Below are 288,358 nucleotides of genomic sequence, written 5' to 3' on the forward strand. Positions count from 1 at the left end.
GTCAGCCCCACCCGCCTAAGGCTGTTGGGCCGCGGTTCCCGCGCGCAGGGAGTTTAAAGGGCTTGGTCCCCGGCCGCCCGCCCCGCCCCCGGCTCCCGCCACCCGCTCTGCGGGACTCAGGCCTTCCTACTGCAGGTCTCTAGTAGACGTCCAGAGGTGCCTAGTTTCTTAGCCGGCTCTGCCTGTCCGGTTGCTGGATTCGCTGACCCTGTCTGCACCCCCTAACTCCCCGCCCTCAGGCTGAGGTGGGCATCAGCCCTGGCCTTCGCCTTCCCGGGCCTCCGTTTCCCTCTATAACTGGGGTAGTTAAGACGGTGGTCTTTGAAGTCCCTATGTGCTCTCAGTGCGGAGGGGACAGGAACGTAGGCCTGTGTTCTCACACCCGGCCCCGAGGACCCCCGCCCCCTTGCCCTGCTTCCCCCCCTTCCCGGGGCCTACCTCCATTCCCGCGTCTGGATGGGCGTGGAGCTCCGGGCTCTCGGGAGTTTTCCGGTCATTCCTGACTCCTCTGTCTGCCCGCTCTTGCTCAGGGATCCCACCCTGCACCAGAGGGATGCAGGACGACCGGGTTAATCTGACACCCATGAGCGCCAGTGGGGGCTCAAAAGCACCATGCAGCAAAGGATGGGGCAAAAATGGAATGTCCAGCCTCATATTATTAACTAGAATGTGAAAGAAGTGACTGTGTGTCTGTTTTGTTCTTTGATGCATTGCTGGGGCCCAGCGTGACTCGTGCTAGGCCTTCACTATTTGTTGAATGAATGAATGAATATCCAGTAGTTAGGGTTAGAGTTGGTAATTAAATTGGAACACGCCTATATAATAGATGTGTGTATAAGACATGCACACATACACACACGCAAATACACACAGCTATGCCTAAATTAATTTAGCCACAACTGTTTAAAAAGAAATTTAACCTATATGAACAACTTCTAAGATACATTTTAAGTGATAAGAAAACTATTCTATTCTATGAATAGAAAACTATTCATAGAAAACTATTCTATGAATTCTATTTCATTCTAGCAAAAAATAAAAAGGTGAGGAAAGTATAAATTTTTGCTATATATTTTGCTATAAATTTTAGATATACAAAATAATCTCTAGCAAGATACACCAGAAATTGATATATTTGACTCCAACCAGGGGAATTATGTGGCTGAGAAAAAGAAGTGAAAATTTTTCAAAAGATGTAACTCTTTGTATCTTTTGCACTTTGAATCAAGTAACAGTATCTTCTCAATAAATAAAATTGTATATAGCTACCATTTCCTGAAGGCCTACTACAATAATATCATATGTCTACTGATATACAACAATATGGATAGATGATTTACTTACATTCTACTACAGTCAACAATTCTGTAAGGTAGATATTACTATAACCATTTTACAGATGAGGAAATATGTCCACGGTCACATACCTCAATAACTAAAAGAGGCCGGGTTTTCTGGCCCTAAAAACTGCCTATGGGGGTGCCTGGGTGGCTCAGTCAGTTAAGCATCCGACTTTGGCTCAGGTCATGATCTCGTAGTTGGTGGGTGGGTTTGAGCCCCCAAGCGGGCTCTGTCCTGACAGCTCAGAGCCTGGAACTTGCTAAGGATTCTGTTGTCTCCCTTTCTCTCTGCCCCTTCCCCACTCATGCTCTCTTTCTATCTCAAAAATAACACATTAGAAAAAAAACTGCATATGGATTATACTTGAGTCTGCTGAACCAAAAGAAGGCACTGAAAAATGGGGCTCCCACATTTCTAAGAACTCTTTCTCATATTTAAAACCTTCAGGTTTTAGGGGTTAAAACTAATTTGATATTTTAATAAATAGTTGATGTGGAAAGCTGGAAGTTCACTTCTCATTTCACGTAATAAACATTTTGTTTTCACAATTTAATGCCAAATGACTGCACCATATACTTCTGGAAGGGAAATCTAACACAACCATTTTATACTTGAAAGATAATAAAAAGAAAAAGTGATAATGTCCATCATGGACACTCAAATTATGGATTGAGTAAGATCCAAAAGATTAAGCGCCAACTAATAGTTACTGTTTAACATGCCCCAGGGTGCAAGATAAATTATTCAGAACCAGGACACTGACTTTCTGTTTCTAAAAACTACTCTTCATCAACAGTAAATGGGCAACTCCACTTGCTGTCTGCCACAAGAGAATGAAAGACATGCCAGGAATGTGTGAAGTGAACCAGAGGGTGATTCCAGGAACAGAGCTGAGGTCATGCAAGATCTGCTTGTTTGGCTCCCTTTTCATGCAACTAGGAAGCTGAAGTGCGTGGATTGCATTCCTGATGTCTTGTTCTACCACAGACATCATCAACATCCCACAGTGGATATTAACTCTGAAGAATACTAAAACCGATCTCAGGATACTGTATTATCACAGTAATCTTTACAACTGTTAAAAATGTAGGCCTCTTCTGATAGTGTTTTTAAAAATTCATCTGGGTAAACTTTAAAAGATCTTATTGATTTTATTCAGTGATTCATGAGTCAGGCAGCATCCCATCTAGCAGAAAGGAATTCTGAAGAGCTGTAGAAAATGAAAGACTTTTATAGGTAAAAGGGAAAGTTAGTAGCCAAGAGGGGATTGTTTGTGTCAAGTCACCTTCTGTAGGGGGCTGTAGAAGTCTATGAGGAGGGTTACCTCACTAGAGTTGACCAAGTAATTCTAGATTGACTGGTTTAAGACTTACTTCCTAGGACCAGTTGAAACTGTGTATTTAAGTCTTGGTTTGGTAAAACAGGCTTAGCACAACTGACTCCATTGGGAGCCTTTGTCTCTTTTCTTAACAATAGCCCCCTTTTGATCAGGCTCTCAACTTAATTGAGAGATGTGATCAAAATTTAAGGCATTAGTGCCATTTCCAGCTACCACTCTGAAGTTGTTGCAGTTTTTGCCAGTCCTCTGTGTGGTATTTACAGGTCATGATGTCTTTTTGCTGAATCATTATGATATTCGCACATTACAACCTCAAGTTCACATTGGTTAAGTTGGTCATTCTCTTTATTCCATTCTTTTTCTGAAGTTCCAGTCTCAAGATTATTTGCTTGGTGGTTTGCAGCTATGAACGTTCATTTAAAGTTTTTAAGAGAATATAGCACACAAGGAGAATATTCTGATCATTATAAACAAAATAATTCCCAATATATGGAGTGCACTCCAAAGCCATGGTCTCTAAGACCCAAATCAATCAATCAAATAAGTCAAAGAAGGGGGGTGCCTGGGTGGCTCAGTCGGTTGAGCATCCGACTTCAGATCTCATGGTCTGTGGGTTCGAGTCCCGCGTTGGGCTCTGTGCTGACAGCTCAGATCCTGGAGCCTGTTTCGGATTCTGTGTCTCCTCTCTCTCTGCCCCTCCCCCACTCTCACTTTGTCTCACTGTGTCTCTCAAAAATAAATAAATGTAAAAGTAAGTCAAAGAAGGACCCCCATTGAAGGAGTCACTTTCTTTTAAATTTTTTTTTTCAACGTTTATTTTTTTATTTTTTGGGACAGAGAGAGACAGAGCATGAACGGGGGAGGGGTAGAGAGAGAGGGAGACACAGAATCGGAAACAGGCTCCAGGCTCCGAGCCATCAGCCCAGAGCCCGACGCGGGGCTCGAACTCACGGACCGCGAGATCGTGACCTGGCTGAAGTCGGACGCTTAACCGACTGCGCCACCCAGGCGCCCCTGAAGGAGTCACTTTCTTAAGCCAAGTGGCCTACCTATTTAGTGATCTTATGCAGCTGAATTTCAACTTCCCTAGAGATGTCAATCCAAGTGCAGCAAGTGGTGTTACCAGAACACAGATACCTCCTGGTGTAGATAAAAGGTAATCAAGAGCTATTTTATTATCAACAACAACATTGGCCAGAGACTATAAGGTTGGTGGGGTGCGGGGTGGCAGGCAGCTATTGCTTTAAGGTAGGTCCTAAAGTATTTTTAAGACTTAAAGAGAGGTTCCTGATCATGACCTCATTTGTACTCATTCCTAGCCCTAGAAGTAAGTGAAATCCTGCCAATGTAAGCAAATCCTGAGTATCTCCTGGCAGGTCCTTTCTAATTTGACAGTGTAAATTCAGGGGAATTGACCAATGAGATTTCCCAGTTTGTGAACATTTGGAGGAAGAGTTAAACAACCTAAGAGTCATTGCCTAGTTGTACACCTGCCATGGAGGCATTCACAGGCCCCAGGAGAACAATAACCACCACAGACAAAGACCAAAGACAAACCCTGTCAGGACACAAACCACTCCTCTTAAGGTGGCACTGTTAACACAATCAGTCATGGGGATTGTTGTGTTTGCCCAGGAGGTCAGTTAGGTTTTCAGTGCATTCAGGAGGTAAATCTCCTAGCCTGAAATAAAAAAAAAAAAAAAAAAAAAAAAAAAAAGTTGTTCTAAATGTCCAAGATGGGTGCTGCTGGTAAGATCTTTTCACAATTGGGGGCAGATCTGATTTAAATAATCACAAGAACATGGGGGTGCAAATGTACTACAATTTACGAAGGTATTTGTGTCTAATTGTGCAAGTATAGTTATAATCAGAGAAACTTAAAATCAAGGCACTGTATATTCTGGCCATAAAAGTCAGACTCTGTAAGTGATTTCTAAGAGGGATTGATTGTAGTTTATGGTGAGATTGGGAATAGAAGAAAAATTGGTCACAGGGAGGACCAAGGGGTCTCTAGCATCCTGGACAGATTGGAGTTTTTGATGATACATCCAATAGTCGGAAAGGTTGCTCCCATTGGCAATGGACTAATACAGATGATAGTGTTATCTTTCCATGCCAATGCCAGAGTAAAGGTAAAAAAGAGAATAAGAAAAGATTTCATTTTAGGTAAAGTATGAAGTCTTGATCCAGGGTCTTGGATAGAAGTAGTCTACCTCAATTCAGCTACTTCTCTTCTTTGTCAAGTTGATTTGGAGGTCTCCAGTATTTTCATGAGACCAGAAAGTCAGGTGGAGCCTTCTTCAGTTGTGAAATATGCACTCAAAGTTTAATACCTTGTAATTTAGCAGCAATGTCCATGATCAAGAGTTCTTGGGGAGACTGGGTGGCTCAGTCAGTAAGCATCTGACTTCGGCTCAGGTCATGATCTCATAGTTTGTGGGTTTGAGCCCTGTGTCCAGCTCTGTGCTGACAGCCCAGAGCCCGGAGCCTGCTTTAGATTCTGTGTCTCCCTCTCTCTCTGCCCCTCCCCCACTCATGCTCTATCTGTCAAAAATAAATAAACATAAAGAGTTCTTAGTAGGGTCCTTTCCATGAGTCTCACTTTTGCAAAAGCATCACAGTAAAACAGTAACTGTCCATAAATGACAAAAGACTTTAAAATGGCCATGATTAGGGGTCTGATGAAAGTTCATCATAATGGAACTGAGAAGGAAATTTCATTATTTCTGTCATATACAGCATATTAAGATAATAACTGTTATGATTGATAGCATTATACCAGGACATATCAGATTTCTAGGAATTCTGTACAATTTCTGGAACACTTATGATATATACCTATACAAATAATACCTATACAAATACAAGATAAAGAAGGCTTAGTATTACTTCTTATTTGACAATGCTTTCCATGGAATTTAGCATATCAAATAAGCCTAATTAGTTTAACATCTCTCTTTTTATAAGGAAAGAGAACAAATTTTTTGAGATATCCCAGGGACACTCTGGAAAATCCCAAAGTTCCATTCAATGTAAAAAAAAAAAAATTTAGAATCTTAATTTGGGGAAGTTTGTCAAAAATATCAAGAAGGTTTAAAACACTTGATTAGATATGATTATAAGTCACTGTGGAACAATACTTAGTTATACATTTAAAAATTTTTTTTTAAATATTTATTTAGTTTTGAGAGAGAGAGACAGAGCGTGGGTAGGGGAGGGGCAGAGACAGCAGGAGACACAGAATCTGAAGCAGGCTCCAGTCTCTGAGCTGTCAGAGCTGAGCCCGATGTGGTACTCAAACTCCAGAGCTGCAAGATCATGACCTGAGCTGGAGTTCAGAGGTTTAACCGACTGAGCCACCCAGGGGCTGAATTACTTAGTTACCCATTTAACCTAAGTGGCAACAAAAGATGTTAAAGGAAGATTAGGCCTACTTAAGTAAATCAAAGACCTGATGATAAGGAAAACATGAACACAGTAAATTATTGTGGGAAGACACAAAACCTTTGCTTTCCAGGCATATTACTTTTAAGGTAAAGAAAAACCTTTCACAATATCTTATCAAGAACAGACCAGTAGTTTGAGAAAACTTTGTTCTTTAAACAGTGAGAAAACCAAATTCTAATTTTGTACTATTTTATATTTGATACTAAAATCCATTCCCTTCATTCCAACCTTAGCCAACTTGACCACACGTAAAATTCCTTTCTGAAGATTACTTTTTCACAAACCTTCTACAACTTTTTAAATATCCCTTCAAATTTTGTCCTATGTTTTTCTTCTTTCTCATCATGGAACAATTAATCATTTTACTTTCCTTACCTACTTTTTATACATAGTTGTTTTCTTTTACCCTTGTAATTTCTAAGTGGTTTTAGTTGTATATATTGATTAGAATTCTCAACCCTTAAAATCCTTAATTCCCAGTAAACACTAAAAAGTAAGCAACTGTGTACTGCACTTACATTAGCATTCTGTGGATTGGCAAATTTATAAATACATTTCATAATTTCTAGAAGTATATTCTTCCTCATAGTAATGTTTCCAATGTGGCACAAAACATGTTTACTAATAGATCTAAATATCTTTAGTTCTTTTGTAAAAGGAAACCAAAAATAGATAAGACTGTTCAGTGATCAATGTTTCAATATTTTATTTTATTTGGGGCGCCTGGGTGGCGCAGTCGGTTAAGCGTCCGACTTCAGCCAGGTCACGATCTCGCGGTCCGGGAGTTCGAGCCCCGCGTCAGGCTCTGGGCTGATGGCTCAGAGCCTGGAGCCTGCTTCGGATTCTGTGTCTCCCTCTCTCTCTGCCCCTCCCCCATTCATGCTGTGTCTCTCTCTGTCCCCAAAATAAATAAACATTAAAAAAAAAAAATATTTTATTTTATTTGAAAATGACCTAGATATTTAATGAATATCCATCTATCATTTAACTTATTTCAGGATAACTTTAAGGTTTCGAGTAACCAAAGCAATTTTGGAAACTATTTAAGTAGACATACCATAAAGCATAATTATTGATAAAAAGTTGACCTAGAAACACTTATCCCACTTACATCTATTGAATACTTTGTGCTTAACACTTATGTTTAAGTCACATATGAAAATTGAGAGACATTACACAAAGTCAGCCATCACCCCAAGCTATTTTTCTTGCTGACAAAATTTTAAAGGGATAACATGAACTTAATTGACCTTTACTAAACTTAGGCAGAATAAAAGAATTATATCTAATGTGATAACTCTAAAGACATGCCTGTTTTAATCAAACCAACAAACTTAAACCACTTTTACTTACTAATAATTAAACCTAGAGCACATCAAGTTAAAAACATTTGGGTTAATTTCTATATTTATGAGAGTTCAGAGAATATTTCATTCATATAAGGAATTTTTCAATTTTCTGTAAGTCAATTAAATAGAGCTCTTTTACAAATTAATTTTGGCTATACTATCTGGAAGTAGAAAAATACCCCACATCTACAACACATGTATAGAGAGACACACATAAACATACAGAGAGACACAAACTAAGACTTTTCTAAATAGCTACTGTTGTAAAATTTTACCTGTGAATCAGCTACACTGATACAAAACTCACTACTTACAAAAAAAGTTGGATCCAAATTGTTTTGGGCAGGTGGAATAAATTAAGATTACCTGCTAAGATGGCTAAAGTTTTTAACTAATATTTGTGGAGAAGAAACCTAAGATTTTCTATTTGCCTAAGTTTACAATAACGTTTCTCCCTTTTGTTTTTCTTCTGATAAGAATTACCTCCTTAAAGTTTTATTTCTAAGAGATGACCTAAAAGGGTGCCTGGAGAAGACCAGGGAGAACATTTACATCTCAAAGCTACAGGGGAAAAGAAAGCAAGTTTCTCCAAGAAGAACTTTTGTTTCCTAAGGCCAGAATTTTTACAATACTTACAAGTTTTTTGTTTGGAGTTTGTTTGTTTGTTTGTTTGTTTTTGAAATAAATAGGGAAGCTTTGGGATTGGTTAAAAGGGATAGGTAGACTTTGAACTGCTCCTAGAACTGCATTTCTAGTTTTGCCAAGATTTTTAAAGATAAAGATATTAGCTTTTAATTTCTCAAGAAATTGGGTAGCAATTTAAATTATATCATAGGTTAATCTACCCATCCAACTACATTATCCTCAATTTACTTCTTTATATCAGGGAGAAGATTTTTATCTAAGATAAAAAGCAAAAGGATTCCTAGATTTAGAGCTGTGTGTCTTTGGAATGTTTTAATAAATCCTTTCAGAAAAGCTTCAGAAGTTTTTTGTTTTCTCCTCTTTTCTCTGTGTACATTTAGTGTAGTGAAAACCTAAAAATAAGTTCCTGTCGGGATCTGAATATCAGCTTCCAATTCAGCCAATTTCTGGCCACAAAGCTACTTTTAAAAAAAATATCCTTCCAAATATCTTGTCAGTTTTCAGTTTGGTCAAGCAGTAAAGAAAGGGACAATGTAAAAATTTATTTTCCTCTCTTTGTTTTTTTTTTTTTTAATTTTTTTTTCAACGTTTATTTATTTTTGGGACAGAGAGAGACAGAGCATGAACGGGGGAGGGTCAGAGACAGAGGGAGACACAGAATCGGAAACAGGCTCCAGGCTCTGAGCCATCAGCCCAGAGCCTGACGCGGGGCTTGAACTCACAGACCGCGAGATCGTGACCTGGCTGAAGTTGGACGCTTAACCGACTGCGCCACCCAGGCGCCCCTGTTTTCCTCTCTTGATTGGGCAGTGCACACAGAGGTTCAGAGGAGCTGAGTCTGCTAAGAATTTTTTGTTTGTTTTTATTTAAATTACAGTTAGTTACTATACAGTGTAATATTAGTTTCAGGTGTACAGTGTAATTATTCAACAACTCCGTATATCACCCAGTGCACATCACAAGGGCACTACCATCACCTATTTCACCCATCCCTCCACCCACCTCTCCCTGGGAGCCATTAGTTTGTTCTCTATACTTAAGAGCCTCTTTCTTGGTTTGCCTCTATCTTTTTTTCCCCTTCACTCATTTGTTTTATTTCTTAAGTTCCACATATGAATGAAATCATATGATGTTTGGCTATCTCTAACTGACTTATTTCACTTAGCATAATACTCTCTAGCTCCATCCATGGCATTGCAAATGGCAAGGGATCATTCTTTCTTTTCTTTTCTTTCTTTTCTTTTCTTTTCTTTTTTTTTTTTGGCAATAATATTACTATGCATATATTACTGTGCATATATATATACATATATTGCTATATATATATATATATTACTATATATATATCACATCTTTATCCACTCATCAGTCAATGGACACTGGGCTGTTTCCATAATTTGGCTATTATAAATAATGTTGCTATAAACATCAGGGTGCCTGTATTCCTTTGAATTGGTATCTTTGTATTCTTTGAGTAAATACCTAGCAATATGATTGCTGGATCATAGGGTAGTTGTATTTTTAACTGTTTGAAGAAACTCCATACTGTTTTCCAGAATGACTGCACCAGTTTGCATTCCCACCAACAGTGCAAGAGAGTTTCCCCTTTCTCCACATCCTCTCCAACATCTGTTGTTTCTTGTGTTCTTGATTTTAGACATTCTGACAGGTGTGAAGTGATATGACATTGTAGTTTTGATTTATATTTCCTTGATAATGAGTGATGTTGAGCATCTTTTCATGTGTCTGTTATCTTTTCATGTGTCTGTTTCTTGTACCATCTGGATATCTTCTTTAGAAAAGAGTCTATTCATGTCTTCTGCCCATTTTTCAATTGAATTATTCATTTTTTTGTGTGTTGAGTTTGCTAAGTTCTTTATGGATTTTAGATACTAACCCTTTATCAGATATGCCATTTACAAATATCTTCTCCCATTCCATAGGCTGCCTTTTAGTTTTGTTGATTGTTTGCCTCACTGTGCAGAAGCTTTTTATTTTGATGTAGTCCCAATAGTTTATTTTTGCTTTAGTTTCCCTTGCTTCAGGAGACATATCTAGAAAAATGTTGCTCTGGCTGATGTCAAAGAAATTATGGCCCGTGCTTTCTTTTAGGATTTTTATGATTTCAGGTCTCACGTTTAGAGTTTATTTTTGTGTTTGGTGAAAGAGAATGGTCTGATTTCTTTTGCATAATGTCGTCCAATTTTCCCAACAACATTTGTTGAAGATATTTTCTTTTTCCATTGGATATTCTTTCCTGCTTTGTCGAAGATTAATTGACCATATAATTGTGGGTTCACTTCTGGGTTTTGTACTCTGTTCTATTGTTATATGTGTCTTTTTTTGTGCCACTACCATACTGTTTTGATTACTATACCTTTGTAATATAACTTGACGTCTGGAATTCTGATGCCTCCAGCCCTGCTTTTCTTTATCAAGCTTGCTCTGGCTGTTTGGAATCTTTTGTGGGTCCATACAAATTTTAGGATTATTCGTTCTAGCTCTGTGAAATATACTATTGGTATTTTGATAGGGATTGCATTGAATATGTAGATTGCTTTGGATAGTATAGACATTTTAACAATACATCTTCCAATCCATGAGCATGGAATGTCTTTCCTTTTTTGTGTGTCATATTCAATTTCTTCATCAGTGTGTTCTACTTTTCAGACTACAGGAATTTCACCTCTTTGGCTAGGTTTATTCCTAAGTATCTTACTGTTTTGGGCGCAATTATAAATGGTACTGACTCCTTAACTTCTCTTTCTGCTGTTTTGTTATTAGTGTATAGAAATGTAACAGATTTCAGGGGTGCCTGGGTGGCTCAGTCAATTGAGCATCCAACTCTTGATTTCAGTTCAGGTCATGATCCCAGTGTCGTGGGATCAAGTGCCATGTCAGGCCCTGTGCTGAGCATGGAGCCTGCTTGGGATTCTCTCTTTCTCTCTCTCTGCCCCCCTCCCTGATCACAATCTCTCTCTCCTTCTCTTTTTGTCTCAAATAAGTAAAGTAATTAATCTAAAAAAAAAAAAAAAGAAATGTAACTGATTTCAGTACATTGATTTTGTATCTGGTGACTTTACTGAATTCATTTATCAGTTATAGCAGTTTTTTAGTGGAGTTTTTCAGGTTTTCTATTTATACTTTCATGGCAACAGCAAATAGTGAAAGTTTTACTTCTTCCTTGATGATTTGAATATCTTTTATTTCTTTTTCTTTCTGATTGCTGTGGTTATGTAGTACTTCTAGTACTATGTTGAATAAAAGTGGTGAGAGTAGATATCCCTGTCTTGTTCCCAACCAGGAGGAAAAGCTTTGAGTTTTTCCCATTTAGGATAATGTTTACTGTGGGTTTTTTATATATGGCCTTTATTATGTTGAGGTATGTTACCTCTACACCTACTTTGTTGAGAGTTTTTATCATGAAAGTATGTTGTACTTTGTCAAATGCTTTTTCTGCATCTATTGAAATGATTGTGTGATTCTTATCCTTTCTCCTATTAATGTGATGTATCACTTTGATTGATTTGTGAATATTGAACCACCCTTGCAACCCAGGAATAAATCATAGTGAACTTGATCATGGTGAATGTTTTTTTAATGTGTTCTTGGATTCTGTTTGCTAAGTATTTTGTTGAGGATTTTTGCATCTATGCTCATCAAAGACATTGACCCGTCAATCTCTTTTTTTGTGGTGTCTTTATCTGGTTTTGTTATCAGGGTAATGCTGGCCTCATAGAATGAATTTGGAAATTTTCCTTCCTTTTCTATTTTTTGGAATAGTTTGAGAAGAATGTTTAAATGTTTGGCAGAATTCACCTGAGAAGCCATCTGGTCCTGGTCTTTTGTTTATTGGGAGCTTTTTGATTACTGAACCAATTTCTTTGCTGGTTATCACCCTGTTCAAATTTTCCACTTATCCATGTTTCAGTTTTGGTAATTTATATGTTTCTAGGAATGTATCCATTTCTTCTAGGTTGTCCAATATGTTGGCATATAGTTTTTCATAATAATCTCTTATAATTGTTTGTATTTTTATGGTGTTTATTGTTATTTCTCCTCTTTCATTTGTGATTTTATTTATTTGGGTCCTTTCCCTTTTCTTTTTGATAAGTCTGGCAGGGGTTTTTCAATTTTATTAATTTTTTCAAAGAACCAGCTCCTGTTTTCATTGATCTGTTCTTTGTTTGTTTGTTTTTGGTTTCTATATTGTTTATTTCTGCTCTAATCTTCATTAGTCACTTCCTTCTGCTGGCTTTATGCTTTGTTGTTCTTTTTCTAGCTTCTTTAGGAGCAAGGTTAGGTTGTTTATTTGAGATTTTTGTTGCTTTTTGAGGTAGACCTATACTGCTATATACTTCCCTCTTAGAATTGATTTTGCTGCCTCCCAAAGGCTTTGGACCATTTTGTTTTCATTTTCACTTGTTTCTATGTACTTTTTAATTTCTTCTTTTATTTCTGGGTTGACCTATTCATTGTTTAGTAGTATGTTTTTTAGCCTCCATGTATCTGTGATCTTTGCAGATTTTTTTCTTGTGGTTGACTTCTAGTTTCATAGAGTTATGGTTGGAAAAGGTGAATGGTATGACTTTGATTTTCTTGAATTTGTTAAGGCCTGTGCTGTGACCTAATATGTGATCTATTCTGAAGAATGTTTTCTGTGCACTTGAAAAGAATATGTATTCTGCTGATTTTAGATGGAATATTCTAAATATATCTGTTAGGTCCATCTGGTCTAGTGTGTCATTAAAAGCCATTGTTTCGCTGTTGATTTTCTGTTTAGATGAGCTGTACGTTGATGTAACTGGGGTGTTAAAGTCCCCCACTAATTTATATTATAATCCATTGGTTCCTTTATGTTTGCTATTGACTGTTTTATGTATTTGGGTGCTTTCATATTGGGTGCATAAATATTTACAATTGTTATATCTTTTTGTTGGATAGTCCCCTCTATTATTATGTAGTCTCTTGTTACCATCTTTGTTTTATTTATTTATTTTTAATTTTTTTTAATGTTTATTTATTTTTGAGAGAAAGACAGAGTGAGAACGGGGAAGGAGCAGAGACAGTGGGAGACATACAATCCGAAGCAAGCTCCAGATTCTGTCAGCACAGAACTCCACGTGGGGCTCGAACCCACAAACCATAAGATCATGACCTGAGCCCAAAGCTGGATGCTCAACCAACTGAGCAAACCAGGCGCCCCACCATCTTTGTTTTAAATTCTAGTTTGACTGATATAAGTATTGCTACTTCAGCTTTCTTTTGACATCCATTAGCATGATAAATGGTTCTCCATCCCCTCGCTTTCAATCTGTCTTTAGGTCTAAAATAGGTCTCTTGTAGGCAGCATACAGATGGGTCTTTTTAAAATCCCTTCAGATACCCTATGTCTTTTGATTGGAGCATTTAGTCCATTTCCATTCAAAGTAATTATTGCCATTTCATTACTTTTTTTGCGGTTTTTTTTTCCTGTAGGATTTCTCTGTTCCATTCTTTCTCTCTTTCATGGTTTGCTGATTTTCTTTAAAGATACATTTGTATTTCTTTCTCTTTATTCTTTGCATATATATTAGTGGCTTTTGATTTGTGGTTACCATTAGGTTTGTATATAACATCTGCAAATAACAGTCTATATTCAGTTAATGGTTGTTTAAGTTTGAGCCCATTCTTTACTCCTCCCTCCCCTTGGTTTAGCTATATGGTGTCATATTTTATATCCTTTTATTTTGTGAGTTCCTTGACTGGTTTTCTTATAGAAATGTTCATTTTTACTGCTTTTGTGTTTCCTACCTTCATATTGTAACTTCTGGTCTTTTTTTTTTTCATTCACAGAGTACCCTTTAATATTTCTTGTAGGACTGGTTTCAGGGTGATGAACCCCTTAGTTTTTGTTTGTCTGTGAAATTCCTTATTTCTCTTTCTATTCTGAATGACGGCCTTGCTGGATAGAGTATTGTTGGCTGCAGATTTTTCCATTCAGTACTTTGAATAGTTCATGTCATTCCCTTCTGGCTTGGAGAGTTTTTGCTGAAAAATCTGCTGATAGCTTTATGGGTTTTCCCTTATGAGTAACTGTCTTCTTTTGTCTTGCTGCTTTTAAGATATTTTTTCTTATTAGTGTATTTTGTCAGTTTAATTATAGTATATCTTGATGTGGATCTGTTGTTGTTGATTTTGCTCATCATTCTCTGTACCTCTTGGGTCTGGATATCTATTTCCTTTCCCAGATTAGGGAAGTTTTCAGCTGTTATTTCTTCAAATAAATTTTCTACCCCCTTTTCTCTCTTCCTCTGGGACTCCTATAATATGAATGTTATTATGTTTGATGGAGTCACTGAGATCCCTAAGTCTATTCTCATTTTGCATAATTCTTTCTCTATTTTTTTCAGTTTCATTGCTTTCCATTACTTTGTCTTCTAGGCCATTAATTTGTTCCTCTGCTTCTTCCAGCCTGCCATTCATTGCATTAAGTCTGTTTCTAATCTAGTTTATTGCACTCTTTATCTCTGATTCTTTTTTAACTCTTTTATCTCTGTGGTAGGGGTCTCACTGATATCTTCTATTCTTTTCTTGAACCCAGTGAGTATCCTTATGATAGTTGCTTTAAATTCTCCACCAGATGTGTTATTTATATCTGTTTTGCTTAGATCTCTGGCTGTGGCCTTATCGTGTTCTTTGATTTGGAATATATTCTTCGTTCTTCTCATTTTGTCTAAGTCTCTGCCTGCTTCTCTGTGTTAGAAAAGCCAGTTATGTCTCCTGCTCCTGAAAGTAATGGCCTTATAAAAGAGAGGTCAGGTAGTTCCCAGGGCCTGGTGCACAGGGTGTGTCTCCAGTGTGTGCTGCATGCACTCTGCTGTTGTATTCTGGCTCTTCTATTCTTCAGGCTAGTCATGTGTAGAGGTTCTCCTTGCCTTCTGTGGGCAGTGTTTAGTCCCTGGCCCATATGTGGCAAGTTTTAACTAGGTGTGGTGTTCTCTGGTCTCCTTGTGAAATGAGACCTGTCACCACCTCCACTGGAACCAAGGCCATGCAAAACTCTTTGGTCACTTCCCCAATCAAATGGGGAACCACAGATGTAACCAAGGGCTAGAGACTCGGGTTCCAGGTAGAACCATCTGCCAGGTAGAACCATTTGTGAGCCTAACACAAAAATAGTGGAACTTATAATGGATAGGAACTTGCCCATCACCCTCAGAAATGATGAGAAAGAGAGCTCAAAGGGTTTGTGTTTCTCATTGTCTCTGAAGCCATCAGAAGTTTCCCTCAGATCCCACCATTGCCACCAATATTGTTTAAAAAAAAAAACAAACAGATAAACAAACAAAACTCATCTGAGTAAGTTTTAAAGACTTTATTGGCTTTATTCAGTGATTCATGAGTCAAGAAGCATCATGTCTAGGGGACACAAAGGAGCTCCAAGGAGTTGTACCAAATGAAAGACTTTTTAGGGAGAAGGAGGGAAGGACAAGAAAGTTAGTAGACATGAATGGATTGTTTCTGACAAGGTCACCTTCCTTTAGAAGATAGCAGGGTTCTATCAGGAAGATTACCACACTAGTGCTGACCAGGTAATTCCAGATTGACTGGTTTAAGATTCCACTCCTGGGAGAGGTTGAAACTATAATTAAGTTAATTATTAAGTCTTGGTTTGGTGATGTGAGAATTAGCACAAGTGACTCCATTTGGGGCTTATTGTCTCTTTTTTTAACGATGTGTACCACAAACCTGACTTTTTAAAAAATGCATTTTAGGGGCGCCTGGGTGGCTCAGTCAGTTAAGCGTCCGACTTCAGCTCAGGTCACGATCTCGCGGTCCGTGAGTTCGAGCCCCGCGTCGGGCTCTGGGCTGATGGCTCAGAGCCTGGAGCCTGCTTCTGATTCTGTGTCTCCCTCTCTTTCTGCCCCTCCCCCGTTCATGCTGTGTCTCTCTCTGTCTCAAAAATAAATAAACGTTAAAAAAAATTTTTTTTAAATGCATTTTAAAGTTTCAAAATAAATGAAAACCTGAGTGAAACAAAGCAAGATTTTTTTCACCTTGAAAACATACCAATAAGAGCATTTCAAGCTGCTTGATTATTACAAAATCTTCTATTCTACTTATTGTGGGAGACTGAGCATAACATAAATCCTTTTAAATGATGTCCTTACAGATAAAATTGCAAATAAAATAGCTTTGCAAATAAATGTAGATGAAAAAAGATGAAAGTGCCTGATCACTTGTTTTGAGAATAATAGGAAGATATTTTATCATAAAAATTCTCCTAAATAATTTTCTCAATGTTCTATTTGGCAACAGACTCAAACTTGAGTTCCAAAAGTCCTCTTACAAAGACAAATCTAGGGGGGAAATGGCTTCCCAAAATATTTCAAAGGGATTTTTAAACTCTAACAACAGGAAAGTATCTGCACAAACCAAGTACATTTTTCATCCAAAAGAGCCTTCCCCAAAATATTTTTCAAGAACCTTGCCCGTGACTGTTTCCTCAAGTCAAGAGAATAGGGGAACAATTTTTAGCATCAATTTGCCATATATACTATCCCAAATGTCCAAATATTTCCTTATATGCAATGATAGTATTGCTAATATTCTTAGCAATAACTCTCTAATAGGAACTCTGACTTGGGTTGTAAGTAACGGTAAGACTGTCAGACCAGCTTAGAGAACAAAGACAGAGTTATTAAAAGGAAACAAGGGTGTCTATTGGACTCCAAAGACAGGGTTAAGACCTGGAAGTGGCCATCAGAGCCTACTGGGGACACATGGTTTCTGGCCTCAGTTCCTCTCACTATAGATGTGCTTCATTCTTTTCTCTCTGTAGACACATTTCTTTGCTTCTGCATGTGTATGGCTAAATGTCCATCACTATAAACCAGCACCTGAGTTATTTATGCTGTATTCAGGTCACCAGCAGAAAGAGATTGGCATTTGCAAATTTCAATTTCAAATCACTAAAAGGCAGAATTTGATTGCTCAGCTTGGGTTAGGTGAGCCAATCAGCAGACACAAGTCACTGGTAAAAAGGTGGACTGGGGTCTCTATGGTCTAAGAGACAGTGCCCAGAGAAGAGGGAAATAGCTTATAGACAGTACTTACCATGCAAAAAGTTAATCTTTTTCAGTATGATGTATGGTTTCCACCTAACAATAAATCATGAGTGTGTATTATATGTTGTAAGTATTCTTTCACAGATCTAGGTGTCATTGTATGTAGCTGCATGGGAGCACTCTAACGTCTTGAGCAATGACCTATTATTGAAATTGAAGTTTTTTAGTTTGCTGTTTTCATAATCAACGCTTTAATGACCGTTCATATAGTTAATTCTTTGCATGTGTTCATAATTTCCTCATTGTATTTTTCGGAGTAGAATTGATAGATCTGAAAGTTTGCAAAACTTTAAGTCTTTTGATATGTATTAGGATGTTATTTGAGGGGCACCTGGGTGGCTCAGTTGGTTGAGCATACAACAACTCAGGTCATGATCTTGTGGTCCATGAGTTCAAGCCCTGCATTGGGCTCTGTGCTGACAGCTCAGAGCCTGGAGCCTGCTTCAGATTCTGTGTCTCCTTCTCTCTCTGCCCCTCCACCACTCACACTCTTTGTCACTCTCTGTCTCTCAAACATAAATAAACATCAAAAAAATTTAAAAAAAGAGTATTGTTTGATCTTATGTATTCAATTTGATAGTCCCTGAATTCAAGGTATTTGTGTCCTATGCCTTACTTTCCATCTTCTCCAGCAGTTTTCAAGTTGGAGAGCATATTGTAGGGATTAAATTAACATTTGTTAATTAACTGACTAGCTTCACAAGTAAATATGTGTGATGTGGTTGGGGAAACACTAGATTAAAATATATGAAATATGCTTAACACACCAATAGGGATGATGATTGTTAATAATTTAGACTGATTATAAGTTGGAATTTGACTCTTAGAAAAAAGACAGACACTAAAAATATTTGTAGTTTTGGCACTTACCCAACTCATTTGATTAACCAGAGGGAATAAAGTACCCAATATGCCATAATGAGCCATTATTACCCTAATATGTAGCAAGAAGCTACATGTTCCTCCTTTCTAATTTATAGTGACACTATGGCACTATCCAACTACCCAAATATCTATTCTTCCCTTCTTTCTTCATATTAAAATCCCTATGTTCTAGGTGCATCATTGACTCTACCTAAATTCTGTATCTACCATCCTTCCCTGAAACTAGATACGATGTTCACTGTCAATGAGATATCAGCCAATGCTGTTAAATGGAGTTTCAGAAAGCTTCTTTAAAACACAGACCTGTTTGTGTTTTCACCCTTCTTCTCTCTTCAAACCTGAAATGTGAATATATTATCCAGAGATCTAGCAGCCATTTTGAAAAACAGAAGCTAAGAGTTAAGGATGGTAAAGCAGAAAGGTAGAAGGTATCTGAGTTTTTGATGACTTGATGGAACAGCCGTATCTGACGAGACTGCCCAGTTCTGCATATGTTTCATGTGAGAAAGGAATACACTTTGGTCTTGTTTAAGTCACTCTTATTTCTTAAATATATTACTAATAGTCCAAAGCCATTCCTAACTGGTAGAATAACTATATCCAAGTTGGATTTTGACTGGATGTCTCTAATGACAGGATTTGCTGGTGTGGCACACTAGATGTTCACCAAAAATTTGTGTTTCCCTTCTATAGTCTGGAGTTTTGCCACAAAAGGATTACTCAGGTAAAGACTACTGTTTTTTCATCCCTTACATCTAGATATGGCCATGTGACTTGTTTTGCATAATAAAATGTGAGCAGAAGCGATATGTGTTGTTTTCAGACCAGCAATGTTAAGGAGAGGATATACCTAACCCACAGGTCTCTTCTTCTGTCTGTAAGCTAGATGCAGAGAATCAAACCAAGGACACTGAGGCCTTAGGAGATAACAGGCTACAATCCAGCTCTATCACTACAAAGATGGAAGCTGCTAGCCATTAAGAACCTCGTGGAGGGGTGTCTGGGTAACTCAATATGTTAAGCGTCCAACTCTTGATCTGAGTTCAGGTCTTGATCTCACAGTCTTGAGTTTGTGGCCCATATTGGGCTCCACACTTGGGCATGAAGCCTACTTTAAAAAAAAAAAAACAGAAACAAAAACAAAAAAACAAAACAAGGACACCTGGGTGGCTCAGTAAGGTAAGCATCTTACTTCAGCTCAAGTCATGATCTCATGGTTTGTGAGTGTGAGCCCTACATCAGGCTGCATGCTGACAGTATGGAACCTGCTTGGGATTCTCTCTCTCTCTCTCTCTCTCTCTCTCTTTCTCTCTCTCTCTCTCCTCTCTCTCTCTCTCTCTCTCTCTCTTTCCCTCTTTCTCTCCCTTTCTGTCTCTGCCTCTCTCCACTTGTGTGCATGTGTGCACTCCCTCTCTCTCTCTCTCTCTCTCTCTCTCTCTCTCAAAATAAATAAATAAACTTGAAAAACAAACAAATAAACCTTGCAGAACTTAGTGAGAAATAAGCATCTATAACAACTAAGCTGTTATATTTTTTGGTTCATTTGTTATGGCAACCAGATTTACCTTAGCTAATACAGAAATTAGTATCAAAAATAAGATATTAATGTGACAAAAATCTAAAATATGTGAAGCTGGGTTAGTGATCAGGGAAAGCAGTAAAGAAGCTAATACCAAAAGCTGAATAAATACATATTCAGGTCATGTAGCCACAAGACATTTGGCAAAATTGTCTAACTATTGGAAAGAAGACCAGAGTCTACTGAGTCAGTAGCTTTAGCGGAAGTGGTTGGTAAGAGTTGGTGTGATAGTGTATGCTGACATTTACTTTCTGCTTTTAGCAAGTTATTATAAGAAAGAGATGGACTTCTGGAAAGAATCGGCCAGTGTGCAAGCAGAAATGAAAGGTAATAGAGAAAATCCAAACATTTAGCACTTCTAAGGGTTGCAGAAGTGGACTGCTATGGATAAATTTCTATGACTGCTGTGTTTCTCCATTATTCTTGCCTGAATGGGTATTTTATCATGTCCCTGATCCACCATTATATATTGTAGAGCAGATAACTTTTGGGTTAATAGGGTGTAAACCATGACAAGCCACTTCTGGGTTTTGTAAAGAGGACCGTGTACCTCTTAGATATAGTCAATTGGATGGGTCTCTAGAGGAACTGAGTATGTACTATGTGTGGAAAGACGGGTGCTCTTGAAGTTTTGTTGGATACATGATAGGCTAAGAAGTGGATAGCTGTCCACTAAAATGTTCTACAAAAATTCTTTTTCAATCAAAAGGATAAGATTTCCTAGACCTCTGTGTATCTAGGTGGGGTCATGTGACAAGAAACTTTAGGGATGAGACCCAAAAATCTGTGGCTTATCAAAACCTCCAGGTGATTCTGGTGACTGCTCTAATGTGGGGGTCATTGCCTTACGAGAAAATGGAGCTCAGTTTCTAAAAAGCCAGTGTCTTTCTGTCCCCAAGAAGGAAAACCATCCATTAATCAGGAACACTTATTTTGGACTTTACCTGAGTGAAAAGTAAAGTTCTTCCATATTTGAGCCATCATACATTTGGGTATTTATCTGTTTCAACCGCTAGAATTACTTTAATTTGCTTGGAGAGATTGGAAAGGGACCAAGAACCAAAATCATCTACACCTCACTCATCCTGGACACTGGGAACAGAAATTACTTCACTTACCTTATTCCCTACATTAACAAATTTTTTTTTCCTGTCTTCAGGAATAATTTTTTTTTTATTCCTTACTTCTCTGGGAATTTCTTTCCGTAGCAAGGTTTGAGAGTTCATCACAGGAACTTTCCAAAAGAAAATCTCCAATGGAAGACATCAACAGTTTGTGCCCTACAATTCTTCAAAGCCCTAGCCTCAAAACTATTCCTCGTTGTTTCCACCAATCCTGACTGTTTTATCTGATCCTTATCTAATTCTAATCAAGTTCCTGCATTGAAAGACCTACCTTAATACAACTTTCAAATTCTCAGTAAATTCTGACCTGACATTGCCCTCTTTGAGACACTGCCAAAGCTCTGAGGAAGTGTGGTTCTTACTAATCCAAGCAATAAACTTAGCTTTATCTTATTAACAAATTGTGTTGGTGATATTTGGGGACCATCACTAGACAGGGCTAACAAAGTCCCGCTATATCCATGAGTTGCTTAGTAAATGGGGCAAGTAGAATTCATGTAGATTAAGAGCATATAATTATGTGCTTATAACTAGAAGAATGAAATCATGACCTCTCATCCTCCTTAGACAGAGTATGATCTTGGCCAAGAATTTACTCAAGAACTTATAAGGACTGATTTTACAGCCTCAGCTAGGCCTAATATAGTTAAGGGAGCAGCCAATAAAAGGTATAGTTTATGAGCTAACAATAGGATTTCTTTGTCTTCCTAGAAGACCTAAGAGGTCATAATTTGAGAGCAGAGAGTGGAGAAGAGGGAACAAGGGAATAGAACCAATACTGCTTATATTATAATGTGCAGTAAATAATGTACAGGACAGATTTTATTGATTGAGAAGTGGCTTGTAAATTATGAGTCAGCAGGAAAATACTTCTCTTCCTCCTCATGGGTTTACTGCACTACTTCTGAGAATTAAAATTTGTCCTTGGGAGGGGCGCCTGGGTGGCGCAGTCGGTTAAGCGTCCGACTTCAGCCAGGTCACGATCTCGCGGTCCGGGAGTTCGAGCCCCGCGTCAGGCTCTGGGCTGATGGCTCGGAGCCTGGAGCCTGTTTCCGATTCTGTGTCTCCCTCTCTCTCTGCCCCTCCCCCGTTCATGCTCTGTATCTCTCTGTCCCAAAAATAAATAAACGTTGAAAAAAAAAATTAAAAAAAAAAAATTTGTCCTTGGGAGATGGTATGACAAACATGATAATATATTTGTGTATCTTACTCAGTAGTTAGCCTGGACAGTCCAGAGAATGAAAGATAAGTTCAACTTCCACTGGAAGAGAGACATTAAGAGAATTCAATTTTAAGTTACCCACAGCAACGTTGACATGCTTCCAGCGATCTAAACACCAAAGTCTTCCCTGACACCCATGTGCACCTGTTCTGACATTTGGAGAACCACCACCAACACTGGTTCTCAGGCCCTCTTTCCTGGGGTGTAATTCCAATCTAGAAGAAGTAACTCATACTTGAGCAATTATACTGCTGAAAGAGAGGTGTAGATCTTGGGTAAGACCAATTCTTATGTGCTGGGTCTAGGGTTTCTCAGAATGGCAGGGATGAGGTACATCTATGTATGACAAGGTTTAGAGAGAGGTACTTTCATAGGAAAAACGTGGTCTAATGACAGAGAAGCAAGAGATTCAAACAGGAACAAGGAGTCTATGGAGGGTTTAATCTCTTCGGTTAAATATACACCTAGGACTTCAGGAATACTTTTTAGTGTATACTTTTGGGTTTTTTCCTCTCCTGTGTGATAATCCCAAACATTTGTAAGCCTGGTGCATTCTCAAGGCATGGCAAATAGTCATATGAGCAATAAGGGACAAGGCAGAAAGGAACATCTGGCTGGCCCCTCACTTAATGCTCCCTGCCTGTGTGGACAAAGCAGCATCCCAGCCAGAGCTCATGAGCTCCAGGTGTGACAGGCAGAAAAAATGACAGAACTGATAGGGGCAGGAAATGACAGCTAATGGGGGACAATTCAGGAGGACTTAAAAAAGAGAGAATTCCCAGGGCACCTGGGTGGCTCACTTGGTTAAGCATGTGGTTAAGCGTCTGACTCTTGATCTGGATTTAGGTCATGATCTCACAGTTCATGTTCAAGCCCCGCATCAGGCTTTGTGCTCACAGTGTGGAGCCAGCTTAAGATTCTGTCTCTCCCTCTTCCTCTGCCTCTTCCTCTGCCCCTTCCCTGCTTGCACTCTCTCTCTCTCTCTCACAACATAAATAAATAAACTTAAGAAAAAGAAGATCACTCCCTATAAATACATACTACATTAGCTATTTGCGTGTATAACTGTTATTTATTTTTTGAGAGAGAGAGAGAGAGAGAGAGAGCATGAGCACACAAGAAGGGGAGGGGCAGAGGGAGAGGGAGAGAGAGAATCTCAAGCAGTCTCCATGCCCAGTGCAATGCCAGAAGTGGGGGCAGTTAGATTTCACAATGATGAGCTGAGCTGGACACTTAACCAACTGCACCACCCAGGCGCCCCTGCATATATAACTTTGAATGTATAGCTGAAAAACCAGGCTAGTTGGGGTGCCTAGTGTCGCAGTCGGTTAAGTGTCCAACTTTGGCTCAGGTCATGATCTCACAGTTCGTGAGTTTGAGCCCCGCATCGGGCTCTGTGCTGATAGCTCAGAGCCTGGAGCCTGCTTCAGATTCTATGTCTCCCTCTCTCTCTACCCCTTGCCCACTCACACTGTGTGTGTCTCTCTCTCTCTCAAAAATAAAACATTAAAAAAATTTTTTAATAAATAAATAAAAGAAAAAACAGGCTAGTGAATGAATTACATATTTTGATGAAGATCATTAAGAAATTTTTAACCCTCACTCATTACATTGGACATTAATTGTATATGATTATATTGTGAGGTCTCCACAAAGTCTATAAAAATTTTGTTGTATACAATTGTCCTTTTTACAAGTCCATGGAGACCAAAAAGAAGTTAGTGTTTGACTTGGGCTAAAGGTGGAAATGGGATTAACGGCAGTTAGGCAGAGGGGTGTCCTGGGGGTGAAGCGGAAGCTCTGCAATGGGATTGTAGTAGTGGATGCACCACTTTGTAAACTTTTTAAACTGAATTGTACACTTACAACAGGAGGATTTTGTGGAATGTACATTATTTTTCAATGAAACTGTTTTTACAAAACCCCAAATTACCCTTTTCAGTTAAAAAGAATATTTATTCAAAATCCTCATATTACCAAAGAAAGTCTCCTATGAACATGCATCCTAAGTGCTGCCTGGCCTTCAATCAGAGAAGAAGTTAAGAAAAAATAATTCCAGAGCGTTCCATTTGAAGTGCCAAATCGATGACTTCACTGAAAATACAGTACATGTCAACTTTTAAATAAATAAATAAAAGCACACCTACCTTTGCAATCGGTTGTGAAACATCTACTAATGTAGAGCATTGTTTTCAACTATATACGTACAATATGTTGTTAAAGTTCCTCTAGAATAAACTACTATTATCATTATAATTTTTACATGCCTTGGAAAACAGCTAAAGCTGATGATATCTTGCTGTCTCAAAAGTTTTCAAAGCAAATGATCTGAATTAGTTCTTGTTTATATTGCGTGACCTGAATCCCCTGGCTAAAGCTGACCAAAACATGAGCAGAATTTAGAATTGGGTCTGAGAGAGCCAGGCAGTTTGCAGGTAGCTGGCATGTCAGCAGGCACGTTGAGGGACTGTGGGGCAGCAATCTGCCATGTGGATAGAGAAGTGAAGAAAGATAATCTAAGAGATGAAATCTGACCTACAGAGCCCATGGAGAAGAGGTCAGAACGGGGCACACTGCCTGACCTCTCAATGACCCCTCAGCTCCCAGAGTCCTTGGCCCTTTTCTGAGGTCCAGCTACATTGCTCCACATGGTTTCCAGAAGACACCGGGTTTTCTGTTTTCCATTACTTGCAACAAAAAAGTCTTAACTAAGACAGAAATGAAATTTCGTGCATAGGAACACACCTGGGAAGGTAGTCACCAAAATGGCAACACCGGCTCCAACTGGGTGGTGGGATTGCTGGTGATGTTCATCTCCTTCCTGTGCTTGTATGAATGTTCTATAATTCAAAAGTTCTATAATTCACCCTGGGGCACCTGGGTGGCTTATGTGGTTAACGTGTCTGACTCTTGATTTCGACTCAAGTCTTCAGCTCAAGTTATGATCTCATGGTTCATGAGTTCGAGTCCTACATTGGGCTCTGTGCTGGCAGTGTGGAGTCGGCTTGAGCTTCTCCTCTCTTCCTCTCTCTCTCTCTGCCCCTCCCCTGTTCACACTGTCTCTCAAAAAACAAACAAATAAATAAAATTAACATTTTGTAATAAGGTTATTTTTTATTGTAGTAAAATACATATAACACAAAACTATCTGTAATCATGTGACAGTGAGAATTCAGTGGCATACTGTACATTCACAATGTGGTGCAACCATCACCACTATCTAGCTCCAGAACTTTTTCCTCATTCCAGAAGGAAACCTTGTCCTCATGGAGCAGCTGCTCCTCATTCTCCTTTCTCTCCCCAGGCCCAGGCAAAAGCTTCTGTCTCTACAGATTTGCCCATTCTAGAAGGTTACATTCATTTTTTTAAGTTTAACATGCATAAAACAATAGCAGATCCCCTGAAGATTTGTGGCTCCCTTGCTAACCCACACTGAAATGCCTCCAGCATTCACAAGTACTGCTATGGAAATATCTGGTCTCTTATAACATTACATTTGTATTAGGCAATAAATTTCAAATTTCTCTAATTAAAAAGCATAAAGTGAATGAATGTTACAGATAAGTTAGTTCAACCACTGATGTTTTCAAATGTATACATACCAAAATAAGAAAAATTATTTCCTAAACATAACGTTCCTGACTCTTTTTGGTATTTTTTTAAATGTTTATTTATTTAATTTTGAGCGAGACAGAGTGCAAATGGGGGAAGGGCAGAGAGAGAGGGAGACACAGAATCCGAAGCAGGATCCAGGCACAGAGCGCAACTGCGGAGCTTGAACCCATGAACCATGAGATCATGACCTGAGCCGAAGTCCGATGCTCAACCAACTGAGCCACTCAGACACCCTCCTGACTTTTTGAATGATCTTTGTCCTTACTACCAATATTTATGTGGCTTTCATGGAGTGGAAGTGTGATGATTGATAGGCTTAATGGTATTGTCTTTTTTTCTGTATCTGGAGTTAAAAACTCTATGACAACATTTTTACTATTATTTGAAGATTCTAAGAATTTTCTCAGGTGTAGTAGATTAAGTGAAAGGAATATATAGGGCAATATATAAATTTCAATGGTAAAAATAAAGCTATTTCACAAAATTTACAATAAGAGACAAAATAAAAGAATAAAAGTATTTGACAAAATTTATAAGAAGTAAAACAAACCAAAACTTTAAAATAAAAATTAAACAGGCGTGCCTGGGTAGCTCAGTTGGCTGAGTGTCCAACTTTGGCTCAGGTCATGATCTTGCGATTGGAGAGTTTGAGCCCCACATGGGGCTCAGTACTGACAGCTCAGAGCCTGGAGTCTGCTTCGGATTCTGTGCCTCCCTCTCTCTCTGCCCTTCCCCTGCTTGTGCTCTCTCTCTGTCTCTCAAAAATAAATTTTAAAAACTTAAAAAAAATTTTTAATAAAAAATAAAATAAAAACTACACCAAAGAACTTCATAAAGGGACCTGTCAATGATCAGACTTATTATATGACACTAATTCTTCTACTTCTACTAAGAGAATTTATAGATGTGAGTAGACACTACCACTAATTTAACTTTGAATGATGGTCTTCAAACTAGAAACTCTCAAAACTCTGATTAGCTACATAAAGATGCAGTAGACAATTACTGGTTTTGAAAAAGATTCAGCAGCTATGCACTTCAACTTACAATGGCAAATCAGAAAATGTTAATTTATTTAAAAACAATCCAATGTTAAGAAACATTTATAAATGAAACTAGTACCTCCCTCATGATTGACTCCATTTCCATAACTTTCTCATCAAACCAGACAGGAACTGGGAACTCCATTCCCTCCTCCCCCAGCCTCTGGTAACCTTCCTGTCTTTAAGAGTTTACCTATTCTACGTATATATTCTCATATAAGCATAATCAACCTTTTATTTGCTTATAACCAGAGTGGGGGTGGGGGGCAGAAACACTATCTTCAACTTTGACTCCACTTTCCTTGATACCCAATGAATTTCCAAATCCTGTAGAACCAATCTCCAGCATGTCTTCTGAATTTATTCCCGCCTTTCTATTCCTGCTGCCAACTGCCCTAGTTCAAAACTTTCTTGTTTCCTCTCTTGCTATTATAAAACCCTTCTTCCCTGGCCCCCCTTCTTTAGCCTACCTCCCTCAATCCTTTCTAAATTCCTAGAAGAAAGCTTCCTTAAGTATGAAACCAAGAGCTAAGGATATATGTATCTTTGAGTCTGTAGCATTTGGCATTGTGCCCAATACATGGTAGGTTCTCAATCAATGTTTATTAAATCAAATGAAGTCGAGTAAACTAATTGCCCTTGAGGAGATGACAGTCTAATGGGAAGACCAGAACATAAATAACTTAAATCCAATGTGATTATCTAAAATTGAAGTGTGGTGCAAACTGTGCTAGAACAGATAAGGGATTGATTAATTCTACTTATAAAGATGGACATCCAGAAAGCCTCAAAGAAGAAAGGATATATTTGCTGGTACTAGAAGGATATTATAGAACACACTTGTAGGGGCGCCTGGGTGGCTCAGTCAGTTAAGCCTCCGACTTTAGCTCATGTCATGATCTCTCCATTCGTGGGTTCAAGCACTACGTCAGGCTGTGTGCTGACAGCTCAGAGCCTGTAGCTTGCTTCTGATTCTGTGTCTCCCTCTCTCTCTTTGCCCCTCCCTGCTCATGCTCTGTCTCTCTTTCTCTCTCAAAAATAAATAAACATTAAAAAAAAAAAAGAACACAGTTGTATATTTAGGGTGATTCCCACCCTACTCCACTCTCAGTAGATTGCAAACTCTTTGAGGATTTTACTCATCTTTGTCAATTACAAATGTAATCACTTATAATTTTAACTGACAAAGCTGTGGGGATTTTTGTTTACTGTCTTCCTCCTAGATGGTAAACTCCATAAATATGAGGAACATGTCTTAGGCACTGTTGTTATCCCAGCGCCTGGCACATAGTAAGTGCTTAGTCAATATTTATTGAATAAATAAATGAATTTTGCTAACCCTGCAGAAACTAGGAAGTGCTTTTTGTAATCTCATCTTCAGTTGGAGTCCTTTCTGATGCTTGAGAGGTAAATTAAATTGCTTTGATTCTCCAATTTCACAAGTTTTAGGAGGTCATAATTTTCCCTGAGTTCCTGAGACTGAGACTGGGCTGGGACTCCTCCTTCTCTTGGCTGTCTGTCTCCCACATTCTGCCTTCCTCATGTGCAACACCCTGGCCTGGGCTAACGTACACCTCTACCTCTTTTTCAGTTATCACAACTCAAAAATGGAGTTTTTGAGCAATGGATACTAGGAGCTGGGGGAAGAGAGAATGGGAGGTTATTGTTGAATGGGTACAGAGATTCCCAGTGGGATAATGGGATATCCAGTGAGATAATGGAAGAGTTCAGCAGACGGATAGTGGTGAGGGTTGTACAATGTCCCAGTACTAGCTGTCTCCCCAGAGGAGATTCTAGAGCCACATGGTAAAGTAATGACATTTTTTCTTTAAAAAAGTATTATTGAAGTACAGTTCACATATGTTATACTACTTTCAGATATATAACACAGTATTTAATACATGGTTCTATATGTTACTCCATGTTCACTATCTGTTACCATATGAGTAATAACATTTTCTTCACTTGGTCACATTGTATGTACTACTTTGAATTTTTAAAATATTTTTATTGATATTTTACTTGTTATTTTGTTCCCTCTGTTGCTATTGCTTTATTATTACAGGTAATATTTTATTTTATTTTATTTTATTTTAAAATCAACTTTAATGAGATACAATTGCCACTAAAAAATTCAGATTTGTGATTTTTGACAACATCTGCCTAACTACCCTCCCAATGAACAGAGCACATTTCCATCCTCCCAGAAACTTCTCTTGTGCCCCTTAGCTAGTTTCTAAATTGAAAGTAGTATAAGAGCAAAAGGTATACTACTTTGAATTTAGAGACTCTTTAGCTAAAGAGAAAAGGTCCTAAAGATTTCTTACCAATAGATTTTGCCTTATCTTCAGCAATTCCCAAGTTTTCAATCTCCAGAGGACATCCTGCCTGGAAGATTTGGAGAGTGTTTGAGCAGCTGTCTTTGTGCCACATGGCTGGCCTGGAGCAACAGGTGGGAAAATGATCTAACATACTCCCATGGCAAAAAAAAAAAAAAAAAAAAAAAGTTCAGGGGAGAAGGAAGGAGGGAGGGAGATAAGAAGAGAGTAGAAAAAAACAAACAAACATGGTTTAGAAAGGACAACGCAAATTGGCTATTAATAACACACCCAGATACTTCTAAAACCTAATCCAATGAAGCATCACAAATTCTGCAATTATCACCATCTTAACATTGAGATTTTTGCTTTCTTTAAGCAAGGATATATATGTCTGAGAAACGATACCATCAGAATAATGTAATGTAAAATGTTGCCCGTAACTTCATGTAATATTCATGAATTCATGAATGTAATATTCATATTCATTTTGTATAGTGAGAATTTAAACTAATTTAGCATTATCATGATAGCCAAGGAATTTCATGATTAGAATTATAGAAAACCCAATGCCATTCTTGAAGTGTCCAATTGTGACCAGCCTTTTAATAAAGTAAAAATGCTTTTAGCCATAGATAAAGGACTAATCTATACATCCAAACTGACCCTTTGAGTGGAAATATTTCAGATAAATACGGATGAAGATCTAAATACAACTCTATCTATATTGATCTATCAATCTGTATCTTACATATGCACAGTACATGGAGTATATGTTCTCAGTGCCCCACCCATTTCCCCTCATACTTATCATTTCAGCACACACTCCTTACTAAACTTTCATCTGCTACAACCTGCAGCTCTTAGCCTGAGAATTTACTCTCCTCCCTGGAATTCCCTTTTTATGCCAGGCTAGTATGTCAGAAGTGCTGGAGAATTGAATACTACTGTCTCCTCCTAGCACCTCTCCAACAATGAAGATATTTGGTATATACATATTCAGCTCCTCTCTGGTGAGATGACTCAGGAGTATGATCTACACTGGTTCCCAGTATTTCCCCAGTGAGATTCAGTTTCATTTGCTCACAGTGTTAATTTGCTTCCCTGAAAAGGCAGACTTTACTGACTGCCTTCCCTTCCTTGTTTCACTTCCCCACTCTCCAGCCAGTGGTTTCTTCTCTTCCCAAATAAACTTGTACTCAGATCCGTCTCAGGATCTACTCTGGCAAACCAAAGATGGCAAGCTATGAAGTCCTTTATGCAGATGTATATGTATGCATAGAAGATAATATGAAATATTGGGCATTGGGGAGATGGAATTAGGATATTGCTTTTCTTCTTTTTGCTTATCTCTATTTACTAATTTTCCTTTAGTGATCACATTATTCATATCATTTATTTTTTTTATTGAGCTAAAATACACATGATATTAAGTTTATAATTTTTACCATTTGAAAGTATACAATTCAGGAATTTATAATAAATTCATAATGTTGTGCAACCAGTGCTACTATCAATGTCCAGAACATTTCCATCCCCTCAAAGGAAACCCCACAGTTTCCAATTCTTCTCTTCTCCAGTCTCTTGGGAACCACTAATCTACTTTCTCTGTGGATTTGCCTATTCTGGGCTTTTCAAATAAATGGAATAATACTACATGTGACTTATTGTGTCTGGCTTCTTTCACTTAGTATCTTGTTTTCAAGTCTCACTCATTTATCAGTTGATGAATATTTGGGTTATTTCCACCTTTGGGCTATTATTAATAATGCTGCTATGAACATTCATGTATGTTTTTGTGTCTATATGTGTTTTCAGTTCTCTTGGGCATATACCTAACAGGGAATTGTTGGGTCATATGGTAACTCTATATTTAACTTTTTGGGAACTGCCAAATGGTTACCCTCAGTAGCTATACCATTTTACATTCCCACTAACAGTGTATGAGGGTTCCAATTTCTTCACATCCTCCAATGTTATTTTCCTTTAAAAATTATAGCCATTGTGTCTCATTATAGCCACGGTATCTCACTGTGGCTTTCATTCATACTTCTTTAATGATTAATGATATTACTATCTTTTTATGTGCGTATTGCCCATTTGTGTCTTGTCTTGAGGGAAATGCCTATTGAAATACTTTGCCTAGTTTTAATTGAGCTTTGTATCTTTTTATTGGTGAGTTGTAACAGTTCCTTATAAATTCTGAATGTCCTTCAGCTACATGATTGGAAAATATTTTCTCCCATTCTGTGCATCCTTTCAGTCTCTGTATAGTGTCTTTTGATACACAAAAGTTTGTAATTTTGATGAAGTCAATTGGCTTGTTCCTTTGGTGTTGTAGTCAAGAAGTTACTCACTAACCATAGCTTTTTATATCATTTTTAAAAAGTATTTTACACACCTAGTTCTTAGATCTTGGCTTCTAATATAAATCTTCAATATTAAGAACCATGCTTCCTTGGAGAAATGGTTGATACTGATAAGACTGGTGCAAGACTAAGATGAGCCTGAAGCATCTTGTAGTGCCAGAAAGTTAGAAAAGTGCTAAAAAAAAGATAAATAAAAAAATGAAAACCAAAAAAATCCCTACATTGATATGTGTATGTCAAAGGGACAGAAGAGTAAGTGGAAGAGTTTTCAGTTGTCAAAACTGGAGTGATTTGAGCAACAAAATAAGTTGTATAGTATTATATAGTATAAGAGTATACATACAGTATAAAATAAATATCTATGAGTCCATATTATGTAAAAAAACTGATTAAATTAATAATGGGGGAGAAGAGACAAATCTTCTATGCAGAATACTTCCAAATAAGAGTGCAGTGTGGAAATGGGAGATCAAAGAGTAACTCAAGAAACACAACAAAGCCTACTTCAGCAGGGGACAAAGTTCAGTATCAACAGTAATAAATCATGTTGATAGTATGTATCCTGATGATGTAATGAAAATGGCACTTTGCCTCTGTGATCTTCCTCCTACAAATCCATATCCTACTCTAGCCATGGGGAAAATATCATAAAAATTCCACTAGAAGGACATCCTGTAATATATCTCCAGAATGCCTCAAAAATGTCACAGTCATAAAACACACACACACACACACACACAAAATCTGAGAAACTGTCACAGCCAAGAAAAGCCAAGTTTCCTTGACATAACAATTAAATGTAATGTAGTATCCTGGGTAGAATCATGCATAGAAAAGGACATTAGATAAAAACTAAGGAAATCTGAATAAGCTTTAGTTAACAATAATGTATATAATATAATGTATATATAATGTACACTATATTATAATATTATATATTATATTGTAATATATCTAATATATTTCCCTGATGATGAGTGATGTTGAGCATTTTCTCATCTGTTTGTTAGCCATCTGGACGTCTTCTCTGGAAAAGTATCTATTCATGTCTTTTGCCTATTTCTTCACTGGATTATTTGTGTTTTGGGTGTTGAGTTTGATAAGTTCTTTATAGGTTTTAGATACCAACCCTTTATCTGATATGTCATTTGCAAATATCTTCTCCCATTCTGTTGGTTGCCTTTTAGTTTTGTTGATTATTTCCTTCTCCATGCAGAAGCTTTATATCTTGATGAGGTCCCAATAGTTCATTTTTGGAGAAATGTTGAGTAAGAAGTTTCTGTGGCCAAGGTCAAAGAGGTTTTTGCCTGCTTTCTCCTCTAGGATTTTGATGGCTTCCTGTCTTACATCTCAATGTCTTTCATCCATTTTGAGTTTATTTTTGTGTATGGTATAAGAAAGTGGTCCAGGTTCATTCTTCTGCATGTTGTTGTCCAGTTCTCCCAATACCATTTGTTGAAGAGACTGTCTTTATTCCATTGGATATTCTTTCCTGCTTTGTCAAAGATTAGTTGGCCATACATTTGTGGGTCCATTTCTGGGTTCTCTATTTTGTTCCAATGATCTGTGTGTCTGTTTTTGTGCCAGTACCATACTGTCTGGATGATTATAGCTTTATAATACGGCTTGAAGTCCAGAATTATGATGCCTCCAACCTTGGTTTTCTTTTTTCAGGATTGCTTTGGCTATTCAGGATCTTTTCTGGTTCCATACAAATTTTAAGATTGTATGTTCTAGCTCTGTGAAGAATGTTGATGTTATTTTGATAGGGATTGCATTGAATATGTAGATTGCTTTGGGTAGTATTGACATTTTAACAATATTTGTTCTTCCTATCCAGGAGCATGGAATGTTTTTCCATTTTTTTGTGTCTTCTTCAATTTCTTTCATAGGTTTTCTATAATCTTCAGTGTTTAGATTTTTCACCTCTTTGGTTAGGTTTATTCCTAGGTATTTTATGGTTTTTGGTGTAATTGTAAATGAGATTGGTTCCTTTATTTCTCTTTCTGTTGCTTCATTATTGGTGTATAGAAATGCAACCAATTTCTGTGCAATGATTTTATATCCTGCTGAATTCATGGGTCAGTTTAGCAGGGTTTTTTGGTGGAATCTTTTGGGTTTTCCACATAGAGTATCATGTCATCTGTGAAGAGTGAAAGTTTGACTTCCTTCTTCTTGATTTAGATGACTTTTATTTCTTTGTGTTGCCTGATTGCTGAAGCTAGGACTTCCAGCTTTAAGTTGAGTAACAGTGGTGAGAGTAGACATCCTTGTCATGTTCCTGACCTTAGGGGGAAGCTCTCAGTTTTTCTCCATTGAGGATGATACTACCAGTGGATCCTTCATATATGGCTTTTATGATCTTGAGGTATGATCCTTATATCCCTACTTTCTTGGGGGTTTTTATCAAGAAAGGGTTTTATCAAGAAAGGCAGCATATGGATAGGTCTTGTTTTTTTTAATCCATTCTGATACCCTTGTCTTTTTATTGCAGCATTTAATCCATTTACATTCACAGTGATTACTGAAGGATATGAATTTAGTGCCATTGTGTTACCTATAGAGTTGGTGTTTCTAATGAAAACTGGAAGTTCAACAAAACTAAGAGCTGGTTCTTTGAAAGAATTAATAAAATTGATAAACTCCTAGCAGGGACTTTTCAAAAAGATATGAGAAAAGACCCAAGTAGATAAAATCAGAAATTAAAGAGAGAGATCACAACCAACACCACAGAAATACAAACAATTGGGGCGCCTGGGTGGCTCAGTCGGTTAAGCGTCAGACTTCAGCTCAGGTCATGATCTCACAGTCTGTGAGTTCGAGCCCCGTGTCAGGCTCTGTGCTGACAGCTCAGAACCTGGAGCCAGCTTCAGATTCTGTGTCTCCCTCTCTCTCTGCCCCTCCCGTGCTCATGCTCTGTCTCTCTCTGTCTCAAAAATAAATAAAAACATTTAAAAAAAAAGAAATACAACAATTGTAAGAGAATACTGTGAAAAAATTATATGCCAAAAAAACTGAGGAATCTGGAACAAATGGACAAATTTCAAGAAACTTAAAACCTACCAAAACCGAAGCAGGAAGAAATAGAAAATTGGAACAGACCCATAACCAGCAAAGAAATTGAATCGGTAATCAAAAATCTCCCAACAAACAAAAGTCCTGGTCCAGATGGCTTCCCAGGGGAATTCTGACCATATTGTTTTCAATTTAAATTTTAGTTAGTTAGCATGCGGTGCAATATTGGTTTTAGGAGTAGAATTGAATGATTCATCACTTACATACAACAGCCAGTGCTCATCATAACAAGTGCCCTCCTTAATACCCATCACCCTTCTAGCCCATCCCCCTCCACCTCTCTCCATCAACCCTCAGTTTGTTCTCTGTATTTAAGAGTCTCTTATGGTTTGCCTCCCTCTCTCCTCTTCCCCCCTTTCCCATGTGTTCATCTGTTTTGTTTCTTAAATTCCACATATGAGTGAAATATATGGCATTTGTTTTTCTCTGATTGAATTATTTTGCTTAGCATAATACACTCTATCTCCATCCATGCCATTGCAAATGGCAAGGTTTCATTCTTTGTTATGGCTGAGTAATATTCCATTGTATCTATATACCACTTCTTCTTTATCCATTCATCAGTGGATGGACATTTGGGCTCTCTCCATAGTTTGGTTATTGTGTATAATGCTTCTATAAACATCAGGATACATGTACCCCTTCAAATCTGTATTTTTGCATCCTTTGGGTAAATACCAAGTAGTGTGATTGCTGGATCACAGGGTAGTTCTATTTTCAGTTCTTTGAGAAAACTCCATACTGTTCTCCAGAGTGGCTGCACCAGTTTGCATTCCAGTTTGCACCAGCAGTGCAAGAGGGTTCCCCTTTTTCCACATCCTCGCCAACACTGGTTCTTTCTTGTGTTGTTAATTTTAGCCATTCTGACAGGTGTGAGGTGGTATCCCATCACTGAGTGTTGATAGGGATGGAGGGTTAGGGGGTAGGGAAAAAGGGTGATGGGCATTGAGGAGGGCACTTGTTGGGATGAGCACTGGCTGTTGTACGTAAGTAATGAATCATGTGAATCTATTGCTGAAGCCAAGACTACACTACATGTTAGGTAACTTGACAATAAATTTTTTAAAAAAAAGGACAAAAAAAAAGAAGGAGGGGGAGGAGAAAAGAAACAAAAGGAAAAGAAAAGAAAAAGAAAAAGAAGGAACCAAGAGCTATTTCTTTGAAAAGATAAACAAAATTGATAAACCCTTAGACTTAGCCAGACTCCTGAAGAAAAAAAGAGAAAGGACACAAATAAAATCAGAAATGACTAAGGAAAAGTAACAACTGACACCACAGTAATACAGATTATGAGACTGCTATGAAAAATTATATGCCAACAAATTAGACAACCTAGAAGAAGCGGATAGTTTCCAAGAAACATACAATCTTCCAAAACTGAATCAGGAAGAAATAGAAATTATAAACAGACAAATTACTAGTAATGAAATTGAACCAATAATCAAGTTACTATCAACAAAATGAAATCCAGGACCAGATGGATTCACAGGTGAATCATACCAAACATTTCAAAAAGAATTAATACCTATTCTCTTCAAACTATTCCAAAAAATAGATGAGAAAAGAAAGCATCTATGTACATTCTACAAGTCCAGCATTACCTTCATACCAAAACCAGATGAAGACACCACACACACAAAAAGAAAACTACAGACCAATATCCCTGACCAACAAAGAAGCAGAAGTCCTCACCAAACTATTAGCAAATTGAATTCAACAACACATTAAAAGAATCGTTCACCACAATCAACTGGGAATTATACCAGGGATGCAAGGACAGTTCAATTTTACAAATCAATCAACATGATACACCACATCAACAAAACAAAAGATAAAAATCAAATGACCATCTCAATAGATACGGAAAAAGCATTTGACAATATTCAGCATCCATTTATGATAAAAATTCTCAACAAAGCAACTTTAGAGGAAATATATCTCAACATAATAGAGGCCGTATATGAAAATTCCATAATTAACATCATGCTTAATGGTGAAAAACTGAGAGCTTTCCCTCTAAGATCAGGAACAAGACAAATATATCTATTCTCACCACTTTTATTCAACATAGTACTGGAAGTTCTAGCCACAGCAACCAGAAAATAAAAAGAAATAAGAGCCATTCATATTGGTAAGGAAGAAGTTAAAATGTTACTATTTTGCAAATAAGATGCTATACATAGAAAACTCTAATGACTCCACCAAAAAACAGAAGTAATAAATGAATTAAGTAAAGCTGTAGGATACAAAATCAGTAGCATTTGTATACACTAATAATGAAATAACAGAAAGAGAAATTAAGAAAACAATGCCATTTCAGTTGCACCAAAAGAATAAAATACTTAGGAATAAACTTAACCAAGGAGGTGAAAGACCTGTAATCTGAAAACTATAAAATATTGATAAAAGGAATTAAACATGACACAAACAAATGGAAAGGTATTCCATGTTCATGGATTCTAAGAATTAGTGTTGTTAAAATGTCCATACTACCCAAAGTAATCTACAGGTTCAATGCAATCACTATCAAGATACCAACAGCATTTTTCACAGAACTAGAACAAATAATACTAAAATTTAAGTGGGACCACAAAAGACCCTGAATAGTCAAAGCAGTCTTGAGAAAGAAGAACAAACTGGAGGTATCACAATTCCATGTATCAAGATATACTACAAAGCTGAAATAGCCAAAACAGTTTTGACACATGCAAAAAAAAAAAAAAAAAAATAGACACATAGATCAACAGAACAGAATAGAGCCCAGAAATAAACCCATGATTTTATGGTCAATTAATCTATGACAAAGGAGGCAAGAATATACAATGGGGGAAAAGGCAGCTTCTTCAATAAATGGTGCTGGGAAACCTGGATATCTACATGCAATAAAATAAAACAGGACCACTTTCTTATACCAAAATATATAAAATACAAAAAAAATCCTCAAAATGGATTAAAGACCTAATTGTGAGACCTTAAAACATAAAATTCCTAGAAGAAAATACAGACAGTAATTTCTTTGACATCAGCTGTAGAGACATTTTTCTAGATATGTCTTCTAAAGCAAATAAAACAAAAGCAAAATTAAACTATTGGGACTACCTCAAAATAAAAATCTTTCATACAATGAAGGAAATCATCACAAAACTAAAAGGCAGCCTACTCAATGGGACAAGATATTTGCAAATGACATATCTGATAAGGGGTTAATATCCAAAATATGTAAAGAACTTATACAACTCAACAACAAAACTCCAAATAATCCAATTAAAAATAGGCAGAGAATATTAATAGATATTTTCCCAAATAAGACATACAGATGGTCAGTAGACACATGAAAATATGCTCAGTATCACTCATCATCAGGAAAATGCAAATTAAAACCACAATATCATTTTATCCCTATCAGAATGGCTAAAATAAAAAAGACAAGAAATAACAAGTATTTGCACTGATATGAAGAAAAAGGAACACTCATGCACTGTTGGTGAGAATGTAAACTGGTACAGTCACTGTGAAAAACAGTTTGGAGTTTCCTCCAAAGATTAAAAGAAGAGCTACCAAATAATCCAATAACTTTTCTACTAGTTATTTACACAAAGAAAAAAAAATGCTCATTTGAAAAGATATATACCCCTATGTCTATTGCAAAATTATTTACAATAGCTGAGATATAAAAGCTGTCTGAATGTCCATTGATAAATGACTGAATAAAGATGTAGTATATATGTAAAATGGAATATTACCCAGCCATAATAAGAATGAAATCTTTCCATTTGGCACATCATAGATAGACCTAGAGGGTATAATGCTTAGTGAAATAAGTCTGTCAGAGAAAGACAAATACTATATGATTTCATTCATATGTGGAATTTAAGAAACAAAATAAACAAACATAACAAGAGATAAACAAAAAACAGACTCAAATACAGAGAACAAACTAGTGGCTTCCAGAGAAGAGGTGGGTGGGGGGATGGGTGAAATAGGAGAAGGGGATTAAGAATATACTTATCCTGATGAGCACTGAATAATGTATAGAAGAACTACTGAATCACTGTATTTTACACTCAAAACTAATATAACACTGTCTGTTAATTATACTTCAGTTAAATAAAAATTGGGAGCACTTGGGTGGCTCAGTCAGTTAAGCATCTGATTCTGGATTTCAGCTCAGGTCATGATCTCCCAGTTGTGGCATCAAGCCCCATATCAAGCTCTGTCCTAAGTGTGGAGCCAGCTTGGGATTCTCTCTCTCCCTCTCTCTCTGCCCCTCCCTGCTCACATGCACTCTCTATCTCAAAATAAATAGACTTTAAAAATAAATAAATTAATTAATAAATTAATTAATTAAATTGTAGAAGGAAACACAGGCAGTAATTTCTTTGGCTTCAGCCATAGAAATATTTTTCTAGGTATGTCTCCTCAGGCAAGGGAAAGAGAAATGAAATAAGTGGGATACATCAAAATAAAAAGCTTTTGTCAACAAAACAAAAAGGTAACTTACTGAATAGAAGATATTTGCAAATGATATCTTTGATAAGGGGTTAATATCCAAAATATATAAAAAATTTATGTAACTCAATGTAAAGAAATAATCCAACTAAAAAAAAATAGGTGGAAGATCTGACTAGGCTTTTTTCCAAAGAAGTCATGTAGGTGGCCAATAGACACATCACTTGTCATTAGAGAAATGGAAGTCAAAACCGGAACGAGATATCACCTCACACCTGTCAGAATGGCTAAAATCAAAAAGACAAGAAATAACAATTGTTGGCAAAGATGTGGAGAAAATTGGTACAGCCACTGTGGAAAACAGTATGAAGTTTCCTCAAAAAATTAAATACAGAAATACCATATGATCTGAAAATTTCATTATTCAGTATTTATCCAAAAAAATGAAAACACTAATTTGAAAATATATATTCACCCCTATGTTTATTGCAGCATTATTTCCAATAGTCAAGACATGGAAGCAACTTCATTGATAGGTGAATGGATCAAAAAGATTGGTATAATGGAATATTACACAGCCATAAAAAAGAATGAGAGCTGGCCATTTGGGACAGCATGGATAGATGTAGAGAAATAAATCAGACTGAGAAGCCAAATACCATATGATTTCACTCATATGTGGAATATAAGAAGAACAAAACAAATGAATAAACAAACAGAAAGTAGAATTAGATCTATCAATACAAAGAACAAACTAATGGTTGTTTGTTGATGAGCGAAAGGGGTTGGGGGGATAGGGAAAATGGATGGAATGAAGGGGAGTGTGAGATACAAGCTTCCAGTTATGGAATAAATAAGTCACAGGAATAAAGGGCACATCACAGGGAATACGGTCAGTGATATTTTAATAGCACTATATGGTAAGAGATGGTAGCTACACTTGTGGTGAGCATAGTATAACATATAAAGAAGTTGAATCACAATGTCATACACCTGAAACTAATGTAATATTGTGTGTCAACTACATTCAAATTTAAAATTTTTTAGTAAAATTTCCTAAAAGTGAAAAAAAAATCTTGAAAATAGCAAGAGAGATATAAATCATTATGTACACATGAGCCTCAATAACATCAATAGCTGATTTCTCATCAGAAACCGTGGAAATCAGAAGGCAGTGGGATGATATATTCTTATCATCTTATCATCTTAAAAAAATTGTCCCCTGCCAAGTTGTTTTCCAGTGTGATTATATAATTTTACATTCCCACCATAAGTTTATGAGTTGTAATTTCTCCATGTTCTTGCCAACCTGGTAGTCAGTCCTTTTCATTTTGTCAGTCATTTTACTGCATGTATAATGTTATCCCATTGTGATTTTAATTTGCATTTTCTTAATGACTAATTATGTTCAGCATCTATGTGCTTATTTGATCTAAGCACATAGATCTTTGGTGAAGTGTCTTCACATCTTTTGCCCAGTTTGTCTTAGTTTTCTTATTATTTAGTTTTGAGAGTTCTTTATGTATACTGTATACAAATCCATTATCAGATGTGTGATTTGTAATATTTTCTTCTCATCTCTCTTTTTTTTTTTTTAATTTTTTTTTCAGCGTTTATTTTTATTTTTGGGACAGAGAGAGACAGAGCATGAATGGGGGAAGGGCAGAGAGAGAGGGAGACACAGAATCGGAAACAGGCTCCAGGCTCCGAGCCATCAGCCCAGAGCCTGACGCGGGGCTCGAACTCACGGACCGCGAGATCGTGACCTGGCTGAAGTCAGACGCTTAACCGACTGCGCCACCCAGGCGCCCCTCATCTCTCTTTTTTTATTGAGATATAATTGACATATATTAGTTTCAGGTATATAATATAATAATTCCATATTTCTATATATATTGCAAAATTGTCACAGTAAGTCTACTATCTGTCACCATGCATAGTGACAAATTGTTTCTTGTGATGAGAAATTTTAAGATCTAGTCTATTAGCAAATTAAAATTTTTTTTCTTAGCAAATTTTAAATATGCGAAATAATATTTTTAACTATAGTCACTATGCTATACATTACATCCCTGGGATTGATTTATTTTATAACTGGAAATTTGTACATTTTTACCCCTTCACCCGTTTTGCCTATCCTCTACCTTCTTCTCTGGTAACTACCAATCTGTTCTCTATATCTATGAACTCAGATTCTGTTTTGTTTCATTTTGTGGGGGTGTTTGGGGATTTTTTGTTTTTGTTTTGGATTTTAAATGGAAGTAAGATCATGTGGTATTTGTTTTTCTCTGTCTGATTTATTTCATTTAGCATAATGCCCTCAACTTCCATCTATGTTGTCACAAATGGCAAGATTTCCTTCTTTTTATTGCTGAATAATGCTCTATTGTATATGTACAGTATATCTTTTATCGATTGATCCATCAGTGGATGATTAGGTTGTTTCCATATCCTGGTTATTGTAAATAATGCTGCAATGAACATTAAGGTGCAGATATCTTTTCAAGTTAGTGTTCTCATTTTTTTTCAGATAAATACCCAGAATTGGAATTGTTGGATCATATGGTAGTTCTTTTAATTTTTTGAGGATATCCATACTGTTTTCCACAGTGGCTACACTAATTTACATTCCTACCAACAGTGCACAAGGATTCCTGTTTTCTTTACATCCTTACCAGTACTTGTTATTTCTTGTCTTTTTGATAATAGCCATTCTCATTACACCTCATCACAATGAGATGATATCTTATTGTGGTTTTGGTTTATATTATATTTTCCCCCAATGATGAATGATGCTGAGCACCTATTCATGTACTTATTGGGTATCTGTGGGTCTACTTTGGAAAAATGTCTATTCAGATCTTCTGCCCATTTTTAAATCAGATTGTTTATTTTATTTTATTTTATTTTTGCTATTGAGTTTTAGTTCTTTATATATTTTGTATATTAACACCTTAACAGATATATAATTTACAAATATTTTCTCCCATTCAGTAGTTTGCCTTTTTGTTTTGCTGGTGGTTTCCTTTGCTTTGTAGAAGTGTTTCAGTTTAATGTAATCCCATTTTTAAAATTCTTGCTTCTGTTGCCTTTGCTTTTGGTGTCAAATCCAAAACATCATTGCCAACACCAATGTCAAGGAGGTTACCACTAACATTTTCTTCTACGAGTTTTATGGTTTCAGCTCTTATGTTCAAGTCTTTAATTCCCTTCAGTTAATTTTTGTATATGATGTAAATTTTACTCTTTTCATTCTTCTGCATGTGGTTGTCTCGTTTCCCAACACTATTTATTGAAAGACTGTCTTTCCCTGTTGTATAGTCTTGGCTCCTTTGTTGTAAATTAACTGACAATATATGCATGAGTTTACTTCTGAGCTGTCTATTCTGTTCTCTTGATGTATGTGTCTGTTTTCATACCAATATCATCCTGTTTTGATGACTATAGCATCTAATACAGTTTGAAATCAGGTAGTGTGATGCCTCCAGTTCTCATCTCTTAACAGTATATTTTGCAAGAGTTCTTAATTTTTATTAAGTCCAACTTATCAATTTGCTTTTTTTTAAGACTTTTTAAAAAGTTTTAAGTAATCTCTATACCCAACATGAGGCTGAAACTCACAACCCTGAGATCAAGAGTTGCATGCTGTACTGACTGAGTCAGTCATATACCAATTTTTTTAATGAATTATGCTTTTGGTGTTATATCTAAAACATCTTTACCTAAACTATGGGCACAAATATTTTGTTTCACTTTTATCTAGAAATTTCATTGATATTATCTATTGACCTACTAACTTTTTATTTCATTGATCTCTGCCTTAATCTTTATTATTCCCTTTTTTCTGCTTATTTTGGGTTTCATTTGTTCTTCTTTTTCTAGTTTCTTAAGGAGGAAACAGAAGTTATGCAGGTCCAGTCCCCAAATTTAGAAATGCAAAGCTTAGATTTTGATACTCTACTGAGACTAGTTCTACTACTAACAATATTCTCTCTCTCTCTCTCTCTTTCTCTCTGTGTGTGTGTGTGTGTGTGTGTGTGTGTACCAAGTAATGACACCTCTTGCTTATTTCTATTCTTTATGTTTTCTTGTAAAAGGACAGAAAAGATGTATTTCAGAGAGATAAGAGTAGTATATCTCTTTGCAATTCTGCTTGATAACACACAGGTCTTATTTAGGAATTTTTTGCTTATCATTCATCAGTTACTGGACATTTGAGTTGTTTCTACTTTTTTTAAAATTTTTTTAACATTTATTCATTTTTTGAGAGACAGAGAGAGAGAGCACAAGCAGGGGAGGAGCATAGAGAGGGGGAGACACAGAATCCGAAGCAGACTCCAGGCTGTCAGCACAGAGCCCGATGCGGGACCCGAACTCACAAAACACGAGATCATGACCTGAGCCGAAGTGGGACGCTTAACCGACTGAGCCACCCAGAAGCCCCGAGTTGTTTCTACTTTTTGACTATTAGAAATAATGCTAGGAACATTTGCACAAGTTTTTGTGCAAATATCTGTTTTCAATTCTCTTGGTTACATGACTAGGCATGGAATTGCTGGGTCACATGGTAATTCTATGCTTAAATGTTTTAGGAACTACCAAACTGTTTTCCACAGATGCTGCACCATTTTACATTTCCACCAGCAGTATATGAACATCCCAATTTTTTCATAGCCTCACCAACACTTTTTCCTTTTTTTAATTATAGCCATACTAGTAGGTATGATATGATGTCTCACTGTGGTTTTAATTTGCATTTCTCTGATGACTAATGACATTGAGCATCTCTTCATGTACTTATCAGCCACTTCTATGTCAGCTAGGGACACCATATTTCTTAATCAGTAAAATCAGGTCTCTTCTTTGGCATACATTAAGTAGTAAAGTGTTGAGTGCTGAAATAACCCTTACAGTAACTTCAGAACCAGTAACACATTTTTTGCTGAGATGGAAGTCAGAAAAGGCTGTACAATTCACGTTTTAGTTGGTAGAAACAAAGACCTATTACAAAGGGAATAATTATTATATTGAAGTCCCTTGAAGCTTCCTGCAATTAAATCATGTATTAGTTCAGCAAAAGCCTGTTGTGGGTTAGAGAGTGAACACAAATAGTTCAGGTTTAGGGAGCTGGCATCAGCACTAGACTAACTGAAGTAGGATTGGTGGAAGCCTTATAGAATCAGCTCCTTTAAGGACAATGCAATATGCAACCAGAGTATAAACAGGAAGTTGGATGTATTAAGCCAGCTACCCTTGAGAGGAAAGCCAACTGGAAAACCAACTTATAATATGTGTGTGTCTTTGTGTGTGTATGTGTTGTTCACGCATTAATTTGTTCATACCTGAGCGGGAAAAACTCACTTCTGTGTTTCTCCTTTACTGTCACACTACTACACACTCACAACACTTCTGACACTAGATGTGGTTTTTTTCCCTACATCAAGCAATTCCATGACACCAGCTGAGTGTTCTACAATTTAATGCAATTCTGACACTATCTACACAGAGGTAGCATCAGATCCCACAAGTTAAGGGCCTACAAGATTGCCCTACCCTATGCCCCACTAAAGACACCAACATCAAGTCCAAGTTGTCACCCACGCTTTTGACTAATCAGCTATAAATCATAGGTTCCTGTGAGCCCTTCCTCGGGGTTAATTAATTTGCTAGAGCAGCTCACAGAACTTAGGAAAACAGTTTGCTTACTGTTTACCAATAAAGGATACTGATAAACAACCAGATGGAAGAGATGTGTAGAGCACGGTGTGTGGGAAGGGGCCCAGAGCTTCCATGCCTTCTCCCTGTACACTACTCTCCTACCAAACCCACATATTCACCAACCTGGAAGTCCCAAACCCCACTGGAATTTTTATGGAGGCTGCATTACATGGGCATGATCAATCGTTAACTCCATTTCCAGCCCTTCCCCTCTCTCTCTAGAGAATGAGGAGTGGAGCTGAAAATTCCAAGCTCCTTATCATGGCTTAGTCTTTCTGGTGACCAGCGCCCATCAAGGAGCCCACCAAGTCACCTCATTAGAACAAAAGACACTGCTATCACCCAGGAAATCCCAAAGGATTTAAGAGCTGTGCATCAGAAACTAGGAACAGAGATAGATATATAGATATCTAATATATATATTTTTATTTTACAATACTTCACTCAAAACAATTATCTCAGGTGGGCTACAGAAGTCAATGAGTAAGGAGATAGATAGATAGATAGATGATAGATAGATAGATCTCACATCTTCTTAATCCATTCATCAGTCGATGAACATTTGGGCTCTTTCCGTAATTGGGCTATTATTGATAGTACCGCTATAAACCATGGGGTGCATGTGCCCCTTTGAATCAGCATTTTTGTATCCTTTGTATATATACCTAGTAGTGCAATTGCTGAGTCATAGGGTAGCTCTATTTTTAATTTTTTGAGGAACCTCTATACTGTTCTCCAGAGTGGCGATACCAGTTTGCATTCCCACCAACAGTGAACAAGGATTCTCCTTTCTCCACATCCCCACCAATATCTGTTGTTTCCTGAGTTGTTCATTTAGCCATTCTGACAGGTGTGAGGGAATGTTTCGTTGAGTTTTGATTCATGATATTGAGTGATGATGACTGATACTGAGCATCTTTTCATGTGTCTGTTAGCCATCTGGATGTCTTCTTTGGAAAAGTGTCTGTTCATATATTTTGCCTATTTCTTCACTGGATTATTTGTTTTTTAGGTGTTGAGTTTCATAAGTTCTTTATAGATTTTGGATGCTAATCCTTTATTCGATATGTCATTTGCAAATATCTTCTCCCATTCCATCAGTTGCCTTTTAGTTTTGTTGATTGTTTACTGTGCAGAGCTTTTTATCTTGATGAGGTCCCAATAGTTCATTTTTGCTTTTGTTTCCCTCGCCTCTGAAGACATGTCTAGTAAGAAGTCATTGCAGCTGAAGTCAAAGAGGTTTTTGCTTATTTTCTCCTCTAGGATTTTTATGGTTTCCTATCTCACATTTACATCTTTCATCCATTTTTAATTTATTTTTGCGCATGGTGTAATAAAGTGGTTCAGTTTCATTCTTCTGCATGTCACAATCCAGTTCTCCCAATACCATTTGCTGAAGAGACTGTTTTTTTTTTTCCAAATACTCTTTCTTGCTTTGTTGAAGATTAGTTGGCCATACATTTGTGGGTCCATTTCAGGGTTATCTATTCTGTTCCATTGATCTATGTGTCTGTTCTTGTGCCAGTACCATACTGTCCTGATAATGACAGCTTTGTAATACAGCTTGAAGTCTGGAATTGTGATGCCTCTGGCTTTGATTTTCTTTTTCAACATTACTTTGGCTCTTTGGAGTCTTCTCTGGTTCCATACAAATTTTAGAATTGTTTGTTATAGCTCTGTGAAGAATGCTGGTGTTGTTTTGATGGGGATTGCAGTCAATATGTAGATTGCTTTGGATAGCTATGGCAGAACATGTTAGATGTTTAGCATACCATTTCTTCTTCCTCCTGGGCATACAGCAATCTACCTTTCTAAGCCTTTGTAGTTAGGTGTGGCCATGTGACTAAGCTCCTGGGAACAAATGTGGACAGAGGTATGGACCCCATTTAGGCCTGGCCCTTGAAAAATTCCCACACTCATTCTTGACTTTCTTTCCCATCCTGGCTGAGGCAGCCAAGCATGCTTACTTGGAAACTATGTTTTGAAAGGACAGATCTCCTAAGATGGGAAAAGTCTTGATCCTTGAATCACTGCTTGGAGGAAGACCACCTCCAATTAGGAACACCCATTGTAGAATTTAAGTGAGAGAGAAATAATCTTTTATGTTGCTAAACACTGAAGTTACAGCAGCAAGTTTTACCTTAACAAAGAGCCATTTTTTTAAGCATTATTTACTGAAAAAATGTGTCCCTTCATTACTGACTTGAGATGCTTTTACTTCATCATAGAATAGTATTGCAGTTAAAAGCACAGCCATGGTGGTGTGCCAGGGTGGTTCAGTTGGTTGAGGGTCTGACTCTTGATTTCAGCTCAGGTCATGATCTCGGAGTTGTAGAATGAAGCCCCACATTGGGCTCCACACTGAGCATGGAGTCTGCTTAAGATTCTCTCTCTCTCCCTCTGCCTCTCTCCCCCACTTACTCTTTCTCTCTCTAAAAAAAAAGAGTAAAAATTTAAAAAAGAGCACAGCCAAGGCCTTGTTTTCTGAACATGGGCCTTGTGCATAATCTAAGTTTCCCCGTAAGTAAATTGAAGTCAAAGAAAGTATGGTATATAATGAGCTCTCAATAAATGTTAGTTGTTCTTGATATTATAATTGTTATATGCTAAATCCCACTAAATATGTGTCTATTCTATTCCATGATATATTTGTCCATTCCCTGTTTGTTTATTGTGTCCTATGTCTTTCCTTGGGATTAACATTTCATTTTTCTGGACTTAGTGCTTGTTGTAGACCTGGGAAGCTAGGCTTCTGCCATGGGACCCCAGGCTTATAGGGCCCTGTCATGGCTCTTGGCTGGTGAAGAGTGTGTGAAATATGTGAAGAGCCCATAAGGACTACCCAGAGCCCATGTCCACACCCTCAAGATCATGTTCTAAGTACCTGAGGTTTCAGAATTTCCTGCCCACATGGCCCCAAGGCCACTTCCAGGACCTGGGCAGGCCTCTTTCCTGGACCTACATCCTATGGGTAGATCACACTTCTAACTATACCTGAGGGCTGGTGAGAAGGAGTCTGCTTGAGGCAGGTGGGAAGGAACTTGGACTTGTAGGCTAGGATTCTACATGCATGGTGTGGTTTCCCCTTGCAGAAAGAGATGGAGCTAGTGGTAGGAAGAAAGAGAGGGAAGTGTCACAATTTGGAAGTCTTCATTTGTACTCCTGCCTAGCCTCTACAAAGGTTAAGGAAGCACTTGGCTGGTTTCTATTCTCTGGATTTTTTTTTTTTCAGTAAGCAATTGTGAGAGGAAAATTTCTAAATCCTTACATTAAACAAACCTTATTTTTGTCATTCCATTGAACTGCTAATTTAGCTGGGACTAGATACAAGTCTGTATCTATACCTTTTTTTTTTATTTTTTTTTATTTTTTTTTTAAAGTTTATTTATTTTTGGGACAGAGAGAGACAGAGCATGAACGGGGGAGGGGCAGAGAGAGAGGGAGACACAGAATCGGAAACAGGCTCCAGGCTCCGAGCCATCAGCCCAGAGCCCGACGCGGGGCTCGAACTCACGGACCGCGAGATCGTGACCTGGCTGAAGTCGGACGCTTAACCGACTGCGCCACCCAGGCGCCCCTGTATCTATACCTTTTAAGATCAAGCTTTGAAAATATTGCTTTAGTATTTTCCGGCATTTAATTTTATTGATGAAAGGTACAACGCAAACTGATTCTTACCCCTCCCCACTCACCCACACCCCAGAAGGTTTTTTGGATTTTCTCTTTATCCTTCGTATTCTGACATTTCACCATGATGTATTCAAGTATATATCTTTTATTATATACTTTGTTCTTCACTTGTGAACATTTTAAATCTACAGACTCTTGCCTTGCCTTAGTGCCAGAAAATTTTAAATTTACTCTGGATATTGCCATTCTCACTTCCATGAATGCCAGTTATAAGAATTTTGATCTCCTAGACTGATTTTGCATATCATTTAATCTTTTTCTCCCCCTGTTGCCAATGAGTGACACGAAAAGCAAGTCATACCCTTGGCTAATGTATACTAGAAAGTCTTTCCATATCTTTGCAACTAAATTGATATGTGTACCAGTTAGCTACAGCTGCAAAACAAATAACTACAAAACATCAGGGGCATTAAAAAAAATTCATCCTGCATCTGCAGGTTGATTGGGAGCTGTGCCTTTGGCTGAGCAGTTCAGTTCTACGAGTTTCTCATCCTCTTGGGACTAGATGGCTAGCACTGGCATGTCTTCCTGCAGATGCTGGAAGCACAACAGTATGCAAGCCTAATGACGTATTCACAGCAGCTTGCTTCACATCTGCTAACATCCCATTGGCCAAAGCAAGATGCATGGCTGAGTGCAGAGTAGGAAATTACACCCTGGCGCTGTGTGAGAGGGTACTGCAAAGTTACATGGCTTAACGTGTCAATACAGGGAAGGGTGAAGAATCAGGCCATTAGTGTCATCATACTCTGAGTGTGTAAGTGCCCTCCTGTGGTACCCAGGTGGTCAGCTCCAGTACCCCACACTGAAAACTGCATAGTTGCAACTTTGTACCTACACAGGCCCTAATATGTGACTTAAATCCACAAAGGAACTTTAGTAACAAAAGGACTACAATTTTGTATAAATGCAATGGTCCTATAAATTTGGGGCTTGTGTAAACCACACAGAAAAGATACCCTCACGGGCACCTGGGTGGCTCAGTTGGTTAAGAAGTTGGTTAAGAAGTTGGTCCAACTTCGGCTCAGGTCATGATCTCACTGCTCCTGAGTTCGAGCCCCGTGTCAGGTTCTGTGCTGACAGCTCAGAGCCTGGAGCCTGCTTCAGATTCTGTGTGTGTCTCTCTCTCTGCCCCTGCCCCCTCACACTCTGTCTCTCTCTTTCTCAAAAATAAATAAACATTAAAAAATTTTAAAACAAGAAAAAGAAAAGATACCCTCATGGGAGCACAGTAAAATTCTTCTTGACTGACTGTGTAACTTGAGTAACCAGGTATAAATCATTGTTAACAGCCTAATAACACTGGGGGTAGCCCGATAAACCTTGTCAACTGTGATTGCCATATTTGTAATAATATGGAAATAAGAGGGATCCAGAATTCTCACACAGCAGAGTTTGAGAGGGGCAGTCCTGTTGGAAGGCAGTGCCAAAGACTTGCCTTGACACTATCGCTCACAGCAAGCATGATGTTTTTATTTAGAGTGTATGTTACACATCAATACCAAATAGTAAACACTTTTACAAAATTTGCACAAAATCGAGGCAGTTTCAATGATTCATACAAATGGATTTTACTTATTACTTACCCCTGGGATTGTTTTTGTTGATACAGGTGGTGGCTTGGGGGAGCTAAACCATCTTCTAAACACTACTCAAGACCCCCACCATCAGCAAGCATAGGCGACTGGGCAGTTTTTACCCCACTGCATAGTATTGAAAGTGACTGACTTACTGTGAGGTACTCATATTAACTCTCTTGTGCTCCACAAAAGACCTAAGTTTCATTATTTTAGACACACAATGATTAATTATCAGCTTGATTTGAAATCAAGTTTAAAATGGCATGTGGCTATGCCCTGTAAATAGTATAATTTGGCGGGGTGCCTGGCTGGCTCAGTCTGTAGAGCGTGTGACTCCTGATCTTGGGGTCATTAATTTGAGCTCTGCATTGGGGTAGAGATTATGCAGAGAAATAAAATCTTTAAAAAACTTACATAATTTGACTTGTTAGAATAAAATCCAAAACAGACTAAAATAAAGCAGTTTAATTAGGCAGCTGATTAATAATACCTTCACAAGTACTTAAATCTTATAAGAGGTCATTGAGCTTACTCTTGGGTTGGCTTCCCTCTTTATCACACTTAAGATCTGTAGGTATATTGGGGGCCGCAGTCGTGAGCTTCTGCCAAAGATAGTACATTTGGTATCTACGGAAACTTAAGATTGCGGCATTTCGTCTTAATTATTGTCATTAAATTAAGTTAAATAAGCACAAATACATCTTTAGTTTAAATTCTCTTCCTCCTTACTTCTGGTGTCAGAGATTAATCTTGAAGAATGGTGTCAGTACAGTTATTGTTGATATTCTCTCTTTTTTTAATGTTTATTTAGAGAGAGACAGAGTGTGAGTGGGGGAAGGGCAGAGAGAGAGGGAGACACAGATTCTGGAGCAGGCTCCCGGCTCTGAGCTGTCAGCACAGAGCCTGGTGTGGGGCTTGAACTCACGAACCCAGCCGTGAGATCATCACCTGAGCTGAAGTCAGATGCTTAACTGCTGAGCCACCTAGGTGCCCCATATATTCTCTTTTTTAATGCTTTTTATTCAGAACTGATTTGGAATTTATAGGAAAGTTGCAAAAACAGCACAGAGAGTTTTCATATACCCCAGCTTCCTCTAATGTATAACCACAATGTTCAAAACAGAAAATTAACATTAGTATAATACCATTAACTAAACTACAGTTCTTATTCAAATTTCACCGATTTGTGGAAATTGCCTGGCTTGGTCAGTAGAGCAGGCAGGAGGGAAATCATAAGAGACTCTTAAATACAAAATAAATTTAGGATTGCTGGAGGGGAGGTGGAGGGGATTGGCTAAATGGGTGATGGGAATTAAAGAGGGCACTTGTTGTAGGGGCGCCTGGGTGGCGCAGTCGGTTAAGCGTCCGACTTCAGCCAGGTCACGATCTCGCGGTCCGTGAGTTCAAGCCCCGTGTCGGGCTCTGGGCTGATGGCTCAGAGCCTGGAGCCTGTTTCCGATTCTGTGTCTCCCTCTCTCTCTACCCCTCCCCCGTTCATGCTCTGTCTCTCTCTGTCCCAAAAATAAATAAACGTTGAAAAAAAAAAATTAAAAAAAAAAAAAAAAAAAGAGGGCACTTGTTGGGATGAGCACAGGATGTTATATGTAAGTGATGAATCACTGGGTTCTATTCTTGAAACCAATACTACACTGTATTTTAACTAGCTTGAACTTAAATAAATACATTTTTAAAAATTAGAATAACCCAGAAATAAAAAACTTTTTTAGGGGCACCTGGGTGGCTCATTTAGTTGAGCACCAACACCGGCTCAGGTTATGATCTCCTGGTTGGTGAATTCAAGCCCTGCATCAGGCTCACAGCACAGAGCCTGATTCAGATCCGCTGTCCCCCTTTCTCTCTACCCCTCCCCCAGTCACGTTCTGTCTGTCTCTCTCTCTCTCAAAATAAATAAAACATACAAAAAAACTTTTTAAAGAAGTATTCTTTAATTCCTATATTTCTGAGTGTTTTATGATGAATAGGTATTGGTTTATTCAAAAGATTTCTCAGCTTCTATATAGACATGATATGATCTTTTTCTTAGATTTAATATTATGGTATGATATTCAATGATTTCCAAATATTAAACCAGATTTGCATTTCCAGAATAAATCCCAGTTGGTCCTGATGTTTCATTTTCTTAATGTGGCATTGAATTCTTTTTGCTAATATTTTATTTAAAAATTTTGTATCAATATTCATGAATAATATTGCCAATAGTTTTCTTTGTACTTTATCTAGTTTAGATATCAGCGTTATATTTACTTCATAAAAGAAATTGTGTGGGGGGCACCTGGGTGGCTCAGTCGGTTAAGCATCTGACTTCAGCTCGGGTCATGATCTCACTATTCGGGAATTGGAACCCCACATCGGGCTCTGGGCAGACAGCTTGGAGCCTGGAGCCTGCTTCAGATTCTGTGTCTCCCTCTCTCTCTGCCCCTCCCCCACTCACACTCTGTCCCTCTCTCTCTCTCTCTCTCTCTCAAAAAAAAAAAATAAACATTAAAAAAATTAAAAAAGGAATTAGGACGTTTTCCTTCCTTTTTAATGCCCAATATTAATGGTTTGGTAGAATTTTCCTGTGAAATCATAGTTACTTAATAATTTCCTGTCTCTTCTATGGAAATTGGCCTTTTTAAATTTTCTAACTCTAATGGGTTCAATTTTGCCAATCTGAATTTCCTCAGGAAATTATCAATGTCTCTATTATTTGTATAGAAGTCATGTATGATTTCCAGTTTTTTCTTGTCTCAGTGGTTATTTTCTCCTTATTGATATTCATTTGAAGTGTGTTTTAAGAGGGGTGCCTGGGTGGGGCAGTCGGTTGGGCGTCCGACTTCAGCTCAGGTCACGATCTTGCGGTCCGTGAGTTCGAGCCCCGCGTCAGGCTCTGGGCTGATGGCTCAGAGCCTGGAGCCTGCTTCCGATTCTGTGTCTCCTTCTCTCTCTGCCCCTCCCCCCTTCATGCTCTGTCTCTCTCTGTCTCAAAAACAAATAAAAACGTTAAAAAAAATTAAAAAAAAATAAAGTGTGTTTTAAGAGAAACCCAATATGATGAGTGAAGTAATGAAAGGATACTTTTTTTCTTGGTGAATTTTTTTTAAAGTTTTATTTATTTATTTTGAGAGAGAAAGATCAGGCACACCTCAGGGAGAGGGGCAGAGGGAGGGAGAGGGACAGATGGAGAGAGAGAATCTCAAGCAGGCTCCATGCTTAGCAGAGAGCCCTACATGGGGTTCCAATTCACCAACTGTGAGATTATGACCTGAGCTGAAATCAAGAGTCGGAGGCTTAACCCACTGAGCCACCCAGACGCCCCTCTTCTTGGGGAACTCCTATATTACATTTCTTCTCCAGTGAAAATATCCATATGATTTTTTAAAAAGCAATATGAGGGGCGCCTGGGTGGCTCAGGCGGTTAAGCGTCCGACTTCGGCTCAGGTCATGATCTCGCGGTCCGTGAGTTCGAGCCCCGCGTAGGGCTCTGTGCTGACAGCCTGGAGCCTGTTTCAGATTCTGTGTCTCCCTCTCTCTGACCCTCCCCTGTTCATGCTCTGTCTCTCCCTGTCTCAAAAATAAATAAAACGTTAAAAAATTTTTTTTTAAAAAGCAACATGAACTGAAGAATAAAGCCCAAAAGGACACACACACACACACACACACACACACACACACAGGGGTTGCCTCTAACTAATAAGGGGTCTATGGTTCCATTATTCTCCTTTGATATAAATTAATATAAAATGTCAAGGTACAATTTGAATCAGCCAATTCTTTTAAAAATTCCATTTGTATCTGAGGCATATTTTGGAGATGATTGCATTATTAGTTAGATGAGCAAATTTTTAAGCTGCATGCTGTCCCCCATTCCTCCAACTAAACAGAAAGCCTCTCTGCAGCTCTAGCACAGTCCCTTGGCTATACCACGTGCTTAAAAGTCGATGACTGATTATTACTTTGGCATAATTATAACACCTTATGTTTTCGTGATGCTTTTCAAGTGTTCAAAGCACTTCTAAGTTTTTTCTTATTTGACCCTCACAATACCAAGTTAGGTACTCTTGGCAGGGTATCTGCATTTTGCAATTGAAGAAAAAAAAATCTCAAAGAGATTAAGTGGCTTTACTAAGGCCATCTGGCTGACGTGGGACGGGGTGAGATCTGGCACTAAGTCCATTCTTCTTCCCTTTTATGCTATGGTGCTTACTGCAGCCCGACTTCTCCTAGGACATGTTTTAATCATATGCCTCATCACACTGTCTGCTAAATGACACTATCAATAGCAGAAATGTTGTGTATGCAAAACAATTTAGATATTGCACTTTTAAATGCTCACTCAGCCTGAACAGGGTAATTACATAATGACTTAGGAAATCCAGCCATTTAAAAAACTTACTATAATGGCAAAATTATCCGTGATGCTAAGCAAAAGAATCAAGTCCACTGTTTTGCTTAGCTTTCTACTTAGCTGCAAGTAGAGTTTTTAGAGATTCTACCCTCATTCATTCAACAAATATTTATTGAGTGCCAAGTACATGCCAATCACTTTTTCAGCACTGAGGATACAGCAGTGGACAAAAGAAAGTCTGTGTTCTCAGAGCTTACACTCTAGTGGAGGGAGACGGACAACAAACAAATGAATACACACCCTGTGCAAGCTATGAAGGAAGTGGAGCTTTTAAATGGGCTGGTTAGAGAAGGTCTTTCTGATAAGAAGACATCTGAGCAGGAACGTAAAACAATTTAGGAAGTGAGCCATATTGGAGAAACAGCCCTAAGCAGATGGAATAACAGGTAGAAAGACCCCAGGGCAGGAGAGAAAATTGTCACTCTGAAAAGTGTAGAAGAGAAAGTAACTCATCTCCAAATCATCCAGAGGAGCCACCAAAGCTACACTTTTCCCCAAGATTACAGAATTAGTGTGACTAGTCTTATATTTATGTGATTGCTTTTATTTAAAATCATATTTCTGAGGCCCTCTGGGTGGCTCAGTTAAGTGTCTACTTAGGCTCAGGTCATGATCTCACAGTTCGTGAGTTCGAGCCCTGCATCAGGCTCTGTGCTGACAGCTCAGAGCCTGGAGCCTGTTTCAGATTCTGTGTCTCCCTCTCTCTCTGTTCCTCCTCCACTCACATTCTGTCTCTCTGTCTCTTTCTCAAAAATAAACATTGAAAAAAATGTTTAAAATAAAAAGATAACATTTCTATTAAGTAGTAAAACCTACTTTGCCTCTATCACTTAAACAATATCAAATATCATTTTAAATATTTTTATTATTTTTAAGTGATCTCTATACCCAAGATGGGGCTTGAACTCCCAACCCCAAGATCAAGAGTCACATGTTCTATCAACTGAGCCAGCCAGGAGCCCCCAATATCAAATATTTTTTTTTAAAGAAAATACTGAACATTTTATTTCTTCATTTATTTTTACTTTCATATCTTTGCCATGTAGACACTGTCTTTAGTCTTTATATGTATATATGTTATAACATATATATATAATATATATATATATATATATATAAATTTAATTTTTACCTAAAGGACTAAAGCTACATGGCATAGGGACCTTGAAAGATTCAGTTGACCAGGGAAAACAATCAGAGGAGTTGCACTTTTAGCTGGGCATTTGATGAGCTGAACTGTACTTTGTATTATAGAAACCACACTTCTTTCTCAGAAGGTTTATTTACTTTCCTCATATATTTTTCTCTATGCTAAGGAAATATCCAGGATATTTAATGTGTTTGTGTTGCTGATCTCACAGTCTAATGCCCTTCAAGCCCAAAACTCAGTGACTTAAAACAGCAGCCATGTTATTTATTACCTTATGGTTCTATGGGTTGATTGAACTCAACTGAGCAGTTCTGCTGGTCCTGCTCAGTGTTTTTTGGGCAGTTGTATCACATGGTAGGGGAGGTTATAGTTATCTAGAAGCTTGTCAGTGAGGCAGGAATGACTGAGTCTTTCTCCTTCCCCCAAATAGTGTTGGGCTTCTCCTCTCTATCTGGGCTTTCCACATGGCTACTTGGGCTTCTTCACAGCATGGCAGCTAAGTTCCAAGAAGGAAAATAGAAGCTGTTATTCCTTTTAAAGGCTAGGCCCAGAATTCACACAGCATCATTTCTACTTAATTCTTTTAGTTAACAGGGTCATAGTCAGTGCAGATTCAAGAGTAGCATGGAAGTGGATGTATCTCAATAGATCCATCTTGGGAGATCAGTCACAGCACCTTCTCATCCTGCATCATTGTTAAGTGTGTTTACTTTTATTACATAACCAAATAGAAAGTCTATGACACATTCTGGTAAAAAGTGTTATGAAAACACAGAAAAAGAAATGACCAACACTTTCTGGTGGGGAAAAGAACAACCTTTAAGGAAAGGAGATTTCAAGCTAAATCTTGAATAATGAAAGGTCTCCATGGGTGGCTCAGGTAGTGCAGGTTAGGCAGAGGAAATAGCATGTGTGAAGTTGCTGAGGCATGAAGGAGCCAGTGGTATTTGGGGAACACAGGACTTTGGGAGCATATGAGGGAGTGGAGGAGATGGTGGAAAAACCTAAAGAAGAAAGCTGGGGTTTGATCAGGAAAGTATAGGTTTCAAAGACACTTCTATCAAGGCAGGACAATCCAGAGGCTTAGAGATCACCTCCACTAGCTGAGAGAAAAGCCAGATCCTCCTTTAGGTAAAGTTAATTCCTCATCATACACCATCCTACCTGTATTTTGGAGTACATATCGAGAGTATAGGCTTTAGTTTGCCTGGGTTGGCCTGCCCCATGTGGTTGCAATGATGTTAACTTTTTTCTTTTTTTTTTAATTTTCTTTTTTCTTTTTAAAAATTTATATCCAAGTTAGTTAGCATATAGTGAAACAATGATTTCAGGAGTATATTCTTTAATGCCCCTTACCCATTTAGCCCATCCCCCCTCCCACAACCCCTCCATCAACCTTCAGTTTGTTCTCCATATTTGAGTCTCTTCTGTTTTGTCCCCCTCCCTGTTTTTATATTATTTTTGTTTCCCTTCCCTTAAGTTCATCTGTTTTGTCTCTTAAAGTCCTCATATGAGTCATATGATTTTTGAGTCATATGATTTTTGTCTTTCTCTGACTAATTTCACTTGGCATAATACCCTCCAGTTCCATCCACGTAGTTGAAAATGGCAAGATTTCATTCTTTTTGATTGCCAAGTAATACTCCATTGTGTGTGTGTGTGTGTGTGTGTGTGTGTGTGTGTATATATATATATATATATATATATATATATATATACATACCACATTTTCTTTATCCATTCATCCATCGGTGGACATTTGGGCTCTTTCCATACTTTGGCTATTGTTGATAGTGCTGCTATAAACATGGGGGTGCATGTGTCCCTTCGAAACAGCACACCTGTATCCCATAGATAAATGCCTAGTGGTGTAATTGCGGGGTCGTAAGGTAGTTCTATTTTTAGTTTTTTGAGGAACTTCCATACTGTTTTCCACAGTGGCTGCACCAGCTTGCATTCCCAGATGCTAATTTTTTAAAAATGTTTATTTATTCATTTTGAGAGAGAGACAGAAGGACAATCCCAAACAGGCTCCATGCTGTCAGTGTGGAGCCCGATGTGGGGCTCTATCTCATGAACTGTGAGATCATGACCTGAGCCAAAATCAAGAGTTGGATGCCCAACTGAATGAGCCACCCAAGCACCCCACTATGATGCAAATTTATGAATATTCTCATTCTCCTTTTCTGGGTACATGGTGGGATCGTGCACACTTAACCTCTTTGAAGATATGTATGGCCTTATGACTTGCCTTAGTTGAAGAAGTGTAAGTAGAAATGATGAGCAAACAGAAGCTTTAGAAGTAAATGAGGGATTGTACTTGCTTTGGGAGCACATATACTAAAATTTGAACGATACAGAGAAGATTAGCATGGTTCCTGCACAAGGATGACACACAAATTTTTGAAGTGTTCCATATTTTTAAGAACTTATAAAACTCAATGCCTAAAAACCAAATAATCCAATTAAAAAATGGATAGAGGACATGAACAGACATATCTCCAAAGAAGACATCCAGATGGCTAACAGACAAAAGAAAAGATGCTCAACATCACTCATCATCAGAGAAACACAAATCAAAACTACAATGAGATATCACCTTACACCTGTCAGAATGGCTAAAATCAAGAACAAAAGAAACAACAGGTGTTGGCAAGGATGTGGAGAAAAAGGAAACCTTAGGAACTGGGAATGCAACGTGGTGCAGCTGCTGTGGAAAACAGTATGGAGGTTCCTCCAAAAATTAAAAATTGAACTACCTTACAATCCAGCAATTACACTACTGTGTATTTGCCAAATACAGGAACAGTAATTCAAAGGGATACATGCACACCTATGTTTATAGCAGCATTATTTACAATAGCTAAGGAACAGAAGCAGCCAAAGTGTCCATCAACTGATGAACGGATAAAGATGTGATAGATAAACAGATAGATAGAATGGATATATATATACATATTAGAATGGATAAAAATGTGAGATATATATATATATATTATACAGAATGGATATATATTATATAGAATGATATAGATATATAGATATATAGAATGGATATATATATAGAATGGATATATATAAAGGTTCTATTCAGCCATAAAAAAGAATGAAATCTTGTCATTTGCAACAACACGAATGGATTTAGAGAATATAATGCTAAGCAAAATAAGTCAGTCAGAGAAAGACAAATACTATATTATTTCATATGTGGAGTTTACAACAAAAAACAAACAAGCAAAAGGGAAAAAATGAGAGCAAAAGCAAGAAATAAACTCTAAACTATAGAGAATAATCTGATGGTAATCAGAGGGAAGGGCATGGAGAGGTGGGTTAAAGAGGTAACGGATATTGGGGCACCTGGGTGGCTCAGGTGAGTTAAGCATCCAACTCTTGATTTCAGCTCAGGTCATGATCTCATGGTTTGTGAGCTCGAGCCCCAAACTGAGCTCTGCACTGACAGTGTGGAGCCTGCTTGGGGTACTCTCTCTCTCCTTCTCTTCCCCTCCCCTGCTCTCTCTCCCTCTTTCTCTCTCTCTCTCAATAACTAAGTTAAATAAACTTTAAAAAAAAGAGAAGTGATGAGGATTAAGGAGAACGCTTGTCATGAGCACAGGGTGATGTATGCAATTGTCGAATTACTATATTTTAAACCTGAAGCTAATATAACACTGTATATTAACTAATTGGAATTAAAATCATTTTTTTTTATTTTAAAAAGAAGTCATTGAGAGATTCATCACATGTTCTCTCCCCCACCTCAGGGACTGTGGAAACACAGCCCCACTTTGCTAGGGCTGCCATAACAAAGAACCACAGACCAAGTAGTTTACACAGCAGAAATTTGTTTCCCCACAGTTCCAGGAGCTGGAAGTCCAAAATCAAGGTGTCAGCAGGATCAGTTTCCTCTAAGGCCTTTGTCCTTGGCTTTTGTACATGGCTGTCTTCTCCCTGTGTCTTCATGTGGTCTTCCCTTTGTGAATTTCTGTGTCCTTTTCTTCTTAGGACATCAGTCAGATTGGATTAGGGTCCATGCTAATGACCTCATTTTAACTTATTTATCTCTTTAAAGACCCTATCTCCAAATACAGTTACATTCTGAGGTACAGAAGAGAGGACTTCAACATATGAATTGGGGGGACAGGATACAACTTAGCCCATAACAGACATGACAAACCTTTATAGTAGAACAGTATGTGCTACATGGTGAATGCTCAATAGATTCAACTATTATATGCTATCATTATCTTTTAAATACACGGATAAGAAAATGTATTCAAGATACAGTGTTACATGAAGAAAGAACACGTTTGATATTATCCCTATTTATTTAATTAGTTAATAAGTAAACAAACAAATGATATTGTGCTCTTAAAGAAAACTTAATCTAAAACATATGCCAATCTAAAAAGGCTATATACTGTATGGTTTCAATTATATGACACTCTGGAAAAGGCAAAACTATGCAGACATTAAAAAGATCAGTCTTTGTCAGACATTGTGGGAAGGGGAGGGATGAATAGATGGAGTACAAAGGATTTCTAGGATTTTAGAGCAGTAAAACTATTCTGTATGATGTTATAATGGTGGATACATGTCATCATACATTTGTTGAAATCCATAAAATGTACAACACCAAGAACCTTAATGTAAACAAGGACTTGTTGATAATGATGCATCAATGTGGATTCACTGATTTTTAGACTATATTTTGTACACTATATTTGCAGTGTAACAAGTGTATCACTCTGGTGGAAGCTATTGACAGTGGGAGGGGTTTTGCTTGTTGGGGAGCAGGGGGACCTATGGGAAATCTCTGTACTTTCTGCTCAATTTTGCTATGAATCTAAAATTGCTACTAAAAATAAAGTTTGTTAAAAATTTTTAATACAAAAAAAAGCTGAATTGTTAATGATGATGAGGTGAGGGTGGGGGTGGGGTTAAAGGACAAATTATGGGGGTACCTGGGTGGCTCAATCAGTTGAGAGTCTGACTCTTGATTTCGGCTCAGGTCATGATCTCACAGTTTGTGGGTTCAAACCCTGTGTGGGGCTCTGCACTGGCAGTGCACCTGCTTGGGAGTCTCTCTCTCTCTCTCTCTGTCTCTGTCTCTGTCTCTCTCTCTGTCTCTGCCTCTCTCTCTCTCTCTCTCTCTCTCTATGCCCCTCCCACACATTCTTTCTCTCTTTCTATCTCTCTCTCAAAATAAATAAATAAACTTAAAAAAAGACAAATTATGAGGATTTTTCTGTCACACATTTTGGTGATTGAGTTCCTTAAATTTTTTGTGTCTATAAGTTTACAATCAGAAACAAATATATAAGAAAGCAAAAGTAAAAGGATGGCCAACTCCTCTAGGATGAATAATAAAAAACAAAGATGGCAGAATCCACACCCCACATTTCTGTCTCACGAGGCCTAGTACACAGCTGTTGCTCAATAGAATTTGGCAAAATCTTCAACTGCTCATTAATAGTCTCAGCCAGCATACCACCTCTAAGAGATTCTCTAGGGAGAAGGCCCCATCTTCTCAGAAGCAACCATTGCCCTTTTGCCAGTGACTCCTGGCTGGGACTGATTACTCCAAAGGACAGAACAGGGACTTGGGAGGAGCAAAGACCACTATGGGTATGTGAAGAGGTGTTCAGATATCCACAGAAATGGTCCCCAGAGGAGGGCCAAGCCATCAGATCCAGAACTGGCAGGGCAGGGACTTCTGTAGGGGCATTTAGAGACCATTGGGCATGATGAGACTTTTTGAGCCAATATAGTAAACAGCAAACCTATTGGGCCTTTTTCCCTCTCGCTAGCTATATTTTTTGTAAAACATGATAGAAGCTATACTTGGACTTGGGGTCTGGTTTCTAATTCCAGTTTTACTGCTTATTGCCTCTGTGCCCTTGAGAAACTGTAGAGGCTTTTTCACTATAATTTCCTAAGGAGTCCCTGGCATAATGTCAGTACTCAGCTGATTAATGGATTAAGGTATGTCTGCAAGAAGTGAACAGCACTAGGGTGAACTTGAGGGATTTCTAGGTAGGGAGTAAGGGTGTAGGAAGCAGAAGAAAGGCAGGGCAAGGCTTCCATGCCCTCTGGAGCCCTTAGTTCTGTTTTCTAATATCTACAAATGTGGAATCTAATCTAACAATACAAATTTTCAAGTATTCCCAAGGAGAATAAATGAATTTCCCAAGGGGGATAAAATAGATTCCTGAGGTGCCAAGTAAAGGAAGATCTGGAAGAGTCCTAGTGGTCCTGGAGGTGGCAGGGTAGAGATCTGTTACACTGGGACAGGCCTGAATGGCTAAAAGCTTGGGTTTTTATGACCATTTGGATGTGGGAGATGAGGCCTAGGTGTATTCAACTTCTTGAATAGAAGTTCTCCCTGATAGCTATAGTGACTCTTAGAAAAGCATCTCTGGCCAACAATAGAAGTAACTTTTGGCCACCTCTGAATGACCCAGGCAGGTGCTGATTTTCATAGCATTTCCCCAAGCCAAATGTAGCTTTGATTGATTAATCCAAGAATGGATGTAAATCTCATGTCCACCTCCACAATTTAAAACTTTCTTCTAGTAATCACTCAAGTGTTAGAGTCAGGCATACCAGCATTGTTCAGAATGGTAAAACATTGGGAATACAAAAATATCCATTATTAGAGAACTGGTTAAGTATGCTGTAACGTGCCAGTTACTTATTGCCACACAATTCCAGATTCATATTTATTGCCTGCTCTGAAAAAATGGATCTGGGCCCATTAAATAGTTTTTCTTTGCCAACACAAGATGTTACACTCAGTCAACAGAGGGTGATGGAAGGCCACTAAAAGAAAAAGAGCTTTTTTCTTCCTAGTTCTCCAGTAGATTGTCACCAGGCTCAGGCAGAATATGCTTTTTCTCTACTGCCTAACTCCAAGTGGTATTTTCTCTACTGTCTGCTAGGCTTCTGTTTTTAACAGCTCTCAACAGGCTGGATAGCCAGAAGCCCAGAGTGCATGTGCCTGTAGCTCAACACCGGTAGCTGCTCATGGTACCCTCTCCTCTGTCCCTTGTGTGCACATACCAGGGCCTGTGGGACTTCCATATAATGAGCCAGCCACCTGAATTTTCTTCCATGCAGTGTCCTGGAGACTCCCCACCCCAAGCTACACGTAGAAGTATGCTCCATTCCTGCAAAGCAGGACCTCCCCAGCTTCTGGTCCCAGCATTGCCAACAGTGGCACCTGTCTCCCTCTGTGCACTTCCTCCCCCATAAGCCTTCACTCTTCTGAGCTCTGGAGTGCTATTTCTGCTTTCCCAGTGATTATGCACCATCCTGGCCTGACAAAGCAGCAAACTTCTCCACCATCCAGTGGACTCAAAACACACCTTCCTTAATGAAGTCTGAACTCCTTTCCAACTTTGTCCTTTCTTGGGTACCCTCCATTAGCCCTAAAGTACCCTTTAGAATTCCTTTTCATTCTTCTTCTTTTTTTAAATTATAGATGACAATGTTACAGTGGTTTCTGGTGTATAACATAGTGATTCAACAAGTCTAGACATCGTGCTGTGCTCATCACAGCTGCCACCAGCTGTACCAGCTATCACCATACAACACTATTAAAATACCATTGACTATATTCCCTATGCTGTGCCTTTTACCCCTATGACTTATTCATTCCATAACTGGAAACCTTTATCTCCTCCTCCCCTTCACCCAATTTCCCCATTCCCCCACCCACCTCCCCTCTAGCAACCATCAGCTTGTTCTCTGTATTATGGGTCTCTTTCTGCTTTTTGTTTATTCATTTGTTTTGTTTTTAGATTCCACATATAAGTCAAATCATATGGTATTTGTCTTTCTTTGACTTATTTCACCTAGCATAATACCTTGTAGGTCCATCCATGTTTTGCAAATGGCAAGATATCATTCTTTTGTACTTTCTTAGTAGTTACTGTCCTATCTCTTGTTAATAATTCTCTATATTAACTCTCCCATTGAAATTACTGTGTGTTCTTGTCTTCTGTTTGAACCCAGACTGATATATAAAGCATTATCACACAACAGAATATTTTGTGTCCATTAAAATGATGATGTAGATCTATTTATTGACATAGAACAGTGTCTATGACATTGCTGAGTGAAAAAATCAGATATGTAAAATTATATGTGTATATACACATGAAGAAAACTAGAAGAACGTTAGAAAATGTCAGTAGGTGATGAGATTTTATGTTTTACTGTCTTAGTTTTATTTTCTTAGTTTACTAGTTTTACTGTTCTTAGTTTTACTTTCTTTCCATGAGTATGTATAATTTCACCCAAAGCAATAAAGATAAGTCCTCCCAACCCTCAAAAAACCCTGGTGATATTCCCTGGGTCTTTCGGTTCTGGCACCAAATCCAATGTGTGCATTGCAGGGAGGGGGTCCCACACAGCACCTAGTAATTCTCCAGATGTCAACAGGGTGTCTGAGAATTCAACTCAATTCTCTTTTTTAAAATATTTTTTCCAGGGGTGCCTGGGTGGCTCTGTCGGTTAAGCGGCCAACTTCAGCTCAGGTCATGATCTCTCAGTCCATGAGCTCGAGCCCCGTGTTGGGCTCTGTGTTGATAGCTCGGAGCCTGGAGCCTGCTTCTGTTTCTGTGTCTCCCTCTCTCTCTGCACCCCCATTTGCGCTCTGTCTCTCTCTGCCTCTCAAAAATGAATAAATGTTAAAAAAATTTTTTTAAATAAATAAATAAAATAAAATATTTTTTCCAGTTTTTAAAAAATGTTTATTTTTGAGAGAGAGAGGGAGGGAAAGAGCGTGAATGCATGAGTGAGTGGAGGAGGGGCAGAGAAAGAAGGAGACAGAGGATCCAAAGCAGGCTCTGCACTGACAGCTACAAGCCTGACATGAGGCTCAAACTCATGAACAGTGGGATCATGACCTGAGCCAAAGTGGGATGCTCAACCAACTGAGCCACTCAGGTGCCCCTCAACTCAATTCTGACACTATCCAGAGACAGTGTCAGATTCCACAGGTTCAGTCCTATAGGACTGTTATCTACTTCAGATGCCAATCACAAGTGCTGGTTGTTACCTATACTTCTGACTAACTGGCTATAAATCAGAGGTGCCCTAGGAGCTCCCTCCTCAGGTTCAATTAATTTGCTGAAGCAGCTCACAGAACTCAGGGAAACATGTTACTTACTAGATTTCTGGTTTATTATAAAAGGATACAACTCAGGAACAGCCAGGTTAGAGATGTGTAGGGCAAGGTATGGGTAAAGAGCACAGAGTTTCCAAGCAATCTCTAGGCATGCCACTCTCCCCAAATCTCCACATGTTCATCAACTTGGAGGCTCTCTGAATTCCATCCTTTTGAGTTTTTATGGAGGCTTCATTACATACACATGATTGATTAAATCATTGACCATTGGTGATAGATTCAACTTCTAGTGGCAGTGCAAGGTCCAACCCTCTAATCACATGGTTGGCTCCTTTGGCAACTAACCATGAAACCAAATTCTGAGGGTTTAGGGAGCTGTGAGCCAGGAATTGTGAACAAAGACCAAATATATATGCAAAATATATTTTGGTGGTCTGAATGACCAAATACATATTTTTATAAAGCACAGTATTCACTGGGTGACACTCCTGGGTTTAAAAGGTAAAGTCCAAAATCCTTATTATGGCTTATGCAGTAATTCAAGGTTTGGCCCATCCTTATTGGTATAGCCCATAGTCTGACATTCTACACAGAAATTCTAGTTAATCTAAAGCTCAATCATTCATCAAAACTGGTCTAAAATTTCCTCCTCTTTGGAACCTTTCCCAATTCATTCCCCTTAACCTTGTGGTAAGGTGTTAAGTTCATCAAAGGATATGTGGTAGGGACTTTTCAGTGGAAGAGGTGGCCTGAGCCCCTCCTGGTGCAGGGCCTCTGTCCTCTTTGGGGGAGAGGGAGAGTAGGCTCTTTCTTATTAGGTGCTTCCATGCCAGGCTGAGCACCTCAAACATACCAGCTGCTAGATAAGGCTAAACTATGTCAGTGACAAAGGACAGCCAGGTTTCCATCAGATGATACTGACAGATCCAATTGCTGGCTTTGTATTTTTACTTTAGCTCAGTGCTTCTCAAATTTTATTGTGCATAGACATCTTTTAGGGATTTTGTAAAGTGCAGATTCTGATTCAGTAGCTCTGAGATAGGCCTGAGATTGTTCACTTATTATTTTAATATTTATTTTAGAGAGGGAGTGGCGGGGGGGAAGGGCAGAGAGAAGAGGACAGAGATCCAAAGCAGGCTTCCCTCTGACAACAGAGAGCCCAATGTGGGGCTCAAACTCACAACCTGTGAGATCATGACCTGAGCCGAAGTTGGGTGCCACTCAGGTGCCCCAGGTTGTGCATTTCTAACAACCTCCCAAGTGCTGTGCAGGTGCTTATCCACAGACCATTCTTAGAGAGTGAAGTGTTAGCTCATTTTTAAATACATTTCTGAAATATAATCTCAACAGAAAGGCAGTCCTATTTCAACATCTTAGTCCACTCAAACTTAGCATGGACACAATATAGCCTTCATCCCACAAAATTATTTTGGGGGGGGGGCGTCTAAATAAACCGTTTCCCCCACTAGTGCCTCTCTGGGCACTCCCTCATATAATTTCTATTAGTGATATAATTATGGGTCTCCATTCAGCTCCTCTTTAGGACTTATGTACACACAATATCTGCCCTCTGCTCATATAGCTTTTTATTATTTTTTTTATTTTTTTAATGTTTATTTTTGAGAGAGAGAGAGAAACAGAGTGTGAGCAGGGAAGGGCAAAGAGAGAGGGAGACAGAATCTGAAGCAGGCTCCAGGCTCCAAGCTGTCAGCCCAGAGCCCAACGCAGAGCTCGAATGTACCAACTGTGAGATCATGACCTGAACCAAAGTCAGACGCTTAACTGACTGAGCCACCAAGGCACCCCTCAGCTTTTTAAAAAGAGAAACCATGGGGCAGCTAGGTGGCTCAGTCCGCTGAACTTCTGACTTCGGCTCAGATGATCTCAAGGTTCGTGAGGTTGAGCAGCTCATTGAACTCATTGCTGTCAACGAGAGCCCGCTTCAGATCTTCTGTCCGCCTCTCTCTCTGCCCCTCCCCCGCTCACATTCTCTCTCTCTCTCTCTCTCTCTCTCTCTCTCCTCTCTCTCTCAAAAAACAAATAAAAAATTTTTAAAAAAGGAGCGAGAAACCATATCCTGCTCACACATCAGCTTTGGCTCACTACTTAGCAGGAAAGCATAATGGTTAGGAGAGCCAGACTGCCTGCGTTCCTGTGCGCACTCTGTTACTTACCGAGGCACTCTTCTTACTATATCATGGGGACAGTAGAAGCATCCACCTCTTCAGGTGGTTGTAAGGATTAAATGAACAGAGTTGGAATGATGGCTAGCACCTAGTAAGCACTATATAAAATTTGGCTATGATTATTAGCAAATGGAATATTCGCTATAGAATATTTTATTCTATAGAATAGAATAATGATTCTTTCAGAAACAGTATAACATCCATTTGATCACGTAACATGTATTAATTAATTTTCACACATTAATTAATTTGTTGCATTTTTAACACACGCAAAGTTATTTACCAGGAGCACATGCATACAAGCAAGAAACTAATTCATTCACACAATAAATATTTCCTGAATGAAGGGCACCTCTCCAGGCACTGAAGATGCGACCAGAGAGAAGGGGCCAGAAAGAAGGGAAAGAAGGGATTCAGAAAGGAGTTAGGTACACTTTCTGGTCTTAAGGAGGAGAAATAAGAAGAAAGAATTATAATGGGGGCACAAGAATCCAGTGCTACAAGAGGCATATCAATAACATGTTCACGCTAATCATCACTGATGGGGGATTCCGAGTTTCCTGCCCAGCACCTATTCCTATATGCAAGTATTGGAAACCTTATTTTCCTTGGGGAACCACCCCCGTCCACACAGTCCCAGGGTTCAGGGGGCTGACTGTAATCAGACTCCAGGTTGGCCTTGCGACCCTAGCCTGACTGATCAGAGAATTAAATGCCCTTCACTATAGCAACTGGTTCAAAGGTGTACAAATGACCAAAGACAGGCCAGTGATTTAATTCTAAGATTCCTCATGAATAAATGTGGAACTAAAAAGTTCTAAATTCCAAATTATTTTATTTAGCTTTAATTAAAGCTATGACCAAGATCAAGATTTTAATAGTAGGAACATAGAATAAAATTCTGTTCTATTTGCACTGTGGTCTGAGGATACAAACAGGGTTAGGCAGTAACATCTTGTCATAAGAGGAAAAGCTGGAGAGGCACCTGAGTAGCTCAGTCGGTTAAGCATCTGACTCTTGATTTCAACTCAGGTCAGGATCTCACGGCTTTGTGAGCTCAAGCCCCAACTCTAGCTCTGTGCTGACAGTACAGAGCCTACTTGGGATTCTCTCTCTCTCCTTCCCCCACTCGGGCTGTCTGTTTCTCTCAAAATAAATAAACTTAAAGAAAAAAAAAGGAAAAGTGGCGCCTGGGTGTCTCAGTCGGTTGAGTGTCCAACTTCGGCTCAGGTCATGATCTCGCGGTTTGTGGGTTCAAGCCCCACACCAGGCTCTGTGCTGACAGCTCAGAACCTGGAGCCTGCTTCAGATTCTGTGTCTCCCTCTCTTGCTCTCTGTCCCTTCCCCACTCATGCTCTGTCTGTCTCTCTCTCAAAAGTAAATAAACATTTTTGTAAAAAAAGGAAAAAACTGGAAAGAACTTCAGTGATACTAAGAATACAAATATTGTAAGGTGGGTACAGGTCCTTTCTGGATTTAAAATATTCTGTGTCTGGTCATCATAATGTATTTTGGCTTGGCAAAATTTTCTCTTGTCACATCCTGATGTCAATGGTTTATGGTTCTATAACCCCTAACTTTGAGACTACATACTTGCTTTATTCATTTTCTGTGGGACACTGAATTTAAATTCACTTATCAATCTTGTAACAACTAAACCAGGAACTATAACTTTATTAATCTTATCACAATTGACTCAACTGGCATAAAACATTTGAGATCCTCTTAGAATTAGGAAAAATAGTTTGTTTTTACATATATGATACAAGGAAGTAGAAACAATTGTAAAATAATATAATACCGTTTTACCTTTTTCAATTTACTTCTCTGATTTTCTTTTCCCATCAACCATACGTGGAACATAGGACTGATTATAATCATCCTAATTTCATAGAGAAGAAAAGATAGGCAAAGGGATGGCAGCAACCCAGTGGCAAAACAGAGTATATAGACTGCAGCTCTTTGGTGATTCACAAAAACGCAAACCCTTTGCATCCTGACTGGCCCCTGTGCCTTGGCCCTCTCTTAGGCATTTTTCCCTGCATATAACTAAAAGTAATACAGCTAAAGGGACACCTAGGTGGCTCAGTCAGTTAAGCATCCAACTTCAGCTCAGGTCATGATCTCACAGCTCGGGAGTTCGAGCCCCGTGTCGAGCTCTGTGCTGACAGCTCAGAGACTGGAGCCTGCTTCTGAGTCTCCCTCTCTCTCTGCCCCTCCCCCACTCATGCTTTGTCTCTCTCTGTCTCAAAAATAAATAAACATGATAAAAAAAATTTTTTTAAGTAATACAACTACATGTTTTTAAACTCTGGACTGATCTTCCTGAGAATTTCAAGTCAATCTGGAAGATTTTAGTGAATTTTATTTTACTATTCCTAATGGAATTTGTATATTAAGTAACTCAAGGTAATTAGCAATTTGTATGTAGTTAAATTGCATGCATTTCCACTGGTGCCAATAAATAACTGCTATGGAAGGGCTAATGATATTATTCAGCATCCACACCCCACTGCTTTTTTGGTATGCTTTATTTTCTAAGTTATATGGCCGTGTGTGAGTGAGTGAGTGAGTGTGTGTGTGTGTGTGTGTGTGTGTTCTGTTTGATATTATAATTACTAAAGATAGTTTTTATACCTTGGATTATTAGAAATATTAGTCTAAGGGTACCTGGGTGGCTCAGTCGGATAAGCGTCCAACTCTTGGTTTCAGCTCAGGTCATGATCTCACGGTTTTGTGGGTTTGAGCCACACATCAGACTCTGCACTGGCAATGCAGAGCCTGCTTGGGATTCTCTGTCTCCCCCTCTCTCTACCCCTCCCCACTGTCTCTGTCTCTCTCAAATAAATAAATAAACTTAAAAAAATAAAAAATAAAGTCTGTTAAATTGACCACATTAAACACAACGTTGCAAATAACTCATGCTCATGTGATAAGAGTTGTTATTTTAGGAACGCATTTAAGGATGCAATCTTCCAGCAGAAAAATTGTCAGGAAAAAATGTGATGCTACTTAATAAGTTTCCATCAGTAAATTCTACAGTAATTAATAGCCCCAAAGGAAACCCACGGCCAGCTAACACCAGCTAGAAGCTACTCATCTCTATTTCATTGGTTTTAAAGGTGTTCTTAATCCTAAAGTAATCAGGATTGGTTGACTTATAACTGTTTTAGGCAGTTATGATTTTGGAAATTAGAATGCAGTGCTCCCAGAGCATGCCTTAAGAAACTGTTGTGATTGGTGATGTTGGAAAGGAAATAGGAGGGCAATGGGGGAGTAAGCTGTCTCCAAATGTCTAGTAAGATGACAAGCCCGGGGTGCCTGGGTGGCTCAGTTGGTTGAGCATCCAACTTCAGCTTGTGGGATCAAACAGCTTGTGGGTTCGAGCCCCATGTCGGGCTCTCTGCTGACAGCTCAGAGCCTGCAGCCTGCTTCCAATTCTGTGTCTCCACCCTCTCTGCCCTTCCCCTGCTCGTGCTCTGTCTCTCTCTGCCCCTTCCCTGCTTGTGCTCTGTTTCTCTCTTTCTCTCAAAAATAAATAAACATTAAAAAAATTTAGAGGATGACAGGTCCTCTCTCAAGTGGTAATGGTCCCTTGTTGTTGCTTGGTGATGGGCAGCTTAAAGTTGCCGGAGACATCTGGTTTGAAGCAGTGCTTCTCAAAATATGGTCTCTGGTACATGTGGTAATTCTGGTGCATAAAGAATCTTTGGAAATTTCATTCCTCTCATAATAATGAGGGCTCATTATGACTCTACCTAGTCTTAAGTGTGATTCAAAATGATGATAATAATAATGTTGATAATGACTTTCACTGAGGACTTACTTTGTGCCAGGCATGGTGCTCAACACTTCATATGCATTATCTGACCCAGTTTTCACAATAACCCTCAGAAATAGGTATCATTATTTTTTCCATTTTACAGGTGAGAAAACTGAGGCACAGAAATAAGGAACAGGTCCAAGGTCACAAAATTAATTAGTGGCAGAGCCAGGATTCAAATCATGATAGAACTCCAAAATATATGCTTTAAATATTGTGGTAGAATCACATAAAATTTACTATTGTAGTCTTTTTTTTTTTTTGTACATCAGAGATACATTTATTCATGCCACAAAAGAAATAACACATCTGCAGGTGCACAGCGATACTCCATGTTCCCATCTAACAGCTGGCTGAAATTTACAGCCAGACTGATGTCCCATCTGATGTGTACTCCAGGTAAAGCTGGTTAATGATGAACATGAACAGGTGCCGGACTCAAAGCTTTCCCAGCTTTACTTCTTTTATCAGCACAACTGATTTTATAAACAATGAAGCCCATCAATCCCCTTCCTACCTAAATCTCCTGGTTAGCTTGGACAGTTAGGGCCTCATGGGGACCTAAACATTTTTAACAAGGATTTGAGGCATCTCAGTGCAGGACCCCTGTCTCAGGCTGCCCCAATCCTCATAGCCAAAAACTCGGAAAGGTGTGCTATTGTAGCCATTTTAAAGTGTACAATTCAGTGGTATTTACTACATTCACATTTGGTACAACTAACACCACTATAAATTCCAGAAAAATTTCCTCACCCCAAAAGGCAACTTCATGCACCTTAAATGGTCGCTCCTCATCTCCTTTCCCCCCTACCCCTGGCAACCACTAATCTGATTTCTGTCTCTATGGATTTGCCTATACTGGACATTTTATATAAAGGGGCATACAATGTGTGGCCTTTTGTATCTGGCCATAATGTTTCAACATTCATTTATATTGTAGCATGTATAAGTACCTCATTCCCTTTTATACACAAATATTAATCCATTGTACCACATTTTGTTTATCCATTCATCCACTGATGTATATTTGGGCTGTTTCCACCTTTGAATATTGCAAGCAGTACTGCCACGAACACTCATGTACAAGTTTTTGTTTGAACACCTGCTATCAATTCTTTTGGGTAAAAAGAATAGGCTTTTGATCATAAACCTCTGCTGACTCCAAAAAGGAGATGACTGAATATCTTAAAATATTCATTCAGCAAATATTTACTGAGAACCTACCACACAACTACCCAGAATATGAAGCACTGGGCATGTAAACTGCAACGAATAAGAAAGCAATGAATGACAGGCATCATCCCTATCCTCCTCAGGAATGACAGAAAATTAAATGAGTAAAACACAAACCTGGCAGCAGTCATGCTGGTGATGACTCACCTGAGCAAGAAGCTCTAAGGTGATGCTTTTGAATCAAGACAAATAAAACTAAGAGCAGATTAAACAATAATGTTATTTATCCTCTTATATAATAAATCTGAGGTAGGGAGTCTTCCCAGTGGGATAAATCAGCACCAAGGAATTAGGTTTTCTCTACCCTTCTGCTCTGCCATTCTCATAGCTGCAATAAGGAACAGCAACTCTAGGCATTATGTCTTCCTCACATAACAAAGAGCAGAGAACAGAGGTGGGAAATAACAGATCCCTTCTCAATCCCTTTTTAGATATAAGAAAAATGTTCCCAGGAATCTTCCATAATAGTTCCCCTCAGGGAAGATTTGCACCAGGAGCTTATTCCTACACCAATCATTGGCAAGGGAATGGAATTAGAGTGCATGATTAGGATTAAGCAAGTTTGAGGCTGATAAACCCAGCTTCCCCTGGGGCATACAGCCACCTGATGTCCTAACAAAATACAGGTTCTGGGAAAATGTAAGAGGAAAAGGAAGGAGTGGGATAGACAGACAGGTGCCAGGCAAAACTTCCTGGAGGACTGTCCAGTTCAGAGTCCTCTGAGTTCCAGTTCTCAACTGAAAGAAAAAAAGGTGGGGGGGGGGGGTGCCGGGGTGGCTCAGTCGGTTGAGTTCGAGCCCCGCATTGGGTTCTGTGCTGACAGCTCAGAGCCTGGAGCCTGCTTGGGATTCTGTGTCTCCCTCTCTCTGCCCCTCCCCTGCTCATGCTCTGTCTCTCTCTGTCTCAAAAATAAATAAAAACATTAAAAAATTTTTTAAAAACCCTCAATATGTCCAAAACTAACTCATGATTCCCATCAAAATGGTCTCCTCCAGTGTTCTATCTCTTTGGAATGTACCACCATTCCAGCTGCACAAGCCAGAAATAGGAGTCATCATACCCTCTTCATTTCCCTCAACACCCATATCTAACGCATCACCAGGTCCTGTTGATACAACCTCCCAAACAGCTCTTGAATCAATGAGTCTCTTCACCTCCACTCAACCATTCTAATTCAAGTCACTGTCATCACCAACTCTTTTCTGGAGTTCTGCAACAATCTTTTGCTTCGTTTCCTTACATCTATTTGGACCTGCCTCCAACCTAGTCCTTCACAGTGCAACTAGAGTAGCCTTTTCAAATACATGCTTAGGCTTAAAATTTGCTTCCTATTGCTCCTAGGGAAGAAAAAAAAAAAAAAAAGCTGTCCCTCAGCTCTTTGCAATCCAGTTACAATGGTATCCTCTGAGTTTCAATGGGTTGTACTCCATCCCACCTCAAGACATCTTCACGTGTGGTTGCTCCTGCCCCTGTCATCCTTGGTAGTATGTCAGTTTAACCGTCACTTCCCAGGGAAAGCCTTTCCAGGCCTCCTAATTAGGTCAGGTCTCTGCTACTGGCGCGTAGAAAAGTCTGTCCCTTCCTTTACCGCACTCTTCTGTCTCTAGACTAAGATCCGCAAAAACACGGAGCTAGTATCTCTTACAACATAATGCCTGGCACATAGTAAGTGTTCAATATGTAGTTGAATGGCTAGATGAACATATGAACTTCAAAGATGAGTGGCCTATAACCAATGTGTATCCAGCGCCAGAGAGAATACAAATAATGGCCGTGACCCACCCGCACAGCTGGGCCGCCCGGACTACAAGACTCGTTGCTCCTCCCAGTAGCTCCGCCCCTGTGCCCCGCCCCTCTCTGCTGAGTCGGGGGGAGGGGCATAGAGGTCGCGTGACGTGACAGCCTCCGGCCGCTGATTGGGCTTCCAGACGCGCCGACTAGGAAAGGGGGCGTGTCTGCGTGTGCTGATTGGCTGTCGGGCGGTGGCTGGGCGGGCAGCGGCGGCGGCGGCGCGGGGGCGGGGGCGGGCGCGGGGAGGGCCGGGACCGGGCAGGGCTGGGAGGGCGGTAGCAGCGGGCGGGATGGGTCCTCGCCGCCGGTTTTGCTGAGACTCGCTCGCGTGGGCTGCCAGCGGCGGGCCCGCAGTGGCCGCGGCGGCATGAAGGGCGCTCTGGGGAGCCCCGTGGCCGCGGCCGCCGCAGGCGCCGCGATGCAGGAGAGTTTCGGCTGCGTCGTGGCCAACCGCTTCCACCAGCTGCTGGACGACGAGTCGGACCCGTTCGACATCCTGCGCGAGGCCGAGCACCGGCGCCAGCAGCAGCTGCAGCGCAAGAGGCGCGACGAAGCAGCGGCGGCAGCCGGGGCCGGCAACCGCGGCGGCAGGAGTCCGGCCGGGGCCTCGGGCCACAGACCTGGCGCGGGCGGCGGCCGGAGGGAGTCCCAGAAGGAGCGCAAGAGCCTCCCGGCCCCTGGCGCGCAGCAGCCGGACAGCCCCGGGGGCGGCCCGCTGCCACCCGGTACGCGCGCCCCGCCGGGCACCTGGGCACCCCCGGGTAGGCGCAGTGGGCGGGAGGGGAAGGAGAATGGGGTCACGGAGGTCACCCCTCCTCTGCCGTCCCTCGACCCTCACTGTGAGACCGGGGTCAGAGGGTCTTGATCCAGAAAGGGAAGGGGCTCCTGGGAAGACGGGTTAAGTTGAGGGTCCTTGTGGCGGAGGAAGGTAGGAAAAGAGAACGGGAGGGGGTGTCACGCCCCTTCTGGCCTTTTCCAGCCCCTTGGGCGGGGGACGGCGTGCTGGCTTGGAATAGGGGTCTCAGAATCCCAGAACTGAGCGATTACAAGTTGGGCAAAGTTGAGGGATAATGTTGGGGTAGTGTTTGTCGGGATAACTAGGGTCGCTACCCCGGGCGCTCAAATCTAGAGCTAGCAGGGACGGTCTCCATCCTCCAGCCCAACCTCTGCAAAATTCGGGTCGGGAGGTCAGAAGAGAAGCGTGGTGGGGAAGGAGGGAGGGTGAGCAAGGAGGGCGCACCCGGCCTCTGGGGGTGGTGGCGAGAGCCCAGGGTGTGTGAGGAATCGTGGGGATGAGGGGCTCGGGCCTCTGTGATGGAGCGAAGGCCTGGGTGACCGCGGGGGCGGGCTGTGACGTCAGGGCCGCGAGCCGAATGCGGCGGGGGCGGACGCGGGGTCCCCGGCTCCTGCCAGGCTCCGTGCTTTCACCCCATCCTCGTACACCCCATCCCCTTACTGTAGCTTCCAGCAGTCAGCCGGCATCATTTTTCAATACAGCATGTTGTGTCGTTGGGACGTGTAACTTGTCATTAAGTCAGCCTGCTTTAAGAAAAGCGTTTTTTAACCTTTAACCCTTTTAAACAAGAATATTCAAAGTTCCCCACAACCTATTTAGCCAGGTACCACTGTCCGCATCCAGCGAGGGAGGGTACCTAAGAGTCGTTAATCACCTGAACTGCATCAGTTCATAGTCTGTAAGACTCCACCTGTATTTCCTCTGTTTTCCTAAAATAAAGCAGTGGTCCTAAGGTTTGCTTAAAAAGAGTGTTAAGATTAAGATGTGTCATTCGACCACTTGAGCCAGTGTTTGGCATTGTATTCAACTGGGCTTTGCTGGCTTGTTCCTTGCTTGATGACAGTTGTGCATCCCAGCCCTGAGATTACAACTCTGATTTAAGTGTTGGGTCTTTGACTCGTGCAGCTAGGTAATGTTTGCTCTACTTTTGTCTGTGAAAACTTCAGTCCAGCAATATCCCCTGAGAAATAGAAAATCAAGTCACTATAATAAAGATATTGAAAATTATTTTCAATGCTTTTGGATATTTTAAGACCCCATGCTAGTAGGCCAGCACATTTATGAGCCTATTTAAACAGTGAATGAGACGTGAGATATATTGTACGTTTTGTGTTCTGATTTTTCTCATAAATCTATTTAGATACAGTAATGAAAGAATTGACTAAGGCTAAGCTTTTCCTCTCCCTTTTCTTTTTAACAGATGAAAATAATGTATTTTATCCTTTAAAGTAGTGTGAAACTGCAGTTAGTGCTGTTAATATACTGCTTTTTAACCTTTTTAATATTAAAAATCATGAATTTTTATCTTATAACAAAAATTTATAAAATTTTTGTAAATTTTGAACAATTCTGAAATGTATGAAGTAAAGCAAAAATCTATTTTTATTACTGGTTAACACCTTGTATTTATGTACAAACAGAGCTATTTCTTTTTTTCTAAATTTAAATGATATGTAAACTGAGTTGCAGCCTGCTTGTTTCACTTAGCATTGTAATCTAGTGGGTTTATAACTTTTTTCTGTCAATTGTTCATAGTCCAGATGACCTGGGTTTTGAGATCTATATTAAAGATTCTTAGTTAATTTTGTAGGTAGGATGGAAATTTTGTCATCCTGGTTCTTTTTCAGGTAAATGTTATTTCAGGAGCAAACAGCTCATTAATTTCCATTTATGTAGTTAGTACTAAATTTATAGAGAGCTACTCTCTCAAGGTTTTGTAGCCCTAATTAATATGGACTGTACCTTTCTAACATTCAAAATTTTCAATTTAGTTAGAATATTATAAATGAATGCTCAGTGTAGAGAAGAATCAAAGTCAAAACATGTTTGACATATAATGGAAATATTTTTGGATGTGAATGTGGAAATCACAAGATTTTCCCATGGAAACAGAGGTTTTTAATGCCCTTCAATATTTAACCCTTGGGTGAGCCTTGTTTTATAAACTCGTTACTGAAATCTACAGAGACTGTTTTCAGCTTTGCTTTTCCTAGCCTTTCAGAACTATTGTCTTTGAGTGAAAGCTCAACTTTGTTTTGTAGGAAATCTTACTGTAAATTTTATTGTATTCTGCCCCTTCATATGGGCTTGGGTTTAGATCAGTGATCAGACAGCATGTGCCAGCGTTTTATTGGAAAGGGCTAGAGAAATTCAGTGTTTGCATTATCCACTTGGAGCTGCTGACCCAGCACAGAAAAACAAACTAGGTTCAGTTGCAATCTTGATCGCTTAGCACTAAATTGTGGGGGGAAAACTGGACCCCTTTTATCTTTGGGTTTTGGGGAGACAGATGTTTGCAGTGTATTCATAATTATTCTAATAAATATCCAGTTACATTTAATGGTATTTTTAATGTTTGTTTTGAGAGAGAGAGTGCACACATGTGTGTGCACATGAGCAGGAGAAGAGCAGAGAGAGAGGGAGAGAAAATCCTAAGCAGGTTCCCTGCTGTCAGTGCAGAGCCCCAAGTATGGCTCGATCTCATGAACCATGATAGCATGACCTGAGACCAGATCAAGAGTTGGACACTTAACCAGCTGAGCCACCCAGGTGCCCCTATATAATTTTTAAAATTTTATTTTTTAAGTTTGTACACCAAAACTTTGGAAGAAGTTTTAATATAAAGTATGCAGTAAATGTCATTTTAAGTTTTGAATGGTGAACTCCAAATTTAATACAATATAAAAAAAAAAAAAAAAAACAACAACCTTGAGGAAGCAAAGAGGTAGGATAAGCTCCTAAGTAATTTTGTAGCGGAGTGGAGATACTAAAGGTTTTTTTTTTTAATTTTTAACGTTTATTTATTTTTGAGAGAGAGAGAGCGTGAGCAGGGGAGGGGCAGGGGGAGAGGGAGACACAGAATCCAAAGCAGGCTCCAGGCTCTGAGCTGTCAGCACAGAACCTGATGCGGAGCATGAACCCACAAACCATGAGATCATGACCTGAGCCGAAGTCAGACACTTAACTGACTGAGCCACCCAGGTGCCCCAGGTTTTATTTAAAGATAGGTTATAAATAGGAAATTTGAAGCTGTATTAAAATAATGTTTTTGCATTGAAGGAAAAGTATTGTCACTATTGACATATCAGCTGATTGCTGTTATGTCATACTCTATTACAATTTTCAACTTGTTAGATAATAAACTTCCAAAATAACATTTTCTACCTCACATTCCAAATTTGATCTCTATTACCTGCCCTCATTTGGCATTGCATACTTCCGGGACAAGTGTCACTCTGTTTTGTTTCTGCAAGAGAAACAATGATCTATTATCAGAAAGATAACATCTTTCCCATTTCCCAAACACGTCACAAGCTCAGATTGTAACATCAGTACAGGATGCAAATCCGATTTAAGGGACATTAACTTAAGACTGAACTTAGATTTATTGTGGAACTTTTCACATTGAAAAAATACTTTATGTTAACAAGTAATAAATTGCACAATTTTATGTTTGTGGTGTCACAGACTTGACTTCTGCTTTAAAATGGAATCAGTAAGATACTGGAACTATGTTACTATGTACATGTGCCCAGTACAAAGTTCAGATAGAAGCTATTCAGTAGGAAGACAGAAAAATATGTGTAAACATATATTCCTTAAGAGTTACATATATCTGTCTAAGAGAGGAATCCAGGACTTTAAAAATTATTCATTACTTCAAATACATTTAATATTTTGATGGCTCAGTTGGTTAAGCATCCAACTTTGGCTCAGATCATGATCTCATGGGCCCCTACATCGCATTTAGGCTCTCTGCAGTCAGCGCAAAGCCCACTTCAGATCCTCTGTTTCCCACCCCACCCCCACCCCTTCCTTGCTCATGCGTGCTCTCTCTGTCTCTCAAAAATAAACATTAAAAAAAATTTTTGATAGTCATACAACCAATGTGAAGGGTATAAATTATACCAAGGAAAATCGAAGCTACTGTAATAAAAATGGTACATCATGTTTGAGATGGAGAGCTTTTAAATATCTTTTTTTTTAAGAAAAATAAGATGCATTTTTAGAAGATGATTTAAGAAGTGACAAAATTCCTTACAACGTACTTACCAAGTGTTAGCTGCTTTCAGACATAGACTCTGCTTAAAATTTTTAAAGCATCAAAACTAGAGAGGAGTAGGGGTGCCTGGGTGGCGTAGTCGGTTAAGCGTCCGACTTCAGCCAGGTCACGATCTCGCGGTCCGGGAGTTCGAGCCCCGCGTCGGGCTCTGGGCTGATGGCTCAGAGCCTGGAGCCTGTTTCCGATTCTGTGTCTCCCTCTCTCTCTGCCCCTCCCCCGTTCATGCTCTGTCTCTCTCTGTCCCCAAAATAAATAAACGTTGGAAAAAAAAAATTAAAAAAAAAAACTAGAGAGGAGTAAAGTGAGAGAGAGGCCTGGAGTGGCCCTGGCTGGGTGCTGGCCTTTCTGTGAACGAGAGATGCCCCCTTCCAGTGCTGTCCCTTGGATCAGTTGGTAGATAGCAGTTTGGCCTCATATTGAAAAGTATGATCATAAATGTATAAATTCCATCAAAGATCAAGAGAGCAGGAAAATCTGTTTTCAAACAAAAAAAGATAACAGCAGTACAGAACTGTATTTAGAAACGAAAACCTTAGTAGCCAATGATAAACCATAGTTTATCTGAAAGTACAATCTGACATACAGGGCATTTATCCTTTAATATTCTGTATGGAGTGTAGCTACCATGTTTTAATAAAACTGCTGTTGACAACTGTAGTTAATTTAGCAAATGTGTGTATCCATAGCTGTCACAGTCATTGTGAGTTACCTGTAATTATAGGTTGGTTGGTGTAGTTTATCTTATATTTTCTAGGACAGAAGGGAAAGAAAACCTAAGTATCTTAAAAGTTTTATGAGGAAGTGCAGTTGACCCTTGAGCAACCAGGGGGTTAGGTTGAAACCAGGTTTCAAGCCGTGCAGTTGAAAATCCACATATAACTTTGAACTTCCCAAAAACTTAACTACTAGTAGCCTACTATTGACTGGAAGCCTTACCAGTAATAGTCAATTAACATTTATTTTGTATATGTAGTATATATTCGTAGGGCAGATAAGCTAGAGAAGAGAAAACGTTATTAAAATTATAAGGAAGAGAAAATACATTTACACTTCTGTACTGCATCTGAAAAATTCTGTAAGTGGGCCCATGCACTTCAAACCTGTGTTGTTCAAGGGTCGATGGTAGTTGACTGTGGGCTACGATGATATCCATAACTTTTTTCTTCTCTGAACGTTTCCAAACTTCCTGGATTTTCCTATGATGTTGACTTCTAGAAAAGTGGAATATAAAACTCCCTGTAGGTGTGCTTTCATGGACCTGGTGTCCCAGCTGTCCCTTCTGATTTGGCAGGCCAGAAGCGAGCTCCTAGAAGAGGGGAGCAGCAGGGATGGAATGACAGCCGGGGGACGGAGGTGACACTTGACAGAGCAGAGCGGAGATCCTACAGGGAATATCGACCCTATGAGAGCGAGAGACAGGCAGACTTTACATCTGAGAAGTTCACGGATGAAAAGTACGTACTGCAGACCTTGGTCAAGAGGGTGGGGGGAACCAGGAGGGTTTTACTAGAACTGTTAACCTTTGCAACCTTGGCAGTCACTTTAGGTGACACAGGAAGGATCTTCCATTTATTTCTTGGGTGACCTTAAGTCTTGGTTCAGGAAATGATGTAAGGTGAAAAATGAGTTATTTATTGGTAACTACACAAAGCACTCTTGTAAAGAAAAAAACTACACAGGAGTCTGTTAAACTGGTTAAATTTTCTTTTGCAGTTGAAGCTAAGCATAATTATGGTTTTGATTTAACATTACTAATTTAGATTACTAACAAATTTAAACAAGTTCCTAGCCCCATGGTTAGGTCACTTGGCTATCATGATGAGATTTTCAGAAAAACTGATACAGTGTATAAAACCAATTTATGGCTGCCATACCTTCTTCTAGAAAGTGCTCTGATCTGGAAGGTAGTTTTGGGCTGGTGCAGCCTGACACCGCTCCTGACCACCCGTGCCTGCCTGTACACACGTAGCGGTTCTTTGTGTCTTATGCTTGGCCCTAACAAGACAGATGCTTACTGCCTAAAGTTTGTGTTAAATTATTCAACCTTCATAGCATTGAGTTTAGATTAAACTGAAACAACTTGTGAATCACATTTAAAGGAAAATAGGTTAAAAAAAAAAGGCTAAAGGAGACTAGAATAGTGTACGTTGACACTATTAGCCGTCAACAGTTTAATGTCAAGGGAGCCGTTATTCCCAAAGTATTCCAAGTTCTTGACTATTGATTCCATTTAGGATCCTGGCTACAAGTTTTAACCAAAGGACATGTAAAAACTATGTTCATTAAAACACCACCTCATTAAAACACCACCCCTTCCCCCAAAAGACCTCCAGAAGTCCAGCAAAGAGTAGCTCAGTCTGAGAAGGCTGAGCAGCTGGTGGGCATACTCCCACAGATGTATTCCCTAGAAATTACATATTGAGAACATCAGGCTAGTGTATCTGCCACCATATTGGAGCGTGAGGGTTAGAGAAAGGCTTAATTCTGCTATTTTTGGAGAGTACTTCAATTTTGCTGTGTAATGGCCATAGTCTGCTTGCTTACAGAAAGACTTCTGGATCAGAGCTGCTTATTTGGGGAAGCATATGTGTATTTTTTTTTTCTCACTTCAGGGATTTATTCTGTGGAAATAAGGAAATTATAGCTCAAAAGCACAAACTCATGTTTCCAGCTTTTTTTAGTAGCAAAACTATGAGTCTTTTAAAAGGATGAGTATATGTTAACACAAAATGATGCCTATTAAGTGAAGTCATACATGAGGATAGGGGTAGAGTGGGATATGGGATTATGGAGGGATTTTTCTTTTTTCTTTAAAAATAACTTCAGATTTATTGGGGTGCCTGGGTGGCTCAGTCCGACTTCGGCCCAGGTCATGATCTCATGATTCATGGGTTCAAGCCCCGCATCAGGCTCTGTGCTGACTGCTTGCTCAGAGCTGGAAGCTGCTTCAGATTCTGTCTCATTCTCTCTTTGCCCTTCCCCTGCCCACGCTCTGTCTCACTCTGTCCCTCAAAAATAAAGAAATGTAAAAAAAAAAATGAAAACTTCAGATTTATAGAAAGTTGCAAGAATTATACACAGAATTCCCATATACCCTCATCCAGATTCCCTAACTGTTAACATTTGCTTTATCATACCCCCTCCCTCTCTCTGCCTCTCTCCTTCCCTTACACACACACACACACACACACACACACACACACACACACACACCTTTTTTCTTTGACATTTAAAGTGAAGATGGGGCGCCTGGGTGGCTCAGTCGGTTGAGCGTCTGACCTCAGCTCAGGTCATGATCTCACAGCTCGTGGGTTTGAGCCCCGAATCCGGCTCTGTGCTGACAGCTCAGAGCATGGAGCCTGCTTCGGATTCTGTCTCCCTTTCTCTCTCTGCCCCTCCCCCACTCATGCTCTGTCTCTCTCTCTCTCTCAAAAATAAACACTAAAAAAAAATTTAAAAAGAGTAAAGTGCAGAAATACCTCTTTATCCCTAAATACTTTAAATGTATTTCCTAAAAACATTGTACAATTATCAAACATATTAACCTTGATACATTACTATTATCTAATTCTCTATATCATGTAATCTACAGAGTACTCAAATTTCACCAGTTGTCCTATAATGTCCTTTTAGCAAAAGAAAAAAAATGCCTGGTTCAGGATCCAGTCCAGAGTGTGCACTGCATTTAGTCGTCTTTCATTTGGAACAGCTCTTTACTCTTCCTTTATCTTTGACTTTGACATGTCGGAAGAGGAAGGACCAGTTATTTTGTACAACAGCTCAGAACCGAGTTTGTCTGGAACAATGTCATGCACTTTGGCAGGAATACCACACAAGTGAGGTCTTGTGTCCTTCACAGTGTATCATGTTAGGTATATGGAGGGAAGTTTTACTTTCAAGGAAATGTGAAATTATTTTTGATAAATCATGTGCTATCAGAAAAGATATTTTCCTTAGTTTCTTAAAAAGTACTCTTCTATTAATAAAGATCCATAAGACAATTTGGATAGTTTAGAAAATGCATACAATTATAAAGAAAATTAAAGCCACTTATCTTACCATTTAAGGTAATTACTTTTAACACTTGGACTAATTTTTTCCTTTTTTTTAATACATAGATATACTTAAATATTAAGATGATAATACATATATACTGAGTGCTTTATATTCTTTCTTTTTCCATTTGACATGGTCAAAGTCATTTCCATGTCACTAACAATGTTTGGTAAACATTTTCTTTTAAATTTTTTTGAAAGAGAGCATTTGCAAGTGGGGGAGGGGCAGAGGGATCAGGAGGGAGAGAATCCTAAGCAGACTCTACGCTCAGTGCAGAACCTGTCATGGAGCTTGATCACTCAACCATGAGATGATGCCCTGAGCCAAAATCAAGAGTCAGATGCTTAATTGACTGAGCCACCCAGCTGCCCTGTGAATTTTTGGTAAACGTTTTTTTTAATGTTTTTACTTATTTTTGAGACTGAGAGAGAGAGAGAGAGACAGAGCACAAGTGGGAGAGGGCCAGAGAGAGAGGGCTAGACAGAATCCGAAGCAGGCTCCAAGCTCTGAGCTGTCATCATGGAGCCCAATGCAGGGCTCAAACTCATGAACTGTAAGATCGTGACCTGAGCCGAAGTTGGACGCTTAACTGACTGAGCCACCCAGGCGCCCTGGTAAACATTTTTAATGGCTCTATTATGAGCTGTTGTGGATGCAGTACAGTGTAATAATTTCCTTAGTGTTGGACCTTCTCTAGATGGAAGTTCTAGAAATGGGAACCCCAGTTAGGGCCATAAAGCAGTGGTTCTCAGCTGGGTGTCATATATTAAAACCTGGGACCCAGTTTGTGCTTCAATGCAAGTTTGGATGGGTGCATGTAGTGTGAAAACAAATTGGAGTCAGGGGGATCTTTTGATATGTAGTGACCAATCACTGTCTTAGTAACCTGTCCATTTACTCTGTCACTAACAATCTAGAGCATTTCTCCTAGCTCTTTCTGCAGAGTTGAATATAATAAACTTTGATCTTGGCTTATTTGATAGTGAAAAATGGTGTCACCTTGCATTTCTGTGATACCTATACATATTTATTGGGCAGAATTATTGAATCTTGATAATCTTAACAGACTGTCTAATTCAGTCCTCTCAATTTATGGATGAGGAAACAAAAACCCGGAGTTTCAGTGATGGCTATTGTGGTCACAGCCAGCTCATGTGATTTTTATTCCACTAAAGCAGAACACATATTTTCACATCAAAGCGGTGTCATAAGTGGTGCTGGGAGTAACTGTCCATGTGGCTCAGGTGCAGAGATCAACCAGGACACTTCCAGATCACTGTTTTTAATGTATAAGGAATTTTTCTTTAGGCTCCAAATGATGAACCTAAGTGAATTCTTTGAACATAGGCTATTAGGAAATTAGCCTACCTCTGTCTGGATATATTTTGACTCTTTCTTTGGCTCTTCTTGAAGTTTAGTGCTGGTCATTCAAAGTCAGTTCCAGTTCTGAAAGAATCACTTACTCAGATGTTTAACTTTTTTTTCCTCCTCATATGGAAATAGTTGAGAAAAATTGGGGTAAAATATAGGTAACATAATGTACCATTTTAGGGGCACCTGGGTGGCTCAATCAGTTAAGTGTCTGACTTCAGCTCAGGTCACGATCTCATGGTTCATGGGTTCAAGCCCCACATTGGGTTCTGTGCTGGCAGCTTAGAGCCTGGAGCCTGCTTTGGATTCTCTCTTTCTCTCTGCTCCTGCCCCACTCTCACCCTGTCTCTCTCTCAAAAATGAATAAACATTAAAAAAATTTTTTTAATGTATCATTTTAACCACTTATAAATGTGTGATAGTACGGTGGCATGAAGTACATTCATATTGTTGTGCAACCATCCCCATCATCCATCTTCAGAACATTTTTATCTTCCCCACCTGAAACTCTGTACCCATTAAACACTAATTCCCCATTCTCCCCTCCACAAACATCATTCCCTTTATCTGTAAAACAGGTACTCATGCCTACTTAATTAGGATTGTTGTTGGAGAGTGGATTACAGGGATGTAAAGCATGGTGCTTGGCTGAAATGTTATTTTCCATCCTTTTCCTTGTGAGTACATAACAAATAAAGATTCCTAAGTGGATACAGGATTTCTCAATGCTCCCTTGCCTGAATAAAAAGAGGATATGTTTTATCGTTCTAATTTTTAGTATATGTGCTGCCAACATGAGCACAAAGAGGGTATATTTTATAAGCAAGAAGCAATTGAGAATATATATATTTAAAGTGTATTTGTGAGAGAGAGAGAGTGCACAAATGAGCGGGGGGGGGGGGGCGGTGGGCAGAGAGAGAGAATCCCAAGCAGGCTCCAGGCTGTCAGCACAGAGTCCAACACGGGGCTCGAGCTCATGAACTATGAGATCATGACCTGAGCTGAAATCAAGAGTCGGACACTTCACTGACTTAGCCACCCAGGTGTCCTGAGAATATGGGGATAAGGATGTGGGTAACCTGTGGAGTAAAGAAAAAAAAAATGTTTTAGGGGCACCTGGGTGATTCAGTCAGTTGAGTGTTGGACTTTTGGTTATGGCTCAGATCATGATCCCTGGGTCATGGGTTTGAGCCCTGCATTGGGCTCTGTGCTAAGCGTGGAGCCTGCTTAAGATTCTCTCTCTCTCTCTCTCTCTCTCTCTCTCTCTCTCTCTCTCACTCTCTCACTCTCTCTCTTTCCCTCCCCGCCTCTCTCCCCTGCTCATGCTCTATCTCTAAAATAAACATTTTTTTTAAAAAACCACTAAAAAAAAAAAAGAGGCTTAAGGGATTAAAATAAACCCCAGAACACACAGGGCTATTTTTAGGGTCGGTTTCAATCACTATTATATTTTAAATGCCTTTGTTGTTTTGTTGGTATCTGATCTAGATTTCATGTAAATTTAGACCCAATTTTGACTGTTGACATTATTTTCCATGTATGTTTTGGTGTTTCATTTCCTCTCAATATTTAGGTAGACTTTTTTTCTCTTATGACCCTGTCCAACTTCCTTGTTAAGAATTTATTGTTACATTTTTGTTATTGTTTTAGAACTCTGCTCTAGGTATTTATTGTAATGGGAATAGATTTTATAATAATCTCTGTTTTAGTCGGGAATGGGAGAGGTGGGAGGTAGAACACCCAACCTGGAGACTTTATTTAGGATGATGTTTCTTATAAGAGACTGGCATAAAGTTAATGATTGGTGCTTCTGTGTTTTTTTATCTTTTTGAGTAAGGATAATAGAGAGTTTTATATATTTTTACCCACCATCAGACAGTAGCTTTTTTTAAATAATTTTTTTATTATTATGTTTATTTATTTTGAGAAGAGAGAGAGACAGAGTGAGAGTGGGGGAGGGGCAAAAAGAGAGTGAGACACAGAATCCAAAGCAAGACTCTAGGCTCTGAGCTGTCAGCACAGAGCCCGACACGGGGCTCAAACCCATGAGTGTGAGATCATGACCTGAGTCGAAGTCAGGTGCTCAACCGACTGAGCCACCCAGGCGCCCCAGACGGTAGCTTTTTAATGTAACAATTTCAGCCATGACCATAGACTAGAACATACCTCTAGTTTTGGTGTTTGAGTCACTAATGCCACTAGAGTTCAGTAAGTAATTTGTTACAATTTTAAATATTTTTAAAGTCTTGACAAATTAAAAATATATAATCTGTCTTATTAAACTAAGGTTGTAATGGTGAAAAGATGTGGTCCTTGCTGCAGTAGCTTTGAGTCTAATGGAAGAAAGGCAAGTCCTCATAAAAAGTGATGGTGACCAGAGACATGGCTGAGAATGGGTGTGAAGAGGAGTGCGTGGGTGGTTAGGCCTTGGTCCCAGTGGATGTGGCAGAGGAAGGGAGTATAGAAGACATCTGGTTCTTGGCTCAGGTAGTTTGATGCTGTGAGTTAGGGACCATAACGGGAGCCAAGGGGTCAGTGTTGGTCATGTATCTGCAGTGCCAGGGTGTGGACAGAGGGCATGTCCAGGAAGTAACTGGCTTTGTGGCCTGGAATCAGAGACCCCAGTGAGAGATGCAGGGTCACATGAATGAGGGTCACGTAGCAATAGCATAGAGATGAGGACAGTGTGTGCCTGGGATGGGAAGTCAGGAATGTGAGCACCTGTGAGGAAAAACGAGTATCCAGAAGAACGAGGGAGGCAGCTGTGTGGAGAGCATCAAGACTAGTTAAGTGAAAGAGGCAAGATACAGAACGTGTCCCTTGATGTGACTCTGGAGGTGCCTTCCTCTGAAAAATGGAACTGGGGGCCTAAGAAGCAAGGGGAGTGAGTATCTTGTGAATTTTGTACCATGTTTGAGTATGACCTATTACAAAAATAAGTGTTTAAGGACAAGGCAAGGAAAGGTTGAGGAAAATTAGTGGTCAGCGGTGTCAAATGATGAATAGGGGTCAAATGACATAAAGACAAAAGTTGCTATTGGCTTTAACAACAAAAAGCTTCAGCTGTCCTTGGAGGTGTGTGTGGGGCAAGAGGAAGAGAATTGAGGTTGTTGCAGGTTAGTACTTTTAGCCCCAAATGTCACTGACTGTGTGTTTGGGAGAGGGAGGTTTGGGAGGGGCATAATTTGAAGTTTCCTATTTCTCTTATACAAAACATTCCAAATTTAATTTAAATATTGAATATTAGAGCTGGAATAAACCTCCAGAGAAAGGGGTACCCCTCCACAGATTAGCAAGACCTGCCCAGGACCTGCTTCTCTGGTCTGGCTTCCTCACCTAGCAGCTGTATGACCTTGGGCAAGTTACCTACCTCCTTTGTGCCTCAGTTTCATTGTCTGTGGATAATAGCTGTATATTATACATCTGTTTATGAGAATTATATATGATGAAGTGCTCAGAACAATGCCTCAGTAGTATTATTCAGTAAAAGTTAATTATTACTTTATTATTCAAGCTACCATTCTTTCCAATATATTATAGCCATGATGTCCTCCTAGAATTTTTTTTCTCAAAAAAGCCTTAGCCCTTCAGTCCAGTTCACTGCTTTTTATTATTATACCCATCTCTTCCTAGACCCATTGACAGGTTTGATCGAGACAGACCACTGAGAGGCCGTGGAGGCCCAAGGGGGGCCATGCGAAGCCGAGGCAGAGGCGGCCCCGGGAACAGAGCTTTTGAGGGTTTTGACCAGAGAGGGAAACGAGATTTTGAGAGGTACGGTGGGAATGAGAAAATGTAAGTTCCTCTGTAACTGCTTTTTTGCCTTATGATCTTGGTAATACACGGTATGAATCTGTTTGTTGTGTGTTAATATGAATTGACTTGATATTAGTGTGTGCTTATTCCTGAGGGAGCTGATCCTGGGACGGCTTTTCTGATCAACTTTTATGATTTGGAAATTGACTGCAGGCCTGCTCTCAGCTGAAGGGAATATTCTTTCTTTCTCTAGAGCAATCAGAACTGAAGACAACATGGGTGGCTGTGGAATTCGAACTTGGGGATCAGGCAAAGATACCAGGTATGGTGCAAATGTGTGCCTTTTGTGAACCTGCAATTAAGTGGAAATATCCAGATCTTTATTTTCCTTTTGTGAAAGTTATGTCTTCTCTGCTATGCTTGCATTGTCTTTATACTTGTGTGCTGTTAGGTATAGATTGATTTTAGGCTTTTGTTTAGTGAGGTGACTTTTTAAAGTGGGTTTGTTATGTTGCAATTAGATTTGAAAATGACTTTTAAAGTGGTTTTAAAGTTCTTTTGTTTTAGCCAAACAAATTTGTGTATTTGCTGATGCCCCAGCACATGATACTCTACATTTGCATAGGCCTCAGAATGCTTTTTAAATTTCTGGATATTCTATACTTTTATTTTTCTGTGACCTTCCCAAGTTCTTATATGCATTGCATCTTGATTTTATGAAATCATTTGCAGGTTGAAGCTCAATGACAGATTTCACCGAAGGTTCAAATCTGACATTTCTCTGAGGTTTCATGGTGTCTCAGATCTGTACCAGTTTTGCTGCTTAGAAGAAGTACTTGGTTCTGCTGTTTCAGTCATTTCATGGCTGTAGGGGCAGTGCCTTCCTGGTGTCTGCAAAGAATAAGCAAGAAGACTTGAGGGCAGTACAAGGCAAGGAATGGATCCCTCCCAGCGCACGTTGTAGGAAAGACTTTCCACGATTTTGAAGCCTTGAGGGAATCCAGAATATAAGCTTTTTACATAAACTTACTTTTCTTTCCTTCCTTCCTTCCTTCTTCCTTCCTTCCTTCCTTCCTTCCTTCCTTCCTTCCTTCTTTTTTTTAAACTTTATTTATTTTGAGAGAGAGAGCATGAGCAGGGAAGGGGCAGAGAGAGATGGGGAGAGAGAGAATCCAAGCAGGCTTCGCACTGTCAACACAGAGCCCAACGCAGGGCTTGAACTCACAAACTGTGAGATTATGACTTGAGCTGGAATCAAGAGTCAGATGCTTAACTGACTGAGCCACCCTGGCGCCCCCATAAACTCATTTTTCTGAAATTGTTGTCCTTAAAGACAAACATACAAAACAATACTAAATATAATATTACATGTGCTACCCTTGCACATCTGTGTTGTCCTTGAAAGGAAAAGAAACTTGTTGAATGTTTCTCAGTATGGGGTTTCATAGGCTGTTAATCATGAATCTTTTAATTTTGTTTTATTTTACTTTGATATATATTTTAAAAAGTAAATACCTCTGAGTCATCTGATTTACCACCTTATCTAATGCTCCACTCCATTTCAGTTGGCATTGGAACTTAAAATAATTTTGGCGTCAAGTAATTATGTACCCTAAGGGGTCAGCATTGGCCTTTTAACATGAAGTAACCAGGAGCTGGGTATGCTGCAGGTGATCTGGCATTTATGTCCTTGTGCTAAAATGACACATGTCCGTGTCATTTTGGATTGGTTTGTGAGTGACTAAGTCAAAGCTCTGATGGTAATAATTTGTAATTTAAAGATTCTCATAGAATAAGACTTAAATTTCTTATTTAATAAGTGGAGATTTTGATTTTGATCATGAAAACAGTTCAGTACAGTGGAGTTATGGGCTGCTTTTGATTAATGACAAAAGAGTAGAGGTGAGCCTACTGTAACAAGGATGTTAATGGCTGGTGAAGCCAAACACTGCACGGTGTGTTAAAAGCTGGAGGGTTTTGCTATAGTTAGTATTCCTGTTTGAAGGCATTGGCAGTGCTAACTAAATTTATGAATGTTTTCAAAATGGTGCAATGAGCCATTTCCAATGTTAATGCTTCTCTTCAGCAGTTTGACAGTGAGTGCCTAAAAGTAGAGTTTTCTCCATCTGTGGTAATTACAAACATATAATATCTGATATTATTTCTTTGTTACCAATTGAAACACACACACGAAAGCAGTTTTCAGTAATGGTGCCTTCCAACTTTTATTTCAAAGAGCAAGATGGTTTTATTAACATTCGATTAAAATCTCTCTGCTGTCATAGATTTGGGTAATTCAAGTCTCATTGAATTTGAACTAGATAACAAAGCCTTCAGGTGTTCAATTCACTTTGTGGAATGTGCTTGTGCAAACAGGCATTTTCTGCATTCATTTAACTAAAGTCAAAATATATACATCTGCCCTGGGGCTGTATCTTCTTCTGTAAATCTAACATTGGTGATTTACTTTCAACAAAATAACAAAATCTGCTAACATAAATTATTGCTAATTTTGAAACCTCATTGCTCTGTAGTTTTGGTCACATGGTTCTATAAGAGCCGTAAGCACATTAGTTTTATGTTTATTCATTAAATAATGTAGGTCAACACAGGGAGATGTGTGATTTCTCTTTTTTTTAATCAGCTGCTCAAGTTTAAGAATGCTGGTGTTTGTACATAGTCCCTTTTATGATTTTTAATTGTTGAAAGCTATAAACTATCAATAAACCTATGGTTTTTATTCCCTTGGTTTATTATGTTGCCAAGGGAGTAAAGAGAAAGTTGGAATAATTTGTGCTGCTGCTGCTGGATTTTGAGGCTCCTGGATGCCAGAAACTCCTGTGACCCTGCTGGAGTCAGGCTGATGAGCAGAAGCAGCCTTTGTGACAGGGCCTCCGCCAAGCACAGTGCCAGCCACGTCTTTCCACACATAGGGTGCATTTGATTTAGGACCTTTTTCAAAAATAAAGATTAATAATTATTTGGGGTGCCTGGCTGGCTCAGTCAGTAGAGCAGACGACTGTTGATCTCAGGATTGTGAGTTCGACTCCCACATTGGGTGTAGAGATTATAGAAAAAATTAACTTAAAAAAATTATTCAAATTTTGTATAGAAAAACTCACTTTTAAGCTCATTACAATAGCTTTGCATTGAGAATAAAAAAATGTAGGGGTACCTGGGTGACTCAGTCAGTTAAGCATCCAACTTCGGCTCAGGTCATGATCTTATGGTCTGTAGGTTTGAGACCCGCGTCGGACTCAGTGCTGACAGCTCAGAGCCTGGAGCCTGCTTCGGATTCTGTGGTGTGTGTGTGTCTCTCTCTCTCCCCCTACCCCTCTCGCACTCTGTCTCTCTCTCCCTCAAAAGTAAGTAAACATTTTTAAAAAATGCAGAAAGTCAATTCTGTTATTACAGGTCAATTTATCTTTGCTTTTTAAAAAATAGCTTATGTTGGGGTGCCTGGGTGGCTCAGTAAATTAAGTGTCCAGCTTCAACTCAGGTCATGATCTAACAGTTTATGGGTTCGAGCCCCGCATCAGGCTCTGTGCTGACAGCCTGGAGCCTGCTTTGGATTCTGTGTCTCCCTCTCTCTCTGCTCCTCCCCCGTTGACACTCTATTTTTTTGAAACTATTTTTCCCCTTCCCTTTTCCCATGGTCCTCCTTTAAGTTTCTCAAGTTCCACATGTGAGTGAAAACATATGATATTTGTCTTTCTTTAACGTTGTTACAAATGGCAGGATTTCATTCTTTCTCATTGCCAAGTAGTATCCCATTGTATATACAAACCACATCTTTGTCCATTCATCAGGTGATGGACATTTGGGCTCTTTCTGTAATGTGGCTATTGTTGAAGGTGCTGCTGTAAAGATTGGGATACATGTGCCCCTATGAATCAGCACTCCTGTATACTTTGGATGAATTCCTAGTAGCACTATTATTGGGTTGTAGGGTAGTTTGATTTTTAATTTTTTGAGGAACCTCCACACTGTTTTCCAGGGCGGCTGTACCAGTTTGCATTCCCTCCAACAGTGTAAGAGGGTTCCCGTTTCTCCACATCCTCACCAACATCTGTTGTTTCCTGAATTGTTAATTTTAGCCATTCTGACTGGTGTGAGGTGGTATCTCAATGTGGTTTTGATCTCAGTGTGGTTTTGATTTGTATTTCCCTGATTTGTATATCCTTGAGTGATATTGAACATCTTTTCATGTGTCTGTTGGCCATCTTCTTTGGAAAAAATGTCTATTCATGTCTTCTGCCCATTTCTTCACTGGATTATTTGTTTTTCGGGTGTGGAGTTTGGTTAGTTCTTTATAGATTTTATATACTAGCCCTTTATTTGATATGTCATTGGCCAATATCTTTTCCCATTCTGTCAGTTGCCTTTTAGTTTTGTTGATTGTTTCCTTTGCAGTGCAGAAGCTTTTTATCTTGATAAGGTCCCAATAGTTCATTTTTGCTTTTAATTCCCTTCCTTTGGAGACATGTCAAGCAAGAAATTGCTGCAGCTGAGGTCAAAGAGGTTGTTGCCTATTTTCTCCTCTAGGGTTTTAATGGTTTCCTGTCTCACATTTAGGTCTTTCATCCATTTTGAGTTTATTTTTGTGTATGGTGTAAGTAAGTGGCCCAAGTTCATTCTTCTGCATGTTGCTGTCCAGTTCTCCCAGTACCATTTACTAAAGAGACTGTCTTTTTTCCAGTGGGTAGGTACTCTTTTCTGTTTTGTCAAAGATTAGTTGGCCATACATTTGTAGGTCCAATTCAGGGTTCTCTATTCTATTCCATTGGTCTATGTGTCTGTTCTTGTGCCAGTACCATACTGTCTTGATGATTACAACTTTGTAGTAGAGGCTAAACGCCAGGATTGTGACGCCTTGGTTTGTTTTTTTTTTTTCCAACATAACTTTGGCTATTCGAGGTCTTTTGTGGTTCCATACAAATTTTAGGATTGTTTGTTCTAACTTTGAGAAGAATGCTGGTGCAATTTTGATTGAGATTGCATTGAATGTGTAGATTGCTTTGGGAAGTTTATACCTCTTAATCCCCTTTACCTATTTTGCCCATTCTCCTCCACCCCCATGCTCCTCTGGGAACTGCCAATTTGTTCTTTGTATTTGAGTCTTTTTTTTTCTTCATTTGTTTTGTTATTTAGATTCCACATTTGAGTGAAATCATAGGATATTTATCTTTCTCTGTCTGACTTATTTCACTTAACATAAATACCTTTGGGTCCATCCGTGTTGTTGCGAATGGCAAGACTTTATTCTTTTTTATGGCTGAGTAATATTCCATTGTATGTATATAATACAATTTTATCCATTCATCTGTCAATGGGCAATTAGGTTTCTTCCATACTTTGGCTATTATAAATAATGCTTCATTATAAAAGGGGTGCATATATCTTTTAAAATTCGTCTTTTCATTTGGGGCAGGGGGAATAAATACCCGGAGGTGTCATTACTGGATCTTATGGTAATTCTGTTTTGTTTGAGGAACCTCCATGCTATTTTCCATAGTGGTTGTACCAATTTACATACCCAATGGCAGTACACAAGGATTCCCTTTTCTCCACATCATCACCAACACTTGTTACTTCTTGTCTTTTTGATATTAGCTATTCTGATTGGTGTAAAGGTATATATATCATTGTGGTTTTGATTTTTGCATTTCCCTGATGAGGAGTGGTGTTGAGCATCTTTTCATATGTATGTTGACCATATGTCTAGTCAAGTCCTCTGCCTGTATTTTAATCGGACTCTTAGTTTTTTTGGTGTTGAGTTCTATGAATTATTTATATATTTTGGATATTTACCCCTTTTTCGATATATCATTTTCAAAAATCTTCTCCCATTCAACAGGTTGCCTTTTCATTGTTTTAATGGTTTCTTCCACTGTGCAAAAGCTTTTTATTTAGTTTGATGTAGTCCCAGTAGCCTATTTTTTGCTTTTGTTTCCCTTGGCTGAGGAGACAGATACAGAAAAATATTGCTAAACAGATGTCTAAGAGTATACTGCCTATGATTGGGGGTTTCTTGTTGGGGTGGGGGTATTTTATGGTTTCAGTTTTTACATTTAGGTCTTTAATCCATTTTGAGTTTATTTTTGTGTATGGTGTAAGAAAGTGGTCCAGTTTCATTCTTTTGCATGTAGCTGTTTAGGTTTCCCCAACACCACTTATTGAAGAAGTTGTCTTTTCACCACTGTGTATTATTGTCTCCTTTGTCATAGATTAATTGACCATATAAGCATGGGATTAGCTCTGTGCTCTCTTCTGTTACATTGATCTATGGTCTTTATTTTTATGCCAGTCCACTACTGTTTTGTTAATAGAGCTTTGTAGTATAGTTTTAAATCTGGGATTGTAATATATTCAGCTTTATTGTTCTTTCTCAAGAGAGCTTTGGCTATTTGGGGTCTTTTGTGGTTCCATACAAATTTTAGGATTGCTTGTTTCTAGTTCTGTGAAAAATACCATTGGCATTTTGATGGGGATTGCATTGAATCTAAGATTACTTTGAGTAGTGTGGACATTTTAACAATATTAATTCTTCCAACCCATGAATATAGAATATCTTCTCATTTATTTGTGTTGTCTTCAATTTCTTTTACCAATGTCCTATAGTTTTCAGAGTAGAGGTCTTTTAACTCCTTGGTTCAGTTTATTCATAGGCATGCTATTCTCTTTAATGTAATTGTAAATGGGGTTGTTTTTGTAATGTCTCTGCTGGTTCGTTATTAATGTATAGAAATGCAACAGATTTCTGTAGATTAATTTTGTATCCTGCAATTTTGCTGAAATCATTTATTAGTTCTAATAGTTTTCTGGTGAGTTATTTACTGTTTTCTATGTATAGTATCATGTCATCTGCAAATAGTGACAGTTTTACTTCTTACCTATTTAGATCCCTTTACTTCTTCTTTTTTTTTTTTTTGGTCTGATTGGTGTGGCTAGGACTTTCAGTACTATGTTGAATAAAAGTGATAGAATGGACATCCTTGTTTTGTTCCTGATCTTAGAGGAAACACTTTGAACTTTTCACCATTGAGTATGTTAGCTGTGAGTTTTCATATATGACCTTTATTATATTGAGGTGTGTTCCCTCTATACCCACTTTGTTGAGAGTTTTTATCATGAATGGATGTTGAATTTTGTCAAATGCTTTTTCAGCATCTATTGAGATGATCATATCATTTTCATCCTTCATTTTGTTAATATAGTATATCACATTGATTGATTTGCAGGTATTGAATCATCCTTGCATCCCTGGAATAAGTCCAATGAGATTATGGTGAATGATCCTTTTAATGTGTTGTTGAATGCTGTTTGCTAATAATATTTTGTTAAGGAGTTTTACATGAATGTTCATCAGGGATATTGGTCTGTAATTCTTTCTGTATTGTTTTTGTTTTGAGTTTGGTGTGAGGGTAATGCTGGCCTCATAGGATTAATTTGGAAATACTTCTTCCTCTTCTAATTTTTGGGATATGAGAAGAGTATGTATTAACTCTTCTTTAAATATGTAATAGAATTTACCTGTGAAACCATCTACTCCTGGAGTTTTTTTGATTACTAACTCAATTTTGATATTAGAAATTGGCCAGTTACAGATTTTTTTTTCCTGATTCAGTCTTAGAAGATTGTATGTTTCTAGGAATTTACCCATTTCTTCTAGTTGTCCAATTTTTTGGTGTATAATTTTTTGTAATAGTGTCTAATGATTCTTTGTATTTCTGTGATGTCAGTTGTAAATTCTCTTTCATTTGTGATTTTATTTGTTTGAGTCCTCTTTTTTTTTTTTTCCTTAATGAATCTGGCTAAAAGTTTATTTAATTTGTCTTTTCAGAGAATTAGCTCTTAGTTTCATGGATCTTTTCATTATGTTTTTAGGCTCTATTTCATTTATTTCTTCTCTGATCTTATTTCTTTTCTTCTACTCATGTTGGGCTTTGTTCCTCTTTTTCTAGTTCCTTTAGGTGTAGGGTTAGATTGTTTGAGATTTTTCTTATTTTTTGAGGTAGGCCTGGATTACTATAAACTTCCCCTTGAGAGCTGCTTTTGCTGTGTCCCAAAGATTTTGGACCATGGTGTTTTCATTTCATTTGTGTCAAGGTATTTTTGATATCCTCTTTGATTTCTTCATTGACCCATTGGTTTTTTAGTAGCATGTCGCTTAGCATCCACATGTTTGTGTTTTTTCCAGTTTTATTCTTGTAATTGACTTCTGGCTTTATAGTGTTGTGATCAGAAAAGATTCCTGATACGATTTCAGTCTTTTAAATTTATTAGGATGTGTTTTGTGGCCTACCATGTGATTTATCCTCGAGAATGTTCCATGCATACTTGAAAAGAATATGTATTCTGCTGTTTGGAGATGGTTTGTTTTATATCTGTTAAGTCCATCTGGTCTAATGTGTCTTTCAAAGCTACTGATTTTCTGTCTGGATGATTTGTCCATTAATGTAAGTGGGATGTTAAAGTGTTGTACTATTATTATATCACTGTTGATTTCTCCCTTTATGTCTGTTTAATGTTGCTTTTTGTTCAGGTGCTCCTGTGGCAAGTGCAGAGATATTTACAATTGTTACATTCTCTTCTTGGATCGATCTTTTTATCATTATGTAATCCCCTTTGTCTCTTGTTATGGTTTTTGTTTAAAGTCTATTTTGTCTGATATAAATATTGCCACCCCAGCTTTTTTTTTTTTTTTTTGCTTCTATTTGCATGGTAAATGTTTTTTCCATCTCTTCACTTTGTCCGTGTGTGTCTTTAGGTGTGAGTGAGTCTCCTGTAGGCAGCATAGAGATGGGTCTTGCTTTATCCATTCAGTCACCCTGTGTCTTTTATTGGAGCATTTAATCCATTTACATTTAAAGTAATTATTGATAGGGGCGCCTGGGTGGCGCAGTCGGTTAAGCGTCTGACTTCAGCCAGGTCACGATCTCGCGGTCCGTGAGTTCGAGCCCCGCGTCGGGCTCTGGGCTGATGGCTCAGAGCCTGGAGCCTGTTTCCGATTCTGTGTTTCCCTCTCTCTCTGCCCCTCCCCTGTTCATGCTCTGTCTCTCTCTGTCTCAAAATAAATAAACGTTGAAAAAAAAAATTTTTTTTTAAAGTAATTATTGATAGGCATGTATTACTATCATTTTGTTAATCATTTTCTGGTTGTTTTTAATTTCTGTTCCTTTCTTCTTTTCTTTCTTCCCTTGTGATTTGATGACTTTCTTAATGTTATGTTTAGATTCTGTTCTCTTTATTTTTTGTGTCTATTGTAGGCTTTTGGTTTGTGGGTACTGTGAGGTTCATATATAACATCCTGTGTATTTAGCAGTCTGTGTTAAATTGATGGTCACTGAAGTTTGAACACATTTTAAAAGCACAGGTTGAGAAATTTTATGGCCCCTTTTAATATTTGGAATTTCCTAGGACAGTAAGCATCTTAAATAATTGTTCTGGTCTTTTATAATCTGTTTTAACTTTAGGCCATTCATAGAAAGTTCTATTTCTAAAAGTACTTTTAACATTTTTTAAAATAATTTCAATGGATAACATTTTGTCATTTTTATTTTGATGTGGGTTACCTATATGTGTATGTAATTTTTTGAATGAGATTTACTTAAGAAAAAGGACATTGGAATGTTTTGGTTTTTTTTTTCTATCTTGAATATATAAAAGCATTGATGTGAACATATTTGTGTGACTAGAGCAATTCTCACTGCTTTTCAGTGACGTGGAGCAGACTGCACCAATGGAAGAGACCACAGCGGTGGAAGAGTCCCCAGGCCCCCTGGAGGAGGAATCTCCAGCCAAGTGGGTGTTTTACTCATTTTTCCCATGAATTGTTGTTGGCCTTGTTCTTAATGATTTCTAAGAGCGCTTCACCGAACAAGGAGCTCAGCCTTTTGTTATATCACAGAAGGTTGACCTTAATGTATCGATGAATAATCAAACTAATTAATAATTCAAATAATCTAATGAATGATTATTAATGATAATTAATGAGTTAAATTTAAGTATCCCATCCAGTGCCCACAACCTCTTTTCCATCGGCATCCTGTACTGCAATTATTCTCCCTCTTATCAGGACCCTCGTTCCTTTAGTCTCTCTGTGTCCATCCTCCCTCTTTTCTTCATGGAGCTTAGGTCCCTGGTCCACCTCTAGCGTCCTTGCCCAGTCCTTAACCTCCTTTGCCTCTGGATCTTCTGTTGTGCCTTGCTAGCAAAACCTGCCTCCTGGATGACCACTGGCTGGCTGCCCTCTCTGCCTGCACTGGCCAGCTGAGCACTGACAACAGCAGAGCCGACAGGAACCCCTGTAAATTGTTGATCACCTGCATTCTGAAATGAGCCCTTAACACTGCCCATCAGTCCCCTTTTCTGGGGCTCATTCTTTCTCCCACTCTCTACAATGACCAATTCCATCCTTTGTATCCTCTAAGCCCTGACACTGTCCCCACTTTACTCTTCCCCCACCCTTCCCGTACCTGCACCTCCTCTTTTACTTTCTCGACGTAACTTTGTCTCCTATGTCACACAGAAATTGAGAGCCACCAGCTGGGAAGTTTATCATCTTCCCGCTCTTAAAGGTACAAACCCACCTGTGCCTGCATACCTCCTAGCCTCCTTCCCTCATGATAAGAAAGAGGCACCATCTCTCCTGCCACTTCTTCAGGCTTTGAATCCTGTCTCCTGCTGACTGCGTGGAAATCTCACACCGTCAGTCAGCTCCTTCCTCATGAGTCTGCTTACCTTCCTCCCAACTCTGGTCTTCATCAACAGTTTAAACGTGCTCGGTGTCTCCTATTTTAAGTCTTCTACTCTTGCCCCACATTCTCATTTAGCTGCCTTTTTTCAGGGTTGTGTGTACTCTTCCTTCACTTCCTCCCTCTCACTTATGCCTCACTTCACTGCAGATCTGGCTCTGTCCCCATTGCCCTTTGGAAACAGTCACCACATGTCTCCACACCTAATAGATGTTTCCGTCTGCATCTTTGTTGACCTGTCAAAGCATTTGACTTTATTGATTTCTTCTTAAGCTTTCTTTCCCTGATTTCTGTGATGTCTGCACTCTTCTGGTTTTCCCACTGCCTCTCAGCTTCTCCTCTACAGACTCATCCTTATTTTTCTGGTCTTTTAAAATGTCAAGTTCTGGGGCGCCTGGGTGGCGCAGTCGGTTAAGCGTCCGACTTCGGCCGGGTCACGATCTCGCGGTCCGGGAGTTCGAGCCCCACGTCAAGCTCTGGGCTGATGGCTCGGAGCCTGGAGCCTGTTTCCGATTCTGTGTCTCCCTCTCTCTCTGCCCCTCCCCTGTTCAAGCTCTGTCTCTCTCTGTCTCAAAAATAAATAAAACGTTGAAAAAAAAAAAAAAAGAAATTTAAAATGTCAAGTTCTTGGGGCACCTGGGTGGCGCAGTCGGTTAAGCGTCCGACTTCGGCCGGGTCACGATCTCGCGGTCCGGGAGTTCGAGCCCCACGTCAGGCTCTGGGCTGATGGCTCGGAGCCTGGAACCTGTTTCCGATTCTGTGTCTCCCTCTCTCTCTGCCCCTCCCCCGTTCATGCTCTGTCTCTCTCTGTCCCAAAAATAAATAAACATTGAAAAAAAAAAATTAAAATGTCAAGTTCTTTATGGCTCTGCCTTAGGCCCTCTTCTCTTTAGTGTCTTTTATAGGATCTCCCGTACCCTTGCAGCTCGGGTCATCATTCATGTATCAACTCCAGAATGTATACCTCTGGCTCTCACCTTCCACCTGGGCTCCAGGTGTGTGTTTCTAGCTGCTTGCTCTGGATATCTCCCCATGGATATTTCAGATCTCCTGCTCCGTGTGTCCAGGAGAAGTCTGTCTTCATTAGGTATTTCCATCTTGTGGAGCAGCCCATCACCATCCATCCAGCTGCACAAACCAGAAACCTAGGAGTCATCCTTAAGACTTCCTTCCTCTTGATCCCCTCCCTTCCCCAAATCCAGTCTGTCACCCTGCCCCGGTGATTGTACCTTCTCTTCTCTCTGCTCATCACCATCATCTCATCCAACCTGTCACCACAACTCCTTATGGGCTCCCTGCTTTCTCATCTGGGACCAGCCCATTTCTGCACCACAGTGGCTTTCACACTGACATTCTGATTGTCATGCACCCACCCCTCATGCGAGACCCCCCATGGCTTGCTGTTCTCTTCCTATCCCTTGGCCTGACCTGCAGGGTCCTGCGTGGTCTATACCCTGCAGAGCTCTCAAATGCAGCCACTCGTGTACCTTCTCTGGGTTCATCACGTTGCCCTTATGTCATGTTCTCAAGGACCTTTCCCCTACCCCCATCCTATACATGCCAAAGCGCTTCAGCAAGTGCTGTTGCCTTTCCCCCCACCCCATACCTCTCCAAATTCCCTTCCCCCTTCACTGATTTAACTCTTCTCATCCTTCAGCTGCCAAGAAGCAAGGTGTCTAGTGGTTAAGAGCACAGACCCCAAGCCAGAGTGTGGATTCAAATCTCAGCTCTGTCACTCATTAGTTTGGGCAAGTTGTTTATTCTGTCTGTTCCAGTTTTCTTCACATGTAAAATAGGAATAATAATAGTACCTACATCATAAGGTTGTTATAAGGATTGTGTGTGTGTGTGTGTGTGTCTGTCAGTCACAGAGTGGGGCCTGGCATGTAGTTAATGCTATATAAATATCTGCTATTATTATTGCAAAAGTAAAATGCTGCAATGATTGATAATTATGAAAGCTGTTAATTTACTGTCCAAAACAACCAAGAAGTGTATTTAAGTAAAGAGAGAAATTAACAATATGAATATTTAGACAGTGATTTAACTAAGGAAGTAGATTAACAGTTTACATAAATGTTGAAAAAGTGAGTTAACTAGATCCCTTCAGGAAAAATGGTACCTTTTTTGAGCCAATAAACCATTTATACAAATTCAGGTTATGTAAGGCAGAATAATAAATTATAGCATAACTCTGTGGAATTGATTGAGATACCCTTGCTTTCCTAATATTAAATAGACAAAATAGTTCTCTCGGTCAGTTACTCTGAAAGACAGAATTCTAGATGGTTTGATAGCGGTCTCGTGTCTGCACGAGAGCCCAGCCCGCTTTCTCCCCTCCACTGCCTGCAGTGGGCAGTGAGCATCTAGTTAGGTCTGCAGGAGCTGCGCGGCCGAGCAGCCACACTAGCAGACCAGTGGCCGACCGCGCTGCGACATTCTTGTCTCCGCACTGCCCCGTCACACTTTAAAGTTATCACTAAAATTCCTAGTAATGCAGTTACAGGTTTGTGATAATTTCAGAATTAGGTTTGTATTTGAGAAGTACATTCGATGATATGATAGTGATGCTGTCTGATCTCAGCTTTTTCTCACGTTGATCTAACGCTCAGACTTTGGACCCCGAGCCAAAATGTATATTCAGTGCACCACTCAGTTTAGAACTTCCTGATAGATCAATTTAATATACCCTCACTTACATTCAAACATACGCCCCGAAGAAGATATATTTTCTTCAGATTGGACACGTTTTGTTGACAATTATATGTGCTGTGCCCTTCCTTCCTTCCCTCCTTCCCCCTTTCATCATAGAAGTATTGCATGTTCCTTAATCACATGGTGTCCTCATGTCTGAAGATGCTTGTGACAACTTCTCGGGAGTATTTTGTTACAAGACTATAAGAATAAATCTAACATTTATAGAGCATTTGTTGTGTGCCAGGAACTCGAAATGCTTCCATGTCTTAACTCCTCAATCCTTTGCTGCCCTTTAGTGAAGGAGGAGATACTGTTACTATCCTCATATGGAGATACGGAGGTTAAAGGGCTTGCTAAGAAGTGGCAACCAGATGTTGTGGGACCGACATTCATGCTCTTTCCTGTAGTGAATGGTAGGAACGGTTGAAAGTGCCACGAACGCTTTGAAGTTTGCTTCAAAGAACTGAACAGGGGAGAAGCTGCTGGTTCTGTGAGCAGAGGAGGGGCTGCTGGGGTTGCTGAGGACTTTCCTATTCAGTAACATGGAATGACATTCCCTTTCTTCCTTAAAAATAAAAAAGCCATTATGAAAAGAGTGTTAAAGAAGCATCATTACAAAAATATCTGCAATGAAATATTTCTCATTGTAATTCATTTCTAAGTATTTTTTTTTTAATTTTTTTTTCAACGTTTATTGATTTTTGGGACAGAGAGAGACAGAGCATGAACGGGGGAGGGGCAGAGAGAGAGGGAGACACAGAATCAGAAACAGGCTCCAGGCTCCGAGCCATCAGCCCAGAGCCTGATGCGGGGCTCGAACTCACGGACCGCGAGATCGTGACCTGGCTGAAGTCGGACGCTTAACCGACTGCGCCACCCAGGCGCCCCAAGTATTTTTGCTTAATGAAGATTGTCCTGTGTTGAATTTTCTTAAAGCTGGAAAACACCTCTTTAAAATTTATATGGCAAATTTCTGAGGAGCTCAAAGTTTAGCATGAAATTCACTTCAATTTCAGTACTTGGGAAGGAAGGAAGAGGTGTTACTTACATGTCAGGTTAAATCCACTTGCCCTGGTTAAGTATTTAGTTCATAAAATGTTATTTCTAGGACCCACTTTTTTTGGTTCCCTGCACCCTTTCATATATTGAGGTGAAAGATATTGCCTGAATGGATATTTGGACGTTTGGTGTTACGTATGTTTTCTGTGCCCACATCTTGACTCTCTTCCGTCTCCATGCATTTCTCTGTCCTCTTATTCCCTCAAGGTGGTGGAGTCTGGGCTTTGGAGATGGAATGTATAGGTATGAAACATGGCTCTTTTGTTTGTGAGCTATATGACTCTGCCTCAGTTTCCTTACCTATAAAATGGAGCTATTAATTGGAGCTAACTTGTGGGATTAATTTTCACGACCAAATTAACGTAAAGTCCTTTGAATAGCGTTTGGCACCTAGGACTCATTCAGTAAATGTTAGCATTATTGCCCCATTTATGTTTTAAATAAAGTAACAGTTGTTAAAACAGTTCTATTTCTCCTATAATTTCACCCATATAGAAACGAATGTATAACTATCAAATTTGCATATAGCATTATTCACATTACAAGTCATAGATTAGACCATTTTATATCTATAAGCAGCTTTGATGGAAAATCATCTCCCAAGATTTTTGGTAATAGACCAAGAACCGTGAAGGACTTTGAATTAGTCAAAATGGAGGCGGGGGGGGGATGCTGTTAAATTTGGAGGATGTAAATAGCAATTACAATGCTTTTATAACTGTTAGAAATATAACTGCTTTCGTCCCTCCTGGAACTGAGGGATTAATTATACATCTCTTCCTGTTGAAAATCCAGTCTTTGGTAAAACTGCCAGTAAAAACTGCATTTAGTGCCAATTCAAATAGGATGGAAATGGGATCTGCCTCACAGAACTTTCATAGAATGTGTTTTTTGTAATAATCTGTAGTGAATAGAGAATAAGGTTAAGGAGTCTGTCCTTGGTGATTTTGTACTGCTCCCAACACAGCTTGTTGCAATGACAAATGGCAGAGGAGAATGTACAGGGGGCATCTGTATGTATACTTGTGAATGGAGTGCCCCAGAGTGAACAGGGTCAGGTGATCATTTTCAAGGAGGGAATCACTTGCAGCAAATGCTCTCTTCTGAGCTCTCCACTGTTTGCTTCACTTTGGGTGTGTCTATGTATCAACTTAAAGACTATATTTCTTTTTTTTTTTTTTTATAATTTTTTAAAATGTTTTTTTTTAATGTTTTATTTATTTTTGAGAGAGAGAGAGAGAGGCAGAGTACAAGCAGGGGAGGGGCGGAGAGAGAGAGGGAGACACAGAATCCCAAGAAGGCTCTAGGCTCTGAGCTGTCAACACAGAGCCTGACGCGGGGCTCAAATTCATGAACCGCGAGATCATGACCTGAGCTGAAGTCGAATGCTCAACCTACTGAGCCACTCAGGCACCCCCAAAATGTTTATTTTTGAGAGAGAGATAGAATGAACACAATTGGGGGAGGGGAAGAGAGAGAGGGAGACACAGAATCCAAAGCAGGCTCCAGGCTCTGAGGTGTTAGCATAGCCAGAAACAGGGCTCAAACCCACCAACCATGAGATCATGACCTGAGCCAAAGTCAGATGCTTAACCAACTGAGCCACCCAGGCACCCCAAGACTACATTTCTTATATGCCTTATCCTTTTTTGTTCTAGCTCTTTCATGTTTATATATGATGTTCTTTAAGATAAGCAAACAGAAAAAGTACTTCTTTTGTGGTCTTAACAAAAGATGTGTTCTTACTGAACTTTTTGGAATTTATTAACTTCTTTAGTTCATCCTAGTTATGAAAGAATCCTCAAATTTACAGCATCAGTTCTAGAAATCAGAACTAGATTATAGTCTATAATCAGAATAGCCTCCTAGAAATCAGCTCTGATTATTTCCTAATTCTGTCACAAGTAGCCTAAAGAACCTTTATGAATCCTTAATATTTATTTTGAGCTCTGTATTAGAAGATTATATCACTGAAAGATGTATATAAAATAATAGTATAATGAACCTTTAAGTTATTCAACTTAAAATTTTATCAAATCATGGCCATTCTTGTTTCATGTATGTCTCTACCCACTTCCTCTTCTGTCAGGATATCATATTCATTCATAAATGTTTCACGAAGTTATATCTAAAGGTCTGCTCTTTTTAACTGGAGTAGTGTTATCCCATCTAAAGTTTTTAACAATTCCTTAAATATCTGGGCAGTTTGTCAGTTTCCCTGATTATCTCAAAATGTCTTTTTAAAACAACTTACTTGTTTGAATTAATAGTGAAATATACATCTCAATTGGCATATCTCATTTTTTTTAAACAGTACTGAGAGACAGTTCACATTCAACGAGTGACATATATTTAGTATGCACAGTTTTACAAGCTTTGACATCCATATATACTTGTAAAACCATTACCACAATCAAAATAATGAGCATATCCATCAACCCAAAAAGTTTCCTTTTATCCTTTTGTAATCCCTCCCTCCTGCCCCTTTCCCCCAGGCAGCCAGTGATCTACTTTTTGTCACTAAAGATTAGTTTGCAATTGCTACAGTTTTATATAAACGGAATCACACATCATATATTCTTTTTTTGTCTTGTGTTCTTTCACTGAGCGTACTTCTTTTGAGATGCATCCATGTTGCTGCATGTATCAATACTTTGTTCCTTTTTATTGTCAAGCAGTATTCCACTGTACAGATAGACTGCAGTTTCTTCATCTGTCTACCTGATGGTCATTTGGGTTGTTTCCAGTTCTTGCTATTACAAATAAAATTGCTGTGGACATTTTTGTGTAGTCTTGGTGGAGTATACATTTTTATGTCTCCTGTGTAAATGCCTAGGGGTGGAATGGTTGGACTATATGGCAGGTGTATATATAACTTTTTAAAGAAACTGCCAGGCTCTTTTCTGGAGTGGTTTTTCCAGCTTTTACAATGTTTAGCTAGTATGATAGGTTTATATCTCATTGTGGTTTTAATTTACATTTCCCTATTGACTAATGATATTAAGCACTTTTTCACAGGTTATTTGCCATCTGTATATCTTTATTAAAATAAAGAGTGTTGAAATTCCCATTTTCTAACTATTTCTTATTACTGTGTTTTGAGAGTTCTTTATATATTCTGGATTCAAGCCCTTTATCAGATATATGATTTTCCAGTATTTTCTTCCAATCTGTAGCCTTGTTTTCTTTCTCTTGACAGTGTCTTTTGAAAAGCAGAAGTTTTTAATTTTGATTAAATCCATTTTATTAATTTGTTTTCTTTTATTGATCTTGCTTTTGGTCTCAAATGTAAGAAATCTTTGCTCCGTTTAGTACCACAAAGGTTTTCTCCTATAAGTTTAATGATTTGGGCTTTTGTATTTAGGTCTGTGATCCATTTGAGTTGATTTTTGTATACAGTGTGAGGTGTGGATCAAAGTTCCCTTTTTTTTCATTTTGGTATATGTATATCCAGTTATTCCAGCGCATGAAATACCATTGTTAAAATGTGCAGGCCTATTTCTGTACTTTATATTTTGTTCCATTGGTCTGTTTATATTACACTAATATTACACTATCTTGATTATTCTTAAGTCACTGTTAATCTATATGTTCTCTCTTTCCCTTATAATTTATTTGTCTAAGAAACTGGGTCATATGTCCACAAAATGTTTCCCAGAGTCAGAATTTTACTCAGTGCCTCCCTGCAGGCAATGGTATGCTGGTAAATACTCAACATCTGGCTTTCTAGAATGAAAAAGCCTGGATCTGTTGGCACTTGCTGGCTTTCGTGGTGTAAATATTTCCACCATGGCTGATTTAAAACTACCACTGTGTCATACTGAACACAGAGTTGGGAAGAGATAAATGATAGTACACTATTATGTAACATTTTCACTATGCACATACATTAGGTATAATAAACCCCAAGAGCATGGATAAAGGTACAATATAGTGGAATAATTAGGGAATAATGAATTGTGATTATTACCTTTAGTATAGCTAATTATAATTTATATAATTTAATTTTAATAATAATCTAATAATAATTTAATAATAATAATTAAGTAATAATTTGATTTAATAATAATAATAACTGGCCGTGAGCCAGTTCGAACCGGTGCAAGTTAATTCCAATGCAACACTTTTGTAGAGTAGCTGAACATGTTCTCTGTCCCCTGTTTGGGGCACCTGGGTGGCTCAGTTGGTTAAGCGTCCAACTCTTGATTTTGGCTCAGGTCATGATCTCACGGTTTGTGGGATTGAGCCCCACATTGGGCTCTACACTGACATTACATAGCCTGCTTGGGTTTCTCTCTCCCCATCTCCCTCTGCCCCTCCCCTGCTCACACTTACTCACTTTATCTCTCAAAATAAATTTAAAAATAAAGAAAAAACAACTTAAAAAAAGAGTTGGATGCTTAACGGACTAAGCCACCCAGGCACCCCACTAGCTTGATATTTTAAAGTCCCTTTACAAATATGCCTGTTTTGAATGGTCTGTGATTCAGTTTCTCTCCTGATTTCACTAATAGTTTTCATATCATTAACCTATAATGTAGGACAAGTTACATTAGCCCTTCTGTGAAGGTATTAGATTTGATTCCCTTCCCACTCACCACCTAATTATTTTTTCTTGTAAACTTTATTGAGCTATAATTCCCATACTGCAAAATTCAGCCATTTAAACTGTACAATTCAGTGGTTTGGGGTATGTTACATAACACATATAACACAAAAATCACCATTTTAAGCATTTTCAAGTGTGCGGTTTAGTGGCATTAATTACATTCACATTGTGTGCAACCATTACCACCATCCATGTCCAGAACATTTCATCATCACAAACAGAAACTCCATATCCATGAAATAGTAAATCCCAACTTCTCCCTCCCCTTAACCCCTGGTAACCTCTATTTTTATCTCTATGAATTTGCCTATTCTAGATACCTCATATAAATGGAATATAATATTTGTCCTTTTGTGTCTGGCTTATTTCTTTCTTTTTGTATATTATCTTTTCATTTCTTTCTTTTTTGTGTATTATCTCTTTTTTTGGTGTTAAATACATACAACATAAAACTTACAATTTTAATCATTTTAAGTGTACAATGACAATTAAGTGACAGTGCATTTACAGTGTTATGTAACCATTGCCATTATCTAGTTCCAGAACATTTCCATCACCCCATTCCCATTAAGCAGTCATTCCCTGGCCTCCCTGCCCCCAGTCTCTGGCCACCACTAATCTGCTCTTTGTCTCCATGAATTTGCCTTTTCTGGGTATTTCATATAAATGGAATCGTACGTAAACTTTTTGTGCCTGGTTTATTTCACTTAGCATAATGTTTTCAAGGTTTATTCATATTGTAACATGTATCAATACTTCATTTCGTCTTATAGCCAAATAGTATTCCACAGTATTAAAGATAGCATATTTTATCTACTCATCAGTTGATGGCCAGTCAAGCTGTTTCCACTCTTTGGCTATTGTGAATAATGCTGCTATACACAGCATTATTAGGGGCACCTGGGTAGCTCAGTCGGTTAGGCATCCAACTTTGGCTCAGATCATGATCTCATAGTTTATGAGTTCGAGACCCACATTGGGCTCACTGCTGTCAGCACAGAGCCTGCTTCAGATCCTCTGTCCCCCTCTCTCTCTGCCCCTCCCCCATTGGTTCTCTCTCTCTCAAAATAAATAAACTTAAAAAATAAATGAACAGTGTTATTTATGGCAGTGCCATGGTGTTTTCACACGGACGTATGCTGTTGTTTCTCCTGGATGTGTAACTTAGAGTGGTATTGTCAAGTCAAATGGCAACTGTGTGTTTACATTTTTGAGAATTTGCCAGACTGTTTTTCCAGAGTGGCCACACCATTTCACATCCCACCTCCCCCCCCAACCCCGCCCCAGCAATGTATGAAGTTCCAATTTCTCCACATCCTCGCCAGCACTTGTTAAATGTCTTTTTTATTCTAATCATCCTACTGAGTGTGGAGTGGGTATAGGTCATTGTGGTTTTCATTTCCATTTCCCTGATGGTTAATGATATTGAACGTCTTATTGGCTATTTGTATATCTTGTTTGGAAAAATGTCTATTCAGAGCATTGCCTGTTTTTCAGTTGGGTTATTTCTTTTCATTAAGTTGTAAGTTGTAATCCTTTTTGTATCCAAGGTAAGTCCCTTATCAGATATATGATTTGCAAATGTTTTCTCCCATTCTGTGGATTGGCTTTTCACTATCTTGATGGTGTCTTTTGAAGCACAAAAGTTGTCAGAAGTTTGGGGGTGATGTCCAGTTTATCTGCTTTTTCTTTTAAGTTTATTTATTTTGAGGGAGAGCGCGCACGCACAGTGGGGAGAGGCAGAGAGGAGAGGCAGAATCTTAAGCAGACTCCACAACATCCATGCAGAGCCCCATGCAGGGCTCAAATTCATGAACTGTGAGATCATGACCTGAGCCAAGATTAAGAGTCAGATGCTTAACCGACTGTGCCACCTAAGCACCCCTTTTTCTTTGTTGCTTACACGTTTAGTGTCACATGTAAGAAACCACTGCCTAATCTAAGGTCATGAAAGTTTATGCCTGTGTCGTCTTCTAAGCGGTTTATATTTCTAACTCTTATATTCATGGTGTGAGGTGGGGGTCCAACTTCCTTTTTTTGCACGTGGATACCCTGTTTTCCCAGCACCATTTGCTGAAAAGACCATTCGTTTCTCCTTTGAATTGTCTTTGGCACCTGCTTGAAAAAAAATCAATTGATTTTAAATGTGAGGATTTTTTTCTGGGCTCTGAAATTTATTCTATTGATCTATTCTTGAAGTCTCATGAATTTAAAGAGGATATTTACAAAAGTATGTATTTGTAACCCATTGTTTTATAACTCTGTTCATGGTTGCCTATGGTTGTTTTGTTCCAATAGTTTCTCCCTTTTCTTCTGCAATTTTATCTCATTTTGTATGTAATGCCATCTGGGAAGGGAATGCCTGGTGGTCAAGTGTAATGCTAATGGGATGGTGCAGTTCCTATTTTTCAAAAACTGCTTTGAAAACAAGTGGGGCAGCTGGCTGACTCAGTTGGTGGACTGTGTGACTCCTGATTTGGGGCTTGTGAGTTCAAGCCCCACATTGGGCATAGAGATTACTTAAAAAAAATAAAAAAGAAAACAGGAAGTATCTTCAGTTGGTAGTGACAGCATAAGATGATTAAAATATGGAAGCTTATAGTTCCGAGATTTTCTTACCTTATGTAAATATGAGATGCAGAACCATGAAAGTATGCTAATTAATAGTAATAACTTTTTCTTTGAGAAAGTAGACATTTTAGATCCATCAAAAACTTCTGATTTTTCATAGAGTTCCTGAGTTGGAGTTAGAAGAGGAAACTCAAGTTCAAGAGATGACCCTTGATGAGTGGAAAAATCTTCAAGAACAGACAAGACCAAAGCCTGAGTTTAACATCCGGAAACCTGAGTCCACTGTCCCTTCCAAAGCAGTGGTGATACACAAGTCCAAATATAGAGATGATGTAAGTATGACATTTTCTTGTCTAGAGGTAATCTTCATTCTTACCTTACTGGAAACCAGATGGACCCTTTCCACTTCTAGTGTGAAAATGGGACATTGGTAGTGGCATTCTAGTTTCTACCTAAGACTAATCAGATATGATGTGTGCCTAATTTTATCTGTACCTGTATTGTTCATAAAAAGAGTTGAAACTTGGCCTGTCGACACTTCATACAAAGCAGTTTCAGTGACAGTGCATTTTCCGCTCAACCCACAGCTGTGCTTTGACTGTGCAAATACTGTATGTTAATTGCATCTCGTTTTTGTCTCAAGAGAGGTACAGTGTCTCATGAATAGTGCCATTTCAAAGGATAACTACTCCGCATTTCATGATTAGGTTAGATTTTCAGCTCACGTTCTTAATAAGAGCATTTTATTGGGAGGAGTTGATCATTTGCAACCTGTCAGAGTTCTGTGCTGTGTTACTGCAGCAGTTCTGTCCCCGCCGTGTTACTGTGCCACCCGGGAGGAGCCCCTGGGACAGTGCGGCTGCCTGGCCACACCCTGCTGCCGCAGCCAGGATTGCTCACATTGTTCCTCCCTCCCGTGAGGGCCTTGCTCTTCATGCTTTGTGTTCAGCCCTTTTTTGGAGGCCTCGGCTTTGAAAAGGACTCCCAGCATATATTGATGCAGATGGTCAGTGAGTCATGTAATCGCGTTCTGTTTAAGTTACTGAACTTAAGGGTGCCTTGAATATTCTCGTTTTAAACTTTAGAATTCACATCATTCAGTCACAGCTGCTTATCTTAATACACATTTCTGTGTTGATGATGGTGGTGGACAGATATTCCCACTAGATATTATACACTGATTTTCCGTTTGAAACTGTGTAGCTTTGTGTGTGTTTCCATTGACACTTCGGTTAGTTGTGTTCTTTGAACGAATACTTTCATCAGAGGGTCATTTATAATACAGGATGCCTTACCACCTCCAGTCTCTTCCAGGCCTTACTAAGAAGTTTGGAGCCACTCCACTAGCTGTTATACACAGGCAGCATGGAGGGGAGAGCCTTCTCTTGGAAGTCTCTGTGAGGTATTTCTTCACGTCCATCAGCTAACTGGGTTGGCTCTTTTCCTATTCACTTTTGTTCTTTTCTGTTCTGGGCCATTGTAAATAAAGCTTTTCCTAAAACAAATGTGCTGTCAGGATGTGAAATGTGCAGCTGACATGTTAGGTAAAAATAGCAGCTGTTTTTCCTGCATCCACACCAGATTCATCCTCCCTGGCTCCAGAGAGAGGTCTCCTGGAATATCTGAAGCAACTGGGTTAGCTGAGTCATCCAGCTTGGTCTCCACGAAGCACATGTCTTTGGTCTCTTGTTAATGTTACGGCATTGAAGATTATAGCCAGAAATTGTTCTGAGAGCAACAAAAGCCAAATCTTAGGGTCACTGATTTACTTTGTTCTGGGCACCCTAAGAGACAAAGCAATAGAGTAAAATGCCTTGTGTTTGCAAAGTTCAGACCACCAGCAGCCTGTGAAATGAGCTGATCCCTTTCAAGAAAGCACACTCAGTATTGTCCCAGGCACCGCTGCCCTTCCTCTGGCACGGCCTCCCCCTACTCCTGCAGGGCCTCCCCCTACTTCTGCATGGCCTCCCCTGACTCCTGCATGGCCACCCCCACTCCAGCACAGCCTCCCCCTGCTCCACGACCATCCCCACTCCTGCACAGCCGCCCTTGTTCTGGCACAGCCTCCCCCTACTCCTGTGCAGCCTCCCCCTACTCCGTCACGTCCTCCCCCACTCCAGCACACAGAGCCCGCTGTTTTCTGAAGCAGGTGGTAGGCTATTACTTCGCCTCTTACTGGTTTTTTGTGTCTGTCTTTTTACCAGAGTGTCAATGCTCCTGAATTGTTCTTTCCTTCACCTTTTTAGTTTCAACAGTACATCCAGCTAAGGCCTCTGCTTTATTTTAATGCAGCTTTGAAGGGAACATAAATGTTAAACACAGAACCTGTAATGAACAGATGGCCTAAAGGGGTTGATAAGTTCAGGGAGACTTGATTCCATTTTCTGGACAAGTTGTAGTAGGAATGTTTAGCATTATAGAGTTTGGAGATTCTCATCCCAGATCATTGGCATATTTTGTATAGATTTATGTTTTACTCAAAAGTGAGGGTTTTTTTTTTTATCCATTATTAGGAATTGAAGCCAAATCAAATTTGGAACAAAGTTTATTTAATATAGTTTTCTTTTAACAAGAAACAGAACTTATTTGACCTCATATATAATAAAATGTAATTTCTCAAAGTATTTTGGCCAAAAATAGTTCTTAAAAAGCAGCTTGAATTCTTTCTGCAGCAATCATCAGATAACCATACTCTGTTGTTTTACTATTTTCCTAGATTTTGAGTCAGAATTGTTTATTGTAAATCATGCAGTTTTTAACATATGGTATTTGTACAGCCAGCACCCACAATGAAAGGAGTTTTTCCATCAAGTTCTATTCTAAGGAGGTGATATTTCCTTATTTATCAAAGTAGCATTTGTGAACAAATAAAAGGCAGAAATTAAATTTTTTTAATCTCAGCAAAATACATTTAGATATAAAAGATATATGTTGATTGCTGGTAGGCATGTCAAATCTTACATCTTAACCTGCCAAACTGCTAAAAACTCGGGTGTCACTTGAGTTGATAGTAATTTGAGAGATGTTTGGATTAAGATGGTGAGTATGAGAACATGTGGCTGGGAAATGTGCAGAACCCCTGTGCTGGAACCAGAGCAGCGGGGTCACCACCTTTGCCTTGCCCTGCAGCCCAGTGCCGACAGCACATCAGGGAGGGCCACTGTCCGCTGTGATGCCATATTGGCTCCCTGGCGGCATAGCGCTTCGACGCTGAGCAAGTGTCCATGGAGACGGGTGTGTTGCGTGTGTGTGTGTGTGTGTGTGTGTGTGTGTGTGTGTGTGTGATATGCTGTAACTGTGTTTCAGATGGTAAAGGATGACTATGAAGATGATGCCCACGTTTTCCGGAAAGCAGCCAATGACATCACATCCCAGCTGGAGATTAATTTCGGTAACCTCCCTCGTCCTGGGCGTGGAGCCAGAGGTGGCACACGGGGAGGCCGGGGAAGGATCAGAAGGGTGGAGAACTACGGACCCAGAGCAGAAGTGGTGGTGAGTGTGTGTACTCTGTGACCTGGACGGTTTTCTAAAGGAGGTGAGAGGATGAGGGGGCCCCAGGCTGTGCCACTGGGAGGCCTGTCAGGGTCTGCTGTCCATTCCTGTATCTAGTGTGGGTCTGGCATCCAGGTGTTCAGAACAGTGAGGTCAGCAGCATGGACACAGTTGGATACAGACCATTCAGTGGCTGTGGCCTCCATGGTCACCGGGCACATCCACTGCTGTAAATGCACTCTCAGAACCAGAGAAAACTCACTCATCTGCATCAGACAAGTCCCCAGGCTTGGGATCCTATCAGATCACCTGACAGTTCCTAACTGTGATCCAATCATATGCCCTGTGCCCTTATGTACTTTCAGGGTAGACAGAACCCTTCCCTTCAGGGCCTCCTTGTGACCTCCCCAAGCTCACCTTGTCACCTCAAACCATTCTTCCCTGCTCCTCAGCCAACACTGCTCTACCTCTAGTTCTTCACACAAGCATGTTCCTGACCCCACGGAGCATTTGCACCTGGTGGTCCTTCTGCCCATTTGCCTGCTCACCTAGAATAGATCTTCTGACCTTGCTTCCTCAGAGAAGTCTTCTTTGGTCACATTTCCTTCCAGACCAGGTCAGAGTCCTTGAGCAAAGAATTTTTTCTTTGAAGCATTGTCTTCATTTGTAACTGTATTCTCACTGGTGTGATTGTTGATCAGTGTCTGTTGTCTGTACAGTGGATGGACACAAACCATGTCTGCTTTTGCTCATTATTGGTTTCCCCAGTGCCCAGCACAATTTAAGTGTATAGTAGGCACTTTGTAAATGTTTTATAGACAAATATATGCATACTGTTCTCTTCTAGCTCAGACCTGCCCTCAGGCCCCCACCTCTTCACCGTCAGGTTACACTGTTTGAGGATCCATATTCCCTTTGCTCATTCACTGAGGCTTATCTCTGGAAGAACCTTTTCTTCTAGAAAACCTTACCTAATGGTGATGTGCGCTCCACCTCCAAATAGCAGTGAGTGCCCCTCCTGTGGGCCATTCATAGGCCATCTGTTGCTGAAGTTACCAGGCTGTGACTTCCTCGGGGCATCTCCCCTGACCCCAGGGAACCCCAGGTCAGGCAGGAACTGCTTCTAATCAACCTTGTATCTCCATGTAGTAAATATTCTAAATCATGTTTATTGGATGGTGGAGGTGCCAGATACAAAAAGGGTCACTCGGTAAGGGTTTGTGGGAGGAAGGGAGGGAGGCAGGAACTGGTGGCCATTTTGCAGAGGGGACAAGAGCGAGTCTGAGAAGGGACCCTTCCGCACCCCCCCTCTCTGTGTCTCTTCCCACTGGGAGCCTGCCTCTCCCTACAGTGTTTAGGCCACACCCACTGTCAGCACCTGCCTGGTTGAGAGCAGGCATGTGTCTCTCAGAGGGCTCTGCCCAAGTGGCAATGGGTAAAGTGAATGTTGGTTTAAAAACTTTTCTTTTCTTCTTTAGACACAAGACGTTGCTCCCAACCCGGATGACCCTGAGGACTTTCCTGCTCTGGCCTGAGAGAGCCCTATTTCCCTAGCAAGCTACAACAGCATTGGCATACCTATGAAGAGACTTTTCTTGGTGTGGGGAAGAGAGTCAGACTCTAAGAACAATAGATGTTGCTTTTTCCCGTTTAGTGTGAATTCATTGCACTTTTTTGGCCTGGGGGCTGTGGGGTAGGGATTTCTCTAGACACAAGGCAGCAGTTCCAGTTGTGGGGTGGGGGGGTGGGGGTTAGTCTGGCACTTTCCCAAGAAGGTGGAGAATGGTGATTATTTTTTTATTTAAATAATTCCAAATGAAGTTCAGAAATAATGTTTAAAATGTGTACATAGAGATTGTATTGAATCCTCCACAAAAACCTGGAGAGTAAAGATGTAAAATAGAATCTACAGAGACTACTTCATAAGGTGTATAGATTGGGAAGGCTGTGTGCTTTAGCATTAGAGCAAATACATGTAACACCGACCATTAATTGAAAGCAGTCACAGCCTAGTTTCCAGAGACTGACAAAGTAAAATACACCTGTACTTACTGTTTACTTGTGTTACAGTCTCCTGGAAGTTTTTGAGTTTTGGTTTTCATTTAACCGATAATTTTAAATAGCTGGTGGGCAGCCATTGGCTACCACTCTGTGACAGAGAATTAGGAAAAGTATTGTTTTTGGTTTTTTTTTTTAATGGTGATTTAAACTACCTCGTGGTTTCTGTGTGTATGTACACACGCATACACGCACGCTTAGTATAAATGTGCATATTTAGTGTTTGGGTGGTTTTCAGGATGAGTATTAAGCATATGATTTTTAAAATCGTTATTTAACCCATTGATCAAGAGAAAGGGGGTCCAGGCAAAATAGTGTTACACCTTACCATCATATCCTTTTCTCCCCTAGAAACTAATATCTGAAATCAGTGCCCATGTACAGATGCCCTCTGTCCTTGCCTGGCAAGACTTGTAAATAGTATTTATTGAACACCGTGTGCAGTTTTTCTCACCCAGCCCATACACCAGTTCGAGTTCCTATTTCTTGCCTTTGAACGTTTGGGGTTGGGGGCTACCTCAGAGTTTCAGTAACTCACCGAGTCCTGCCATGCCCAGCAGAGTGAGTCCTGCCAGAGCCTGAATTTGGCCGAGCACCCGGGGCAGGGACTGGGGCGGAGGCAGCTGTAAGCTGCGGGCAGCTGGGGGTGATGCTCTCTCCAATTGACTGCAGAAACTGAAAATAACCTTTGCCTGTTGTCACAGTTAATATGCTTCTGTTGGAATCTGAACTTGGTCCCAGGATCTGTGCTTTCCCCCGCTTTGCTATACTGTTTAAGATGGCTCTGAACTTGAACCCAAGTGTAAATAAAGGTTGGTATTCCCTCCTAACTGTGTACAGAAAGATGAATCCTTTTGGTCACTCCCAGGTCAAGAGAAAAGAATGTGGAAAAAAGCCCAGTAGAAGGAATCGGCTGACCTCCCTGCCATATGACAGTTAAGGACATTTGCTGTGGGTGACTGTCCACCCTTGGTCTCTTATTACTAAATTAATATCTGAATACTAAGATATATTAACTGTTTTATTTCCTCTCCCTGGAAAGGACACAGTGAGTGGGAGTGACCTGATGTAAGTCAAGTCTCAGGAGAGTGAATGTCACATTCAGCCATAATGATCAACTGGTACAGCATGAGGGTGTGTCTTTCCTCAGCAGGCTTGATGCTGTGACATGAAGTTACTCTGCCCACCTTGGCTCTGAAGATCGGCAAAACAGAGATCCCTTTCAAGAAAATTCCCTGATGTTGTAAATAGTGGCTGAAAAGCCCATAGCACTGGAATTAATACTGTATTTGCAAATACCGCATCCTTCTTAGATGTACTGAAGATTCCTGTGCCATGGAACAGTCTTGGGTCCTGTGGTTGGAAACCGTTCTGGGGAATGGGGTACAGTTTCTGAGCCTGTAGAAGGCTTTGTTTGCTCACCAGGACTATGTCTTGCCAGTTGGTGGGGTAGATAGATAATTGGGTTTGGTCCTGTGGTTGTCCACAGTGCCCCAGAGAAGACCAAGCAGAAGCAAAGAGCAGGGGAAATCCCTAACATGCCATAGGGAAAATCAAAGCAGGCAGGAGGCTTATGTTCGGATTTATACACAAGGCAAGGCCTTCCTGATCCAAGTTCCTCTTTTGAGGTGGGTGTAGTCCTGTTTCTAACAAGTAACAGTGAACAAATTGATCCCACAAAAGAAAACTAGTGTGTCAGTCCCCAAGACTCTTGGAAAGCAGACGTCAAACATGTTTGAATGCCAAGGTCAATGTGCCGGCCCCACTCTGGGGGGGACAGCAGCTGAAGATGGCGGGCGGGGGAGGGAGTAGTCCCAGGGCCTGGAGGTTGGGGGAGCCTCACAGAGAGGTGTCGCCCCTGAAGGAAGCAGGGGTTGGCACCAGTCTTGACTGGATGAAAACCTAAGCTGCTTATCTGACAAGGTCTGGGAAGAGGCAGACTCCCTACAGAGGCTACCCCCAGGGAAGCGCCTCAGGAAGGTTAAAATCATGCATTGGTTGTTTTTAACATCTGGCCAGGCTACTTGAGAAGCTGTACATCTTTAGCCTAATGTTGCTGATAAGCATTTGATGTCTTCATTCCCATGCAAGGCAAGGCCCTCAGAGCCCAAGAGGCCGCAAGGGGGACCCGCACTTCTAGTGCTGGTCACTAGTTCATGGCTTTTCCTCTCGGTTGGCTAGGTCCTCCGGGCCACCCCAGTGCAGGCACTATTTTCTTTTGAGACAGTACCATGTGGTGCTGGTTAAGTCCTATGGAGCTACTGGACCTGGGTCTCAAGCTGGGAAAGGTCAGCTATTCTTCTGAGCTATTCAGGAGCCACGCTGCTGACAGCAGGTGGGGTTTTCCTCCCCTCCGCATGGCATCATGCAGCCAGATGAGCATAGTTTCACTGTGAGAGAAGACCTGCCCATTTCCTTTCACTGCTGCTGTGTCTCAGCCTCCACAAGGGTCACGGTTCGTGCAGCCACTCGGGATCTGCCCTCCTCTCCAGATCCTCCGACACTGGCCTGAGGTCAGTGCCCTCGACATGCCCCATGCGTCTGAGGCTTTGCCTAGCTTTGTCCCAAAGAGGTCTGTATTTATGTGGTGAAGAAAATGAGGAAGGGAAAAAGGTATTTTAAAAACATCTTTATTGTAGGGGCACCCAACTGGCTCAGTCGGTAAAGTATGCGAATATTGATCTCGGGGTTGTGAATTCGATGACCATGTTCAGTGTAGGATTACTTGAAAATAAAGTCTTAGAAAAAATATATATCGTAAAACAATATGGATACAAATGCAAATTTCCTTGTAACACCACCTAAGAAACTGATTTTCCCAGAAGCCTGTCCAGTGCCCATGCCAACCATAGCCTCCCCCTCCCCTGAAAGGAACCACTGTCCTTAGTCCCAAGGGTCATCCCTAACATTAAGGCTTTGCCCTTCATTTGGATGTCTTCTACATCTGCAGGCTCGCCCTCCCACCCTTGGTGCAGAAACTAGCAGCGTGAGGAGACGAGCAGTGGTGGAGTGGCTGCTGTGTGCGGTCTTGCAACTGTCTCCTGCTTTCCAGTCAGGGAATGGGAAGGACAGTCTTCTTGGTCCTCTTAGTCCCTAGCTAGCGCCTGATGAGATAAGGCAGAAACAAGATCCAGCCCTCTAGCCCAGTGTTCCTTCCACACTCCCAAAATTACCACTTCAATTACTAGTCCCCAGGGTAAAGCTGCTAGGAGAGGGGCAAAGGCCAGAGGACAGGTTCCTCTGCAGGGGATGAACGAAGCCACAAGTACCTGCTGTGTGCTCAGGGGCAAGTAACATGGTGACCACACACAGCAGTGGCATGAGTCCCTCTTGAACAGTCTCCTGAAAACATGATGGGATTAGAAGTGTTCTTAGAGGGGCACCTAGGTGGCTCAGTCGGTTAAGCCTTGGACTTCGGCTTAGGTCATGATCTCACAGTTTGTGGGTTCGAGCCCCGCGTCGGACTCTGTGCTGACCGCTCTGAGCCTGAAGCCTGCTTCGGATTCTCTTTCTCTCTCTGCCCCTCCCCCGCTCACTCTCTCAAAATAAACATAAAAAATGTTCTTAGCTTTATTAGATCTCCTGCACAGGTGGAGATGGCATGACTTGAGAGGCCACGAGATTAGGTTCAAGGTCACCAGTGAGGCACTCGTGGAAATGAACAGAAGTTTGGCTCTCCCGGGAGCTTCATGGAGCCTACAGGGTCCAGCGGCTGCTTGTGCCTCTCCTAGGCCCAAGCTGCTCCCTGCCCATCTCCCGAATGCTCTGGAAAGCCTTTTCCTCAGCCACAACGCTGCTTGTGACTCAAGGTGATGGAATTTCCCCAACCAAACCACAATGCCTTCTAAGCATTGTTACTTTGCAGAAATGTGGCCTGATTTCAGAGCACAGAGTCATCTGTAAGTGGGAATGCCTGTCAGGTGAGAATGGAGTGGTGTCAAGGCGCACATCAGTCTCCAGGGCTCAATGAGGTTAGAACTTTCCTTGAGAACAGCCACCCCACCAGGGGCACTGAGAACACCTCCACCTCATGGGTGCACTGCTCAACCCAGGGGAGCTCACCCACATGGATACACCCGCACGGCCATGTTAGTGGCCCTGGCTTGCATTCCACCTGTCTACATACTGGGAGCATCCGAGCAACAGGGAGGAAAACTACTCAACTATCAAAGTAAGTCCTACATTCTCAGCCATGCAAAATGACCACCACCTGCGTGTTTGGCGGTGAGGGAAAGTGAGGGGAGAGCAAGCACGGTGGCTGGAAGAGTTTTCAGTACGAGGGAAAAAGCAAGGTGGGTAGAAAGGAAGCAAGAGAAATGTGGAGGCTGCATAGCCTAACACGAGAAGTGGGGATCCCTACCCTGACTGCATCCCACAGGTTCCTACCTGTGACCAGAGCAGAAAGACAGCCCTCAGGGATTTTAACCAAGGATCTGTAGATGCCCAGAGCAGGGCCTTGGAATGAATGGTGAACGGGCTCTGAAGCGGGACACCTGAGGGGGCGCCCTTCGCACTGCATCTGTATGAGCAGCGCCCCTGGAGTTGAATGCTGCACAGCCAGGAAGGCCACAGGGGGCCTGCCCATGAACTCTTCAAGAGTTTTGCATTAACTTTTCTGGGGACACAGACCAGCTTCCACCAAGTCAGTCACAGGGGCCCCTAATGTAAGAAAGCAAGGAACGCTACTTACTGGGAATCTGCCACCAGAGAGGAGCCATCCCAGTCACTCCTCCTGGCCACCTACTGGTAGGCCCAGCTCTAGCCTCAGGCTGAACCCTCAATACCCAGTGGATAGAAGACACACTTGCTGAGGCTGAGGCACACGCTTGAGGAAACAGGCTTAAATTTCACCTGGAGAGACTTTCTGTTGGTGAGCATTGTGCTGTCCAGGAGAGATCTTCTTGGGAGGCCTAGTCTTTGCGGATCCCAAGCCAGATTAAAAGCCGGTCTAGAAAGGTTACAGCTCGAGACGGCCAACTATCACTGCAAAAGGGAGAAGACAGAACGAGTTGTATTTATGACACCAGAACCTGTCTTAGGGAGTCACTGGGTGTGACAAGGACTAGTTTAATATGGCAGCTAGAGAAAAGACTCCACGATGCACACTGTAAACTCCTTAGTTAACTGCAAGGCAAATCTGGGGTTGGCCACAGCAGAATCACCCTGAACATGAGTGGTCCAGGGTGCTGGAATCAGGCCCCTGCTCTGTCCACTCCTGTTTAAGAACCTGTCAGCCACTGGCCTGCTAAAGAGCTCCCATGTGTCATCTAGCTCTGTCACAACAGACCCCTCACTCTCAAGGATGGAGACCTCTCCGTGGCTGCCACATGGCAGGAGATATGCTAGGCTCAGGCAGGAAGGCAGTTCGCTCACTGTCTCAGAGCCCCCGGCCCCAGTCTCACAAATACTCATGAACCCCATTCCTGAGGGCCAAGCCCCCTCTGCTGCCCCCTTCATGAATGAAACCTTTCCTCCAGCCCCTTCTTTTGCCCTCTGGGGTTTGCGCCAGAGCAAAACAGGGCAGGGGGACAATATTCACTTCAGCAAGGTCCTAAGAGCAACTGTTTCTGTTTCCATGACATTGCCCAATGAAGCTGTATTTGAAGCTGATCAGCAGTTCCCAACGGGGGGGCAGCACTGCCTCCTGAAGGGGGCTGACAATGTGCGGGGGTGTCTGGATTATCCAATGGCTGAGAATATGACTGGTATTTAGTGGGTGGGGATGCCAGACTGGCTACATTGTCTGGAGAGTCCCACGCAAGGAAGAACTGTCCCGCCTGAAAAGTCATCTTGTTTTACATGAAGAAACACACCCATGATGAGAAACACACCCATTGTCTTTCTCCAAGTAAAACAATGCACAAACCATACCACCTCCTCTACTCTTTCTTTTCCCACCCAAAGCCTCTCCCTGTTTAGAAACGTGACATTTGGTAGTATAAGAATTCGAGGGACCAAGGCCAGTCCCTGGGGGTGGCCAGCCCCCGTGGCCTCTGGTCATGCTGGGTGAGAAGCCTCCTTACCTGGGAATTTCAGTGTGGATGGAGCACCTGTCATCCAGAAACATGTCAAAGCCATGCAGACTTGCTAGCAAAGAGACGAGACACAGAGGCAAGGCCAGGCAGTGTGGGAGGATCTCCGTTCCTATACGGGCTGGGCCAGCACCCCCAGTGAAGAAGCCAGAATGTCTGGAGATGCACTTGGATGGGTTTTGCCCAGAGTCCATTTTGTTCTCCCAAAAAACTGAGAAAAACAGACTGTGATAGGTACATACTATGCCAACTACTTAGAAGACAAAAGGCCCCAAATCTAAATAATGGGGCAGCTAAGAAGACCAGATACGGCAGCGGGTAATGGTGACCCATGACCTAATAGCACTAAGGCCAGTGTCCTACTATTAATTAGCCATCTCAGCCATGCCCGACAGCTGATGCTAAGGGGACTGTCCACTGTCACAGACCTTTTCAGAGCATTAAGGCAGTATTTTTTTTTTATTAAACACAACATATGTATGACTCTTCGTATGTGTCAAGCACTTGTTCTAATGAACAAATATTAACCAAGTTAATAATTAATCCTCATCTGTCACCCTGGCTAACAAGCAGCAAAGGTTTGCACGCAGCCTAGGTCCAGAATCCATGCTCTGAACAATTATAATAAGCTGCTTTTTGACACAGCATATATCAACAAAAGCTTTAAATTTTTGCACATCCTTGACCCAGGAGACATGCCTTTTGTAAGAATTTCTCCTAAGGAGATAACCAGCACCAACCAGGAAGAATCCACACAGGAGAACGTTTATGCAATCTGTACTAGTGAAAGGCCAGAAACTACCCACGGGGGCAAGCATGAGGAGAGACCATGCCGAAGTCTTGGCACCCTAGAGAAGGTATTACGTTCATGGAGAATTCTTGCCACCATCCTGCCTTCCCAAGCACAAGTGTGCTCAGACACATGGGAGGAAATGGGAGCAGTGGATGGATGGGACGCCTCCGCTGGCCTAGGGCCCAGGCTAAGGCACACTCACCTCCCTTGATCTTTTAATTCCAAGGCTACGCATTTATCAGTCCGATTTTACAGATGAACAAAGTAAGGGGCAGGAGGCAGGAAAAGGATGCCTGAGACCACAGCATGAGCGGCAGAGCTCATTTCAGAGCACACACTGGCTGCTCTTTCCACATTGACTTGCTAACTCCATATACTCTGGGGCCTCATGAAGGGGCCTTTCTACTTAACTCTACCCCCACCCTAGGTCATTTACCTAATTATGTACAGAAAATTACCTTAAATGTAGGAAAAAATTAATTTATTGAAAGCTATGTACCAGCATGTTTTAAATGCTTTGCATGGATTATCTCATTTAATTATCCCACTAACTGTTAAGATAGGAATCCCTTTCCTTCCCATTTTACTTAAGAAACAGAAGCAGAGGGGTTTAGCAAATTGTGTGTGTGGTAGGTGGCACCAAATGGCATTGTCGACAACAGAGAGGGAGCATCTACAGGGCCAGGGTCTCCATGGCTCATCACCCACACTGCGCAGCCCTGCAAGACGGAACTTGGGGTTTCATTCTGAGTCTTCCAAGTGTTAGGCCCTTGCCACGCCTGCCCCCTTCACAGCACTTACATACTTTGGGCAGCTTCGCAGATGCCAATCAACTGAACTTCACTGCTCGGCAGGAGGGTGCACGACCTGGAGGGGCAGGTAGCTGCTGCAGCTTTCAACAACAGGGGACGGAGCTTGCGAATCACACTCTGGGGGTAGCAGTGCCTGCTAGAAGTCTGGATGGGGCGTGGGTGTGGGGGTCCCTGTGGTTTGTACTTTGAAAACCTGTATCCGAGCACGAGTGAGCTGAGTTCCTTTGGGAATGGGCCAGCATTCCTAACAGAGCAAGCTCCTACATCCCAGACACATCCTCTGAGTGGTCGTGTGGGCATTAGGTCTTCAGAATCCAGGCCAGCACGAGACAGTCAGAGGGGAGGCAGGCAGATGGCACCATGATGGCATCCAGAGTTGGACATCAGAATGTAGGTGCCTGAGCAATGGTCCTGCCCCTCGCTGAGCTCTTTACTCCTGACCTTGGCAGGTAATGTAAGGGCCTGATTTATGTGTCTTATCCTCAGTAATTTCCACAAAGTCAAACCTTGGCATAATTTGAGCTGGTGTTGGGTGTGTACAGAATGACTTCATAACAGGAGCCCTCACGCACCATCTTATCTTGGGGAAGGTGTTATGGACTGAACTGTATACCCCCACCCCCAAATTTTTAAGCTGAAGCCCTAATGCCTAATACCTCAGAATGTGACTATATTTGGAGACAGGGCCTTTTAAGAAGTAATTAAAATGAGACCATGAGGATGGACCCTACTCCAATCTGACTGGCATCATAAGGAAAAGACACCAGGGATTATAGTGCACAGAGAAAAGCCCAAGGCCAGCGGCATCAGAAGAAATAAACTCTGCCAACACTTTGATCTTCGGTCTCCAGCCTCAGCACTGGGAGGAAATAAATTTCTGTTGTTTCAGCCCCCAGGGTAGTAAACTAATACAGTGGTTACATCCACTTCATATTCTGACCATTGCCTACTACGATTCAGAATGGTAAGTGAATACAGTAAACTGGAAGGCTGTTTGGTTAACACTTTTAATTATATGATTATAATTATACAATTTTCACTATTCAGTATTTCGTATAAAACCAGTTACAATACACAAGATTTTCAAACTCGACAATACGTATCAAACTACATAGATATGCAAAGTTTACACGCCATTATGAAGCTTTATCTTAAAAATACCTTCAGGAAAATAAACATTCATTCAACCAGTTCTCTTGGCTTTATAAAATATGATTAGAAATATACATTTTAATAAAAAATCAAGACAATGACTGACCAAATACTGATTAATCAGTTACATTTTAAAACTTTTTAATAATCTGTACATGAGTGCAGGTTAGATAAAAGTCTGCAAATTATTAATATAAAACTGCAGTACTATAATCAGATGAACATACCTGCTGACAGTTATTCTACTGGGCAGTTAAGGAGGTAATTTCTTACACAGTATAGATGAATTGTCCAGTCTTTTAAATAGATCTGTAGTATTTCCACTTAGGAACATGAGGAATACTCAGATTTAGGAGAAATGGAAGAGCAGCAGCTAGCCTTACCAGGACAGTTTTAGCGGGAGATAGCTATTAAAGAATCAAAATATGCTTTTAAAGTTGTTTTTCATGAGCACTGCTTTCCAAGATGCAATTACTTTAAAAAATGTATGAAGAGGAACAGTTAAGCTACTTTTAGAACAAACATCAAAAGAGCGCATTGCTCATTTGTCATGAATGGTGGTGATTCAAGCAAAGGGAAGCTTCCAGAAGCTCTTGGCACAACACCACCCAGAAGGCCTGACGGTCCGCAGGGCACACAGAACTGGCCATTGGGCTCCAAGGGCAAACATATTCGCCTCACAAGCACTCTTGGGAACTCCTCTAAAAATTGTCTGGGCCCAAGAAAAGAGGTAGGAATGAATGACCCCTGTGAGAGGGCAGGAGGGCAGAGAAGAAAGCAGGTGGGTGACAGGCAAACAGGGCCAGGCCGAGAGCAGAAAGATGCTGGAGACTAGCAGAGCAGCATGCCGCCCAGACGCGGCTATGTGGACAAGGCAGGCTACGTGTTTCAGTGAGGCACTGCTCAGGACTAACCCCTCTTCACAGACAGCTCAGAGAGATTTCTAGTTTTTCTTTAGCATTACAAAAGAGAAGTCTGTCTATACTTCTAGGTACCCAGTTTTGCAGACACCCTTCCTTTGGACTGTCTTGGACTTTGGACATGAGTCCCCAAAAAGCTTCAAGGACACCTAAAAATATGCATTTCTAATGCTAATTTCAAAGAAACGGTCTTGGTGTACTTTCAAAGCTATTTAAGGCTCTTAAGTTTAAAGGAATCTCTCCCTATTTCATATTCCATAGCAACAGGGTCTTTCTATGACAAGGACTTGAAGTTAGAATCTCAGGAGATTCTGGGTGTGTTGAAGTTTCCATTGGGGGAAAAAAAAAGTCCACTCTTATTCATAGCAGAAAGAACTTTCCATCAGACCCAGAGACTTCCTGGATTCTAGAAATGCCCTCCAGTACATTTAATAATAGTGTGCTATGAAATCCACCGGAAGCACTACCCCAAGTCCTTGCTGTGTTCCAAGGACTGCTCCTTTATCAAATCAGTTTCCTGGGACTCACTTTAGTGAGCCTGTTAAATAACAAGATTTTTTAGAAAGAGCCACAGTGATAGCAATTCTAGCTGGAAACTTGAGCAGCTGACACAAAAAGGCAATTTGTAAAATAAAAAGTACTGTGGTTAACACTGAAGCCCAGATTTTTACACTCTTGGCCAAGACATCAAATGGCTTATTCCATGGGAGGGAGACGGCACATTTAACTTGTTCTGATGTAATAAACAGCCAAACCAGGAAAAGTTCTGATGGAAGTTTGATTTTCATAACTACCTGGATTATTTATGCAGGAAATGGCCTTCAAAGATGTCAAGGGAAGAAGAATTGCCCTGAGAATTCAATGTTTTATGCAAGGGCATAGTCTGAATATTATTGTCTCCTAGCACGAGACAGCTAATGGAATGTTTCTCCTCCCACCCAGAGCTTAGTGAAGAGAGGTCTTCCCATCAGGTAAGTGGGTCTTTGTGTCTATTCACTTCCAGGGATAGAAAACCACTTTTTTTTTCTGAGATCTAGTCCCCAGCGTTTAAAAGTTGGCATGACACACCCCCATACCACCTGACAGGGAAGAGCCGCCTGTTTGACCAAGATGATGGCACCATCTCCCCTCGAAGCCAGTCAATCTTACAATTTACTCCAAGAGAGTAAATATCGAAATGGAGCAACGGCCTTCCAGTAACTTTTTGCATTAACAGAGTAAAATCTGTTTATTTCAATCGCTTCTTACTCCTCATAGTTTTGTTAAAAAGGTAGCTTTTTAACAAAAGGAATTGCTTACTCGCCTGATTCATTCATCTTGTAAGGTGAAGGCATTTGCCTTCTGTTGCCTTTCCATATTGTATCTCCTGCTCTCCATTCTAGGATAGGCAAAAATTGGTTAACAATAACTAAAACCATTCACTTCTTATTATGGAGGTAACCAAGGTGACTGCAAAATATTCTTTTATTTTGGGCCCCCGTTTTTTGTTTTAGCAGCAAATAAATAGTTTTTGTGATTGCTTTATATCACAGACTCTGCTGTGTTTCTGGAGGGTGGAGGGGCGAAGGCACACTGAAAAGAGTTAGTTGTATTCCCCAACCAAAGGCAACAGTGAGTCTCTTATTTACAAACAACTGAAATCCAGATGCTAGTAACTGTCACTGAAATCAAAGGGTGTGTGAATGGCCTTAGGCTGATCACATAAAAAAAGAAACCCACAATGTTACAGAGAAAAACCTGAATAAAGCAGTACTTTTTTTTTTTAGCCATCGTTATTTGGGATGGCTGTTTCCAAGGGAAAACACCAACAGTGTTTTTTTTTAATCATGCGTGGAAGGAAACAGGATTTTAATTTGTATGACTGGGCAACCAAATCGTGGGCAGCCCTGGCATGCTCCAGTCCCTCAATGACATAAAAAGGAATGACTTACAACAATCTTCCGACTCTGAAGGCAGCGTCCCCTCCTGAGTCTTCTAAAGCTACCACTCATGTTCTCTTGCAAATTCGGCTGCCAAAGTACCACTTTGTATCACAACATCCAACAGTCCTCAAACACGGTTTTCACAGATTCTTGTTAATAAAGCACTCTTTGGTGGAAGACAAGCAGCTTGGGTACTTAACAGAGTTACCATTACAACAATATTACAAGTATTAAAGTGAAGATGTTTAAACCAAATAGTATCAAATTACAGAAAGTACCATTTCAGTAATGCCTGTTTTCTTTTTATAAATTTTGACACAGGGTGAACAGAAAATAAATACATAAAAAACCTCCATCAGATCCTCGCTTCTTCTGAAGGCCAGCAGCTAAAATGATTGCCATCACAGGGACACACGTGCACCACACAGACTAGTCAGCTCTCCTGACAACAGAGGGCTTTGATATTTACACCTGAGACTAAATTTACAATAGCTTTTTTTGTCGTTAAACTTGAGATGTTTCTACAAAAGGAGAGCTGGGCCTCCTTCAAGTCACTGCTTGTGCCCAAACTCATGTAGTTATTTTAAACTCCAGTGGACATTGTCTTCATTGAATAAACTTCTTAGGTGGAAAGCGGCTAAGGCTTTTGCAATTTTGTTTTGTTTCCAAATAAATTGTGCTAAGTTCTGCTGTAGGTTTCTGTTCCTAGAGTCTTCCTTCAGTTCTGGTCACAGGTTTTTACTTAACGCAAGACTGTTTTAGTCCTTGAAATGGAGGGACTACAGGGGGAGAAAAAAAAGGATTTTACCATGAAGGTTTCCAAGTGTCCCATATGTAGTTACCAAAGACAAGGAAGGCAACATAATAAAAGTAGTGACATGCTAAGAAGTATACACTTTGTATAATTCTTTAATGACAAGTATTTTGGAAAAGACAGTACAATATCAACCATAAAGTAAAGACAAATGGGAGAGAAAGGCAGAGCAGAAAAAGGTTCAGTTCTGCAAAAAATAAAAAAACAATAAAAACAAAGAAAAAAAGAAGGGCGGACAGAAGCAGCAGAGCAATGAGAGTACCATAATGCCATTAAGGGCATTTGTTGCAAAGCATTCCTTTTCCTTCTTTCCCTCTGAGGAACCAGGCTGTGGGAAAAGCGGAAAGAACGAAAAGATAAAGAAGTGTTACTTGATTATTTCCAAAGCCAGAATTCGGTCACAGAAAAAGCTCTGGCACCTCAAGCAGTTTCCAGTTCAGCAGCACGGAGGGCACCCGCTCCCAGCCAGCCTCAGACCACGCTGCAGGTGGGGCACATCTTGATGGATTCTCCTCTTACTTCCCTTCTCTCCTACCCCGGTTTATTATGTAAACTTTCAACTAACTAGCAGCTTTTAGAGAAGAACTTGAGCAAAAGGAAAGAGTCAGAGAAGCCAATTCCAATCTGGAGGTGCCCCTCACTGGATGATGAGGCCACTTTATCAAAGTAGCTCATCTGAATCGATGACTTAGTTTTTGGAGACCCCAACAGAGTACTGAGTATAAAGGTCCAGGTTAACTGGTACAGCCAAGTGGGAAAATGTCTGGAATTTCAAAGGGAAATTAGTATTTTAGATGAGCAGAGGTAACCAGCATTCTTTTTTAAAAAGATATTTCAGGATATTTAGAGACAACATCCTGGGGCTTCTAGATGAATGGATTTTCAGAGATAATGGCAATAACTGAAAATTAAAGCCCAGAGGTGGTGGAATGGGTACTCAGCTCTGAGACTGTAAACGGACAAGAAGCAGTGACAGGTGGGATAATGACAAAAGTCACAATTGAGAAAACTTGAAAAGCCAAGAAGTCCTAAATGTAGCTATTTCCAACTGAAGGGCTCGTGAAGACATGTTTTTCAGAGGCCTGAGCATTTATCTCCCCCCATGTGAATAATCAGGTGCAAAATACCCCAAAAGTCATAAATATTAGGTTGGTTTGACAGATGGAGCAGAAGGTGATGGTTCCAAATGATGCAATTTAGAATTAAACAAAATAAATAATTTGTCCATGACGAGTTTCTCAGAAAATGGATGAAGTTATAAATTAAAAAAAGAAAGAAAAGATTCCTCCAAAGAAATACCATAAGCTTACAGAAACATGTACTGGATGGTAAGTTGTGTGAAGACACAAACCGAATTGAATGTTATCAAATGAGATGGCTGGAGGTCCTCAATCAGATGCAGAGTGATGAAATTTTCAAGACTCTAAGAGAGCTCATCAGAGACTGGAAAACAGTCCAATTCTTTACTGGATTTAATAATTCTTAAAAGAGAAACATGAGAATGCATTTACAGATCTAACAGGAAGTGGGAGAGGGAGAAGATTTACTTCTTCAGACTTGAGAAAAGGGATGAGGAAGGTGCCACAGAGATGCCTCTCAGCCCCAAGGGTCAGTGTACTCCATCCACCACCAGATACTCCAGTGCTCTGGGCCTGAACCGCACAACTCTGTCAGAGCAGAGCTTGACACCCGCTGGGTAGGTTTATGTGTGGCTCACGTTCAAGGGATATAGGAGGGAATGATCATCTACCAAGAAAGAAACCTGGTGGCATTTCTTCCCAGCAACAAAGATTTATGACAACACGTATTTTTTCAGCCTCCAAATAATTGCTCTTTCAATGTGTTTGTGGAAAAGGCCTCCCAAGTTGTAGAGCCTCTCAGTAAACTGTCAAAAATCAGAAAGCCAAATCAGTGGAAAGTGAGTTTAGGTGAGGTCTCATCCTGGAAGCCTCTAAGAAGAAAATAGAACATGGGAATGAAAGGTCAGGTTCCTACAGCAGAACAGATGATGTGAGAACACCAACCTGCAAAGAGAAGGCCTCACAGGTGGGGGTAACAGTAGACTGGCAATCCTTGTGCCTCCTAGGTATTTATTTTATACTGAGAAGTATACTGTATCATTTCCTTGTATTGCTGTCTAAAGCAAAGTTTTCTATTCAATACTTTATAATTACTCAACAATCTTGTATTATTTTGTCCTCAGATTATGCACAAATGTGTTAATTCCTTCATTACTCTCCAACCAAAAATGACTACTATTCAGTAGGATAAAAGCTTCAGGCTAACTGCTTGGCTCCCTCAGCTTCCACTATTTCCTAGAAGGAGGAAGTGGGACCTGTATGTAATGTATTTGCCTTTCTTTTGTGAGCTGTAGGTGGGTCACAGTTAAGGTAATGTGAACACAGGTCAAAGCTCCATAAGAGGCCAAGAAGACCCTGCATGAAGGGGGCGTGTGTAAACACACTCGAAACCCAGCTTTCTCTCATTAGTTTATTTCTTCTCCCCTCCCAATCTCTGAAAGTCCCATTTTGAGGATTTAAAAGAAGACTTTTGGTTTTCAGCACTATGCCACATGCCTGGAAACTGCTTTGGGCCATTTCAAAATTCAGTTAAGTGTATTCAGTCTGAACTCTACTTTCAACCCCTCAAAGCATCTGGCCCAGGGACCTCAGGCAGATGCTCACTGCAATCAGGAACCACCTCTGCTGAGAAGCACACGTTTAGATCACTAGACAAGACCTAGATGGAAAAAGTGCCGCGTGGCCACGCCCCTCAGAGGAACGTGGTGTGACTGGGCACGCGTAGTCCCGGCTCCTGGACTCTATTCCTCTGTAGCCTGAAGAGCACAATCCAGAAAAGCAGAAAGCAGAATTAAATGTGCAAGACACACTCAAAACTGTAATAGAAGCCTGAGTAAGTATACCTAAAAAGAGTATGTTCATTCAAAACATGTCTAACTATTCCCCACAACAGGATTTTAATCGGAATTTTTAAAGGGTAATTCACCTGAAAGTGTCGAAGTTAAAATGCTCCCATTTCTCCCTACTTACTGTAAAAAAGTTGGGAGGAAAATCAAATGATAAAATAATAAAAATCCCTGGGGAGCCTGAGTGGCTCAGTCGGTTAAGTGTCTGAATTTGGCTCAGGTCATGATCTCACAGTTCATGAGTTCGAGCCCCGCACGTTGGACTCTGTGCTGACAGCTCAGAGCCTGAAGCCTGCCTCAGGTTCTGTGTCTCCCTCTGTATGCCTCTCCCCTGCTTGCACTCTGTCTCTCGCATTTTTTCAAAACTAAATAAACATTAAAAAAATTTTTTTAAAATAATAAAAATCCCTAACTACCCTACCAACCAGAAGAATTGTTAATATTTCAGCATTTGTTATCTTATTTCCATACATGCATAGAAACATATGCATATATACTTAAATATATGTATAATTTATAAGCTTATATACTACATATAAATACATATGTATGAACATATACATATATTTGTAGAGGTATACATTTCTATAAAGTATATTGTACATTTATAAAATTAGAGTAATACTTCCTAATTTTTATATGTGTGGCTCTTTTCACTTACTGCTTCATGAGCATTTATCCAAGCCATTGAATTTTCTGTAAAAGCATGATTCTTGATTCATTTGGGATAATTCAACAATCTTTAGCCCATTTCCTCTTCCTCATGGTTATAAATAATGTTCTGATATTATAATGTACCTAAGACCTTTTGTCAGTATTTCTCTATTATTCTTCTCAAGTGGAATTAAGAGAGTAAAAAGAACTATGAATATTTGATATCTTTCTATGAAAAACTCAAAATCCCCAAGTCATGAGTTGGTGCTCTCAAATACTTGTACTAAGGCACTATCACATTCTGATGTAAGTAAAAGTCTGTAGTGAAACTGTAGAAAGAATTAGCAAAGAGAGGAAAATGGCAAAATTGAATAATTCCTTAAACACAAACACATACACAGACCACAGAGTTCTCTGGTTTGTAGTGAATCCCTCAGGAAACAGGCTGCTGGGCCCTGCACCCCGGAGACTAACTCGGCTGTCCCACAGCCTCAAAGACAAGAAGGCAAGAAGTTAAAAAGAAACAAGGAAAATAGGGAAGGATGTTTTAAAGTCTGGTTTAGACTATCTTCAGGCCGGTTGTGGTCTATTATAAGACAGGCGCTGGGCCATGAGCACAGGACCACGCATGTTAACACCAGGCAATGATACATAAACACAAAAAGGGTACCTGCCTTCTTCTATTCATAAGATGACAGTTAAGTAGGTTATCTGCTCTTCCCTCAAAAGGGAACTGCTTCTGGAATATGTTAGAAATGAAATGTCTGCCTTTAGTTCATGATAAACATCCAAACGCAACAGTGAGTAATGGATTTGGTCATGGAACATGTGTATTTTCTTGTCACAGCCTGTAATAATGAAGGAAGGGAAGGTGCTGGACTCCTGGTGAAAGCATGAGCCCCCATGGGTGTGGTGTGGACTGTGGCTAAGAGACCAGGCCCTAGGTAAAAAAGGATCCCAAACTCACTGGAGTTCTCATATTCCACCATCACACTTATTTGCAGCTAATTCTCCAACAATTATGCTGTATCTGCTATACAGAAAAATTTCCTTTGAGTCCTGACAGAGAGAGCTTTGGAAATACAAGAACTTATAAGTACAACACTCTCAACTTCCCCATATTCTGACCCTGAGACACATCTCCAGTGTTCAGAACCACCTCTGAAAAACAAAACAAACCCTACATTAAAAATGGCCCAGATTTTCTTAGATGATGAACAAGTCAAACACATTTGATTAATTGTCCATCTTAGGGACTGTGCTTTCTCCTCTCTTCCTCTTTTCATTTCTATATCCAGAAGATTAAACTGGAAAACCAATGCCTGGAACTTTTCAGAAGAGTAGGATTCTTTTCTCACCTTTTAAAACTGCTTTTTCTTGAAGCAGATCTGGTGGTTCTTTTAGTAATGCCTGCACTGCCAGAAATGTTAGGTTCAGATGTTTTACAGCTCTGAACACTGGACTGAAGAATTACTCTGAAAACAGTTGGAAAAAAATAAGATTATATTCACTGAAACAATTTTCAAATACCTGACAGAGGAAGGCATTGTTGTACTTTAGTGCAAATTATTTTATTGAGAATTCATAGGATTTTCCGTAAACACACTTGCCAATAAAAATCTGAAACACATTTTCACATCAAAGACTTTTGAATGAAGCATCTCATTTCCCCATAAAGGTTATACAAAGATAACCAGAATATACTTTGCTTTTGGAAAACAAATGACCTGGCATTTTAAGCAATTCCCACACCAAAGAAATCAATCAATAAAACAAATCTTTGTGTCCCAAAGTAAAAGTAGGTTCTCAGAATTCTACTCTTGAAAACAAGATTTCATTTAAAAACCCCAAATTCTAAAGAATATGAATATAAAAATCTACAATAGTCACTCTTCAGAGGTGAAAGTAAGGGCAATAAATGCCAAATCAATACTAATTTTACATAATATTTCAAATTTTAAAAATATGTTCAAGCAAAATTTCAATTTGTCTGGATTATAACCTACTTAATTAAATCATTAAGCACCATTAACATGAATACAAAACTGTTTAAATTCTGTGAAAAACCTGATTTAATTAAACTCTAAAATAATCTCAAGGAACTGATGCCTATGGGTGTAGGTTGCCCAGGAGGCAAATTCATGAGTCAGAAGAACACCCTCCGATAAAAGCCCACATAGAGGACCTTGCTCAAAAGTAGAGGGTGTTTCGTAATTCCTCACTGAATGGCCACAGGGAAAACAGAAAACATCAAAAGATTTTATATGCAATTCTTTCCTTCAAAAGATAATAGCGAAAACAATGAACTGCGTGGGCACACATACATTTATATGTACTCAACTTTTATTTATCTGTAAGAGAAAACACTGCCTTAATAATAAGCTTCCTCTTTTCATGTCCAACTCACAAGAGTAAAAAGAAACCATTACAGCTAACTAGTAGTCCTATCTCCTATGCCTGTGTTACCACCATATAAGTTACTAACCAAGGCCAGGTCCTTATAATGTAGCAAAGATTAGCAAATTTTTAATATTATGCAAACCACAGCATATTCAGCATCAGCATTTAGTAAAATGCTAAACTTCTCATCACTAAAAACACAATGGTGGCATTGTCCCAGAGCAGAAGCCTGGCGGCCAGTGGTTTTCAAGCTGTTTAGGGAAGGGTGGGGGAGGGGTGGGGCTACTCTCAGCGGTTTTGCTGTATCCCCAGAGTATTTCCCAGAGCCTGTGAAAGGACCTTCCATCTCAGAGGGAAACTGATTCTGGGTAAATGAGCCAATGCTCAACTCAGATTTCTCATAAAGTTTTATCACTCTAATAAAATAGAAAAGGTACATGCAGACATAGTTGTTTGATCAAAGAAGGCAACCAACCGCAGAGGCATATGAATTCTACCTCTGAAACCAAGGATTTATTTAAAAATCTGATTATATCAAGTGGAGAGGGGAGGACAGGAGACTATTTAATAGTCTCTGTATCATTAACAGGATCTGCATATAGAATTTTTCATAAAATAAAGCACAACGACAAAACTTCTGCTATTTCTGAAGCCCAAGCCCAATGTGTGGTGCCACTGCCACGGTGGTCCTGAAGCCTTGCACCTGCTCAGCAAGGCTCCTGGTTTTTACCTCCATTTATACAGAGAAAATGAGACTCCCCTTAGCTTTTTGGAAATATCACATCTACTTTTCAAATAATTTGAGGCCACTTACGGCCGAAAGTATAGATAGTCACCACACTGTGAAATCATTAATATGAGAATAGAAACAAGAGCCAATATATTACTTGCTTAGGAAATTTAAGACAACTACTATGAAGGTTTACCATTTGAAAACAGAAATCACTGCTAAATCCAATTTTAGGCTGACAGGAAACATCTTTTAAAAAGTATCTGTTTCTCAGGGCACCTGGGTGGCTCAGTGGGTTAAAGCATCGACTCTTGATTTCAGCCCGAGTCATGATCTCATGGTTCATGGGTTTGAGCCCCGCATCAGGCTCTGCACTGACAGTGTGAAGCCTGCTTGGGATTCTCTCTCTCCCTCTCTCTCTGCCCCTTCCCCACTTGTGCTCGCTCGCTCTCACTCACTGTCAAAATAAACTTTAAAAAAAATAAAATAAAAAGTATCTATTTCTCTGTAAAATTAGTGTAAATAATTTTTGTTGATATTTAAAAAAAATAAGAGCATAACAGAAATTTGGAAAGCATTAATCGCAGTAGGGAGTCACATCACCAGATATTTGTATAGTTACTCTATCTGTAGGTTATGCATCAATCAACTGGAAAACCCCCCAGCAACTACACTTAGGTATTACCTGTGATAAACTACACACAACAACGTAAAGTGGAATAAGCTGACAAACACATGTGACGTTTTCACTCTGCTACAGGGTAAGTGGGAACCAGCTACCTCTCACCTTGCAAACCAGGCCAATCACATGGCTTTGCAGAGCAATGTTCTACAAATTCATACTTATTCTTGCCCATACAGCAGTTCACGTTTTTTGCGACTCCTCTTGAGTCCCAGTATTCCCAATGCAAATAATTGACAAGCCAGGCCTCTTATCTCCCAAACCACAAAATGCTTTGAACATAAATGTTCAACTCCAAGAAAAGAATCCATCAGTACAACTACGCACTATTGACACTTGGTTGTCTACCACTGACACACAACAAGCTTTCCAAATGATAGGCCTGTGGCCCTGCAACCTTCACAGACTCCTTTCCCATTGTCCCAGAGTTTGGCGCAGCCATCTGAGGCACTGGTACAGTCTGGTCTTCCAGGCATGACAGGTGATGATCTATCAGGCCATGCTACGTCATCAGCCAACAGAGATGAATGCCACCTGTACAAGTGGCCACCTCAAAAGAAAACTACAAGGATTATATCTGTTCACATCATTGTTACTGCCGAAAGCTTTTGTTTCTGTAAATTCCAAATTAATCAAGCAGGATAAACTGAATATTCAGCTTTGGGTCTACAAATGCATTGGCAGATACCAGTAGTAACAATAAAGACTGTATCTTACGTAGAATATTAAAAAGAAAGGTGCTTGCCTGATAGAAATCATTTACTCACCCTGGGAAAAGTAATACAGTCATGAAGTGCCTGAGTATTAGCAATGACTCCACCCATTTAGAACTCCACCTATTTGAAATACCTTTCCCACTCGGAATAGTTTGAGAGGAATAAATCTGTGCAGTGCATGATGATCGAGTCAGAATATGCAAAAATCTAAGCTTACTAAGAGGAATAAAGGAAAAAAAAAACAAAAAGATCATCTATGTCAGAAATATAGCTTATCTATGTAATAATAAGCTTGTATTGATAAGATAGTCAAGAAAATGTCATACATAGGAACATGTTAAGCAGCCTTTCCTTACTTTTGAAAAGAATAGAGTCTGCTGGATTTTTAAGTCTTTCCTAAGCCATCTGAAGATACTCCATGAAGCCACAAATTATGAGAGTTGGTTGAAATGGAATTCCACTTTGGAGGAGATCCTAGAAGGAACTTTCATATTCTTTTACAACTCCCAAGTCCAAGTTGGAACAAGAGAATAAATTCTTGAAATATGAGCTAAAGGAAGAATTTCAGAGAAAAAAGAACACACCCTCCTTCCTATGTTTGGTGTCAACTGTAAGGTGTTCCCCAGGAAAGCTTCCTGCCACAGTCTCTTCGCTGTTATGGTATTCATGAAGGATAAAAGATATTAAGAGAATACAAATTCTGCAGTATTAACCTAATAAGGGCATTTTGATTACTTTTGGGAAAGAAGGAAAGTGGGAGGAAGTAAGCATAGAGATTGTCATGCAGAAATACAAGGCTGAACAAGGGAATCCCGTCTTCTCTGCTGTCCCATTTCCATTTAACATCATTCCTGAAAACTGTACTAACTCTAGAGGGGAGGACATGAAACGAAGCAGAGGAGAAGATTCTGCTTCCTCAAGACAGAAGACTTCGCAGAGAAGCAGTTGCTGGCTGAGGGCAATGGCAGAGTCAGAGGTGAAACACGATGCAATGCTCACTAGACCTCACAGCTACAAAAGCAAATCTCTATCAACAGCAGAAATTCAGCAGGCAAATTCTTTTCGCTACATTGAAAAGGATATGCTAAAGACATTTACTCTAGAAAACAAGGGAAAACTGACTGAAAGAAAACCACCCCAATTATCCCAAACTCACTAAATATTTTTGATAGGGAAAAGAAACTATTCCAGTGACTTCATAAATTGCCAATGCAAAAAATCTGTTAAGAGTAATAAGCACAACCTAAAAACAAAGTTTGTTATTTTTAACATCCCTACATGAAAGGATCAGGGAAGACCTCCTCCCGCCACCATCCCATTAATTGAGAAGTTTCAGAAAAAGAACCTTTGAAAAGAGGCAAACCAATAAAGCTAGGAGAGCTGACAGTGAGAAAAACATGCATCATGAGAAACACACTGGCCACCAGAGGGGACCACGTAGAGAAATGGAATGGGACACTTACACAGCAGCTATTTGTCAAAGGGTCCCGACGGCTACTGTGTTCTGAAACCATCGAGACAGAATAGCAGGATGGGAAGAATGTAGTCACAAACAATCCACCAGATGACAACACTACACAGTGCAGAGGTCAGCACAGCTAGGGAACATCTGGAAAGGGGTGAAGGGGAAAGAACAGATGTTCAAATTGGGAAGCCAAAATAAATAAATAATAAATAAATAAAGCCACGTGTGAATTTTAGACACCCTATGATAGATACAAAGGGGTGGGAAACAAGGATGGAGTCTTGCTATTTTGTGCTGGGGGAGAAAATGCTACCTTCAGTTTTCAGCTGATTGGGTATTTGGTAACAAAAGGTTAGACCCGATCTCTAACCTCTAATCTCATGGGGGATAACTGCCCCATGTTAACTTAACTGTGTGATACGGAAATCAGAGTTGTAGTTACATGACTGAAATTCTTCAAAAAGCACATGATATGCACACACAGAAAACGAAACGAAACCAGAGAAAAAGGAGGGAAACCTAACCAACCAACAATAACAAGAAGCTATGGCCTGATAATTAACAATGATTCAGAGAAGGCACAATTATAAATGAACACGGCATAGCAGATGTGATCTAACTTCCATGGAGTCATACGCTGGATCATCTGGGAGCTAAGGCAAACTGCGTATTCTGCATATAAGGCATAAAGAAGCACGTCCAACCCTGGGCAACACAAAATGAGGGCAATTTTCCCCATGTATTAACACCATATCTATTTTCTTAGTTGTTTTTTTTTTAATTTTTTTAAATGTTTATTTATTTTTGAGAGAGAAAGGGAGAGGGAGAGGGAGGGGGGGAGAGAGAGAGAGAGAGAGAGAGAGAGAGAGAGCGCGCGAGAGAGAGAGCGAGTGCGCGAGAGCGCCAGGGAGGGGCAGAGGGAGACAGAACCCGAAGCAGGCTCCACGGTCTGAGCTCTCAGCACGGAGCCCAATGTGTAGGGTTTGAACCCATAAACCGTGAGATCATGACCTAAGCTGAAGTGGGACACTCAACAACTGAGCCACCCAGGCACCCCTCCTTCATTGTTTTCTTCATTCGTTTTCCTCCTGTGGCCAAACTGAGCTTTCAGCTCAGGATTTCTTAACCCAAGCGGTCTGGTTTTTGGCAGTGAAAAAGGAAACCTCACAGCTGGAAGAGTGGTATTCCAGCTACTATAGTTCCAACTGGTCACCTGGACACATCTGTGACCAAATATAAAAGGCTCTATTATTGAGCATTCACTTTGTGCAAAGTACTGCATGAATCAAGTCATAAATGATTGGTCTGGCTTACTAGGCCATTTTTACTGGTGTCCTTGTCATCTGAATCATTGAACACTATGTGTCAGGCACCCTAGTATGGTATCTAGCAACAAGGGATTACACTAAGGATGAACCTGAAATCAAATCTAATCTCACCCTGCAAGTTACACCTAGTACCAGCTCATGTACTCCTCCCACAAAAACACAAACCTACTAATAAATGTTAAGATTGAAGGGGCTTAGTATTTAGACAGAACAGAATAAATGGCCCAGGAATACTAGAGAACTCTCCATCCACCCCAACTTTCATTTGCAGTTACTGATTTAACAGTTATCTTAACGGCAGAATGGCCAAAATATCCAAGTGTCCACATTACAGATTTTTCACCGTTCCTCTAATAAAGCTCCTGGCATAAGAATTATTTCCCAATGATGAAACACACACTCATCCACACTGTGCTATTAAAGAGGATTTGAGGCAAATTAGATCCATATTTTCACCTTATTCCCAGGTAGAGTACACTTCATTCTTTATGTACCATTTCATTTAACCCCAACAAACCTAGCAGAAATCATCACTATGCAGAAAAGACAGGCAGCATGGATGAAATTATAAAATCTACCAAATCTATTTTAGCACAGACAATAATATACGTGCCATCATGTCCTGCAGATCACTTCAAGGTCATGGCGCTACATGATTTACTGTCTTCGTGGCAGTTGGGATCAGACAGACTCCCTGAGAAAAGGACTATTTTACAATATCTAACAATTTTAACCCTCCCCCAAATACTGTTTGTAAAATAGAAAACAGTAATTGGAATGCTATTTTGTGTACTATAAACTTGCTCTTAAGAATCACCAGCACTGGAGAGGCACCTGGGTGGCTCAGTTGGTTGAACATCCGACTTTGGCTCAGGTCATGATCTCATGGCTCCATGAGTTCGAGCCCCGCGTCGGGCTCTGTGCTGACAGCTCAGAACCTGAAGCCTGCTTCAGATTCTGTGTCTCCTTCTCTCTCTGCCCCTCCCCTGCTCACGCTTTGTCTCACTGTTTCTCAAAAATAAATAAATGTAAAAAAAAAAAAAAAAAGAATCACCAGCACTGGGGCTCCTGGGTGTGGCATCTGACTTCAGCTCAGGTCATGATCTCAAGGTTCCTGAGTTCCAGCCCCACGTGTTGGGCTCTGTGCAGACAGCTTAGAGCCTGGAGCCTGCTTTGGATTCTGTGTCTCCCTCTCTCTCTCTCCCTCCCCCGCTCAGGCTCTGTCTTTCTCTCTCAAAAATAAATACACATTAAAAAAAAAAACTTTAAAAATCTTATATTCATTCACCTAAGTATTTTCATTCATCTAAGTACCAACAGTGAAGCAAAATAGGTTACCCACAAGTGATAAAGGAGTCAAAATCAGGAGGCAAGGACTGAATTTAGATTTCTCAACCCAAGCTGCTGTTCAAAAACTCTACCTTAGGAAACTTTTATTTCTAAAGTAACAACAAACACTTGGGAGGGAAAGGAAATCCCTAAGTGACCTCTTCTTCTAGGACCAAAAGAACTACAAATACAACAATAAAAGAAGATTCTAATAGCAAGGAGGGTCTGAAAAAGCAGAGAAAGGGTAAGTAAAATGTTGTAAAGAAGGAAGGGAAATCTAAAACCCCCCAAGGTTTTTACACTTAAGAGCTTAAAAGGATTTTAACATTTTGCCTTTTCCTTTAAAAGTGTGGACTAGGAGCGCCTGGGTGGATCAGTTAACTGGATAAGCATCCAACTTCAGCTCAGGTCCGGATCTCAAGGTTCCTGCGTTCAGGCCATGTGTAGGGCTCTATGCTGACTGCTCAGAACATGGAACCTGCCTCAGATTCTCTGTCTCCCTCTCTTTCTTTGTCCCTCCCCTGCTTGCACTCTCTCTCAAAATAAATAAAAAAACATTTAAAAAAGTAAAATAAAATAAAATAAACTGTGGCCTAAAAGCCTGTTGATTATGTGTATGGGAGGGGGACAGTTTGGGGGCTATTCTACTATTTTAAGGGTTACAATTACAGGAACTTGAACTAGCGCTTTATTTATTTTAACTTTTACCATTTTCCTTGGTTTATAAATTAGGCTAAGTGCTTCAGGGAAAAGGGCCAGCCATGTCCTTTATTTCTTTTGTGGGTAAGGTGGGGGGTAACTCTGTAACTAGCATGTGATAGCAGAGGCTGGTCTTTCCTTCAACCATCACTGACTTTGCTCAGCTTTCACCCTGGAGAACCTCACACACCAAAGTGAATGTAATCACACCTAGCGTCACCTGCTGGTTTCCAATAGTATTTAGATTTTTAGTCTTGTTCATGGTTTTCTTTTATATTACCACAAACATATCAGCTATGAAAGAGCCTTATCGTCTCATCTGTAGAAAAGAAAACAAGTGACGTGAACCTTCTGGAACACATATTCACAAGGGAGCGGACTCAGAGTAACTAAAGGAAATTTCCTATAAGCCCTATTTAACCAGAACTTTAGACAAAGCAGAATTCCCATCCCAACTCCCAACTTGCCTTCTGATCAGAAGTTACTGAGAAATAAACTGATGTTGCAGATTTGTAAAAACAAAACACCTAGGCATGACTAAAAGCAACCTACAAATCACCCATTTTCTAGGGTTTGTGACTCAAAGTGTGGTCCCTGGAGAAGCAGTGCCTCAAAACCTGGAAGCTTGCTAGAAATGCAGAATCACAGACCAGGCCCAATAACCATAATCTGCATTTTCACAAGCTCCCAGGAGACTCAAATGCACAGTGAAGTCTGAGCAATGCTCCAGGGCACTACCTATTTCCTCTACCATGTCTCTTACCGCTTCAGGATGATTATCTGGAGGGACTACAATATTTCTAAATAAAAAGAAACATCCAGGCCTTAGATGAAGACAACAAAATTAAAAACAAAATGGCATTTGAAGTTAAATAAATTATATAAAGTGCACTATTCTTAAAGCTTCTTCAGTTTTGTGATACACCACTAAGCTGCAAAGAATGCTTAGTAAATACCTACAATCAATACTTGACGCCTCTCATTCACATGGCCCTTTTTTGAAAAACCCCATTCTTTTCTTTGGGTCTTTTAAGAACCTCCCAAGGCCGTGAGTAGCCTATGAGGACACATGCGTTCTGTGTAATTCTAGTTTATATAACAAGGAGATGCCAGTGAAGACGCATTGTTAATTAAAAAGAAGGCCTGTTCTTCTCTACCATGAACATTTATGATGCCATCAGGTCCTTACCATATTGTAAGATGCTGACTAATAAACAAAATGACTTATCTCCATTCTCCATCACCAAAAAACATAAATGGAAATGTGATAGCCCACAATGAAAAGGAAGAAATCCAACAGCCTAGATTACAGCATCTACGAAAGAATATCCTAGAAAAAAAGTGTAATGACCAAGTTTTTTAACTCTACATATTTCTCTAACAATCTGGGATATTCCATAAGATTGAATCCCAACTAACAACTTACACAACCAAGTACATGTGGACATACACAAACTATAAAACTTCCTACCTCCATACTAAACCTTCTTCTATAACTTGAAAATAGTTCAACAAAAATTAATACAAAAATAATCATTTAATCTAGTTCATTGTTACCCTAAAATATGACATTAAGCCACAATGTCATCACAGATTAAATTCTACCATATCCAAATAAATAAACTGCCTATAATATGGTAGTGAATTTAAGGAAATTCACAATTTTAATAACTATGGACAAATCCGTCATTCTGTGGTTTTACATCTGCTGCCACTCTCCTGAGGATGTCACGTGGTGACTATCCATAGGGAAAACGCTTTCCTTTCTATACAGGCTAGTGAGGTTACAATAGAAGATGGAGATAAAGTATGGCCAAGAGCTTCTTGGGCAACATCCCTGGATTTTAAATAATGTAAATAAGCATTTCAAAGTGGCATAATGGGCATGCAACTATTGAGAAAAACATACAAGATAAAGTGCTCATGTACATATTAAATAACATCAACCACACAAAGGAAACCAGACTCACGTGAGGGGAATAGCGTTTGTTTTTGACTGTCTTCTGCTTTTCAGGGCACGAAGTCTATCACCTTGTGTCACTCCATGGATTTCGTCATCATCACTGTACTGTATAAGTAAAGAGACACTAAGCTAGTGACTTCAGTTGTACTTATTAAGGCAAAAAAGCATAGCAGCTATGTTTACCCAGACAGACACATAGAAATGAACCGCTGAACTCTACACTGTTTTGCTGCTTTCAAAAATAAACACGGGTCACATTTCAAGACAACCAAAAGTTGACATTCACAGACACAGAGCCCAACAGCACTCTTGTTATAAAACATACTGACAGTGAAGAGGCATGATGGGTTTCCAATAATGAAAACATTCTTTGTAAAATTTCACAATCCACTCACCACCACTCAATATAGTACCACTACCCCTGAACTCTTGCTTGGTTCTTTATAAACTTTTCCATTTGAGAACAACTAGTTCCCTAAATCAACAGTCATGAAATGGAAAAAACGCCGGGTTGGGGGTGCAGGTGCACGGGGAAATGTCATTAGGTCCATCTAAAGGGCTTCCTTCACATACCTCTTTTTACCACCAGTGCCTAGTGAGTAAATAAACAAAAAGACAAAAAATAAAAAAAACCTTCCATTTTATGGCCATATGACCTTATTTTAATTATTTTGAGTAAAAGTTTCCTAGAGGGAGCTGTAAGTATTAAAAAAATGTGTGACGATGATCCCTCAAAAACGTGCTTTATTATTTTTATCTACAATTTCCCCCATGCCCTATATGGTCCTCAACAGCACTGAAAACAATGACAACAGCATGATAGGGATGGTTCGATTACCAGTTCAGGTTCTTGCTTGTCTTGATTCTCGACCCCATTGATTGAAATGTCATCAACAGCCAAGAGGAGTTTTGAGACAGCTGCTCTGTGTTTTCCATTCTCCTGACCCCTTAACTTTTGACGAAAATAGTCACCTTCCAACCAGAGGCTTGCCTGTTTCCTAGAGCATTTAAATAACATCAAAACATAGCTTTCCAGAAGGACACATGCAAACAACTTTCTCCTACTAGACTACCTGTTGTTAGTGACTAAGAAAAACTCTACTTCCTATCATTTGCCAGGCCCATGTGTTCCCTCAGGAATTACAAAAGCTCTCTGTCTACTTACATCACCAAAAACTGTTGCTGAGGCCCAATCACTGAGCCAGGTCTGCAGATTCTGACCCAAGCAATGGTCTCGGCTGCTGTCATCCTGTAATGCTTCATGATGTAGCAGGCTATTAGAGTGCCCGTTCGTCCAAGGCCAGCTAGAAACAGAAACAAACCAAACGGACCTGGTCTCATGTACTCCAGAATTTTGTAGGGGAGGTAGAATTTTTCTTAAAAGGTTTCTGCTTCCCCGCTCAACAGTGGTTCTCAAGTTTGGATGCACATGGCAATCACCTGAAGAGTGTTAAAAAATACTGGAGAATTCTGATTTAATTGGTATGTGAGACAGCCTGGACATGGAGATTCCTAAAATCCCCCCAGATGATTCTACATAGTCAACACTGAAAATCACTTTCTAAGCGAGACTGTTAGTACTGCTTTCTACTCCGAGTTTTCTGTTCATGGTAGCATCATCTTTCCAAACACACGGGCTTAGAATCTTATACTTTCTCCCCTAACAGTTTTTTTCTACGCTATTTCTATTCCTATTTTCACATGGATTTTTAAAAAAATTTTTTAAAAATGTTTGTTTTTGAGAGAGAGACAGAGCACACAAGTAGGAGAGGAGCAGAGAGAGAGAGAGAGAGAGAGAGAGAGAGAGAGAGAGAGAGAGAGAGAGACACAGAATCCGAAGCAGGCTCCAGGCTCTGAGTGGTCAGCACAGAGCCTGATGCAGGGCTTGAACTCACAAACCGTGAGCTCATGACCCGAGCCGAAGTTGGATGCTTAACCAACTAAACCACCCAGGCACCCTCATATAGATTTCTTTTTTAACTCTATTCCTGCTATCCTTTCTTTACTCCCATCCAGACTACTATCATTACCTGCTGTGATGGTTAATTTTGTAGGTCAGTCTGGCAGGTGTATTTGGATGACACTGCCATTTAGATTGCTGGACTATGAGTAAGTAGATTACCCTCCATGATGTGGGTGGGCCTCACCCAATCAGTTGATGGTCTGAAGAGAACAAAGGCCATCTTCCCCAAGCTAGAGAGAATTCCCTAGCAGTATGCTTTCAGACCTCAGCTGCACCATAAGCTCTCCCAAGTGTCCAGTCTGTCACCTCATATGGCAGATTTTGTACTTGCTAGCCTTCAATTCACCCAAGCCAATTCTTTACAATTAATCTCTTTCTATATATACACATGCCATTGCTTGTTTCTCTAGAAAACCCTTGCTTATACAGATTCTGGTACTGTGAAGTGGTGTGTTACAGTGACAATATATAAAAATGTGTAAGTGGCTTTGGAGTTGTAATTGTAAAAGCTCTGGAAGTTTTAAAGCACAATGTTAGCAAAACCCTAGATTGCCTTGAAGGGACTGTTGGTAGGAATATGGGCATTAACAGTGACTCTGGCTCTGGCTCTGGCTCTGACTCAGATGGGAATGAGGAACATGTTATTGGAAACCAGAAGAAAGGCAATCCTTGTTAGAAAATGGCAAAAAAAAAAAAAAAAAAAAAAAGGAAGAAAGAAAGAAGGAAGGAAAGAAGGAGAGAAAAGAGAAGAAAAAGAGAAAGAAAGAGAAAGAGAAAGAAAAAGAAAAAAAAAACCTGGCTAAATTGTTTTATTGCTTTATGGAAGGTAGAAGTTGTGAGTGACAACCCTGGATATTTAGCAAAAGAGATTTATAAGCCAAGTATTGAAAGTACAGCCTGGTTTCTCCTTACTGATTATAGTAAAATGTGAGAGAAGACAAATCAACTGAAGAAGGAATTGTTAAACAGAAACTAAACATTTAGAAAATTCTAGGCCTATCCATATTGCAGAGTGAGAAGGTGTGTTCTAGAGAGAACACCAAGGGTATAGTCAACGATCTATTCCATAAAGTGATTACCTATGGATTTAATCAGCCATTTCAGCAGAAGCCAAAAATAGTGATGGGATTGATTATACCAGCAGACACACTGCCAGGATGAAACAAAGGGGATACATACAGGATGAAATAAAGGCTTTCAAATTCCTGGGGTTCTAAACAGGACTAACAGAAACATCTCACTAAAAACATATCTCATGTTTCTCTTCAAGAAAAGAGAAACATACCCCCAAGGGGCCAACAGGGCTGTCACTGCCACCATAAGCCCAGGGGCAAGGCTGTCTACTCCTGAGTTTCAGAGGGTGGGGGTCACCTCTGTGGTCAGTGGCCAGGCTGTTTCTGCCCGAGCTCAGGGACAGGGCTGCTACCCCAGTGGGCCTGCATGGCAGAGAATGGAGCCAGAGCATTATTTCTGAGCCTTAACATCTAACAGCATTTGCCTTGCCAGGTTTTGGACTTGCTTGGGACCTGTCAAGCCCTTTCTTTTTTCTGATTTCTGTCATTTGGAATGGGAACACCTACCCTATGCACGTCCCACTACTGCATTTTAGATGCACTTAACTTGCCAGGTTCCACAAGTTCACAGACCGGGAGGAATTCTGCCTCAGGATGAATTGTATCTGGAGTGTCACCCATTACATGACTTAGAGGACATTTAGATGAGACTTTGGATCTGGAACTGATGTTGGAATGAGTTAAGTCTTTGGAGGCTGCTGGGATTTTACATGCGAAAACATGAATGCTGGGGACCCAGCAAACACAATGTTATGGACTGAATTGGGTCCCCCACTCCCTGTGCCCCTCAAAATCCATATTAAAGTCATATTTCCCAATGTGACTATCTCTGGGGAAAGGACTTTTATGGAGTCAATTAAGGTTATACAAGGTCATGTGGGGAAGGCCCCTAATCCAGTAGGACTGGTGTCCTTAGAAGAGGAAGAGACACGGGGCACCTGGGTGGCTCAGTCAGTTAAGCATCTAACTTCGGATCAGGTCATGATTTCATGGTTCATGGGTTGAGCCCCATGTAAGGCTCTGTGCTGACAGCTCAGAGCCTGGAGCCTGCTTCAGATTCTGTGTCTCCCTCTCTCTCTGCCCCCCCCCCACCCCACCTCACCTTGCTCACGCTTTGTCTCTCTCTCTTAAAATTAAATAAACATTAAAAAAAATTTTGTTAAAGAAGAGGAAGAGACACCAGGAGTGAGTGTACACATAGGAAAAAGAAGGCAGCTGTCTGAAACCCAGGAAGAGGCCTCATCAGAATCCAACCTTTGCCAACACCCTGATCTTGAATTTCTAGCTTCTCAAACTGTGAAAAAATAACTTCTGTTCAAACTACACAGTCTGTGGGATTCTGACGTGGTACCCCAAGCAAATTAATACACTCCCTAGATAATCTCACTTTGCATATGATAATCCACGCTTTATAGTATCATCAGTTTTCTTCCCGAAACAAAGATCCAATCCTATCAAATCCTCTTCAGGTTTTTAACTGGTCCCCAGTCAACTTCCGGGTTTCTCAACCTCAGCACTACTGAATTTGGGGCCTGGTATGGGGGCTCTCCTGTGCACTGTAGGCTGTTTAAGAGCATCACTGGCCTATACCCACCAGATGCCAGTAGCATCTTCCCACCAAGTTGTGAAAACAAAACAAAACAAAAAAAATGTCTTCAGACATTGCCAAATGTTCTCTGGGGGGCAAAACCACCCTGAATGAGGAGCTCAGCTGAGCATAACCTCAATTGCTTATTGTAATTTAAAAAAAAATGAAATAACCAATGTTGGATTTTGTTTTAATTATTTATTTTTTTATTTAAAAAAAAATTTTTTTTAATGGTTTATTTTATTTTTGAGACAGAGACAGAGCATGAGCGGGGGAGGGTTAGAGAGAAAGGGAGACACAGAATCCGAAGCAGGCTCCAGGCTCTGAGCTGTCAGCACAGAGCCGGACGCGGGGCTTGAACTCACAGATGGTGAGATCGTGACCTGAGCCGAAGTCGGAAGCTCAACCGACTGAGCCACCCAGGCACCCCATAATTATTTTTTTTTTTTAAATTGTAGTAAAATAGACCTGACATAAAATTTACCATTTTTGTTCATGCATCATTTTTCTGGTTTCACTTACTTCCTTAGGTTTCCTTTTAGCTCACTGAGCATTTTTTTTCACAGTTTACTTAAAGTAGGCTTCACACCCAAGGTGGGGCTTGAACTCAGAACCCTGAGATCAAGAGTTGCACACTCTGGGTGAGCCAGCCAGAAGTCCCTAATTTTTAAAGTCAGCTGTTTTAAAACATGAATAGACACTTCTCTAAAGAAGACATCCGGATGGCCAACAGATACATGAAAAGATGTTCAACGTCGCTCCTTATCAGGGAAATACAAATCAACACCACACTCAGATATCACCTCACGCCAGTCAGAGTGGCCAAAATGAACAAATCAGGAGACTATAGATGCTGGAGAGGATGTGGAGAAACGGGAACCCTCTTGCACTGTTGGTGGGAATGCAAATTGGTGCAGCCACTCTGGAAAGCAGTGTGGAGGTTCCTCAGAAAATTAAAAATAGACCTACCCTATGACCCAGCAATAGCACTGCTAGGAATTTACCCAAGGGATACAGGAGTACTGATGCATAGGGGCACTTGTACCCCAATGTTCATAGCAGCACTCTCAACAATAGCCAAATTATGGAAAGAGCCTAAATGTCCATCAACTGATGAATGGATAAAGAAATTGTGGTTTATATACACAATGGAATACTACGTGGCAATGAGAAAAAATGAAATATGGCCTTTTGTAGCAACGTGGATGGAACTGGAGAGTGTGATGCTAAGTGAAATAAGCCATACAGAGAAAGACAGATACCATATGGTTTCACTCTTATGTGGATCCTGAGAAACTTAACAGGAACCCATGGGGGAGGGGAAGGAAAAAAAAAAAAAAAAAAAGGACGTTAGAGTGGGAGAGAGCCAAAGCATAAGAGACTGTTAAAGACTGAGAACAAACTGAGGGTTGATGGGGGGTGGGAGGGAGGGGCGGGTGGGTGATGGGTATTGAGGAGGGCACCTTTTGGGATGAGCACTGGGTGTTGTATGGAAACCAATTTGTCAATAAACTTCATATATTAAAAAAATAAATAAATAAAGTCAGCTGTTTTAAATTCCTTGTCAGATAATTCAGAGATCTACGTTTCTTTAGGGCTGGTGTCTGGAGATCATGGTCACCATTGTTAAGTGTCCATTTCAGTGGCATTAACCAACTCATTGCTGTGCGACCATTACTACCATGTCGTGGGTATCCTTAAGACAAATGTGTGCTCCCTTTTTGGGGGTCAGTGTTCCGGGTGTGTCTGTTATTTCTAAGTTGGTTTTACTGTGTTGTTCAAATCCTCTATTTCCTTACTAATCTTCTCTCTGTTCTTTCCATTACTGAAATGGAAAGTACTGAAATCCTAGTACATCATACAGTATATTATTACACAGTCATTCATTCAATAAATACTTACTAAGGGCTAAAGCACTGCTTTAACTGCTAAAAACACAGAAACTTGTTAGAATATAAGCACCACAAAGACAAGCTCTTAGAGTCTGCTCTGCTCATTGACATATTCTAGAACATACCAAACAGAGAGCACTGAGTAAATATTCGAGGAATAAATGAATGCATTTCAATGTGATAGATAAGCCTTTGCAGGGTTACCAATGAATACAAGTTAATTTATGACACTTTTCATATGAAATTAGGATTTCTTTTTTGAGAGTGTGAAAGAGAGGAAGAGAAAGAGAAAGCGAAAGTGAAAGCAAAAGAGCAGGGGAGGGGCAGAGGGAGAGGGAAAGGGAGAACCCTAAGAAGGCTCCGCACTCAGTGCAGAGCCTGACATGGGGCTCATTCCCAAGACCAGGAGATCATGGGCTGAGCTGAAACCAAGAGTTGGATGCTTAACCAACTGAGCCACCCAAGCACCCCAAAATTAGGGTTTTAAAGGCATTCGATATATGCACAGCTTTTTAATGTCAATCATACCTCAATAAAGTGGTTTTAAGAAAACAGCAACTTACAAACAACAACAACAAAGGCAGCTTCATGTATCCTGGCATATAACCTAAAGGGGCATGGTGTGTTTCTAAACGTACATACATATGTGTCCAGCATCTTTAACCAATCCTAGGAACATACCTTTACAATGTACTGCAATGGCACCCTCCGCATTTTCACAAATATCCAAAAATTCTTTGACGATGGCATCAGTAGGGGTGCTGCCATCCGCAAAGAAAAGGTCATAGTGATCGAAACCAGCATTCGTAAAGCGTTTGGCATCATACATCCTTTTATTCAGACGAATAATAGTAGTAACGTTGTGATTCTTAAAATATGGAATATAAGCCTCAGGAGAATGTTGGTGGTAACCTACATAAAAAAATTCACCAGATACTGTCAAATGCAGAAAGAAAACAATGCCTAACAATTTCACCTGTAATTGGGTGGAAAGAGTATCTGACCTGGGGGTGGAATACCAATTTGATTATAACTATAAAAGCATTAATTCAAAAAGTTAAAAGCCTGGCAGAATAAAAACAACCAAGTATATTTAAATAATTAAGACAGACCTTTGGCCTCTTTCAAAAGAAAATACAGGATAGATACTTTTAATAACAAAACGATACTAGGTCCCATTATTTTTGCATACCACTTTCAAGTCTGGTTCTTGAATGAGGTCCACAGAAGGCAATAAATCGGTCTGGTATTATCCAATTTAAATCTCCATTTTCTGCTTTCTGCAAAGGGAAGACCAGTACAATTCATTTTTAGACTTAATCTCCCATCCACACTCCTTCCCAATACTGAGTGTCTGAAGGACTTCAAATCCATTTATTTTAGCACAGAATCAGTTTATAAATGACCATGAGATAGGAAACTAAAATTTAGCCTGCTATGAGTGCTCCCTGGGAGTAGTTAACTTCTTCTGATCCTAATCATGTTTTTATTTTTATTTTTATTTATTTATTTTTCTAATCATGTTTTTAAAAACAGTGTTCCTTTGCTTGGATAGTCAGCCTTTGGAAAACAGAACTAACTGCTGCTATTCAAAATATACCTAAGTGTTTTAATTATTTTATCCAGGTAAATTCTCATATAATTGCTGCTAATTAATAAGAAAGCAAACTTTTTATTATGAGGGATCTTAGAAACTTTCCTATTTCCCTGAATGACTACCTGGCTTCCAACATGAGCAATCTTGACTCCTTGAACAAAGCGGGGGGGGACTTCTGATTTCTTGATATTTACACTTTATTTCTAGAGACACATACTTCCATCATTTTGTTAGCTATTTAGTAAAAGGGTCAATGAAGAATTTGCACTAAACCCACCACAAAATTACAAGTACACTAATTTCACAGTACAGCTTTAGAAAAAAGCATGAACATAAACTGATATTTAAAACACCTTACTTCCTGTTACTAAGTCCTTTCAACTGAGTTACCATAATAATTATTGTAGGATAAATACAGCTCAACTTTAACAATAATAGAAATGGATACACAAAAACTGAAGCAGGAAGCAGAAGACTTGATAGTGGAGGGGAGAACTAGCAATAAAAACAAGCAATTGGGGTATACTTATGCGCACCTAAGAACAAGTAAGCAATAAACTGGGAGTTGCCTGAATATCTACAACTGGAGTTGCCAGTCAGGTAACCCAAATCCAATTTATTTGACTTAATTATCAGTGAGGGGAATTAACGAACCCTTGTTCCATACTAAAAGGCCTAAGCAAGAATGAAAACATGTCCAGGTATTCCAACTTTGAAATGGAATCAGAAATCTAGAGATTTTATTATGAGAAACATGTGATTAGATTTTACTGAATTTCAGACATCACATATTATAAGATGCATCTTGAATTCAGAAAAGTAATGTAATAGGAAAAAATGGGCATCGGGGAATCAATGAAAGACACTACTCCAAAATTTCTAAATATCTGTAGAGAAACAAAACTATCCATGGCTTGTAGCTACTTAAACAGCTCCTTGAGTTTCAGTGCAGTTTCACTAAAGTAAACAGCATATGGGGGCAACCTTGCTACTACCCCCAACACTGCAATTTCTGCATTAGTGAGAGGGAAGCTAATTAGCACCTATATTACTCCTCAGTAACACATAAAAGCATCACTCTGCTCCACTCAAGGAACACCAACTGGTGTTCTTAGTAGTTTTATTTGCCTAGAAAGAGAAAGTATATTTTATTTTAAATGTTTAATTTTATGAGGACAAGCACAAAAATAATGGTATTAATAAATAAGTTATATTTATCAGTTTAGGATGTGCATTAAATATATATTGTACTTCAGAAACATACTGGTATTACAGAGAAGTAAAGATACGGTTGGCGCAAATGAATCAATCATGGTATGTTTTAGATCTTTGGTACATCACAGTAATGACTAACCGTAACTATTAGAACAGTTCAGTTATACCTAAAAGTTTAAAATAATAGGTGCTCTAGGGGCACCTCGCTGACTCAGTCAGTTGGGTGTCCAGCTCTTGAATTTTGGCTCAGGTCATGATCTCAAGGTTCTTGAGATCGAGCCCACGTCAGACTCTGTGCTGACAGTGTGGAACCTGCTTGGGATTCTCTCTCTCCTCTCTCTGCCCCTCACCCACTCTCTCTAAATTTTTTTGAAAAATTAAAAAAAATAATACTCTAGAAATTGTGAAAGGACAGTTATCTGAGGATTCCAGACACTGTTGCATAAAAGTGCTGTCTGTTGGAATCACTCCATTATTGGTGAGAATGCCTGCTCCAGATAACTACAGTAGGATAAAAAGACAAGATTCCACAAGTACTCTTGGCAAAAAAGACCTTTAGCATGATAGCATCTTACTATTTAAAGGGTGGAATGGCAGAATCAAATTACTTACTCTTTAAAATATACTATATTTACAAATGTAGAGGACATCTATTGTTTTGCCTTCCTGGACTTTCTTCTTTCTCTTTCTCTCTTTTATTGTCTGTGTGGTTTGACAGGGCTGATCCCAGCATACCCCTCCAACTACTGAGATGATCCACCCAACAACTACCCTCAACAGGAACACAGTCTAGCTCAGAGCAAGGCACATGATCTAGTAAGGCAGGCCAATGAGGAACTTGTGGGTTTCTTCTGATGAGTTTGCCCAGTGAGTCAATCAAAGATGCTGGTCGCCATCACTACTGGGGAGGGCTGGCCTGGTAACAAAACTAGTTTTTTCTGGCGAGTATCTGAGTACATTCATCTGGTCATACATGAAGTCACACCTGCTCCTAGACTTTTTATTTATGTAAATCAATAAATGTCCCCTTTTTTATTTAAGCCATTTGTATTTACTTTCTGTAATTTGCACCCAGAAGTGTCTTGACTTCATACAAACAAAAGGTTATGATAAAAACATTTTCCAGAGGGAATTAGATGTATAAGGACTTTTATTCACCTCACCAGATCCTATGCTAAGGGTTTTTAAATCTCCTCATTTAATCACTCTATGAAAATTATCAGTACTAAAAAAATTAAACATGAAAGAAAAATGCCCAGGAGCACATTCATGCACTCTGGGAAAGATGCATCAAATATACAAATCACCACTAAGAACTGGAACTTCAGAATGGGGGTAAGAGGATAAGGACTTGCCTTTTTTTTTCTCTATACATATCTAAATTGTTCACCTCTTCAAAAAACAAGAATATTACCTCTGTAAGTAAAACATGAATAAAGGAGTTAAAAGCAGTATCCTTGAAAACTTACTTCATAGTGTTCATATTCATCAAGGTTAAATGTGTTGAAATTAAGGAAGTCATACTGCATTGCCTAAAATCCAAAGGAAAGCTTTTAAGAATAAAGATGCAAATAAGAGAACAATTTCCGATCCAATTTCCTAATTAAAAATATCAGGAGGTAACCCAAAAGAGCATTATTATATTTAGATTCTGTTCCACTTAATAGTTTTCAAAGAAGGTGGGCTATGTGTTCATCAATCATCCTATCCACGCACAGCTAAATAATGAAGACTTCAAAGTAATCATACTAACTTTAATAAGTTAGTCAGCTGATCTAATGATCAACACCACCAAGCAATGGTCCTTAAATAAATAATAAAAAAGAAGTAAATCATAGGTTAGCTTATCCCAAACAAATCCCACCACTTCATAAATATCTTCACTTTCAAATTCTTCTGAATTTGGATTAAAAGATGAATGTTCCTGATACAACAAAATTCAAAATTTTGAGGAAAAAATTCTTCTTTCAATAAAAAGAAAACCCATAAAATTTCTGTTCTATTCTGTAGCCTCACCCTCAGTTGCAGCGGGCAGGTCATGCTAAGCAAAATAAACAGAGTATCTAATTTCTGAGACAAAAACAAGCTGGTGGCCTCTGAGAGGTGTTATCCCTGCTCACTGAGCCAGACAGCATGCAACCAAGGATTTTTTGTTGTTGTTGTAGTTGACAATGTTTTATTAGTTTCAGGTGTCCAACATAACGAAGTTGACAATGTTACACATTACTCAGTGCTCACCACACTAAGTGTAGTCCCAATCTGTCACCATACAATGTTATTGTTCTACTACTGATTATATTCTCTATGCTGTACTTTCCATCTCTGTGTGTAAAAATTCTTGATCAGCAAGGTATTCTTGGTTCAAAAGGGATGACTCTATAAACTCAGCTTTCAAAATTTAAACCACTGAAATATGAATGGAAAATGAGAAGGCTACCGTATCAAACAAAAAACCCTCATTTAAAAAAATATAGCTATTTAAATTCTAATTCCAAGACTATGATTAGTTATATTTCTTTGAATTCAAAATACTCAATATATGTCATGCTATTTGAACTACATGCTCTTAACAGAGTGATACAATAAAAGTAGTTTAAAGGCAATTTCTACTCATCAGGAGAACCTATTAGAAGCTGCATTAAAATGAAGTCACAATTACTTTTATAAACCTTTTTTATATGCAATAATATTCAAAATCAGCTACAAATTAAAAATGTTTAACTTGAAAATCAGAAGCTGTTGACTCTCGAAAAAAATTAAATATAGAGCAAGAAAAGGAGTCTTTGACTTATAGTTCCTGCTAATTAATTAGGCTTTGGATATAATATCTGATAAAAAGGAAAAAAACTAAGCTGACAAATAACAATAGAATGTTAGAGTGGACCATTTCCAAGGCCCTCTAAGTTTTTCACCTCTCTTTTTAAAGGAAGTGGAAGTAGAGAGAAGGGAACCCTAGCATAAGGAGAGGTATACCTGCCTGCATTAGCAGTTCCCAGGGGTCATTTATACCCTCCATCTCTTGATCACCTCCTCTGCACATTACCCGCCTAAAGTGAGGCCTGATCGAGCTGCCTCAGAGCCTGTGGCAATGAACTTGATCACCTTTATTAATAGTCACTGGACTCAAACCCAAAACAACATTAAGTTCTATACCTTGTTGCCTAATACAGGAAAAAAAAGATATACTAATTAATATCTGAATTAGTATACTAACTAGTCCTCAAATTTCTCAGAAAGCCACCATGTTTCATTATACAAGAAAGCAAACCAGGGCTCCTTTTGACTGTGAGAATGTAAGTCACATAAAACTTGAGATGTTGTTGAAAGTTTATTTGATCCATGGGCTACTGATTTAAATTCTAGTTTCTTGTGCTGCCCTGACATTCAAGACACATACCTGAGGGAGGGAGTGTGCCTGCGTCACATAACTCCAGGGGACCCCATTCATTTAGAATGTGATATTAAAGGTGTCCCTGGGAGTCAAAGACGGCAGGCAGTACTGGTTATAAAACACAGCAGTTATTTTTAAATAACTTTGACAAAGCAGTGGTGACCTACTTAGTCTTACATAAAACCTAGTAACAAACTAATGGACTACACAAATTCTTCTGCTGAACTAGAAATTGAATGCTTGAAGACACAAAACGAAGTGTTTGTATCAATTACTGCATTACAGAAATGTCTGTGGTAAATAGGATTGGTGGCTATCAGACCCATAAAACACATAAATCAAAGACAACTCGGAAACCAGTAATCTATTTACTTTTTGTTTTTCTTTGAAATCACAACGTACCCAAAACATGTCTGGATTTAGAACCTAATTACATAACTAGCTCTGTTGTTCAAGTGGCTTTTTTCCCAACTCATTCAAGAAACACTCAGATTCAGAAAAATCATTTACTGGTTTGGCATTATTCCAAAGTTAGTGGGAAATGGGACATCTCTGACATCATACACATCTTGGAAGATCCTTGCACAAAAGGCCTAGTCTTCCAACTCAACACTGGGTACATCTTACAATTCACTTACCTTCTTTACGGCATGAAAACAGTCAAGAAGTGTAATGTAGAAATTGCAACTTCCATAGGCAGCATCTCTGAAATCCCAAAAGTATTGAAATACATAGCTCAGTTAAATTTAGTTTTCTGTAGTACACTTACCTCAAGACAAAGCAGACTAGTATTTAAAAGCAAACCACATACTCAGGATCAGACTCAAAAAAACAAAATCTTGCCTTTCGATTTTTAAGTCAAGGATAAGTCATTGTTATAAATTTCACTGCAGTTTCTACCTATTCCAGTAGATATTATTTTATAGGCATGAATCAATAATGACCACTTTTTAAATTTCAAATGATCTCCCTAGATCATTTTTGGCCTTGATGGCTGGGCTTCAAAAGTTCCTTAAGTTCTAATCAGTAATATGTACCCTTCCCCACAAAAGAGCAAGGCATTGAATCTTTTCTTTTTTACTGGAAAATACCATATTAAACTGTTACCAGGTAAGACTTCTTTTTGATTCTGTATACACATATATGTGTGTGCATGTTGTAAGTATGTGCTGCAGGTATAGGTCTATCCATGAAGGAAAACAATATTGGGAAATCAAAGTAATATTTGAAATACTAGGTGCAAGCTTTGCACAGTGGCAGTATTGTAGCCAATGAGGTTTATCCGAGGCGCAATTATTGCTAACTGAAATACTAGTTGCAAGCTAAAAAGAAGGCAGTCTGCTCTTCTCATTATGCTTTCACAATTTTTAACAAGTTAACTGAGTAACTTCTTTCTGATTCTTACAAGATTAGAATACCAAGAAAACCACAAGAACTAAGGGGCCAACCACCTTTAGTAGAGCTTTAGCGCTCTCGGGGAAGTGCTTAAATTAGTTTACAGACAACTCCGCCCAACAGCCCAACACCTCATCAACATCTATCTGTAATCTTAGCACAAATCTCTTAATGTCAGTTAAGGTTTTGAACTCCAATCCCATCTACTTCCCCCTTCTAGCTACTGTGAGCCATTACGAAGTAAAAATGTTTGGAATTAGACAAGATAAAAATTAATTTAATTGTGATCATTCTAGACATGCCAAACAACTGTGACTCTCTGAATGGTCCTTATTTGGTCCCCTGGTGGAAACAGCTGCTAGCGAAGCCATCATTAATTGCCTGTCTTGGTTGAGTTTTCAATTGTAGTATTACTTAACCTGAAAAAAATTATTTAAGATTTCAACTTACATAAACCTTAAGAATACAGACTTTCATAGCAACTATTTTAGTTTTAGGAGGAAAGGGACTATTTTAGTTTTAGACATTACTGTCTGGATTGGTTAGAATTACCGAGTTAAGTTATAGGTTAGCCTTCATAGGATTGCACACAAAGTCTTACAATGTGCCATTTTTGTCCAGTAAGCTTCTGAATTTAAAAAGCTGCTCATCCAAAAGCTAGACCAGGTCTCTATGCAACCTAGAAAATGATTTTACCAGTAGTTTATTGGTAATATTCGGGAGGAGAAAAACAAAACGACCCATAGCAGTTATCAGTGTGGTCACTGATCAAACGATCAGCATCACCTGCTAATTCCCAGCTCTACCCCAGACCCACTGACTCAGAGGTTCTATATGGGTGGGCCAGGTAATTTTTGTTCTAACAGGTCCTCCAGGTGACTGTGATGCATGTTCAAGTTTAAGAACCACTGACCTATATAATCAACACAAATATTTGTTGATTTGTAGAAATAATTTTTTCATTTAATAAAGAACATTTTTAGATAAAGAACCTATGGGTAAGGAAATTAAGTAATGTAGCCTAAACCGAATCAAAATTATCAGAGGAAATATGGTGAAGTCTCAAATCGCATCCCAGTGTTTTTACCACTTTTATTATCTTCTTAACGTACTGCTAATTCTTCCCCAGTGAAATTAAAGACATGTTGATTCAGTCTTTGTGATAATTTGATGCATTTACTCATTGAATATTTTCTGAGAACCTACTATGGGCCAACCCCTGCTCTAGTCGATGATGATTCAACAAGCTTTGATCTGGGCTCAGCTAAAGTTCTGCCTCATGCATCATACTACCTGAATAGATGACAAGAATCTTTATTCATTCCCGTTTACTTCATTAACACCTCCAACTTTAAACACACCCACACTTCCTTCCTTCTACCCAAGCAATCAGGCTTCTTCAAAACAGCAGAATAGCAGCTGTGAATCTAGATGTAAGGTTGGGGCGGGTAAGATCATTTAACAAACTTAGAAAAGCAGATGAGAATCAATGAAGGAGTATTGCTGAGAAACTGCAAAACAGTGTCAAATACTAGTTTAAAAAATAACAGATTTTGCGGCGGCTTGTATGCATAATAGCCCCAAACTGCAAACAACCCAGGAATCCATCAAAAGGACAAAAAGCAAATAAATTGTGATGTATTCATAGAATGGAATGCTACAAAAGCAGTAAAAAAAAAAAAAAAAAAAAAAAAAAAGATGAACTACTGATGCCTGCCACAACACAGATACATCTCACAGGCATAATGTATTTTAAAAGCTAGTCCCAGTTCTGCGAAATGCCTACTCTCTGACTCCATTTATAAGAAGTTCAAAGTCAAGAAAAACTAACTGATGTGGCAGAAGTCAGCAGTGGTTACTTAGGGGGTGGTTACTCACTAGAAAAGGGCTGAAAGGAGTCTTCAGGGGTGCTGGCAGTGTTCTGTACACTGAACTGGATGGTAGCTACATATACACATGAGGTTAGTGGGCTGAAAATAGTAAGTAGAGACCCCCTCCACCATAAAAAAATCAACTAAGAAGCAAAAAGGTATTATAGGTAATAACCAAAAAAATAGAAATATATGCTCTTCATAACCATAATCCTAAGGTATCAAGAAAATATCGAACTACATTTTATACTATTTTTTCATTTAGACATGCAGAGAGAAATACTCAATATATCCATTAAGAAATCAAGTCAACTCAGTGGTTGAAGAATTATATCTAGGTTGAATTAAATCTAATTAAATATTGCTGTGGAGAACCAAAAGTTTTTTAACTGTAAATCAATGCTATTCTTCTTAACAGCTATATTTATACTATGCACTTCAAGTGGCAAGAATAAAAGACTATAATGCAATCTCTTCCAAAATATTATCAAACTTAAAAAACATTATCAAGCTTTATTAATTCTGACTGGCCTACTTTCTAACTAGTAAGTTCAACAGAATAGTAAAATGTGATAAAGCACCAGATTTTTATATCTGCCATATGCTGATACTCTTGTAGAATGCAGTTAAGTATAAAATACAACAGTATTGTACTATTACATACCCCAAATAACACAATTTTATTTCTGTAAATAAAAAAGTATTTTATTCATAAAAATGCATTTTTTATAAACAAAAATGAATTACTAGAAAAACAGAAGGCAAAAAACATTAAATACAAGCCCAAATTCTTCTAATATTCGATTCCACACACATAAAAATATCCTATTACATTATTACCAAAGTCTCTAAAATCTTGCTCTCAATTGCTATACTTAACTGGAACAAAAACTTCACAGATTGACACTAATTCATAGGCCACACTTGGAGACACAATACTTTAGATATATCAAATATCTGGTATCTGTGACTGCAAAGATTCAAATTTTACCATCTTGAGCTGTTTCTAGCTAAGTCCTATTTTTTAAAGAATTACAAACATTTGCTCCCGGGACTAGAAGTAACTAACTTCATTTCTCAGTGCCAAACTTCAGTAATTTTAAACTCAGGTATGGCAAAAAAAAAAAAAAAAAAAGCAACATTTATTCTATTTTTGGCCTTTGCATTTAGATCAATGCAAACTCTCTTTTACATCAACAGTGTTCCATGGATCCTTACTTGCATTATATGAAATGTGTGCACTTATTCTATTTCAAGACCTTATGCTATAAACTTTAAGAATGGCACTATTATAGAGGAATATCAATATAAAGAGCTCTGTACAACTAAATTATCACTGTATATCAATGTTCCTGTGACTCACAGACCACAGATACAAGCCTTTCTTCTAAAGGAAGTATATGGTTGCTATTAGATTACAGGTTGAGAAGAAAAGTAGCACACTCTCCATGTTAGAAAATTATCTCCATCTCTCCCTACCCACCTCAAATAACAGAATACCTAACATAATCCTTGCACTAGAAAGAAAGGTGATAGTACTGGGTTCAAAGTAATTCTTCCAATTTGCTAAATCACTTAATATACAATCTTTAGTGCAATATGTAATTGAAACAAGTATCTATTTCATGGAGTAAGTCTATGGACAGTCCTACAGTTATTGAAGATTCTGCCCAATGGGAGACCCTCCTAAAGCTTGTCCACAATGAAGTCAAATTCACAAGCTTACGTTTAAAAAGTGAAGCCATACCTTCAAAATCAGGCATTCAAGGTATATGCAACAATACTAAAATCACTACCTAACTTACAAGTGGAAGAATAATACAGCACTTGAAATTAACAACACAGCATGCGATCAGCAAAATTATTTCACATCTTTATTACATGTCAAGCGCCACACAATATTTAGATAATGTAACTAAGTCAAGGATTTTGAGAAACACAGAGAAACTTTTAGAACTTAAAGAAAAAAAAAGAACACAAGTTTTTTTCAAAAGATCTTCAACACAATCACCTGGTAAGTTTGAGATGAAGATGAGGACATCATCCATTCATGTACAGACAGTATTTACATAGTGCCTCTAGGACACAGCCACTTGGTTTCTCTAGTAGTGTTGCTGCATTAGCAACCTTGCCCACTATCTCTGCTGGCAAATCCCTAGGACAAAGAAGTTCCTTTTTGCTGTGGCAACCAACTCCTGATTATCAGGAAAACTTCTCTCTTAACTCCTCAGGACTCAAACTCCTCAGCGGTAGCTCTGAGTTCTAACTCCAGGACTGTCATCTGATTATAAAGCCTATTTTCCATGAGTGGCAGAGGTTCTCACATAGAAGTGATTCACTGCCTAGAGACAATGTCTGAGACATTTTGGTTTCCACAATTAATTTCATGGAGGTGGAGGTATTACTGGCAACTAGTAGGCAGAAGCCAGGGATGCTGCTGAGTGTCCTACAATACACAGGACAGCCCCCACAACAAAATGTCGAAAAGTGTCACTGTTGAGCAACCCAGATCTACCGGATTATTTGCACCCACTCTAAAATGACTATTTACCAGGTCTTCTTTTTTTCAGAAACAATTATACCAAGATATTTCTGGCAAGGGCATGACTGAATGAATTTATCATATCACTCTTATATTTACCTGAAAGGAATATAGGATGTATTTCCACACATTAATATTCTATATGCTTCTTCTGGAGTCCTCCCCAAATATATAACCTACAACGAAAAGAAAAGAAAAAGGCAATTTATTTCTAAATGAAGATATAGTGCTGTCACTGCAAAGTGACCTCTCCAATTACCTGAGCCTGGGTCTCTAGCTTTCCCAAGGATCCTGAGAGTCCCCCAGCACCCGTCAGTGAATCCCTTTTTTGTTTCAATCTGCCATAGCTAGTTTCTGTTGCTTGCAGGAAGAACACTCAGCAACAAATTCACAACAACCTTTTGTAGTAACAAGTATAGAATTTTTAAAACAGATTTTCTAAACCAAGATGTTAGACTGAGCACATGCTTGTACCTCATCTCTTTTATGAAAAGCCACTGAAATGATCATAAAGAAGTGTGTGGGGGTCAGGGTTGGGAGATGGATTGAGACTGGGGAAAAGGTGGAAAAGGACATAAAGGCAGAGAAAGTTTATTAACTCCATCCATTTAGATTTAACTACTTACAATACTGTACAAGTTTCCTATAAAACTGCATTTGCTTCCTATTCTCATTGGCTTCTTTTATCCTCAGAACTACATTATGCTTCCATTTTTATCTGGTAGAATTACTTCAAGTAGATGCTTTAGCATTTCAGGTCCATTACTGGTAGGTATTCCTCACATTTCTGATAATTTCTTGTTTTCTGCCCTGAATTTATGGACTATGTATATGATTTTTCGTGAGTAGTTCTTTTCTCTCAATGATTTATACATGTTGTTCCACTGTCTTCTTAGTTGTAGTGTTGCAGAAGTATTTTACTAGCCTCATACTCTCCTTCTGTTCCTTACAAGCCACTGGTTCTAAAAAAACTACTGGCCTCCCTCTAAATAAGTCATCTTCAATCTCCAATTAAGTTTGCCTGGGATTATCTGACCCACATGCTATCTGAAGGCACAAGTCTTTTTCCAACTCAGAATCTTCCTGCAGGGCAGGGCATTTTCAGCTCATATATAGGGGAGGGGAGGTAGCCACAAGCATTAGATTTGGCACATATATTATGATACAAATTAGAGTCAGTGCTAAAGCTTACTTTGGGATAACATACTTTAAATGTTGACTGGTAAAAATAAATCATTAAAAAAGTTAATTATAAACTTTTAATCTCTACTACATATACATATGAGCTGTTTCTTCAATGTAATGTGAGCTGTCTCAAGTGAGGACCCACATCATTGGTTTCATTTGACTCCTGGTTCATAGATTATATATTATATATACTGTGGTTCAATGTTTAATTCACTGAACCTAAATCTACTTGTTAATGGTTAGAAAATGTTTAAATCTTAAATTAAAAAAAATCATTGGATTAAAACAAATTACAAAATCACAGATCCAGCAAGGATCTTTGAAACTTAGAGAAGGGTATATTCCAAAACTAGTCATAACAGTTAACTCAGCTTCCAGAGGGCATTTTACCAATATTCTGTTTTAAGAATCACAAATGGAAAATTTTCCCAATGTCTAGGCTGTTTCTCAATATGGTTTCATCCCATTTACTCTAAAAAAAATGCTCAACTTTAATTAACTATACAGAATCCTCCAATATTTATCTCTTAACATTTCTTTATCTATAGGATACAAATCCACAAAAAAAAGTACCACAAAGAACAATCAATTCCAAGAATAAGGAAATACTTTGTTACCCAGTATCAAACAAATTTTCAAGTACAAGTATTTCTGACTCATATACGATTGCAGTTTATCATGAATTAGCCACAAGATAATCATTTTTAATCTCACTCATCATACTTGTCTATACATTATCTTTTAAGCATCAACCTATCAACTGACTTTTTATTTTATTACTATTCATTTGTAAAGACAGCATAACAATTCTTTCAGGAAAAATTTAAAACTTTTTAAAAAACAAATTCCTCTTTCCAAATCTCCTCATTCTCTTCTAGTCTCCAACATGCTTCCTTTTTTATCTAAGGCTTACTACATAACATCAGTATTTTCTTTTCTCCATTCTATTTTAGGACTTACTAGCAGACAACTCCCCTCCAAACACCACCCCTGAAACCAAAAGAACAAAACCAAATAAAAACCACTTTGAGGCAAATGAGAGTGAAAACAGGTTTGATTCAATTGTGTTTGAGTATATATGTGTATATATACATAATTTAAGTAAATGAAATCCAGAGACCTCTTTCAGATTTTCCATAAATTTCTAATAAAACCTTCTCTCAAATTATAGTAATTTTTCCTTAAGCACCACATTAAAGAAAATTCTCTTACTCAAGATTGCAGTTCTTTGGTTTCTTTAATTACTAAAATTGCAATAGTATTATTTCCTTACTTTCAAAACACTGTCGCTAATACATTAAATAATTCTGGGTTAGCCTTGGAACATAAGTTCAATTCAAAGAACACAAGAGCAATATAACATTTCCTCCTATGGGGGAATAAAACCTAAATCCCTAGCCATGAACTTTAAAAAAAAAATGTTATTTTTGAAATCTAGTTGGGGGATGCTTGTACATAATGTACTTAAACAGGTAATACTGGGTATAATGAGATAAGCTGAAAGAAATTTATAGACTCAGAATAAGTCTATTTATATAATGCTATAGTCTGAATGTTTGTGTGCCCCACCTTGCAAATTCTTATGTTGAAATCCTAACCCCCAAAAGGTGATGTGATGGTATTAGTAGATGGGGCCTTTGGGAGATGGTTAGCCATAAAGGTGGAGCCATCATGAATGGGATTAGTGCCTTCTAAAAGAAGCTCCAGAGAGATCCTCAGCCCCTTCCACCACGTGAGAGGCCTCACCAGTCCATGCTGACATTCTGATCCCGGAAGTTCCAGCCTCCAGAACTGTGAGAAATACATTTCTGTGTATAAGCCTCCCAGTCTCTGGTACTTTGTTATGGCTACTCAGAAGGACTAAGACACAGAACTATTAAGGAAATATCTGCTAGCAATCTATCATTTTTAACGGTACACTCACGTATCTTCCCGCATCAAAAGGCCTTGCCAAATGAAATTATTCTAAATTTGTTTTTTAAGAAAAACCCTATAAATGGCTCCTCTATTAACACAGATCCTCAAATTAGTAAACTCTAACTCAATGCAATTTTATGATCTATCACTGTGTTCCTGGCAATTTGGAAGGTAGGTCCTTCTCGAATTCCTTTGGTATATTTTCATGAGAAGCTTTGTACAAATATAGAATGCTCACTCTAAATCCACACTGCCATCCCAAAATAGGAAGCAACAAATGAGGAACAAGAGAGATATTAAACAGCTGTGGTAGCCAGCTTCCAAAACAGTCCCAGTGATGCTCACCTCCTGGTACTTCTACCCTTGCATGGCCCCCTCCCACATTGATTGGGCACCTATGTATAAACAATGCATAAAAGGCAGAGTGTGACTTCTGAGGCATAAATGATGCTGTGGCTCCAGCATTGGATTCCCCACTCCAGGTACCTCAAGGTGTCATTCAGTGACGGTACTTGGGCAGCTGTGTGGCAAGGAACTAAGGCCATGTGCCAATAACCAGCGCTAATTGGCAGGAGTGTGAAGAGAACCCGTTAGCAGTGCACCCTCCAGCCCCAGCTAGCCTTTAGATGACTGTAGTCCAGGGGGGTAATTTGTCAAGCAGCAATAATATGGTAACACAATCAACAGTAAGAAATGATCAGTTCATGGGGCGCCTGGGTGGCGCAGTCGGTTAAGCGTCCGACTTCAGCCAGGTCAAGATCTCGCGGTCTGTGAGTTCGAGCCCCGCGTCGGGCTCTGGGCTGATGGCTCGGAGCCTGGAGCCTGTTTCCGATTCTGTGTCTCCCTCTCTCTCTGCCCCTCACCCGTTCATGCTCTGTCTCTCTCTGTCCCAAAAATAAATAAAAAATGTAAAAAAAAAAAAAAAAAAAAAAAAAAAAAGAAATGATCAGTTCAGTTTGTTAAAAGTGTATAAATAAAAAAAATAGGTGACAAGTGCAGAGATGTAAAGATAAGCAAGTCTTGTGGCTTAGAAAGCATTAGGAAGGAGAGCTTGTTGCCACCTCTCTCTCTCTCTCTCTGAAGAAGCAAACAGCAATCTCACAGGATGAATAAAATATTGCGGCAGAAATACTTGAGAAGTCAATAGTGCTTTTCAAAGTCATGATCTTTTTTGCTGAATAAAATCAAAGCCATTTCTAGGACTTCCACCACCCCCATTTTTTAAATTACCATCTGGCTGCCTCAGTCCCTGTGAGAACTTCTAACCTTGGACTACTGATCTGTGTTGCAAAACCTGGGAGGGGCTGGGCTCAATCGGTGTTGAATTAATTAGTGGACTGAAAGAAAAGAATCACAGACTGATCAGTTTCAATCCTGACCACTCAGGCCTCAAATAATAACACCCAATCACTTAGACACATGCTTCTTATTTCTATTCTTACACAGAGCATTTTGAAGCTTAAGCTATGTACTTACTGGTCTTTGGTACAGTTCTAAAAACCAAAACATTACACAAATCATCCTAAGAATGAAGAATAACAAAGAGTACTTAAACTCCACAAGAAATGTGGCAGCCCAATAAACCAGTAAACCATTTTCAAGTATTTTTCTTTTTTTTTAATGTTTATCTATTATTGGGAGACAGAGAGAAACAGAGCGTGAGCAGGGGAGGCACAGAGAGAGAGGGAGACACAGAATCTGAAGCAGGTTCCAGGCTCTGAGCTGTCAGCACAGAGCCCGACGCGGGGCTCGAACTCACAAACTGAGATCACGACCTGAGTCAGCCACTTAACCAACTGAGCCACCCAGGTACCCCCATTTTCAAGTATTTTTCATGGAGAAATGTCACAATGTTTCCAGTATTAACTTACATGCGCATCAACCAGATGACATGGTCTTTCCTATGCCAAGACTTGAATGATCTTTTTTAAAGAAATCACTCTCTCCAGATTAATACTGAAATGTTCATGAAAGTTGGAAATAAGCTTACGGAAATAGCTTATTGAGCAGGGAAAGACTATATACAATACAGTTTTACATGATAAGATAAATAAATCAATTTCACAGCTCCTGCACAAATACAGAAATATGAAAAAAAAACCCTAAATCATTTTTAGAAAAAATCAGATGGCCTTATATTTCAACAGTTTTCACTTTTTAATTATTTTTATTTATATAACAGTAGGCTAGTATAATGATTCTCAGTTTAGATAAAGGGAAACTGGAGGTTTGGAGTAGCAATCATATCTACCAAAGCCATACAGCTAATAAACGTGAGGGAGGGGCGCCTGGGTGGCTCAGTCAGTTAAGGGTCTGACTCTAGATTTCAGTTCTAGTCACGATCTCAGGATTTGTGAGATCCAGCCCTGTGTGGGCAGAGCCTGCTTGGGATTCACTCTCTTTCTCTCTCAAAATAAATAAATAAACTTTTATTTTTTTTAATGTGAGGGAATTAGTTCTGGGTATTAAGTGTACATGGTTATACTATGTGAGTAGTAGGGATTTTTTTTTTTTAAACAAAGCAAAAATCTTGATTTTTTTTTTTTTACATGAAACCTCCTAATTTTTAAACATGGCAAAAACAAACAAACTACTATTATTTAAAAATAAATACTGTTAGTTACACAAAGCCAGCAGGCCACTACTCTCCCACTTCTCCAACTGGTCACCCAAAATCACACGGCTTGCTATGGATGGAAGAGGGCCTACTGCTCAGCCCTTATTTATGGATGAGAAACCATACTATCTAAAACAAGTATTAGGGGTGCCTGGGTGGCTCAGTCGGTTAAGCAGCCGATTTCGGCTCAGGTCATGATCTCGCAGTCTGTGAGTTTGAGCCCCACGTGGGGCTCTGTGCTGACAGCTCAGAGCCTGGAGCCTGCTTCTGTTTCGGTGTCTCCCCCTCTCTCTGCCCCTCCCCCATTCACGCTCTGTCTCTCTCTGCCTTTCAAAAATAAATAAATGTTAAACAAAAATTTTTTTAATAAAAAAATAAGTATTAAAACAAGGACAGGATCCAAAATTCCAGACAGCTTGAAAGATCTACAATCAAAGCTTGTAACAGTCAGAGTAATTTCTCTTTACCTTTTCCCCAAACTAATACCACCTACCAAGTATCACGGGCAGCTGAAATACCAGCAGTCAGGCTCACTAGGGTGAAAAAGGAAGTAGTAAGGCTGTGAACTGTGATGCCTACAGCCACCTCTACCACCTGGCCTATTCCTCCGGTCCATCCTATCTCCTTTTGGGCACACCTCACACTAACCTGGTTCCTGGTTGCTATTTACAGCTGCCTGTTGCTGTTGGCCCTACTTTTCACTGACACCCAGGAAGGGTGTTTGCCCAGGGCTGAGTATTGCCCAGGGCCAAGACCCTGGCCATCCCACCTGATTTTATCCTCCAGTCTTTGCTGCCCCATTTAGATGGCTATTTGCTGAACTGGATTCTTACCTACAGCTCCCAGATCCTCTCCTCTGTGCTCCCTTTGTCTTAACTTCTCATCTGATCCCTTCACCCTGCAGCCACCTTAACCTGGTACTGACTACTCCGGGTCCAAAATAATTAAATCCTTCAGGAAAAGGAGACTACAAGTTCAAAAGATCATCATTAAATAACAAATTAAGTCCCTGAGCTCTTATTCTAATTGTTGAAGTAATCTCAAATTCAATACAATTTAGGATTCTACTCAAAGATTGCTGAATTAATCAATTCCCAGAATTTAATTAGTATAATTTTCAATGTAAATGTTAACAATTTACAAGGTAAGTCATTATAAAGGTTATAAAAATTGCTTAGAAATAAAAAATAATAATACAGAGTGATAAATTTTGAACAGGAAATCTATATGTTAGCACAATTAGCTCTACCAAAGTAATCTATTAAACATTAAAGGAAAGCAAATTTGCAAGCTATGTACCAAGAGTTTGCTTCTGTCATTTATCTTATACTCAGAACGCTTTAACCACAAAAACTATTAGAAACAATGGTTAATTTCCCACGCTAGCCCTCAAAAGTACATTTAACCTATGGAAGAACTAAATACTATATATCTGCAGGAAAACAGAACTGCTGCTGGGGCAATAAGATAAAATGGTAACTTTCTTGTTTTTTAATATAAAACGCAGATTTAAGATATGATAATGGTGGACAGGAGCAGGGGGAAAAAAGAAAAAGAAGAAGACATTTTATTCAATGTTTAATTTGTGCCAGATATTCTACCTAAACTGAAATTAAAAGCCAGCTCAGTGGCCTCTTCAAAAAACTATTTTGCAACTAGAAATTAATGTTTATACCTACTAGTATTACACACTATCACTTCCATTACAAAGTATACACATAAAAAATTAAATAGACAAAGATAAAGTGACAGTTATTTCTTAAATGATTATATACAGTAATTGTGCTTTAAAGAACTTCTTCACAAAAAAAATAATAAAATAAAGAACTTCTTCACTAAAATATTAATAAATTTAACAGCTAATGCTTCATTTTTTAAGTGTTTTTAAATGCCTAGTTGTGAGTTGTGAGTTCGGCTACTTCTTTTCTTCTATTTATTTATTACTTTTTTTAGTTAAAAAATATTTACAGAAGTATATTTTACAATTAATAAAAACATAATTTTAAATGTACAAGTCAATGGATTTTAACAACTGTCTACACCTATATAACCATCCAGACAGGAAATTCCCATCACCCTCAAAGGTTCTCTTGTGCATCTTCCCAGTTAATCCCAAATGTTTCCCCCTCCCCATAAGTCTGAGACAACCACTGATATGCTTTCTGTCTCTATGGAATAGAATAGCTAGCCTTCCGAGAGCTTCATATACATAAAATCATGCACAGCTGTTTCAATTCTTGATTTTAATGGGTGCTTTAACTAAAACAGATACTTTACTGTGGTAAGTATATGTAAATGCAGAAACGATCACACTCATTCTTTCAACCCATCCAGCCAATGATGGACATTTGGTTAGTAAATTCCCAACTTACCAAATGCTAATCAGATATTATTAAAAACTAATGGAGGAGTGCTGCACATTTGAAAACATGCTTAGCAAATAAGCCCAAAATCCACTGAAACTTTACTTAGATGATTTTAAAGCAGGTTATAAAATTTTGTTTTGTGGCTATCACTAGAACACTTGACTTTGAAAACTGTGTACTTAAATGGAAAAACACCATTCATTCTGCCTTTCAGTAGGAAACTGGTTTCAGGATAACCAACAATCTTAACTGGAAGAAAGGAAGTTCAATTTCCATGAAAGAAAGCCAACTAATAAATGAAGGATGAATGAAATAATTAGGAATTATGGTTATACTGAAATCATAATAAAATTGATTGAGGCAAGTACTATAATTGTTGTTTAAAACACTAGCTGCATGGTTGATGGGGAACTGAACATACAAATAGTTTCAAAATAACACCATCTGAATCCATTAAGTCATAAAGGAGAAAAATCATACATTGAAGGAATTTGATGATTAGCCCCTAATCCAAAGGACATTTTTAGCATCCTGAATGGTAATTTAGGTATTATATCATATGTTTTCTGATATGATGCAACATATTCTACTAATGCACGAGCCTACAGATTTAACTTCCAGTTCAGAAGACATACAGAGAATGGAGAAAACCAGTTAAAACATACCACAAGGAAGAAACCAGAGAAATTCGAAAGGTAGAACATTCCATAAGAGGTCTGGTCTCTTCCATAAATCAGTGTTAGCAAAAAGGTACCATGAATGTGTCAGTGAGGTTAAGGGCACAACAATCATACACAATGTGTGGTCCTGGATTACATATTGCTTTGGACATTTTGGATCGATGGAGGAAATATGAATATAATCCAGGTATAGAGATGATGTAGTATGTACTAAAATGGAACAATGAGCCACTGACTGAAAAAAATAGGTGATAAAACTGTACTAGTGAACATAAAACATATAGTATATTACACACACATATGCACATGTCCTGTTGTTGTTTTTTTTAAATTTTTTTTAACGTTTATTTATTTTTGAGACAGGGAGAGACAGAGCATGAATGGGGGAGGGTCAGAGATTGGGAGACACAGAACCCGAAACAGGCTCTAGGCTCTGAGCTGTCAGCACAGAGCCCAACACGGGACTCAAACCCACAGACCGCGAGATCATGACCTGAGCTGAAGTCGGCCGCTCAACCGACTGAGCCACCCAGGCGCCCCTGCACATGTCCTGTTTTTATAAATATAAAAGGGTTTTTATTTTTTATTTTTAAGGAAGATTTTCTAAATTTCTCAAGGGTACACAGGTTTTGTACATGACATTTTTCACAAAATGACAAAAGTTTCAAACTTTTATTTTCAAAATACTCTCTTAATTATGAATTTATTTGTTTTGAAAGGCATTTTCACTTAAAACTTCACCTTTACTTGAAATGACAGGCTATATATACCACCCCTCTCCAAATCTGGCTAGGTAATAAGGAATCACAGACTTATCACAACAGGGTAAACTTACCACTTCATAAAATGATGTAATGCACTTATCTTTCACATTCCTCAAGTCTTCTATGGTGAGTGGTATACAAGATTTTTCTTTTTTTTTTAATTTGCTTTAATTAAAATTTTAAAGTTTATTCATTTTGAGAGAGAGACAGCACAAGTGGGGAAGGGGCAGAGAGAGAGAGAGAGAGGTAGAGAGAGAGAATCCCAAATAGGCTCTGCATCGATAGCACAGAGCCCCATGCAGGGCTCAAACCCACACACACAACTGTGAGATCCTGACCTGAGCTGAAACCAAGAGTTGGATGCTTAACCAAGCACCCTAAGATTGTTACTTTCACCATAATTTGTTACCAAAGCTCCTACCATTTCAGATGATTGTGAATCCATTTACCAGGCCACACAAAGTGCATTACTTGGAAATATGCACATTGAAGACAAATGAATAGTTAAGCCAATAATCTCACTTCTTCTGCCACATGTGACACTTGACCATCTGACAAAAGGGAGCATGAGCATATCAATCCTGTTTTAAGTATCTGAGTTATTTTGAGTACTTATAAAACTAACCTCCTCTGTTTTTAAGACAAAAGATAATAGAAGTACTGCCACTTTATTCTCAAGCCTCCTCCACACTCTGTATTAGGTCCTTCTGAATGTGTAAAGAAGAAGGGGACATCCCCTTCAGAATCCCGGAGTGTAAAAGGATGGATCAAGAGTCAGTCCATTTGGAACATTTCCTTCCTGAAACTTCTTCCTCTAGACTTTCTGTTTTAACATTACCACACCACCTTCCAGGTCAACCATTGTAAAGCCTTACAATCTCCAAAATTCCTCAATAACTCCAAAAAAAGGTTATCAAGGCTGCAGATCGATTTTTTAGGGAATTCTCATTCTTTCTACAAATCTTTCATCAGAGGATTTAACAGACTTCAACCAGATCAAATCTCTATTTACTTACCTTTGATGTTTCATCTTTTAAGGTATCCATGTTATACCTCGATCCTCTTTTGCTACTATTAATAAATTTCCTTTTCTTAGGTTTTCTCCTATTTCTCTACCTAGCATCACTTGAACTCCAAGCTCCCACTTTAGCCATCCAGTCATGGCTGCAAGGACTTTCACTACAGCCAAGAGCTGTGATCCTCCTGCCAAGCTGGCTTCTCACTGAGCAAAGGAATGAACTCAAGTCCATGTCCAAATTGCTTACCTGGCACTTTCCTAACCAATCAAATCAGTGTTAATCTGAGAGCATAAAATCCTGGAAGGATTTCTAACTCCAAATATGTTAAAAATAGAAAAATACACTTCTACATGCCAAAATAAACCATAAACAAAGTCAAAAGGCCAACACCAAACTTAAAACAAATATGACAACAAATTTTTGGTAAATTTGCCAAGAGGTCATTTTTTTTTCACTAGCAGTAACACACAACAGCAATAAGATTATTAAAAAGAGATTTCTTATTTATAAAATTATCAAGTGTTTTGTTTTTAACAAAACCCTTGGTTTCCACCATGATCACAGCCACCTTCTCTGGAGGGTCTTCACACTGAAGACATCATGTCTGGCTCCCCAAGACCCACCCCCAACTTGGGGACATCTCACCTGACCAGAAACAAACGAATGCACCAAGAACAGTCCAGGCAGAACTCGGTATGTTCTAGGCAAGCGCACATTCTCTGAAATGGAATGGCTTCAGCCACCCAGATTTTCTCCTGGGCAGTGCAAAGACTTTTACTGTCACACCAAGGGCCATTTCTCCAGCATCTCCTCTAACACTGTACAAACCCCAAGAATTCTGGCTACATCCCTCTTTCTGTAAAGCTGTCATGATTTATCCTGTAATCCATGGGGTTCCTATCCCCAGTGATTGGCTAAGTAATGGGACCAAATGCCCCTGTTAAAACAGCCAGCTCCCTATTCTCTTTTTCTTGAGAACTTGCATAGGCTTTTTTTTACCCCTAAGAATTTTTGCTGTGAAGCACAATAAACACCAGGAAAGATGGAAAAACAAACAACTAAACAAAAGCACCATATTTCGGTAAGCTTAAGAAGTCAAATTTTAATAGACATCATCTACAACCTGTGTTTCATATATTCAGAGATGATAAAACTATCCCAGAAACATTTCTATCAACTATTTCTGTGAGCACAAGAGGAAAAACAAAAGCAAAAAAGGCCTTAATCACTGTTGTTAATGATTTACCTTTAACAGAAAAGGAAATCACTAAATTTTTAGGTGCAATGTTAGCTAGTACCACCAACTTCTGGTCTAATCACTGTACATTCTAAATTATTAAACTATATACCAGAAAATAACTTTCAAAGGGAGGAAAGCATGACAGAATCAAGTAGCAAGCTGAGGGAAGAAAGAACTTATCTAAAGAACTTCAAAGACAATCCCTTTATGGTGGATGGGAGTAGAAAACACATTCAACTTGCTCTTCTCCAGTGAACAGAACAGCTAGCTTCCATACCAACAAACAAAAAGATAAGGGACACACCACTCTGGAGGAGCTCTCGGCATATTCTGGAAAACTTGCTGCTAAGATACTCCTGCAGATAAATGCACCAGGCAGTGATAAAATGGGACTAAAAAAGCTCTTCCTTGATGCTTATAAATAAATGAAATTTATAACTCTTGTGTAAATACTGGCTATTCCAAACACACTTTGCAATGATTCAAACAGACCTCTCAATGTCCTGTGTAACCTATGCAGTATGCACCCATTTTCCTCATGCAAGATGTTTTGATAAGAATAGAGAGAATCCTAAGAATAGATCTAAGAATCATACCTCAGTTAGGAAAAAATTGCCTATATTCAAATTATAAAGCACTCTTACTTCATATGATGCACTTTGCTGTTTTTCTAGAAAAAAAAAACAATTATTAATCCTGACTCCACTTTTACAACTTCACTAAACGGACCATGGGTTTATAAAAACACAGCTTTGGGGGGGCGCCTGGGTGGCTCAGTCGGTTGGGCGGCTGACTTCGGCTCAGGTCACGATCTCACTGTCCGTGGGTTCGAGCCCCGTGTCGGGCTCTGTGCTGACTGCTCAGAGCCTGGAGCCTGTTTCAGATTCTGTGTCTCCCTCTCTCTCTGACCCTCCCCCGTTCATGCTCTGTCTCTCTCTGTCTCAAAAATAAATAAACGTTAAAAAAAATTTTTTTTTTAAAAAATCTTAAAAAAACCACACAGCTTTGGGGGCATTATTAAGTGCACAACACAGAAAAGGGGTTTCACAGTAGTTAATCAATTCTTTTAAAAAATAGACTTTTTAAAGAGTAGTTTTAGGTTCAAAACAGCAAAACTGAGTAAAAGGTACAGAAACCTCCCATATACCCCATCCTCCCAAACATGCACAGCCTTTCCAGCTGGTCAAATCTTTAAAAACAAAACATGTTCTTTCTGGAAAGAAATCAAGACATTATCATAGAAAACGTAATTTCAAAATTCCAACTGCAATTTAAAGTACCACTGCCGTATGCATTTTCACTAATATGTTAAGAAATCAGTTTAATACTTACCATATAACATCCAATAAGGAAAGCAGCATTTGCTTGTTTTCTCTGATCAGAGCCAGTAAAATGAATAATTTTCTTCCTCATCATTGTGATGGACTGCATGAAGATAAACAGCTGTTAGTATTTCTCTTTAATTTCAAGTTTTCTAAAACTTTACTTTGTGATGAAGATATAAATTCCAAATCTTAACAACATATAAGCATTTGTATTAGCAAGAACTTTAAAATAGTTAACTCTAATACTCAAAAATACCATGTACCTTCCCATAATAGACATATTCTTGGATTAAAATGAATGTACAATTAAGGAGTGAGGAAGAGACATGAACAGGTATATGCTTAGAGTACATGCTCTGAAAGAATACATACGATGCTAGAAAAGGCAGTGGGGGGGAGGGGACTTTTCTTTCCTTTCCCCGTTTTTGTTTTTAACATCTATTCCCAAAACCTTTGCATTAAAATAAAAGGGTGGGGCGCCTGGGTGGTTTAGTCAGTTGAGCGTCCGACTTCGGGCTCAGCTCAGGTCAAGATCTTGCAGTTCGGGAGTTCAAGCCGCGTGTTGGGCTCTGTGCTGACAGCTCGGAGTCTGGAGCCTGCTTCAGATTCTGTGTCTCCCCCTCTCTGCCCCTTCCCCACTCGTGCTCTGTCTCTCAAAAATGAATAAACGTTAAAAAAATTTTTTTTTAATAAAAGGGTAAATAAAAACAGGCAAAAATAATTCTGTTACAAATCAGGATAGTGAATGAGGTAACAGGGCAGAGAAGGGGTGGAACAGAGATAACAGAGCATAAGTGGGCTCTTGTGTGGCGTTGCTAACATTCTGTTCTTGATTTGATGACTTAGATGATTACCTACATATACTGTTTGTGAAAATTCATTGATCTGAACCTCAAGATCTGTACCTATTTCTGTACATACATTATACTTCAATTCTGTAAATACATTATACTTTTTATTTAAAAGGATATGGAATTTAAAAACCAAAAAAAGCATATGATTAGTTAGGACCTCCTCACCTGTATTTCACTAACGTGAGCAGAAACAGATTCAGGTAAGCATAAGGAAAAGGATATATTGAGTTCAAAAAGCACATATTTCTTGGCTTCTGTGAGTCAATGATGAATGTATACATATTTTGTTTACATAGAGTAAGAGATCCAAGTTGATTTTAAAAACAAAAACAAAACCCAACCAGCCATAGAGCAACATAAGCACAAGACACTGAAATTCAAACTCTATACATGTTTTTATCACTAATTGAGTAGGCAGTAATGTTTCTACCAGGTTGGATGGTCAATACCCTGAAAGTTGGTTCTAGTAAATAATAAAAAGTTTAAAAAAAAAAAAAGGACTAATATACCAATATATTCTTGGTTGACTGAAGGATAAAAGGCTGTAGATAGAGGAATACACGGGGGAAAAAAAGTCTTTCAAAATTAGAGCAAAGAAACTCAAGCAGGGGGAGAGGGAATTATTTTTAGCTTCCTAGCCCTGTATGAACAAAAGACCTGCCACTGGCAAGTGGAAAAAAGGAGGAGGGTGTGGACATAAATATACAAGGCCATAAATGTTTATATTCCTATTCAAGAGAAAAATAAAGCCCAGAAAAAAAGAGTTTCCATCTTACATAAATCTGTAGGGCATACTATATAATACAAAAAGAAAAGGCACGTTGCTATTTTGCAGATTAGTAACTCCTCTGGCAGGTATTTCCAACAGTTATGATGGGGAATTTTAGGTTTGAGGCTCAAGGGAAAAAAAAATCTGCCTTAATCACTCATAAATTTTTAATACAATTTAATTTTTAGTTGAAAATAAATTTTATTTCTTCTGTGTAATAGTATGGTAAGTAATCACCTGGATAACATTGTTTTTAAAAAAGTAATGGCCCCTAAATGCAGCACTTTCTACGTGAGAATTTACAGTGACTAATTTGGAATTGCTAGCAGTACACAGACACTTTTTATTATATGTAACCATAAGTCAAAGTTTTTTAAATAAAGGAATGGGGTCTGAATTCAAATTAATAGAAATATTCTTTGCAACTCTCACATACAGCCTTAAAGAGATGCTGTTTGCCCCTGCCTTCCCTGCTCCTTAATAGTATGTACAAAGGGTGAGAGTGAAAAGTCACAAGTAGTAGTACAATATCACGGGACATTAAAGATAGAATGGAAGATGATGCAATTTTCTTCACTAGTTTGCTAGCATTCTCTGTCAAAGTGAAGGCAGAAAGGTCATTGTTTGACCAAAGCAAGGGAAGTTTAAGTTTCTCTTGCTGGGTTTCAGTTCCATTAGAACAGACAGTAAGAGGTTTCACTTTAATAACCAATTTCCACTTTGGCTTTTCAAGTATTTAATCATTACCAATTCAAACCAGAACCAAACGACTCAATCAGTCTTAAACCATTCAGTCAAAACTCTGGAAAATAAACATATACACTATGACTATATAAAACAATAAGCCACATGTATGTCTTAAGCACCCTGCAGTGAGAAACAAGACTTTATTTATTTATTTTTTTTTTTAGATAAAAAACAGAGGTATGTTTTCCTTACTTTTCCCTCCCCAGGATCAGACTAACAATGATTACCTAAGTCAAATCTTAAGTAAAAAAGATTTTACCTTTAATTTCTTATTTATCTTGCAACAGTATCTGTAAACCATTGCCAGATTGAGTGGTCCAAAATCTGCGTAGAAGCTTTAAAAATGAAAAACAAAAACATATATATACATTCTAGATGCTCTAATATAAATTCATTTTTGGAACTACAAGATCCAATTAAGACAAGAAAGAGTATACCAAATTTTTACTGATCATACAACTTAATACTAGTGGTATTCTGGTAAATAATGTTTATTAAAAAAACACGGCAAGTGTGACAATGGTTAAATCTAGCCTCGATAACATCTGAAAATACCTGTTGAATAAAAAAGCTGTTTTTCCACATGTTTCTACTGGCAAAAACACAGCATCTTACTTAGTAGCATATTAGCTTAATCTCAATATACCTTAAACTATTAGAATTTCAAATGTAAATTATTAAATTTAGGAAGGTTCTTTCATTTTGATTTTTTCCTAAAGATCTATTTTATTACCAAGAGTTTTAAAAAAAAGCATTCTCCAATTATCAACAGATTAGTAATTTTCCAAGGCTATTCTACTTATAAACATACCTTTAGATTCTTCAAAATAAAAAAAAAAAATGTTACTAACAATCTTTTAAAAAGCAATACTTACTTCTCATATTCAAGTTCATTATCTATGCTGAAATAATGTACATTTGATGAACTCTTTGGTCTGCTGTAGAGAATGGCAAAACAAAGGCGATCTGAAATGGAAAAATTGCAATGTTCCTTCCTTCAGGTTATTAAAAAACGTTTCACATATCATGATGCAACTCTTTTCAGATGAAGTCAAATTTTTATTTTTCCCATGCATGGTAAGGGTAATGGGCAATTTCAAAATGTTTTGCTATTCTGGCAGGTGATAATAAATAAGCCACATTTTTAAAGGAGAAATTGCTTTTAACCATAAATTTCAATAGCATTAAGTAATTTTTCACATAGCAACATGGCTAGATTTTTAGAGGAACCTCTCATTACAAAACTTTAGTACCCATGGGCTAAGAAATTTCAGCAACTGGAGGCATGCATTTGATAATTAGGCACCAACCTAGATTACTTGTGCTTTGTTTCACTAGGTTTTCAAATCATCCTAAAAAGTTATTTCAATAGGAAACTGCATTTTTTAAAACAGAAACTAAAGAACGCCATCAAAAAATGCTGCTAAATTAATGTTTACGGCTATAGAACACAACAAAACAAACCATATGTTTATCCAACTGTTCTTAGGGATCGCTTCTTTTTTGATTCGGAATCACTACTGTCATAGTGATTTTTACAATTAGACAAATTACCATTACAACAGAAGCAATGAGAGGTTTCTCCAAGAGGAGTGTGAGATGAACTTGTGTTGCATAAATGCAGTTAGGCTGCTGTGAAGTTTAGCAAGAATGGTAAGGAGTAGTAATGCTCAGAGGCTCCACCCTTTCTCCATGCCTCACCCCCAAAAAAAGTTGTCTAAAAATCATCAGTGAAGCAGTCACCTGCAATACCTCTTAGCAGTAATAAGTAGTGCTAGGAGAATACTCACATTCAGATTGTGGCAAAATCAAGCACAGCCTTCAAAATAGTAAAATATAAAGAACGCCAGCTGGCATCCTTTCCCCAAATGGGAATTTAAACAATTTCTGTCTACAATTCAACTCACACAATCGCTGTATTTACTTCCTTGCAAACTCAACTGAAATGTCTTGCAACCACAAACACTCAAACGGATGCCGGAGTTTATTCCTTTCCAACCACAAATGAACCTTGATCCCCGTGCACAGAATGACCTGGGATTTTGCTCCCTTGGGTGAAGAGACGCAACTACTCTACCAGCCAGGGGTGTAAGGACACCGGGTTCCCAACTGCACGTGTCCGTGTGGATTCGCCCCAAAGCAAGACCATGCCTGGGGACAAGGAGTCCGGGGAGGCCACCCACGCCCGTGAGACAGCAACGGCCCGGCCCGAAGTGGAAGGGCAGCCCTTTGCCGGCAATTGACGCCTCCTCGCCTCCCCTAGACGCCCCCGCCCCGCGGCACCGCCTGATGCTCTCTGAGTACCGGGTGTCCCAGCGGCGACAGACAAGCCCCGCACTCACCTTTGATCACCTCGGCCACCAGAGGGGTCCCTGCGCCCTCCCGGCTCATGACTCCAAAGCATCTGGAAGGCGGGGCGGAGGGAAGGACCGGGTGGCCAGAGAACAACCAGCCCGGGAGAGAGGAGGCGCAGCGACCACACCCCCAAAGTTTAAAAAAACAAAGTTTAAAGGGCCGCGCCCAAGCGCAGAGCACAGCAACGCCCCTCGGCCACCCACCACACCACAAACGCGGGCGAGCCAACCCCGGAAGTTCAAAACTTCTCAAAAGGCCCCAAACAGAGTGGCGAAAGAGTGGGGTGGAGAAACGAGCCCCAGCCGCCGGGGCTGAGCCTCGGCCCGCCTTGGGGCCGCCTGGCGGTCTTCCGCAGCGCCAGGCCTGGCCGGGCCACACTAATGCACTTGAAGTCGGGGAGTGCAGCAAAACACCGCAGAAGCGGACACAGGCCTCATAAAAGCAAGCGGCTCCAAAAGCCATTAAAAGGACTTGTCAGAAGAGAAGGACTCGTTGGCTGACCTGCCCAGCTATGCGGGGCATTCCCACAGCAGCCACAGCCGCGCACTCAGCCCTCCTCGCCGCTGCCGCTAGGGGGCACTGTTACCAGACAGGGCCAAGCCGGGAGGCGGGGTCCAAGGCCGGGCGGCGGCCAGGCGGGGGCGGGTGGAGGCGTTCGACTTCTCAGTCCACTCAGCTCCTTGGCCACTTCGGGTCGAGACCCGCTGGGTGCCAGGCTCGCAGGAATGCTGACGTCTCATCTATTTGGGCTCTCCAAAACTGCTCAGGATTTAAAGGTAAGCCTAAAACTGAGGCCATGTGTTCCTTTAAAGGTCCTAGATTTCTCCTCCAAAAAGCATTAGGATGGTTGAAAAACAAAAATTCAGACACAATACTTAAGCATCCATTTAAAGTATTTTCTAAATCTATGTTCCTGTGTTAGTCTCAAGTGATAAAAAATTTACGATACAGTATGAGTATGTGCATATGTATATGCACATACACACTAGGACCATGGGTGATTTTGATGATTTTCATTTCCTCCTGTTATTTTCCCAAGTTTCCTACAGACAAGTATTATTTTATCTGTGAAAAATTTTGCAATGACTCCCGTAAAGAGAAAGGCAATACAGGAACTACTGTACTCTTTCCCCCAAGTCACTTAAAGTCCTGATACAATATACACATTATATCACAATATATACATCTTTGCATCAAAAGTAAGCCTGCATACCTCCTAACCTTATCCTAAAATTTCCAAAAGGATCAAAGACTTTAAATGTAAAAACAAAATAATGAGTTATTTCTGTACTCTCCAATTGGGCCTTTTTAAATGAAACAAAAACTAAAAGCCATAAGAGAATGTATTAAATTGATACACATTTTTAAAATGGTGTTCATAGGGCACCTGGGTGGCTCAGTCTGTTGAGTGTCTGACTTCAGCTCAGGTCATAATCTCAAGGTTTGTGAGTTTGGGCTAGCTGCTGTCAGCCTGTCAGTGCAGAGCCTGCTTCAGATCCTCTATCCCTCTCTCTCTCTGCCCCTCCCCTGCTTGCACTCTCCCCCCCAAAAATAAGTATTAAAATGATAATAGTAAAATAAAAAGGTCTTCATGGAAAATAAACACATAAAGTCAAGACATAAGCTGGAAAATATTTTTAAATTCATCTCAGGCTGATGTTGAACTTCAAAATACAAAAAATGCAAACTGAAACCACAAGGTACTATTTTTCCTTGGCAAAAATCAGAGGAGTCTGATAAAGCATTGTTTGTGAGGCTGTGGAGAAACATCCACCCTCTCAGGTTGCCTGTGAGTAGGAATATAAACTGGGATAACCTCCTTGAAGGGCAAGAAAGGGCAATTTGGCAGAAATTTCCAAGACTGAAAGCTGGCAAGACTGCCAAGACAGGCTGCTAAATATTACCATTTATACCATTTATTTGAATGTGTATAAAGTATATGTACGCATTTGTATGACTGTATATGGCACATTGCATAGCTAATCTCTGGAAGGATATACAAAAAACTGGTAGTAGTGAATGCGTTTTACAAGAGGACACTGAGTGTCCAGAAATACAGAAAGATAAGTGAGATTTGTGCCTTTTCATAACTTTCAAATTTTGTACCATACATTTACCTATTCAAAATGAAGAAGGTTTTGAAAAGTGAACTTGCAGGCTAACAGTGTTTCTCCAAAGCTGACTCTTCATCAAGATATGAAGCATACTGCAAGCATAGTATAAGGCAACCTGGAAAAGTCCTTCGTGCACATTTAAAAAAAAGAACTGGTAGGGGGCACCTGGGTGGCTCAAACGGTTAAGGTTAAGCCTCTGACTTTGGCTCAAGTGATGCGTTGGGCTGTGTGCTGAGAGCTTAGAGCTTGGAGCCTGAAGCCTGCAGCCTGGAGCCTGCTTCAGATTCTGTATCTCCCTCTCTTCTGCCCCTACCCCGCTTGCACTCTGTCTCTCTCTCTCTCTCTCTCAAAAATAAATAAACATTAAAAAAATTAAAAAATAAAAGAGAGAACTGGTAACTTATTTGATTTCTACCTATATATCTTGCAATCCAATTTCTTTTAACAAACCCAAACAAAACTGGGAATACCTAGAAGGAAGTGGGAAGAGGTTTTTACACACTACAAGGGGCGGCGGGGAATCACTGGGGTATACAGCTGGCTCAGTTGGAAGAGCATGCAACTCTTGATCTCGGGGTTGTTGGAGCCCCACATTGGGTGTAGAAATTACTTAAATAAAAACAAATATTATTTTTAAAAAATCACTGATTTTTGATGTCCAATTACCTTTCCATAATGTATTCTCAATATTCTATTGTTAGACTAATATTGCAATAAACTGCTGTGGAGATGAGTGCGGGGATGAGAGCTATTTATCAGAAGCCTCGAGCTAGAAGCCGGAATCTTACAAAGTTCATGATTCAATTTATAATCCTGTAAACCCATGTATCTTCCACTTAATGTTTCTGTTGTCAAAAACAGAACACTGAAGATTTAAAGTAATAAACGTTCTTGCCTATATATGCCTGTCACATAATGTTGCCTCTCTTGCTTCTTTGAAAAGGGCACAGTAAAAGGAAATGAAATCTCACCATTTAAAAATGTTAACAAAAACGTTCAACATCCTCATGCCCAAGTTGTCTGTTTTGATTTGTTTTGAGTTGTCTGTTTTGATTTGGCTTTTGGGTCTCCAGTTTGCTACTTCTTCCTTTAATAAATACATTAAATAAGTAAAAAGTATTTTCCTACATAACAAATGTAGAAATTTGGGGATAATTAATCAAACAGAGGGGTAATGTTCTAAACCAAGTGAGAAATACATGTAGGAGTCAGGTGGCAATGATAATACAGCATACACTTTTTAACAGAAAGAACTCTACTTGGACCTACAGACACAATCAACTTCCCACTATTTCTCTTCCCCCCTGGAACTGGACTGACTTCACAGAACCTGGCAGAGTAGCTAGAGAAGTGAACAGCTTCCCTATAGGGTAAGAGAGCTCACCACAAGACAAGCAGAAAGGAAGATTCACATCCCTATGGAACAAAAGAGAACAGGTAAAAAACCAGGCTCTACCTGAATAGTGACTGTCCCTTAGAGAGAGGGCCAACAGACATCAGCCTCTCAGCTGTATTAGTCACTCAGTTTTGAAGGGAAGGAGCAGAGGAAGGGGGACCAAGGGGAGCAGAGGAAGAAATGTTCACAAAAGTACTGATTTTAATAAAGAAAACAATGACTGAGCAATTATCGACAGTTCAGTGCTAGGTACTGTATTAAAGCTCATAACCTATGAGGTAGATACTACTACTACTATCAGTAGTTTGCAGGAAAGGAAATCTAACCCTGAAGAGGCTAAGTGACCTAAAAGCAAGGTCACAAAGCCTGTTATAAAGTAGAATTAGGACAGGCTATTAGATTGAAGCCTGAGGCTTTTTTAAATCCTTGCCTCAGAGACTTCAGCTGATGTAAAGCAACAATAATTAAAACAATATGATGTTACCATAGCAATATACAAATATGGACCTGGGCATATATGAAAACTTAGTATGTAATGAAAATGTATTTCAAACCAGTAACAAAGAAGGCCTTACTCAATAAGGAGCAGTTATCTCCATGTATGAAAAGAAACTGAGATTTCCATCTCACCTATCACATAGAACAAATACCAGATTAAATAATTTTTTAAAGCTGTCAGGTAACTATAAAAATTATAATGAATAGTTCTACAATTTAAATGGGGAATTTTTAAGCATGACACAAAACTCAAGTCATAGAAGTAAAAAACAAACTTAGAGGAAAATATATAATAAAGGGTTAATCATATAATAAAGGGGTAATCATCATGACAGAAAAAAAGTACCTACAAAGCAATGTAACAACCCAATAGAAAATGAAACAGCCAATTCAAAAAAGCTATACAAATGGTCAGTAGTATATGAAAAAATCTTCCCAGTGGCTCATCATTAAAAAAAAAAAAATTCATCATCATGAAACAAATTACAGAAAAAAGTCACATGATTATCTCATTAAATACAGAAAAAGGAATCATTAAAATCAAGTCAGTTCCAATTAAGTCTTTGTATAATGAGCCTAAAGGAGAACTTCTTTGACCTGATAAAGAGTATTTTCCAAATACCTCTAGCAAGTATCATACTTCATGCTTTATTTTGTCAGCATCTCCCTCAAATAAAAAACAAGACAAGGGATGCCTGGGTGGCTCAGTCGGTTAAGCATCCAACTTTGGCTCAGGTCATGATCTCACCATTTGTTGGGTTCGAGCCCCATGTCGGACTCTGTGCTGACAGCTCAGAGCCTGGAGCCTGCTTCAGATTCTATGTCTCGCTCTCTCTCTGCCCCTCCCCCAAACTCCCCCCCCCCTCAAAAATATTTTAAAAAAAGACAAAAATTCCTATCATTACAATAACCGGAAGTTCTGGCTGATGCCAAGATAAGAAAAAGACATGAGAGAGAAGAATTGGAAAGGAACCAGTTGTCCTTATTTACAGACAATAATTATCTACCTAAAAAATACAAGAGAAATCTGTAAACAACCTATTAAAACTTTTGCAAAGTTCCTGGATATAGATGATTAACACACAAAAACCAAGAGTTTTTCTATATACTTGTAATAACCAACTATGAATATAATAGCATGTGCATATCCTTTATGAATATATGGCAAGATAAAGCAGGTTTATAACTGGGAAGACTCACTATCACAAAGATGGTGATTACCCTCAAACTAAAGGCAATTCTTACTAAAATCTCAATACAGCCTGACAAGCTGATTCTAAAATTAATCTAGAAGACAGCAGGAACCACGAAGAGCTGAACAGGAAGGGGGCCCTTGCCCTACTAAATAGTAAAATTTAAATTTAAAAAAATTTAAAATAGTAAAATTTTAAAATTTAAAATAGTAAAATATTATATCTGTGTAGTATTGGCACAGATATAATAGACAAAAGGTAAAGATGAGAGCCCAGAGAGAAACCACATTTAAAAAAAAATTTTTTTTTAACATTTATTTATTATTGAGAGACAGAGAGACACAGAGCTTGAGCAGGGGAGGGGCTGAGAGATGGAGAGGCACAGAATCTGAAGGAGGCTCCAGGCTCTGAGCTGCCATCACAGAGCCTGACGCGGGGCTTGAACTCACAAACTGAGAGAAGTTGTACATTTAACCGACTTGGCCACCCAGGCACCCCGAGAGAAACCACATTTACATGGAAACCTCCCATATGGCAGAGGTGGCATTACAGATCAGTAGGAAAATTACTCAGTACAAAGTATAGGGATAACTGGTTGTCCACTTTGTCAGGGGTGGTAGGAGGAAGTTGGATCCTTATCTTACACCATCAGCCATCACTCCCCAAAGAAGAAAAAAATCCCAGGTGGATTGAAAGTCTAGATATGAAGGGCACCTGGGTGGCTCAGTCCCTAAGTGTCTGACTCCTGATTTTGGCTCAGGTCATGATCTCACAGTTTGTAAGCTGGAGCCCCACATCGGGCTCTGCACTGAAAGCTCAGAGCCTGGTTGGAATTCTCTCTCTCAAAATAAATAAACACTTAAAAAAAAAAAAGTCTAGGGTGCCTCGGTGGCTCAGTTGGTTGGGTGACTGACTTTGGCTCAGGTCATGATCTCGCGGTTCATGAGTTCGAGCTCCGCGTCGGGCTCTGTGCTGACAGCTCAGAGCCTGGAGCCTGCTTCAGATTCTGTGTCTCCCCCTCTCTCTGCCCCTCCCATGTTCATGCTCTGTCACTCTCTGTCTCTCAGTAATAAATAAATGTTCAAAAAAAAAAAGTCTAGATATAAGAAGAAAGCTTTAAAAGTTTTAGAATATAGAAAAATAACTCATAACAGTGAAGGGATGGGTTTTTTTTTAAACAAAACATAAAAGGTACTAACTATGAAGCAAAAGATTGAGAAATTTGGTCACATGAAGATTTAATGCTTCTGTTCAATATGAGACTCCATAAGCAAAATTTTAGAAGATAATTCACACACTAGAAGATAGTTACAATGCATACAAGCAAAAGAGGATTAGTATCAGAACTTATAAACAACTATAAATCACAAAGAAAAAAGCTAACATCCCAATAAATAAATGGGCAGAAGATGGGAGTAAGAAATTCACAAAAGAAGAAACCTAATTGTTCTTGCTCCTCTTTTTTTAAAAAGGACCTATAAGGGGCGCCTGGGTGGCGCAGTCGGTTAAGCGTCCGACTTCAGCCAGGTCACGATCTCGCGGTCCGTGAGTTCGAGCCCCGCGTCAGGCTCTGGGCTCATGGCTCAGAGCCTGGAGCCTGTTTCCGATTCTGTGTCTCCCTCTCTCTCTGCCCCTCCCCCGTTCATGCTCTGTCTCTCTCTGTCCCAAAAATAAATAAACGTTGAAAAAAAAAAATTAAAAAAAAAAAAAAAAGGACCTATAAGATGAGTATGGTTTTAGTCTGTGCTATGCCTTGTGATGAACTGAGTTTACTCGTCAGAATAAACTATGGCAACAACTAACCCTGAAATCGTAGTGATTTAGTTCTCTACAACAGGTTTATTGCTTGTTGGTGCTACATGTATCACAGGTGGGGGGTGGAGGAGGCTCTATTCTATGCAGTCATCCAAGAATACAGAATAGAGGCTCCATCAGTTGCAGGTGCACCATCTGGAATTTATCCTTGTGGCTGGTTGACCGATGTGCCAGTGACTGCTTCTATAAGTAATTCCAGTGGCCTGCAGATCTAAATGCACACAGATATAAATCAAGTCCCTTAATTTTATCAGTAATAATGCCTACATTTTAATCTTTACCTGTTTAACTCCTGTGTTCCTCTATCAGTTGCTCTAAAACTAAGGTGGGGAAAAAAAGAGTAATCGTATCTAAAGAGACCCAAAAATCTTCACCCAATGTTACATTAGTCTCCATACTCATCTATATTCCTGAAATATTTAATGATTTTTTTTTAAAAAAAGGAAGCCACTATAAGAACTGCAATGGTTTTCACACCTTTCAGATCATTAGAGCAAGAGAAACTAAGAAAATGTCATGGGGTGCCAGGGAGGCTCAGTCAGTTAAGTGTCCGACTCTTGATTTTGGCTCAGGGCATGATCTCACACTTTGGTTCGTGAGATCAAGCCCCACATCAGGTTCTGCACTGACAGCTTGGAGCCTGCTTGGGATCCTCTTTCTCTCTCTCCCTCTCCCCCCCCCCTCTCTCCCTCTCTCTTTGCCCCTCCCCCACTCATCCATGCTCACACCCTCTCGCTCTCAAAAATAAGTAAACTTTAAAAAAGAGAAAGAAATGGGGCACCAGGGTGGCTCAGTTGGTGTCAGACTTCAGCTCAGGTCATGATCTCACAGTCCGTGAGTTCGAGCCCCGCATCAGGTTCTGTGCTGACAGCTCAGAGCCTGGAGCCTGCTTCAGATTCTGTGTCTCCTCTGTCTCTGCCCCTCCCCTGCTCATGCTCTCTCTCTCTCAAAAATAAATAAATGTTAAAAAAAAAAAAAGAAAAAGAAAATGTGATCAAGGCACCAAACAGCTAGGAAAAACATGGCAAATATAAAACAGAATGAGATGGTAGGGATAAGTCCAAACATATTAACAATAATAAAATGCAAAATACTTAAATTCATCTACAAGAATTTCAAATTGACTTTAAAAGTACATACTGCTTAATAAAGGCTACTAAAACAAAGCCCTATAAGGAAAATTTAAATGAAAAGATAGGAAAACGGTGCCTCATCTTAGACATTTTGCTTTTATTGCACTTCACAGATAGGATTTTTACAAACTGAAGGTTTGTGGCGACACTGCACCAAGCAATCTATTGGCACCATTTTTTCCAACAGCATTTGCTCACTTTGTGTCTGTGTGTCACATTTTGGTAATTCTCATAATTATTTCAAAAATTTCATTATTATTATATTTGTTGTGGTGATCTGTGCTTTGTTAACTACTGTAATTGTTTGGGGTTGCCACAAACCACGTCCATATATAAGATGGTGAACTTAATCGATAAATGTGTGCATTCTGACTACTCCACTAACCAGCTATTCCCCTGTCTCCCCCTCTTCAGGCTTCCCCATTGACTGAGACACAATATTGAAATCACCCCAATTAATAATCCTACAATGGCCTCTAAGTGTTCAAGTAAAAGGATGAATTACACATCCGTCACTTTAAATCAAAAGGTAGAAATTAATACTCTTAGTGAATAAGGCATGTCAAAAGCCTATTGATAGGCTGAAAGCTTGGCCTCTTGCACCAAAGAGCACATTTGTGAGTGCAAGGAAAAAGTTCTTAAAAATTGAAAGTACTACTCCAGTGAACACATCAATGATAATAAAGTGAGACAGCCTTATTGCAGATTTGGGGAAAGTTTTAGTGGTATGGACAGAAGATCACACCAGTCATAACATTCCCTTAGGCCAACACCCAAGCCACCAATTCTACAAAAGCTGAGAAAGGAGGAAGCCTCAGCAGAAAAGTCTGATGCTGGTAGAGGTTGTTTCATAAGGTTTAAGCCATCTCCATGACATACAAGTGCAAGGTGAAGCAGCAAGTTATCCAGAAGAACTAGCTAAGGTAATTAATAAAGATGGCTATACTCAACAACAGACTTTCAATGTAGATGGAACAGCCTTCCATTGGAAAATGTCATTTAGGACCTTTTACACCTAGTGAAAAAAAGTCCATGCCTGGCTTCAAAGCTTCAAAAGACAGGCTGACTCTCTTGTTAGGGCGTAACATAGCGAATAACTTTCAGTTGAAGCCAGTGGTCCTTTACCATTCTGAAAATCCTAGGGCCCTTAAGAATTATGCTAAATCTACTCTAACTGTGCTCTACAAATGGAACAACAAAGCCTGAATGGCAGCACATCTGTTTATAGTATGGCTTACTGAATACTTTAAGCCTACTGTTGAGACCTACTGCTCAGAGAAAAAAGTCTTCTCAAAATATTACTGCTCATTGGCAATGTTCCTGGTCACTCAAGAACTCTGATGGAGATACACAATGAGACAAACATGTTCATACCTACTAAAAGAACACTCGTTCCGCAGCCAGCCCACGGTTCAAGGAGTCACTTTGACTTTAAATCTTACTATTTAAGAAATATGTTTTGTAAGGCTATACCTGCCATAATACAGTGGTTCCTCTGATGGATCTAGGCAAGGTAAATCAAAAATTTTCTGGAAAGGATTCACCATTCTAGATCCATTAAGAACATTCGTGACTCATGGGAAGAGGTCAAATATCAACATTAACAGGATTCTGGAAGAAGGTGATTCCTACCCTTGTGAATGACTTCAAGGGGTTCAAGATTTTAGTGGAGGAAGTCACTGCAGATGTGGTGGGAACAGCAAGAGAACTAAAATTAAAAGTGAAGTCTGAAGGTGTAACGACATTGATGCAATCTCATGATAAAACTTGAATGGATGAGTTGTTCCTTATGATGATCAAAGAAAGTGGTTTCTTGGGATGGAATCTACTCCTAGTGAAGATAATGTGCAGACTGTTGAAATGACAGCAAAGGATTTCAAGTATTACATACTAATTGATAAAGCAGCAGCAGGATTTTGGAGGATTGACTCCAATTTTGAAAGAAGTTCTGTTGGTAAAATGCTATCAAACAGCACTGCATGCCTCAGAGAAATCGTTCTGTGAAAATCAATCAATGTGACAGACTTCACTGTTGTCCTATTTTAAGAAACTGCTACAGCCACCCAACCTTCACAACTACCTCCCTGGTCAGTCAGCAGGCACTCTCCACCAGCAAAAAGATTTTGGCTCACTTAAAGCTCAGGTGACGGCATTTTTTAGCAATAAAGTACTTTTTTATTTATTTTTAATTTTTTTAATGTGTATTTATTTTTGAGAGAGAGAGACAGAGTGTGAGCAGGGGAGGGGCAGAGAAAAAGAGAGACACAGAATCTGAAGCAGGCTCCAGGCTCTGAGCTGTCAGCACAGAGCCTAATGCAGGGCTTCAACTCAGAAACAGCAAGATCATCGACCTAGATCGATGTCGGGAGCTTAACCTACTGAACCACCCAGGTGCTCCATTATAAAGTATTTTTTAATTAAGGTATATACACATTGTTTTTTTCGACATCGTGCTATTGCACACTTAAAAGATTATAATGTAAACATAACGTTTATGTGCAGTGGGAAACCAAAAAGTTCACTTGGTTTGCTTTACTATGATATTCTCTTTATTGCAGTGTTCTGGAACCAAACCCACAAATACCTCCAAGGTATGCCTGTAGAATTCATAGTAAAAAGCAATAAAAAGATGATGTTTCATGATTAAAGATATAATCTACCAGGAAGCCTGCGTGGCTTAGGGTGTTAAGCGTCCAACTCTTAATTTCGGCTCAGGTCATGATCTCCTGGTTCGTGAGATTGAGCCCCATGTCAGGCTCCACGCTGACAGCACATCGCTTCCAGGCCAGCCCATTTAATTGATGGTACAAAACTCTGCCGAATTCTCTTTCCTTCTGACAGCAGCATTCAAGATTATAATCATAACACAAACCATGTTAGAAAACCAGCAGAGTCCATAAAAAAAAAATACATATTTACCAAGAAAGATACAAAGAAAGGTTCATAGAATCATTTGAAAATAATGACTGAAAACAAACTAATGTTCAGAAACAGTAGACTGAAACACTGTGATACTTCTTACAATGTAATATTAAATAACACTAAGAATGAATTAACTATGACCATGCACAATATCATGGATGACTCTCACAAACATACTATTTAGTGAAAGAAGCCACACAAAACAGTACATACAGTATGGTTTCATTTATATTTCAAAATCAGACAAATCTTGGCAACAAAAATCAGGACAGTGGGGTGCCTAAGTGGCTCAGTTGGTTGAGCATCTGACTCTTGATTTCGGCTCAGGTCATGATCTCGTGGTTCATGGGATCAAGCCCCACATTGGGCTCTGCATGGACAACGTGGATCCTGCTTGGGATTCTCTCTCTGCCCTTCCCCCATGCGTGCACAAGCACTCTCTCTCTCTCTCTCTCTCAGTCTCTCTCAAAATAAACAAACTTAAAAAAAATTAGGATGGTGTTTATCCTTGTGAAGGTTAGTGATTAGTTAAGGGTTAAAGGGGTGGTCTCTGGGGTATGGTGATGTTCTGTTTATCAGTCCATGTGCTACTTATATACCCTGATGTACACAAGCCATCTACCAAGTTACTCCTTGTGTACATTTCTGTACACTACTATTACATATTATAAATATGTATATATTATTAAAATAAATAAAGAGTTCAGTTATGTTATACTCAATAAAATTATATATGTAGTAGCTGTGCTCCAACAGCCTGGGTCACCAGAGGGGAGATTTAGAATAGGTCTTACCTCACCAATGATGGGTATATGTCACGAACAAAAAATAAACCTTTGCTTGTTACATCCCACTAAGATTTTGGAGTTGTAATCACAATATAACCTAGCCTATCCTGAACTTATCTTTAGATGTTTAAGAAAAGTCTTAAACTAAAACACAAAATGCAAAAGCTATAAAGAGAAAGGATTTGATAAATTTACAAAAGACACCATAACAATACTTTTTAGAGATGGGGTGGGAGGAGAGAATAATACTGTAGCCAACCTGAATTCCCATAAAAATAAGTATATAATATTGGGTTATAATCCAAAGTATACAATAAATATGGACAAATGCTGATACAAATAAGTGCTTAAATAAGTAAATGGAAGAGAGACAAAACTTTCTTACAGAAGAATTCCAAATAAAATAGGTAGATACTTCCCTCCAAGAGGTGGAGCATAACCCCTCCCCTCTTTTGAGTGTGTGCTAAACTTAGTGACTTGCTTCTAAAGAATACAGTATGAAAAGGGAAAAATGGCAACTTTACAGAGGAGAAACCTGGCCAATGCTACTTTAATGCACATGGTCATGATTAACCAGTGATGTCATGTGGATTTCATGTACTCTCAATATGATGTGTAAGAAGGGCACTTCTCTGTGGTATTCACTCCAAAAACCCAGTCTAGTCATTAGAAAATATCAAGTGCAACTAAGGAACATTCTACAAAATACCTGACCAGCACTCCTCAAAACTGTCAAGGAAACTGTCAAAGACCTTAGATGACTAAGAAGGTAGCACCAAAATCAATGTAGTATCCTAGACTGAATCCTGAAATAGAAAAGACATTAATGGAAAAACTGCAGATATCTGAATAAAGTCGAATATACTTAATAGCAACATACCAATGTATGTTAAGGTATCTTAAGGTACCAGAGTAATTCAAGATGATGTAGAGACTGAATTATGTCCCCTAAGATACGTTACCCTGAAGCCCTAAACCCCAACAGGACTATATTGGAGACACGGCCTTTAAAGATCTCATTAAATGAGGTCAAAATGGTGGGGCCCTAGTGCAACAGAACTGATGTCCTTATAAGTGGAGGAGACACCAGAGATCTTTCTCCCTCTCTGTGCACACACAGAGTAAAAGCCATGTGAAGTCATAGCATGCTGGGAAGAGAGGCTTCACCAAAACCAACCGTGGTGGCACCCTGATCTTGGGACTTCCCACATCCAGAACCAAAAGAAAATAAATTCTCATTGTTTAAATCACCCACCCTGCAATTTTATTTTGGCAGCCTGAGGTGATTAATGCAGATACTAACATTGGATGAAACTGAAGAGTATACAGGAACTCTCTGTACGATCTTTGCAATGTTTCTGTAAATCTAAAAAGTTATTTTTAAAAAAAGGAACTGACTGGAAGAAAATATTTATAACTTATATAATTAAAAGATATATAGACATATATAATAAATATAAAAAATTCCTTTAAAATATCTTAAAATTGCAAACAGCCCAAAAGAAAATTGAGTAAAATATAAAAAACCAAGTCAGAAAAGTAAACACAAATGACAAAAAAAATGAGATGTTTAACCTAATTAGTAATTCAAAAAATAAAAATTATAAAACTATAATTCTGTTTCACACCATCGAATTGGAAAATATTTTAGATACTGATATTAATTAGGGAAAGGTTGTGGGGAAATTGCTACTTTTATACAAAGAAGGTGGGACTATAAATTGAATACAGGCATCCTGGAGAGCAGTCTGGCAGTGTCTATTATGCCTGTAACCCTTGACCCAGCTGGTTCCCATTCTTAGTATCTACCTCAGAGAAATGCTAGCGTAGGAGCACTAAGAAGCATTTGTGAAGAGGTTTACTATATAGCACTGTCTGCAATAAAACTAAACAGAAATAACAATTGTTATCAATAGCAGAACAATTACATAAACTGTTGAAGTCCTGCTGTGACTTAAAATTAATGAGGGGGCACCTGAGTGGCTCAGTCAGTTAAGCATTCGACTTTGGCTCAGGTCATGATCTCATGGTCCATGGGTTCGAGCCCAGCATCAGGTTCTGTGCTGACAGCTCAGAGCCTGGAACCTGCTTTGGATTCTGTGTCTCCCTCTCTCTCTGCCCCTCCCCTGCTTAAGCACTGTCTCTCTCTCCCTCAAAAATAAATGAAAACATTAAAAAATTATTAAAAACTTATTTAAAATTTTTTTAAAATTAATGAGGTAGAGCACTGTGAAATCTCTTCATACTACTACAAAGACTTTTTAAAAAAAAAATAGATGAACAACATCTATTCAAAAAAAAAAAAAAAAGAAACAGTGAAAAACAGCCATATCCCTACAGGTAAATATATGCATATGAAAATAAACAGCAAAGCAAATGGAAGAAAACTCAACACCAAACAGTTAATGTAAACAAAAGGAACTGGGATTGGGGGGGGGGGCTGATATTTTATCAGTATTACTTGGGTTTTTAAGCACATCTTAAAAGTTGGTCTTTTTTACTTAGTTCATATGTAATTCAAAATCTGTTCCTCTGGGGAGCAAGGAAGGGATGGGGGAGGAAACCATCATCTTTCCCCTCTCAACCTGGGTGGCCTAATTCCCTGTTAATAAATGCAGTGAAACAGCTATTTTCGGTCAGGACAAGATCTACCATCCCAGGGACGACATCAGTTTAAATTAAAGCATTAGTAGCTAGCACTCTTAACTGGAAGAATAAGATAGCGACTCCTGCCAGCTGCCTTTCACCATCCTTCCTTATCTAGTCTATCCTTCATCCCTGAGCTGGAGATTCAAATTTGTTTGACTCTCAATGCACTTTACAGGGAACTACAAAAGGGTGGCAAAGATAAGACAGCTCTATGAAGCTCTCTGGTCCTTCTCTTTAAAACAGGGGCTCTACCTAAATGTCCATCAACTGATGAATGGATAAAGAAATTGTGGTTTATATACACAATGGAATACTACGTGGCAATGAGAAAAAATGAAATATGGCCTTTTGTAGCAACGTGGATGGAACTGGAGAGTGTGATGCTAAGTGAAATAAGCCATACAGAGAAAGACAGATACCATATGGTTTCACTCTTATGTGGATCCTGAGAAACTTAACAGGAACCCATGGGGGAGGGGGAAGGAAAAAAAAAAAAGAGGTTAGAGTGGGAGAGAGCCAAAGCATAAGAGACTCTTAAAAACTGAGAACAAACTGAGGGTTGATGGGGGGAGGGGAGGGAGGGGAGGGTGGGTGATGGGTATTGAGGAGGGCACCTTTTGGGATGAGCACTGGGTGTTGTATGGAAACCAATTTGTCAATAAATTTCATATATATATAAAAAAACAAAAACAAAAACAGGGGCTCTAAAACTTGAATCACTGGGGGTCCCCAGGGTGGAGGGGGAATCTCCCCAGCCCTCTGTCTCACATGTTCTCTGGCTATGTGACAAAAAGCAAAATTAAGAGTTCTAGACTCGGGGCGCCTGGGTGGCTCAGCCGGCTGAACGTCCGACTTCAGTTCAGGTCAGGATCTCACAGTTCATGAGTTTGAGTCCCTACATTTGAGCCTCGAATCAGACTCTGTGCTGACAGCTCAGAGCCTGGAGCCTGCTTCGGATTCTATGTCTCCCTCTCTCTCTGCCCCTCCCCTGCTCACGCTCTGTCTCTCTGAAAAATAAATTAAAAAACATTAAAAAAAAAAGTTCTAGCCTCTAATTTCCTTTGTCTTTGAGTGTTGTATAATTACCCGTATCTGAAACTTGTAATATATTTACTAAGTTTATCAGAAGGTGGGTGCATTATACAGACGAATTCTTGTTTTATATAATGACATTGGGCTATTGGTAAATTTGCTTTCAAATTGCATATACAAGGGTGAAAGGTACACAATTTGGTTTAAGCTACACTGTGGGACAAATCAGTTGATCTGGGGGCAGCTGCTCTAATCAGAAGCTACAGAGATGGGCAGCTATTAAAGTAGGAAACTCACATACCAGAGATGATACAATAGCTTTTCTATTATCCATATATCTGGAGAATTTACAATTAAAACAGTGAATGCCAAGTGGTTTTTACTGGTAAACTGAGTATATTGCTAATCAGAATAATTGTTAGAAAGGGCTCTCATTGGTAACATTAATAGCTGTCCATATATGTAGATGGTCTAAAATACTTTACAGATTATAAAGTTTATATGAATCTAATGTGACTCTTATTTAGGGATAGTGTTAGAGCCTGAAGTCTAGATGTCTAAACTGGCTCCTGTCCAGCTGCTAGCTGTGAGGATTTCTGTTTGGTGCCAACTATAAGGTTAACAGAATCCTGTACCTGGAATACTGTCATGTCTGCCTCAAGTGAACCTGTCACAAAAGCAGGGGTCAGATTACCTAAAATTTCAGGAGCTAAGTCCACAGGAAAGGGTGTATCGTAGTTTATGCCTGCTTGCTAAGAATACTGAATGAATCACTGTTGTATAGAAGAATTGTTTTTATCTGAGACTAGCTTTCATTATAACCTGGTAGATCAAGGCCATAGTAGAGTTAGCTAAACCCTATCTACCTCAAGTTTTCCTGCAGTTACTGTTATCTATCAAAAAGTCCTAAGAGCTATGCATGACCAAACTGGTTCAGGTCAGTTTCCATCAGTACAATACAAAAGTCAGATTAGATCTGGCATCACTAACATGCCCTAAAACATTTGGATCATAGTCATGGAAATAAGACAGGAGCCAGAGAGAGGAAGTACACTGAAATAAAGCAGCCACGTTCAGCAGACATTTTCTTTCTAGGATCCTAAACCAAGAACTTTGATAGATAAATTCTAATTTATCTACCTAAATAAATGTTTCAAAAGGCAGGGCACGTGGGGGACAGTGGTGTAAGTAAATGGTCTGTCTCATCTCAAATTTCTTGGCAGTGAATTTAAAAAAGACTTACTTTAATGAGTATTTTTAATATAACTGCCTTATCAGAAGCAAATTCTTATATACAAGACTCACTATCTCTGATGGTATTTTAATGCCCTGCTAACGATATTTAGGACAAATCACAATTCTAGGCCACTAGTCCTATCAATAACCAATTTTTTTTTCTATAGAAAAATATATAAGGGAGAGTTTTCAAAATTATGCCAATTTGGTTGTGGTTTTTAAGAAAATGAGGAAGAGGATTTTGACTATATATCACAAAAATTTTAATGGGAAAGACAAAAGATTTGAAGGCACTTTATGAAAGAAGTCATAGAAATGGCCTATAAGCTCATGAAAAAGGTATTTAAATCACACATATGCAAATTAAAACCATAATGAAATATCTACACCCACTAGAATGGTTACAATTAGAATGACACGGAGGGGCGTCTGGCTGGCTCAGTTGGGGAGCATGTGACTTGATCTTGGGGGTTTTGAGTTGAGCCCCACACTGTGTGTAGAGATTACTTAAAATCTAAAAAAAGAAGAAAAAAAAGAATGATAACACCAATTGTTGGGGGAAAATGTAGAGCAATTACAACTCTCAAACACTGCTACAGGGAATTTAAAATGGTAGTGACAAAATAAAATAAAATAAAATAAAATAGTATTAAGACATTGGAAAAGTTTAATAGTTATATATACTTTCCCTATGACCCAACCATCCTACTCCTAAGTACATACTCAGAGCAGTAAAATGTGTCTACAGAAAGACTTGTATGGGAGTTATTTGTAGCAGCTTTAGAAAGACCCCCAAACTGGAAAGGAGAATGCCCACCAACAGGAGAATAGATAAAAAGATTGTTGTATATTTATGCAATGGAACACTACCCAGCAAAAACAAAAGAATGAAGTGTCAATACACAAAATAAAACGGATGCATCTCTGAAGCATTATGCTTAGCAAAAGAAGACAGACACAATAGTTCATGCTATATGATTCCAGACATAAATTTCAAGAACTGGTAAAACTAATCTATATGGACAGAAATCAGAACAGTGGTTGTTGGGGGTAAGAATGAGTTGACTGGAAAGGAGCCCAGAGGGAACAGTAGTTCACAGGGGTATATACTTGTTAAAATTAAAATTGTACACATAAATCTATGCAATTTACTGTATATAAGTTATACTGTACTTTTTAAAAGTGGGGGGCAAAAAGAATCTTAAGTGGTACACATTCATGAGAAAACTACAGAGTTAATATTTTGTATAGATAATTAAGAATTATCTTGACCTAATTAACTGGATAGCATAGACCATGAATAATAAATTACACTGCAAAAAAAAGGAAAAAGGCAGAAAAGGTCATGTGGCTAGTAGAAAGACTGTTGACTATTTGGTGAAAAGTAAATATTTTTATTCTTCCTAAGGCTGTAAAAGATTGTTTATAAAAATAAAACAAAAAAAAATTTTTTAAGCAGTCCCTCTGGTACTAAAATTTTCACAAAGGAAAAATCACAGATCCAGGGCCTATCTTTATTCATGGATTCTCTGCCATTCCTTACATTCCATCAAACATATTATTTAATAAAGTACTCTGGGTTGCAAATAAGGAGAACAGGAACTCTGTTAAATACCATCTCATATGGCTCTAAGACTTCCTAAGTAACATAAATATAGCAGAATAATCTAGAGTTCTTATTTCTTCTCTTAAAACTACTGATCCAACTCTCTCGCACTGCCTACAACACTGCTCCAGTAGAACTTTCAGTAGTGATGGAAATATGCGGCATCTGCAAACATGGTTAGTGGTTACCAAAATGAACAACATAGACTTAGGGGAATAGGTTCATCAGCTTCTGATCTATACAGTCTGGCAAGTGGATAATTAAGAAACAAAAGTCCTCCACTGTGGGCAAAACAAAATCAAGGGAGCTATGGCTTTCCTTCTGCTTTCAGGATCTTTGGTTCCAAGAGTCCTGATCTTAACACCAAGCCTCAGGACACAACTCTGCTTTTCTCTGGGGTTTAAGAGAATGAGAAGCACCTGCGGTCAGAAACACGGCCTACCCAGCATAGTGCCTAAGACAAAACAGGTACCCACAGTAAATGCCTGTTTAAGAAACCAGTTTAGGGGCACCTGGGTGGCTCAGTCGGTTAAGCGTCCGACTTCGGCTCAGGTCACGGTCTCGCGGTCCGTGGGTTCGAGCCCCGCGTCGGCTCTGGGCTGATGGCTCGGAGCCTGGAGCCTGCTTCCGATTCTGTGTCTCCCTCTCTCTCTGCCCCTCCCCCATTCATGCTCTGTCTCTCTGCCTCAAAAATAAATAAACGTTAAAAAACAAAAAAAAACAAACAAACAAAAAAAGAAACCAGTTTAATAAATGGAAGGAGGGTAGACAAGGCCAGAGGAAAAGGAGTCCTTTATTGAGTACATTCTGGGCTAGGCACTATACACAACTTATCTCATTTTATTTTTCACCACGGCCTAGAATAGAGATTATCACCTCCATTTTAGAAATGGGAGAGGCAGTGCAAGGAAGAATAAGTAACTTGCACAGCTTGTGACAGTGGGGTAAAATACGACTTTGAACAAGTATAATCAATGTAGCCAGAATTCACTCATATATAGTTGCATATATACCAGTAATTGCCATATAGCATTTTTTTAAAGCCCCCTATTTCTCACAATTATACTGCAGTTTGGCTTCAAGGAAAGCCTATGGAAAAATAAGTGGCTCAAGGTAGGTGACTTCCAAAACTGCTTATTTCATAAGCTTTTAAAACTTGAAAGCCATATCATAACATGTTTTTCAAAGGAAAAGAGGGGCCAAAAACACTGAAATCTGCATCATATAAAGAGATGCTTTATTTGAGCTTTTCCAGGCTCAAAGCTTGCTTCCTTGGGGGGAGCTGGGACACCAGAACAAACACTCTGGGGGGTCCAGAAGGAACACTGAAAGCAGCACAACTTTGTGGAAACCTAAGAAAGAGAGTGGGCTGTTCACTAAAAGCCCTCTATTAACCCAGCCACACGGCATCATTCAGCAAAGGAGCATTCTATCTTGCTTACAGGTCATTTTTTGACACAACTAATGTTCACAGCAGTAACATTTACCTCTCTGCAGCAGCTCTACATGAAACAGTAAACCTAAGGATTTTAAGAGAAATTTGTGTATGCTTTGAATTTGAAGAGGAAAATAGCTCTTGCTAAGTTTAACATAATTTTGAGGGAGATTTCTTGTTCTTAAAAAATTTTTTTAAAGAAAAGTTTTCAGAGAAGTCATTAAATATACACGAATTTAATGCCAATTATATTTATTATCTACTTAAAAAAATTTTTTTAATGTTTATTCATTTTTTGAGACACACACACACACACACACACACACACACACAGCATGAGCAGGGGAGGGGCAGAGGGAGAGGGAGACAAAGAATCTGAAGCAGGCTCCAGGCTCTGAGCTGTCAGCACAGAGCCCAACGCCGGGCTTGAACTCACAGACCATGAGATCATGACCTGAGCTGAAGTCAGTGCTTTAACGGACTGAGCTACCCAGGCGCCCAGATATTTATTATCTACTTTAAAACAACATGGTATTCAGATTGTAACTATGAAGCACAGCTTTATATTTTACAGTATTACTTAAATACTTGTAATTGAAAAACACTGCCTGAAAGCAGAAGTGAAATTCTCCTGTTTAAAAAAAAAAACAAAAAAACAGAAAGTAGGGGCGCCTGGGTGGCTCAATCGGTTAAGCTTCCAACTTCAGCTCAGGTCATGATCTCACAGTTCACGGGTTCAAGCCCTGCATCGGGCTCAGTGCTGACAGCTCAGAGCCTGGAGCCTGCTTCTGATTCTGTGTTTCCCTCTCTCTCTGCTCCTCCCCAGCTTGTGCTCTGGCTCACTTGCACACTCTCTCAAAAATAAACATTAAATTTTTTTTAAATTTTTTTTAATGTTTTTATTTATTTTTGAGACAGAGCATGAGCAGGGGAGGGGCAGAGAGAGGGGGAGACACAGAATCTGAATTGGGCTCCAGGCTCTGAGCTGTCAGCACAGAGTCCGACGAGGGACTTGAACTCACAGAGTGTGAGATCATGACCTGAGCTGAAGTCAGACGCTCAACCAACTGAGCCACCCAGGTGCCCCAACATTAAAAATTTTTTTTAAAAAATAAAAAACCATAAAGTACTAAAGATGCTAATAAAATTTATAACTCATATATTTTATTTTTGTTTAAACTGAATGGCTATGTATAAGCATTGTTAATGCTTAATCATACACTCTCAACTTTCCTGACCAATTCTAATTTCAAATATTCTGCTCCACTCTTAAAAGTAATCCTTATATTTATCAGATGCAGTTATTTGCTTAAAATACGAAAAACATTCTCTGAAATCTGGATTCTTGATCTCCAACAGCCTAATGTTTTCCAGAGGAATACCTACACAAATAACAGTATTAAGATCAGTCAACAAATAGAAATAAATGTGAAACTTTTTAAAAGTGTATTTACTTATTTATATATAGAAAGAGAATGAGCGGGGGAGGGGCAGAGAGAGAGGGAGAGAGAATCCCAAGCAGACCCCATGCTGTCATTGCAGAGCCCAAAGCAGGGCTCAATCTCACCAACCATCAGATCAAAATCAAGAGTTGCCACTTAACCAACTGAGCTACCCAGGCACCTCGAAACTTCATTTTTTAAAACTGCTCTTTTTGTGTGTGTGATCAAAAACAGTGTAACATAGGGGTGCCTAGCTGGCTCAGTGGGAATGGGAAGAGTATGGGACTCTTGATCTCAAGGTTGAGTTCTGAGCCCCACATTGGGTACAGAGATTACAAACAATTTTTTTTTAGAAAGTGGGTGCAAGAGAGCGAGGGGCAGAGAGAGGGAGAGCAAATCCCAGGAGGGGCAGAGTGGGGGGCGGGGTGGGAAGGGAGAGAAAGAAAGGAAGGAAGGGAGAGGGGAAGAGACAGACAGAGATAGAGAGAGAAGCAGGGCTCACCCGAAGCAGGGCTCCTGTTTACCTGAAGCAGACTTGAGCTCACCCAATGTGGGACTCGAAATCACCAACCATGAGACCATGACCTGAAGTGAAGTCAGATGCTTAATGACTGAGCCACCCAAGTGCCCCAAACAATTTTTTTTAAAAAAACCTTATTAAATTGTAATCCATCAGACATATATTAAAAAAACAAAAAACAAAACAGCATAGGGGCACCTGGGTGCCTCTGTTGGTTAAGTGCCCAGCTCTTGGTTTTGGCTCAGGTCATGATCTCATGGCTTCATGGGTTCAAGCCCCATTTGGGCTCTGCGCTGCCTGTTTGGGATTCTCTCTCTGCCCCTCCCCCACTTACACTGTCACTGTCTCTCTCTCTCTCAAATAAACTTAAAAAAAATAGCATTAACAAAATCTACCATCTTAACCATTTTTAAATGTATCGTACAGTAATTTTAACTTATGCACATGGTTGTGAAACAGATCTCCAGAACTTTTTCATCTTGAAAAACTGAAACTCTATACCCACCTAGAACAGGCAACTGCCCTTTTCCACCTCCTCCCAGAAGGACAACCACAATTTACTCTAAGAGTTTGACTGCTTGAGGTACCTCATATGTAGAATCATACAGTATGTGTCTTTTTGTGACTGGCTTATTTCACTTAGCATTAAGGTCCTCAAAGTTCATCAATGCTTTTGTATATGACAAGATTGCCTTTTTTTAAGACTGAATAATATCTCACTTTATGTATATCCGTATTTTCTTTATCCATTCACCTGTTATGGGCATTTAGGTTGCTTTCACCTCTTGGCTATTGTGGAAAATGCAGTGAACATAGATATGTTAGCTCTTTGAGATCCTGTTTTCAGTTCTTTTAGATAGACACCAAGAAGTGGGATTGCTGGATCACACAATAGTTCTAATTTTAACTTTTAAAGGCCTTTATACTGTTTTCCATAGCAGCTGCACCATTTTACATTCCCACCAACAGTGCACAAACATTCTAATTTCTCCACATTCTTAAAACACTTGTTACTTTGGCTTTCTTTTTATAGTGCCCATCCAAACAGGTATGAAGTAATAACTTACTGTGGTTTTGATCTGAGTTTTCCTAATAATCAGTGATGTTGAGCATTTTTTCATATGCTTGTGTAACAGAAAACATATACAGTAAAACCTTGGTTTGTGAGCATGCTTGTAATCCAAAGCACTTGTATATCAAAGTGAATTTCCCCGTAAGAAATAGTGGAAACTCAGATGATTCATTCCACAACCCAAAAATATTCATATAAAAATGATTACAATACTGTAATGTAATATAAAATAATAAAGGAAATACAAAATATAAAGAAAAATAAACAAATTAACCTGCACTTACTTTTGAAACCTTTGTGGCTGGTTTGAGGGAGATAAGAGAGAGGAGGTTATTGTGTAGGACGACTTTCAATATCACTAACAGAATCACTGCTATCTATTGGCTCAATGGAATATTTTCCTGCATGGGGACCATTGTATACGCTCACATGGATGTTGACTACAGTATTAATAAACCCTTGTCATATACTGTATTTAATGTAACTGGCAATAAGGCAACAGAGGAAACGGTCTATTTCTGCAGGCAGCCTGACCTAGAATGAAACAAAGCATTCCTAAGCTTACTTTGTATGGAAAAGCAAAGGACTGTCCACAGGTGCTTTGAAGTGACAAAAAATACACCAGTTTTGGGCACCTTCCAACCTTCTGAAAAATCAGATTTCTGCCAAACACTGCAGCCTGAGACCAAGCATCCGAGCATGGGAAAGGATCACACACAACCCCACAGTGAGAGAGTGAGAGAGAGAGAGAGAGAGAGAGAGAGAGAGAAGAACCATTGGCTCGGTTGTGATGTGACATTTGGCATCACGTACTAGTACTGCAAGACATCACTCGTTTATCAAGTTAAAATTTACTAGAAACGTTTGCTCGTCTTGAACACTCACAGAACAAATTGCTCACAAGCCAAGGTTTTACTGTATATTGGTCTCGGCCCCCCAGTTCCTGGCACAGAGCTCCTAAAACCCTTGTAAGAAGAACACTAGGAGTATCTTTTGTTCTGATATTTGGTCTCTGATCCTGGTTCCTGACACAGGATCCTAAACCTCTAGAAACTCCCCAGGGTGATATGAGTGTCTTTTGTTCTAATGAGGGGACTCTGGTAGGGCCCTAGATGAGGGCTGGTCACCAGAAAGAGCAAGCCATTATTACAAGCTTGCAATATTCAGTCCTGCCCTGAATTCTCCAGAGAGGGGCTAGAAATGGAATTGATAAATTGATCATGCCTAGATGAGGAAGCCTCCCTAAAAATGCCAATAGTATGGGGTTTGGGGAGTTTCTGGGTTGGTGAACACATACAGGTACTGGGAGAACAGTGGGCCCAGGAAGGGCATGGAAGCTCCATCCTACCCCACATACTCTATGTATCTCTTCCATCTGGATGTTCATCTGTATCCTATATTATATCCTTTTATAATTAACTGGTAAACAGTAAGTACTGTTTTCCTAAATTCTGTAAGCCTCTCTAGCAATTAATCAAACCTGAAGAGGAGTCATGGGAACCTCTGATTTATAGCCCATAGCCAAGTCAGAAGCACAGGTAACAACTTGTATTTGTGATTGGCATCTGAAATGGGGGAGAGGCAGTCTTGTGGGACTGAGCCCTTCACCTGTGAGATCTGATGCTATTTCTAGGTTGATAGTGTCAGAATTAAATTACATTATAGGATATCCAGCTAGTGTCACAGAATTGCTTGGTGTGGGAAAATCCACCCACATTTGGTAACCAGAAATATCAGAAATGACATATTCTGTGTAAGAGTAAAGGAGACACACAGGAGGGAAACCTGAGAGGTCTTTTTCTAATATAGCTTATTGACCCTTTATCTGTCTTCTTTGGGAAAATGTCTATGCAAGTCTTTTGCCTATTGTTTAGTTGGATTGATTGATTGGTTGATTGATTTTGGTGTTCTTTGTTGCTGTTGAGTTGTAGGAGTCCGTTATAGGAGTTCTCTACATATTCTGGATAATGACCACCTTTACATTAACTCATTTATCAGATACATGGTTTGCATTTATTTTTCTCATTCCATAGGTTTCACTCTCTTTTGTCCTTTGATGTGCAAAACTTTTTACATCTGATGTAGTCCCATTTGTCTGCTTTTGCTTTTCTTGCTATGCTTTTGGTGCCATATCCATGAAAACACTGCCAAATCCAGTGTCTTGAAGCTTTCCCTGTGTTTTCCTCTGGGAGTTTTAGTTTCTGGCTTTACATTTATTCCTTAATGCATTTTGCATTAATTTTTGTATATGATGTAATATAAGAATCCAACTTTATTCTTTTGCATGTGGATATACAGTTTTCCCAACACCATTAATGGAAGAGACTATCTTTTCCCCGTGGTATAGCCCTTGACCATACACATGAGGGTTTATTTCTAGGCTCTATTCTGTTCCATTGGTGTATGTCTTTCTTTATGCCACCGCCACACTGTTTTGTAGCTTTATAATATGTTTTGAAATGAGAAGTGTGAAGTCTCCAGCCTTGGTTTTTGTTTTAATATTTTCAAGTCTTTTTATTTATTTTTGAGAGACGGGGGGGGCGGGGGGGGGAAGAGGGGCAGGGAAAGAAGGGGAGACTCAGAATCCGAAGCAGGTTCCAGGCTCTGAACTGTCAGCACAGAGCCCGACACTGGGCTCAAACTCACAAACCATGAGATCATGACCTGAGCTGAAGTCTGACACTTACACATCTGAGCCACCCAGGCACCCCTAGCCTTGTTTTTCTTTTTCAAGATTGTCTATTTGAGGTCCTCTAAGATTCCATATGAATCCTAGAATTTTTTTCTATTTCTGCAAAATATACCATTGGGATTTTGATAGAGATTGTATAAAATCTTTGGCTCACTCTGGGTAGTATGGGCATTTTAACAATATTAAGTCTTCCAATCCACAAGGACGGAATGTCTTTCCATTTATCTGTGTCTTTACTTTCTTACAGCAACGTAAAACCATAAGTTTTTAAAAGGCCATTTTGCTTCTCAAGCAAATTTCTATTCATCAAAAAAAGAAATCTATGATTACCATTAGCTATACCAGCTTCCTCAACAGAATTCAAAAACAGGTAGTTAAGGGGCACCTGGGTGGCTCAGCGGGTTAAGTGTCTGACTCTTGGTATTGGCTCAGGTCATGATCTCACAGTTCATGAGCTCGAGCCTTGCACTGGGCTCTGTAATGACAGTGCAATGCCTGCTTGGGATTCTCTCTCTCGCTCTCTCTCTCTCCCCCTCCCTTTATCCCTGCCCCTCATGAGTGCTCTCTCTCTCTCTCTCTGAATAAATAAACTTTAGAAAAACAAAAACAGGTTGTTAATAAGGATATTAATAGAGACTTATTTACAAGAGCTATATATAACATACCAACATGATCAGAATGATCAATCCCTAAATTTTAATAGTTAAAAACAAAGCCATGATAATCATCTACAATGTAAAATGTAGTATTAATGAAGTTATAGTAACCCCTCAATCTTTCTTCTAACATCTAAACATTCAGCACAGCCACTTCTATCTTCCAAATTCTATGGTAGGCACTATGGAATCAAAGTTAAATAAAATTAAAATGTCTTCCATAATGAGTTCAGTTAACTGTTCAAGGAATTGGTATCATGTGAAATAAAAAAGAAAAAAATCCCATTTATAATAGTTAACAACAAAGATTAAATACCTAAAAAAAAGTTTAACAAGTGTAAGACATTGTGTGGTATGACATTTTAACACATTAATGAGCTACTCAAAAGACGACTTGAGCAAACAAGACATATTATGTTTGTGGACAGAAGAGTCATCATCCTAAAGATGTTTTCTCCCAGTTAGTTTTAAGTAACTAGCAAGATTTTTTGTTTATGGAATAGGTAAACTGATCCTTAAATTCATATGGAAAAAGAAACAATCATAGCTGGAAGGTTTCTTTTTTAAGTCAATGGATTTTTATTTAAGGATTTCACATGTGATTCCTTCCACTGCCAGTCAATCACCTTAGTTCCCTGCAAAGCCCGGGTCATAATCTTCAAGACAGCCCTTCAAAAAGAATTTTTGCTCAATCCACAGTTGTCATTGTCAGTAAGTCTACAATTCTTTTAGTTGAGCTTCTCTGATCATCACTTGAATATCAACACTTCAAAAATTCCCCACTTGTGGGGTACCTGGCTGGCTCACTCAGTAGTGTGTGACTCTTGATCTCAGGGTTGTGAGTTCAAGTCCACATTGGGTGTAGAGATTACTTAAAAATAAAATCGTAAAAAAAAATTTTGTCACTTATATAATCTTTGGGATCCAGTTTCAAGCAATTTACTTTAAGTCCATGTAAGTTAAATTGTAGGAAGCACACTGATTACTATTTTGGCAAATCGTCTAAAATGTATTACTCCTTCAATTGCCTGGCTGGCTCAGTTGGTGGAGCATGTGACTAGTGATCTCACAGTCATGAGTTCAAGCCCCACACTGAGTGTAGAGCTGACTTTAAAACACACACACAGGGGCGCCTGGGTGGCGCAGTCGGTTAAGTGTCCGACTTCAGCCAGGTCACGATCTTGCGGTGCGTGAGTTCGAGCCCCGCATCAGGCTCTGGGCTGATGGCTCAGAGCCTGGAGCCTGTTTCCGATTCTGTGTCTCCCTCTCTCTCTGCCCCTCCCCCATTCATGCTCTGTCTCTCTCTGTCCCAAAAATAAATAAACGTTGAAAAAAAAAAATTAAAAAAAAAGATAAAACACACACACAAAATAAAAAAATAAAATAAAATAAATAAAATAAATAAAATAAAATATAATATAATATAATATAATATTCCTTAATCATTTCTAATATTGAAAAGTCTTGTTACATCCACTTTTTACCCATGAGCCTGGTGAAAAATGCTACAGGTCTCATGGTCACTACTGCAGTAAACTTAACTGTGATGGGAAGTATAACCAGTGTCTCAAGGTAGCCACAAAAAGATTGTTTTTTTTTTAAAGAGCTCTAAAAAGGAGCTAGCACTGGGGCGCCTGGGTGGCTCAGTCGATTAAAGGTCCAACTTCAGCTCAGGTCATGATCTTGCAGTTCGTGGGCTCGAGCCCTGCGTCAGGCTCTGTGCTGACAGCTCAGAGCCTGGAGCCTGCTTCAGATAGATTCTGTTTCCCTCTCTCTCTGCCCCTCCCCCACTTGTGCTCTGTCTCTCTCTCAAAAATAAACAAACATTAAAAAATAAATAAAAAGGAGCTAGTACTACCAGATATTAAAATATATTAAAAGGCCTCCATTACTAACACAGACCATTCCTAGCACCTTATAGACATATACACATAGAACAGAAGTTCTAAAATAGGCTCAGACACATACAAGAATGTAATACATGATAAAAATGATAAATCAAACCAGTCAAGTAGCCATCTGAAAAAACAAATAAAAGTGGCTCCATGTCCTCACAGAATTTCAAATGGAAAAACTATTTAAATGTAAGAAATTGAAAACATAATTTATATAAGAAAACAGAGGATTTCCACTACTAATCCAGACAGAGTTAATATAACAGGAACCAGACTTATTCCTGCTGGGGGGAAAAAAACAAGTTTTGTTTTGTTTTTTTTTAAGCCAGACAAATTACACTAAATAATGGTTTTCAAGATTCTGGCTATTAGGCAATGGACGACAACAATGTCTGAAACACAGGAAACAAAAAAAGTGAGCCCTGTAACTGCCCCTGCAGAGAGGGTAAACTGAGGCAGAACCCAGGTGACTCAAGTTGAGGAGATGGAGCTGAGTGCAGGAAAACCAAGGCAGCAAGAGTTCATAGGACAGAATACCAAAGAGAAGGAAGCAGCACAAAGAGAGAACTCCAGAGATTTGCACAGTCCTAAGTATTTAACAGAATTAAGTATAGAATGTTCATGTTAGGAAACTGCTGGAGGCCCAGAAAAGAATCATCCCAAAAGATTAGAGCAAACAGTGTCTGGCACTCACAAAAAGCTGGGGAAGGCACTTGTTTTCACAGGCCATTATGTAAAAACTCCTAAGACACAGTGGATAAGAGTACTCAGAAAGGTCTTGCCTCAATAATGAATAATTAGCCCTTGACTTAGCACTGATCCAGGCCTGCTTAACAAATACAGAAATATCCAGCACACACTAAGATAAAATTCAGCATCCAACAATTGCCAGGCATGCAAGGAAGCAGAAAAGCACTACCCTTATGAAGAGAATAAGCAGTCAGTCAAAATAGTCCCAGAGCAGATGCATAAATTAGAACAAGCAGAGAAAGACATTAAAAGTTATTATAACTGTATTCATATGTTCCCTAAGTAGATGAAAATGCATGTCCACATAAAAACTTATGTATATATGTTCATAGCAGCATTACTCATAATAACCTAAAAGTGCAAATAACCCACATGTCCATGATGAAAAGATAAACAAAACGTGGTATTATTCAGCCTTAAAAAGGAATGAAGCACGGATACATGCCACAACATAAATGAACCCATAATCATTATGCTAAGAAACCAGTCACAAAAGATCACTAATAGTATGATCCCATTTATATGAGATATCTAAAATAGGAAATCTATAGTGACAAAAAAAGTTGGTTGGTGATTGCCTAAGGGGAAGGGGAAGGGAATGGAGAGTAACTTCTATTTGGTACAAGGTTCCTTTTAGGGATAATCAAAATGTTGTAAAACTGGATTACGGTGATAGTTGCACAACTCTATGAGTACACTATTTACCTCCGAAATACTATTTTTTAAATATTTAATATTTAAATGCTATTTAAAATATTAAAAATAAACCATTGAAATGTACACTTTATTTTTTTAATTTTTTTTTAACGTTTATTTATTTTTGAGCAACAGAGACGGAGTGCAAGGCGGGGAAGGGCAGAGAGACAGGGAGACACAGAATCTGAAGCAGGCTCCAGGCTCTGAGCTGTCAACACAGAGCCCAATGTGGGGCTCGAACTTACGAACTGTGAGATCGTAACCTGAGCCGAAGTCGGATGCTTAACCGACTGAGCCACCCAGGCACCCCTGAAATGTACCCTTTAAATTGGTGGACTGTATGGTAGTTGAATTACATCTCAATAGAGAGGGGAAAAAAAAAAAGGAGAGACACATAAGATATTATAAGGGCCCAATTTGGAATGCCTTGGTGGCTCAGTTGGTCAAGTGCCTGACTCTTGATCTCAACTCAGGTCTTGATCTCGGGGTTATGCATTCAAGCCCGTGTTGGGCTCCATGCCCAGTGTGGAGCCTACTTTAAGAAGAAAAGGGGGAGGGGTGCCTGGGTGGCTCAGTCGGTTAAGCATGGACTTTGGCTCAGGTCATGATCTCACAGTTCGTGAGTTCGAGCCCCACATGGGGCTCTGTGCTGTCAGCTCAGAGCCTGGAGCCTGCTTCAGATTCTGTGTCTCCCTGTCTCTCTGCCCTTCCCCTGCTCGCACTGTCTCTCTCTCTCTCTCTCTCTCTCTCTCTCTCTCAAAAATAAATAAAACATTAAAAAAAAAAAAAGAAATGGGAAAAGTACCCAATTCAAGCTTTCCTAAAGATGAAAATTGTAATCTATAAAATGAGGAACACACTGGATGGGATTAATGGAAGATAATAGGAAAAGAAAACATTAGTGAAATTGAAGGCACATTAGTGAACCTCTCCAAAAGAAACAGAGTGAGAGGAAAAAAACCCCCACAAATGAAAAGAGTGTGAGCTGTGGGACAGTTTGAATGGTCTAAGACACAGTTAATTATATATTAAGGAAGATGAGCAGGCAGAAAAAAAATATTTTAAAAAATAATGGCTGAAAACTTTCTAAATTGATGAACTCTATAAACGCACAGATCCAAGAAGTTCAATGAATCCTAAGCACAAGAAACATAAAGAAAACTATGCTGTAAGCAAATGGCCCAAAACCAGTGATAAAGAGAAAATCTTGAAAGCAGCCAGAGGAAAAAGTACTTAATATATAGAGAAACAAAGACAAGGATATCAGATTTCCTGTTGGAACCAACGTAAGAATACAGGAGAGCAACATTTTTAAAGTACTTAAAAAGAAAATGCCAACCTTGAACACTACACTAAGCAAATATCTTTCAAAAAGAAAGACATGGGGCTCCTGGGTGGCTCAGTCAGTTGAGCGTCCGGACTTAGGCTCAGGTCATGATCTCACAGTTCATGGGTTCAAGCCCCATATTGGGCTCTGTGCTGACAACTCAGAGCCTGCAGCTTGCTTCAGATTATGTGTCTCCCTCTCTGCTGCATCCCACTTGTGCTCTGTCTCTGTCAAAAATGAATAAACGTTAAAAAAAAAAAGACATAACAGAAACATTTTTAGATATTCAAAGATGAAAGAGTTCATCACTAACAGACCTGCACTATAAAAAAATGTTAAAAAACATCCTTCAGGCAGAATGAAAATGACACCAGTTGTCCATATCTGCACAAAGAATGAAGGGTGCTACAAATAACTACATAGGTAAATATGTGATATTTTTCTTACTTAAATCTCTTTAAAAGATGATTTTTTTTAATGTTTATTTTAACAGAGCATACATAGAGAAGGCACAGAGAGAATCCCAAGCAGGTTCCCCACTCTCAGTGCAGAGCCCTACCTGGGGCTTGGCCCCCACCCCACCCCACCCCCAACCATGAAATCATGACCTGATGGGGCGCCTGGGTGGCTCAGTTGGTTGGGCGGCCGACTTCGGCTCAGGTCATGATCTCGCGGTCTGTGAGTTCGAGCCCCGCGTCAGGCTCTGTGCTGACAGCTCAGAGCCTGGAGCCTGTTTCAGATTCTGTGTCTCCCTCTCTCTGACCCTCCCCCATTCATGCTCTGTCTCTCTCTGTCTGAAAAATAAATAAACGTTGAAATCATGACCTGAGCCAAAATCAAGAATCAGGTGTTTAACCAACTGAGTGAGCCACCCAGGAGTTCTTAAAAGATGATTGTTTTAACAAAAGTAATAGTATACTATGGAGTTTCTATGATATAATGCATGCATAAGGGGCACTTGGGTGGCTCAGTGGACTCTTGATTTCACCTCAGGTCATGTCATGATCTCATGGTTTGGGGAATCAAGTCTCATGTTGGGGCTTAAATGTATAATATACATATTAAGTAAAATGCATGAGATCAACAGCATAAAGGCCAAGACAGGAGAAATGGAAGGAAACATGTATGAATTTCTTAATAACTTTGTTGAGGCCAACTAGGACTTAAAATCCAGAAGTCCAGAAGCCTTAAGAGAAAATATTATCAGGTTCACCTACATCACCACCACAACTGTAAGAAAATTAAAAAGGAAATGACAAAAAGAAAACACATTTGTAAATCATAACACATAATAACTTCCCTAATGTTTAAAGAGCCTAATGCAATAAAATTGAAATAGCAATGCATATTTGAAAGAGCAAATAGCCCAATAAAAAAGCGGGTGAAGATAATTTATAGCCAGTTTTTGGAAACTCAACCTGTGCTCATACAGGAAAACTACACTGAGACTATAATTTTCCACCTGTCAGACTGGCAAAAATCCAAAAGTCTGGTAACCTACTCTGTTGGTGAACTTTTAACAAGTCGTCTCATCCACTGCAGGTGGGAGTGTAAATGGGTATGACTTCTACCAAAATTACAAGTATATATACACCTCTAATTCAGCAATTCACTTTTGAAAAGTTATTCCTATATACTTCTGCACATAGGACGTATGTAACAGGTTATTCAAAACAGCATTATTTTTTATAGCTGAAGCCTGAAAGCAATCCTAAGAAGTATGGGATAAGGGCTTACTTAAAGATTTTATGAGCATTATAAAGTTAAATTCTATGCAGCTATATAAATATGAATGAGGAAGTCTCTACGAAATCAAGTTGAAAGATCTCCAAGATATTTCACATTCCATCAATTCTAAGATGTATGTTTTTTCACATTTGAATATCTCTGAAATTATGCAACAGCTTAAGATCTGTGACTTAGTTATAATCAGCAGCATGTCTCCTTTCTTTTTCTTTTTTTTTTAATTAATGATCTGTTTGGAGAGAGAGTGCGCTTAAGTGGGGTAGAGGCAGAGAGAGAGGGGAGAGAGAGAATCCTAAGCAGTCTCTGTGCTGCCAGCGCAGAGCCCCATGCGGGGCTTGAACTCATGAACTCTGAGACCATGACCTGAGCCAAAATCAAGAGCAATGCTTAACCCACTGAGCCACCCAGGTGCCCCATTTCTGAAGTACTTAATATATACTGTTGTGTTTTTGTTTTTTGTTTTTTTTTTTTTTATTTTTGGGACAGAGAGAGACAGAGCATGAACGGGGGAGGGACAGAGAGAGAGGGAGACACAGAATCGGAAACAGGCTCCAGGCTCTGAGCCATCAGCCCAGAGCCCGACGCGGGGCTCGAACTCACGGACCGCGAGATCGTGACCTGGCTGAAGTCGGACGCTTAACCGACTGCGCCACCCAGGCGCCCCCTGTTGTGTTTTATTTTGTTGTTGTTGTTGTTTGTTTATTTTGAGAAAGAGAGAGATCATGACCTCATGAGCTGGGGAGAGGCAGACAGAGAGGGAAAAAGAGAATCCCAAACAGGATGCATGCTCTCAGCCAGGAGCCCAACATGGGGCTTGATTCCACCACCACTGAAATAAGAGTCAGATGCTTAACCCACTGAGCCACCCAGGCACCCCTGTTGTGTTTTAGAATCAGTGAAATATGGTGTCAACTGAAAACAGCAAGGTGCAGAACCATGTGTAGAATATGCTTTTAGTTCAAAAAGAATCTACTAAATACATTGAAGTACTCAGGATTATATCCTGAAACAGAAAAAAAAGATATTTATGTGGGGAAATCCAAATCAAGTCTGGAGTTTAGTTAATAGTTCATTCACATCAGTGGTGGCTTCTTAGTCTTGACAAATGTACTATAGTAAAGTAAGATAACACTGGGGAAATAGGAAAGGTATATACAGGACCTCTCTGTACTATTTTTGCAACTTTTCTGTAAATCTGAAATTATTCCCCAATAAAAAAAAGTTTGTTGAAATAGTAATTTTTAAAAGTATCTACATTTTATGCATTTTTAAAAACTGAAGTCAAACGTTAACAAACTAAAACTTCTGGGGGATGGCAGAGTGGGTAGAAATAGACAAATATGGACAGAGAGGGCTGGCAGGAGACTGCTCAGCTTACATTTGTCTCAGAACCATATGAATATTTACCTATTCAGATATCAAATTTAAAAATTACAATACAAGAGGGGCACCTTGTATTGTATTAAATTAAAAAAAAACTATTAAATCACTGTATTGTATACCTGACACGAATATAACACTGTATGTTAACTATACTAGAATTAAAATTTTTTTAATATGTATGTATTTACCTGATATTAATAAAGTAACAGTGACAGGAAAAAATAAAAATAAAAAGAGTCAGTTGAGCGTCTGACTCTTGACTTTGGCTCAGGTCATAGTCCCAGGGTAGTGGGATCAAGCCCTGCATCAGGCTCCATGCTGATCATGGAGCCTGCTTAAGATTTTCCCTTTCTCTGTCTCTCTCTCTCTCAGGGTACTTGGGTGGCTCAATCGGTTAGGCTCCTGACTCTTGATTTCAGCTCAGATCATGATCTTGCACTTTGTGAGTTCAAACCCCGCATCGGGTTCTGTGCTGACAGCATAGAGCCTGCTTGGGATTCTCGCTCCCCCTCTCTGCCCCTCCCCTGCCCATGTGTGCGCTCGTGCTCTCTCTCTCTCTCTCTCTGTCTCAAAGTAAATAAGCTTAAAAAAAAAAAATTCTCTCTCTCTCCCCCTCTGTTCCCCTCCCCTGCTCATGCACACAGTCTCTCTCTAAAAAGTAAATAAATGAACAAAATAATAAAAATTATAACACAAGAAACAATAGGTGTTGGTGAGGATGTGGAAAAAAAGAACCCTCATACACTGCTGGTGGGAATGCAAACTAGTGTAGCCACTGGGGAAAACAGTATGGAGATTCCTCTAAAAGTTAAGAATGGAACTACCACATGATCCAGAATTGCACTACTGGGTATTTACCCAAAGAATACGAAAACACGAATTCAAAGGGATACATGCACATCTATGTTTACTGCAATAGCCAAATGATGGACGCAGCCCAAGTATCCACCGACTGATGAACAGATAAGATGTGGTATATATACATACAATGGAATATTATTCAGTCACAAAAAAGAATGAAATTTTGCCAGTGGAACAACATGGATGGATCTAAAGTGTATAATGCTAAGCAAAATAAGTCAGTCAGAAAGACAAATACCATATTTCACTCATATGTGGAATTTAGGAAACCAAAGGAAAAAAAGAGACAAACCAAAACACAGACTCTAACTATAGAGAATAGATGTTACCAGAGGGAAGGTGAGTGGGGGGTAATGGGCAAAATAGGTAAAGAGGATTAAGAGCACACTTATCCTTTTCCTTTTTTCTTTTCAACATTTTTTTTAAGTAGGCTCCACACCCAACATGGGACTAGAACTCACAACCCCAGGATCAGAAGTTTCATGCTCTCCCCACTGAGCCAGTCAGACATTCCAAAAGTACAGCACTGAGTAATATATGGAACTATTAAATCACTGTATTGTATACCTGACACGAATATAACACTGTATGTTAACTATACTAGAATTAAAATTTTTTTAATATGTATGTATTTACCTGATATTAATAAAGTAACAGTGACAGGAAAAAATAAAAATAAAAATTATAAAAAGATACTTTATGAGGGGGACAAGGGGGCTAAAGAGAGGTTATTCTAAATAGAGCTTATATTTACAATCTAGGGACCATGACAAGAATCCATGGCTTGGCTAGAGAAGACCTATAACCTAAAATTCTCTACCCAGTTTTTCAAATGAATTCACGGACATTTTCTTCAGTAGAGGAACTACAAGGAAATAAATACCTCATGTATCCTTACACTAAAATAATATGCATCCACTAAAAGATATATATTTGGACACATATTTATGACAATGGAAGATTCCGCTATAATATATAAAGTGGAAAAAGTAATGATCGTATTTATAGTGTTTATCTTGTTAATGCAAAAACATCTCTCTCTCTCTAGAGATGTCTATATATATAAATATGCACTAAATAATCTAAAAGGCTAAATGTGGTAATCATTAATGCTGTTCACCAAATATTTCTGGCTCCCAGCCTAACATACACATTCCTGCCCCTCTGTGGTTGGGTGGAGCCTTGTGATTAATTCTGACCACAAAGTTATGAGTGGAAACGAGCATTGAATTATTGATTCAAGACCCTCCACAGGCCTCTTTTTCCTCTGGCACAGGAACCAACAAGATTAGAGAGGATTGTTGCTTATGCACCTAGGTCCCCAAGCAATTACAATAAGCAGAACCCCCTGCTGACCCACAGTGGCTGTGAAACAGAAAAAGCTTTAATTTTTGTTTAAACTGCTGAGAGTGGGGGTGGTGGGAGGGGGTTGTTATTACAGTATAACCAAGTCTAAACTGATAAAGAAAACATCCTTGTTAGTAGGATCTCTGACCATTTTCTTTCTGTGCCTTTTTTTAAAAATAAAGAGCACCTATATCTTAGAAACTTTATTTGGAGGTGGAGGAGAGACACAGGTGTTAGCATGGGCCTTAGCACCCAGCAGACATTGACTACTCAGGGATTATTACCATCACATCTCATCCTCCATTAGGGTTATTCAGCTCCCTTTGTTTCATTCCATGCTCACTGAGCAACCCAACAGCAGTTTAAAAAGCAAAGAACAGAACTGTGAGAATAATGTGCTGTCTTTTGAATGAGAGGATACAAACATACATACATCTGTACACACATAATATAAATGTTTGCAAGTACATAGAAAATCTCTGGAAAAAGACATAGAAGAGGTTATGTCAATTGATTCGGAAATGGAAAAGAAAGTAGCTAGGTGACAAGGGAAAAGAGGAATCTTACTCTGCCATTTACTGTTTTGTATTCATTCAGTGATTTTGGAGTGACTGGTCTCAAAGTTAGTAGGATTAAGCCCCACATCAGGTTCTGCACTGACAGTGTGGAACCTGTTTAGGATTCTCCCTCTCTCTCCCTCTCTCTCTGCGCCATCCCTGCTCGTGCTCGCTCACGCTCTCTCTCAAAAAAATAAATAAATATAAAAATTTTAAGATTCTTTTTAAGTAATCTCTACACTCCACGTAAGGCTTGACCTCACAACCCTCAGATCAACAGTCGCATGCTCCACCAACCGAGCCAGCCAGGCACTCCTCTTGTGTATCTTTAAAATTCTGAACTATGTACATGCATTATCTATTAAAAAAAAAAAAAACAGATAAAATGAAAAACTTTTTAAAAAATACAAACAACTCCAAGTGAAGGGATATACTACATGTCATTTAGGGGGTCATATTTCAAAAACATAGAAAGCCTAATTAAAGGGCTTGCATGGACCAATTATGAATGTGTCATGAACCCAGAATAATGAATTCATCTCAATAACATGGAACATGATTAAAGGGCAGAAAAGATCACCAGTACTACTTTTTCAAACAAGTTCTATGAGCTATCCACTGACATTCAAGAAAATGAAGGGGTGCCTGGGTGGCTCAGGCGGTTAAGCGACTGACTTCGGCTCAGGTCATTATCTCACAATTCATGAGTTCGAGCCCCACATCGGGTTCTCTGCTGTCAGTGCAGAGCCTCCTTTGGATTGTCTGTCTCCCTCTCTATCTGCTCCTTGCCATGCTCGCTCTCTCAAAAATTAATAAACATTAAAAAAACTTTTTAAAAATGTTTTAAAAAAGAAAAGAAAATGAATAAAAATTATTTCTAATGCTTCCAAGGTGAAGGCTTTTATTACTGAATCTTGACTCCATGTGACAGCTTCAGCATTGTCATATTCCACCTCTTACAAGATTAACAATATGACTTATTTTTTCTCCTCCACTAAGAACAGACTGAATTATTATTTACAAAAAAAAGAAGAAAAGAAAAGAAAAGAAAGAAAGAAAGAAAGAAAGAAAGGAAGAAAGACAGAAAAGGACTGTGTAAGGCTTTAATAATGTGGGGAAAGCATCCAGAAAGGTAGGAAAACAGCATTTACTTACACCATATATGGTAAACTGTGATTTCCCTATTTTGTATCTGTGTAACATTTTGTACACACATATGACACACAAGTTATCAACTCTTGAGCAGTTAAATTAGCATATTTATCTGAAAATATTTGCAAGAGTACCTAACATTTGTTATCTGGCCTTATTAGAAAAAAATGACACAGGGGTGCCTGGCTGGCTCAGTTGGGAAAGTATGCAACTCTTGACCTCAGGGTCATAAGTTTGAGCCCGATGTTAGGTGTAGGTATTACTTAAATAAATGAATGAAAAGTTTTTTTAAGAAATAGTAAATAAATAAATGACATAAGGTGGTTGACTTCACATGCATGCACAAACTTCATTTAGCTGGGGATGAGGAGTTCCTGGAAACAGAACTGCACAGAAACCGCAAAGTCTCCATGGAGATCCAGTCCTGGCATTCTACATTGGCAATGGCTCAGCTCTTCTAGCTATTTCACATTCACTGAAGTCAAGATTGTCTCTGGCCATAATTCTTCTAAGTGCTAATCACAGAGTTGTTAGTCAAACGTCCAAGCTACAGGGATGTTTATAAAGCCTTTCATAAAAATCCAAGAACTTCCAACCATCCTTAACTGCACATTGATCTTTACCTAGTTTCCTTAAACAGTTCCTTGTCTTTAAGCTTACATTTTTTAAAAAAGTTTACTTATTTATTTTGAGATAGAGTGTGCAAGTGGTGGAGGGGCAGGGAGAGATGGGGGGAGAGAGAAAATCCCAAGCAGGCTCTGCACTGACTGGGCTCGAACTCACAAACCACGAGATCATGACCCGAGCTAAAGTCTGATGCTTAAACTGCTTAACTGACAGCTACCCATGTGCCCCTAAGCTTACATTTTAAACATCCAGCTCACCCACTGCTTCTTTCTAACAAACCCACCCTGTGCTGTGCATACATTTTCTCAACATTTGCTATCGAAAATACCCCACACCCCACCAGGACACAGCAGTGACAGTAGTAATGCATACAACTCAGGATAACAGTTTAGCACTAACTAGCTAAGAACTTAGAATAATAGCAGTAAGAGCACACAGAAAAAACTTAACAATACCCTGACTGACTCTGGAAGCACACTGGAACAGCTCAGCCTATATACCCTGCCCCCATCAGCGCTTTCTAACTATACCAACATCTCTTTACAGGGCTTTCTCTAGCCTCCAGAGCCCATTTTGACCCATCCTCACAGCACTTCAAAATTATCACTCACCCCCACTCTAAGTTACTGGTTAAAAAATATCCCAGCCCCTTCGACCCTTCTTTGTTCTGTACTACTGTCAGATTTCCCCAATGGGATCAAACTCTAGTTCACACAGAAGTAACCTGCCCAATAATGAGCATTTCCAACCCTCTCACCACCCCACCCCCCTTGGGGAGTTTTCTGGGATCATATCCCAAAGAAAGTACTGCATTGGAATCCTTGACTCAATCTGTTCTGGGAAAGCCAAAACAAGACAATGACTACAGTTTTATATATGCCTATTTATACTTAGTAAAATTATTTTGAAGACAATTACAACAAAATAGCACTGAACAAGGTTATGTTAAATGGGGTGTGTAATAGGTACACAAGAAATTGACATTATTAAAAAAATTGCTTTTGTGGCATAAAACAACAAAACTCAGTAATTCTGCTCAGAAATCTCTATAATCAGAATCACATTTGTTTTCTGATGTTTTTAAAATAAAGCCCTTAATCCAAAGCTTTGATTTGGCGGGGGGGGGGGGGGGGGGGGGGGAGTCATTGCTCACCTTTCAAAATATTCCACACTGTTATTTTGGAAATTCCCAAAAGTATCACATTACAAAAAAAGACTCCTCCCTCCTCCTGCACTGTTGGTAGGAATGTAAATTGGTGTAGTCACTGTGGAAAATAGTATGCAGGTTCCTCAAAAAATTAAAAATAGAACTACCACATAACCCAGCAATTTCACTACTGGATATTTACCCAAAGAAAATGAAAACACTAATTTGAAAAGATAGATATATCCTTCTGTTTACTGCAGTATTATTTACAATAGCCAAGATACAGAAGCAACCTAAGTATCCATCATCCACAGACAAATAGTTGAGGAAGAGGTGGGGTTATGTGTTTGCGTAAGGATATATACTTATACATACAATGGAATATTATTCAGCCATAAAAAAAGAAATGAGACCCTGCCATTTGTGACATGAATGCACCACCTAGAGGACACTATGCTAAGTGAAATCAATCAGACAAAGAAAGATGATTTCACTCATATGTGGAATCTAAAAAACAAAACAAATGAATAAAGAAACAAAAAGCAAAATCAGACCTGTAAGTACAGATAAACTGACAATTGCCAGAGGCGAGGTGGTGGGGGAATGGGCAAAATGGGTGAAAGGGAGAGGGAGACACAGGCTTCTAGTAACAGAACATATAAGTCACAGGGATGAAAGGCACAACACAGGGAATAAAGTCAATGGTATTGTAATAGCATTGTATGACAGATGGTAGCTACACTTGTAGTGAGCATAGCATAAGGTATAAAATTATTGAATCACTACGTTGTACACATGAAACAAATATAACATTGTGAGTCAACTATACTTCAATTTAAAAAAGAAAGAAGGGGTGCCTGGCTGGCTCAGTTGGTAGAGCATGCGACTCTCGATCTCAAGATTATGAGTTCAAGCCCCACAATGGACATGGAGCCTACAAAAATAAAAGAAAAATTAAAAAAAAATTCCTTTACCATTGTGCCTAGAAATGGTTGTCTTCTGAATCCACACATTTAACCTCTAAAAATTTATTTGATCAAAATAATCTGAATAGGTCCTAATAGATAAAGGATGCTTTAAGGTTATGTTCCTTTTCCTGCTCTCCTGAGTAAGACCGATTAAAGTATTAAAAGTATTTTTTTCCTTTTGGAGCACAGTTGTTATTTAATTTAGGTTAACTACCATGTCTTGATGTTTGTTACTGGAAAAATATAAGAGCACTGACAGACAGGTCTAGGGGATAGAAAGGATAGTTCCTCCACACTAGGGTAGAGTCTATCCCCAGTCCCAGCAATCACACCCTCCCCAAACCACCCCGACAACTGCCACCACAGTAGGGCCAATGGTGCTATCAGCAGGAAGGAGAAAGCAGACTTGTGTTACTGCAATCAAGAACCGTTCTTTAAAAAAAAAAAAAAAAAAAAAGAACAGTTCCTGCTGGCTCTAAGGGGAAAAGAAGAGAATCTTTTAAAACACAGCTCAAGGGGCACCTGGTGGCTCAGTTGGTTAAATATCCAACTTCAGCTCAGGTCATGATATCACAGTTTGTGAATTCGAGCCCAACATGGGGTTCCGCACTGACGGTGCAGAGCCTGATTGGGTTTCTCTCTCTCACTCTCTCTCTCTGCTCCTCCCCCACTCATGCTTTCTCTCTCAAAACAAATAAATAAACTTTTTTAAAAAAGCTGTAAAACACAGGTCAAGCCTCTTCTCATTCATTCAGAGGCATCCATCTTTGAGTGTTCATGACATTCACTGATAAGCCCCTCTATTACTGAATAAAGATAGACATAGAGACAGAGATATAGAGATAGAGATATATCACCCAGTTCTGTGGGCTCCTGTCACTTCGCAGAGATCTGGGTCAAGTGTGAAATCTCTGCTGCAGTTCTTGCAGCAGCCAGTGCAAGGATGAAACCATAAAATGCACTCAAACATACCCTATGTGAATCTGTGCTTCAAGCCCTTTCAGTCACAATAGTTTAAAATTAGAATATATTAACAGTGAAGTTAAAATCCCAACCTCAATTGTGCTTGCTAGCTAAATTCTAAGCTTTTTTGACAGTTTATTGTCAAAAAGGAAATAAATGAATGTTAAGAGGATTCAGTTTCATGCACAAGGTGCTTCCAACAAGCTATCTGATGACAGGACTACAATAAAAAATTCCAAGAGCAGACTGAGAACAGCTCCCCAAAATGTAAAGCCATAATGTTAATTCTGTTATACATTCATGTCAAAGCAATTCTTCCTCAGCACCTATAAAAGACTGTGAAAATCAGAATGCTTTTCAGTACAAGTCACACACACCAAATCTAGTTTCTAAAATATTTGGCAATCTTCGTCTTTAGTGTCTTCAATTCAAGAAGCAATACTCCCCTTAAAAGATGTTCTGTAATGGGGCACCTGGGTGGGTCAGTTGGTTAAGCAGCTGACTTCAGCTCAGGTCATGATCTCACAGTTTGTGGGTTTGTGCCCCACATCAGGCTCTGTGCTGACAGCTCAGAGCCTGGAGCCTGCTTCAGATTCTGTGTGTCCCTCCCTCTCTGCCCCTCCCCTGCTTGTGCTCTGTCTCTCCTCTCAAAAATAAATAAACATTAAAATAATTTAAAAAAAAAAGATGTTCTGTAATTACTTCTTACCAATAAATAAGGTATTCTTAAAAATAAACAAGACATCTCATTCTAAACTATATCATCTGGGGTGCTCTTGAGATTCAAATTAGAGATACAGAATTAACTGGAATGTAGAACTTTTGCTTTGACTGTGTTTTAGTAGAAATAGGGTTTTCAGTATGTTATTAACTATATCCATTTATATGTCAGTATTCATGTATATAGTGCATTCATATATGTATATGACTATGTACCAAAATTAAGCTTTTTCCACTTGTCACTGTTAAAGTTTGAAACACACACCTACACCCACACCCATGCCCCTACACCCCCACGAGAAAGATACTGTAAGACAGATCGTTTTCACCACACTGGAAAAAATAATTTACTTTGTGTAGGAATTATGGAGTGACATTTCCATCACAAAATTCTCTTAAACTGACACTGTGTAAATGAAGAGAACGAAACCACATAATGACGGATTCCCTCATTACCTTTCTTCACTGCGATGATGACTTAATAGTCTATGCCTTCTCAGTCTTTCAGGGATGTTGCTATAAATCTTCACATCTCCTCCTCCCTTCCCCAATAGTACTTGGCTCAATCCCTTGTTCAAGGTAGTTGCTCAATAAATACTTGTTAAATGGATACACTAATTAATTCCACAGCACGATTCATACAAATGAGTATAAATGAGCAAAATGCAGAGAATGATTCAGCTGAGATGGTCCTAAAATGGAGGGTTTTGCAGAATCCAGAGTCTGTAATGATATTATAGCATTATGGATTGGGTATAAAAAGATCAATGTCATAAACTGCAGTGCCAAGAAAGTAATTTTACTTTCAAATTAGAACTTGAAGGAACAATAAACACCATCGACAGTGGGAACAAGATGTTTTTCTTCTGTGAAAACAGTACACTGCTGACCAAATGTTAATAGTATAAAAGTGAACTACCTGAGAAATGAAGTCAGTATGTGATATTGCACACTTAGAATGAATTTGCCCAGCCTGGCTTCCTCAGCTTTTCAGACTCAAAAGACAATAGGATCAAATCTTTGAACTGACTGGTGAATAAAGCACTCTAAGAGAACTGCTCTCTAGAATGTAAATGATACTAAGAATTAAAGGAGCTGAATAAAAGACCAAGAAAATAAAGTAAGAAATTTTTTTAATTGGAAATACATGCATATGGGGCCATTCGGATTTGTTCTTTTGATAACTGGCCTTATGTGAGGAACTTGAAAATGAAATGGAATCAGAATACTTTAGCTTCCCTGTTCCCAAAGTTTAAGTTGGCATTTTCATGAGATTTCCCTCTTGCCAAAAACAGTAAATAAGATATAAGCCTGTCCATTAAGCAAAGAAAGGCCTAGAAAGAACTAAGTAACCTAGCAAAAGAAAAAAAATCAAGAATAGCTGTTATAGAGCTCATTCTAAACATCCTTTCAGCAAGTCTACGAATGTGAGATTCAATTAAAACAGAAAAAGTTTAGTAGTACCAAAAATATCCACTATCTAAAACATAGCATTCATAATTAATCTAATACAATAGCAGAGAAACTAATGTCAGCATTACCTATACACAGAAACAACAAAACTTTTCATATAAAGACAAATTTCGACTTAAGTCATAAACATACGTAGGATACTCTACAATTACAGAAAACTTGAATCTGCTACCTAAGACTAAATTTAAGACAAGCAAACAAGGAAGGGACGGAACCAAGAATGACAACCAACAGGTTAAATCTACAGTTTTAAAATCATCAGAAAGCACTGCAAAGTAGAGTCAATGATCTGAATACCTTTGTTGGAGCAGTATCCATGAAAAGCTAAAGAAAAAAAGAGAAAGAGAGAGAAGGGCGTAAAACTTTCATATAAACTAGAGAATCCAGATGAGACGCACACATTCCAGTTAAATATCCTTGTATTTAGGAAATTAAAATCAGTTTTGTTTTGGAAAATGTTTTCTAAGGTAATCCCTGTCTATTATGGTAGATCAGCACTTCTAGAAATTAAATGACTAACCTCAGAAGCTAAAAAACAAATAATGTAAAGAAACAATATTTGAAGATTGGTTAGCTCCTGCTGAACCAGTTTGTGTCTCTATATTAATCTCTCCACTTTTTGCCCACAACCCCTGCACCTACTTACCTCACTCATAAAGGTGCCTGTCCTGAGGAACAGTTTTTGAAATGTTCAGATAAACCAGTCTATACATGCTTTTCATTCAACTTACAGATAATTATGTAAAAGTACTTTTAATGTGAAGGACCTTAGTAAAGGGCTTACTCAGATTAAAAATACTCTGCAGCTAGGACAGAAAGGAAAATAAAATACTGGCTACTAAAATTATTTTGTTCCCAGTGTGGTTAAAAGACGTACAGATAGAATTTTTTATTTATTCTACCTCCCACCCCTTCCAAATAAATCGGGTCTCCATGTCACAAATTGAGCATGGAAAGGCCCACTGAAAACAATTTTGTTTTACTCAAAATAACAACAACAAAGTCCTGTCTGCCTGTAATATGCACCACCAGGATCAAATCTTTTGGATCTGTGAAATACTCTTTTAGAACGATGTTCTAGGCCACAGTCATGCTTTAAATTAACCACTGTGAAAAGTTCATATTCTATCAGTAAAGAATTTAATATATTTGATTTTCTATAACCTACCTGAGGCTCTCCCATGAGGCCTTTTCATCTTTACAAAGACATTCCCCAATGAGCTTAGCTGCAATTTAATATAATGCAATATACAAACTCTTCAGTGTAATAAAAATACATAACAATAGCCTCAAAAAGGAAGAAACAGCTTTAGTTTATTCTTCCTCTTACAAGGAATATTTAAAGAGAAACCATAACGTTTTTCCTAAGACAGAAAAGCTTGTCATCACAGCGCCAAATCTCCACTGCTCTGACAAATTCTGAGCCAGCCTCATCTGGAGCGCTTCTGCCCTGAAAGATCATTCTCAGAAGCAGAGAAAGGAACACACTGCATTTTCACTGTGCTGATTCACTGAACCTTTTGTACATGTACACGTATGGAGGAAATGTTTGCTTCTGAGCTTGAAACCCTTCGAACCGCGATGACTGTCTGTCTGCCCTTAGTATCCCTGGCCCACTGCTGGCACACTTGTAATACCAGAGACCATTTAGGGATCCCTGGCTGTCAAGGAGGCACCAAGTCAGGCACTTCACATGCATCTGCTTCAGTTCACCCTCCCAACAACACTGCACTTTTTATTTTCAAACAGAAGAGAATAGAGGCTCTGAAACGTATTAATAATCCAGCTGTGTTCAGTCTCGGTGAGGGCAGACACTAACTAGCTTTCTCTGGTGTCCTCATGCCTAACCACTACAATTAGCTCTTCAAAAACTCTATGAACAAAGTTTTCCTTCTCCCCAAATTTCAACCATGATACGGTTCCTCTCTATACTAGTTATTCCTCAGACCCTCCAAGTTTTATTTTCTCAACACAGAAAACAAACTCCATGAGAGCAGGGATTATCTTCCGCAATGACCTATTTTTAGCTCTTGAGAAGCAAAAGGAAACCAAAAAAACAAAGCCTGGCAGAGTAGGTACTCACTATACATTTGGTTGAATGAATGACATACCTAGAAAATCTGAGCTGTGATGACAGCCGATCTGAAAAACAGGAGGACCTGAATTGTGTACGTAGTTTACTCCTATTTCCAAATTCACTACGTAATTATCTAAATTCAACTTCACAGATACTCCTCATGGAGCATCTACTATGACATCACCTACTAACCCATGCAGCACAGGACTAAATAGTACATGTTGAACAAATTTATGTACATAACTGCTGAAATAGCTTTATCTGCTAGAAAAAATAAAAGGCAGGTAGTATGACTTTCCCAAAAAGAAACTGCATCAATTTGGCCAAAATTACTTATCTCCGGTCTTAGCTTCTGAGGGAAAAGTGGACAGTTGTGGTATTTCAAGATGATCTCTTGAAATTCTTCCAAATAACAAAACACCTATCAATTCAGAGATCCCCAAAGACTATCTCAGAAACTTCAAGATATGTCATTGCTATGTACCCAGTGCCTTCCTTCCATTCTAAAAATCCACAATGCAGTTTCATTCCAGCTCTCCGTAACAGGAATTGGGGAAATCCATTCCCATTTAAAGAAGTTATAGTTTGCACTGACTGGCAACTCCTGGCATCAGTACCGCCTCTGTCACCTAGTTATTCCGCTTTCCCTTCATCTCTATGCCCAACCATTATGTCCATTGAAGCGGTAACAATGAAACTGGGTTAAGTTTTTGTGTGTAGTGCCCCACTGCCTAAGGAATTAAATTTAAAGCAGATAACTAACATGACACCATCAGAAGTAAAGATGCTGAAGATTTAAACAAGCACATAAATCAAGAAAAAAAAATTAGCTCATGCACAAATTTCAAAGTATAGAAATAAGGCATAAGAAGAAAAATGAACACTACATACTCTGATGAGCTTCAATTACTGAAACTCAATAATCTACTACATCAGTCTTGAAGAAAAATGAATTTATTTCCTCCTTGAATCAGTGCCCCAGGTAACAGCATTATTTTTTTAATCAAGAAAAATATACTTCTATCATTGCAAACAATGAATATGCAAGACTATTTTACATAGTAAGCATTCAACACTTCTTGAATTAATGAATAAATTTTCCCTGCCCAATAATGTCTAGTGTGAATTTTTTAAATCCTAAAAAGAAAAGAAGCAGGGTAAAGGCAGTGCTGCATCTGTAATTTGATGAGTATCTGATACACGATAATCGGTGCTTTTAAATGACAATCCTCACCTCGACTAGAGCTTCTCCAATAAAATTATTTACTGTTATAGACTCTTAAAAAGGTAGACTATCACGGCAGACATTAAAAACAAAATTTATTTTAAGACAAACCACCAAGAATCATTTTTAGCTAATAGTTATTACCAATTATTTTTACTAGTCAGAAGTTTAAAAAATAAAAAAATAAAGTAAATCGAAATTCTATACTATTAAATCCTATAAATTATCAAACATAGAGATAATACAGTAGTTTCATAGTCTTTAATATTTTTTCCTATATTAACAAAGAGGAAAGGAGAATGTGCACTGTCATTTATGGTCCTATTTAAGAGATAGGAATATAGAGATCAAAAAGATTCAGACTTCTGTTAGGAGGTTCATCGGAAAATCAAAAACCCATGTCCAACATTTTTCATTTGGTATTTTTCCCATCTTGAGAGATTCTAATTCCAAACCCAACCAAAAACTCTCTCTTCCCTTCTTCCCCAGCTTCCTTAACTGATAACAATTCATTCTGATTAGATCTTTACTCAGTATCTCTTTTGTGTTAATGTATACAATTTACAGTTTTTATGATCTTTTTTTTAATTTTTTTTTTAATGTTTATTTATTTTTGAGACCGAGAGAGAGCATGAACAGGGGAGGGTCAGAGAGGGAGACACAGAATCTGAAACAGGCTCCAGGCTCTGAGCTGTCAGCACAGAGCCCGACGCGGGGCTCGAACTCACGGACCATGAGATCATGACCTGAGCCAAAGTCGGACGCTTAACCGACCGAGCCACCCAGGTGCCCCTGATCTTTTTTTTTAATATGATGCATGGAACCGCACCAGGATTACAGCTCATGTAAAAATCCACATCACTGCAAATGGCAAAAACTGAGTGAATGGTGAGAGGTGGATGGGGTCCATGTGGGAATAAAACCATCAGTCTACTCCTAGGAAATGCCCAGTGTAGCCAAGTGGCTGGCTAGACATAAATAAATTAATTAATTAATTAATTAATAGTGACCATATAACAAAGGACTACAGAACAATAATAGGCATTAATCTATGGGAATTTGACTTAACAGATAATAAGTCACAATAAAAATAACAAGGCATTAAAGTAAAAAAAATAATGTATTGAAGGGCAGAGTGGGCAGAAGTGATAATGTGCATTAATTTTTTACAAACCAATCCCACTGGGAAAGAATCTTCATAATCCTATAACAAGTGTTGGCTAGGATGTGGAAGAACTGGTACAATGCTGGTGGGAAATGCTAGTGGTACAGTAGCACTGGGAAAAAGTCTGGCAGTTCCTCAAAAGGTTAAACATGGCGTCACCATGTAACCCAGCACCTCCACTCCTACCTGTATATAGGCAAAGGAACTGAAAACGTCCATGCAAAAACTTGTACATTAATGTTCATAGCAGCATTATTCATAATCACAAAAAAGTCCACCAATGAATAGATAAAACTATATATATTTTGGCTTGGTCTCTTCACTTCTCCTTTATTTTGCAGATACAGTCACACACGTAGGTAGACATATACACTGATTTTACTGCTGCCATTTGCAGAAACTGAAAACCTCCCAAAAAAACAATTGTAACCACTATATAAATCACAATTCAGCCATACAATGCAATACCATACAGCCATTAAAAAAAGGCTGTTCTTTTTGATATGGCACAGTTTGTAGAAACTTAAATGTGCATAGAAAAAGAAAATATTACTGGGGAGACCAACTATATTTATATATCTCTTTTGGTAACATTCAACTTGAAAAATGTTAAGGAAAGAATGAGGAAAAAACAACTTGGGGAGGATGGGACCAGTTTGCCACTTAGGCTCAAGCCTTCCCTCCAAACCCAGTGTAAAGTAATCTGCACCATGCATCCAAAGTTACTTTAATTTGTCTTGTCCATCACCCTGAAGCAGACTGATTCAGTATCATTCTTCCAGGAAGCCAAGACTGTCACTAAGGGACACCTGGAAAAATTCCAGGCAAACTTGACTCCCTTGCTGCCCTTACACTTAAGCAGGATCCTTTCATTATCTGGGCTTGCAATCTAAATAACAGCATTTTGATATTATACAATGCACCAACTCTTTCCTCAATATTCAGCTTGGCAATATTTTCTGAAGTTCAATCACTGTGCTCAGGAAAGCCAGCCACGAAGGAGGAATAAGATTTACTCCAACGACTTTACTGTCAAAAACTTCTTTTTGATGGAGACAACCTTAAATATTTATCAGTAAGGAGCTGTCTAAGGGTGCCTGGGTGGCTCAGTCAGCTGAGCGTCAGACTTCAGCTCAGGTCATGATCTCGCAGTTCCTGGGTTCAAGCCCTGTGTCCAGCTCTGTGCTGACAGTTCAGGGCCTGGAACCTGCTTCAGATTCTGTCTCTGTCTCTCTCTCTCTCTCTCTGCCCCTCCCCCGCTTACACTCTGTCTCTCTCCCTCAAGAATAAACATTTAAAAAAATACAATAAATAAAATAAGGAGCTGTCTAAACAACTAAAACATACAAATATCTGTGTGTGTGTGTGTGTGTGTGTGTGTGTGTGTGTGTGTGTGTGTACACACACACACGCACACACTTAGGGGCGCCTGGCTGGCTCAGAGGATACAGCACAAGACTCTTGAACTGGGGGATGTGAGTTCCGGCTCCATTTTGGGTGTAGAGATTACTTTTAAAAAATAAGAAAATCTTTGAAGAGATATATTTTTAAATCTACATATACTTTATGGCTTTATTTTTTAAAACTTGGTCTACTTTGGCCTAAGCAGTAATTAAAATCAAATGCAGCAGGTTTGTATGTACAGAATAATTGTTCTGCTAAGAAATACTGTAAAGAAAAAACTGCAAAACAATATGTATGCTATCACGCTTGTGTCTGATTAAGAATATATAGGTGTATGCACGCATAGTCTATTTCTGGAAGGATTCGCAGGAAACTAGGAACTGCCGTTGCCTCTGGGGAACAAGAGCCGGTGGCTGCAACCAGCTTTTCACTAGAAACTCCTGAGCACCTTCAAAATGAAGAGTGCGTTACTTGCCCTAAAATTAAATGCTATTAAGCAAAGTTCCTTTGAAGAGGTATAAATAAATAACAAAGGCACAAGGAATATGTGGTGTCGTCCCCCACCCCTCGCCCTCCTCGGCGGGGCTATCTCCCGGGGAGTGTACAGCCAGGTGGGACCTGGTCTCAGCCTCAGCAAACTGGCTTCACCTCCAACAGCGCCACATGCTACGGTGGACCCGGGCAGGTGTCAGCCGGGGACAGAGCTTAAGGCGACCCCTTGCTCCTCCCGCCATGGTTTCCAAAGGCCACCCATCCAGCGCCGAGAAACCTTCCCCTGTACTCGAAGCTTTGTTTAAAACGGACCTTCAGTTTACAACTGTCCATCAATCTAGAAATCAATGTCTACTAAATTTATGTTTGTCTGAACACTTTCTAAATTAATATTCTGCCCTGTCCAGCTCACCTGGTTTATCAAAGACTCAGGGCGGGAAACAGTTTTTTAAAAATTCCACATGCCAAGCCTTACACATTCCGCGCCACAGAAAACAGACTGCAAACTGCCTCAAAATTGTGGACCGCTATGCTGTTTACAAAGCGTTTTGCACATACATCATCACATGTGATGCCTTCACACGCTTTAGTGTCAATCCCGGCAAACCCAACAGCTACCAAATTGGATGTATTAGTCTTCAAAAATTGTAGCATCAGCACGAATAATAAAACAGCCACGAAAGGTCTGCTTTTCTACCTCCTCTGGCTGGCTGTGATTTCTCAAGTGACAACTCTGGGCATTCGGCACGCACAGCGGCTCCCAAGCCTTCAACGTGACACAATGCTAGTAGAGGCACCAGAGGGGAGCTAGCCCCAGGAGGCCGGGAGTGCTCGCGTGCCAGGGAGGGGGCGCGGGCCGTGCGGACCAGAGCGCGGACGTGGGAACGCCGCACGAGGCGGGACTCCATTTCCTCCAGAGCAGCCGAGGTTGGGCGAACGCCAAGCAAACAGGGCAGCTGCTCCCGTGCCGGCGCGTTCCGCGCGCTCGGGGAATCCTCTGGGGTGATTCAGAGGTTCAGACTCCTGGGAGGGCCAACCGAGCTTGCAGCCCCGGGAGGTGCTATCAACCCGAACTTAGAAAAAGCCCGAGGCGCCGAGCTGACGCCAGCAATTTAGAAAGGTGACCCTCGGCCCATCTCGCTGGGGTAGGAGTGCAAAACGGATAAAGTTACAGCTCGCAACACACGCAGATGGAAAGTCGGGGTAGGGGGGCGCTCCCAAGGAGCCCGGCTGCTGAAGGGGGTGTGGTCGGCAGGGCTTTTATGGGAGTGGGGGTGGAGGCACGTCAGTCGGGCCCCGGCAGGCGCCTCCACAGACTGGGTGGGTGGGCTAAGACCCCCGCGCGGGGTGCCGCGTGTCTGGGGCGCCCCGCCACGCGCTCGCTCGCCGGCTCACCGGTGATGTCCAGGTACAGGTCGTCCTGCTGGTCCAAGCGGTGCAGTTCCTGCGACGTGGAGCTGCGGCTCTTCTTCACTCCATGCGAGGACGCCGAGCAACGCCGCGAGCAGGGGGGCGCGGCGGCCCAGCTCGGCCGCCGCTCGCTCTTCCGCTTCATGGAGGCGGCCGCGGCCCGTCAGGGGGCCACGACCATGGCCCCGAGCGTCCGCTCGCCCGCCGAGGCCCCCGCCAGCCCCGCGCGCGGACGCTCGGGGCGGCGGGCGCGGAGCGGCGCTGCAGGGACGGCGGGCGCCGGTCGAGCCCGGCGGGAGGCGGCCGCGCAGGAGGCGGAGGAGGGGCCGGGCCCACCGCGCCTGCCCCGCTCCCTCCTGCGGCCGCCGCGGGACCCGCGCCGCAGCCCTGGCTACAGCGCCTCCTGCCGCCGCCGGCGCCCCCCAGCCCGCCCCCAGGTGCCCGCAGCCCGCTGGCGCGGCTGAGGCGACGGTGCTGCCGCCGGCGGCTGGGGCTGCCCGGGGTAACCGCGCGCGCCCACCGCGGCCGGGGACGCTGCTGCTGAGGCGCGGGAGCACAGCGGGCCGCGGTTCCCGGGGACCCCAGGAGGGCTGTTCCGTGGAGCTTCATTCACAAAAAAGGGCCCACAACCCTCCTCGGGGCCCGCAGACTGGGGCTTTTCATTGGTCAGTGAGACGTGACGTCACGCGGACGGGGCCTTTCTACAGGCAGGTACCCGGTGACGCCATAAAGAAAAGTCTGAGTGGTTCCGCCAATCAAACATAGAAGTGTGCTCGCGACCCTCCGCCTACCCCCAACTTTTGTTTCTTCTGTGTTCTTCCAGTGCCAAGACCCGAGGTGGCCAACTTCCTTTAATGAGTCACCAAAGCTTTACACAGCCCCACCCTAGTAACTTAACTCCAGTTCTTTGGCATGTATATTTTTTTTAAGTATTTCTGTGTTTTCCCTGTAATTGCGCCAAGTGAAAAGGACTCTTGCCCTGGCTGCTGGCTTGGAAAAACAGTATGGACTGATAAAATTGTCCGCCGCTCTAAGATAAAGTTGGTTTCACAACTTAAGAACTATTTAAATCACCCATACTCTATCGACATATGTTGTGCCCAGCATTCAAAAAGACTAAGCCAGGCTTCTGAAGGAGTCGATAAACCCACCGTGGAAACACGATCTACGGTAGGGTTTGCCTCCTAGTTAGTCTTCTCGGAGTCCAGTACCCCCATTTAACTCAGTAATTTTACACACAGTTGCTGAGTTTTTCTTACCTAAGGTGTTGACAGATAAAATGATTGAAGTATTGAATGAAGCAAGTGGCGAATTTAATCCTTGAGCTTTCATCTTGCAAACTGTGGGGTTGTCTCTCTGTTTTTCTTCTGGGTTAAAATAATGCCTGGTATTTCTGAAACTTAACCAAAACTCGTTTTGGTGGGACTTTAAACAAATTTCCATGGTAACATCTAAGAAGGTGAATAGATTGGAGGGCAGTCTTAAATTTTCATAGCCCCGAGTTTTACATCTTGAAAGCGATTCTTAATTTTTCACCAACGTTTTAACGTTTTATCCTGCAGTTCTGCAATTACTGCCAGCCTCTAGAAGAGGAAGATGAATTTTAGTCAATCCCCCTAGAAGCGTCTTAGAAATGCAAATTTTGATGGAGTACCTCCCAGAGGGGCTATTTGACTTCTATTGTGGAAGGCCTTTACCCTTTAGCACTGCTAATTAAGGAGGAAAGGGGGCTGGGGAAAAAGATGGTTCTGCATCACTGACTCAGCTGAACAGTCTGGAACTACAGATCAGCCACTTAGACCAGAAGCTTAGTAATCATGTTCTTTCCTCCCTGTTTCCCCTAAGGAACTCAGTGAAGGCCTTAAATTAAAAATGGTCCACCTGTTTGTCTGCAGGGGCAGCAATAAAGCAAAAGACTTGGAAGCTTCTAGAATGCTATGCAAATGAGTCCACGTTAAGCAGAGACCTATCCTCCCTGGTCCTCTACTTTGACTAGAACAAGGAGGCCTTACTGGCCTTAGGAAAGTAGTGGAAAGGCCACCTTTTCCCAGATCATCTGAGATTTTGCTAGAGTCTTTTCTTTTGTTTATTGAGGTATAATTGACATATAACGTTACATTAGTTTCAGGTGTACAACATAAGGATTTGATATTTGTATATAGTGCAAAATAATCACCACAGCAAGTCTAGTTAACATCCAAGTAGGTCTTGTTTTGAACAGATAGATACTACATGGGAGTTGTTTTCTTGGCTCCCTAGAATTAAAGAAATTCAAGTACCCTATGACATTCTATTTATTTGAGGGTGGCTTATCTAAATGTCAAACTAAGACTGAAGTGCCAGGAAGTTCACTTACATCAGTTCATTTTCTTTCAACTACAAATTTAGTGTTTAAACTGGAAATTCTAACAAAATGCATATGATTCCAATAAATGAGGGAGAAATATAATAAGTACAGATAATTACACTGTTTAAGCATTTTCACATTTTACAAACAGAATTTTATGCTTTTGTTAGTATAACATTGTTAAGAGAGAAAGTATATAATTACAGTTTGTAAATTTGCAGAAATGTCTCACATTCTTGGGAATAGGAAATCCATACACTAAGTACACACACTGAAATTTTATTTTATTTTTTTAACGTTTATTTATTTTTGAGAGAGAGAGCACAAGCGGGGTAGGGCCAGAGAGAGGGGAGGATACAAAATCCAAAGTAGGCTGCAGGTTCTGAGCTATTAGCACAGAGCCCCATGCAGGGCTCAAACTCACCAACCTCCAGATCATGACCTGAGGCAAAGTCTGACACTTAACCTTGCTCTCACACATCGAAATTGTAAACCCTGTTTATATTTTCTTTTTAGGTCATGTTTAGGTAGTGACAGAAAAGTGGTCTTTCTATGATATTTGTTTTCATGTGTGGCACTTCTCTTGAGTAATTTGACTCTTACTGACATTTAATAAGCTAATCTCTAAGCTCTGAGAAATTGGCCATAAGAAATGTAGTTCAGTTTGCTTGGTTGATTGGTTAGTTTATTGTTCACTGTTTGACCATTGATCATAAAATTTTAGAGCTTGAAAGCACTTTAGACAATATTTGGTCCAAGGCTGCCATTTCACAGTGAGGACATGGGAACCCACAGAAGTGACAGTGCAGGGCTGGAGTGGATACTGAAACATTCTTCAAGATTCCAGTTGTCTTTCCTTGACTTGTCTGAGCTTAGAAAACAGATGCATCTGGTTATAATCTTCAGCATTATGGGCAGCACAGTGAAAAGCAAAAGAACTAGGGAAGAAGTTCTCCAAAATATTCCTTTCTCCTAGGTAGATTCACCCTGAAAAGAATACAATTATAGAAGATTTTTTTAGATGTATATTTTAGTTAAGTCATACTCTGAAAATTTGAAATCTTACCCTAAAATTAGTAGAAACTGGTCCATAGATACATTACATTACAATTTCAAAGGATAGAAGACCTGGCTGTCTCAGTCCCTAGAGCATGATGTGACCTTTGATTTCAGGGTTGTAAATTGGAGTTCCATGTTGGATGTAGAGAGCACTTAAAAATAAATATTTTTTTAAAATGTTTATTTATTTTGAGAGAGAGCCAGGGAGGTGCAGAGAGGGAGAGAGAGAGAATCAGAAGCAGGCTTGGTGCTGTCAGCATAGAGCCCAGCGCAGGGCTCAATCCCACAAACTGTGAATCACGACCCAAGCCAAAACCAAGAGTGAGTCCCTCAATGACTGAGCCACCTAGGTACCACTAAAAGTAAAATCCTAAAAAAAAAAAAAAAACTTTTTTTCAAATGACAGTAAGTTTCAATTTCAAATAATAAGTGAATTACAGCTTTAATTATGTGAAGATAAGTAATTTTCTTTAAGGTCAAATTTCCATAAAGCTAAAGGGTTTAGGTGGCAGGTATATGGGAAAATAGACACTGAAGTCTTCACTAGCATATTTAAAAAGACTGGTTTAGGGGCACCTGACTGAGTCCATAGAGCATGCGATTCTTGATCTTGGGGTTGTAAATTCAATCTGCATGTTGGGTGTAGAGATCACTTAAAAATAAAATCATTTAAAAATAAATAAATAAAATTTAAAAATAAAATGTTTTTTTTAATTTATTTATTTTTGAGAGACAGAGAGCATGAGCAGGGGAGGGGCAGAGAGAGAAAGGGAGAGAGAGAGAATCCCAAGCAGGCTTCATGCTGTCAGCATAGAGCACAGTGTGGGGGCTTGATCCTACCAACTGTGAGATCATGACCTGAGCTGAAACCAAGAATCAGACATTTAACCGAATGAACCACTCAGGTGCCCCTAAAATAAAATCTTAAAAAAAAAAAAGTTTATTTTATTTCATTGGATATTCTGGTAATCTCAGCATTAATCTGAAATCCTCCATATTCCTGACCCTGAGACTGAAAATCTCTTAGAATTGTAAAAAGGGGAGAAAATGAATATTTAGAAAGCTACTAACGGGGCGCCTGGGTGGCGCAGTCGGTTAGGCATCCGACTTCAGCCAGGTCACGATCTCGCGGTCCGGGAGTTCGAGCCCCGCGTCGGGCTCTGGGCTGATGGCTCAGAGCCTGGAACCTGTTTCCAATTCTGTGTCTCCCTCTCTCTCTGCCCCTCCCCCGTTCATGCTCTGTCTCTCTCTGTCCCAAAAATAAATAAATGTTGAAAAAAAAAATTTAGAAAGCTACTACCACATGCTGGACACAGTGCTAGGGGTTTAGATGCCCTGTTAGATATTATTGTTTTTATTTTGTGGGTGAGGAATCCCTCATTTGACAGGGCAAAGCAGTTATCCCAGGTCCTGCAGTGAGTTTGGTTTGAAAACCCAGGGCTCTTTCTTAGGGCCAACACCATTCTTCACAGGTTGAGGACAGAGTTTGGAGGGATCTTTCCTTGCAGGTAGGTTTTGAAATAACCTGTAAAGTTGTATAAATGTCATACATTTTTATTAAATTTGGGGACCTCAGACCACATGCTACCATTACAGATTTTTAAAACAATATTCCTGATATTAATTTGTTTTTTTATTATGTACACTTCCTCCCACACAATAACAACAGCGACAACAATAATAATAATGTCATGCTGGCGTGGAAGAGGCTAGAGAATGGTGAGAATTCTGGTTATATTGAGTCTTGAGATCAGAGAACAACTAAGGATGCTTTTACCCCAAAGACTAGGCCTGTGCCTAGGGCGCTGACTGAGCAGTACCCAGCTCATTCTCTCTCTCACTTTACCTTTTGAAAAATGCTAGCATGCATTTGACAGACTGTCAGATGTTTAATGTATCAGTAGAGTAGAATTTAGTAATCTTGAGAGAAATGGAAAAGAATGCATGAAGATCAGCACATCCATGCTCTCCTTGGCTAAATGTTTCTCCCAGGATGAAATGAATATACATGCTCATCCTCACCAGTGGCTTCTAAAATCTGGGTCTTACTTTGTGATAGGGTCTTTTTACCTCAAAGATTCTTGAGGTATTTTTCTTTTTATTTGTTTTTATCCCAAATGACCAAATAATGCATGTACATGTTATTGTATTTTTAAAAAACGTAAATAAAAAGCAGAAATACATACATAGTTGTATATATAAAATTCTTCTTCACCCTTATACCCCAATCCTACCCTACACCTTTAATAGTCTGTATTTAGATTTGAAAGAATTTTTAATAAATTGTTTCATAGTGTGCATATTGTTCTATGAACTGTTTTTTTTTTTTTACTTAATACTGCAACCTGAACATTTTCCTTGTCTTTATAGCCAACTCCATTGACTCTAATGGCTGCATAGATTTCCCTTGTATGTTTTCCATAATTTATTTTCCTATGGATGGACACTTAGGTTGTAGTGGGGGGTATTATTACAAACAGCTCTGCATTGAATATCCTAACATATGTATATCCAGAGGAGGTGGAATTGCTAAATCGAAGAGTGACCACTTTTTAAATTTTGATAGACACCAATAATATTTTAGAGTACTTGTTTCTGCACATCCTTGAGATCACTAGATATAATCAATATTTTTAAGTTTGAGAATAAAAAGTAACAGCTTACTGTAATTTTCACTGCATTTCTCTCATCACTAGTAAAGCTGAACATATTATAAAGTGCTCAGTATATTTTCTAAGAATTTCTTATTCATGTTGTTTGCTCATGTCTCCATTTGTTTTCATTTTCTTTTAGATTGGTAAGAGTTGATTATATATTATAGATATCAGCTCTTCAGTCTTGTTGATATTACTTAATCTTTGTCATATTGCTCTGTTCATGTTGCTGCACAAGTTGTATGTGTTTTAATGTCTGATCAATTTTACCAGTCCTTTTTTTTTTAAGATTTTATTATTTAAGTAATCTCTCCACCAACATGGTATTCGATCTCATGACCCCAAGATCAAGAGTTGCATGCTCCGCTGAACCAGCCAGGTGCCCCTTAGTCCTTTTTTTAAGGTTTCTAAGTATTGTACCTTATTTTTTGTGTCCCAATATTTTAAAAGTATTCTTTATTTTCTATTTCTTTTAGAGATGTTACTATATTTAGCTCTTTAATCCACCTGGAATTTATTTGGAGGATATAGGATAAAGTAGGGATCTATTCTTTCCCAACACTTTTTTATCACATAGCACATCTTTTTCCCATTAATTTGAAATGCTACCCACAAATATTTACAGTTCTCATATATACTATGGCCTGATTCTAGTCTCCTTTCTTTTTTTATTTGAGAGAGAGAGCACGCACACACATGCATAGGCACACAGAGAGAGTGGGGAAGGGCAGAGAGAGAAGGAGAGAGAAAATCCCAAGCAGGCTCTGTGCTGTCAGTACTGAGATCATGACCCGAGCCAAAACCTAGAGTCAGATAGATGCTTGACCAACCGAGCCACCCAGGCGCCCTGAGACTGTGTGCTTCTTGATGAACACAGCATCACCAATAAAATAGGAGAAAAATAGTTACCCTGAATCCAATCAAGTCTTGAGATCTGAGTTCGGCTTACGGGACATATAAATGGGAGGAGGGAACAAATTAAATGACTTCTAAGAAAACAGTGTAACATGTGAGACTTTCTACAAAGTCTGTCTCTTAAACAGGTAAATGTCATGGGAAAAAAACTGAGGTCAAGTGGATGAGAAGATGTGTGGTAAATGAAAAGAACCTTAAGAGCCATAAAACCAAATGCAATGCATAGTGTCTGGTCTGAACAAACCAGCTATAAATGACATGTTTTGGATAACTGGTGATATTTGGATATGGACTGGGCATTAGGTGATATTAAGGAAATATTGTTAAATATTTGGGGTATGATAATAATGCAATGATGTAGAAGAATGGACTTATTCTAGTACTGTGGACTGAATCGTGCCCCACCCCTTCCCAGCCCAATTTATATGTTGAAGCCCTAACCTCTAATGTGATGGTCTTTGGGGATGGGGCCTTTGGGAGATAATTAGGTTTAGATGAGGTCAAGAGGGTGTGGCCTTCATATTTTGATTATCACTCATATAAGAAGTAGAAAAGAGATGGCTCTCTGTGCACCATATGAGGACACAGTTAGAAGGTGGCCATCTGCAAGCCAGGAAACAGAGTCCTCACAAGGAACCAAATCAGCCAGCGCCTTGATCTTAGACTTTCCAGGCTCCAGAACTGTGAGAAATAAATGTCTGTTGTTTAAACCACCCAGTCTCGGGGTGCCTGGCAGTCTCAGTCAGTAGAGCATGTGACTCTTGATCTCAGGGTTGTAAGTTTGAGCCCCACATTGGATGTAGAGATTACTTAAAAATAAAATCTTTAAAAAAAAAAAACTCAAAAAAACACCCAATCTATAATACTTTGTTATAGCAGCTCAAGTCAACTGATAACTGAAGAATTTATGGATAAAGTATTTGAGTATAAAGCTTTAAAATGGTCTAGTAAGGAGGCACCTGGGTAGCTCAGTCAGCTGAGCATCCCACTCTTGATTTCAGCTCAGGTCGTGATCTCATGGTTCATTTGGTCAAGCCCCACATCAGACTGTGTGCTTGCTGCACAGCACCTCCTTGGGATTCTCTCTCCCTCCCAACCTCCCACTTGTGCATGCCCTCCCTCTCTCTCTCTCTCTCACTCAAAATAAACAATTTTTAAAAGTAAATAAAAGTAAAATGGTTCAGTAAGTATATACTCTTTATCTCATTCTATCTATCCATTTACCTATGTATTTACCTATAAAACAACTATGGCAGAATATTAAGAATTATTGAATCCAGGTAATGGTTATTTCTTTTTTCATTGTCTTTCTATTTTCTTATGTTTAAAATTTTTCATAATCAAAGCCAATTTTTTCTCTATATTCTCTATATTTTCAAGATTTTATTTTTAAGTAATCTTTACCATGCTCTACTGACTGAGCCAGCCATGTACCCCTATATTCTTACATATTTTAAAATTCTTTCTGTGATTTTGTCTGGGATAGTATTCAATTTCTAGATTAATTTGAAGAAAATTGATATATTTAAATATTGAATTTTTAAATAGGAATTTCTTAAAATACTGATTTTCTGTAATTAAAGGAAAAGGTATAAGAATACCTGGCTGGCCCAGTGGGAAGAGTGTGCGACTCTTCATCTTAGGGTCATGAGTTCAAGTCCCACATGGGGTATAGAGATTACTTAAATAAATTAAAACTTAAATATATATATATATATATATATACATGTATATATACATATATGTATGTATATATGTGTGTGTATATATATGTATATACATGTACGTATATACATGTATGTATACATGTATATATATGTGTGTATATATGTGTGTGTATATATATATGTATATGTCTTTGAATTTATTTAAGTCCTTCAGTGAATAAACCATGATACATTTATTATGAGCATGATTTTGTGTATTGTTCCTGTATTTTACCACTGTTACTAGGAGAAGGTACAGCCTAATCCATAGGAATGCAAACTTTTTTTCGTTAAACATACACTTCCAGCTTCTTTTGTTCACAAGGGAGATAGTATTTTAAATTACTGTCCAGGCTAATTTCAGTTCCTCCTCCTGGCTTCTTACAAGGCCCAGAGGCCTACTGGGGCAAAAGAAATTATACCTATTACTGTCTGACCAAAGCAGAAGCCACTACATCTGGGACACTTTCATTTCCACCAAGGCCCAACAGAACTTTGAAATTAAACTCTTTTCTTTATTTTAGTCTTGAGTTTTGGGCAGTGCAGTCTCTCATCACCTCATTTTTGTAAGTGTAAAGGAAGCTCTTATGAAGATTTATTAACCTTATGTTCACAGTAAGCTCTGGGGGCACCATAAGATTATGATTTCAGCTATAGTAATTTCCTGCTGTATTTATTTCCAATGGGCTTTTAAAAATTTGAAATATAATAAACATGTTATAGAAGCAAAGATCTGGATGTTAGTTCAGTGAGTTTTAAAATTATATACCCCTGTATAACCACCACTCAAAACAAGATACAGAATCAATGATCCTTATAGAAATACCATCCATGCAATCATAAGCATGATTCCCTGTGTCAAGCCCGTGTCCAGACAATCCCCCATGCCATTCCAATCCATCTGCCACCCTTCCCTTGCCCCTGCTTGCTGCTCTCCACCTCTGACATCCCTTTGGCACTATACCTCAAGTTTCTGAACCTGCCCTCCCACCCAACATGACTGAATGGGATCGGCTCTGCTGGCTCGGGTCTTGGTCCTCTTCCTCAGACATAACTGGGATACAGAATTCGCAGACCCAAGCTGTCCCTGAGTTTGGCCCTTTCTCCTGGCTGCACCCCACCAGGCCTCCTTCCAGGGGGGCTTGGTAGCGGTAGGACAGAGCGTGCTTCAGGTAGGAATCAGCAGAGATAATCAGGTAATGTGAAGCAGCTAATAGCCTCCTTCACCTTCACTACACACATTTGTCTTTCCAATTGTTGCAGGACAAGAAAGACATCCTTTGTCTGACTCTGCCCTTATCCACACAGTTAGAAGTAAATTAAAGGCATCAATTTCAAGTCACTTCTGTAGCTGTAAAAGTGTAAAAGCAATTTATTCTCTATCTCCTGTTGTGACTGGGAGAATATTCCCTGCAAAGAGTTTGGAAGAGAACTGGCTACCAATTCCAATATATTGGGTGGTTTTTCTGTCTTTTTGCTACAAATTTTCCCGTCTATGAGGAGGTCCTAGCCTAGTCTTGGTTCTCCCTCTCACACACTGTTTTCCATAGGAGTAGGGAGGGCAGAAAAGAGTAAACACATAGATCTATAGGTTTGGATTTTGTTTGTTTAAGTTTATTTTGATTTTTTAAATATTTTTTAACGTTTATTTATTTTTGAGACAGAGAGAGAGAGAGAGAGAGCATGAACAGGGGAGGGTCAGAGAAAGAGGGAGACACAGAATCTGAAACAGGCTCCAGGCTCTGAGCTGTCAGCACAGAGCCCGACGCGGGGCTCGAACTCACGGACCGCGAGATCATGACCTGAGCCGAAGTCGGATGCTTAACCGACTGAGCCACCCAGGCACCCCTGTTTTGAGAGAGAGAGCGAGCACACACAAGCAGTGGAGGGACAGAGGGAGAATCCCAAGCAGACTTTGTTTGCACTGTCAGTGCAGCTCCTGACACAGGGCTCGAACTGTGAGATCATGACCTGAGCTGAAATCAAGAGTCAGATGCTCAACTGACTGAGCCACCCAGGCAACCCTCACAGATCTATAGTTTTTAATTCTTATATGGTAGGAGGTTTTCACTATCATTTTTTCCCTCTTCAGTGATACTAGAGCACAAATCAACAGATTAAGTTGGATTCTCCATTAACTTCATTGTTAAATGCAGATTCAAGTGAGTAGTGAATTGCTTTATCCAAAGTTAGGGGCTTTGCAAAGACAAAAACAGCTGAAATGACCCATAACATAGGCAATCAGCTTCTAGAAATTGTCCATAAAAGTGAGTTGTCATTTAATAATATTTCTGGAAAGAAAAATTATGTTTTCACATTTAATGTATTAGCTTAATTTTTTTTAGCTTATGCATTATCAAATATATTAAAAAGAACATGTTTCTGACTTAAATCTAGCTGCCAAAATAACGTTAAAATGTATTTGGAAAATCCAAGTGAAGATGGGCGCCTGGGTGGCTCAGTTGGTTAAGCATCCGACTTCGGCTCAGGTCATGATCTTGCAGTTTGCGAGTTCGAGCCCTGCATCAGGCTCTGTGCTAACAGCTCAGAGCCTGGAGCCTGCTTCAGATTCTGTGTCTGCCCCTCCCATGCTCATGCTCTGTCTCTCTCTGTCTCTCTCTGTCTCTCAAAAATAAATGTGTAAAAAAAAAAAAGAAAAGAAAAGAAAAGAAACTCCAAGTGAAGAGTTTGCAGATCAAACTTGTCTTTTGGCCACCATGTTCATGTTCATTTTCTGGACCGTGCTCCACCCTGCTGCATAGTAAACTTTCAAGATAGTAAATCTGATCATATTTTATCAACTAAAATGTTCTCACAGCCCCTTGCCCCATTTAGAGAGTCTTGAATTCATCTTCTGGACCATCCTACACATTTATATAAGAGTCATCTTTATTATTATTTTATTTTAGTTTGAAAATGTCAAACCTACAAGTTAATCTAGGGGGGAACCATCTGAGAAAATGTTGCAGACATCATGACCTCTATCTCCTAAAAACAGGAACATTTTCCTACATAACCATAATGTCATTGTCAAATTCAGGAAACTTAACATTCCTTGACAATACAATTATCAAATGTTTAGTTCGTCTTCACAATTCACCAATTGTCCTAATAATGTCCTTTATAGCATTGGTTTTCCCTGACCCAGGAAGCAATCCTTTTTCTAACAATTAGGCTCAGGATGTGTACTTTTGCAGGAGTTTTCTACTGTGATGGTGCATCCTTGCTGTGTCAGGTAAGGAGGCCCAGGATGACAGTTTGCTTTAGTCTGGGTAATTAATGAACTTTGATCACTGGGTTCATTAAGGTGTTGCCTGCCAATTTTTCCCACTATAAAGGTATAACTTTTCCCTTTGTAATTAATAATTTGTGGGGAGATAGTTTAAGACCACAAACTTCCACCCAGTGATTTAGTACACACTGAGGATTCTGAATCAGTTGTTACTATAATAGTACAGATAGTGACTTTCTAATTACGTTCTACATTTATTTATTGGCTTTCTATAGAAAGAGGAGCTTTGGGGCGCCTGGGTGGCGCAGTCGGTTAAGCGTCCGACTTCAGCCAGGTCACGATCCCGCGGTCCGGGAGTTCGAGCCCCGCGTCAGGCTCTGGGCTGATGGCTCGGAGCCTGGAGCCTGTTTCCGATTCTGTGTCTCCCTCTCTCTCTGCCCCTCCCCCGTTCATGCTCTGTCTCTCTCTCTGTCCCAAAAATAAATAAACGTTGAAAAAAAAAATTAAAAAAAAAAAAAAAAGAAAGAGGAGCTTTATTTTTACTCCTTTGTATGTATGTATGCATATATGTATGTGTGCATGCATGTATGCATGCATGTGTATCTATGTGTGTGTGTATGTATGCATGCATGTAGGTAGGTGGATAGATTATGGATTTACTTCTAGTTTTCTATAATGGATTATAATCCCTTAGTGTCACTATGTATTTTGATGCTCAAATTGTCTTAGATTTGACTAGTGGGTAGCACTTCATATTAGCTTCTGTGTCCTTTTGACATGTCCCCATCAATTTTTTAGTGCTTTCTTACTTTCTGGCACAAGATTTTCAGGGTTTAACTTGTCCTTTCCCTGCCCTGGAGTCAGTTATTCCTCCAAGAAGGTCTAGCTGTTTTTACTGGGTCATAGTATTCATTATTTTTAAAATTGTTTTAATGTTTATTTACTTTTGAGAGAGAGACAGCATGAGCAGGGGAGGGGCAGAGAGAGAGGGAGACACAGAATTGGAAGCAGGCTCCAGGCTCTGAACTGTCAGCACAGAGCCCAACACGGGGCTCGAACTCATGAACTTTGAGATCATGACCTGAGCCGAAGTCGGACACTTAACCCACTGAGCCACCCAGGTGCCCCTGGTCACAGTATTTAAAAAACATTCAAGGCCTCTGAGAAGTGATTCTAGTCTTGTCTACAAAATCTCCTGCGATTTCTTCACTGCCTTGTATGCTCTGCCACCTACCCTTTCAGAGTCCCCAAAGTGCCATACTCCCCCATACTCTTGCATTTGCCCATGCTGTAGCGTCTTCCTGGAGGCCCTTACCACCACTTTTCTGTGTGGCTAATTCCTAAACGCTTTTTCACAACTATTTAAGTGTTAACTGATGTGTGGTCTTCTCTGACTGCCTTTGAATCCCAGCCTGACCTGTGCTCCTGGTAGCATTCTCTGTCACATGGTAGGAAAATGGCATCTCATTTGTTTTGTTTTGTTTGGTTTGGTTTGGTTTGGTTTTGAAGTAGCATTTCAGGGTGCCTGGGTGGCTCAGTTAGTTAAGCATCCAACTCTTGATTTCGGCTTAGGTCATGATCTCATAGTCGTGAGATGGAGCACCCCATTGGGCTCTGTGCTGGGCATGGAGCCTGCTTAAGATTCTCTCTCTCATCCCTTTGCCCCTCCCCTGCTTGTGCACTCTCTCCCTCAAAAAAATAAAATATAGTAAAATAAATAGCATTTATTTTTTTAAGTAATATCTACACCCAATGTGGGGGCTCAAACTCACAACCCTGAGATCAAGTGTTGCATACAGTACCAGCTAGGCCAGCCAGGTGCCCCATCTCATTGTTTTAATTTATATTTGCCTGATTATCACTGTAAGTATATTTGATTTCTGTGTGGGAAGTAGAAAATAATACTGTTCAAGAAAACAACAGAACTGGCATTATAAGGCAATGAGGTTTCTATTCTTTGTTGCACTGTTTTTAGTTGAGTCTTCTGTAACCAATTAGTATTAACTAGTCTAGAGAAGGTTATAATGCAAGACAATTTGATTATTACTTATACAAATAACTTCATTAAATAGATAATATATCCACCTCAAAATTCAATATTTTATGTATCCAGATATAGTCTATGCATATTCAAGCACATATCTGTTATTAAATACTCTGTGAGTGGTTCACTTTTATATCTTAAAACAAAATGACATAAGAAAACTTACAGAATGAATTTTATAGTTTTTAATGGAGATATGTGTGATTACACTGCAGCCCATAGATACTAACTCAATATTAGAATAATTTCTCAACGTTAATAAATGAATACATTTTCTTTCCTTAAAGAAGTGGCAGAAAGATACTTTATTTATCTTTGGTCACAGGTCTCTCTGCCAGAATGGTTCTGGTACTATATTTTAATTTTCCTAACTACGCAACATACATGGATCATTGTTTCTAATATGTTTTTTCTTTTTTTTTTTAATTTTTTTTCAACGTTTATTTATTTTGGGGACAGAGAGAGACAGAGCATGAACGGGGGGAGGGGCAGAGAGAGAGGGAGACACAGAATCGGAAACAGGCTCCAGGCTCTGAGCCATCAGCCCAGAGCCCGACGCGGGGCTCGAACTCCCGGACCGCGAGATCGTGACCTGGCTGAAGTCGGACGCTTAACCGACTGCGCCACCCAGGTGCCCCTCTAATATGTTTTTTTCATTGAGGCATAATCCACAGAACATTATATTAGTTTCAGATGTAAATGTAATGATTCAATATTTGTATATATTGCAAAATCATCACAATAAGTCCAGTTAACACCTGTCACCATAAATAGTTACAAAATGTGTTTTTCTTGTGATGAGAACTTTCAAGATCTACTCTCCTAGCTACTTTCAAATATGCAGTAAGGTATTATTAATTAGAGGGGTGCCTGGGTGGCTCAGTTGGTTAAGCATCCCACTCTTGGTTTCGGCTCAGGTCATGATCTCATGGTTGGTGAGTATGAGCCCCAAAGTGGGCACTGTTACTGCAGATCCTGCTTGGGATTCTCTCTCTCTACCTCTCACGCTCTGTCTCTCTCCCTCTCAAAAATAAATAAACTTAAAAAAAAAAGGTATTATTAACTGGAGTCATCATGCTGTACATTATATTCCCATGACTTATTTATTTTATAAACGGAAATTGTATTTTTTGACTCCCTTCACCCATTTTGCCTATCCATGCCACAGGCAACCAGTAGTCTACTCTCTATATTCATGAGCTTGGTTTTATTTTGTTTTCATATTCTACATATAAGTGAAATCAGACATATTTATCTTTTCCTATCTAACCTATTTTACTTACTTTAATGTCCTTAAGATCCATCCATGTCAACAGGAAATGGCAAGATTTAATTCTTTTCACGGCTAAGTAATATTCCTTTGTGTGTGTGTGTGTGTGTGTGTGTGTATGTGTGTGTGTGTGTGTTGTGTATACATATATATGTATACACACATATATATTCACACAACACACACACACATACACACACACACACACATATGTATACATTTTCTTTATCCATCCATCGATGGACACTTAGACTGCTCCCATGTCTTGACTATTGTAAATAATGCTTCAGTGAGCATGAAGGTGCAGATATCTTTTTTAATTACTGTTTTCACTTTTTTTTTGGATAAATATTCAGAAGTGCAATTGGTGGATCTTTTGGTAGCTCTACTTACAGTATTTTGAAGAACCTCCATATTGTTTTCCATAGTGGCTGCACCAATTTACATTCCCACCAACAGTACCGCAGAGTTCCCTTTTCTCCACATCCTTGTCAACACTTGCTATTTATCGTCTTTTTGATTTTAGCCATTCTGACAGGTGTGAGGTGATACCTCATTGTGGTTTTGATTTGCATTTCCCTGATGATTAGTTATTTGATCGTCTCTTCATGTACCCATTGTCTGTTTGTCATCTTTGGAAAAATGTCTCCAGTACATTATTTATTAGTTATTTATTTAAAAATTTTTATTTTTAAGTTATCTCTATATCCCGTGTGCCACTTAAACTTATGATCCTGAGATCAAGAGTCACATGCTCTACCAACTGAACCAGCTAGGTGCCCCTTCAATACATTTTTGAAAGCATTTTCTTTTGCTTTGTTTTCCCCTTGTGTGGCACACAGTATTAATTCACAGGAGGGCCTCATACTTGCCTATATAGACATGAGCATCAAAATCTCAAAATCTGAGCTTTCAGTCTACAAAAAGGGAGAGGAAAGTATGGGTTTAAGCAGAAGAAATGATGAACTGCATATGAGACATGTATGCATGTTGCTTGGAATTATGAGGCTATTTATTTACATCAAGTTAGTAAATACATTCATATATGGCATTTTAAGTCCTTAGGAGTCAAAGTCTGGAAATGTCAGTGATTACAGGCTGCTCTCAGATTAAAGTTAAATAACAGAGCTGGAATGATTTCTAAAGAAACCTTAAAAGTATTCTGAGTGCTTACCTATTTTTAAAAATGGCATTGTAAGAAGATTGGCGTGATATTAAAAATAATTTTCTAGAAACAAGTTTTACTTCCATAAGAGCTTTGATCAAATACCTCATCATGATGAATAAGGCTAATTACACTTGTGGTCCTTGTGAGCTGCTTTTAAAAATTCATGTGCAAACCTCCCAGCACTCCAGTCTCCTGCCTTCCCCTCCAAGACCTTCAAATCACTGTGAGGTTTTCTGCACCCTGCAGAGGCCTGTTTATCATTTACTACCCTATTTTGTTACTTGCCCTGATGTTCTTCCTGCCCTCCCTAAATATATTCTGAATGATTAAAGGCAAAGATTCTGCTGTTTCTTTCCTTTAAATCTTCCACAATACCTAACATATAATAGGCCCTGGAAAACATCTTTTCCCTGATGATCAGACCACATCACCTGTAAGAGAGTACTGCAGCACAGATCCCAAACAAGAAAGACACCCCTGTGTTGCTATTCTAGGCAGGAACTGAATGTAGCTTAGTAAACCTACATGTTTTAAAGATGTAGACAATGCTTTTCTACTTTCTTTGCATAAATGTAAAACTGTCGATTGCCCTCTCTTTCAACATTTAGGCTATATAGGTAATTATCAGGGAATAATGTAAGGCCAACCCAATTAATACATCTATAAAGTAGGCTAAATACATTTGTGTGTGTGTGTGTGTGTGTGTGTGTGTGTAAACACAGACACATATATGTTCACTTTTCAAAGTACTATACACCATTTAAGAATACAAAAGGTATAAAGAATGACACAACAGATACCCATGTACCCACTATACCACCTAAGAAATGAAATTTTGAGGGCACCTGGCTAGCTCAGTTGGTGGAACATGCAACTCTTTTTTTTTTTTTTAATTTTTAATGTTTATTTATTTTTGAGAGAGAGAGAGAGACAGAGCATGAGTGGGGGAGAGACAGAGAGAGAGGAGACACAAACTCTGAAGCAGGCTCCAGGCTCTGAGCTGTCAGCACAGAGCCTGACGTGGGGCTTGAACTCCTGAATGAGGAGATCATGACCTGAGCTGAAGTCGGATGCTCAACTGACTGAGCCACCCAGGTGCCCCCTTTTTTTTAAAATTTTTATTTTTGGGAGATAGAGGATGAGCAGGGGAGGGGCAGAGAGAGAAGGAGACACAGAATCCGAAGCGAGCTCCAGGCTCTGAGCTGTCAGCACAGAGCCCAATGCAGGGTTTGGACTCACAAACTGAACCACAAGATCATGACCTGAGTTGAAGTCGGATGCTTAACTGACATAGCCACCCAGGTGTTCCAAGGAACATGCAACTCTTGACCTCGGGGTTGTAAGTTGAGTCCCATGTTAGGTGTAGAGATGACTTACAAATAAAATCTTTACAAAAAATTAATATGGTTTTTTAAAAAAATAAAATTTTGCTAGCTCAGCCAAACCCCCTTTCTGTGCCACTCTAATAATCACTTCCACCTTTATCTCCCCAAAGATATTTATTCTCCTTAATTTACTATTTATGATTGCCTTGCATTTTTTAAGACTGTAAGACATATGTAAGTATCCTTAATATATATTTCTTAAAACATTATGCCACAATTAATTCATCATCCTGGTAATAGACATTTAGGATGTTACCAATTTATAGCTATGCCAAGCAATGTTGTTGTAGATATATTTGTGCATTTTATCTGTTTTATAGAAGACTGGCTCTAGAGCTATACATGTTTTCCATTTTCCTAGGTATTGCCAAATTGCTCCACAAATTGTTTTTCCAGTTTATGTTTTATCAGTGTACCCATATCCTCAACACTTGGTATGTCATACTTTTTATTTTTGCCAAATTCCTGAGTATAAAATGGTATATTATTGTGGATTTAATTTATTAGTGAAGTTGGAAAATTTTTTCATATATTTATTCACCATTTATGAGATTTTTCCCTATGAATTTGTAGTTGTGTACTAAAGAATGTGATCTTCCCACAAAAGAGGTCTGGCCTTTGCCCTTAGCTTCTTAATCTCCAAACCCTTGGAATGTCACTCCTGACAGGAATGTCTTTGCCTGAGGTCATACCACACAATCTGATGATATTGTGATTTGAAAAACAGTGGCTTACAAATACTGCACTACTGTATTTCTCTTTTCCTGTGGATAATTAGATATCCCAGGACCACTTATTTATTCTTTCTCCAGTTATCTGTAGCGTGTGTCAAGTGTCTATATATGTTTGTCTCTGAGCTTTCCATTCTATTACTTTCCTCTCTCTATATATGCCCTTCCAGTTTCACACCATCTTTTAATTGCTATGACTTAATTCTGCATTTTGATTTCTCATAGAAGCAGCCACTTCTTGACTCTTGTTTTTCAGGAATGTCTTAGCTTTTGTTCCTCTACATAAATTTTAGAATGAGCATTTCAAGTTCCATGAAAAACTTGGTAAGGATTCTGTTAGGAATCTGTAGACCACTTTGGAAACAGCTAACATTTTTAGAATAATGAGAATTCTTCTCCATGAATATATTATCTCTGGATTTATCAAATCTTTAAAAAATTCTTTAATAAAGATACAGTAAAACCTTGGATTGGGAGTAACTTGTTCTGTGAGTGTTTTGCAGGACGAGCAAATGTTTCTGATAAATTTCAACTTGATAAACCAGTGATGTCTTGCAATACAAGTAGTACATGTCGCCACATGAACACAACTGAGCCAATGGTTCTTGAAATTTGCTTTAATATTCAAGTGCTTTGGATTACAAGCATGTTTCTAGAACAAATTATGCTAGCAAACCTAGGTTTCACTGTATAATTTTCTTGTAAAGGTTTAACATGTTGGATTTATTCCTGGGTCCCTTATACGTTTTATTGCTCTTATAAATGTTTTAAAAAACATTTTAATATTTATTTTATTTTTTTTTTTTTAAATATGTATCTCTTTTTTTTTTTTCAACGTTTTTATTTATTTTTGGGACAGAGAGAGACAGAGCATGAATTGGGGAGGGGCAGAGAGAGAGGGAGACACAGAATCGGAAACAGGCTCCAGGCTCTGAGCCATCAGCCCAGAGCCCAACGCGGGGCTCGAACTCACGGACCGCGAGATCGTGACCTGGCTGAAGTCGGACGCTTAACCGACTGCGCCACCCAGGCGCCCCTTTAATATTTATTTTTGAGAGAGAGAGACCAAGTGTGAGCAGGGGAGGGGCAGAGAGAGAGGGAGACACAGAATCTGAAGCAGGGTCCAGGCTCTGAGCTGTCAACACAGAGCTGGATGCAGAGCTCCAACCCACAAACCGTGAGATCACGTGACCTGAGCCGAGTTGCAGGTTTTACCAACTGAGCCACTGAGGCGCCCCTATAAATGATTCTAAAATCAGTTTTCCTGTTCATAATTAAGGGCTTGTAGCAACTCAAACTAAATCGAATATGGATATCACATCCAGCAACTTATTAAATAAGAATTTGTCTTTTTTTTTTTTTTAGAGAGAAATAACCCAATTTATTTTTTTTAACGTTTATTTTTTTTTATTTTTGAGACAGAGAGAGCATGAACAGGGGAGGGTTAGAGAGAGAGGGAGACACAGAATCTGAAACAGGCTCCAGGCTCTGAGCTGTCAGCACAAAGCCCGATGTGCAGCTCGAACTCATGGACGCGAGATCATGACCTGAGCCGAAGTCGGATGCTTAACTGAATGAGCCACCCAGGTGCCCCAAGAATTTGTCTTTAGTTTTGTTTTCTACATAGACAGTCATGGCATATATAATAAGTGAGAGAGTTTTAGTTCTTCTTTTCTAAATCTTATACCTTTGTTTTGTTGTGGTTTTGCACTGGCTAGAACTCTGGTATGTCAAAAACTAGCAGTAATAGTGGGCACCCTCATCATATTCCTTTTTTTCAAAGGAAGAGTTATAGTATTTTTCCATTAAATATAATAAATGTTGAAGGTTTTTGGCATACAGTTTTTATCAGATTGAGGAAATTGTCTTTAATTCCTAGGTTGCTTAAAATTGTTTTTTTTTTTTTTAAGTATAAACAGATGCTAAATTTTATCATATGTTTTTTCTGCTTCTTTGAAATAACTACGCATTTTTTTCTTCCTTGAATGTATTAATATGGTGAATTATTTTAATTTTTACTGTAAAATAAAATTTGCATTTCTGGGATAAACCCTACTTTACTGTGGTAAATTAAATATTTTGCATATTGTTTGATTCTGTTTGCCAATATACAACTTAGGAATTTTTCATTTATTTATGGGAGAGTCCAACCTATAATTTTCCATTCTTATATTATCCTACTCTGATTGAAGTAAAACAAGGTAAAATTAGCCTCATTTTCTCTTCTCAGAAAGTTTGTATAAGATTGGAAGTATTGGGGCTCCTGGATGGCTCAGTTAGTTGAGTGGCTGACATTTGACTGGCTCAGGTCATGTTCTCACAGTTGGTGAGTTCAAGCCCTGCGTCAGGCTCTTGAACTGATAGTACAGAGCCTGCTTGAGATTATCTCTTTCTCTCCCTCTCTCTCTGCTCCTCTCCCACTCGTTCACTCTCTCTCAAAATAAATAAACTTAAAAAAAAAAAAAAGATTGCAAGTGTCTTTACTTCCTTAAAAATTTGATTTAAAAAAATGGTAGAATTCAAATTCTTACTAAACCTTCTTCATCTGGGTGTTTTCTTTGTGGGAAGGAACTGCTGATCTTCAACTACTGAATCAATTTTAAATGGTTATAGGGGCGCCTGGGTGGCTCAGTCAGTTAAGTGTCCGACTTTGGCTCAGGTCATGATCCTATAGTTTGTGGGTTAGAGCCTCCAGTCAGGCTCTGTGCTGACAACTCAGAGAGTGGAGCCTGCTTCAGATTCTGTGTTTCCCTCTCTCTCTCTGTCCCTCCCCTGCTCATGCTCTGTCTCTCTCTCAGAAACAAATGTTAATAAATAAATAAATAAATAAATGATTATAAGTCTAGGGGCACATGGGTGGCCCATTGGTCAAGCATCAGACTCTTGGTTTTGGCTCAGGTCATTCATGGTCTCATGGTTCGTAGGATTGAGCCCTGCGTGGTGCTCCTCGCTGACAGCACAGGGCCTGTTTGGAATTCTTTCTCCCTTTCTCCTTCCCCTCCCCCATGCACTTGCGCTCTCTCTCTATAAAAATAAACCTAAAAAAATCACTTCCTTTAAAAAAGAGTTTTAAGGCTATATAGGTATTCTATTTTTAAAGACTTTTAAAAGTTAAAGTTATTTAAATAAAGCATTCTTTTTCTCTAAATTTTCAAATTTATTAGCATAAAGTTCAGAGTGTTTTTAATCTCTGCTATCTTTGTAGTTGTCCCTTTTTTATTTCTTTTTTTTAAATTTTTTTTTCAACGTTTATTTATTTTGAGACAGAGAGAGACAGAGCATGAACAGGGGAGGGGCAGAGAGAGAGGGAAACACAGAATCGGAAACAGGCTCCAGGCTCTGAGCCATCAGCCCAGAGCCCGATGCGGGGCTCGAACTCACGGACCGCGAGATCGTGACCTGGCTGAAGTCAGACGCTTAACCGACTGCGCCACCCAGGCGCCCCCCTTTTTTTATTTCTAATATTTGTACCTTCTTTTTCCTTCAACAGCTTTGCCACAGGTTTGTCTACTTTATTAGCAAATTTAGCCTATGGAGTTGCCCTATTGTATCTCTGTCTGATATTTAATCAATTGCCACTCCTTACTTAGCTCCTTTCATTGTTTTTCATATGGGTTTAGTTTGTTGCTTTCTTAACTTCTTAACGTTGAACACTTAGTCTATTAATTTCTAGCCCTTTTTTTTCTTTTCTAATATGAGAGTTTAGGGGTATAAATTTACATTAAAATACCATTTTTTAAGAATTCCACAAGTTATTGTCACTATTCAATTCTAATTCTTCACATCTATCACATTTTCTTTGTCCCATGAAGTTTTAGTGTTGTTTTTTCTTTTAATTAAAAATGACTAGGGGTGCCTGGGTGGCTCAGTAGGTTAAGGGTCTGACTCTTGATCTCAGCTCAGGACTTGATCTCAGCGTTGTGAGCTAAGGCCCCATGTTAGGCTTCATGCTGGGCTTGGAGACTACTTAAAAAAAATGTCTACAAGGGTGCCTGGGTGGCTCAGTCCGTTAAGTATCTGTGGCTCAGGTCATGATCTCATAGTTCATGAGTTTGAGCCTCATGTCAGGCTCTGCGCTAACACCTCAGAGCCTGGAGCCTGCCTTGGATTCTGTGCCTCTGTCTCTCTCTGCCCCTCCCCCGCTCATGTTCTGTGTCTCTCTCTCTCAAAAATAAACATTCAAAAAAAAATTTTTTTTTTAATTTTTTTTTCAACGTTTATTTATTTTTGGGACAGAGAGAGACAGAGCATGAACGGGCGAGGGGCAGAGAGAGAGGGAGACACAGAATCGGAAGCAGGCTCCAGGCTCTGAGCCATCAGCCCAGAGCCCGACGCGGGGCTCGAACTCACAGACCGCAAGATCGTGACCTGGCTGAAGTCGGACGCTTAACCGACTGCGCCACCCAGGCGCCCCTCAAAAAAATTTTTAAAAAATGTCTACAGAGGGTTTGGTTTGATTTTGGTATTGATTTCTAATATAGTTACATTGTGGGTTTTTTTTTGTGTGTGTGAGCCTGGGTACACGTGGGGAGGGAGAGGGAGGGAAACAGCAGAGAGGAGAGAAAGAGGAAGAATCCCAAGCAGGTTTTGAACTATCAGACTGGAGCCCCACGCAGGGCTTGATCTCACAAACTGTGAGATCATAACCTGAGCCGAAATCAAGAGTCACAAGGCACCCCAAATACAGTTGTATTGTGATACCTATAGAACATGGTTTGTATAAACTTGAATTTTTAAATTTATTGAGCTATACTTTAAGGATAATATATGGTTAATGTTTCATGTATTCTTGAGAAAGATAAGATTTTTATTTTTAACCTATTGTTTTACATTTGTTCATTAAATCAATTTTATTATTTGCATTATTCAACTATTCTTTATTCTTACTATTATTTTATTTGCTTCACCCATCAATGAAGATCATCAATAAGGTGGCCATATAATTTATGGTCCAAACAACATTTGAGAGTGAAAAAAGATGTGAAAATAATTGTTTATTAATAAAAATTAAATATACATAAAAATAAAATAATTTATTGAAACACTTATTGACTGACAATTGTTTCAATGTTAAGGGACATCTAAAATTGTTCTATTCAAAAACTATTTTATTTTAGTGTATTCTTTTTTTTTTTAAGTTTATTTTATTTTGAGAGAGAGACAGAGAGAGAAAGCAGGGAAAGGATGGGGGCAGGGAACAGAGGATCTGAAGCAGGCTCTGTGCTGACAGTAGGGAGCCTGATGTGGGGCTCAAACTCACAAACTGTGAGATCATGACACAAGCCAAAGTTGGATGCTTAACTTACTAAGCCACCCAGGCAGCCTTTTCTTTTTTTTTAGAGGGAGAGAAAGAACATGAGCAGGGGAGAGGGGTAGAGAGAGAGATCATCTTAAGCAGGCTCCATGCTCAGCACAGAGCCTAAGCCTAATGTAGGGCCTGATCCCATGAGCCTGGGATCATGACCTGAGCTGAAATCAAGAGTCCGATGTTCAACCTACTGAGCCACCCAGATGCCCCCCCAAAATATTTTAAAAATACTTTCTAAAAATTCTAAATTATACATATTTATATACTTCAGTCCATTTCTAAGCTGAGTCTGTCTCTAATGCCAAGTCATTGGTATTTTGAAAACTATTTTTTAAATATTGTTTTATTTTTAATTTAAATTATTTTTAATTTCATTTAAATAAAATTCTCTGCAACCTTCTCTAATGTTGGATTTTATAGTTAATTGACTTGGAATTGTAGACCTCTTCATTTGATTTTTCTCTGTAGTCCACATTTCAAATGGAGAATATACTGTCTCTTTAGGTACTGAAGTACCTGGTAAACTCCGGAAAAATATTGTTAAATGGAGGGTATTTAAAGGCCATTTTTTAAAATGTTTATTTATTTTTTAGAGAGAGACAGGGAGGGGCAGGGAGACAGAGAGAGAGGGAGACACAGAATCTGAAACAAGCTCCAGGCTCTGAGCTGTGAGCACAAAGCCTGATGAGGGGCTTGAACTCATGAACTGTGAGATCATGACTTGAGCCAAAGTTGGATGCCTAACTGACTGAGCCACCCAGGCGCCCCTAAAGTCCATTTTTTTTGATACCAAAAAATATTACAGCCCTAACATTTTCAAATATGTACTGTCTTTTGCTTCCACTCAGTACCTTTCTTCAACACATAATTTTTACAAGATAAAACTCATCAAATAAATTCTCCACTTAAAATTCTTTTGAATGTTTTACCATATTTTTATGGTAAATAATCAGAGGCCATTTTGTTCCTTTTTTTTTTCCATTTCATTATTATTATTTTTTTTAAAGTTAGCTCTATACCCAATGTGGAGCTTGAACTCATGACCCTGAGATCAAGAGTGGCATGCTCTACCAACTGAGCCAACCAGGTGCCCCTCCATTTCATTCTTTCAAAATTAAATCTTATTTTATTTGAGTTTTCAATTATTTATTCTGTTTAGTTTCCTTCTCATTTAAAAGCCAGATTTCAATGTCCTCCTATTTGTAATGTTTGTTTTCAATCATATGATTTGCTAAAAGTTCAAAATGAAAGTTTTTTGGCACACCATTCATTAAATAAACTCACTAAAGATTTCCAACTTAAACAACAGAAATCAAAAAATGTAAGGACCCATTCACAAAAAAAGAAAAAAATATCCACAATCAGGACAACACAGTTGATTTACAAAGCTGTTCTTTAACACTCCAAATGTTTCTAATGTCTGCTCAATAGTGGACTTTGTTGTTGAAAGTCCAGGCTGCCATGCTTTTTTTTTTTTTTTTAATTATTTAACATCAGCTGCTCATAGATATTTTTTCTTTTGGTTATTATGTGTATACATGTTTAAAAATTGGTAAATTTTGTCAAAACTACAATGAGGTACCACTTTATACCCATAAGAATGGCTATTATAAAAAAAACGAGAGAGGTGCCTGGGTGGTTCGGTTGAGCAGCTGACTTCTGCTCAGGTCATGATCCCATGGCTTGTGAGTTCGAGCCCTGCATGGGGTGTGCTGACAGCTCAGAGCCTGGAGTCTGCTTCAGATTCTGTGTCTCCCTCTCTCTCTGCTCCTCCCCTGCGCGTGCTGTCTCTCTCTCAAAAATAAATAAACATTTAAAAAAATTTAAAAACTAGAAACAAATGCTGGTGAGGATATAAAGAAATTGGAACCCTTGTACATTGCTGGTGGGAACGTAAAATGGTGCAGCTTCTGTGGAAAACAGTATGGCAGTTCCTTAAACACAGAATGCCCCTATTATCCAGCAATTCCACTTCTGGATATATACACAAAAGAATTGAAAGCAAGGAATCAAACATATTTGTATACCAAGGTTGACAGCAACATTATTCACAATAGCCCAAAAGTAGAAATAACCTAAATGTCCACTGAAGGATGAATGGATAAATAAAATGTATATACATACAATAGAATATAATTTAGCCTTAAAAAGGAATGAAATTCTGGTGCATGCTACAACATGGATGAACCTTGAGGACTTTATGCTAAGTGAAATCAGATAGACATAAAATGATAAATATTGTATGACTCCATAAATTTACAGAGGCAGAAAGCAGAACAGTGATTACCAGGGGCTATAAGCAGGGAGCAATGAGAGTTTTTTTTTTTTTTTTTTTTTTTTTTTAATTTTTTTTCAACGTTTATTTATTTTTGGGACAGAGAGAGACAGAGCATGAACGGGGGAGGGGCAGAGAGAGAGGGAGACACAGAATCGGAAACAGGCTCCAGGCTCTGAGCCATCAGCCCAGAGCCCGACGCGGGGCTCGAACTCACGGACCGCGAGATCGTGACCTGGCTGAAGTCGGACGCTTAACCGACTGCGCCACCCAGGCGCCCCAAGAGAGTTATTTAATGGGTACAGAGTTTCAGTATGAGATGATGACAAAATTCTGGAGATGGGTAGTGGTGATGATTACATAACACTATGAGTATACTTAATGTTATGAACTGTAGATTTTAAAAATGGTTAAGATGGTTTTTGTGTATATTTTATCACAATAAAAAAGTTTTAAAAAATTTAATAAATTTTAACAACTATAATATTTATTTTGACTGACAGCTTGGACACAATTATATATATATATATATATCACAACCAAGTTCCAAGTACACTGTGCTCCATAGATTTCATAATTTAGTATGAACATTGTTTTTATCACAGTATATAATCATTTAGATTTATATAATACTGATATAAAACTGGCATCTGGGAACTGTCTTCAAAGTTTTCTGCTAACAGAGCTAATATATGAATAGCTGCCATTCCACTTTTTATATGGGTACAAGAAAACTTGGAAGTGAAAATGAGCAAAATTAATTTAAAAGGACTCTGTTCTAAATTAAAACTAGGTGCGCATGAATGTCTGTTGGTAGAGCATGCAACCCTTGATCTCTCAGGGTTGTGAGTTCAAGCCCCATGTTGGGCATGGAGTCTACTCAAAAAAAAAAAAAAGAAAAATAAATGTTCACAGAATGATGTGTAAATGTACCTTCTGTAACTGTACATCTTTAATTATTTTCTGGAACACTCCTCTTAAAATAACTGGTAACTTTGGAGTAGATGATGTTTCTTCTTTAGAAAGTTTGTCTCCCAGTTTCACATGGTCCATGTTATCACTCTGGCCCCACTGGTAGATGGTAACATAAATAAGCATGTTATGCTGGTTACTAGCTTATCATCAATCTTCTTGAGAAACAAAAGTATTTGGTTTTTAAACATGCAGTCCGTTAAGAAAAAATTTTTTAGTAAAAAAATTTAAAAAAAATTTTTTTAACGTTTTTTTATTTTTGAGACAGAGAGAGACAGAGCATGAACAGGGGAGGGGCAGAGAGAGAGGGAGACACAGAATCTGAAACAGGCTCCAGGCTCTGAGCTGTCAGCACACAGCCCGACGCGGGGCTCAAACCCACGGACTGTGAGATCATGACCTGAGCCGAAGTCGGACGCTTAACCGACCAAGCCACCCAGGCGCCCCAGTAAAAAAAATTTTTTAAAAGGTGCTTAGGTGGCTCAGTCGGTTAAGCGTGTGACTTTGGCTCAGGTCATGATCTGTTTGTGGGTTCGAGCCCCACATTGGGCTCTGCGTTGACAGCTCAGAGCCTGGAGCCTGCTTCAAATTCTGTCTCCCTCTTTCTCTGCCCCTCCCCTTGCTCGTGCTGTCTCTCAAAAATAAATGTCAAAAAATTTTTTTTAAACATGTACGTTCATGTTATTAAAATTCTTGTTGCCCCAGTAGTTCACTGCAGGAGGCTTACAACACACTTCCTCACTGGGATCTTTGGTCTATGGATGGATCTGACTGCAATGCAGCTGTAGCTTTTAGAAGTCCCAGGAAGTCCCAGGTCTCAGGCTTAGGTCTCAGGCACTAGTTTAGGCAGTGGTCTTGGTCTTAACTCTCTACTACACAAAGCCTTTGAGTTGGCCAAAGAACATTCCTGGATGAGCACAAACTTCAGGGCAGCCCATGGCTTCAAGGCATGTTTCTGCTTCTGGCCCTGATGGTTTCCTCACTTTCTTATTAAAAGTTAATTAAAAAAAAAAAAAAAAGATGTTTCTTCTCTGTGAAATGGGCATGATGGGGATGTCAATTCTATAGAGCACTATGTAAAGCACTTGGAACACTACTTGGCAAATAATTAGCACCATAACAGGGCTAGATGGTATTCTTTTAACAGTAATTTCTATGTATTTATTATAGGAAGGTTTTCAAAATTTGGAGTCTAGTATATTACTGGGTATGCAGCATGTTTATATATATCACAGTAACTACCAGAAATATTTTTTGTTTTAAATGTTTGGGTCAGCAATTTACCACTGCACTGTATTTATGTAACTGAGCCTCCTGAAACCACATAAAGAACATTTGTGTATCTTAGAAAAACGTGGTGTAAGTTTATAAATATATAAATTTTTGTGTAAGCTCTGATTCAGCAGTTTTAAGTGTAAAATCAGCAAAGGGATCTGGGTCACCAGAAGACTGGTAAAGGGAAGACCCTTACTATAAAAAATAGCACAAAATTGCTTAATTTTAAATGTCATGAGAAATTTTGTTTTTATTGGTTAAAAACATGATTGTTTAATGTATATATACATGAATGTACATTAAAATATTTGGATACTTAAAATATATTTTGTGTGTGTGACCTCATATGCTTGATATAAAAGTTTATAAGTTCAAAGCAGTGTATATTTGCTACTAATTACCAAGATTTTGATCTTGCTGTACTTTTTTCATCAGAATTTCTGGGACACTTCCCAAGTAAACCTATTAACATTCTAGAAAAATAAAAGATAACAGTACACTAAATAAAAGCAATTTGGCAAGCAAACCAGTGTACATTTAAGTTACAAAGTTTTTTTTTAGTTTAAACAATTCTTAAAATTCTTTCAAAAAGCATATTGAACCATATTTTAAATACATGTATTAAATATATAAAACATTTTTTTCTCCTTTTACTCTTTCCACCTCCCCACCCCCCGCCAAATCCTAGTGAAATGGATACTGTGTGTGTGGTACAAGGTGCTTTGAACACAGGCTATGCAGGTTTGGTTTGCAATATTTACTCTAAGTAAAGCAATGTGGATGGAAACATGTAGACAGTTGCATTTATATACAACTTTGTGAAGCTTCCTATATAGGAATATATTCTTCATATAATTTTTAAATAACTTTTCCTGGCTAAAAAAATGAATCATGCTCATTATAGAAAGTTAGGAGATAAAGGAAAATATGGAAAAGAAAATAAAGATACTGTAATCCTACCATATAGAGGTACCTACTGGCAATAACCTGGTGTGTTTATATCCTGTCTTTTTTCCTAAGTATGCAAAAATATAAACATATACATAAAAATATGATTACATTATTTACAGGATTTGACATCCTGCTTTTTCACTGGATAAAATGGTCCTGAGTTGCTTACCTTTCCCTTTATATGTTCTTCATAAGAATTAGGGCCAATAAAAACTTTCATTGAATGGATATACCATAATGTAAAATAAAAAATGGTATTTCTAATTTTATAGCTTTTAAAGTTTTATTTTATATAAATAAAATTTTATTTTACATAAAACTTTAAAAGCTATAGAATTATAAATATATATAACATTTTTGACAACTGATGCCTCCCAGTATGTAGTTCAACTAGTACATGGTCTCTTTATGTTTTCATAACTCCTCAAAGACTGGGAAAAGCCAACAAGTGAGACACTGCACAAGGATACCACACTCTGAACATTTCAGGTCATATCCCAAGGGTCCATTCGAAAGTGATAAAGAGTCTATACCATCACACATGGATAACTGAAGATCTGCTTGTAAAGTCCACATGCTGAACTCCTACAAGCTGTAAAACAGAGTTGATGGGTTTGTGATCCAACCTATTTCTATCACGGTGTATAAAATGGATGTTGTTACCTAGAAGAGAGTAAGAATAAAAGGCAGAAGTTGGCATATAGTATTATTCATTAGATTTATTGCTTATTAGAATAAAGGAAGCAAAAGCAACTTTTAATTAATCCTAAGGGAAAAATTAATTGCCTGGAGTTCATAATATTCTCTATATAATGCTGTAATAATTTTTAATTAAGGTAATAAAGGATGAAAAGGATTATGGTTAAATAAGAGTGATACTTAATGTTTTATGAGATCTAAGGGGAAATATTCTTAAATTATAACCTCTGTTAGGGTTTATTAGATGTAATTAAATAAAATGTCCTGTCAAACAGACAGGAACAATACAGAACATAGATATCAAATGGAAAATCACATCTGTTTCTTAAATGTAATAATGGAATAAATCACTTGCTTAAAAAAAATTCATTCTCAAACACTGATTTAATAGGCTATCTGCATTATAACTAGAGACCAAAAGAGGCTGAAAAGCAGGGCATTGAGACTGTTAAGACCTCCACAACAAACCTTTTATCTGCTCAAATAAAAAAAGCCCCATAATTTATAGGTCTAGGTCTTTTTACTTTGATTCTTAGACTCAAAGCCAGATGTTGAACTTAAAACATTAGATTAGCTTTTTTTATTTCAACCTACAGCTGAAATTCTGTAATTCTTTGCATGTGTGTTTTTTCTTTTCAACTTTTTATTTAAATTTTAGTTAGTTAACATATAGTACAATATTGGTTTCAGGAGTAGAATTCAGTGATTCATCACTTACATACAACACCCAGTGCTCATCACAAGTGCCTTCCTTAATACCCATCACCCATCTAGTCCATCCGCCCCCCCCCACATTCCTCCATCAACCCTCATGATTAATTATAAGAGGCATGTTCTCTGCATTATACTTAACTGTTGTCTATAGTATTACTGTAGATTTAATATCATGAATTGGCTTATTATCAAGTAAGACAAAATACTGGGTTAACTGTGATAGTAGATTTGTGTAAATAAGTACACCCAACTCTTTCCTTAGAGGAGCTACACTCCTTCCAGCAGAGAGTATCAAAATATTCTCTTTCTTGAGTATGTTCCAGTGATGAACTCCGTGTGCTCATCACTCCTACACACCTGAACATGTGGTCACATGATGCTGAGACAATGGAGATGAGGGGCTCACAACAGGTTGGACAATGGAAACAAGCCATCCAAAACTATGGCTCAATGTCATTGAGGATAATCTATAGGACTCAGTCTCATAAAACAGGGCTTCTCTTCTGTCTGGTCTAACTGGTGTAAATTCACAAGAGAGGGAAAGAGATTGAATGACAGGTTTTAGCTAGCTAAAGTACTCTAACTGCAGAAAGCCAAAAAGCCATAATGTTCAGTCAAAAGCCTCCTTCTAAAGACTTTTAGACATCTGGAGTTTATTAAAGTAAAATTTTATAACTTTTAGAAGCTATGCTCACTATTGTGGACAGTTTCAAAGAGGAAGAAGAACTAAGAAAAATCTACTTAGTGCCTGTCCCTGACTACAATACTTGAACATGGTAGAGATCCAATGGTCAACCAGTTAGCAATGTGGAGCCAAAGAAATTTCAGGTATTCCAATCAATAAAGCTACTAAAACTATGTGGCTTATAGTAATTGTTACTGAATGAGCTGACTTGCCTTCTGACACTAAGCAAGTCTTCTAGCCTTATTAGATATAAGTAACTGGATTGATTCTTCTATTGACGCCCCCTCCCCCCCCCCAAAAAAAAGGCAGGGTGGGGGGGAAGCTTGAGGATTTTCTCCTATGTGGAAATGTTCACTTCCATGAACTTCTTATTTTATTTATTTATTTTTTTTAATTTTTTTTTCAACGTTTATTTATTTTTGGGACAGAGAGAGACAGAGCATGAACGGGGGAGGGGCAGAGAGAGAGGGAGACACAGAATCGGAAACAGGCTCCAGGCTCTGAGCCATCAGCCCAGAGCCTGACGCGGGGCTCGAACTCACGGACCGCGAGATCGTGACCTGGCTGAAGTCGGACGCTTAACCGACTGCGCCACCCAGGCGCCCCTATTTATTTTTATTTATTTAAAAAAAAAATTTTTTTTTTAAACGTTTATTTATTTTTGAGACAGAGAGAGGCAGAGCATGAACGGGGGAGGGTCAGAGAGAGAGGGAGACACAGAATCGGAAGCAGGCTCCAGGCTCTGGGCCATCATCAGCCCAGAGCCCGATGCGGGGCTCGAACTCACGGACCGTGAGATCGTGACCTGAGCTGAAGTTGGACGCTTAACCGACTGAGCCACCCAGGCGCCCCATATTTTTATTTATTTTTTAAGAGAGAGAGAATATGCACAAGCTGGGAGAGGGGCTGGGGGGGGGAGAGGGAGAGAGAGAGAGAGAGAGAGGGAGAGAGAGAATCTTAAGCAGGTTCCACGCTCAGTGCAGAGCCCAATGCGGGGCTCAGTCCCACAATCTTGGGACTACAACCTGAGCCGAAGTCAAGAGTCAGACATTCAACTGTCTGGACCACCCAAGTGCCCCTCCATGAACTTTTTAAACAGTTTTATAGCCATATACAATTCACCAAACCACCACTGACTTTCCTATCTCAAATACTGAAATCACTGAGGCACAGAATGATGGGCACATTACATCCAATAAACAGACACAAAATACACAGAAGCCTTTAAAAACAAAAGATGCCCCCTGACCCCTACAAGCACAGAATGGTGACTATTACAAGTCAAATTGCCATTTTTACATGGTATCTATTTTATGAAGAAACTGGGTGGCCTCTTAACTTCTAAAAGGCACAAAAAGCATACTGCTGGAATTGCACTTTGATGCTTACCTGGACCTAAAATGAGGGTTCCACCTTGCTGAGCAGGATCTCCTTGAAAATCAAAAAGAGGGCCAGTCACTGCCCTCCACAGGCTCTGAATGCTTCCCAAGAGTACATTTGATTTTATATGGGGACTCTTTCCTGAAATATTGGTAATTGTCTTTAGATATTATCATTTTATATTCAATTAGATATCAGAAGATAATGTTAGTACTTCTGTTAAACATTCACTCTCTCTTTCTGAGGTATAGTTGACACAGAATGTACATTAGTTTGGGGTATATAACAGCAATTCCACAGCTCTGTAGTTGGGCTGTGCTCACTACAGTGTAGCTGCCATCTGTCATCATCCAAAGCTATTGAAATACCATTGACAATATTCCCTATGTTGTACCTTTCATTGCTATGACTTATTAATTCTATAACTGGTAGCCTTTAAGTCCCAGTCCCCTTCACCCACTTTTGCCTATCCCCCTCTAAAACATTCTCTTTCTTGTGTGTTATCTTACTTTCAAGTTGTCTTTTTTTCTTCCTTCAAGGAAAGGTTTCTCAGCCTTTCACTATTGACATTTTGGAGCACACAAGTCTTTGTCCTGTGCAACGTACGATGTTCAGCAGCATCACTGCCCTGTGCACCCACTAGATGCCATAGCACCATTCACCAAGCTGTGACAACCAAAAATGTCTTCACACAATACCAAATGTCCCCTGATCGAGAACTACTACTTTAAAGGAAGAAGTCATGATATATCCCAATGCCACAGAAGAATGTCAGCTACAGACTTCTCAAATTGGTAGTGCTTTCCCTTTTCTCTTTAAAGGTTTTATTTTTAAGTAATCTCCACACTCAACATGGAGCTCGAACTCATAACCCCGAGATCAAGAGTCACATGCTCTACTGACTGAGCTGGCCAGCCGCCCCAGTGCTTTCCCTTTTAATACCCCATTTATCCTTTTTTGAGTCTCTCACCTACTATAAGTAACTACACTCCTTTTCAAGAGACACTGTGGCACAGACTATTATATGCTGGCAAAACCCATTTCCTCTTTCTGGGCCCACAGCTAAATTTCCTGGCAGTTTCGTATGGCCACGTGACTATGTTCTAACCCCTGAATAAAATGATTTGGGCCATTTCCAGGCCAACTCCTTAAAACCTCCCACAAGTGATTCTCCATATTCCCTCTACATTCTTGGAAGCCTTGGGTTGAAAATGACAAAACCACAAGATGGAAGAGGCCTCGGTCCTTCCTACTGTGTTCCTGTTGGTATTGCTGCTTGGAGGAGAGACATCTGAATAGATACACCCATCTTGAAATTAACAGAAAAAGAACTAATCTTCTACTGTGTTATGCTACTGAGACTTTGGGAGTTCTCTGTAACAACAGCTACTCCAGCCACCTTTCCATCTCTCCTTGGCTGTCAGTTTTTCAATCTCCTTTCCCACTGTGACTAATACTTCCCTTCCACTCCCACTGAGTAAAGGGACTCAGTCTCTTTACCCTTCTTGTAACTTATCTTTCTCCTATCTTTGCCTTTTACGTTTTGCTTTTGGCTTATTATTTACACTGCCTTTGACCTGCTTGAATTCCTAGTATTTCCAAATACCTATTATTTCCCTTCATCTCTACGACTCTTTTATTTGTTCCATGTTTCCATTATGATGGACACTGATGTTACCAAAAAACAAATACAGGCTCATTAGCTTAGAGACATGAGTAAAAGACTGGTTTACTGGTTTATAGGATTCTCTATCTAAAATAAATATTCAGAAATCCAAACTATTTCTTCAGGTCCAAAGATGGGGTCATTTAATATTTCTGAAACTTTAGAAATTCAATTGAAGGAGATTCCATGACCTAGAATTCGACAGTCTTTGCTTCAAACACGATCTAATTGTGCCCATTTGAATTTAGTTCATATGTATAAAACTCCTGTTTTTCAGTCTTTTACAAACCCATTATTTCCTGGCATGTAAGGGCTTTATTTTCTTATTTTGTCTTTATAAAATGTCCATTAATTTAAAATTATAATCTTATTTTTTAGTGTCTTAATTTCCAAGTAGGACTATTCTGAGACTTATGCTTTTTCAGAGATGAACTTGTAAAAGATGATCTTATGAGAAAATAATGTTTTCTGGTTGGAAATACAGTACTTTAACACAGGTCAGAAGAGTTTAAAAAATTTAAATATACCTTATCTAATAACTACAAGCATAAGTTTTGTTTCAAATTCATCTGTTTTCTTTGCAATTCTGTATTTTTATTGTGCCTGCGAATGGTGAGGTGTTATTAAGATGAAGCTCACAGTTTAGATCTAAAGTGCTAAATGATAAACAGAACTTACACACACTGGGACTATTATGACACAGAAAACAGTCTACCAATAAGTAAGGCTCACAATCTATACATTACAATTTCCTATACCAAGGAGAAAAAAGGAAATAGTAAACTCTGTTTATGATAGCTCATTATTAGTTTTAATAAAATTTAGGTTGCTTTTTTGAAAAAACATCAGTAAAGCAATCGTATCAACTCTATGTCATAAATAGCTCCTGACCCATCCCCTCCTCTTCATCTCCATTTTCTGCCCGAGCACTTCTTTCTAGTCTATTGCTACACCCTAGTGTAACTGTATCAGTGGCTCTGGCTTGGCAAGTTCTAAATACTCCACCACAATGGACACATGGCTATCACTTCTCTACCTAAAATGCTTGTGTGACATCCCTACTGACTCCAGAGCAAATCCAAACTCCTTGGCTGGTCACCCCAGACCCAGTCTGAAATGGCCAACACCTGTCCCCTGGCTCACACCAATTCCTCAACTGGCTCCTAGACTCTGGCGTGATGCAGGGATCTGCACTTCTCCAAGGGCCACAGTTTTTCATGCCCATGTGCTTTTGCATGTGCTTTCTGTCAGCAGCACCCTTCTCCAGATTCATCTCACCCAGCTAACTCCTTTAAGAGTAGGCTTACGGGGCGGGGCGCCTGGGTGGCTCGGTTGGTTAAGAGTCCAACTTGAGCTCAGGTCACGATCTTGCAGATCACAAATTTGAGCCCTGCATCTGGCTCTGTGCTGATAGCTTGGAGCCCGAAGCCTGCTTTGGATTTTGTGTCTCCCTCTCTCTCTGCCCCTCCCCTGCTCGTGCTCTGTCTGTCTGTCTCTCTCTCAAAAAAAATAAGCATAAAAAAAAATTGAAAAAGAAAAAAGAGTGGGCTTAGGTGACACCTCCTCTGGAGAAGCCTTCCCAGATTCTTCTCTGCCCTCATATTTCTGGTAATGATATTCTCCTTACATGTTCTCTAGTACAAGCCCTTAAATTGTAATCAGCTGTTCGCTTCTGTTTCCTAGAGAAGAGTATGAGTTTCAGGATGGCAGGGGCTGTTTATCACTGTTCTTCTGGGAGCATCCACCAAAGTGGGGATTACTGACAACAGCGCAACAATATTTTTTTTTTTTTCAACGTTTATTTATTTTTGAGACAGAGAGAGACAGAGCATGAACGGGGGAGGGGCAGAGAGAGAGGGAGACACAGAGTCGGAAACAGGCTCCAGGCTCTGAGCCGTCAGCCCAGAGCCCGACGCGGGGCTCGAACTCCCGGACCGCGAGATCGTGACCTGGCTGAAGTCGGACGCTTAACCGACTGCGCCACCCAGGCGCCCCCGCAACAATATTTTTTGAGAGTGAATGATTTGAGTTTGAGTTCTCTCATTTGGCATTTTTTTTAATTAAAAAAAAATTTTTTATTGATTTTTGAGAGAAAGAAAGAGAGAACAGGGGAAGGGCAGAAAGAGAGGGGAGACATAGAATCTGAAGCAGGCTCCAGGTTCTGAGCTGTCAGCACAGAGCCCAACGGGGGGCTTGAACTCACGACCACGAGATCATGACCTGAGCCAAAGTTGGACACTTAACTGACTGAGCCACCCAGGCACCCCTTCTCATTTGGCATTTTAGAAGCCACATTCTTTCCACCTAAAACACAGCAATGGTTCACCTAAAGCTGATGAAGCTCTGTTAATTATAAAGAATTGTGCTAAGGGCAGGGAATATGGACCACATAACAATGAATAAAATTTCAAATTCTTCAAATAACCATAGTATCTGCACACCTTAATCACTAATAGAGTATATAATAAAGTACAAGGTGCTTTTAAAGTACAATGAGGGAAGCAATAACTTCTGCTTGAAGGGCCCCTTTGAGTTGGGCTTCAATGAAAACAGATTTCATCAATTAAAGAACACAGACTATTCAAAGCTATGGTGTTGAAGTAGCAAAATATATGAACTCAAGCAATATTATTTTTTCATTGAATTACAAAAGTAAAATGTACTTACTGTTAGGGGTGCCTGGGTGGCTCAGTCAGTTAAGCATCCAACTCTTGACTTCAGATCAGGTCATGATCTCACAGTTGGTTCAAGACATCGAAGCCCACTTCAGGCTCTGCCCTGATGGCGTGGAGCCTGCTTGAGATTCTCTCTCTCCCTCTCTCCCTACCCCTCCTCTACTCACACATGCGCTATCTCTCTCTCAAAATAAATAAACATTAAAAAAAAATGTACTCCCACTGTTAAAAGCACAAAAGCCACTTTTCTAACTTCTATACCTTGGGGTAAGCATGGGCAGTATCTTTTAAAACCTTTTTCATTACACACACATATACATACTCTTGATCTTTATGAAAATGGTTTTTATTTCCACAAAAACAGAATCAAACCAAAAACAGTGTTCTGCAACTTGCTTTCTTCACTCCTTTAGTACTTCACAGCTTTCTATGTCATTACACCTATGAAATGAATCCTTGAGAATCTGGTGTATCTGGCCCACTTACTAGAATCCTAAAAACCAGCCTGATTTATGAGTTTACCATTCGTTTCTCTATGCATACATACACAAATGTAAAATACACCACCGGCATTTTCTGATGGGACGTGTCATGTCTTACCTGAAGGGGCAATTTCTTCACCTCTTTTCATTCCTAATTTTTTATAAATTTCTCTCTCAGGATCAACATAGATTTCATGAGAATACCCAGTCAGTTTGCAGAAAGGCTAAAAAAAGATAATATTTGGAATTTGTATTAGTAAAAATGAGAGAGGAAAGTAATGATAACCTATCTTTATTTTTGTAAATTTAATCTATACTTAGTTGTTCAAATAAAATTATTTTTATGTCTGAAACTGATTTAATCTGTTGGTTTCGCAATTTCTGATGATACCTTTACCTCAATATGATGGTAGGATGACTGTCCAATCACTATAAGGGTGACATTTGCTTCCTTTAGGAGAAAAAAAGGACAGGTACATATTACCAGAAATTATATATGTTTTATAAAACTCCCCCTTATTCAACTCTTTTGTTCCATTCTAATGCCACCTATAGGCTTCTAGAAGAATGGAATAAACAACAAAATTGTGTGAATCAAAATAAAGAAATGTATGCTAAAATGTTCAGTTAATTCAGTTGGTCTTTTGCCAAGAAAGAACTTCAAAATAATATAGCCAATAATTATTTTCTCTCCCCAAAGACATACATTAAAAAAGAATAAAAATTATTGGAGGGTTTTTAAAAATCAGACAATTTTACTTTTTCACATCCCAATTACTAATGCCTGAGGGAAACAGATCTTAGTTTTATAAAGGTTGCCCAATTCCTTCACTCAAAAATTCACCTGGGGACAAACATATATGTATCTGAAAAAAAGCGTGTATGTGGATGTCCCAGGAATGTGGAAAGCGCATCCTAACAAATACAAATGTTCGCCTTTAAGATATATTAGTATTTTCGCATAGTCAACAACTATTTGCAGTGCTCTTATTACAAAAATAAAGGGAATAAAATAGCAATAATTTCTAGCATTTGTGCTTTTGGTCATTATCATTCAACATTTGCAAATAAGTTACTAACATCTAAATTATTATGATTAGTACATATTAGCAGGCAGTACATAGAAAAGTAAAGCAGGACAAAAATAGATCTCTAAACTCTGTCTCCTTTTTGAAAGTGTTGGGAGAGATGTGCGGGAAGGTGATAATACGGGTTTGTAAGAGCCTGTTCGGGAGATGTGTCATACTCACCACACCTCGCTTCTTAATAAATGACAGGTGACTTTCACAAGGTCGCCCTGAGGCAAGGCACACTGCTGCTCACTCTCAGGAAACTTACTTGTAAGAAACTCTTGGGGATTTTGGCCAGATCTTCTACGTATTCCTTGCAGATGTAACACAGGAAATGCTGAAATCCCAACACGGCAAAAAGGGCAAGTTAGCAACTATAAAAGACCAGGTACTTTGTTACTCATGACGCCACTCGAGGTGGACAGAAAAAGGTGTGAAGGGCGCTCGAGGTGCTTTAAAATTGGGCCGCACCCGCTCTTAGGCCTCGTTTGCTGGGAGAATGTACTTGGCTTGGCGGGCTATTTTTCCATTCCTATTAAAGGAAGCCAGAAGGGCAGTTCGTATTCCGGAAGCCTCTACTGACCAGCAATGGGGATGGCCACGCCCAGGGAGACCTCACTCTTGGGCCTTGAACCTTCTCAGGGACCCGATGTCCCCCAGCCGAGGCTACAGAAGCAACCTCCATCCCAGCCTGCCGCAAGGTCCCTGCTCTGGGCCGCCCCTCTGCCTGCGCTCACCCTCACGAAGACCACGATAACCCGGCGCTCCCGAAACAGCGCGCCGAACGGCACCTGCCTCCCGGAGGCGTCCAGCACAGACAGCTCGGCCACTGTTGCGGCCAGGGGCTGCCCGCGCTCGGGGCCGCTAGGGACTGCGGCCGGGTCGGCGCGGCCGCTGACCTGCCGCGTTACCGGGGCGAGGGCAAGGTCGGCCATCGCGCCCAGCATCTGCCCGGCCGGCCAGGGATCGCGCCCACGGGGCTCAGGCTGATCGCATAGGCTGTGCCAGACAGGTCGAGGCCGATCAGAGTGCACCCGGCGGAGCAATTCGGGACTGGGGACGGGACGCTAGGCTGGGCGGGACTCAGGGCGGAGCGGGGCAGGACGCACGGGGCGGAGCTGCGTGGGGTCCCGGCCCGCGGGGGCGACCCTCGTCGCGGCGGGGCGGGGCGCAACCTGGGTGGGGCGGAGCTGAATGAGGGGCGGGGCGCAAGCGGGGAGGGGCGGGACGGAGCTCCCGGCGGGCCGTAGGGCGGAGCACAAGGGGCGGAGCTGCGTGAGCTTTCGTCGGGCGTGGACGCTGGGTCGCGGCCCGCTGGGTGCTGGTAGAGTGGAGCGTACGGGGACTGGATGGGGCGCACACCGTAGCTGCGAGATGAGGCTCCGCTGGCCGCGATGCGCAGGCAAGCTTAAGCTGCACGGGTGTTTTCTGACTCAGCCACTATAGGTAGGAAGAGGGAGAGGGGTCCAGGGGAGAAAAAGTTGTTTAGGAAGGACGCAGCCCCCTGCTTCGGCCGAAGTTACTTCTTATTTAGAGAACCAGTTACCAATTTAAAGAATTTTCTTCTCAGAACAACCACATTTATGATTTAACAGACTTATTGTATTTTCCTTCTATTCCGTTTTTAACCGAGCCCCTCCTTAGTTCTGGTGTTTTGTTCTGAGGTATCATTAATACACAGTGTAATGAACACATCTTAGCTGTAGAGTTAATTTTTATTTTTAAAATAAATATTTAATTTTAACTTAATTTAATTTTTTTTTTTTAAATTTTAGAGAGAGCACGCGCGGGCGTGGGAGAGGGGCAGAGGGAAAAAGAGAGAATCCCAAACAAGCTCCACACTCAGTGTGGGACCTGATCTCAGAACCCTGGGATCATGACCTGAGCCAAAATCCGGAGTCAAAGGCTCAACCGACTGAGCTATCCAGGTGCCCCAAATCTTTAATTTTTAATTTAAAGATTGCCAACATTTTATCATGGATATTTTATTTTTTTATTAAAAAATGTTTTTGTACTGAATTGGGTTTTTATTACAACTATTATTTGTATACACATGGTCAAATGACATAAGTCATTACATAATTTGACATGCAATTATTAAATATAAAATGCAAAATTATTTTTGACATTTATTTCTTAAGGACATGAATGGGCTTTCCCCCCGATTCTTGTATCTGTGAATAAACATTACTCATTTTGCTAATAGAATTCTGCTCAGCATAAACGATGCCACCGTAAGATTTAAAATACACATCTCTTGATTTATGTTTATGCATTTTTGCTGAGTATATACCCAGGAGAATAATGATTGGGTCATTGGATGTGCATTTCTTCTTTATTTTTTCTGACCGTGATTAAACAAGGAGTTTTAATTTATTTAATTTTTTATTAAGTTTTTAATTTCAGTTTCAGGTGTACGTATCTTGGATACTTTACAACACGCTCAAAAAATTGAAAGAATTGTGCAGTGAACACTCCTGGGTCCACCATCTAGTTTCTATCGATAATGTTTTACTCTGTCACTTTTCTGCCAGAGTCCAGCCCCAGCAGGTCCAGGGGTTCCTGAAGGATGAATGGCGTCGGCGAAAATAACAAATGGACACAGACAATAGCAGTGTGTTAGATAGGCCGCTTTATTGTGGCAAGCGTGGCATTATATTTGTTAGCAAATTCCTTATAGCATGTGTCATCTATGCTTTCTGGCATTACCTAATTCTAAAAATGTTCTTTTTTGTAATCACCCGTTAAGGAACAACATAGTTATTTTCTTGTAACATTTCCTCTTGCCCTTTCAAGGTCATCTAGCTCTCAACACCTCAAGTGGAACCTTTACAGGGACATGACTTCTTTTTTTTTTTTTTTTCAACGTTTATTTATTTTTGGGACAGAGAGAGACAGAGCATGAACGGGGGAGGGGCAGAGAGAGAGGGAGACACAGAATCGGAAACAGGCTCCAGGTTCTGAGCCATCAGCCCAGAGCCTGACGCGGGGCTCGAACTCACGGACCGCGAGATCGTGACCTGGCTGAAGTCGGACGCTTAACCGGCTGCGCCACCCAGGCGCCCCGGGACATGACTTCTTAATTGTTCCTTTGAACCATCTGGGATACAAGGAACAAAAGTATTCGCTTTGGTCTGGGGTGCCCGGAGGGAGGCAAGAGGGCCCTGGGAACCCATGTCTTATGTGCTCCCAGAGAGACAATGTATACCTAGGAACTAATGAACCATTCTGTACCTTAACCCACCAGGTCCAGATATGCTCTGGAATGCCTCCTGGGGGCCAAGTGGGCCTGGGGGTTGGAGTAACTTGTATCCATAGATACATTCCTTTGTTACTGGAATTGGGGATTTCAAACCCATTTGTCCCCCTCCTTGGCTGGGAAATATATGGGGCTATCCTTCCTTTAGGTAGAGGAGTCTTTATAGGGGGTGGCAAAGGCTGGATGTAGGGCCACTAATTTCCCTGCGGAATCTTCTTTCTTTCCCCAATGGTTTTTTTCCCCGAGGGGCCTGTCACGGGCAATTCCCCAATCAACAAATCCCCATGTACTTTCATTGGTAGGGAGGCTGCCCTGACCATCGCTAAGGCCAAATTACAGGAAAAGCAGGAGTACAAGAAGCTTCACTTTCGGTGGGCCGCCATGCAGTCCCGATCCGTCCACCGCCTGGGCCCTGCCATCAGGCTGGTTGGATAGCTTGGCTTCTGGCACTTTTCTGTGCATCTCTGCACAGTCGAATGAGTTTTGGCTGATTGTCCACCCCTGTTATTCACATCCCTATGAAAATATGGAAAATTTTCATCACTGGAACAAACTCCTTTAATTCTACTTTGTGTGTGTGCGTGTGTGTGCAAGGTAGTGATTTAAATATTTTAAGTCATAGAACAAAGTAAGGTTGCAGCAATTTGTGCAAGTGCCACAGACAAGAAGAAGCTAAGATGCATAGGTTCAACTTCTTTTGGTAAGACCACCAATTTTTTTATTATTAATTTTTGTATTTGAGTGTTGTGTTGACACACAATGTTACCATTAGCTGCAGGTGTAAACATGGTGCTTCAACAAGTTTAAACATTATGCTATGCTTACCACAAGTGTAGCTACCATCTGGCACCATATAACACTATTATAATATTGGCTGTATTCCTTATGCTGTGCCTTTTATTCCTGTGACTTCTTTATTTCGTAGCTGGAAACTTGTATCTCTCTCTCCCTTTCACCTGTTTTGCCCATCTACTCCCCATCCCCTCTGGCAACCATGAGTTTGTTTTCTGTGTTTACAGGTCTGATTCTGCTTATTTGTTTGTTTTGTTGTTTTTTTTTTAGATTCCACAGTGAGTGAAATCGCATGGTATTTGTTTTTCTCAGTCTGACTATTTCACTTAGCATAATACAGTAAAACCTTGATTTGTGAACATAATTCATTCTGGAAACACGCTTGTAATGCAAAGCACTTGTATATCAAAGAAAATTCCCCCATAAGAAATAATGGAAACTCAGATGATTCGTTCCACAACCCAAAAATATTTATATAAAAATGATCACAAGGGGTGCCTGGGTGGCTCAGTTGGTTAAGCGTCCGACTTTAGCTCAGGTCATGGTCCCACAATTCGTGGGTTCGAGCCCCTCATCGGGCTCTGTGCTGACAGCTCAGAGCCTGGAGCCTACTTCAGATTCTGTCTCTCTCTCTCTTTCTCTGCCCCTCCCCCTCACACTCTGTCTCTCAAAAATGAATAAATGTTAAAAAACTTAAAAATAAATAAAGATAAAAATGATCAGAATACTGTAATATAATACAAAATATGAAGAAAAAATAACCTTCACTTACCTTTGAAAACTTTCCTGGTTCATGTGAGGGAGACGAGAGAGGAGCATTGTTGTGTAGGAAGACTTTCACTCTCACTAATGGAATCTTTGCTGTCTTTTGGCTCAATGGTATCTTTTTCTTTTCATGCACCTTTAACAAGGAACCTATCCAATGACACTTGCTTTTGCCTCCTTTTGAGGATTTCACAGAAACGTGACCTTGCATTGTTGTTAAACAGATTCATTGCTTGCACGCTGCTACAGCCTTATTTGGGTAGTGCTTTTCTACAAAATTTTGCATTGTTTCCCACATTTTACACATCTCCCTAATTTCATTTGAAGTGAGAGATTCCTCCACCTTTTTCTCCTCCTCCTCTGCAGACAAGACACAGACCTAGACTTCTTATGAAATCTTGCAGTTCCAGCTACTTGCATACCTCATTTGTACTTTGTGATGATGTCTTTCTTCCACTGTAATCATCCCCTTCTTTTTAAAAAAATTTTTTTTATTAATGTTTATTTATTTTTGAGAGAGATAGAGTGCGAATGTGGGAGGGGCAGAGAGAGAGGGAGATACAGAATTCGAAGCAGGCTCCAGGCTCTGAGCTGTCAGCACAGAGCCTGATGTGGGGCTTGAACTCACAAACTGAGATCATGACCCGAGCCGAAGTCAGACACTCAACCGACTGAGCCACCCAGGTGCCCCTCATCCTGTTCTTCTTACCGCCTTTCTTTTCCACCTTTTTCTGCATGGGGGTCATTGTATATGCTCACACGGATGTTGACTACAGTACAGTATTAAGAAATTCTTGTCATATACCATATTTAATGTAACTGGCAATAAGGCAGCAGAGGAAAGGGTCTATTTCTGCAGGCAGCCTGACCTAGAATGAAGCAAAGCATTCCTAAGCTTACTCTTGTATGGAAAAGCAAAGGACTGTCCATTGGTGCTTTGAAGTGACAAAAATACACTAGTTAGTGTCAGTTGTGGGCACCTCCCAGTGTTCTGAAAAATCACTGATTTCTGCCCAACACTGAGGCCTGAGACAGAGAATCTGAGCATGGGAGACAATCATCCACAATCCCACAGCAAGACAGAGAGAGAGAGAACCATAGACTCAGTAGTGATCACGTGACATTCGGAGCCATGTACTGCTATTGCAAGACATCACTCCTTTATCAAGTTAAAATGTATTAGAAATGTTTGCTTATCTTGAGGAACACTCGCAGAACAAGTTATTCACAATCCAGGGTTTTACTGTGCTGTTTAGGTTCATCCATGTTGTCACAAATGGTATGATCTTGTTCTTTTTATGATTTCATAATACTTCTCTGTATGTGTGTGTTTTACTTTTCAAGAGTTGGTATGATAAACCTATCTTAGGGGGCACCTGGAAGGCACAGTCAGTAGTCAGTATAGCATGCCACTCTTGATCTCCGGGCCTTTGAGTTCAAGCCCCACATTGGGTGTAGAGCCTACTTTAAATAGATAGATAGATAGATAGATAGATAGATAGATAGATAGATAAACAAACCTATTTTAGAAATGTACTGGATAGAATAGGGGCACCTGGGTGGCTCAATCGGTTAAGTGTCTGACTTCAGCTCAGGCCATAGTCTCACAGTTTGTGAGTTCGAGCCCGTGTTGGGCTCTGTGCTGACAGCTCAGAGCCTGGAGCCTGCTTTGGATTCTGTGTCTCCCTCTCTCTCTGCCCCTCCCCTGCTCACACGGTCTCTCTCTCTCTCTCTCTCTCTCTCTCTCTCTCTCTCTCAGAAATAAGTAAAACATTAAAAAAAATAAAAAGACATGTTCTAAATGTTTCAAGAGTACTCCCCCCCCCAAGATGTTTTTTAAGTAAAAGACTCCTCAAGTGAGACAACCCACCTGAGTGTGTAAAAGGGCTGGGAGGGATGAGGACGATGGAGTTAGATGACTTGGCATCAGTTTTGTAGAAGTCTCTACCAGTGTGAAAATGAGTAAAGGACACCTCATTTAAAATGAAGTATGGAAAAAATAATAATAAAATGGAGTTCAGAAGCCATGAAGGGGAAATTTTCATGCAGATGCCACTCCTTGCAGCCTGTACAACCAGCAGGAAGAAGGAAGATAAGAATTATCTTGGCAAGAGAGGGCATGTTTCACTTATGAGTTTATCTCCTGCTTTTAAGATAAAGGAAGATCCCATGGGGCGCCTGGGTGACTCAGTTGGTTAAGCGGCTGACTTCAGCTCAGGTCATGATCTCGCGGTCCGTGAGTTCGAGCCCCGCTTCGGGCTCTGTGCTGACAGCTCAGAGCCTGGAGCCTGTTTCAGATTCTGTGTCTCCCTCTCTGACCCTCCCCCATTCATGCTCTGTCTCTTTCTGCCTCAAAAATAAACAAACGTTAAAAAAGAAAAAAAGATAAAGGAAGATCCCTCTCTTCCCAGCAACATGCTAACTACTGCTTGTGGCCAGTGAGAAACCACCACAGCTGCAGACTCTTATTCTTCTCCAGTGAACTTTTGTTCAAAAGAAATCTCCCAAATTTTCCTAAAGGCCTAATAAAAGCTGAACTTCCCTTTGTTTCTTCATACTTGCCTGTGGTTTGTCATAGTTTGTTTGTCCCAAATTGCAGTCCCTTTGCTATTGCCAAATAAATTCATTTTGCTGATAAAATAACTGGCTGTTTTATTTTTAAGGTCGATACCAGGTAGTCTTTTAGGCCTGCTTCTAGTTCCACCCTAATTTCTCCTAAGGCAGGCTGTATGTAGGCAGGCATAGGGGAATTTAGGAATTTCTGCAGCCTCTAGGAGACCCCGTTGGCCCCAGACTTGGGGGTTAATCTTGTACTGGGGTTTCTCATAGTTGGTGACCATGTGTCCAGAACTCCTGGGACGGGGCCAGATAACAGACTTCGTCTTTATAAGTTCACCCACCTTTGTATCTGGATTTGCAATTCAGAAAATGTGATCCTCTATTATATTTGTCTAGTTGAAGCCCTTTAGAGTCACCCATATCCTGGACAGAGTGCTAGTGAGGTATATGTGACTAGTGTCTGCCACAAAATGTGGGAGAAACTGATCCTGTATCCTCTGGCTTGCAGCTGTGTGATGTATACATTATTGGACAAATATTTAAGTGCTTTGTTTGAGAAACCTGCAGTGGGTTTAGACATTTTAAAGCATAGATCTGTTGCTAAATCAAGAAATAGGTGTTGGGGTGTCACAGTGTACTTACACAGTATGTACAGCAGGATATTTTAAATATTTGAGGAAACGGGTCATCTGTCTGACATCTTGCCTGTAAGTAGAGAGTAAAGATAGTTCATGATTTGACGTTTCTTTTCTACTGCATTTCTTTGAATGACATCATATCTTTGCAAAGCTGGGTTTTCAACAGCTGTGATAAAAATCTGGAACCACACAAAAATTACTGTGGAACAGGAAACCAGGGTGGCGGTGTCCAATCTGATTTCGAGGATTGAGGAGTTGTATAGTGCCCAACAGGCACACAACCTGGAATGAAATAAAAATGTGACATTTTCTTTTCATTTGTAGCTTTATCTTCAAACAGCGATTAGGTTGTTAAAATATAAATACTTATTAAGTTGTTTGGACCCTACTTTTTTTTTAATAACTTTTAAATATTTATTTATTTTTAGAGGGAAAGGAGAGACAGGGAATCCCAAGCAGGCTCTTTGCTGTCAGCTCAGAGCCTGATGTGGGGCTCAAACCCCTAAACCGTGAGATCATGACCTAAGCCGAAATCAAAAGTTGGTTGCTTAGCTGACTGAGCCACCTAGGTGCTCTGGACCTAACTTCTTTTTTTTTTTTTTCTTTTAACGTTTATTTATTTCTGAGACAGAGAGAGAGAGCATGAACAGGGGAGGGTCAGAGAGAGGGAGACACAGAATCTGAAACAGGCTCCAGGCTCTGAGCTGTTAGCACAGAGCCTGACGCGGGGCTTGAACTCACAGACCACGAGATCATGACCTGAGCCGAAGTCAGCCGCTTAACCGACTGGGCCACCCAGGCGCCCCTCTGGACCTAACTTCTAAACGAAGGGAACTGACAGGAATTTCTGTTGCCCTAAAGGTGCTGTGAGCCGAGTGTTTGGGAACCTCTAAATGAGACAGTAAGCTCCTTGCCTTCTGCAGCACTGTACTTTCTTCACAGACTGACATGAGGCGTGGCACATAGTAGGCCTCGGTGAGTATTGTTTGGGGAATGCATGGAATAGGTGAGAAATGGTGGTGCCGGGAAAGCTCAGCCAGCCAGTGTGCAGTGAGCTATGAGTGGGAGCAGGGCAATCAGAGTGCTTCACAGGTCGTGTGTTTCCCACTGGTTGAAACAGGCAGGGCAGAGCTCAGAGAACACATCCAACTCAGTCTGGCCAGTCCACAGAAACCTGTCCACCTAACACCCAGCCAGTTCTATTTCCGCTTAGATTATTCCAGAGATGGGCCTCACCTGACTGTAGATGTTCAGATTTCCTTGGCTTAGTTGCTAACCACTGACTCTAACAAGAATTTTCACACTGATCATCCCAATAGCTATCAAAAGTCCCCAAAACTGCCTGGTTGGACTCAAGTATGTTAATAATTTATCAACTATTTTAGCCCAGCTAGAGAACCCTAAACTGCTACCTTCTGGTTATTTGGTGCACTGCACACTTCAGTATTTTTAAGCATTTGTTACAATTAGGATTAAATAAGTATTTGTTTCTTTTCCATTTCTTAAGTAGACTATAAACTCCCTGAAAAAAAGTCCATGCCTACTTTGTTCTATCTCTAAAATCTATCACAGAGAAAGTACCCAAGAAATATTCATGAATGCATGAACTTCCTTTTGCTTGTCTTTAAGTCTTCCTTTTGCACGCACTTCTTCCTCCACCTATCCTCCCCTATCCCCAGTTTCTCTTTTCCTTCTCCCCAAGCACACCTGGCTGAGTGCTGTGACTGTACCTTGGTCTGAAAGTAGTGCATTATTGGTTTATTCATCTCTGCTGCTGTCACTAATGCACCTTGGTTTTTCTGAAACAAGGAATGTAGTTCCCAAGAGGTTAATTCCTCAAGAAGTAACTCAGGGGTATCTGTCTGGCTCAGTTGGAGGCGCATGTGACTCTTGATCTCGGGGTTGTGTGTTTGACTTGGGTGTGGAGATTACTAAAAAGGAAAAGGAAAGAAAGAAATGGAAGGAAGGAAGGAAGGAAGGAAGGAAGGAAGGAAGGAAGGAAGGAAGGAAGGAGAAAAGAAGTAACTTAGGCTGACCCATCAGGTACCAATATGCCCCATCAGCCTTTTGAAGAGGGCCTTTCTCAGAGAAATAAAAGTAAAGGACTTTGTTGTACAGTAAAAAGCTATCTGTGAAAGGCAACTTTTGGGTTTTATCATTAGCTGTTAATTTTTAGTGTGAATAGAGTGCAGTATTAGCAGGGTGAATGAAATACATAGATAATAGAGGATTTTAGAAACCATGTAGACCTGTGGAGGTCAGGAATCAAGCTCGGTTCCCTTCAGGCCTGGTCCGGTTCAGTGACCTCCTGTCTAGCCTTCATTCCAGCAGGTGCTAATGGTGTTTTCAGCCTGCTCCTTCCAGTAGTTCTCTGTGAAGGCCTTCCTGTGCATGGGGACAAACATTCTTTCTGAGTCACTTCTCCAGATGAAGGTGGGAATCACCACAGGAATATACTGATGTTCGTTTGTAAGCCATAAAATGTCTTGCATTTATAAGGCATTATTATTACTACAAAAGAATTCTAGAGGGGCGCCTGGCTTGCTCAGTCAGTAGAGCACGCAACTCTTGATCTTGGGGTTGTGAGTCTAAGCCCCACATTGGAGGTAAAGTTTACTTTAAAAAAAAAAAAAAAGAATTTCCAGAAAGCTTTAGACAATAAGTCTCTAGATAAACAAAAATTAAGAGAAATTCTGTAAATGCCTGGCCAATACTCTTCAAAAGTGTCATAAAAGTCAAAGACTAAGAAACCATCACAGATGAGAGATAAGGAGTCATGACAACTAAAGACAACATGGTATTTTGTATTGGATCCTGGAGCAGATAGAGGGTATTAGTAGAGAAATTGGGGATTTCCAAATAAAGTCTGTACTTCAATGAGTTTAGTTTTGACAAATGTATCATAGTTGTGTAAGATATTAACAGAGGATGGGGCGCCTGGGTGGCGCAGTCGGTTAAGTGTCCGACTTCAGCCAGGTCACGATCTCGCGGTCCATGAGTTCGAGCCCCGCGTCGGGCTCTGGGCTGATGGCTCAGAGCCTGGAGCCTGCTTCCGATTCTGTGTCTCCCTCTCTCTCTGCGCCTCCCCCGTTCATGCTCTGTCTCTCTCTGTCCCAAAAATAAATAAACGTTGGAAAAAAAAAAAAAAAAGATGTTAACAGAGGTAAGTGAGTAAAGGGTAAATAGGAACTCTGTACTGTTTTGCAATTTATCTGTACATCTAAAATTAGATCAAAATAACTGGTTTTAAAAAAATGTTCTAGTGTCCAAGTGACCCAGAAAGAAGTATGCATACAAGCCAAAAATGATTACCACAGAAAATGTTTTATTCTGGTTTGGTGTTTCATTTGGTTACTTTCAGGTGTATTTTTTAAAAATTTTATTTAACTGCAATGTATTATGGTTTCCTTTACATTTTAAGGATACAAATTGTTTTTCATGTAAACTCCTTAATCCCTGTACTCAGGATATAACAGGTAGAACTAGTCACACAGTCAACAAATATTTACTTAGCAACTTCCCTGTGTCAGGTATTGGTAGAAACTAGAAAGATTAAGATAAATAAGACACGCTTAAGGCAATGAGCTAATAGTCCATTTGGGAAGATAAGCTCAGAATCAATAGTTGTGATGAAGAGCAATAAATAATATAGCAGAAGAATGAATAAGTATAGTGAGAACTTATCAGTTACAGTGCTTTTGTTTTCAAGTAATAGAAAACCTGGATTCTATCAACAAAAGCAAAAATCATTTAGTGGGACTCCATCAAACTTAAAAGCTTCTGCAAAGCAATAGAAACAACACAATGAAAAGGCAATCTATAGAATGGGAGAAAATATTTAAAGGCAATCTATAGAATGGAAGAAAATATTTGCAAACCATATATTGGAAAAGTGGTAAATATCTGAAATATATAAAGAACTCAGAACTCATTAACAACAAATAATACAATTTAAAAAAATAGGGGGAAAAGTGGGCAGAGGAACTAAATAGACAGTTTTCCTAAGAAAACATCCAAATGGCCACCAGGTACAGGAAAAGGTGATCAACATCACTAATCATCAGGGTAATGTAAATCAAAGCCACAAGTAGCTATCACCTTACACCTATCATCAGGGAGACAAGAAATAATTGTTGGTGAGGATATGGAGAAAAAGGAGTCACTAATCACTGTTGGTGGGAATGTAAATTAGCATAGCCCCTATAAAAAGTATTATGGAGGTTCCTCAAAAAATTAAAAATAGAACTACCATATGATCCAGCAATTCTACTTTTGGTATATAACCAGAAAATGAAAACAGGATATTGAAGCAATATATATGCACTTCCATGAAGATTGTAGCATTATTCATAATTGCCGAGACATGGAAACAACCTAAATGTTCATCAGTGGATGAATGGGTAAAGAAGATATGGTATATATGCAGTGAAATATTATTCATCCATGAGAAAGAAGGAAATCCTGCATTGTGACAACATGGTTGGCCCTTGAGGATATTATACTCTGTGAGGTAACTCAGAGAAAGACAAATTCTGTACGATATCACTTATACTATGGAATCTAAAAAAATGCTTAACTTGTAGGAACAGTAAAATGGTGGTTACTGTCATCTTGTGGAGCCCTTCCCTGCTTCTGCACCAACCACAGTTGTTGAGTTCAGCCAAGAAAGAATATAGAGAGCCAGACTCTTAAGGGGGAGTTTTTGGCCCCGTATGGTCCTTGTTGGAACTGCCATGGCGGCTGTCTACCACCCCCCCCAACCCCGCCCCAGAGGTGCGGAGTCAAAACTGCAATGTAAATGTATTATAATGAAGCTATAGGTTACTGTAGGGCAGCCTGTTATAGGGAAGAATGCATGTATATCCTCCAGGGTCTTTCCTGGCTATTTGGAATCTGGTTTCTGCCTTTTTTTTTTTTTTTTTTTTTTTTTTTTTTTTTTTTTTTTTTGTTGGAAAGCATTTGTTCCCTGCTTTTATCTAGCTAATTGCCTACTCTATCAGTTACCAAGGCCTGGAGGGTAGAGAATAGGAGAGATGTTGAAGGGTGTAAACCTGATAAATAAGTCTTAGAGATCTAATGCACAGTATAGTGATTATAGATAACAATATTGTATTATAAACATCAAACTTGCTAAGAGACTAGATCTTAATTATTCCAATCACCATAAAAAAAGAAATGATAATTATGTGAGGTGATAGACGTGCTAGCCAACACGGCACTGGCAATCACAATGCAATAATAAATGTATCAAATCAACACGTACACCTTCAATTTACACAACGTTATATGTCAAATATATTTCGATTTTAAAAACCCACATTTTTTAGACAACTGGAAGCCATAAATTGGGTTTATACTAAGGAATTCTTGTAATTTTTGTTAGGTGTGATAATGTCAATGTTATGTGTTTTTAAAGGTCCTTACTGTTAGAGATACATACTATTCATAAGTAAAACAATATAATGGTGTAATTTGCTGTTTGTTTCAAATTACTCAAAAGAAGAAAGAAAAGGTGAGAGAAGAATAGATGAAACAAGATTAGCTGTCACCAGCTAGACCCCAAGACCCACCTTTACTGCCATGAGAAGTAGGGGAGATGATTCGTTTTCAGAAACACCAAATAAAAGTGTGCTGTCTAGTTAACAGTAGGTTTACAACCTATTGGAAATATGTATAAATGCCCCCCCCCCCATGGAATCCCAAACCCTTGGACACTTGACTTCCTGGGTCTTCTTCCTCTCTCCCTTTTGCAGGCGTATTTTTGCAGGCTTTGCAATGAGCATGCACCAAAAAAGAAGGGACTTAAAGTCTGTCACCTCAGGAAATATACATTTGTTCCAATCAGACTACTTTTTGGCCTTACATGGGCAAAGGCAATGTCCAGGTAATGCTGTAACCTCTGTAATACTCAGCCAATGAGGAACCAGGGGAGGGACTTACATGCTAAAAGATAAATTGCTGTAACTGCCCCAGGGGTGACTGTCCATCAGACTCCCACTCCTGCAAGAACGTTGATTAAAGCCTCGCTTCACCATGCTGTGAGTCTCACGACCCTCCTTTGATTGGGTCAGTGGACTTATTTCTTACACTGCTCACCTGCTTGTACTCCCCTACCCTTGTCCCAGTTTTCCTTAAGCTCTTCTTTCCAGATTACCTCCTAACTCAGGCAGGTGGAAAGCGAAACCTCCCCTGGAGTGATAGTGACTGCCCTGTCAAGACCTCCAGCCGGCCCAGACCACCCAGACCAGTTTGAGTGTAACCCCTGACTCACACTTGTGCAGATGGATAATGGAGTGACCTCCAGGATGACCAACAACTACCTTTACTCCGTTGTAATACTAATATCTCCAAGGAGGGGCATGAGCCTCATTTATATAACATACAATGTGTGTATAGGAATGTTTCCTTAAGGTGCATGAATGACCTTATGCCCACCTCTACATACGATGACAAAGCTTCTATATCTAAATATTCATCCTAACCCATAAAAGGAACCCATCCACCCTTGCTCAAAGGGGGTCATGGCTTTCGAAATTATTCCCCATGATCTTATTTGCTGCAAATAAACTTTTCTTTGTGTGACAACTCAGCGAGTTTCCAATTCACCAAGGTGGGTACTCACATTGGTTTGGTTACATAGCCAAATGATAATTTTTGAAGGTGCATGATGGTTAAACATGAATTCATTATACTATTCTTCCATTTTGTATAGTTGGGATTTTTCATATTAAAAGTTTAGTTTGTATAGTTTGTCCTCGGGCTTCTTTTTTTTTTTTTTTTTTTTATAAAATTTTTTTTTTTTCTTTCAACGTTTATTTATTTTTGGGACAGAGAGAGACAGAGCATGAACGGGGGAGGGGCAGAGAGAGAGGGAGACACAGAATCGGAAACAGGCTCCAGCCTCTGAGCCATCAGCCCAGAGCCCTACACGGGGTTCGAACTCACAGACCGCAAGATCGTGACCTGGCTGAAGTCGGACGTTTAACCAACTGCGCCACCCAGGCGCCCCTGTCCTCGGGCTTCTAAGAAACATAGTTAAATGGTTTCCTAGTGATGTAAACAATTCCTTCCTTCCTTCCTTTCTCCTTTCCTTTCCTTTCCTTCCTTCCTTCCTTCCTTCCTTCCTTCCTTCCTTCCTTCCTTCCTTCCTTCCTTCGACTATTAGAAATAACATTTGGGTCACATCCTTTTGCAAACACCAATTTTGAATTGGGAGAGTATATTCCCCGGGATAAATTGCTAGAAGTGGAATTTCTGAGCAAGAGGATGTGCTCATTTTACATGAGGGTTATTGCCAAATTTATCATAGCAGAGGTGGTCTTGGAAGTTCCTGTGTCCCCATCCTCTTGCCAGCACTGAGTATTAGCAAATTAGGATAATTTAAAATGCTCACAAATAGTGAGGTTATTTCTAAACTTCTAATTTGCTATGGGGCTTATGTGGGATTTAAAATTGATGTCAGGGCACATGGGTAGCTCAGCTATTTGAGCCAACTCTTTGTTTCAGCTCAGGTCATGATCTCAGGGTCATGAGATCGAGCCCCACATTGGGCTCCATGCTGAACGTGGAGTCTGCTTAAAATTCTCTCTCTCTCTCTCTCTCTTTGAAAAAAATAATTAAATTGATGTCTCCATCCTCTTTCTTGTTTGGGAGTCATCAATTCTCAAGGAAAGAGAATGGTGTATTTACATTGAAGACCTTTTGCCAGAGGGAATTCAGTACCAAAAGCCTCTGGCCTCTAGAGAGGAAGCTTCTTGAATTTCTGGGAATAAATGAGTAGAGGAGAGTAAAAGGCTGATGGATAGCACTGACAACATGCAGGTTGCCAGAGAAAGACTTGACTGCACTTATTACTAGCATTGTTCTGGTAAGTAGACATAGATGTGCAAATAAGAAAACAGTTGCTCCTATTTTGACAGCTCTAATTAATTACTGATATCAGTAGATTTAAAGTATTCTTTTACATTACTGCTTTTGGGGTTATATTTCACGTAAAATAAGAATTACAGATTAGGCAGTTTAATTTTCAAATATAAAGAGACATGTGATTTAGTCATTGTTATTTTAGCAGAGCAATGAACCCAGGCATCATTAAAAAGTAATTCTGTAGGAGGGAGAGTAGCCATGCCAAATGCAGAAATTAGGAAGGATTATGGACGGAGCATCAGAACATGACTGAATGAGTTAAAAACTCTGAGGGATAAAGCACCTGTGACAGTTACCAGTTTATTGTCTCCCAGCTCCAAATTAATCCTTCAATATATGTTCTGTGATACTGGACAGATTTCCTTCAAGCATCTCTCATTTATAGTAAGCACAATGTTAAGCATTTTCAGTAGAGGGCATGGGGTCTGGTGGGGGGTGCTTTTGCTTTTGCAGGAGGAAGGGGCTCTCATACTGTTTCTGGCTGCTGCATGTTGGGTCAATGAGAACACCGGGTGGATCTCTGCCCAGTCACATGCCCAGTGTGTGCATCTCCTCAGCAACCTTGCAGTCATGGCCTCATCTAGTAATAATCTTGCTTGACGCAGAAACTGCCCAGAAGCCCTCCTGCCTCCACCAGTGGCCCAGTTCCTCACCTGCACCACAGGTGGTTCCTGTCTAGCCACCACTTTCTCTGCAAGCCTGCACATGGTCCACCTGCACTTCTGGACACTCCTGCACACTCATATCTCTTCTGGGATTATACCTGTGCCTCACCTGCCCTCTGGAGAGCTGCTTCCAGCTTGCCCACTAACTGTAGACCTTTGACACTGATTGGCCTGGGGGAACTAGCAAACTTCTTTCTCTGCTATCCAGTCTACTGGATATCTCTGATATCTCTGATATTTCTGAATCTCTGGTACCCAGCCTAGGCTGGACTGCATCTTCTCCAATGAGGTATGAACCCTGGATTTGGGGAAGGGGCCCATTCCAAGTTTATCTTCCTTGGGTACTATCTTTCAGCCATAGTTTATGTTTTCCAGTCACATGTCAATCAGAGTTGAATAATGTTTTGTATTAAACTTTCTAACCTACGTTGTTATTTCAATCTCCTTATTGGGCCCAGACTAACACAGTGCCTTAGAGACTATGATCAAGGAAGTATAAATACATGAACCATTGTCACTTCTATCTTGTTATTTAAAAATGGCCTGTATTTTGTGGTATAACTAAGAAAAATGCTCTTCATGTGTCCATGGTTTTAAATAGAACCAAAAAACATGAATTGGAAAACACATACACATGGAGACAGTGCTGCATGTGGATAGGGTTGCCAGTATGAACTATTTTGTTGCTCTAGAAAAAAAACCTCCTGCCCCAAAATATCCTCTGACAAATCCAAGAGCAGATTCAATTGCCAAGAATAAAGATCCAAGGGTGATGACACAAAGGATGTGTAAATTATTTTTTAATTCCTTAATTTTTACCCTTACTAAAGATCGTGGTAAATACAATTAACATAAAGCTGACCATTTTAAACATGTCTAAGTGTACACTTAAATGGCATTAAGAATATTTGCATTGTTGTGCAGCCATCATACCACCCAGGATTTTTTCATCTTCCCAAACTGAAACTCTGTACCCATGAGCCAATAACTCCCCTCACCCAAACCCCTTGACAACCACCATTCTACTTACCTCTATGAGTTCGACTGCTCTATATATCTCATAAGTGGAATCATACAGTAATTTTCCTTTTGTGACTAGCTTATTTCATTTAGCATATTGTCCTCAAGGTTCATCCATGTTGTAGCATATGCCTAGGTTTCCTTCTTTTTTTTTTTTGTTTATTTTTGAGAGAGAGAGAGAGAGCATGAGCAGGGAGAGGCAGAGCATGAGCAGAGAGAGAGCAGAGAGAGAGAGGGAGAGACAGAATCTGAAGCAGGCTCCAGGCTCTGAGTTGTCAGCACAGAGCTCGATGCAGGGCTTGAACTCATAATTCGCAAAATCCTGACTGGAGCCGAAGTCGGACACTTAACCGACTGAGCCACCCAGGAGCCCCTGATTTCCTTCTTTTCTAAGGCTAAATGATATCCCATTATATGTATATATCACATTTTATTCATTCATCTGTTGATAAACATTAGGTTTCCACCTTTTGGCTATTGTGAATAATGCTGGTATGAACATGAGTGTACCACTCATTAACTTTTTAAATGTTGTACTGGTATATTACATATATTAAGAATGAGAGAAATTTATTTTACTAAGTCGACACATGATTGTGGGGGCTGGCAAGTATAAAATCTGTAGGACTGGCTGGCAGGCTGCAAATTCATGTAAGAGTTGATGTTGCAGTCTTGAATTTGAATTTTTCAGGACAGGAGGCTGGAAACAGAGTATTTATATTGTGGTATCGAGGAGAAATGCTTCTTTTTCAAGAAACCTATCTTTGTTCCTGTGTTGTTTCCTTATAATAAACCAGCAATAGTAAGTAACCTGTTTTCTCAAGTTCTGTGAGCTGTTCTAGCAAATTATCAAAACTGAGGAGGGTGTTTTGGGAATCCTTGATTTATATCCAGTTAATCAAAAGTACAGGTGACAACTTGGGACTTGAAACTGGCATCTGAAGGTGGGGGAGAGGGAGTCTTGTGTGATTGAGCTTTAACCTGTGGGGTCTGCCCTAACTCTGGGTAGTGTCAGAATTGCTTTGTGTGGAAAATCCACACATTTGGTGTCAGAAGTGTGAGTAAAAAAAATAATAATAATTTTCCTTTCAGATGCCCTAAGAAATCTCTTATATTCCACACACCCTTTTCCTTACTTCCATTGTAGAGTAGCAGCACAATTTCTCCTTGGTAATCACCCCAGCCAGCACAATAACTTCCTTGTTTACCTGTTGATTCAGAGGCATGAGGAGCCCAAAATGGCCAGCTGGCAATCTTAAGTTCTAGTTTAAGGAATTATTGTTGTGTCTCCTGGCAGAAGCGTTCTTCCTTTTAGAACTAAGTCCTCTAGCAGAGCAAAGCATAAGGTCATGGGGATGGGGTGAAAATTCTGCTGGTGAGGGGTGCCTGGGTTGCTGAGTCAGTTAAGCATCTGACTTCAGCTCAGGTCATGATCTCATGGTTCATGGGTTCAAGCCCTGTGTCGGGCTCTATGCTGACAGCTTGGAGCCTGGAGCCTGGAGCCTGCTTTGGATTCTGTCTCTCCCTCTGTCTCTGCCCCTCCCCTCCTCGTGCTCTGTCTCTCTCTCAAAAATAAATAAACATTAAAAAAAATTTTTTTAATTCTGCTGATGAGTCACTAGGGGTAATACTGAGTAGTACCATTCCCATTTCCACCCC

At 39.5% G+C, this 288,358-nt stretch overlaps 3 protein-coding genes, 1 long non-coding RNA gene, 2 other non-coding genes and 1 pseudogene across 15 annotated transcripts; 4 read left to right on the forward strand and 3 right to left on the reverse strand.

The window, feature by feature from the left end:
* The first annotated feature begins 57,772 nt into the window (after positions 1 to 57,772).
* Positions 57,773 to 57,879, forward strand: LOC124505504 (U6 spliceosomal RNA). The gene has a single exon (XR_006960669.1). It is a non-coding gene; the product is annotated as a U6 spliceosomal RNA (small nuclear RNA).
* A 13,125-nt stretch (positions 57,880 to 71,004) lies between these two features.
* LOC124524211 (ATP synthase subunit ATP5MJ, mitochondrial-like) lies at positions 71,005 to 71,186 on the reverse strand (annotated as a pseudogene).
* Positions 71,187 to 73,986: 2,800 nt separating this feature from the next.
* On the forward strand, positions 73,987 to 114,783 carry HABP4 (hyaluronan binding protein 4). 2 transcript variants are annotated; one of them, XM_047103144.1, is made up of 8 exons: positions 73,987 to 74,380; positions 79,989 to 80,151; positions 87,758 to 87,898; positions 88,134 to 88,202; positions 97,601 to 97,684; positions 109,734 to 109,905; positions 112,880 to 113,065; positions 114,544 to 114,783. In XM_047103144.1, exons 1-8 carry the CDS (start codon positions 73,987 to 73,989, stop codon positions 114,598 to 114,600), a joined length of 1,266 nt encoding a protein of 421 aa, XP_046959100.1. In that variant the 3' UTR covers positions 114,601 to 114,783. The 2 variants fall into 2 exon arrangements, with proteins under 2 accessions (XP_046959100.1, XP_046959107.1); XM_047103151.1 differs by having other exon boundaries at positions 73,987 to 74,344.
* Positions 114,784 to 118,620: 3,837 nt separating this feature from the next.
* On the reverse strand, positions 118,621 to 179,370 carry CDC14B (cell division cycle 14B). Of its 7 annotated transcripts, XM_047103171.1 has the most exons (15): positions 178,816 to 179,369; positions 177,349 to 177,439; positions 176,733 to 176,808; positions 174,111 to 174,203; positions 161,087 to 161,163; positions 155,818 to 155,884; positions 153,258 to 153,320; positions 150,169 to 150,256; positions 149,658 to 149,888; positions 143,626 to 143,764; positions 143,299 to 143,458; positions 142,468 to 142,565; positions 132,507 to 132,623; positions 121,147 to 121,210; positions 120,025 to 120,106 (listed from the first exon to the last, which is right to left on the reverse strand). In XM_047103171.1, exons 1-14 carry the CDS (start codon positions 179,288 to 179,290, stop codon positions 121,192 to 121,194), a joined length of 1,794 nt encoding a protein of 597 aa, XP_046959127.1. In that variant the 5' UTR covers positions 179,291 to 179,369; the 3' UTR covers positions 120,025 to 120,106; positions 121,147 to 121,191. The 7 variants fall into 7 exon arrangements, with proteins under 7 accessions (XP_046959136.1, XP_046959127.1, XP_046959168.1 ...); XM_047103180.1 differs by lacking the exon at positions 132,507 to 132,623 and having other exon boundaries at positions 118,621 to 120,106; positions 121,147 to 121,206; positions 178,816 to 179,370; XM_047103212.1 differs by lacking the exon at positions 132,507 to 132,623 and having other exon boundaries at positions 178,816 to 179,368.
* Positions 156,422 to 156,567, forward strand: LOC124505466 (U4 spliceosomal RNA). Its single transcript, XR_006960662.1, has one exon. It is a non-coding gene; the product is annotated as a U4 spliceosomal RNA (small nuclear RNA).
* An 80,667-nt stretch (positions 179,371 to 260,037) lies between the features above and the next one.
* On the reverse strand, positions 260,038 to 270,111 carry PRXL2C (peroxiredoxin like 2C). Of its 3 annotated transcripts, XM_047103225.1 has the most exons (6): positions 269,813 to 270,111; positions 269,344 to 269,412; positions 268,403 to 268,456; positions 268,124 to 268,229; positions 263,192 to 263,323; positions 260,038 to 260,367 (listed from the first exon to the last, which is right to left on the reverse strand). In XM_047103225.1, the coding sequence occupies exons 1-6, from the start codon at positions 270,020 to 270,022 to the stop codon at positions 260,240 to 260,242; spliced, it is 699 nt and encodes a 232-aa protein (XP_046959181.1). In that variant the 5' UTR covers positions 270,023 to 270,111; the 3' UTR covers positions 260,038 to 260,239. The 3 variants fall into 3 exon arrangements, with proteins under 3 accessions (XP_046959181.1, XP_046959186.1, XP_046959195.1); XM_047103230.1 differs by lacking the exon at positions 268,403 to 268,456; XM_047103239.1 differs by lacking the exon at positions 263,192 to 263,323.
* A 323-nt stretch (positions 270,112 to 270,434) lies between these two features.
* LOC124525460 (uncharacterized) lies at positions 270,435 to 287,489 on the forward strand. Its single transcript, XR_006965512.1, has 3 exons — positions 270,435 to 270,521; positions 277,950 to 278,063; positions 287,391 to 287,489. It is a non-coding gene; the product is annotated as an uncharacterized LOC124525460 (long non-coding RNA).
* Positions 287,490 to 288,358: the final 869 nt, after the last annotated feature.

Source organism: Lynx rufus, unplaced genomic scaffold, assembly GCF_022079265.1.
Source record: "Lynx rufus isolate CCGP_SWC_20201006 ecotype Redwood Valley unplaced genomic scaffold, mLynRuf1.p SCAF_10, whole genome shotgun sequence".
In the NCBI taxonomy this organism is placed as follows: Eukaryota; Metazoa; Chordata; class Mammalia; order Carnivora; family Felidae; genus Lynx; species Lynx rufus.

What these genes read in the sequence shown, in the direction of transcription:
- HABP4 (XM_047103144.1), top strand. Translation starts at nt 73,987, where the DNA reads ATGAAGGGCGCTCTGGGGAGCCCCGTGGCCGCGGCCGCCGCAGGCGCC. An exon ending in GGGCACCTGGGCACCCCCGG is followed by an intron (nt 74,381 to 79,988) that starts GTAGGCGCAGTG and finishes CTGATTTGGCAG; the next exon opens with GCCAGAAGCGAGCTCCTAGA. An exon ending in GACCCAGAGCAGAAGTGGTG is followed by an intron (nt 113,066 to 114,543) that starts GTGAGTGTGTGT and finishes TTTCTTCTTTAG; the next exon opens with ACACAAGACGTTGCTCCCAA.
- PRXL2C (XM_047103225.1), bottom strand. Translation starts at nt 270,022, where the DNA reads ATGCTGGGCGCGATGGCCGACCTTGCCCTCGCCCCGGTAACGCGGCAG. An exon ending in TTATCGTGGTCTTCGTGAGG is followed by an intron (nt 269,413 to 269,812) that starts GTGAGCGCAGGC and finishes TTGGGATTTCAG; the next exon opens with CATTTCCTGTGTTACATCTG. An exon ending in AACCCTCATTTTAGGTCCAG is followed by an intron (nt 260,368 to 263,191) that starts GTAAGCATCAAA and finishes ACTCTCTTCTAG; the next exon opens with GTAACAACATCCATTTTATA.
- CDC14B (XM_047103163.1), bottom strand. Translation starts at nt 179,290, where the DNA reads ATGGCTTTTGGAGCCGCTTGCTTTTATGAGGCCTGTGTCCGCTTCTGC. An exon ending in TCCTTATTGGATGTTATATG is followed by an intron (nt 161,164 to 174,110) that starts GTAAGTATTAAA and finishes TTTTCGTTGTAG; the next exon opens with GTTATATATTTGGGGAGGAC. An exon ending in ATGAATATGAACACTATGAA is followed by an intron (nt 150,257 to 153,257) that starts GTAAGTTTTCAA and finishes TTCCCTTTGCAG; the next exon opens with AAAGCAGAAAATGGAGATTT.